At 40.6% G+C, this 288,358-nt stretch overlaps 5 protein-coding genes across 10 annotated transcripts in view; 1 reads left to right on the top strand and 4 right to left on the bottom strand.

Annotated features, from left to right (window-relative positions):
- Positions 1 to 8,977: 8,977 nt before the first annotated feature.
- On the bottom strand, positions 8,978 to 188,909 carry KIAA1328 (KIAA1328 ortholog). 5 transcript variants are annotated; one of them, XM_033011115.2, is made up of 13 exons: positions 188,831 to 188,905; positions 182,264 to 182,299; positions 182,017 to 182,045; positions 180,344 to 180,483; positions 176,294 to 176,388; positions 167,732 to 167,847; positions 118,270 to 118,397; positions 73,748 to 73,846; positions 69,226 to 69,908; positions 66,336 to 66,431; positions 47,711 to 47,895; positions 40,583 to 40,691; positions 8,978 to 12,368 (listed from the first exon to the last, which is right to left on the bottom strand). In XM_033011115.2, the coding sequence occupies exons 4-13, from the start codon at positions 180,473 to 180,475 to the stop codon at positions 12,155 to 12,157; spliced, it is 1,857 nt and encodes a 618-aa protein (XP_032867006.1). In that variant the 5' UTR covers positions 180,476 to 180,483; positions 182,017 to 182,045; positions 182,264 to 182,299; positions 188,831 to 188,905; the 3' UTR covers positions 8,978 to 12,154. The 5 variants fall into 5 exon arrangements, with proteins under 5 accessions (XP_032867006.1, XP_032867003.1, XP_032867005.1 ...); XM_033011112.2 differs by lacking the exon at positions 182,017 to 182,045 and having other exon boundaries at positions 188,831 to 188,909; XM_033011114.2 differs by lacking the exons at positions 182,017 to 182,045; positions 182,264 to 182,299 and adding an exon at positions 184,663 to 184,805 and having other exon boundaries at positions 188,831 to 188,872.
- A 152-nt stretch (positions 188,910 to 189,061) lies between these two features.
- On the top strand, positions 189,062 to 210,207 carry TPGS2 (tubulin polyglutamylase complex subunit 2). 2 transcript variants are annotated; one of them, XM_033011194.2, is made up of 7 exons: positions 189,064 to 189,263; positions 193,896 to 193,975; positions 201,510 to 201,597; positions 202,830 to 202,961; positions 204,624 to 204,737; positions 206,224 to 206,384; positions 208,712 to 210,207. In XM_033011194.2, exons 1-7 carry the CDS (start codon positions 189,191 to 189,193, stop codon positions 208,934 to 208,936), a joined length of 873 nt encoding a protein of 290 aa, XP_032867085.1. In that variant the 5' UTR covers positions 189,064 to 189,190; the 3' UTR covers positions 208,937 to 210,207. The 2 variants fall into 2 exon arrangements, with proteins under 2 accessions (XP_032867087.1, XP_032867085.1); XM_033011196.2 differs by lacking the exon at positions 208,712 to 210,207 and having other exon boundaries at positions 189,062 to 189,263; positions 205,536 to 206,342.
- Positions 210,208 to 210,326: 119 nt separating this feature from the next.
- On the bottom strand, positions 210,327 to 225,092 carry LOC104368097 (aquaporin-7). The gene is made up of 7 exons (XM_033011151.2): positions 224,994 to 225,092; positions 221,073 to 221,199; positions 217,893 to 218,019; positions 215,485 to 215,622; positions 214,619 to 214,737; positions 213,013 to 213,230; positions 210,327 to 212,121 (listed from the first exon to the last, which is right to left on the bottom strand). The coding sequence occupies exons 2-7, from the start codon at positions 221,160 to 221,162 to the stop codon at positions 211,962 to 211,964; spliced, it is 852 nt and encodes a 283-aa protein (XP_032867042.2). The 5' UTR covers positions 221,163 to 221,199; positions 224,994 to 225,092; the 3' UTR covers positions 210,327 to 211,961.
- A 22,622-nt stretch (positions 225,093 to 247,714) lies between these two features.
- On the bottom strand, positions 247,715 to 253,104 carry LOC104359425 (phospholipase A2 inhibitor gamma subunit B). The gene is made up of 5 exons (XM_009965172.3): positions 252,983 to 253,104; positions 251,661 to 251,777; positions 250,337 to 250,486; positions 250,055 to 250,195; positions 247,715 to 248,093 (listed from the first exon to the last, which is right to left on the bottom strand). Exons 1-5 carry the CDS (start codon positions 253,029 to 253,031, stop codon positions 247,870 to 247,872), a joined length of 681 nt encoding a protein of 226 aa, XP_009963474.2. The 5' UTR covers positions 253,032 to 253,104; the 3' UTR covers positions 247,715 to 247,869.
- Positions 253,105 to 286,776: 33,672 nt separating this feature from the next.
- AQP3 (aquaporin 3 (Gill blood group)) overlaps positions 286,777 to 288,358 on the bottom strand; it is a 16,376-nt gene continuing 14,794 nt past the window's right edge. The window contains exon 6 of the mRNA XM_033011211.2: positions 286,777 to 288,358. This exon is cut by the window's right edge and continues 1,184 nt beyond it. The gene's annotated coding sequence lies outside the window, so the exon portion shown is untranslated.

The following is a 288,358-nucleotide window of genomic DNA, read 5'->3' on the forward strand; positions in this document are numbered from 1 at the left end:
TCAAAGAAGTCTCTCATCTCTTTCAGTTAATTAAAGGGGTCTTACTTCAACTTGTCTTAATTCTAAGTGTTGAAATAGGGTCCTGATGCAGTTTAGTTAATCCCGTTTAAAAGTGCATTTGAGTTAATTCTCCCATGGGTCTCAAAGTAGACAAGTGCCCAGACATCACTACATGGCTTAATGTTTAGCATAAGATGAAGTTCTTTCAAGGTGAGCTAGTACATCCTACCTTAAGATTTCATTTTCCTTATTGCAGGATGTTGGAGGAAATGTTTTAATTTAGAAAGCAATTATGGGCAGTACTGTCATGCTCATGGCTTGATTGTAAGCTTAATGATGAAGTGGAAAAGTCCCAGCTTTTGGAGTCAAGTTGTAGGATGATATTTCCACCTGCCCCATAAGTTTACATCTCTAACAAACATTGAAAAAAGCTTTGAAGTGTGATCATAAAAGCAAAAACAAGACCCCAAATGTATTAGTATTTTTCTAAATCACACATTTTTTTCATACTTGTGGTTGGCAATATAACATACAATAGCATCTGCAAAACACTAAGTACTAGCTGAATAGACCAAATGCTTAGGAAGGGAGCCAGAAAAATGTTCATAGCAAAATTTACCATCCCTTAAATTTAATTACATATCCAGAACTAAAACTGTGTTCAATGAAAATTTCACTGTGGTGGGTATAGTAGAGGTGGGCCTGAGCCAAAATGTAGCAAAGAAAATCCAGACCTCAGGAGCCTGGAAGTTTCTTTGAACTTCACAACTGTGTAACAAGACTGAAAAACCTGGACCCGAGCACCAGTTAGTTTGGAGAACTCAGTATCTCTGTCAGTCCTGAAGCTCCTTGGTTGAATAAAGCTAACTTGCTTTCACATGAAGTGAGGCCACAGTATGAGAAAGCCAGATGAAACTCATCAGCTTTGGCTGCATTTCACATCATCTCTCTGCTTTCCAGAAGAATTGGTTAAATAGCAAAATCTATTTTCTCATCCAAATTCATGATACACCACATACATTAGTCATGTTGGTTGACATGGGTTCATAGCATAATATATTGACTCACCTCTAACTTTGATGGGAAAAGTGTTATTTTTTTGTATGCCTCATGGAAACAAACAGGCATCCCAGCTTTGCCTCTGTTTGGTCACCAAGGGTGGCCAAAGAGCATTTTCAGAGCTGAGGGACCCACTGTAAGACCAGGCACTCTGCCTGCACCAGCCCCCCCATCCCACAGATGACACCACCAGCTCCAATGTGGATTGCCAGGGCCACTGAGAATTTTAAATTTGGCAGCACTACACACAAAGAGTAGGCAGACAAGTGAGACCTGGCATGTACCAACAAATCCACACTGACAAACATTTTTGAACCAGTTTTTGACAATAAAAATCTGACTTTTCCTAGCTCTTTCTTTTCCCATCTCTACACTACCTGACCACCACCCAACCAGTGGTCAAATCCACAATGCCTTCAGTAACTTTAAGGAGAAGAAAGCAGAAGACTCTTTTATTTTTTAATTCAATTTTATTTCTCCCTCTACCAGATCTCATGGGGGTTTGGCTGCCTAGTATCTCTGTTCTACGAAATTAAAACAGGAAGATGAAAAACCAGAGGCAGACCCCTCTGCCCATGGCAGCCGGTGAACCTCAGCTGTAGATAACACTGGGCGCTGGGTCACGTGCAGTCCTGGTGTGCAGAAATTGTCTAACAGAATAGACGGTTTTGTAGCTCCACAAGACTGTCTACTTTTATTAAGTGAAATCACTGCCTGTTTTCAGCAGCCTTAAAAATGAGCTGGAGTACAATATATTTATTGATCAGTACTAAACATACCCTGTACCTTCCTCCAGCTCCCTCTCTCCTGTTTATTCAAGCAGATCCCAGAGTGCACACAGACACCTGCATCCCCAGGATGGGCTGTCTCCTCTCCATGGAGCAGGGGACCCAAAACCTCTGTGGTTCATCTCTCAGCAGTGGTGGACTTACACAGCCAGGGACTGGGGAGATGGGGTCACAAGGCAGGAGAGGGAGAGAGGAGCTGGCAATGGGGCTGCTGGGCAGGCAGGATGCATATGCTGGAAGGAGGAGGCAATGGGTATCAGATGACTGTGAGGAAAAGGAGAAGAACAAATGAGGAACCAGTGAAGGGTGTGATGGAGGCATCTCCACATCTTTCCCTGGGCTGGGTAACAGGAGCAAAAGCAGGGCTGTATTGAGCCAGCAGCAGAAACAGATGACAGAAAGGGCACCCAGCATTGCACAGGGTGGAGGGGCAGAGCAGAGAATCCCAGGTCCAGGCACATCTCATAAGGCAGTGACTCCTCCTTTGTCACTGCTCCCTGACACCCTGGGGACCCATGGCACAGAAACGAACCCCTGGATTTATCCCCCTTTTCCAATTAGACTCATTCCCCCTCCTCCTCTCCCTCTGCCCTGCTGGAATCAATCCTCATCCTGGCATTTTAAAGGGCAATGTGCACGTTTTATGGCCATCCCCTATAAAACCATTCTACATGATAACACATCCAGCCCTTTATTAGGAACGTTTGGCAAGTTTATTGGCCAGACATTTTTCTGCACTGACAGATGAGGTCCTGCCATCACTTCTGTGAGCATGCGGGGTGCTCTCCCGTCCCCCTGTCCCCTCCTCCCCTCTCCCAAGCCGTCCAGCCTTATGGTGCAGGCAGCCCACGGCCATACTCTGTGCACTACTAGCCCCATCCCTGGGCATCTGAAGTCCTCGGGTGTCCTACATCTCACCTCAGCTAGGCACAGGCAGCAGGAGGGCCACCCCCCACCTCTCAGAGAACCAGCAGCATTTAATTACTCCCTGCTGCAGCCACATCCACCAAAGACTCATTAACTCTGTAGAGCCAGGTAAATGCTCCCGTCTCCATGCACAAGCATCCTGTGGAGGAGATTTTCACATCACGGCAGGATGGCTCTGCACAACTCCTCATTTCTCTACAGCAAGGTATCTCAGGGGGGTAATCAGTCTCATTAGATATTAGGGAACAAACTGGCCTTTGCCATTTTGGGTACTGTGCCGCATTGCTTCACTCAACCCCAATCCTAAGATCACCACAAACATGAGACCCCATTCCTGCAGCACTCTGTGACGAGACAAAGCGGGCTGGGACACAAGTGCTCAGCAGATCTTTACACAGGGCAGAGGGGCTCTGTTTTCCAAGAAAGCCACAACTACGCTGTTGAAGCGCATTTGTCTCAGACCTCAGGTGCTGGTGTCACCAAGGATATCACTATGCCCAGTTCCTCCTCCACTCACCCGTAACGATCCCTGAGAAGCCAGGAGTATGCGATGTAAAGCCAGCCGCAGGCTGTATTGTCTTGCTTTCACAGACATCCACATGCATAACGGCGAGTGGCAGGGACAGCAGAGGTTTAATGAGGGGTCAAGGACTAAGAACAGACCAAAATTCATCTAAGTGCTTACCTGGCACCTCCTTGCCACACTTCAGGGGCACTGGCAGCTGCTGAGGGACCTGCTCCCCACGCAACATCATAGCCAGGGTGGACGAGGTCCCTGGAAAAAGGCTGCGGTGGGTGCCTGAGGTCAGGAAGGGGAGGATTACCCCAGGCTGGGAGGCAAACCTCAGGTGCAGGTCCTGCCCCAGAGAGGCAGCGGCGTGGCAGCCGCCCTCCCAGGTCACGGCAGATGACCCGCATCACCTTTTGGGAGTCGCACAGTAAAATGGAGGTGAAGATAGGGCTGCGTTGTGATTCCCACCCTGCAGGGAGCTTTCCATCCAGCTATCGGTTTCGCTCACTGATCTTGACCTGTTGTCGCTCGTTTAACTCTCGGCCGTGCCACTGGGAGTGGTGGCGGGCTCCCCGCACTTGCCAGCCCCCTGCCCGGTGTTGATTCACATGTCACATTCCCAGGCGGTGTTATTCTTAAGTACTGTAAATCTCTCACTATTATTCTCCCACTGATATAGTGAGCTGTGTCATTTTGAAAGGAAATACATAACAGTATATTAAAGAAATCATGGATCTCCTCATTCATGTTTAAAACAAATTTATTACAATGTAAGAAACCCTGAATAGCATGAATTTATTATAATGATTTAAGGCTTCTGGCACTTGAGTTAAAAATGTCTCTCAATAAATAACTTTGCCTTGAAAACACAGCAAATTAATATAGTTTACCATTTCCAAAGTTATATAAAACCAAGAGGCTTAAATCAACAGTATGCTGGATAAGATTACTGTTGTTCAGCCAGCACCTGGTATCACAGCTCAGAAGGGTGGAAAAAGTAGTGAAAAATGGATGGCTATTTTTTTTGGACACCTTTCTCTCCCTTCCACTACCTTAGGCTATGTCTGTTCTATGAAAGTCAGACTAATGTGAAATGGATGAAAGCAGCTGTGGCCTTTGCACACAGGTATCATTAAAACAGAGTGGCTACTCCACCATCAGACCCAACAAAGGCCGCTCTGATATTTCCCTGAAGTGCCTCTAACATGCACGGCCCTGTTGCTTTCAGTAGCAGTGTTTTAATTTGACTGCCAGCCCAGGAACCGAGATGTCTCTAGTTTGGCTGCCTCCAACTCTGCTGTGGTCTCTCAAGTCCAGAGCAAACCCAAGGCTCTCTCCCCTGCAGGGCTGGGGAGCATGCGAGATGGCCATGGTCTCAGTCAAGGTTTTAAATAACCCTCACCTTAAGGCTGCTGTGTAATTATTCAGATGGGTCACCTTCCCTCTTCTCAGGGGTCTCCAACTCAGGAAAAAAAGAATGCAATGGCTGCTCGTGTTCCATAGGATATGTGCAAAAAACACATATTTAGTGGGTTTGTGCAAAACTATCGGGCAACTACAAGCATGAAAAAACTATGCACGAACACCCACCCACACCCAGGTGCAGGAATCCTCACTGGTGAGGCAGCTAGCTGGCCCGTGTCAAAGGGAGAGCTCGCCTGTCTCCCAGGCCTGGATCCCACTGCGTAAGGGCAGGAGGAAGGGAAGTGAATTCCCACGGGTGGCCGTAGCCATCAGTCCGACCTGCAAGGTTTTGGCTGGCACAAAGCGTGCCCCGAGAACTGTCTGTGGAGCTCAGCAGCTCTTGAGAACAGCCTGTGCACATCAGTGCACACTGGGAAGCAGTGGTTTTGTGCAGCTGCGTGCACAGCTGGGTGACACCAGCACCCACCTTGCAAAGATTCACACTTGCTCCCTCTGCATGGGCCTTCCCACCTGACAGACCCCCGTGCTGGCAGAAAGAGGGGCTCGGCATCACCAGTTGAACAATCTGGGAGCCCTTCCCAATCAGCCCCTGATCTCAGCAAGGTCTTCAATGGCTTTTTATTTTATGAAGGTCTAATTTTTTTTCCCCTTTACTGTCAGTGTGTCAATTTTTTTTCACAACACGGCTGATGACTATTTTTTTAAACAAAGTACAGCACCAGTGACATTCTGACAGTGTCAATACAGCCAGAGTACACCCACCTGAGCTTTTCAACATGGGAAGTTAAGGCTGTTAAGAGTCAGATTGACAGCCTTGGAAAATTCAAGTCCTCTGTACGGCAGATGACGAGAAGTTATTAGAAACAGACAAGGCTTTCAGGTCACCCAGTCCATCTTCCACCCCACCTTTTAATTGTCTCTCTCACCCAAGCTATAAATATCTGACTCTTCTCATCTTGTTTCCTCATTATGTCAATTCTAGGAGTCCCTGATCATTTTTATTACTCCTCACTGAAATCCCTCCAACCTGCCAGTAAACTCTCTGGTAATGAGATCCCTGTGCTGAAGGCACTAGTGCAGATAGAGGGGCACCAGACCCACTGACAAGGAGCCATTTCCTCTGCAATTTGGAGATGTCATCGCCTTCTCACCTGCAGCTCAAAAGTCTTCTCGTCTGTTTTTGTTGCTATCAGATATCATCACCTCATGCTTTGCTCACTCTTCCCCTTCTGAGGGTTTCTGCTGTCTGGGTCTCTCCCAGCCCATCAAGCATGTGTCTTTCAGATTGTTTTCAAGATGGCTGAGTTCACACATGCTGCACCCCCAGGTTCATGCTCCGTCCCAAACTGAATCCCACAATCTTTTTTTTTTTTTTTTTTTTTTGTTTGGTATTTCTACTTCACATTATTCCTTCCTTTCCTAAATTTTTCTGAATTTGGCAGGGTCTCCTGGTTTCACTCACATACTTTCTGTTTCCAAGAAATATAGCCACGATCTAAAATGCAACGAGACCAGGTACCCAGCCCAACACCTCCAACAAGGCTCCTGAAAGTTGGGGAGGGAAATACTGTGCAGAACGATGCCACACTGTCAGCATTCCCAGCAACAGCCTCTGGAATTGTACATTATTCTCTGGTGTAAACCCTTCAAGATGCATAAATGCTGGAGAAAATTCAGAAACAGGCCCCCTCAAATCATCCTGAGTCTGGAAGACAGACACTAGGACACAAGGTGTAAAGAACCCCATCCCATCAAAGAGAAGGCTGAACCAGGAGTTTATCACTGTGTTTGGGGTACTTACTGTCTGACAAGAGGGCAACTTTGCAGTCCTGCTTCCAAAGGCACAACTAAGTCTGATAGCTGGAAATCAAAGTTAGACAAACTCAACCTCAAAATAAGGCAGTGTCATAGCAGCAAGGATAATTAAACACTGGAAGATTTTTGGTAAGGTGCTTTTAAAATTTCAATGCAACTTCCTTGCAGTCAGCTCTATCATAAGAACCAGATTTTGTGTCTGTGAATTCATCTTGTTCTTTCCTTTCTTACCAGATCTAGCAGAGAGAGGACTTTCCACATTCTCCTTGACGTTGATGACACTCAACACTTTGTGTTTGGACAATGGCTTTAATCAAATTCACACTTTAAGGTTTTAAGATCGTTGCCAGTAAACAACCAGGAAAGATAACTTTTTCCAATTTTTCACTTTCCTCCTGTCTGCAGACAGGAGACCAGAAAGAATGAACTTACATTCTAAGACTGTTTTTTGAATGCTATGAGCAAATAAAGTGTTTTTTTTTCACATTCTTAGAATGACTCCTGAATTAAGGAAACTAGGAATTTATGGCTCTCTCTGCAGCTTGTGGATTGGATTGTCTGCTGGGACCGTTTGGGGATCTCTCACCTCATGTATGTCACCTGTCAGTGACATCTGAGTTTCTCCAGTTTAGTTCCCCAATGCCCGAAATGACCCCTTCAAGCCTCAAAATATATGAAGTCTGAGAGCTTTAGCTTCTGCTGGGTGACAGTGACTAGCTGATATGCTTCTGCTCTTACAGCTTACTGTTCACAAATTGCTGGTGGATATGTCCAGCACCTTCTGCTGTGGGCACTAATATAAAGTCACAGCCCCTCTGAGATGTGGTAGTAAACACACTGCACCAGCAGAACCCAAAGTGTGCTGTGGAGGAAGGCAAAGTGGCTATCCCAGAGCTGGGGATTATAAATCCAGTTCCCCCACACCTGCATCCTCTTGCTGCAGCTGGGATGCAGTAGTGTCCCTTGTGAACAGCTGTGGGAGTCATCAAGCACCAACACTGACCAGACCAACTTAGGTTTCTTGCTCCTTTTTAGCTGATTTCTGCTTTCAAACACCTTCCTCAAGGATCACAGGGAAAGCTCTGCTATATAATCATTCCAAAGATGCTCAAGGTAGCCTGTTCTCTCACAGCTACAAGGAGCCACAATATTCTAAAATGTTTATTATCACTGTGAGTAGATAAGCCATCAAGGGATGCAGGGAGCAGCATTGGATTAGGAGAGGGATTTTCCAGAGGAAAGCCACCCAGTCAGAGCAGACTTCTCTGCTTCTGCCAGTTTAAATCATCTCATTCAACATTCTGTGTTGTCTTGTGTAGCATGCAGTTATGTAAATTTATAAATCATACACTAATTAGCACACAATTTCATAAATTTAGTAACAGTGAAAAATAGGTTTCTAACTAACCAGACTGTGTTCTCTCCCTCTCAGATGGTACAAATTCAAACACTGCCTGGGGGTCATATTTCAGAAAATTTCTGTTGCAAGTTTTAGAGTTTAACCCCGGGCTCATGTGCGCTTTCAAGGGATATCTTTCAGACATCTCATGCTCAGTCTTTCTCAAGCAGAGCTAAGCCCTTTCCTCTCCTTCCTTAACACCAAACTTTCGCAGCTCATTGGATCACTGCAGCTTTTGTTTTGCTTCTTTCTCCCTTATTCCAATTCTTGCTATATGCAGTCTTACATTCTTCTGTCATCTGAGTCCACAACAACATCCTTTGCTAGCAATTAAATTCAGTCCATGCCTGTGTTATACCTGGCTTTCACCCTACTACCCTCCTTGTGCTCTGGTCTCCCTGTCTGGCTACTCTAAGGGGGAACAGCTCAAGTTAGGTCATTTCCTTCTTTCCTTCATTTGCCAGGTATCCTTTGGACAGTAGCTCCCCAAGTGCAGGAAAATGATCTGAAAAAGGAGTGGGGAGTCATAAGCCTTTCACAGAAACTGGTGCTTGCTTGAAGACATTTATCACTCCAGGACATAAACACAAAATTCTCCTTCATCAACTTACTATATTTCAACAACTTGTCTCTACCATCTGGCTCAGCTCCACTCAACCTATGCTTTCTGTCATCCTTTGGTACAGTTCCCTGACTCGCATCCTTGGGTTTTTTTGCCTTTACCTCCATCCTTTCTTCCTTGCTCTTTCATTCTACCTTTTTGACCCAAAGCATAGTGCTGGCTCTCCCCTTCTCTCCTCTTTTGTATTCTGAGACCTCTGCCCCACTTCATGCTCCTAAAGAGGTCTTGCTGTTTCTCACACAAAAACCCATGTCCTGGGAAGGAAAAGAACGCTTAAAACAAGTTCCTCAACTATCTTAGCAAATGGGAGATTCACAGTATACATCACATGATGACGTGGAAAGTGGAACATATTGTCAGTTGCAGAACTGACATTTGAGCTGGACCAAACAAACCAGAAGATAAGTCAAATAAAAGTCTGGAAGAATAAATGAAACACCCAGACAATTTATTAGATTAAGACCTCACATACATATATAAATATATGCTCAAGATGTGATTCAACAGCAAGACTGGAGAGGCTAGAAGCAGAAAGGGTGTGTGTGATTGCTGCACGCCCACGGTGTGCAAGGTTGCACAAAAGCAAAGACTACACAAACATTTGGCAAGTGTGTGTGTGTGCGAGCCACTCAGGAAGAACACAAAGTGAAGGCATAGCTGGGAGTCCTAGCAGAAGTCTTATTACTCCACAGTGCCTCATGTAAAACACAGCCTGATGTGTAGCCGAATCATGTTAACTGGGGACACTCTGGACAATCAATATATGGCTGGACTATTACCCCAGCAGCAGCTTCTTCATATACGAGCTTAAACTTAAAAGGACACTGTCAAGTGATTGCTTTTGCTAGTTTAATTTTTGCATTTCCTCTACTGTTTTAGGAGATGGAAAACAATTCCCCTCCCAGTCCCAACTACTGATTTTGTCCTTTCCTATTTGACAATCATTGATTTCTTTTTCTAAGGCTATAAATGTTTTAATAACTTCAACTTTGTAGTGCCTCATGGCAAAATATCTTTGCTTGTACTGACTGCTAAACACTATTCCTAATGTACTGCTGATAACTAGAGCAAGAGCCAACATTATAAAAAATGATTTTTCACAGTCTACCAAATTAATAGCTTTTGTTTTGTCCACATCTCACACACAGTTAAACTATGCAGGTCTTCACCTGTCAGACATTTCAACCATCTTAATTCTTGAAATCTTTGCTTCATAAAGGTATGCCTCCCATGTAGATCTGACTGATGGACAACACCTTGAGTGTAGGGCCCACAACCCTGACAATGTCCTTTTAAAAAGAGATACTAACAAAATATAGATTCAGGTCAAAAGTCACCCTCAGAATTAGAATTATTAATGGACAAAATGGATCACAAGGAATCCCAAAGCAGTGAAATACTGGCACCCACAAAGTAACAAAGAACAGAATGCTCCTGCGCAGTGCTCTCTATTGGGTACACAAAGGCACCTTTCAAGAGATATACATGTATTTTTTGCTGTTTCAAAAGGTCAGTTAGCACTTATTAGAAAAGGCAATTAAAGTTTCAACTGGAAAAGAGAAGAGATTGGATTGAAACCAGAGAACTGTTTCTTTATAAATGCCAAACCTTAACAAAAAAAAACCCAACAAAACTGAATCACCATAAAACAACCCAAAACCCTAACATCTATGTGGTGGTCATTTCTTCATGGTTTTCCACAGTTTTCTTGATGCTCCTTGTACATTTTTCTCTTCTTTACCCTCTCTTTCCCTGCTCTCTTAAAGAAGCAGTCTACTCAGCCAGTAGAATAAGAAAACCTATTTCTCCACCTGCTAGACTCGGGTTAGGGCACTGAATACATCTTTGGGGCTTTAAGCAGAAACCTGTGCCTTCATAGGCTCAGGGAGTAGAACACGAGGGACATTCAACAGCAGATAGACGTATTTAAAAGAACTATAATAATTCACTGACAGTAGTACAGACCAGGCAGGGCCTTTCCACACTAGTCATTTTCTGGTCCAGCAATGCTGCTGCCCTCCTCTGAACCCCAAGCAGCTTCTAAAATTCAGCTGGGATGCATAAAAAGGATATCACATAATTTGTGATTAAGACTGGGCCTGAATGAAGCAGCTTGGAGCGACCTGAGGTTCATCTTCCCCTTTATTCTCCTTTTGTTACACTGCTATAAGGTATGGCGCTGCCAGGGGCACATGCTAGGTACCTTGCACTGATGCTCTCACCACGGATGCACCGCGGGCCTCACCACTGAGCCCTGCTAGCTTCTCACAGAGCACCAAGCACTGGGCAGGAGCGAGCATGTGGGAGGCAGGCAGCAGCAATACCCCAAGGATCGGCACGGCAACTCGCTGCCATTAAGATAAGCAGGGTCGCCTGAAGAGACTGTCAGAAAAGCTGTACTGGCCCACGAAGTGGTGTTTGGGAGCAAATGGCCTAGAACTTGCCTGCACTGGCTCAATTCTAACTTTCCCTCACTGCAATTTTACTCTGCAAAATGAGTATTTTAGCCTCATATTTCTAGGAACACATGCCAGTGGCTACTGTTACAATAAAATATGAACACTGCATTGTGGAGAAAATGACCATTAATCCTGTAATCTGCAGTCATTTTTACCAATTCGGCACATTTCTTTAAATAACCAAGTACATGCAGTAGATGGAAGTGCATTTAAATAAACTGAAATAGATACAGCATGAATAATTAAAGTTGGCACGGAAATGTGCATTGAGAGCCGCTAGTGGAAATAATTACTGATTTGTCTTATTTACAATGGAGCCTGGATACAGGATCAAAATAGTGCAAGTTAGTGAAAATGTCTTAAGACTGTTCTTATACTACTACTACTATATATTTCATCTTGAAAAGTACATCAAACAGGTTTTGGACCACTACAATGTCTGACTGTGTTCTGCTATTTCAGGGTTAGGTTACCCAGCACATAAACTCTGTCAAATAGCACTGATTTAAAGAGGAATATCTTTCAAATGGATGCCTAGTACATCAACCTGCAACATCATCTGTTAATGTTATTAGACACTGTATAGCTGAGCTTATGATACACCCCATAAAAGCTCAGCATGTTAAATATCAGAATGTCGAAGGAAAAAGTAGAACATAAAATCACTGAAAAAAGTACTAAAGTGCTTGTACCTTTATAGTATGCCAGGTTTTAAACAGACTTGTTTAATTAGAAAGTAATCTACTTTTAACATGGTGGATCTTGAATGTTAGGCAGTTCTTGCAAACTGATTCAGAGCTAAAAATCGATAATGAAATATACTTCCTGTATGAGGCTGGCAAAACTGTGACTTCAATCTAATAGAAAATATTATAGATTACAAAAAAATTCTACTTTAGAATGATTACTTGGCACATGAAAGGTTTAGGAAAAAAAGTTAACGCTTGCTGAATGGTCTACCCCAACAACGTTCCTGCACCATGATTACTATATCCAAAATGAAATCGGATGCTAATCAGCTACGTTTTAGAAGAAGGAAGACAAACCATTGTCACTCAAATAATTTAGAAATGGTACTTTAACACAAACAAATCAGCAATATAAAGGTCCTAAAAATTCTACAAAAGGGCTGTAGACCAATGAGGCGTATCAAACGAAGAAAATCTCCTCCAGGAGCTGGCTCTCCTCTAGCTCATCTGCTCTGCTTCTGGAGCTGCAAGGGGTCTGGTACCAAGACGGCAGCCTGTGGCTCATACGACAAGGCGTGTGCATTTTGTTCCTGTCATAAGATTCTCTGCAGAGGTGTCCCGGGGCAGATACCAGACTCATGACTTCAACCAGGTCAGGAAGACAGGCTTCATACCTACAGAAATACACCAAGAAAATAGAGCTCCATTAAGCATCATGGCATCAAGCAGGAATTGAATCCAGTCTTCCTGTCTCCATAATTCAGACTAGACCCAGATTTGTCTGACGGACCCCACCAGAACAACAGATTTTGCTGTATGGGTTCCTATGATGAATACCAACACAGAGGTAGTGAAAAAGAGGCAAGCAAAGCATGGGTGCTCAGGTTATTTTAAGCTGTTTCATCAGCTTTTCCATTTGAAGTGTGTAATGTGTTAGTTGCACACTAGAGACTGAGGACAGACCTCAGAGATCTGACAGCCAAATACACCGAACAGCTACAGGCAGACCCACACAAGTAATGGTAAAGTGACTTATACACATGCTGCACTTTTTTGAATAGACCTCTACACTTGATTTAGTTTCCCAGGGATCTGAAAACAGCAGGAGACTTTATTATTATTGCCACAAACTACACGTGCTTCCTGTAAATCTCTGTGCACTATACAGAGTCTGTCTGGTGGAAGCACTGAAGGAATATAATCTAAGCAAGGCAATACAAAATCAACACTTGGGGCACCAAGAGAAAAGGCAAAGGTGCTAAACATTACTCAGGCTGTCCTTTAAATGTGAGTACAGATGTGGGGGAAGGTGGCAAGCCAATGTTAGCTGGCAACGCACACTGAATAATGGTAGTAACTTCAGACAGAAACTTCCTATTAATATTCACACAAGACAAGACCTGATCTAAATACCAGCACAGGATTGATCATTACAACGTATTTTCTCCTGTCTATTTTTAAATGTCTTAAACAATACCATTTCCACTGCTTCCCCAGGGAGGCTGTTCTCCAGTCTAAAAGATATCACTCAAGTGTTTCACCCAAAAGCCCCTTTTGTTCCATCCTGTTGTTATCACTAAGCTGCCTGATGTTCCCAACACTGAAATAATTCAACCATTCAATGACTTACATGCACAGAATATTATTCACAGCACCCAACCTAAGGTACCAGCATAGCTTGTTTGTTTCCATAGGGTCCCTCTCTTGTAATCAGGAAGAGTTAATCCATAGCATGAGGAATCACATCAAGCTGTTTCCTGCTTTGAGAAAAGCCTGTGTTTTTCCTTTCAGGACAGTGGGAGCCTAGGAAGGCTAAGGAACCAAGTCAGACAGCTGGGGTATGTTCCTCAACTCAGGTGGGATGAAAAATTCTTAAGTACAAATATTCAGAACTGTTTATTGATGTGAAAGATTAGCAGTGGCCAATGTATCTCCCAGGGGCAGCCTACCACTTGTGCTGTCCAACAGCATCATGCAGCAGCAGCATGAGGTAAAAAGACTTCCTTCCCTAAACTAGCAATGCTATGCAAAATATCCTTCATTAGCTCCAGCAGTGAGTGTTATGTCCCAGCCATCATCAGAAAGCTGACCATGTCAAGGTAACTCATAGTTATGTCTGAGACACAGAAATACTTCCTCAGCTCAAAGGAGTTAACTATGGTATTGATGGAATTAATACTGATGTTAAAGACAACCACTGGAGTTATGCTATGATTGCTTGAAAAAGTCAGCTCTTTCATTTCCTTTGATTTTTATTGTTTCTTCCAATCTGATGGTCGCCATCATTTCTAACATAGTCTGACTTGACATTACTGCCTCACAGGGCTCTCTCCTCTATTTGACTATCTATAGACTATTTTATTTTCCTTTTGATGTACTAGCTTGCATTTCAACCAATCACCCATTCTGAAAATTTCTTTTTCACATTTTAAGTTTATCTATGTCTTTCTATCATCTGTCTGATTAAATCATGCCTAATAGCCAAAACCAAGTGACTCGAAACAAAACAAAAAAAAATTCTTTAATTTTGTTTCAATTGCACTTTGTAAGTGGCTAACCCTATGCAAATGTGTTGCCTTACAGTTACCCTAACCAAAATTTCAGAAGGACATGGGGGTTTTGGGTAGCCAAGCAAGACCATTTTAGAGGGGTCTTGTTTGTATTAGCATTCAGAAAGTATCCTCTAAAAACCGAGGCTCCTTAAAGGTATCTCCAACGTAAGATGGAATAAGCCACACTGATAGTGAGAACTAGTGCACTGCTATATTAGACTTTTCACATAGAGAAAGTTTTGGTCTAGACTCTATATAGATATACACAGATGCTTTGAACCCCAAAGAAAGCCAGTTAACACATACACTGGTTTCATTAGCCACACCTAAAACTTTTTTTTAGATTAATCTAGTCTAGTATACAAATGCTTATCTCCTCTGACTGTAGTGCTATCATAAAATTTCAATTTCTCCAGCAGCTACATTCTATCACAGATTAGGTAGGGAGAAACCAAACCAGCCAGTGCATTTACAGCAAACGTGCAGGCCCTAGATTTCAGCAGTAGCTTTGAGTTCATTTCTTCCGCAAGTTTATCTAAGTTTTACAGCATTTCTGCTATCAGGAAGGCTAAATGATTTGGCAGATTACAAGCACAGCAAATATCAAAGATTATGTAAAAGACCAGGTGTTGTAAATCAGTCTATTTGACACCACAGTTATATATGCAATAAAGTGAATGAACTCTGCTAACAGAGCGCTATCTGATAAAGAGAATGCTCCTTGCAGGTATTTAGTGTTTAATCCCATGATAATGGTTTGCCCTGGTTTGTCTAGGCAACATCAGACAGCATCTGGCTGGAGGCAACAGAGTAGACCTGGTTTGAAGCTCGCCAGAGTAGAATGGTTTGAAGCTCGCAAAGACAATTTTCTCAACATTTATTTGTATCCAAATATTTAAAGAGACACAGTCGGAATGCTCAAATCCTGAAATGCAACTTTCTCTAAAACCAGCATATGTATTCCTTGCATTACTTGAATAAATGCAGAAGTAAAAACAGAGTTCATCAACATTATTATTATTATTATTATTATTATTATTATTATTATTATTATTATTATTATTATTGTTATTGTTATTTGTTATTGTTATTGTTGTTATTGTTATTATTGTTATTGTTACAACACTTAATGGCTACAGTGAAGTCAAAGCTGCAGAATCAGGCACCCAAGAGTCAGAAAATTTCAAACACAGAAACTGATCTGGCTAACTTAGCTTGTGAATACTTGTCTTTTAACGTAAATTAACAGCCAAGGGTGCTCTCATATTGTATATGCTTCCCAAGAAGAAAAATTCCCAAATGTTCTGTGAAAGTACCAGCACTCTATGTTAATTCACATACAGAAATTACTCATGTATAGATGTTCACATTGAACCAAGCAACCAAATGTCCCATCAGTGCTAGATGCTTACACACATTTTCTTTGATGGGTTTTGCCCTCTTAACAGAAGGAAATTAAGGTGGGCAACTGTCCCTTTAAGGATGGTGATAATTCAGTCTTTCTTCACCTTTTTGGTACATTTGTCAGTGTGCTAGAAAGCCAATGAGCACCTCCACCACAGACCGGAAAACAATCTCTTTTCTAAGCCTGGTTTTGACACTTCCCTCATGTATATTTTTTTTTATCTAACTTTCATGAGCTTGAAAGTCTACATGTTTCATCACAGGATAAGAAAAATTGTAAAGTCTACAAGTTTGGATTAAAAGTCTAACTATTTAGTCAGCTAAAGTTTGATGAAAGTAATCTTATCTTAAAGTCTCCAAAAACTCCATCAGGAGAGGGACCACAAAGAATTAGTGTACAAAGCACAAAGAAGGCAGGGCCAGGCTCAAGAGGACAAGAGATGGGAGTAGAGAGAACAGACCAAGGTAAGCATTGAAGCTCTTCTTTCTATGAAGAAATTTGACATTTGCTTTTAAAGTAGAAGGTAGAATTCCAAATATAGCTCAGAGAGCAGCATGGAGATGCCCAAACTATCCAAGAGGTAAGTAGCACCAGAATCAAGCCAGTATAGCTGGATGAGCGCAGAACTGTGACCTGGCTGGCTAAATCCATCCTGGTCAGGCATTATACAGTGCTGTGACAGAATTCCCTTAATCCACTCTGTACAATTAGCACAGGTTGATGGAAACTTGGCTCCTTAGCCATGAAAGTGCTTTTGGAAATTTTATTAGAAACTTTCATCATTGGCTCCTAATTAAATAAGTATATAGCAGAGTTTACAAACTCTTAACATAAGAGTTTTGTAGTCCATCACTAAGGTAACAGGAAACATCATAAAGCATTACAATTCAGAACAGCTCATTAAACTTTAACATTTTAAATAGGAAAACAGTACAAAAATAAACACAAGTTGGTACAGAGCCAAATCCTTCCTTCCACAGTATTTCTGTTTCACCGCCTGTGCAGCAGGAAAACAACTCTCTGAACATCTACAGGTGCATCTTACTTTGCACCGTTTCCAAATTGAATAGGAAGGAAAGCTCTCGCATTTTTATGACAAAAACACAAATGTGACTGTTGCTCTGGGAACCATAAGACCACTTATTCCCAGGACTGTTGCTGAGAAATCACCTGAAACCACTTGGTATTCTGTCTAATAATACCTGCTGGGCAATCAGATTTCAGACAGTACCCACAATATACAGTACCTAAAAAATGGTCAGATTATGCAAAAGTGATGCACAGAACTCATTACTTGTGCAGGGTATTAGAGAGAATGGTGCTCTTGAAGGTAACCACAGAGCATCCTTGCATCAATTGGCTGAACAGTGATGCTTGCTTATATATTTATTTAAACATTTGGGATATGTCATTGAATTTTTAATGTTTGTCTGTTTCTCATTGCTGGTAAAATATATTATATTTCTTACACACTGTTCAACTTTTAAACTACACTATTGTATTTTCATACTGCGCAGTCCCATTTAACTAATAATATAATTTGTTCCCTCCCCAAAAAACAGCATAACTCCAAACAAATCTGATATTCGGAGGAGCAGGAATTTCCCCATGAGGCGAAATAACTAAACTTATTAGAGTCATAAATACCCTGGCAGTGAGATATATGTATATTTCTTTAAATCAGCAGTGTCAGGTATTATTTGATCACTATGTTCAGAGATATCTTTTCATTTACAGTCTCTGAAAATTTATTCTTCAGCCATAAATGTGTACAAAACACACAGAATGTCTCTTATGCAAGGTGATGGCATTTCAACAGAGCATACTGGCAATACGCTTTTGGAGATTAGTAGCTGTATAGGCTTACTTTATTTAACTGTATATAGCAGAGGAAATAAAAAGGTTTATTTTTATACTACTGCTTATATTTTCAACATAAAGTTCAAAGTGATTTACTAATGTTACATGAATTGCCTTTGAATTACGGTACAGTATTGTGCCTAAGTACAATGTCTAACACTATTTTGTATTCATAAAACACCACCTGCCTCCAACCACTTTACAAATGTTAAATACAACTAAAACACATTCAAGGGGTAGAGAACAGACCCATTTTACAGAAAATGAAACTGAGCTTACCATTACTATAAAGCAAATATCAAACCCCTATTTGACTGGAACAAACAGGGAAAACAAAAGTAGAGGAAAAACGGATGCAGATAAGAAGTGGCCTCAGCAGTTGAACTACCCCAAACCTGAAGATACCACACTAGTAATACAACCTGAGGTTATCTGGAAAAAACAGCTGTGACGATTGATCATCTACCCCCAACTTAACCCAGGATCTTTGGGCGAAGGGCAGAACTCCACCCAAATTAAAGAGTACTAGCCGCTTTCTGCCATCTTAATTCTTGCATCCACAATTTTATCATTATTGATGCTAGAGGTATGTCCCTGACTTGTCCTCTCAACATCCATGTACCAACCTGTTGACTGCAAATTTGCCTAACTCCTTTTTCAACCTGCTGCTTCCACAGTGTCCTGTGACCACAAGCTCAGGAAGTTCATTGCTATTGAAAGGCGTACTTTTTTTTTTTTTTCGGTTTTAATCCAATATCCTGCTAGTGCCATCAAGTGCATTTTAAGGATTAGTCTTTCTCACATGGTAGGAGCTGGTGAAAAACAGTTCCACATTCAACTTACCTACCACCTTCACAATTTTACAAACCTTGATAATTTTCTCATACAGTCTTTTCCTATCCAAAGTCATAGCTTTTTGGTCTCTCCTTATATGGCAGTCGCTTCATCCCCTTGATCAAATTAATTGTCCTGTGCACCCTTCTAGCTTCCACTGTATCTTTCTTGAAAAGCAAAGACCAAAATTACACATCAGAATCAAAATGTGAGTACACCAAGGCCTGTGTAAGCACAAGCTTTTGTGAAGAAAGGGAAGCTTTGACCTTCACAAATTCTAATCAACTGCTCTGGGTTCAGTATCACATAGGCATGGTGTTGATGACTCTTCCCCTTACGTAAATTACATTTTTGTCCACTCAGCTTTGATGCCTTTTCGGAGTTTCTTGCTATTGACATGGCATGTGACTATCTGAAAGATCTTAGTATCATCCACAAACTTATTAGATCACCCAGGAGATTTTGCTTGTCACTTCTTGCTCCAGGTCACTAATGAAGAACCAGCCCAGTGGATTCCTGAGGGGCCCTACTGCTGACTCTTCTGCATCATAAAGAATGAACAAAGTTCTTTTGCCTGTTATCATTTAATCGGCAGTAAATCTATAGAAGGACTTTCCCTCCAATCCTGAAGAAACCTGAATTCCTTAACAGCCTTTGGTGTAGAACCTTGACAAAGGCCATTTGAAAATACAAATGCATTATGTCCACTGGATCCTCTTTGTGCCACCAGATTTCTGGGCTCAGAATCCATGGGTCTGAGCTGATGTCTCAGATTCTTTCTTCTCTTCCTCCTTGCTGTATGAATATAATCCAGGTTTTAACCAGCATGCTATTTGGCCTAGCAAGCCTGAGATGAACACGCTAATGAACATTAGAGACTGGTTGGATAGGAATTGAAAGCTGAGAAAAAGAAGCTGACTGCAGTCATTTCCTGAAAGGCCACATACAGTCAGGATAGGGGACATTGTCTTTCATGTGTGAACTGCATCTTCAGTGACCAAAACACACCGTCAGGGGATATTCCCATCTACTGACTCTGAAGATGTCAAAACCAAAAAAAGAACAGAGAATTGCAATTTTTGAGGCTGAAACATCAAGAGAATGAACAAGATTGAATCAAGAATCAGAGACAAAGGGAATTGTGCCAGTTAGCCTGAGATTCCTATTTTACTTTCATGCAGGCTGGTACTCAGAGCAGACACTTTGCTGTGGGATGCAGGAGGCAGCAACTTCAAGTGCTGTATACACATCTAAAAAAACTCCAGGGTGGGACATATTTCTTGCATGTAATGTGTCTATGTGTATTCCAAAAGCATCTTAAAGTTTCTCAATTTTTAAAGAAAAAGATCAGATTGTAGAATATTCTAAAGCAATTAAAAAACGTTCTGAGCCTTTTATTTAAAATACATCACACAGTGTAAACCAGAATATATTTACACAGTGTCCTGAGCAAGAGCCTCCCAGAGTGCTGTAAAACCCACACCCATATAATACAGAGCTTACAGTATCAGAGACTTTTAGAGAACTCTCTGAGGCAGTATTCACAGAATCATAACCTAGAGAAGAGAAAGACTTATTAGATCATCCAGCCATCTCCCTGCTGACAGAGAATCATTCCCTACAGTGTGCTTCCTCACATTTGTTGCTAACAACCAGCCTCTCGCTATTCTCCTCGGGAAGCCATTTCACAGCCAAATATATCTCATGCTATCATTACCATTATTATTTATTTATAGGCTACAGTATAACCTAAAGGACCTTGATCAGGATCAGGGGGACCAACTCTACTACTGCTTATAAGAGCAATCCTCTTTCCAAAAGAGCGCACAGTCTAAATAGATAAGTCAAAGTTCAGTAGGAAAGATATAACATACAATTAATTAAAGAGAACAGAATAGCATGGAAAGTGACACAAATGTTCCATGAATTTTTGCTTCAGAGTTTGGTAGGAGGAAAATGTATGTATCTCAAACAGGAACACATTTCTGTTAGTCAGCTAGAGATAAACAAAGACGATATTCTTCCTCCCACATTTATGCTAGTAGTTATAGCTAAAGATCTGGCACAGTACTGAGAAATCCATCTCCTTTTTTGGTGCAAATATACTGTAAGTATCTGAACAATATTACATTTCTCCTTTCTGCTCAAGTCTCAGCCAACGTTTATGTGATCCACATGTATTTTAATCTTTTCTCATAAATCAATACCTCTAGCATAGCAACAGATTTTGCCACTCTTCTCCAATTTTTGACAATATCTTTCCAGTAAGTGATCACCCAGAAATGAGCACCATATTCCCCTGGTGGGGTTACACAGAAACAGAGAGAATATCAGCTCCCTCCAGCACTCCCGCAACACTTGTCTGTGCAGCTGCAGATGACAATGGCCTTTTTGCTGCCACCTCATTGCTCCACAGGTCGCTCTCTCATGTGCACACTGCAACACACCCCTGTATACTGCAAGACCTACAACACCAGTGAACTCAATGCCTCATTTTCTGGGGCTACTAACAATTATCACTAAATCTTGTGGAAATCAACATCAGAGATTACAGCCTTTGCACAGGTGAATTTGGAGAAGCAGCAGAATTTAGTAACAACATCACACCTTTGCTAACCAAAATGTTGGTTGGCAGTGTTATGGGACAAGCCTCCCTCCCCAGTGTGATAAATAGTAGTAAAGAGCTAAAAGAGGACTTGGTCTTGAAAGGGACTGAGCGCTGCTGGTTTATCCCTGGCCTTTTGTACACCAAGAAGAGCCAGTGCACTGAAGAACACCAGATCAACAACAGCATCTCAAAACACTTGTGCCCTAAGGCAGGGCTGATAAGAGATATTTCTTCCTCAGTTTTCACCCTGGCTTCACCTATGATAGCATCCAACTGTCTGTCATTACTGAATTAAGAATTACTGCTGTTCTCATTCCTCCTTGCTACACAAACAGGCCATTTTCACTTAGCTAGTCGACAGAGACCAACATCTGATTTCCTTACCTTTCCACACTCCCATCTTAATGCTCCCAATCCTCAGTTATCCTACCTTGTTGCTCCTGGTAACTCAGCCTTTTCTATTATTTCCTCATTGGACTTTCACTAAGACCCTGCTGCCATGTTATCAACCTGTCAAATACAGCTTAAAGGGCTTCTTCATTGTTTTTGTCTGTGTGCTTTTAGTAGCTAAAAAACAACAAAAACACTCCCAGATCTTTTCTTTTAAGGTATGGCTGCCCGCAGCTGAATTGGCACAACTGAGGTTGCAATAATTCTGGAAGGGGAAGATGAAAATATACACGAGTACTGGTAAGTAAGGAAACCTTTAAAATCTGATCTGCCAGTGACAGAAGAACAATTGAGAATGAAGTTTTAGTATAACAGAAAGAAATTACAGAACCACAGAACTACCACAGAGTTTAACAACTATTCCTGCAATCACTGGGTTTGTATTGTCCTTCTCTTCCCTCCCACACACCCATTTCTGTCTCATCAAGTCTGAAAGCTCTTCAGATCAGAAAATGAATCTCAGTATATGTATAGCACCTGGGGCCCTGATTCTGCTGTGATATTACATAATAACTTTGCACTTCAGAGCATGCTTAGCTTTTATTCCCTTTAAGCAATCTGTCATCACAGCATATCTTCAGCAAGACCTTCCCCCTTTATTGTTCTGGGCCAAAACTAAGCTGTCATCATCTTTTCTGCCATACCTCATCCCCCTACTTCTCCTGCCTTAATAGCCTTTCTTCTCAGCTTTTTGCTCTTACAAGTTTTTCCCCAAGCATCTTTCTCCTCAAAGTAAACTCTAATTAAATGAATCATCCTTAAAATTCTACTTTTTCTTTTATAATGTACTAAAGTCTCTGACAGAGGGTTGCATATGTAAGCCACAGTGCAATTCTTCACCTCCTCTCTGCCAGTCTCAGTGTTGCTCCTTAGTTTTGATTTTTTTTCCATGTTTCATCTCTTTTTGCTAGTGTGCTTTTGGCAAAACTTGAAGTACATCCTGTAAACTGCCTAGAACTCTGTGGGTACTAAATAATTACAAAACAATTTTAAGGGGCATGGCATAGGGGAAGAAAAAAAAAAAACACAACACATTACATATAGCTTGTAAAGTCCATCACCATTTACATGGATTAGCAATTTGTCTTTTTTCACAAGCTCAAATTCCCAGCCTGCCAGGTAATAAATCAACTTTTTGCTTCAATTGTACAGTCACTGGGAGATCTACATAGTTTTAGGTCAAGCACTTATAGCCATTTTATGATTCCAAAGTTTCTTACCTTGTCATCTAGTTACTGAACTGTGAGCTTTCATTGACATTCTAACCATTGTGGCAAGAACAGCTACTAGCTGTGCAAGATTTAAAACCTCATTGAGCAGAGGAGTAAAATCGGACTGCAGTAGTTTTAAGTATATATTGGGGTGGAATCATGACCCTATGGAAGCCAATGGAAGTTCTGCTACTGGTTAACTGGGGCTAGGTTTCTCCTCTGGCTGCTGCCATTTGTTATATCAGGGTGAATAAGTATTGCAAGCTCTCCATTTTACCCTGGAAATGATATGCCAGTGTCTATGCTTGGAAATTATTTATTTTACCTTTTTCCTTTCTTTTTTTTTCTATCCTGGTGAAGTATTTTACATACAGACAATTGCTGTACCTAAACACCAACTCCTCCTGTGGATCTGTATGATTCTTCCTCTCCTGCTTGTCAGCTTAATCTCTTCTGCTGTGGCATGGAGTGTTTAATAGCAAAATCTAGCACTCAGATTCTTCTGTTTCTTAATTGTCTCTGCCCTGGCAGCTGTATCAGTAAAAACAAGTTACCATTAGACAATTCGGATACCAGTAAACACCAAGATGTGATAATATAGAGTCCTGTATTACTGTCATTATGGAAAAAGCTGTTTCAGGGAGGTTTAAAAAAATTAAATAAGCCCAGCACTTCTAAATGACCAAAAACCTAGAGATATCTTAATTATTCTACAATATATTAATCATTCTGTAGAATCATGATCTTGTATAATGGCCATTTTAAATGAAAGGTTTGCTGCTCTGCACAGTTGCCACTTCCTTCTAATTGTGAATTAAAGTGTAATTTAGCGTGGCTCTATGCCAGCATGACTAGAAAAATTTACAGACACTAACTCTGGTTGAAATAGGGGGGAAAAAGCAGTTAGATTTCTTTAAGTAATAGAAAATAACTCACCAAGTTGTACTTTAAAACAAAACACTAGAGCTTTAAGTTGACAAACTGACTTGAATTAAACCACATAAAAAAGTGCTTGCACTGTAAATCTTACAGGGCAAAAGTGATGGTAGGTTATCATTCTGTTCATTAGCATGCACTTTGGAGAGTTCAGGGCAAGTATGGATACGCATTCATTCCATTTTATGCCGCACATTACTGAAAACACGTTCCCCATAAATAATTCATAAATGCATTGTCTGAAATTTCAGATTCCAAAAATACAACACTGTTTTCAACTTTATGGTTGCTTGGTCTTCAAAACATAAATAGACGATTGGATGGATGGACTTGGCAAACCTGATAAGAACCCATCAGTCAGAATTACACTCCAGAGGTAAATGCAAACATCTTACAGCTCCTGATCCCTGGAACAGCAAGGCCATGATGATAGCCCCCATGCTTGTGCTAGCAGTCCCTTGGTAGGGAACATGGAGAAAAAAAGAAAGGGAAAAAATAACCAAGTAGTGAGAATAAAGTGCTCAGTCAGATGCTTGACTTTAAAAAGAACATTTATTAGGAAAAAAACAATGCCTTGCTGTTCTGTGTTCATGAGCTGGGTGCATAGCAGGAGAGTTAGGAGTGGAAAGGATGTTTTACAGCATGGTGTGGTGGGGAGCTAATAGGTTGAAACTGCCTAGAAATCCAGAGGAATTTAAATTGAAGGTACGGTAACAGTCAAAATAGAGAATGGACATACTTTGCCTTTCAAAAAGCCCGTTTTTCTGGCCAGACTGGACCACAAATTTGAGCTCTGCTTGTTGCTCTCAGCTTTTAATTGGTACCACTTTGTTAATGCTAATGACATAGTAACTGGCATCATCTTTCATGCCAGCTATGATAGCATAAGAGAGGTAAATAATAACTTGCAGTTCATCTAATTTCTGCAGGGAGCAGAGTGACCACAACACCCTCTGAAGAAAATGAAGTATGCTTCATAGACTAGAGTGCTTAAGCTTTGTATGCCTTGTGATTCTGTATCTTTCTGACATTATGTATGTAGTTTATGCTAAGTTGCTTCTTTTAACTTCATAATGTACTCAGAAGCCTCACATCAGATAGCAAATGCTTTTCAGCCAGATTTGTATTCACTTGCTTTGTTCTACTCACCTCCCAGAGAAAGGCACGCACAGTTTTGGGTACCTTATCTAGTAAAACCCTTGGTGCCTAGCCCTAACAGAACAGCCCACTATCTCCCTGTTCACCAGCTCTTTATTTGAACTCATTCACTCCAATCTGCCTGAGAACAAATGTTGAAACTGAGCTCAAATACTTGGCATCCCAGCATATTGATTGCTTGGGCACAGACCATACATGAAGGAACAACGCTCTCATAAAAATTGTATTCCAGTACCCAGCTGCTGTAAAAGTTCCTCCTCGGCGCTCCACTGTGGAAGGGCTGGGACTATCTGTTGTTCCATTCATTTCCAGGTGTGCTGAAAGCTCTGGGGTAATCTTTAAATCAGCTGAGATTTCATACATCAAAGATGAGGATACATAATTCAAGAGAAGCCACTGAGATAAAACAGTAGCTGTAAAAAATACTGTGTGTTGGAAGTGCCTGGTTTAGCATGTCAAAGAGGGGCAACTGCCGGAGAGGAGTTGCATGCAGTTGGCACAAGAGCATGGTGTGTGGCAAAGCAAGTAGTGTCATCGTAAGCTTCATAGGGACACAGGCACTAAATAGGCTTGATACTGTGCAAGTACCAAGTTAGAAGGCACCCTACAGCAGTAAAGCACGGAGTACAAGGCTCTCAGGCCTGGTGTCCCTTGGCTGTAGTCATTGCACGCTAACAACCTCTTTCAAAAACTTTACACAGGTGGTAGGTGTCCCGCTGAGATAAATTACCTACTTTTAGTTGCTGAACAGATGGGCAGGGAAGTGAAATTCTAGTTTGTTCATTCCCAGCAGTAACTAGCAAAGATGATCTCGGGCTCTGCAGGATTACTTTTCGATAACCATACACCTGCAGATAGTCCACATTTCTGTTAGAAACTACATAAGGTCATTGATATACTACAAAATAAGGCAAGGCGTTTAATGGCTCAAGAGGCTGATGCTAAATCTCTCATTCTAATATTATTCTGAATATATTCTAAGCCGAGAGGGGCCAGAAAGTGTACAAAGAGTGACCTTAACAGGCAGGAGAAATGGGCCCACAAGAATCTCACAACATTAAAAAATGGGAAAGATCAAGTCCTGCACACGAGCAGTGTGCTGGGTTTCTGTGGTGGGGTTTTTGGAAGTGGAGTATGGGGCTACAGCAGTGGCCCCCTGTGACAAGATTCTTGAAGGTCCACCAGCTCCAAGTCAGACCTGCCTCTGGCCAGGGCTGAGACAGTTAGTGATGGTGGCTGCACCTCTGAGATAATGTATATAAGAAGGAGGGGGTGGGGACTTGTGAGGAGGAGTTATGAGAAGGACAAACACCCAGGTTAGTGGAAGGAAGGAGAAAGAAGGGGGGGAGGTGTGCCAGAGCAGAGGCCCCTGTATCCCATGGTGGGATAGCAGGGCTGCCCCTGTTGCCCCCCATGGAGGTCCACAGTGGAGCAGAGGCCGACCTGAAGCCTGTGGAGGAGCCCACACCAGGACAGGCAGTTGCACTTAAAGGAAGCTGGGACTCAGGGGAGAAGCAGTTCCCGCTGTTGTAATCCAGCGTTGGGAGGACTGCAACACGTGGGGGTGACCCACACTGGAGCAGGTTGGGAATGGCTGCATCCTGTGGGGAGGACTCACTGCAGAGAAGGTTCATGGAGGACTGTCTCCAGTGAGAGGGGAGCCCTGTGGACCAGGGGAGGAATGTGCGGCGTTCACCCCTCTATCCCGAGAAGGAAGGAGCAGGAGCTGACTGTAACGCCCACCCCCTGCCCTTGCATCACTGGGGAGGAGGGGGAGAGATGGGGAACAGAGCTGAGCCCGGGGAGAAGGGAGGGGTGGGGGCGGTGTTCTGGAACGTGGTGGCACTTCTTGCTGTCCTGCCTTGTCCGTTATGTGTTGGTTTTGTTAGCATTTGAATTAAAGTGATGTTCTTCCTTTTTCATCTCATAATGTGTCTCTTTTGCTCATGACCATAATGGTTGAACACCCCTCCCTGTCCTTATCTGGATTCCTGACCCACTGTGCTTCATTTTCTCCTTCCCATTCCTGAGAAGGCAAAGGGGTGAGTGATGACTGTGTGATGCTCACTTGCCCTCAGGGCTCAAATCACGATGGGGAGTAATAACCCCAGGTACCAGCACATGCCAGGTTTGACTGGCTGAAAAGCAGCTTTGCAGAGAATGACCTGGACACTCACTGTTCTGGTAGACAAAAAACTGAACATAAGTCAGCAAAGGCCAGCATTGCCAGCAGGTTGAAGGAGGTTACCCTCTTGACCCAACACTGGTCTCTCCAGTATCACAGACACATGGACACACTCAATTGAGTCCAGTGAAGGGCAACGAAGGTTATTAAGGAATTTAAGTACCGGACATGCAAGGAAAATCTGAGAGAGCTGGGACTGTCTGGCCTGGAGCAAAGGTGGCTCAGAGTGATCTTATTAATGTGTATCAGTACTTGATTAGGGGAGGAAAGAAGATAGAATCAGGTTCTTCTTGGTGATGCCCAGTGAAAGGACAAGAGGTAATGGACACAAACTGAAATTAAATTCTATTCAAATGGAAGTAAAAAAGCTTTCTTACTATGTAGGTGGTTGAACACTGGCACAAGCTTCCCAGAGCCCTGACCCGACACAGTCCTGAGCAGCCTGCTCTAGCTGACCCTGCTCTGAGTAGGGACTTTGGAATAGATGATCTCCAGAGGTGCCTTCCAACCTCAACTATGTTGTGACTTTATAGTGGGGTATTTATCTTCATCAACACATTAAACCTCACAGACATCATATGACAAAAGGGCAAGGACTGACTAGCAAGGACCAGACTCTGAATTACCCATACAGTACAGGCATGGTGCAACCAGGGAATCTTAAAATGCTATCCTGGTTTTGTCTGGGATAGAGTTAATTTTTCGTCTTAGTAGCTAGAACAGTGTCATGTTTTGGATTCGGTGGGGGATTGGGTATGAGAAGAATGCTGATAATACACTGATGCTTCCAGCTGTTGCTGAGGTTTCAAGGACTCTCCCACTCCCCCTGTCCTGCCCGTGTACAGGTGCACAAGAAGCGGGGAGGGAGCACGGCCACAGCACCGGACCCAAACTGGCCAATGAAATATTCCATATCATGTAAAGTCATCTCACTATATAGAGGAGGGGCAGCCGGGAAGCGGGGGTTCTCTCTTGCTTCTAGGATTGTGATTGTGGGATCTTGGTATTTTGAGATCACTGTCCAGGAATGGGCTGGGTATCAGTTGGTGGGTGGTGAGCAATTGCATTGTGCATTACCCATTCATACTGTCTATTATTGTTAAAGTTTTATTTTACTACAATTATTAAACTGTTTCTATCTCAACTTACAAGTCTCCCTTTACCCCTCCAATTCTCTCCCCCATCCCGTGCAAGGAGAGGGTGAGCGAGCAGCTGCAAGGTATTTGGATGCTGGCTGGGTTCAAACCACAGCAAATGCCAATGCCTGCAAACCAGGAAGCTCCATAAACCAACCCAAACATTAACCAAGCGCTTCTGCCCAAAGAGGTTTGTAACTTCATTAAAACCAGGTTGTATGGGAAACCTGATGACATATTTAAACAAGGGGTTTCCCTCTCTTCCCTATATACTTTACCAAATCACTTGCATCTATTCATAAACACATATATAATAGCGTAGCACACAATCCCATACACATTTTTTTTCTTTTTGAAGAAAATGGCCATGTAAGAAACCTAGTAAAAATACATTTAAGTATCTTCACTTTTAGCTTGCAAATATTTTTCTGGCAGAAATTCCTAGCTAACTTTACAGCAAGATCTCTCAAAGGAAACAGAACTCTTACTTAAAAAAACCCCAACACACACTACAAAATGAATGTGACCCAGGGACTTACCCTTCTATGCAACAAACCGAGCAGAGAGCACAGAGACAGTGAAGTCCACAGGGCGTGAAATTAAAATTTTCACACAGATACAATGAAGTAATGATACAATGTTACAACCTTGGCACAAAAATCTTCTGGTTTGAGTAAAGTCAATGTCATGTGATGTTACGGTCTGTGCACTGGTAGAAATGGTTTGCTGCTAAAAAGTTCGTAACAAAACAGGAATGAAAGCAAGAAAATTGTACGGATAATTACAATAGGCCTATATGTTCTAGGGATCTAGACGTTCCTTAAGATGCTCATCACAGTAGTATCTAGCTGTCACTGCGGGACGAGTTAAGAAAGCACACTTTTCTTTCACACCTAGAAATCCAGACGCTGAGATGCTATTAGGAGATAGGAAAAAGAAGATTGAAAGAAATCTGAACTTGGTAAGGAAAGGAGAGGATGTCTCTCCTTTTAGGTTGGTTTGTTCCCTACGAATGAGGTGGATATGCAGGTTCCAAATTTCAAGCATATGGACAAGAACAGGGATGCACAGAGCAATTAACAGAGTCAGGCAGAAGCTGGGATGAGCAGCAGCTGGAGCACTGTTAAAGTCCTTCTAGGATTTGCTTCACCTGTTACAGTAAAAAGAAAAGGCAGTGCTGGAAGAATATAGGCTCCTCAGCAAGGACAAGGTCATTGGAGCAAGAGTGGAGCTTGAAAAATTCTGGGCAGATCCACGTGCAATGGCACAGACACTATAACAAGAACACGCCACATCAGGCTTGAGAAGCAAGTTACAAACATCACCCTTTAAACTGCAAATATTCCTAGACAGTGTAAGGCTGTATTATCAGATAACCTGCATGGCACAGGAAGCATTCTGTTTCTAAGAGTATGAAAAAGTCTGCAAACTCATAAATCATAAAGCTGCTTGTACATCATGTTTCACAGATACCTGATAGACTGACAGATGTGCACACGTTCTACAAAATATATTTACAGGTCTGAATTACAGGGCGAGAGGGTGGGGAATCTGAATTCAGTGCTACTGATCATCTCAAACCACAATTTTGCGATCAAAGGCACCGAAGTTGATGCACACAAGAACTATTGGTAATGCATTTCCAGTAACCTTCTGGAAATGTAACAGAAAAAATTCACTCTAACAGTGCAAAGATCATGACTTACAAGTCATGTTTCCCACCCTACTGATCCAAGACGGTACACACAGAGAAACATAGAGCCAAATGTGACTTAATAAAATCTTCAAGTCTTCAGCTTATTATTTTTTAAAAATTTTTCTCATTTCATTCCGGTGATTTCATTAGGTTAGACTTCTTCATCTTTATTAAAAAATAATCAAAACTGAAATGTTTCAATAAACCCAATTTCTGTTTTAAGTAGTAAAAGATGATTCAATGCAGATGAAGCAAAAATGAAAGTTAAAAGTACAATGGCATTAGAGGCTTTGAGAATTTCCTTTAAAAGATTTTAAATACATAGATTATGTATTAGTACTCTATAATGTGTTTGGGTTTTTTTTTACAGAAAAAAGAAATTTAAAAGCAATTTTTTCATAAAAAATATTAGTTTGGGTTGGAAGGGACCTTTAAAGGTCATCTAGTCCAACCCCCTTGAATGAGCAGGGACATCTTCAACTAGATTATTTTCACTATGTTCTCCAGCTGTGTGTACCAACACAAAATCCTTTAAAAACTTATGGGAGGGAAGAACAGAAGGAGGAAAACAACACTTAAGGCATCACTGTTAAAACAGAGAGTGCTAACTTTGTAAAGCACAGAAAACAAAGATATAATATTATTTTTAGTAAAAGGTTTAATTTTCCATCATGTTTTCAAATTATTTCCCTCCCAACACATTCAGACTAAAGGAAATAATTTAACATTTCTTTTTTTTTTTTTTTTCTTTTTTTTTGCCCAGAGGGTCCATAAGAAAAGTATCACCTCATAAAAAACACAGAATGGATCAAAATTATCATACATGACTCCAAATTACCTGGGAGCTAGAAGCATGTTGCATTGATAAATTTAGATACTAAATATAATCAGTATCTATAATTAAATAAATAATGGGGGGAAAAAATAACAACAACAAAATAATGTTTTCCTTTAAGATTATCTAAATGTTGAGGAGGTAACTTTAGTACTTTAGTCACAGCCCATCATAAAGCCAAACTTACCAATGTTCAATAGCACATGTATTTGAAAAGGAAAGGAAATCTGGTCTAGGAAGAGAAGAAAGTCACATCTACAGTAAAAATTGGCTCAGCTTGAACAAAGATCTGTAATCAGGGAATACACTATCAACTCTTTGCTTCCTTGAAATCTGTATCAGAAAACAAGAAGGTATGTAATTCAGGGTTCCCAAAAGTAACATTGGAAAGCCTACAAAACAAATACATATTTAACAGTTCAGTCTTCTTTACACTGAAACACTGCCATGACTTTCCCTACCCAAATATGGAAGATGCCTTGGTTATTTCATTACCCTAGCCAAGAAAAATCAGGGCCCGAATCTTCTGTTATTATGTCCTATTGAACTAATTCCAGATATGTAACATTATGAGATTGAGACTTAAACCCAGATATGGGTTTTTCCACATCAGAAATATCTTATCAAGAAAGATGGGAGATGAACATGTAGTTATTTAAAAATCATTATTATAATCCACACATTAGGGATGACTTTATCTAAAAAGATGTATACATTAGAGAAAGCAATGACAATCTTGGAGTATGTGGTGTTAAAAATACAGTTATTATAAGAAGTCAGGGTACGAGTTAACCGGACCTCTGGTCTCTACCTAAATGTTGTGTGCTCTGAATGTGCCATCTCACAATTCTGTCTGATGGCCACCAGTTTCTCCAGCAGACAAGACAATAAAGAATTGTTTAGTATCCTAAACTTAGCTACCTCTTTTCCAAGCTGAAGAGTCCTACTCTGTTGTGTTGTTTGTTCCACAAAATTTCTCTCACATCTGGGAGCAGTCCATTGAACTGCTTAGATGTGATGACCAAAGAGTAACAACACACATTATGTACTTAGATTCAGCATGTCTATGGAGCAAAAATTCACTACAGAGGTCTTTAACTTCAGAAGTGGAAACAATATAAAAATGAGAAAATTAGAAAATTAGTTTAAAAGAAATTAAAAGTGGCAGTTAAAAGGGTGAAAATGTTTGCAAATGGCACACGTTTGTCTAATAGTCATACTAGGGCTCCAAAAAGGACATACAACCTATGGAGGAAGACTTCAGAAGGATGAAATGGAGTCATATCAGCTAAGTGCAACAATAAGGGAGACAGTCATGTCCAGCCAGGTCTAAATAAAGAAAACAGCAAAGAACAAACTGATAGGTCAAATTTAAAAAACAAAACAAAACAAACAAAAAAACCCCACACACATAAAAACCCCAACAAACAAACAAAAAACAAAACCAAAACACCCACAACCAAAAAAACCTCATAAAACTAAACTCCCACAATAAATTCCAGCCAAAGACTAAGGGTTGTCCTGCTAAAAGCATAAGGTCTAATAACAAGTTCCACTTTAAATATAAAAAAAATAGGAAGTTTGATTATCTGTTAAAGCCAAGAGGAGATAAAGTTATAAAAGAGCATGTAAGGATGATTAGGCCATAACAGAAAAGCTCAGTGAGCTAACACATATTTACCATACAGGAATTTAGGAAGTTTCTGAAGCCACAGAAGACACGGTAGAAGATTTGTCTCAGGTTGAAGTGTGGTATAAATACAGAAAATAGCTGAACTACTAACTGTAACGCATAGCTAATTGCCTAAAACTGCCTCAATTCTGGGGCAAATGTAGGGGTTTTTAAAAGTGATCTGGAACAATGCAAAAATCTACAGATTAAGAGGCCTGATGTTTAGAACAAAAAGATTGATAGACATTATAATAAAGAATTGATAAGCTTGACATATTGACAGAGTCTTTATATTAAGTCTTAATGCACTGGGGACCTCTACTAGATTTGTATAATTATTATGCATCTGAAAAAGGAAAATACAGTTTATATAGCCTATCTGGGTTTCCAAAAGCTTTCCAGAAAATCCACCACCACAGACTAAAAAGTTGCCAGAAACTAAGAGGAAAATCCATTAATGGATAGATAACTGGCTAAAAGGCAGGGAATAAAGAGAAAACATTAAAATTGGTCTGCTATAAAGTGGCCAGGGAGGTCATCAGTGGAGCCTCATAGAAATTTGTTAGGGCCTGAACTCTTTAATGGATTCATAAGTGGTCTAGATAAAGGACAAATAATGAGACGACATTTGCTGCCGATATTATGCTATTCATGGTAGTAAAAACAAAAGCCGGAGGTCTTTATTGAAGCAGAGAATTAGAATATCATGAAGGGGGAAAAAAAAAGTACATTAAGAACTGGAAGTGGTGCCAATCAAATAGTATAAAGCACTGGTTAATGTCCTTAAGTGACAGAGAGACAAGAATTCCTTTTCTAAGCAGGCAACTCATCAGCTGGAAATAACTGAGAGGGCAGAGCTGCGTTTGTCTGCTGAGCCCATCTCCTCATGCACACTATGGTTGACTAGCAGAAGTGGGATGAGAGTGGTGCAAGGCCCTGCTCAGACCTCAGAAACGCTGTGGTATCTTGGTCACCTGTGTTTGAGCTATAGAGCATCACCACTTCATGTCACTTCTAAACAGGATTCTCCAAAACAGTCAAACTTCCATACTTCTAAGCCTTACATCACCACGGTTTTATTAAACATGTTATCACGTCACAAGCTCATGTTCTACTGAGGAAGATACTGTATCTTCACAATCATACATATCCACTCCCTCTCCCAGAGCGTCTGTTACCCAAGCCCTTTGATTTATAATATGAACATTAAAACTGTGTTAATAATCAAGGCACTGACCCTGCAGCACATAGGTTAACCCTGCATTTGCCTCTAATCCATAATCAACATATGAATGACAAACAGCTTATTTTCAGTTCCACATATTCAGCTACAAGAGGAATAAGATGTCAGTGCATGTTACTCCAGGCTTATTTTATAGCCCATGGGACAACAGGTATCACCAAAAGGTGATTTAGCTGATCCTAAAATAACTCATCGACCATAAAAAGGAGCTGAGGGTAACTAACTCAGTTGTCTCAAGATAAGCAAGATGAATTCTACCCTAACTATAGTAGCATCACAGTTAATCATTGTTATTACATGGACCAACCAAGCATGGAGATTCACAGTGCCAGGATCCTGCCCTGAACAGTTTACAGCCTGAAAAGTCCAGGCAGGTGAAGGAGAAAAAGGGGAATATATTAACACATAAGCAAGGTGATTTAAGTATGACAGAGCCATCTTTTGGGAGAATGGCTTCTTCAAGTAAGATGCAATTATTCTGTATATATTATTAAGCAATTCCTCCATCTCAAAAAAAAAAAAAACAAAAACAAAACAAAAAAAAAAACATACCCAAACAAGAGGAAATTCCTCTGAAAGAGGAGCAGAGAACTGACTACAGTGCTAGGAAGACAACAATGCAGAGTAGTTCCTTAGAGAACCATGAAGAGAGGAATCAAGACTGGTCTCAATTTGCCAACTCTGTATAAATTGCCATCACAGCAATTCCAATAAAATGTTTAAAAGCTACAGTGCAGAGCACTCACGAGCATCAGTGGAGGAAGAAAAGACAGTCATATCAGTTTTTTTGACAAAGGAGTAAAGCAAAGCACAGAAGGAACCTGAAAATATTTTTGAGACTAAATTTTCATGCACTTAGCTGATCCTAAAATAACAAATATCATACCAAAATATTTTGAGACTAAGTTTTCATTGCTGTGATTACAAGTGCAAACAGGAATCACATTCAATGAACCAACATTCACTTAAGATTTAATGTGGCATTTGAGAACTTGCAAAAAGCACAGGGGGAGGAAAATGTAAAAAAAAGTAATTAAGATAACAATGACAATTATGATAAGTAGCAGACGTAAAGAGTTAAGTCATCTTCATAATATGATTTGTACTCTATTTTCCTTTGCTTATTATTACTTTCAAACTACATTCAAGTTATTGTCATACCACTGAATGATGGAAACCTTGCCAACAACTTCAAATCTGACACATTTTCTGTTGCACTGAACATTCTCAGAAGACATTTCCCCTCATTTTCATACAAAATCCTGTCAGATCCACAGAGTTGAATGAAAAAATGTGTAAAGGATATGTAGCTGTAATAGACCTCCCTCAACAAGTCAACTTTGGAATAAAAGACGATCAAAAAAGACTCAAAGATCCAATGCTAGATTAATGCAAATATCTGCCTGTTAGCAAGTGTACTTTTTGATTAAAGTGGCATACATCAAGTACAATTAGAAAGGTTATTTATAACTAAGAAATACATAATTCTGCATTTTAATGAGGGTGACAATTACAGACAACAGTTGCTAATTAACATTAATCCTTCTGCACTGCAAGTCAGAATTTCCCAATATGATTTTCATTGTCAGCAGTGGACATACCAAAATTGTTATCGCAAAGTAGCTATTAGGTAGACTGCTTTGACATAAATAGCTGTTCCTATTACACACAGTAAAGAAAAAGAAGCTGATGATGTGTTAAATTTGATAACCTCAGATGTAAATACAGACTGTCACTTCAAAATTTTCTTGATGTCTACAACATGAAATATAATCAAGGCTTATAATTTTCATGGCTGAACCCAATTCCAAGTTTCCCAAGAGCTAGGCTTCACAGGTGAAATCTGATTTCAGCACAAGCTTGAAATCTCCCATTGTTAAATTTGGTTTTGATCCCAGCCCTGGGTTCACATCTGCATTTCATTCCTGAGACTTCAAAACTTTTAGTGGTTGTATCCGAACAGCATAGATAAGTAGTAGTGTTTGTGCAGTCTTCATCAGTTTCTGAAGCAGAACTCTGTAGCAAACACTGAAGATAGATGATTACTACTGATTGATTTGCTACTGTAGTAAAGCCTTATTGTAAATTTTTTCTTATGCAGATTATCAAGAAAATTTTGGTTTTCAAAACCACTGAACTTTAAATCCTCATCTGCTAAAATTGTTCTAATGTATTTCTATTAATTGATTAAAAACTCTCTGTAAATAAATACCATGTCTATAATAACAACTGTTGGCCTAATCCTATTTCTGATATCTGCAATCTAAAAGACAGATGATTTAGATTTGTTATGCCTGTCTCCCCAAAAGAGAAGTTATCTCTGTTTTAGACTCTCAGCCATTGTCTTTTCAGACAGAAGCACTAGAAAGCTGTCTAACAGTCTCTTTTCATACCAGTCATTAACAGGAAGAAAAACCTGGTCCAAACACCATCAGAGGCACAGGATCACAACACAGCCAGTAAATAAAGTCTCTAGAAGAGTGCTGAGGTGCTCATCATCTGGGTCAGGCAATTGGAGTGGGATCAATGTCAGATATAAGCAAATGAGAAGGCAGAAAAGGAGAATTATGAGGACTAAGCAAAGAAACCTACAATACACTTCTTACAAAGCGCTGTAAAATTCACATTTATTTTGTAAGTATGAGATAGATGGGTTATTTCTACATACAGAGGTGCCCAACTAAAATCAAGATAAGTGATATTAATGTCCTATGGTCAGTATTATTGAACCTCGAAAGCAATAAACTATGAGTCGATAAATATTACATTTGCAACATAGTTAACATTCTTCTACTGTCTCTGGCACTTATTACACATTGTAACCGCAAGTCTACAATACATTATTCATATTTGGGGTGTCACTGAGTGATGGATTGCTGTAAGAGAGGCTGTCCTTTAAATAAATCAACAAATAAAAATGCAAATGTTAACATTTTCAGCCACAACTTTTCCCATCTTGAATGGGGAATGAAAATTTCACATTATATCGACAGCCAGCAGAGAGAACAATTAACAACCTACACTGTGAATAAGAGAGATTAATTTGCCAACGTCTGGTTTTATCACTTGCATATGGAACTATATTGGACTTTTTGTGCTGCTGGCTTTCTCGGGGAGTAGGCAAAACTTGCATCTCTTACCACGTTCAGCACCTAACTCACCACTCCACTCCAAACACACTTTTAATCTCTTTAAATATTCCTAAATTAGATGTGGAATGAAAGCTTTCTCCTCCTTGTCCTCCTTTTGAATCTTGAATAGTGTCTGATCCTAAGGAGTAAAACAATAAATCTATTTCTTTAGTAGTGGTAGCTTAGACTCTACAGTAGAAGGATCTTCATAGTATCATCTTAAGAGCAGAACCATATTTAAGCATCCAACATGAACAGACCGCATCAGTAAGGCAAAAGCTTAAATCTCATCACTGTTTTATTTCCTAACACTCAGCATAACAGATCTAATCTAGACTATTCCAGTGTGCATTATTAAGTATACAACTCTGCACATTATATTTTACATCAGATATTAATTTGCTTAAAAGTCCCTGAATACACATTCACCTGAGATGTGCTGGGCAATTGGGTAAATAGTTTTGTTTTTAAAATGTCCCTAAACACAAATTTACACAATACAATCTGTTTATGAAAACTCCAACAGGCCACTGTAGTCTAACAGATAATAATATAGCTTGAATATAGTATTCATATTGCAGAAACTTCTAAATCACTTATTTTAATGGCTACAAGAAACTTCACTCCAAGACAGTGCATTCAGCTAGCATTAAAGCTCTGATTTAAAACTGCAACAAGAAAACACAGGCTTAATGCTGAAATCCCAGGCTATCACTCAATCCCTTAATTTACCTAACTCTTCTTCAATTCACTTCTTAGATGCCCAAAGTGAAAAACGTTACAGGAGAATTATTTGTTTCCATGGTGAGCAGAATAACCTTTGCCTGTGTCTTTCTAAGTGCTTGATTATCCGCAGTGTTATAGGACTTACTGTGCCAAACTCAACACTACAACTGTTTCTGCGTGGGGAGAGCCTGACAGTTGCACCGGGGCTGTAATCAAATTAAATGGTCTTTCACAAGTCACAATTTACAATATTTTTTCTTAAAAAAATAATAGCTTAATACTTTGATTTAGAGCAGTTTCATTTCTGTTTTGCAACACAACACTTGTTTTGGTGAAATCAGTGCCTGTTTATGCCTAAGGTAAAATCTAGTTTATGTAAAAACTTCACTACTAAATGTATGCATACAAATACCACTAACTCCCCTTTTGAGCTCCCTTCCAGCTCACAGCCAAACACCAGTCTTTCCTCTAGACAAACAACAGTTATGGAAAAAAATGTCCCTGGTCACCAAACAGGTAATATTTAAGATAGTCAGAGGAACTATGCTTTAGAGGTAAGGAGCAAACTTATTCTTCCAAGTCTACCCAGCCCCAGCCTTGTCTGCGATTTTTTTTCCAAATATATTGGCTCTGGTCTAGATAAACGAGTACATGGAGTAGAAAAGCTTTTGAGACCTGCTGTGAACAAAATTTCAAGGGCCTCATGCAGGTGTAGACACTTGGCTTAAGAACACTGGATAACCAAACAGGCAATACTTGGTTGTATTACAAAAAACAGCAACAGGCATGCATAGAAGCATGATTGGCAAACAAATCCACTACTAGCCCAACTCAGGACGCTAGATAAAGAAATGCTATTTTTCTTTCAGAGATCTCACTGAAAGCACCCGGTGGACGTTCATTATGCAAGTCTGGTCCTTCTACAGGTCCAGCACTAAGGCTCTCAAAGCACACACCTTCAGCTTTTAGGGACACTTATTTCTTGTCCCAGGCACGATTCATTCTGAGCAGAAAGTAGGACTGCAGCGATTCTTCCTCAAGCAGGAGGTAGCTGTAACACACTGAAGCCTCCGTTTGAGCCTTGCCAAGACAGGCTATCAAGCCAACACATCATCGACCTGCCATGCCTGCTTATCCAGCCAGCCCTCCCCAGAAGCTGTGCTAGCACCCTGATGCCTCGCGCTGGCAGGGAGCTTCTGTCGCTTTCCAACACCTTCTTCCCTGGCAGGCTTTCCATTGCTGCTAGTGCCGGGTGCCAGGGTTTGTGCTAGTTAAAGCTGGCACAAACATGAGCTGAATCTAGTCCTATAAATTTAAATAGTCAAAAGTAATTAGGTTTACACGTACTACCGAATAAATAAATTTGCTCTTAGGCTAGGGCTTTGTGCAGTAAGTTTCAGGCCTGTGCCAACTGTTGTGGTTAAGCTGTTAACCGCCTCCCCCCAAACACAGATTATAACGAACATGCTGACAAACCCTAACTTTAGTGGCACAAAAGCAGCAATAATTCTCAATATTGATTAATTTAGTTAGTTAAACCTGCAGTCTAAGCTTATAACCATTCAGTGATAAATTGAGACCGACCTGCTGCCCAAGCAGGTTTTTTGATGAAGGATAGGATCAGCTTTAGGTCTCTGCAGAAATACTTGTCCATTTACCATTTTCAATTAGAGAAGGCCATGAGTAAGGGAAAGCACAACATGGCTGCTTAAACTGGTCAATTATACTTACAGCACCAACAGCAAGAAAGCAAGTGAGGAAGTGTGGGAGAGAGCACCCCAGAAATACAGGATTTTTCATAATTTGTCATCAACTGGTAAAATAAACCTTTAAGGGTGACAGCTAATCAGACTCCTTTTACTGATCACTTTATCTGATATGATTTCTAACAGCATATTTCAACAAATACTTTACTTCCCTCTGTGGAAAAGAATGGACCATCAATCCTCTTGAATAAAATTCCTTTTTGTGAGCAGTTGTTGTGTGATGTGAATAATTATATCTACGCCTCTGTTTGAATGGAATCTCAACTTATCACTATTAGACAGTATCAAGAAGTATCTTTACACACTCTTTATCTGATATTACCGGCTTGCAAAGGTAACCCTTGCTTCTAAGAAAAATGCTTAGGCAATCTTGTGGTTTCTGTTTGTTTAAACATACAGATACTTGTGGGAAATAGAGTCCAATCTATCTCAGTTCTTAAATCCTCCCAGAATTATCATCCCCTCCATCAGAAGAAAAAAAAAAGTGTTTCCATAGCAAGTAAGTACAAATTTGTCAATATTGATAGTGGGTTTTCACCTATTATATATCGCAAGTTCTCTCAGAAGATAGAAATAAACTGCCAACTGCTGCCAAAAATACAGGGATGATATCAAGCATACATTTTCCTAGTCCACTGGGCCAACAGAAGATTAAATCTGACTCAAACCCTCTTGTTCTCCAAGAAACATTTAACTCTTCTTATGAATGGTCATACATTCTTGTCATCCCACTGCACAATGTCATCTAACTAGTTCATACTTCAATGTGCATTTACTTTGTTGCTTAACTAAACATTTTATTATGAGAAAATGTGGGACATGATAAAGAAAAGCAAGGGTTGTATGCTGTTTTTCTAGGAATTTACCGCTAGAATTGTAATCCTGCCTAAAGAAGGCAAGTTGTTTTTAGAGTCATAAGTGTAACAACAATACTGCTTTCTGTTTCTTCATTGGAGCAGAAGTGATAATGCTGCTTTTCCAGTGCATTTAGTGCAGATATATAGTATAATCAGGAATTGCTGACTTAATGTGATTTTGCTGTTTGTCATTAAACATAAAATAAATCTGGTATAAAACATTTTAAAAGAAATACCATTTGATAAAATATGGGGGGGTGGGAGCGGGCTGCAAATACATGGGGATTAAAATCTTCAAGTGGATTTAAAACCTAACAGGGGTTAATACCATCCATTTAAATTATTTACAAATGTATTTAATGTGTCAGGACTTGGAACATAAAATACTTTCTGTTCAAAATCTAAGTAAAATTAAAATGTTAGAACTTGGCATATTCCTGCTTTACTTATTCTAACAAGCAATTTAAGGCTTACTATAAATGTCAAAAGGATATGGTAGTTTTCAGTTTATATTATCCAGCTCGTGCTAACATGAAATATCATAGAAATTCAGCCACTTCCCTGCATCTATGAGAATGTGATGGTTGTGTTGCAGAATCTTAAACCAGAGATGACTTAGCAGCTTACCGTGAAGTGTAATGCTGGACTGGTGATGTGGCTGTGGTTGCAAGCTCTTTGCTGTTGCCTATCAGCACAGGAGATGTGGCTGCATCCTTCCTAGGTCCTGAAGTTGTCCCTGGGGAATTAAGTGAAGACAAGACAGACATCAGAGGCTAGTAAATTTTGGATGGATGCTTTGTGATTCTCCATTATTACAGAACACTGGGTCTACAAGTTGCAACATTTCTGGAGTGCCATATATACAGTGAAATGGCAATCAAAGAACTCAGCAGTTGACAGTACTGTGCATAGCATGCACTTCAGGATCACACAGAATCATATCTGTAGAGTAAGTCACATTCTACAGCCTCCATCTTACTGTCCAAAGTTTGGCAGACCAGCACTGTGGTAATTTCTTACAGTGGTCCACAGGATTCAGCTTGTTTCACAGATGCAGTTCTCATAACATGCTGCAAGATGTTAGTTTTCCACATGTAAATATCACTACAATGGTATTTTTCTTTCAATAAAATAAAACGGTTAGTCCATTCCTTCTTCCCCCCTCCCAATAACTCCTGAATTCTAAAATAATCTAGGTTGAAAGGTGAAGTCTGCGGGCCTTGTAATCCAATCCTCATTTCAAAGCAGGGCTAACAAAACCAAGTTTCAGGCACATGTTCAGTTAGGTTTTGAATGTCTCCACTGATAGTGAACCAACTTCTTCTCTGGTTCCAGTGTTTGACCACCCACACAGTGAAAAATGTATTCGGTTCAGCTAATCTGAATATCCTGCGTTGTAACTTTTTTCCATTGTCTCTTACTCTGTTGTTGATGACTTCCAAGAAGAGTCTCATTCCCTCTTCTCTACACCCTCTCCTTAGGTAGCTGAAGAAAACAGGAAGATCTGTGGTGAACCATCCCTTCTGAAGGCTGAACACAACCAGCTTTCTCAGCCTCTCCCAGTAGGTCATAGGCTCCAGCCTCCTGACTGTCCTGGTTGCCTCCACTGGACATCCTACTGTTTGTCAATGTTCTCCCTGCACTGTGGAACCCCAGCCCCTACAGACAAAGTCTCATCAGAGTAGATCAGAGGGGAAGTGTCACTTCATCAGCATGATGACCGCAATTTTGCTATTACGGCCCAGCAGTATGAGGTTTGGTTACTCCATCACACAGGCACACTGCTGACTTGTGTTCAACTTGCTGTTCAGCAGGACACCCAGTTCTTTTCTGGCAAAACTTCTTACTCGATTGTCAGCACCCAGTTAGTCGTATTACGTGAGATCAGTCCAACCCAGCTGAAGTAACTGACATTTACCTTTGTTGAACCTAAACAGGTTTCTGTCAAACCATTTTCTCAGCCTGTTAAGGTCCCTTGAATACTGGGCCTTTCCAGTATATTGACTGCTTCCCCAGTGGGAGCTGTCTGCAAGCTTGCTTGAAGGTGCACCTTCTCCCACTGTCCAGGTTGTTAATGTTAAGCAGTTAACCACTAGCAAGTCAGCTGGACTTATGACAACACTTTGAGAGTGGTAGTCTAGCCAATATTCCACCCATCTTCTGCCTTTCACCCACCCAACTGAGAACTGGGTTTTATAGATAGGATTCAGTTAAACAACTTGCATACAGGTAGTCAGAGGGTAGTGGAATAGGCAAATTAGAAGTAATCTGATCTACTACACAAAAGTCTGTGGGTTTGGGCTTTTTGCATCTAGCCTAATTAGCTCTGTCCAACCAAAATCACTTAAGTAAAACAGTAAGTACAGGGAAAACTACAAGTCTCAGCAAAAATTCAAGTCAAATCAGTATTTAGCTCTTTAAGTAATTCTGTCATGCCTAAGTATTTCTCAGTTCTGTGAACAGCAACATTATCTACCATCCATGCTGAAACATGAAGCAACACAAGGATGTAATTCCAGCTTCAGTGCAAAATTTACAATGTCCAAGGGATTTAAATGATTTAAAATACTGCATTGATTTAAGATGTATACAAATACACACAATATAGTAAAACCACATATTTTAAGGTGTATTCTAGGCAGGCTAACAAAAAAAAAACGGGTTATCATCCTGCTATAATGCATTGTTCTTCAGTACCATGCAGTGAAAAAAATCTTGCCTAACAAATAGTTAATTACCAGTGAAGGAACTCTTAGAAATATCATGGAGATATATGTTGATTGTATGTCCCTGGTAACTTGATAGTCTGTCAATCCATGATGAGAAGAGTGGGTATGCCTATAAAGGCTGGAAGACTTTTGGCTTTATGATCAAATAAGAGGTATTTAGTAATCATTTCACGTGACAGTGGAATGAGGCAGCTGGATTTTAAGTAACTAATACCGAAGTAATAAAAACCTGGTGAGCGTGGGAGAATATATTCAATTCCGAATATGAGAAAAGGCTGGCACATGGTCAACATGCTACATTCATAGCAAAGTAGATGTATCTCTCCAAAAAAGAAAATATATGGACTTGGAAGTGGCCAATACAGCCTCAAGGGGACTGTTCAGAGACCCAAGTTTGAAAATATAACCAGGGCTAGAAACTGAAAACAACAAAAGTAACTATGTAGTAATATACTGAGGCCGTTAGGCTGCACAGACATAAAACAGGGGTAGCAAGAAATCCTCAATAAGTGCATATTTAAACAAAAAAATGTTTAAATATACATCTTGAAAAAGGCATGCAAGTCAATTGAGGGAATAGAAACACCAAAGAGCAAGCAGGTCTATGAACATATGAAGAAGATTAAATCAGTAAGGATTCTAAAATGGCCACGTCACTAATAATTTTAAAATACACTATTAGAAAAAAAAAAAGAAAAAGGAATATTGGCAAGCAGGAGATAATGAAGACCATGTTGATGTATAATACCTGCCTATATAAAGCTGATGAAAAGAAATTATCAGGGGGGAAAAAAAAAGATACAAATTCTTTAGTCTGAAGGATATATATTTCAGGGCTAAAGGGAATTAGTTAATGAATTTATGAAGTGACTGGTAATTATTTATGAAAAGTCATAGAGAACTGGGGTGATACAAATGACAGCAAATTAATTAGATTTGCAGGTGTTGGAAGACAGTATGAGACTGGAGACTTTGCAGATGATCAAGAGAAGCAAGAAACATGGAAAAAGAATAGGCACATTCACCCTTGGAAAAAAAAAAGCTCATATATGGTGTGATAATCTAAATCCTGATACCAATGGAGAGAACTTAGCAAAAAATGAACTCGATGTAAGCTTGCAAGGCAAGCTACCCCCAAAGCAATTATACATGTCTTCCAAATAGTAATGCTAAGAATACTATTTTCAATTTGGTTAATTTAGTATAAGAATGGTTTGAAGTAGATTAGACTCATTTGAGGAAGTTCAAATAGCTGTATATTTCTGCTTGAGAAACAGACAACTAAAATATGAAGAAAGTGGGGAAATACAGAAGTCTACATTTTGAAAGTGTAAACACTAAGAATGAAGAAATACAGTTGAGGCTGGTTCAAGGAGTAATGGGATGAAAGTAAGCAAAGGGATCTCTAGGTTGACAATGATGAAAGAAATCTTTATGAACTGAGTAATACTAATATTCATAATACTTAACATTTATATAGTACTTCACATCTTCAAAGTGCTTCACTAATATTAACTAATTGCTCTATTCGATTGTAGAGAAGAATCTTCCCTCAAGGGAAGAAGTTCCAGATCCTGAATCTCTAAGAAGCTACGTTAGAAAACCTACTAAAAAACAAACACTATGCAAAAAAATCAGCCCCTGGAAAAGTACAGATTTTATGAGGTAAAATATTTTTCCTTCTCTGGATTTTTATTTTACATATGGAAAGGAAAGCTGTACATGCTATACAATATCATGCAGATGCTATGTCCCTCAAAGTGACACAAAGGGAAAAATAGCTCTTTCTTTGTTTCAATGAAGAGGTATTTCAGGAGGGGTGTGAAGAGGAAGACTTTAAACAGAAATGTAGAGAAGTAAATTGCCCAGTATTGCAGAATGCAGTGGATAGAATCTAGTTTAGTTTCCTAGCCCCGAACCAAAATTTTCCAGGGCAGAAAGGAAGAGAAACACACATTTCTGTATTCCAGTGCTTTTTAACTAGACAAGTTGTTAGATCTTAGTACAAATTGACATAGCTGCTGGTGACACCAATAAAAACAATTTACTGCTGAAGAGATCTCAGACTTGAAGATTAGTTCATCGTCTGAAAGTTTTGCTGGTACAACTAAAAAAGTTTGGCTACAAGACACAAACACCTGCTAAAGCACAGGAATAAAAATCAAAGAGCAAACAGAAATAAGAGACAAAAAGCAACAGTTAAAGAATAAAAGCTGATTGCCTAAGCTGATCCAGTAAGCTCTACCCTGAAAAGAGAGCAGAAGTGCCTCTTTCACTCCATGAGATGGGACCAGCTTAACAATCCCCTTGTCCCCATTACTAAACATCTACAGAGAGAATGGAAAAGTAGGTTTATTACAAAATCACCCTTTCCAGACTCACTGCACTCACAGTAATTGAGCAGTCCTGTGGGCAGTAAAGCCTTCTGCCATTTCAACATGGGAATGTTTTCCCAATTAATCATTTTATCTTCTCAAAAAAAAATAATATATATATATATATATATATATATATATATATATATATATATATATATGTAAGAGGACAAGGTACTTGAACAGGACACCACCAATGTCTCGTATAACTGCCTGTGCTGCTGTGGAGGGACACTACCATGACTTGCACCATAACCCAGATACAACCACCATTCCCAGTGATACAAGGAGATTATATAGTGATCCCAAAGGCCAATATCAGCACTGGCACTGCACTAAGGTGTGCTTGGAGACAGTCCCCATCCTGAAGAATATACAATTTAAATAGACAAGATAGATCAAAGCATGAAAAAAATAAACCTCTGTAGCAATAGTTTAATAACTGACTGTCAAAAAGTTTTCAGTGGACATGTTTCTGTACACAGTATCCACCACTGCTGTCCTCTGACCAAAAGGCCACCTTTAGGTATGTGGCTAAATAACATCAAGTTTCATGACTCAAGATGTCATCTTGTTGACTTCATTCCCCTTTCCCATGTCTCATGGTTTAGACAGAGCTCAAGTAAACACACTGCAGTAGAGGGATCACTTTGCATTAACACAACAGCTACTGAGCACTGTCCAAGACAGACCCCCAGGCTTGCTGGCTCAGCACTCTGATGTAGTAAGGCAAATACTGTATTTTTATAAATTTCACCACAGAAAACAGTGTTAGAATCCTTCGTTTTATTTTTGTGAGATGCTACATAATTGCTTCCCAATAAAAAAGTAAATTCTGAAGCAGAAACACCAGGTAAGCAACATATGGGAAGATACAGCAGAAGGAAGGACAGAGTCAGCTAAGTCCAGAGGTAACTAGAATTAAGAAACTTGACGTTGTTCCCTGGTGATCCCCAAAGATGGAAAAAACACTTTACAAGTATGTGTGTATGCTTGTTAAAGGAGTCCAAATATATAACAGAGGGAAGCCAATTAAAAAGGTAGTAAATACAGAAGACTTCAACTTCAGTGATTAGTGCTAGGTAATTTGCCTCGTGATAAACAAGCCATTCAAATCAGTAATAGACCCGAGGTTGTTCCACAGCTTGAAAGCATTTCTCTGAACTTTATCTGATATCACAGCAAGTGCTAATGTTTAAGTTAAATTTTGCCATGCAGCTCTAGATCTTTAAATCTAGCAATCCCAGTAAGTGTTTGCAACAGATACCCACCATCTTCAGGCATCATGTTGACCACTAAGATCACTAAATCAGCATAGGTGCAGCTCAGTTGCTATGTGCAATAGCCAGATGTATCTTGTAACTTCTCCTAAATACTACAAAATTAAATGAATGAATGAAGAAGAAGCCAGGCTGGACTTTTTTTCCCTGAATCTATGGAAAAGAAATTACTTTTGGGGGACTATCCCTATTCAAGGAACAAAACCCATCATCCAACTGTGAAAAATCTCAATTTCATCACTACAGTATTGAGAAGGAGCAGGGAGAAGGAAGAGGAAAAGAGAAGAAAAAAATAATGATAGCTGAAAAAAACATAAAAGAAAACCATCAGTGAAAATTGCCCCTGAAACTTTGCAGAATTGTAACGGCTTTCTCTTGCTTAAATTGATTGGTGTAGCAATGTTATAAAATGACTATTAGGATTCATTGTGCACAACAGAAAGTGTGAAATGTCAGCAGACTATACAGCAAAAGTAATGGGTCCTGAACCCCTGTTAGTCAAAAATGATTTTGTTTCAAATTAGAAATTGATTTTTTTGGACACAAGCCCTTTACAGGCTTCCAACTTTTGTAGCTGTGCCTTGGAAGAGATTAACCTCAGCCACTGTTTGGGTCCAGGCTGATGATACCCTTTTGAAAGTTTCTTCACAGGGACTGCTTTTTAATGTTGGTACGGTCTTAACCAATAACACAAGTTATTTGTTCCTTTGAGAACTGCACCACATTTCTTCTCATTTTGCCATTTTCTTTATTTTTATGCTGACATATACGGCAAACTGGCTGACAAGCTAAAATAAAAAAAAAAGCTAGCTCATAATTGAACCAAGGATTATATTCAAGGCTCGGCAGTGAAACATCCAAGCTGCTTTTTTTTCCAACCCTTTCTTTTCCTAAGAAAGGCTGCTTTTCTTCTCCTTAGGTGGAGGTGCTAAGCTAAAGAGCAGGACAGATTTTAGCCATACAGACATCACTGTGTGGCAAAATATCACGTTGTGATGGTGGAGCCATTACTTGGGGAGGAAAAGAATGTGAAGATGATTACACTTCCAGAGCAAGCCCCACTGCACCTAGTCTATCTGCTTGCTGGGAAAGGAAAAAGAATTGTTGAAGTAGCTTTTCGAGGCTAAAGGGTTATTTTTGCCCCTTCCATCAGGAACACCAGCCAAGAAGACCACTTGTTATTTACAAGGTTTTCTATGCTCATTATTATTTTAAATGCAGTTACCTTCTCTTGGGTTGTTTCAAGCAGCTTGCAATCCTCTCCCTCTAATTGTGCATTTTACTGATGCGCTCCCGAACACATATATATACATAGTTTCTGAATGTCATCAGCACACCCGTGGCCCTGCAAAACAGTATGCTTCTCCTTACCTTTCTTTGACTTGGTGCCTTCCCTCTTGGTTTGCATCAGAAGGGTTTGACCATCTTTCACATTTGCACCAAAGCCAACCATTTTCTTCCCCGAACTGCTCCCACCACTGCTCCGTGGTGTTCTGGAGGTTTTGTTCACTGGAGGTGTCCTTGGAAAATAATCTTCATATTTCAACACTGGTACACTGCAAGGAAAGAACGGTCATGCTATCACATGATGCTTTCAGCCCTTTTAACACTGCACCCAGCTCTCTCCCCCACTTTCACTCTCCAAAAGTGTAACTGTCATGCTGCTGGCTGAGCTCGTTGAATACGTTTACAATGTTTGAAAGGAGGATGCCTAAGGATCAAAGAGTTACCAACCTACTTTATCAGGAGTCTTTGGTTATCAGCTGCTGGCAGCACTATGACAATTACATATGGTGTTTTATGGCATTTGGCACATTCCCTAGAAGCATTAGGTCTTGAATTTCCTGAGGAGTTAAGACAGGACAAGTGGGATGAAGATGCAGAAAATACTTTGTCCAGCATAGCATAGCAAGGTTGGAAGAAAGAGCAATTAAAAAATGCTCACTTGACTAGGATAAAGGCGAAACAGAAGATTATGTGAAGAGAAAACTTGAGTCATGGTTTACAAAAGGGAAGCAGATCACAGCATCATTTAGGTTGGAAAGGACCTTTAAGATCATTGAGACCAACCATTAGCCTAACACTGCCAAGTCCACCACTAAACCATGTTCCTAAGCACCACACGTACACATCTTTTCAATACCTCCAGGGATGGTGATACATTGATTCATGAATAAAAGGGATGAGAGATGAGACAAGAGGTGAGATGAATGAACAGAGAGTGTATGAGCAAGCTGGTGGGAGAGTAACTGGTGAAGCAAGTGCAGCAGTTTGAGTGGAGTAAGAAAAGAAAAGATAACACGAAACATTATGGTTCAAGATGAACTTCAACACAAGATCATAAACACTGCACAGATAGAGCCAGGAGGCAAATTCGGTGATAGGGAGCAAGCATGACTTCAGTTTCTGCAGACACAGACAATCACAAAATGTGATTGTCTGAAGACAGAAAGCTATGGCGAGCCATCTTTCTCTCGGTAATTACAATCTACTACTTTCAAATTCTATTATCTGGGAAATAACTTTGGCTTTAAATGTGGATTCCCAACATGTATATGTCATTAGCCCCATCACTGTTATAAAAAGCAATTAAAAACATGAAAAAAATCTTTGGATTATTCACATGAATCCATCCCAAGACTATACTGCTCTATTGGCAATCATGGGAGTGACATACAGCTTTTCTAAGTTAACAGAAGATTAAACAAATCTTTTTCCTATTTAAACACCAATTTTACATGGGCAACCTGAAGACTGCCACTGAGTTTGTATTATTTGGGATACAGCTTTGTGGAGGTTGATTCACAAGAATCTTTTACCTGAAAGGTTACATTACTACAGTTATTGTACATCTGAGGAAAAAGATGATATCTGATGTTCCCATTAGATAATGATAGCTAAATTAAAAGTTTCAAATCAATGTGCTGTATAAGGCATTGTTTAATAGGGCTCACTGCACTTGTTGGACAATTAGTATTACTCCTGTATTATTAATGCAGAACATTATATAATGGCTTATGACCTGTAATAACTGACTGAAGTGTTGGATAAAACTTCTCTGTATAACCTTCGTTTACTTTAGGGCTTCAAACTGTGTGGCCACTAATAATATTGCAGTTATTAAAATTTATGGTGGACTAAATTAGTATCTTACTTGAATTATATGAAATTATTAACCTACTAATTCCTGCAACACAGAGCACAGCAAAAGGTGGGTTTGTACCCTAATAACTGTTTAAAGAGGCTTAAAGGTGTAATACTTGACCAGATTTCTCTGATAACACAGGACTTGATATTCCATTTGCCTGTACTTTGATGATTAACAGCACTTAAAAACACTGCGGTTGTCATTATTTGGATGCTTTCTGAGTTTTTTAAAGTACATTTAATAACAACCTACAGATCTTCTGTGAAGACAGTGACCTTTGGCTCACAGATGAGGAGATGATTACTTGACTGCTTCACTGCAATACCTTTTACATGGTGCAGTTACCTCTAGAATACTGAGTTTTGGTTTAAATAATGCTATGGCAGCAGCAAGTCAAACAGACACCAAGAAGAAGTTACAGAAGCTTATTTATGAAGAAATAACAAAATCAAGCATAGCTGAGTTTATAGCTCACTAAACAATTAATTAGCATCCAGTTATTTAGTATTTAATAAAAGAAAGCTCACACTAAAGTTTTGCTCAAGTAAGGATAAAGAGTCCAATCTTAAAATGACAAGCACTTAATTTGAGAGGTGTGCAGACCGAGGAGGCAAAGGAGTAATAGAGATACAAAAATTCAATAAATAACAACGTACCAAAAATAAAATTAAAAAAAAAAAAAGAAAAAAATATCTATTTCAGAACGTAGTTACTTATTCACCTGTAGAATAATTAGTAAAATGAATGATGTGACTACTGCAACCTGGAAAATTTAAAACTAACATATCGTCCAATGGGTTCAGTCATGTATAGTTTGAGAGATTATGCAACAAAACAGGATCTTCTCTATTTTCAGATCCAGAAATCTATCATACTACTCAAATGCAGCATGGTTAGTAGGCACCATGCAAGGTCCTTCAAGGCACCACACTATCCGATGAATTTTCATGCTATTCCCTGAAACTACACAACAGAGAAAATTGTCTAAATAAAGACCTTATTAACCTACCTAACCTACATACTAAGGCAGGAGTTGTAGAGTAGCACCACCAGAAAAGAAGCCAGTCTCAGCACTGTGGCCTCCTTATGAATATCAAAGTACACCAGCAACAAAGGAAAACACACCTTGAACATTTTTCCCATTTTGTCTGCGCCTCATATCGCGATATTCCTGCTGAGCGTGAATGGCAAATTTTAAATGTCATTCAGGACCCATTGAATACTGCTAGTATTTGCATTCCTTAAGAAGTAGAAAAACATTAACCTTTTGTTTTATTGAATTAAAATGCCATGGAAATGCTGATGTAGTCTTCAGAGACTGAAATACTTTTACAAAGAAGAATAGCTGTCATTTATTAGACACAAAGAACAATTACTTGATAGGATGCTTTCTGACAAAAAGCAGATTGGTATTCTCATCATAGAAAAGGCATTGTAAAAAAACCCAGCACAGACCTCTGAGACTTGAATAATTTAAAGCTGCATTTGGTGCAATTTGAATTTTTCTTTAGGGAGGCAAAGTTAAATACCTTTAATTTGTTCTAATTATTTCAAATTTGCAAGTTAATTATGGCTGATCATTAAATAACAAAAAGGACTATCGTCTCCATAGAGTTTTACCTCCTACCCTCTGCATTACTTAAGCTAGATTTTAGTATGCATGAATTAACTTTCTAAATAATCACACGGTTTGACTAAATGGCTCAGTAAAATGAGCTCTAATCCTCAGAATAAGCATTAATGGACATTAGAAAGGCTACTGGGAGCCATGTTACTTACATTATAAGTATTTTTAATGGGGTCTTATTTACTAATCTTTATGTACTGTTCAAGTTAGGGTACCATATAGATGCATTATTCTGCTCTAATAGAGGAAAGTCAGTTCTTCAAGATACTAAAACAAATGTCCATTTAAAGCCAACTAAATTCATTTTTAAATTAATGCAGGAAAACTCTGATACAATTTAACTCGTTTTAGCTGCTCATACTGATGAATCAATCCAACATAATGGTAGCCATGGTCTGCAAATGGAGTTTTACAGATCTACTGAATCAATAAGCAACTCAGCAGCTAAGACTCTTGCCACAGAGTAGGATTTACTACCAGCACATGTACGCCTACAACATTTCATCTCTTCCCTGTTCCGTACCTAGCACTTACCTGATGGGTTCCCAGTCATGGATCCCAAATTTGGATACTTCCATTGAACTCTGATCTTTCCATGCATTTTTTCAGTGCAGATCAGTGGCATCCAGAGAACATGACTACATTTATCACTAGTCAGAAACCCAAAATGTGAGGCAATTCATGCCTCCAGTATATATGTTCAACAGATGGCTGCCTTAATGGTACCCTACTGCACCCCATTGAGGCAAGGGCTTACGAGTTTGACCATTATCTAACTAACAGACTGCTGTCGTAGGTTAGCTCCAAAAGCAAACATGTTGGAATGTTATTTTCCTGTTCCACAATTTCTGGTTTAAAAATAAAATAATTAACAGCTCATGTGTGCAATCTGCTGCAATTATATCAGGCCAAAAATGCATAATACTTAATGATGCAAAACTGGTGATAATTAGACAACCCAAGCAATACGTTTTTGTAGCTGGAACCTGTATCACCATTTCAGATGTAGTTTGACAAACAGGCTGAAAATTGCTTCCACACACACACACACTTTGGCTGGAAGAGCTTTCAGCCAGATCATTTTCCAGAGTCAGCTTGGTATAAAGCAGCACTATCACAAGTGGTGGGACAAAGAAGGTGTTAATATCTCACAGGATCTTCTTTTCAGCAGGGGTCTGGATTTAGATCAGTTTAAATCAAGTTATCAAACCACACTTTTGGAAACCATCAGTTCCAAAGTGGGAGTGTTTGGGAAGTTGCTTGTCTGTACGGCAAATTAAAAAAAAAAAAAAAAATATTTGCGGGTCAAAAAGGACTGTAGACTTGGGATGAGTGGATCTAAGAAGCACAGACAGTGGTCTCCTGAACAACCACAACTTTTTCAGTCCTTTCAAGTGTGCTGTGTTACTCTTTGTAAGCCTCTACTTCCAGAACAGCCGAGTGCCTCAGATATTTTTTCCAACAATGTGTCAGATGTGGTTACCCTAATACTCAAGGCAAAGAAGATAAGAAACTGATGCAGTAAAGAAGCTGGGTCCCTGGACAGTAAGAAGGTCAGAAGAAGTGGAAGAGAACTGGAACCAAGTCCTAAACACTCACCTCACTGAGAAAAGGAGACACCTGAAATTAGTGCAATACAACATGTGTGTCTGCTTAGACGCAATCATGAGGAAAACCCTGACAACAGAGGTGGAAGTCACGGCCCTGTTTAGCACATCTCCACCTGCAACCAAGAGTCCTCTTCTGAGGGGCACAGCCTGCCCCTTCCTTCCAGCGGCTGTAGAGAAGCACATCAAGATGTAGGAGCCACCAGAGCAGCACACAGGACAGAGGCGGCAGATTGGTCCACTACTGCTTTGTGTAGGGTGTGCAAATCTACAGGATGGCTGAGTAGAGCTGGAAGAGAGATAAGAGTGTTGCAGGAGAGGAGGAGAAGCACAGCATGAACTTCAGGTCAGTCTCTCATCCCTGAACACCATCACCCTGCCATTCCTCACCACAAAAACAACCTTCTCATGTTCAGCAGATCAACAACCTTAAAAAACTCAGTTAAAAATCTAAAGCTTATTGTATTGAAACACAGAGTGCTTGAAAAAAAAAAAAAATCTAAGCTTAACAGCTTTCCACTCCTTTAAAAAGCAGGAAAAATATCCCATTCTAATACAGACCTTGAAGGCCATACTCAAGCCTAGAGTGAGATTTCGTGGCCCAATTATGAAACCTGGCATTTTGAGGCTTATGTTAGATGCATCAGCATGTTAATGACACTTCTGGGATCCAGCGCATGTTAATAAGAAACAGCTGCTTTCCTTTCTAGAGAGCATGTTCATTTATAGTTATGAGATCATAGAATCATGGAATGGTTTGGGTTGGAAGGGACTTTAAAAGTCATCTAGTCCAATCCTCCTGCAATAAGCAGGGATACCTTCAACTAGATCAGGTCTCTCAGAGCCCCATCTAACCCAGCCTTGAATGTTTCCAGGAATGGGGCATCTGCCATCTCTCTGGGCAACCTGTTTCAGTGTTTCACTACCCTCACGGCAAAAAAAAAAAGTTTTCCTTCTATCTAGTCTGAATCTAGACTCTTTTAGTTTAAAACCATTACCTCTTGACTTATTGCTATATACCCAATTAAAACGTCTGTCCTCATCTTTCTTATGAGGTTCCTTTAAATATTGAAATGCCAAAATAAGGTCTGCTGAAGCCTTCTGTTCTTCAGGCTGAACAAGACCAATTCCCTCCCTCAGCTTTTCCTTATAGGAAAGGTGTTCCATCCCTCCGACCATGTTTCTGGCCCTCCGCTGGACCCATTCCAACAGGTCCATAGTCTTCGGAACTGAGCCCATCTCCTTTCTCACGTATTTTTCTTGGTAAAAGGCAGGAGGGCAGGAACAGGTAGAGGAACACTCTAGCAGTCAGTGAGAATTCTGGATCTGAAATTCAAGTATTATCATATCTGCTTGTAATTAAATGATTTTTTTTGTCACAGAAAACAGGCAGTGATGACCTACAGTCTACATGTTATTTTGCACACAATACATTGCTGGGGAGTAATGCAGAGCTTTCATCTCTTAAATCCTCTTCGGACTCAGTACCCTCAAATCCAGTAATGCCTATGGCTATATCAGGTTTCTCTGTTGGTTTTTTTCTCTGGAACTGTCTCTCTTGGACCTCCTGCATTTTGTTTACTTTTCTTTCATCTTGGAGGAGTTATACCAGCCATTTTGCTATTAAATTCTCCTTATATCAAGCTGCACCAGAGTACAGTAATCCATGGCACAGCTTCTCCAGACCATTCTTTCCGAGACCAGTTCCTTCCTCATTCCCTCAGTGACTGGTGCTCAGATATTTAATTTCACCTGCAAGAACTGAGACCACATATGCTCTTAATTAGCAATGACCTATTAGATCATACCAGCCATAGGTGAAACCCTGGCCTCATTGAATCAATCAGAATACTGCCTTTATCTTCAATGAAGTCAAGAATTCACTTAATATTCAGAATTAGAGGTCCATTTGTAGCAAGTACTAAGCTAAATTCCACCTAAAGTTATATTCATGCTTTCCATTTGAAGTCCTGTCCTCATTCTGCTTTCAGTTAGCTATATTTCAACTCCCTATCAGAACCCTTCCCACATATCTTAGTTTTCCTAATAAACAGCGAAATGAGATCTGATTACTTTACTCTCTTCTCTTCTGAATCCAAAGAAAATTCCAACATAAACGTTTTCAATCAGTCATAGAGAAATGGCCACAGAAAAAAGACTGGCAAAGCTTTAGCAGGACAAAATGCTGTGATTGTGTGTTTGGCCTTTCTTATAGAGCAGAGCAGCTGTCGTTCCAGCAAGCAGTGCTGTCAGCCTTCACAAAAGAAAGTCATGTAAATGTCAAGTCATAGGTATAAAAACAATCCTTCAAAACAGCGTCTGTATATCTGAAAAGCCTGACTAGCTGTCACCAGTGAGAGTACCATAAGGAATGATGCAAAATCCTGTTTAGGACAAACAAAGTTTTTGAACTAAATCCAAACTTCTACAGTAGATCAAGCCACATCACTCTCTCCTTCAGAAGGAGAATCACATGCTCTTCAGCAAAGTGAATGCCTGCCTTATCCAGCATCACTATTGTTTGGCTGAGAGCCAGCCCCATTCACAAGGTGCCCATCGAAATGCCATAATGCAAGCTATCTCCTGAACAAACATCCCCCAAATTAGACTGCAATTTGATTGTGACAAAGGCATAGAAGAACAATGCATCATCCCTTCTCTACTTAGCTCATCCAGAACAAAAGACTTTACAGTAGATTGGCTGTATTGCAAAACAGGCTGTGTCTGAGCTGTTGCTGCAGAGATCAGTCTGAGGGTGCAGGTAACCACCTGACTGGTGCGAGAGTCCTTGTGTTTTCCTTCACTAAGAGTATCGGTACATAAGCACCCTTTTCTCTATAGGAGTTTCCAGACAGGTTGATAGGTGTCGATAACAGGAGCTTTCACTAAATGCACAGCAATTTCATGGATCACATCATGGACCAAACGTTTGCTAAGGATAAGTGATAATATAGCAGAAGAGGGACACAGTAAGAGTTGGAAAGTAGGTTCTCATGGCATTTCCAGTATGCCCTATTAAAACAACATTTTGAAGAGATGCCTAACTAGAGCAACAGATATTCAAGATTGCACTCTTGGGTGTAGGTATTATGAGAAGTTACATATGCACATAAAATGAAGAGTTCTGGAGGATCCTGTAGTGCCTATATGCAGACAGAAGAGTTACAGAAGACATAACATCTACAGCTGCTTCTGTTCATTGACAAAGTTGCACTTGATAGATGCTGATTTTCAACATTCAGGATACTGGCATGATAAATTATCATCCCTGGTTTCTGAGTTAGGAAATGAAGGAACATAAAGTTGCTAACTTCTGACACTGATAGCAATGAAAACTAATAACCACTAACCTGGGAAAATACACGTACCCCTAAAGATCCTGGCGTGACCTTCCTGGTCACTGACAGCTCCCCTGATATCAGGGAACATGTTTCAAGGAAAGCCTTTAATAAATGCATCAAATTCCATAATAAACACAATTAGAAGTTTTATCTTTCCGGTTCTTCTGAGGCTGCTGTCCTTGAATCTGATTTCTCTAACGAATAGGAATCATTACCATTGAAATCAACATGGCAGCACCCTTACAGGACCCATCTTTTTCCATTAAAATTCTGTCCTCTTATTCTAATCATCTCTATTTGTATCACATGATAACTGAATCAAGCATTTTAATCACAGTTTACTATTTTTTTTTCACCTTATATAGGTCTGTTATTGCCAAAGTCTTAGAAATCTTGGGACTAGTAAATCTGGAGACTGTAATGCTTTTCATATTTCAAAAACATCAATGGCTCAGTGTGTTGGCACAGGCTCAGCCTAGGTATAAGGCACTGCTCTAACATGATGCCAACATGTCTCCTTGCATCACACTGGCTCCCCAGCCAAATACAATCCTTATATGATTTTTGATTCTTGTTTTACAGTGATGAAAAACAATGACATGTTAGAATACAGCCAGGTCTGCAACTATAAATGTACATGGCATCCTAAATGCTCTCACACTAGGATCTTTTAAAACAGTGTCATACACTATCCCACTTCTGTTGGAAACACCCCTCCTGATGCATCTTTACGCTTCATCAGCCTTTTATCCGTAATTACACCATATCTGTGGGACATGGTCTCTCTATGATTAAGGAGTATATTAATGATTTACTACTACACTAGTACTCATCTATATTATATTGTTTAGTAAAATGAAAACACTGAGATTGTTTATTGATCCGCTTTTAAAAAAATCTTGTAGCTCTAAAAGTAGTAAATAGAGAAGTTAGACTTTGAATTTTACTCAGATTAGTGGATTACCATGCCCAACACATGTAGATTTGACAAAGTAGCTCTTGGTAAAGATTTAAAATATCACTTCTGTCCAGTTCAACTGCCTTGGATTCACCAAGGTTACATATTTCATAGTGTGTTTGATGGCTACTGACAGAAAAAACAGGTATTAATTACAAGTGTAATACAGACTTAGACGCCTAACTGATGGCATACAACTCTAAAAACCATGGCCTGGACCCCACAAAAAATAAAAAAAAAAAAAATCATGCGAAAGATTTCCTTTCAGTGCATGGATTTTATGTGAATGTGACAGCACCACCAAATATTGACTCAACCAAGATGTTTACAGAATAGATTTCACATGGTGTTGTACTCTTATATTCAGGAAATAAAGAAACATGATAGAATTGAAACCACAAAGAAACCATGGCCTTGCTCAGAGGCACATATCAGTGAGATATGTATTGGCACAGTCTGATGCCCAGTATCAAGGGAAGAGATCCTGGCACAGGCTGTGTGCAGTAAAGCTGTGGGCTCTGCCCAGGCTCTGGGCTGATGGTTCCCTGCCCCTAGAAACTGAATGTGACAAATACACCACGTACTTTTGTTAGTTCAGATACAAGCAATTTTTGCCATCTTACAGCTTCCACTACTGATCTTAGGTCTTGGAAGTCTACCTTTGCACAAGTTTGTTATAACCTGTTTGGAAGTGTCTGTCCAGAGCTGTTGCCACCAGTGCCACTCTGGCACTGTGATGTGGGTTTAAGAGGCTTGCATTTTTTGTGTTGCCAAAACACCTCAGCCCTACTGAGTCTACAGCTGGTATATAAATTTAGCCCACCTCTGAGAGACATAATTGTTTCAAAAACGATGCAAGATGCAGATGGAGATTAAGGGAGCACAAAGTTAAAGAGAAAAAATGGATTAACTACACATCAATCAAACAGAAGGGCATGTAGATACACAGAGAGGTGAAGAATGGCATTATTGACAGAAGACTGAACATACTTGCAAATTGTTTTGTTTCAAACTCCTGTGCGTGCTAGAAGCCATATGTAAACTTTTCTACACAGAAGAGCTGATGATTTGTCACTGCAGCTGGGTTATAATATTTCTTTCCCTAGGTCACTGGTGATATCTTTTGAGTATGACTTAGATTTTAGGTGGAGTTACCAGGCAGAGGCCATCCTTGTAGCCAGTGGTAAGAGATGCATTAGTTAGAAACTCATCAAATTATGATTGAAGATGGGGAGGGGAAAAAAGCATTCAAAATCTGTTAAAAAAAAAAAAAAAGAAGGGGCTTGAAGAGCTAAGCTGTGAAACAAGAAAGACATAGTCAGAACAGACAGATGGAGGCAGAAGTCACTGTGACATGATATAGTGGTTCCAAAAGCCAGAAAGAATTAGGGAATGTGGTAGCAGTACATGGCTGAAAGTTCATGCAACAGCCAACAAAACTCTGAGTACCATGTAACTGATGGAGTGAAAAAGAGAAGGTGGCAGAGAAAATAAAATAAGAAACAACTTTGTGACTTTCTGCATAGCCCTACGGACTGATACTGTGGACAACTGACCTTCAAAGGAGGGTTTCAGAGAAGCAACAGTGACAAGATCTGAATAAGCAGTCAAGATATCCATTTGGAAAACTTATTCTGAATGAGGGGAATGAATATTGAGCAGTCAAAGAGGACTTTACAGTAGTCAAGGTGCAAGATGAAGGACTAGAACAAGGGGTGGTGTTTTAACTGTTGACACATTGAAGGTGTGTTTTTGCTGCAAAGGAAAAGGAAGCTGCAATAGCTGTCAGCAGTCCAGATGTGTATGGAGAAGGAGAGTGACCCTGAGGTTACAAGTCTGAGTGACAGGGAAGATATGGTGTTATCAAAATCAGAAGTGAAGAGCAATTCAGAAGAAAAAGTAAGGAGTTCTGTTTTGGCGAGATTAGGAATGATCTGAAGGCAAAACAACCAGGATTATGTGTCAGGAAGGCATTCAGATATGCAAGACTAGACAGAACAGAGCAGAGGGTTTAGGAGTTATTGGCAGAGAGATGATAGCCAAATCCGTGTAACTAGATGTTGTCATCCAGGGACATGGGTACAGAAATCTCCAGGCAAATCAAGGAGTGACTAAATCCCTTCCCTGCTACCTCACAGAGGTTCCTACCTAGTTCTAAAAGAAATTATCTAAAATAGTGCTGCAAAAACATTCATAAAAAAACCTGTCCCTCCATAAAATCTAAAGATCATAATGTTTCTAAAACTAGGGCAACCACTAAATGAAAGTTAACCCGAACAATAACTTTAGCTAAACTTCAGGTCACATGCATTTAATATAATGAGATGAAGAATATGAAAAGGCCATTCATAATGGAATTCATCGAGTTAGGAATGCCATGCTTAGCTGCCTTATAACATATAATTAATGATCCTATAAAAACCCAGCAGTACGAACTCTCCCGGCTGCCCACAGAACTGTTCTTTATGCTGGGTAGGGCAAGCAAGCATCTGCTTCCACAAATACTGCCCTTTGAGAAACTGAAAAGCTTTTTTTCCCCTGTTCCATCAGGGAACACACTGCAATTTCCATGACACACTGAGCTTTGAACCATTACCCAGACTATAGCATTTGGCAACCCAGTACACATCTGTCATGATAGACTGGTTATTGGTGAAATGTTAAATAAAAGTCATTAACTGTTTTCCATTGCTTCTAATACCCTACCTTCCTCTAGATTATTTATAATCCCCACTAAACCCACCCTCTGTTTATAGTCTTTTAACACAACAGAGAAATATATACTGTCTGGAGAGCTGTCTTGACTTATACCACTGCCAACCATTTGGTACAACAAAAGACGTTCTCTCTCCATCAAAAGACCTGATCCCTCCTGAAGCCTTGATGCTCAGATTCAAGGTTAAAGGATTAAGGCCTGAAGCATTGAATACCAGAGGAAAGGAAGCCAAATATCAAAAGAAACACAAAAATCAATCCTCTTCACCGCAGGAGCAGTGTGAAGAACAAATCAGCTGGGCTGAATCTAAAATTTTCTCCGCGTGGCTCTCAAAAATTAGCACTGTTATAAATGTAATGGGTAGTTCTGCAAAGCCTCAGCACCCATCAAAAGCCACAGAGTTCATCTCAACACACCAGTACAGTCTGGAAAGTTTTATGTCCAAATAATTCAGAGGCAAATACACAGAGTCCACTTCATAGAAAGTGAGAGCTGAATTGCGAACAAGAGCACGCGTGCCGTTATCTTTATATGTAGTCTGTATATCTGCAAGTGGCAGAATCTTATATTTACTGGAGTTGGCTTTTTGCTTCAGTTCTTTGTGTGCTGAAGTGCAGCTAAGGTCACAAGAGGGGTGGGGGAGTAGGTTTTAGCTTAGTGCAGCTGTGATCGTGGCCAGAACAGCAGGGTACAGAGGATTTCTTGCTTAACTTTGTAATACCAATAGCTTTTGTTCTTAGTCCTGCCCCATCAGTTCTGATATAAGCTTTTAAATGGTGTGGAAGTTGTGCGGGTGGGTTTAAAATCTCATAATTTAAAACTACTTTCCAGAACATTTTGTTTTATAAGATTTTTTCTTAACTTTTCCAACTCACAAATTTCTGGGACATATGAATATCTAGATTAAACATAATTTTCTCTTCACTGAAGATTACATATAAAAATAACAAGTAACAAAATGATATGTCTGAAAAAGTAATCCACTCCAATTTATAAAAATAGAATTCAGGTTTTCAAAATTCAATTCAGGCAGTAAACTAACAGTGTCTACATTTTCCTGTAAAGGAGGCATCTGCAAATGACTTGCAAAAATGTCTCTCACTGTCTGTAAGTGTTGGCAAGGAAAAAACTCCTTCAGGAAATGCAGGAATTTTAAATATTTCAACCCAAAGAAAAAAAATCTCTGAGCATTTTCAGTTCTGATATGTGATATTACAGAACTATACCCATGCAGAAGACTGGCAGGAAATGTAAGTTTTGTGAAAATACCAAAGCACTTGAGTTTTAGCAAGACTGTTTTCACTGATTGTCATCCTACGCTTAACAGTGTTTCTAACACCAAAGTTCCTGTGCTTTTTGAAGACCTCACCTACAAGTTGGCTCCATCTGCCTATGGAAACTACTTATGGTATCTCCTACTTATACCTCAAGTCTATCAGTAGGCTTCCTGATAAAGGTTATTTTGGACTGTAATGTAAATGTAACACTGCTATGTACAGCGTATGTAACCATGAGACCAGAATCAGCATAATTCAGGTAAATGTAAGACAGGCAGCTTCAAAACCCTGTCATAGTTGAAAGTAAATCTGAAAATTAGATTAGTGAAGCGACCAGGTCAGTGGAAATGAACTTCTCACTCCAGTCTGGTAAGAATTGCTGACTACCTTAAAAAAAAACAACAACACAACACACATGCATAGATATATGTAAAAAATTGCCACACACCCCCCATTCAGTAATAAGCTTTAAGTAACCGCATCAGAACAAAAGCTTTCACCCTGCACAAGAAAACCTATTACCTTCAGAGTCTGCACATGGCCCTAATGAAGCAAAAATGTGTATCTAACTCCAACTATACTCTCCCATTACGTCACAACAGACTCTGGCAGCCATCTGTTGAAGGGATGTTGTGCCTATATATAGCCAGACAACACCATAAGAGAAAGAAAAACTCATATCTGCACCTAATTCAACATTTGCATTACTGGCAGATCTGCAAGCACTTTTTTTACTGGCCAAACAAGTGTTCGCTCCACAAATATCCTATCTAAAAATGATACGAACTTCAGTGTAAAATTATCTGGAACAAGAAAGTAACTTGAGTGTTAAAAGGAGCACTAACAAGTGGGTAAGCATCTTCCAGATACACATATTTTATGGACCATTTACAACCACAGTTGATTTCAGCCTGGTTTAATGTGCCAGTCTGCCAAACAGCAAAGAGATGAAAAAAAAAAATCCCAAACCATATTCAATTCATTCCTAAAAGTTGGTCAAATACTCTATAGATGCACCTCAAGAGCCCAAAGACAACTTACAGTTGAACTGAATGAAGCCTGGGAGGTCTTGGACAATGAGCTAGTTGTACCACTGGTGATGGTTTCTCCTCCAGAGGCTAATGACAAGAGTAACAGGAGGTGATGCACACTGGCATGAAGAACTGACCAACTCCAAACAGGAAACAAAATGGGTGCTACTATTGCCACCGGTTTTTAAAGATCAGTTCCCTTCAAAAACAGGAGTAATGGGGCAGGGAAAAGTCAGGTCAGAGGTGGCAGAGCCATGTGATTGCTTGTGATTTTTGTTTTAGAATTGGAGGAGGGGATTGTGTGAACAAATCTGGATATGCCTTGGACAGCAGGGGGAGCTGCGAGTCTGCGTTCCTCTGCACATCTATTTAATTTCGTTGAATATTTGGACAAAAAAAAACAGAAGTATGCTTGCACATCACTATAGAAAGATGCCTGCAAGTCTAACAAGCTGCAAAAAAACAATCCAGTTCATAACAAAGCATTAAACAAGGAGCAAGAGATAATTGTCACCTTCTCTCACAAGATAATAAAAATAGTTACACCATAAACATAAAAATCTTTTAAAAGACCCCTGACAACATTCCCTCCTGGAACTATCACCATAGCAATGAGCATTCAAATAGGGGGAAAGTACTGCTGAATTCTGTGTTTGATATTTTCAACTAACTAAAAACACAAACTGGAAAAAATACACATGGGTGATATAGAATGAAGAACACAAACATAAAAAGCCTTCAAAGAAATTAAAGGTGGCAAATTCCACCTGCAAATCTTTAATACTCCAGGAAAGAAATCATTTAACCAGGTAGCGTACACTGAAAGAGTGCCTACGGATAACGGTAAACCCTTCTGATAGCTGCTGTATCCAAAAATTCCTATTTATAACGTTTTGAACAGGTCTGTGTAGAAGTACAGTGGCAGTGTTGTGGGAAATCTAAGGAAAAGATGTATGTTAGAGAGAAGGCAGTAGAAAGCTGTACTGGCAGAGCCATATGGGAAACCTAAGAATCAGAAAAGCAGGGTACCTTCTATGTTAAGATTTAGGCATAAAGCACAACTCTGGAGAGGGGTGCTTGCAAATTAGCAAACTGTTTCTCTAGTTGGTGCTGTTAAATAAGTCTTATTTCCATGACATTCAGATCCAAAGTTAAGATTAAATAAAGGAGAGAAGAGTGGATTGTTTTAAAATTCCTCTCCCAGATGCAGACATCAGGAGCACACACAAAAGCAGGTGCCGGGTGTATTGATCCTACTGAATAGGCATGGAGTGGGTACTTGAGCATGTACCAGGCATCTGTGTCTGGGAGATGGAAAGAGCTTTGTAAAAGGCTGTTTTATGCTAAACAAATGCATCAGGTTATGTTTTTATTTTGAGTAATTTAAATCAGCTTGCACACTGAGGCAGACTTGGAAAGAAATTACACAGACAACTTGCCATTAATTGTGCAAGTTACTATCCCCACAGCTGAAAGTTGGCTGTGGGCTCACCTGTGAGCACTCCAAGTTACTGAAAACCATCCTCAGTAAAACCTGCTCTGACTGATGCACCTTAGAGAACTGGAGATCCTGCATTTGAAGACTCCTCAGGTTCCACACACTGGCCCAACTACATGCAGGCAAAGGGACAGACACATTTCTGCCCAATGGCACCTCAACATACCCAGCAGGGAAGTGACAGATTCAACACTGCAAATTCATACAGGGACCCTCCAAAGAGGCTGAGAGGAACAACGCTTGAGGACTTTGATAATGAAAAAAACATAATGGCACATTTAGAAGAGAAAAAGAAACAGGCCTCCATTAAAAAAAAATGTCTTATAGTTTGTCGTAGTCCCCAAGATAAAAGTTTTTCTTTTCACAGACAGACTGACCAAAATCTCTATCAGAAATGAAACTCTGTACTGCATTTGCTCATGGAATCTTTTTTTCCTTTTTCAAGGAGGGAAAAAATTAATCCCTACAGGAGATGACAAGATGCCTTTTAAAGTACATATCTCATTTCTGACTACAATTACCTTTCAATAGCCTGGCACAGCTGCATGCTCCTATTTGCTTTTTGTTTTTCATTAAAGGCTCCTCTATTATTTGTACCCATCCTATAGTATTTATGCCTGGCAGTGATGCACATTCCCTTGCCTACGATTCTTCCCACAGATAGTAGAGAATAAATTGCAATTAGATTTTCGTAATTGTAGATAATTAACTCAAAATGAGCTGTTAATTATAAAAAAAACTATGTTTTTCAGTTCTTGATTATATTATTTATTTTACTTCTGAACTCAAATACATCACTTCAGCAAGTTTAGTATTTTAAAGGACTTTCACCATTTCCTTTCAAATACCAGGATATTTTTAAGCTAAGTTTTCCTTATTTGAAGACTGAAATCAAGTTTCATGCTGTGAGGTTTGTTAGGAGAGCTTTCATGTATGAACTGGAAGTCAGGGAGGGCTGGTTTTCTGTTTTGGTTCTGATAGCATTTGCTGTAACAAGAACCATTTGGCAGGTCAATTAAAAAACAAATAACAACAAAAATAAACCCAAAGACAAACAAAAAACAGAAAAGAGTCTGTTAAAAAAAAGGATGCATTCCCACCAGCAATTCCTCCTTTCTAAGTTCTAGCCACACATTTCCACACTCTCTTGATACTGAAGCAGGCATCACTTACATATTCAAATGCATAAAAGAGACAAATGGACTTGTCTTCCGTAGCCTCTTCCAGCCTTACATTAGAGTAAATTATTTAGGGACCGTTCATCTGGTAACCTTTGCAAAACTGAAGATGGCATACAGGAAGAAAACTTCCAAGTGTTTTGCTGCCAAATTTTGGAACCAGCTGGCATGGCAACTTGAGACTGCGTGAACACATATTAACTTTGAAAAATTACACTAAATTAAACCAGAGGAATGAAGAGAGGGTGGGAAACCTTCTGAAATCTGGAACTCTCATTTTGCTAATGGCATAAGTTTTCCTCATTTTCCCTGCTAGACTATGTACATTTTTGCAGGTTTTTGGTAAACTGTTGCCAAGAAGCCCTACAGATGTTCTAGGTTACATTTTTCCTCCAAGGGGCTTAATGCTCCTGTATCTTAAACACACCACAACTCTCCATCACTTTTGTTACAGTGATCATAGTTTGATCACTTCAGTCTGTGTGAAAATTAAATAAAAAAAGTATCAGAATACAATAAGGATATGACAGTAATCCACAGCAGCCAAACATCTGGTTAAGCAGTGAAGTATTTCAAGGAAACTAACAACTCCTGTTGTTCTGGAGAAAGAAGTCTTATCCCTTTTCAGTGAAGATTAAAAAAAATAAAATAAAATCAGTATGACTTAATGCTGAATTAAAAAATAGAAAAAAAGAACTATTGGACCCTTGAAATACATTAACAATTCTTCCAGTATTCTCATACAGGAGAAAAAAAGCTTATTATTTTAAAGTCTGGTTTTGTCATTAAAGAAGGGGCCATCCAAAGGACAGCTGTTCGTCTTGTCCACCAAACAGGGGATACTTTGGTCAAAGGAACATCTATAGTTGAAGCATTGAACAAGAAGCTGTTATTTCTTGAGAAAGGGAGAAAAACCCTGTAAAATCCACAGTTTTTATTTGTTGCTTTCCTAATAAGCCTGAATCTTCTTCCAGTGGTAACAGGAAATGTGACAGTGTAGGACAGAAAGAAAACACAATAATGTATTGATTATAGTTTTAAATAGCATGCAAAATTGAGATAAATAGCTAAATATTGGCTTAACTCTACTTCCAATTAGTTCAGTTGTAGTTTGCTCTGACTGCATCGAAGCAGAGGTGCAACACAGCACTGTTTAAAAAACATGTAACTGTCACCAATTGTAAAATATCATTTCTATCTGGGAGTTTAAGAATAATGTATTTTTTACATCAGGTCCAAATCAAGACTGAAGAGATGTTCTGATCTTAATTGAAAAAAAAAAAAAAAAAAAACAATTAGTATCTAGAACAAAGAACATGAGCTAAGATTATGTGAAAACTCCATTTTGCACTGTGATAGGTTAATGTCCTTAGATGACACACAAAACCTGAGACCTCTACAGGAAGTCAAACCCTAAACCATGAGTAATAACAGGTCAGCATAACTATCGAGTTGACTCATAAAACATAACAGCCAATGAATTTTACCTTTCCTGCAGGAAAAAAGCTCTTAATATGAAACAAACACATGAACAAATATACTTGGCAGCCAACAGCACACTGTCAGGAAGATGTACCGACACTGTGAAGTACTTAGAAGTGAAGAGAGAAATTACCTTAGCCCCATGCTGTTGCTATTCATCATCAGAGCAAGTTCTCCAGGTGCTTCATCAATGGGCACATCTTCTGAACCAGGTATGTGGCCTCTAAACCTGAAAAAGCAGAGTTAGCTGGTTTTGCAGCTGGTCAAATGATCACACCAGGAACTCACCACAAAATGGTGAGTGGTGTGTCTACAAACAGGGCACTTAATCACGTTAAATGCAGAAGTTTTCATGACTGTTTTCACAATTTCAAATATACTTTTGTATTGGAAGGCTGACTTATGTCCAGTGCTTTTGCTTTTAAGGGTTACCATTGGGAAAAAATATTAGAAAAATTTAATTTACTGATTTCCAAGGACCAGCTTAAGAAAATGGTTACGGTATCCATAGTATCACATGCAAACTGCATAAAATATAGAATTCAGTTGAGATAGCTGTGTCTCCTGAAACTATGGGCCCACAGATGATGCTCCATTTTTAATAAATCACCCCACCTTTTTCTTTCTTTCCAATGAAGATAGAAAAGTCAACAACACAGGCACTTCTCCCTTTTTATTAGCATAAAATTCCCACTTCCAGGATTTACCCATATTTGTCTACTGTGGTGTAGCTGACATCAGAGTAGTCACTGAACTGCCCCTTTCCCTCACACACATCATTTTTTATAGCTGAGCAACTATTTCACCTAGAGAGAAACTGCAATCAGAAAGTACTACGCTCACTTGAGGCTAAGTAGGAAAATAGGGGAAATTAAAATGCAGTTATGATAGAGCATGTCCAAAAAAAGGATCAACTAATACTTCTGCTAAAAGAGCAGAAGAGTTAATAGCCAATAATTACAGATGGTCAGACCTTTCACTTGTCATTCAATGACAATTCTTTCAGGAGCTCAGAACAGGCCTTAACTAGCACTCCACCCATTCAGAAGGACAGTCAAAAATAAACACTCTCTGGAAATGGATTTTTGTTATATTGCTTTTTTAAACTGTCATGACGTTAAGAGATGAACTAGGTTAGAGCCTCCTGACAATAAAGCAAAGGGTATTTAAGCTTAGCTAAACAAATTTTTATTGTTTGTAGCATATAAAATTACCCTGTTATCAAGTGCAAAAGTGAATTATATACCTAGAACTGAAACAGAACTATGATGCCTAAGAGATTTACCTGTAAATATCAAACATTTAATTCTAAGGAGTCTGAATATTTTTTAGAGCAAGCACACTATATTCTAGCTGCTTTTTGCAGAATACGGCAAATGTGCTTTCACCTGCACCTCTGAAAAGAGATCACAAAAATACTGAGTCCTCAGATTGAACAGCTATGATTTTCTTTCAGGTAACCAAAGCTCTGTAAACCGCAATTTTTTTCTCAGAAAAACAACAGCTAAAACAGGTATAATCTCATTAACAAGCACATCATTATAGATATATTTAAGGTCCATTTTTTTCTGGGTTTATGATGCCTCAAATGCTAAAAAAATATCCATTAGTAACAAAACCACCAAAAAACTCTGTCTGTATGCCCTTCATATTCTACTTGTTTTTCATTAGAGGGATGTATGCATATAATTAAGCTATTTGATGATTAAGAATCCATCTGTTCCTACTTAATTCTCACCTGAAGTCATAATCCTTTGTTTGTGACCTCAGCCATTTTCAACACACACAATTGTGATTGCCTTTAAGTCAGGTATTTTTAAAGCCATATAAACACATTATTTTCAGTGTGAACCACAATCCAAGACAACAAACAAAAGACCACCTAAATAACAGCATTCTCTTTTCGAGTTTGAAAAGTAATCAGAGGGTTAGGATTAAGAAGAGAAAGTGATATATTCCTCCATGTGGTTACAATATGTGAATGCATGAAGTGGTTCATGTAATGCACACTCTCATGAGATGCTGTCAGCAGTTGCCATATTAAAACAGCATTGAAATAAGCATCCATGTGAAACCCTCCTATTGCTGCTTCTAAAGGACTCCTAGATTTTTACATGTTGCTTTCCCTTCCTAAAGGTGAAATGCTGAGTTACGTAGCTCAGCTGAGTTACATTGGCTAATTCAACTTGCTTTAACCTGCTCCCTTTCACTGTTCCTCTTTGCTCTAGTAACACGAGACCATATAGACATAAACCAGTTTCTCTCTCTTTCCCAGAGACCCCATTTACATTGTCAGGAAGGCATTACCTCACCTTCCTCAACAAGCTCATGAGCTTTTCAAACCACATCCCGTATTTCTACAGTTACTGCCTTTCCCTTCTTCTAGTCTTAAGCATGCATTGTGCTTCAGTCTTGGCATTCTTCCTTCCACAAGCATCACTGGAAAGAAAATGTCCTTACTATACAGAGCTACCTTTCTTTTCCATGTATATAGATGGGAAAAAAATACATATATATATATTCCATATATATAAAAACTATCTCCATATTTTCTGTAAAACACATCTTCCAGTCCCTGGCTAGGAAGGTGCAATACTTAAAACTGACCTCTCCAAGGAAAGAAGAGGAAATGCCACATCTATGTCATCCATGCTCACAATGCTCTCTTGACAAATGTTTGTATTCCTTCAAGTGCCACCACTAAGATCAACCTCTTGTTTTCTTCTGCTGCTCCTCTTTTCCCACATAGTATTTCAGCACTCTGCTTTTCTTGTGCCTTTCTTTCTACAACATACTGTTTTCCTCTGCTGTTTTCCACAGCTGTCATGATGGTTCCCAACAGTATATGCTAATATACTAAAAAGTCTCCTCTCCTTTACATCACTGTTGGAGAGAATTTGTGCCACAGGTCGTCTGTCTTATTTCATCAGTTCTGTTCTCCCATTTTAATTAACTACTGCCCATGTGTTCATTAGAAATTTTAGATTTTTTTTTTTTTTTTAAATTATACATCTCAAAATCACCTGTAATAATCCAGACAGGATTGCTGTAGTTGCTTTTGTTTTAGGAGAAGTTTTGCTTCTTGTTTAGCCAATAAATGTTGGAGGCGTTCCTTTTCAATTTCCAGCTCCGTTTTCTGCAGAAGCAGCTTTTGCCTTCTTTCTTCATACCTTTTAGCCTGCTCTGTTTCTTTAGGCCCTAAATCCATGTTGTCATTCACGCCAGAAATTTGTGAGCACCTAGAATAATCACAGGTTTCATGAACTGGCCCAGAGTGTCTTCTAAGTACCTGGCTGACATGGTGGCTCTCTTGCCTGCTCCCTGAGTTCTCTGCATGCTTGCAGTCACAACTGTGACTCACTTGCTGAGGGCATGTGCTCTGAAATTCATTTGCTTTCTGGTCCATCTCCTGAGCTGGTTTTACATGGTGAGGGTTCCTCTGCTTGGCTGGGGAAATCATATTGTTACACTTTCTGTGCAAGCCATTCTCTATCAGATATTTCTTCAGAGAGTCCTGATGGTTATAATGGATTTCAGTCATGTAATCGTGATTATTCCTACAAGGCTGAGACAAAGCAACGTGGGCTGGGCTTCCAGCCTTTGATGCTCTACTATTCTTATAAAAAGTTTGAGGTCCCCCAATACCCAAGTAGGAACCATCTATCTCCAAAGACGGTTGTTGGCATGAGCTCTTCTTACTGGATACCTGCAATCAAAGAAACAATTTCCTGTGAATCACCAAAATTTATCTTTGCTCATTAATTTCACTTGGTAAATGTGTCCTCTCAGAGATAGACTTACTGTATCATGGACATACAGACAAACCCAAGAAAATGTTTATCTGAAGATAGACACGAAACTGCCATCAAATCTACATTTCATTCCAACTACACAAGTGTAATAAATGTAAAACTACTGCCTGCAGGATCCTCAGCATAAAATGAGTCACTTCATAGTATCAAGTAGTTGTGAGCATCTAGGGTTACATAAAATCAACTTGAAGAGTGGCAAAAAACATTAAATGTTAAGGTTTGAAAATGTTTAATTTTGAATACCAAGCCAAAAAATCCATTCAGCCACTATAAATACTCTTTGATTGGCCATTACACAGCAGGAGATTTGATGTAAAACATTTCACCTTGCACTGAATGGGATATTACTTACTGCTGGAAATTTGATGAGAGTTTTTGAAATATCTTTACAGAAACACAGATAAAAACCAACTACTTTCTGTAAAAAATGGTTGTACATCAAAAGCTGTCATTTAAATACAAAACATGTTTAAATTCAGCTATAAACGTAAGTGATTTTTCAATTAAGCTGGGCAAGTGATTATACTCTGATAAAATTCTAAAGAAAGCAAGCAACTATAATTCACATGTCAACCCAGTGCAAGCAAATTCTACTGGTTTTGTTATACTCACGGATATTACGTAACAGACATCAAAATCCTACTTACATCCTGGAGTATCTTTGTGCTATGGTTCATCTAGGAAGTTAAGCATTTGAGATTTTATGCACATCAGAACAGCAGTGCATCAGGCACTCACAACTCTTTTGCTAGACCTGTGCAATAATATCAGTAACACTGAATTTAAACTCCTCTAGCCTTTGGGACCTTTCACAAAGACCTAATTTTTTTAATTACAGAAGCCAGGTTTGTTAAAGATAACAAAACCACTGCAGTAAAAGTGGTTTAGCAGGGAAATCTGGTATCCATTGATGGAAAGAAAAGTCTTATTTGCACTCTGGCAATGCTTTGTAAGCACTGTAGGTATTGTCCACATAGAGTGGAAGACAGTCAGCAAGCCCCAAAACACCGCAACTTAGGAATGAAAGCAAGCATCCAGTGATGATTATAAGAGAGACATAATCCAAATCTACACAGTGTTTATATGTATAATTTAAATTCTTTTTTAAAAATAAACAAAATACCAAATATACTCTGTTGCCCTTCAAGACAACCAATTACAAGTTTCTTGTAGACTTCACAGAATGTAAATTAATGTGGATTAGCACCTGAATACTGATATTTTATTATTTCCAGTCTTGTGGATACAAATATATCCTCTCTGCCATGTGATTGAAAGCCAAGGATGTCATATTTTGCCCCAAAGGGCTGAGTGAGTTGGAGGCATTTGCATTAATGTCAGTGCTAAATGTCTGAGGAAAGTCTGGTGTTTGGACTGGGTGAAAAGTGCAGGACATTAAAATATTTTAAAGTCAGAGGGGCTGGCAGGGCAACTGAGCAGAAATGCAACATGGTGCCAAAAAGACGGAGTTTTGTTATTTATTATTTGTAGCATACCATCCTTGTCTGCAACATTTTCTAGGCAAATAAAGGCTACAAAGCCCTTTTAATCCAAATTAGACAATACATAAAGAGATGACCAGCAACAGGAAGAAATATTACAGAAAAAGGGAAAGTAAGAAAATCCTGTGGCTACAATCTGTCTCTCGTTTCCCACCTCACCTGCTTCTGCTAACAAAGCATTTAGAGCACCAACAGAAAGGCTTTCAAGGCAGCCAGTTTCCTAGCCCCCTAGGACAGCAGAAGGTGGCAGACTCAGTATTCTTAGAGGATCCTATCAGAGCTGGCAGCTTAGAGTGGTCTACGATCATGATATACCTACCTTTCCACAGCCCATAAACAGAAGCAAAAAGGAACTAAAAAAGAAGACTCAGAAGATTACATACATGAGAATGTCTTTAGTTTAGCAGTTTGTTTTATTGACTGAGGAGACAAGAGAATGTTAAGAAATCTAAGCACACGAATGAAGACAGCACAAAATAATCATCAGGAGCAGGTTTAAGAATAAAGGTCCACATCACAAATTAACTTCATGGCTGAGACTCTATTAAGAGTCCCTGAAGGCCCTAAAAGAGAGGTACCGCTTAGCATTTGTTGACCTTGGCCACCATTAAATCTGCCCTGATGGTCTCAGAAATGGCATTGACATTTAAAGACTTCATAACAAGGCAGAGAAACTTTAATGTTATTTCACAGTTACAATATGTTTGCAGGGGGGAAAATTCTCATTAATGTCATTGAATGTGAGTGGGGTTTTTTATTCCTTTAGAAGAAGGAGGTCACGTTAGGCAGAAGACTGAGTTCCAACATGCCTTTGACAGCTACTCAGTACTTTGCAGGGTCTAACCCCAAAGAAAAATTAACAATTGGGAGCCAGAAGCTAGTCAACAACTTTTTTAGCAATCTATGTTTTTCTTTTAATGCTTTAACTGAAAACTACAGCTGGATGGTAAAGACTGCGGGGAAAATGGACTGGCATTTACACTTAGAAGGGATCAGATGAGACGAGAGCATGCCATGACAGATCTGTAAGATGCAGGCCAGGTGAAGGGGAAAAGCAAAGAAAAAAAAAATTCCAAAGACCCTACTACTGTTAGTCGAAAGATGCACAAGTATAAGGAATTGGGTAATTTTACAAGATGAGTTTAAGAAAGATATTGCCTATGGGACACATGGAAACCATGACGGACCATGATGGAACAGCTGTGCTTTCCCCTCCATGGAGCTCTTCCAGGCTTGCTGTACGGTATTTAAAGATACAACTTCCTTTAACCAAGGCTTAAACAAACAAACTCAGACTTCTCCTTGCAACATATGGAGTTACTAAGACTTGATCAGATGTGAAACACTTGCATGGAAACAAAGAGGTATTAAAAAATAGTTCAAATAACCTCTAGAAGGGTTTAAAGTGGAAGACATGTAGGGAGCTCCACAAAATCTTTACTGCAATCCCAGTAATTTTTGCTCAGGGATTCAGAGCAGAGCTTAAACAAACATCCAGTCCTTAAAACTTCCTACAAACAGACAAACAGAACACCAGTTTTATGCATGCAGCCTTATGATCTCTGCAAATTTTTCTTAAATGCAACTTGAGTGCTCTGCAGTGCTAATTCACAGTGCTAGCAGAGAAGGCACATTTACAGACTGATTCTATCACACAGGGCTTTGTACTGCAAGCATTGAACTAGTAGCAGATCAGATCTTACAGTCTCAACATAGGCAAGGTCCTGACAGATTTTACTGGTAGCTCTGTGTGTACAATACATGTTTAAGAAACAGCCCTGAATCCTGCTGGAGATACTCCAACTGGACACACGAGGACAATGTTTCACAATGAGACAAGCAGCCACTGGAATAATATCCCCAGGGAAGTGGTGGATTCCCCAACATTGGAGAATATTAAGATCCAGCTGGACAGGGTGCCAGGCCACCTTGTCTAAACCATGTTTTTACCAAGAGAGGTTGGACCAGATGATCCTTGAGGTCCCTTCCAACTTGATATTCTATGATTCTATTATTACCTTGAGAAGTCTTGCACTCAAAGGACAAAAGCTACGGTCCCAGCAAAATACAGTGCTGTTACAGTGAACAGCAAAATTCATATAGATGTTAACAGCGTTAGAGTTTAAACCATAGCACCTGGGTTTGTAGTTTGTAGCTGAAATGTATTTGAATACAGAAAAAGACAATGAACTAAAATTGATCTCAGTTGTATCTTGAGAACATTCACTAACCTGGATTTTCAGATCTGGGATTTCTTTTGGTGGGGTAGAAACAGAGGGAGGAACATGCAGGTTCAGGACTAGTCCATTGCGCTGATCTGAGTGTGGACCCTGGAGGAAGTCAAGAAGAACAAACAGAAGCAGCAACCAGAGGATAAACACAGAGATATGTAAAGATGAAGTAAAAATTTCTAAATAGACAAATGAGAGACTACTACACACAGGGACATTTTCAAGAGCACCAAGGGCACATATTAGTGACCTTGCTGACACACTCACTAAGGTATACATCCTGAACCTGGAACTCAGTCACTACAATGCATTGCTGATGTATGGATCTCATCTCAATAAATCATGGCTTCGGGTTTGCAGGTCTGTCAACAGTATAAGAACTTGCTCTTGTCAGTAGAATGAGGAGACTATCTTATAAATAAGCTCAGGTAGGATATCAGGGAAACAGAAATGCTGTTTTAAGAACAATTCTTTCAAATGATAGGAATATTTGAAGTACATTACTAGTGATTAAGAAGCTATTCTTTCCAAAAGTCTGTAAGAATTCATCAAGGAGAATGTAAAAAGGTAAACATTTTTAAGTAAATTAGTAGGATCTACTTAAGTCTATCAATTCTTTTTTCTATAAATCATATAATCCTTTATTAAAATCTCTACCATAAGTAACTTAATATCAGTTAAGTCCCAGCATAATAGTTCAGCAACTATCTCTGTCAGTACCTAAGATAGATACATTAGATAACTCGGAAGGTAAGCTGACCATTTTTCAAGCAAGAAATAAAGTACCATTTTCTGTAGAAATTATGTATAGCTATGATTGCCACATTCCACTGAATAAAACAAGTGATCTCAAATCAAAGAAACTATGTGAATGACAGTCATAAGCCTGTACTTTTCCTGTAAAATCTAGTGAACTCAATATATTGAATAGGTGTAGCCAAAAAAAAAAATAAAAAGTGAATCTAGCTAACAGTGAAAAGTGAATGCTAGCTGACAGCAGAGGAACACCTCCTATGTTTATGTTGCCTTCAATTTCTTTTTTCTCCTCTTTGTTAAGAGGGTTTGAGCTGGAATGCCAGGTGCACAAAAAACCTGCATTCAAAGTGGCATGTGAGCATTTGCTGGCACTCAGCTCTAAGTGTATATTTTGCATTCATAAACATGCCACCCTTCTTTTCCAGCTACACAAATATTGTAGATAATCTCTATCTAATGCTTCCATTTCAGATCAGCAAACTGGTTTTACTCTGGCTGATAAGGTAGTTATCAATAATACAGTGCTCCAAGAAAACTAAAGTGAGGTGCCTGTACGTTGAGTCTTGGAAATCACCGTGAGCTTTAAGCCCAAACCTACATATGGCAACGCAAAACCTGACCACTACAATTAAGCAAACATATTTGCTTTCTGAAACAAAACTGTATCATTTGTGTTTGCACTATGGAAAAATGCCACTACACTAATCCTGACAGCACCAGGTCTAACTATTAACATTCAACATCCTGCCAACATTATAAAACCAAAAAATCACAATCTTCTGACTTCAATTTTTTACTTCTGCCCTTTATTTTACTGAAGAATCAGTAGTTCAAGACCTAGATAAATATTTCAAAAACTATACTATTTGTGAGCAGAGCAGGTCACTACCATTTCCCAGTGCATTTGGAGTTCATGTGAAATAAGGGCAGAAGAGTGATGAGCTGCATTTTTAACATGGGCATACACAGAATAGTTGTCTAGCTGATAGAGAATGCGTAATGCAACATCTGCACAGTACGCCTTGCCAAAGCCCATCCCAAATAAATGTAGTGCATTCTCCCTAGTGCAATTAACTCTCGTACTCTGGCAGGTTTTGCTAGAAGATCATCAAGGTAGATTACCTTCCAGCATATGAACTAAATACTTACAGGTGTTATATCATCAGTTATTACTTACAAACTTCTGCATTTAACAAGACATCCAGGCAAATGAATGATCTAATTTATGAATTATTTATAAGAATTTCACAGCATGCTCCTGGCGTCATCCATGGCCTTTTCCAGGTCATATGACACCAATTAGAGCTGAATTTTAAATTATTCAATAACCTGAACTCTCTTGTCATTTAACATATAGATATCAATGCAGTAAACAAGTTAAGTCTAATGGGCCCTGGAGGTTTGCGTTCCTCCGCCCATCAGCAGCCGAGGCTGTATGCTACCACTGGAATAGAAAATAATAGAATGCAGCAGTCAAAAACATTTGCAAGGTTTTAATAAGTTATTTTGGCTCCCTTAGGGATTTTAGTATAACTTACAAGCACTGAATCTAAAACATATTAAAGTCCTTAGCTATGTGCTTTTAAAACAAAATTAGGACATAGCGAAAGAGCAAGTCTGACACTAACCCTAATTTAGGCCCTTAATTTGAAATGTAGTGGAAATTATGGAGTAAGCAAGATTTACTATGCACAACTCATTACCTCCAGTCTCTCCTATTGTATTGCCAAAAATAGACCCTCTCCCAACACATATACACCTGTCTGTAAAGATAAGGTTACACACAGGGAAATGTTAATTTAACAGCTATCAGCTGACAGGTATAACTCACACTCCTTAGCAATTGGGTGGAGAAGGGACCTCCACCACTCTTCTATCCTAACGGCTCTGAGGATACCAGTGCTCTAGAAACTCATCCAGATTTGGATATCAGCTTCACCGTATACCACTTCAGAGGAAAGGTTTAAGGACATCTACTGCACATTAGAAAAAAAAAAAAAAAGAGAGGGAATGTAACAGCCTCCAAAGCACAGATGCAGTAAAAGACATCTTAAAACCATTGTTTTCCATGATGACTACAAGAAAAAGTTATCAATAGCAAAGGTATCCGAGATGAACAGCACAATTAGATATTTGATTATACCTCAGTGTAAAGTCTGCAAGAAACGCACAGCAAACATGCCATATCCTGGCTCCAAATCAGTTGGCCTCCAACTTCTCATGAACCTCTGAGCATGGCTTCACAATTGAAGGGGAGCATACAGACCCCCTACCTAGTGCTGATCTAGCCTAAGAAGTGAAAGAAGTATGGTGAAAAACTTTTGAGATTGGGTGCAGCTCAGTACAATCCTAAACTGTGCTGAGCACCAATGGACTTATTTTTACAGTATCTGTGTCTCAACCTTCTGAATGCTGCTGTAATAAGCCCCAGACCCACACCCGTCGATGGGCACTTGCAGACCCCTATATCTTGGAGGACTCAGCAACCTCATTCATGCACACATTTCGTTTGCACTCTCACTGCTTTGCAAGAATTAAAAAGTTTCCTGAGTTCTATCCAACAGCAAGAAGAAAAGATGGAAAGGGAGATGTTAAGTTTATCCTTTTAAACACTGGGAAGAAGTTCTCTAGCTACTGCTGTAAAGATGAATGCCAAAAAAAAAAAAAAAAAAAAACAAACACAATAATGTTGAGAAAATATCACGCCAAATAAATAAAAACACACCTATCCAAAATGTCTAGCCAGCTTAGAAAGAATAAGGATTTAGGTAAAAAGAACATAACATTGGATTTTCTGGCCCACAACCTTATGCTAGGAGGGGGCTCCAAGAGAGTTTTGGTTTTTGGTTTGGTATTTTTTGGTTTGGTTTGTTTTTTTTTTTTTTTTAAAAAAAAAAAAAAAAGAATTTTTTATGAAAAATAGCAGAGAGGGGGGAAAAAAAAGACAACTGCCTAATCTCACAGCACACATTTTAAGAACATACAAAAATAGCTATAAGGGATTTTATTCTGGTTACCAGCCAGATTTAGTTTCATTCCTACGCTGGGCAGCATTTGATTATTTCACAATAAGGGTAGTAACATGTTGCATGGTAAGAGGGAAGTTCATATTGGTTTTCATTGAAGAGTAATATCCACCATGTATTTGCTCCTTCAAGGTAACTTTTCAAAGTTATTTTAGAAAGCAAGCAGTTTTTTACTTGGAATCACAAGTTTAACGTACATGGGGCTACACATGTTCCCAGCTACTGCCAGTCTCTTTAGAATTCAATCAACATTTGCTCCAAAGTCATGCTTTCATAGCTCCAGACACAAGACAAAAGGGCAAATATACCATGACCCTTCTAAATAGCCCCGATTACTGTGATCAAACAGAAGCCAGATACTTATGTGGATAAGAACATGTAGAGTTTGATGTGGGAGGATTACTGCAGGAGTAGACATTGAATCAGCATTTGCCAACATGTACCTCACCATGACAGCCAATATCACCTTTCCCCTGTATTTACAGTAGGGATAACTGTAGTACCCTTTGGCCAGCAATGAATTTTAAGTAACAGCCACTGTTCACTCAAAGATTACCAGAAAGTTTTACTTCCTTGTGATTCGAGCCCAGTCGGCAGCCAACCACCCCAATGCCGCTCGCCCACCCTCGCCCCCCACCTGCCAACGGGGGAGGGAACCGCAGGGGCAAAGGGACGCTCGCACATCGACACAGAAGCCGGTTCACAACGGTCATAAAACGAAAACAACAGCAGCAACAGAAAATAGAAACGGGCAACGCGCAGCGCAATCGCCCACCGCCCGCTGACCAATCCCCAGCCCGTTCCCGGACAGCCACCCCCAAACACCAAGGTCCCGCAATCGCAATCCCGGGAGCGAGAGAGAGAGCCCCCCCCTTCCCCACCACCCCTCCTTTCCACACTGAGCGTGACGTTCCACGACACGGAGTATTTCACTGGCCGGTTTGTGGCCGGGGCTCTGGCCGTGCTCCCTCCCTGCTTCTTGTGCACTCGCGCACGGGCAGGACACCGCGACTCGGAGACTCCCTCAAATCTCAGCAGCAGCTGAAAACAGCAGCGTGCTAGCAGCACTCTTCCCACGCCAAACCCCGTGCTCAATCCAAAGCACGGCAATCTTCTGGTTGCCAAAAGGAACGTGAACTCTATTCCAGCCCAAGCCAGGACATTCCTTCAGAAGATAAGTGTCTCCTGGAGAGTCTCTGGGGTATGGACGTAGGCTTTGAAATACTTTTGCCTCATAAACAAAGAAAAGAAATGGGTGGCATCTAAGAACTGAAAGCATGTTCAGAAGTAGGTACAGTGTTTTCAGAAAAAAACAAACCAAAAGTTATTTAAATAATAGAGAAATCCCACAAAAGCAAAAACAGAAAATCTTTTGACTTTAAGAGTGGAAAGGTGTGCCCAAGTGAGCATGTTCTGTCAGAAGTGTCCTTGCACTAAGAGCCAGCTAGCATTTAGATTTTGCTAATGATCCTATCTCTGGGAAATAATTCATAAAAAGTAAACAGTAATTTTCATGTGCCTGCCCTTTTGATCTTACATTTGTAGGGAGTATCCTGAGGCTAGCTGTGGGCGCCCCTGTGGCTCTGGCTGATTGACCTCTAATCTGCCCCTCAAGTAACGATCATGCCAAGGAATGACAAGAGTTGCAGACATTTCAATGCAATCCAGCTAAAGACAGGCTGACTCACTTCATCTTGTCAAATAAGTTTCATGTAAGAAATAAAAGCTTTTTATAAGGAATCTTTTATTCTGTAATGATGCTGTTCTTCAGAACAAAGACTGGAACAAGACTGACACACCAGCATCTGACTGGTACCTAGCTTTACATTAACTGGCCAAATGCTAGTACAAGACAGAGCAACAGTCAGCCCCAAGATTATGTATAAAATAGTCTTGGTAGAAGAAAATTAAGACAGTCATCTAGAAGAATCAAGTCAGAATCATGGTACATGACCTCTTCACATTTCAGAAAATTATATGCACCATACAAAGATTATAAAGGCTTAGACACCAAGTGCTCACGGTCTCATCAGCTTTGAGATCACAGCTTGCATGCTCTTACCCCACACTAACCCACAGTAGACACAAGATGGGGTACCTTATGTCTCTGTCACTAGGAATGAAGCTAAGACATAAAACAGCCAGTCCTGAGCAGTTGACATGCAGAAGCTTGCGGTCATGTCAAAACTTGCTGTCATGCCAAGGTGAATAAATTACCAGGAACAGCTTTTTTGAATAAGGGAGTGAGGAAACTATGAATTACCCTGCTACAGTACATAGAAATGGGAGCACAGACGATTTCTATTTTACAGTAATACTGAAACAACATGTATACTCCTAACACATTGCAGGGTACAGCGCAACATATAGGTGGATAAACTGATAGATAGGTAGCACTGGAATTGCTACCAAGGCACTTGAAATGATGAGTCTTCTGTGAATGGAGGCACAACTCCATCATGGGCAGATATTACATATATATTATGCTTCCAGTTCCTGCTTCAGCCTTTCCACAGTTAGTTCATATACCTGTTTAATGACACTTTTGTCAGATTCTCTTTCATTAGCAAGCACTCCATTTCTTATCAGAAGTCAACATCTTAGTTTACAGTTATATACAAAGTCCATGAAAGTGCAAATGGCACTCCGCAAATGGAAATGACGTGAGCATTTTTGACTAAGAACACATGTAGCTGGAAGTTTTGTGCAAAATACAACCACCCCTGGAGAAGTTCCACATAAGCAGAGTCACAGCATGGTATCTGATAATCTCTTACCTAAACTGACAGTATTGGCATCAGACAGGTGTCCCCTGAGATCTCTGAGCAACACAGGCAAACTATCTAGATAGAGACAGTCTGGAAGGCTCAGCTCCCTAGACATTAAAATTCAAGTTCCTCTTGGCATATAGGCTGTGATTTCAGCGAGATATGAATTGTTTTATATTTGGCAGGCTTGCAGTATCTCAAATAGGTATATAAATTAACTAATGAAAGATTGCAGGAAAAGCTGAATCAAGGAATAGGAGCAAGCATGGAGCCAATAGCAATCTCTCATTCCCAAGGGGTAAGCCAGCTGTTACCTTTTGAAGCTCAGCATGGAGACTTTGGAATACTCTTGCCACACTTGAAATGCCACCGGGGATGTCCCAGCAGACCTTCTGCCTATGGCTGAGATGCCTTAAGGGTTGAGGTCATACTGGAGTGGGTTTAGTAGTGTTGGAGGTAGCAACAGCTCACAGAGGCAAATGGCCTCTGATATATCAAGCTACAAAGATCAAGTTCCTCTTGACCCATGGAAATGATCTTTTACAGTCCTGCTTGACACGATAAAGTATATCAATGATATCACAGCTATTATTTGCATAAAATGGTCCTAGATGTGGTGTAGAACAGTTTGACAGTCCATCCTGATGGGTCTCAACTGCAGAATATTGATATAAAGGCTTTTCTATAGTTACCATAGGCCATTAGGTTGTCTGAATGGACATCCATCACTACCAGCTTGTGTGAAGGAGAACATTAAGTTAAAAGGGCATGACCAAGCATAAATTGAAAGGCCCTCCACTACTCCAGGGCAGCAGTGACCTTGTAAGGCAATTGCCTTCGCTCTGAGACACTGCAGTCTAGACAGACAGACCAAGCAAAACCTATCCACAGTTCAGTTTAGAAAAGCTCACAAGTATCATAATTTGCAATAGCCTGAAAGGAAATCCTTGCACAAAGCTGGGCCTCTGTCATAAGCACATAAAAATATGCAAAAGATTTAAGTATGTGTTTATAGTCTTACATTAGTAGTTAGAAAAACATTATGCCGTACTTCTAAGCTGAAGAAAAGGGAGGGACAGTTTCCAACTATGAAACCCTACAGTACAGTCTCTCAAAGTTAGAATGAAGATGTAGACCTTCCTTTCAACAGAGAACCATTATTTTATTGTGCTGTGACAACCTAAGAGCATTGGCTCTATAGCTATGAGCAAGCGTTACATACCTCTCTTTTGTGCCCTTTCCAACAAGTACCCTAACAGCTGTGCACAAAAAAAAAAAAAAAAAAAAATTCTGCTCCCCACTTGATAGAAATTAATGTAGCAGATATACGACACTAAAATTTTACATTAATTATGTTCAAGTACAGAACCAATTTTCTAAGGGAAAACTGTAGAAGTTTGTATATTTCACCTTTGCTCTGGTTTATCGTACCCCAATTTGTGAACTCAATCTGTACAGTAAGTCTGCACAAACACAGGAAGCAGAAAGAACCCATGATGCAGAAAGCAGACACAGACCATGATGTCAAAAGGGATGAATTTTTGGAGTTCTGACTAAATTCTAATGCAAAGTGGAAAGTTCCTCTATCTGGGTTCCCAGGGCACTTCTTTGAAAAGAGTTAATAAAGGTACTCTGAGTACCTGGCTTAAACCTTTCTTATTCCATCCTAAGGAGCTGCACTTTAGCTCTCCTTCTTAAACTCTGGATTCAACAAAGAATAGTAATGCTTTGAGGCTGCAAATCTCTGAAACCACTCAGTGCTAACTTTAACAGGGGCAGAATTAGGTCAATGGTAAAATTCACTCCCTACAGGAACACAGTTGAAACATCCAGTTGAGCACAGAAGAAATTCTCACCATGCGTTTCCATATCTGTAAAATCCCTTGGGATTTGTAAATAGTTAAAAAAAAAAAAAAAAAAAAAACACATTATTTCCAAATATTGTTGTAGAGCAGAAAGATTTATCCTACTTCAGAAGCTAAAAAGAGATTGATCCTCCCTCACAGCTACGTATTAAATAAGTGCATCTTTTGAAGTGTCACAAACTTGATGGGAGAGAAGACATGAATTTACAAGTATTCAGAAGAACTGAGTAGGGGAAAAAAAAAAAAAAAGACTAAGGTTCAAGAGTAAAAAAAAGAAGAAAGCCAAATCACATTGGTTCAATCAGGTAATTAAAATGGGTTTTCTTTAATTAGCTGAACTGTAATACAAATTAAAACTGAATTTCTTGTTCACAATATATTCATTGGAGGGGAGGGGATGCAGCTGGCTATTTCCAGAGCAGTTCAAGCTAAAACAGACTCAGTTCTGCAGGACTGAACAGGAGCCAGTTTCCATCCTTCTCAAAAGACTGAAAAGCAACTTGGCATCAGAGAGTCTGACTGCAAGCTCCATCTCAGAAATAGTTATGAAGCACGATAAACCTGTGGCAATTGTGACTAAACTCATTAAAATCACTACAGATTATTTAAAGCTCTCATGCCTGACATTCAGGTCCTTTATTATGCTTTAAATGCCTAGGAAAAGAAGCTGTAGACATAGGGCAGAAATGAGGGCTTTAATACCACAGCTGATCGCTATGTGACCAGTAAAGGGAGTTTGGTGCCACACAGTATTTTTGGCATGAAATGTTAAATTGAATTGATTGTAGAATTTCATTTTGGTTTTGAAACTTTTTGCTTTCTGATGACAGAACTGTTGATGATAGAAATGCCTAAACCCAGCTTTCAGTCTGGATAATGACCAGAAGCAAAGTAATCAGATCTTTTGGATCAGTGTCTGTTTCATGATATAAGTCAAGATTAATAGTTTCATGCTGATTTGCCACTTCCTAGAGTGGTGTTAAATTACAAATTTATGGGGGGGTGGAGAGGGGTTGTGGAGAGAATGTGTACTCTATGAAACTCTTAGAAAAGGGCAATACCAAAGCACAGTTATCATAAGATAAAACCATAAAACAATCACAGTCCTTGGGGGACCAGAAGCTCTGTGCAGCCTCTCATGTGTCAGATCATCATAGGGTGCCTGGTTATTTCATGATAAGATTATCTAATGTTAATCTCACCACTAGATTTGCCTGCAAAAAAAATGTTCCAACTTTCTAATTTTAATTACTGGATTCCTGAAGATAACTACTTCAACCCTGTTTAAAAAAAAAAACACTCCCCATGGTTTCTCTGAAGCTGGGAGTACTTCAAATAGTAAACTTGTGGATTAGATGATTTTCAATGTCTTTAATTTTGTGATTAACTCCATTCTTCCCTCCTATTTTCACCTAGTCATCCTGACACAAGACAATATTATATCCAAATAGAATAACAAAATTTCATTGATTTCATTTCATAAACTACACCAAAAAAATGCCAAATACCTCGAAAGAAATCCATAATACATCCATAAATAGGTATTCTTGAAATAATGCAGAAGGGGAAAAATTATTTCCTAACCCAAAATTGTCAATGTAATGACTTTAGGATTAGCTAGAAGTGGCAACCATTGCTGCAACAGCTTCAACAGCAGAAGCCTTGTAAACTGATTCTCTGGATGAGGTTTCTGTTGAGCAATCTCTTCAGAACCCACCACTAATTTACCAAAGAGATAATCTCAGGTGCTAGCTACATCAACTGGTGTTCTAACACACACACACCCTCCTTGTATTATAATTCTCATACCTGTAAAGCTTTTTAGCAAATATCTTTCTCCCACTATTCAAGGCACAGTAGCAAATTATGCAGAGCCATACAAGCTATTTATCGCCATAGGACTCCAACTGCATACAAGAAATTTCAAAAGGAGGTATTGTGGAAAAATGCTTTAGGGAAACAGTTTGCAGGGGGAATGGGGGGGTGGGGTTCCTCAGGAACAAAAAGGAAGTTCAACATTAAATAGGAGGAAGAAAAAAAGCAGGAGAATTCAAGCAATTTCAAGAACCTCCCATTGTATTAGAAAGCAGCTTGATCTGGTCCAAAACCCCAATCTCACCAGAGACCCCAGTTAACTCATTGATAGTCCACAGTCTGGGTCTGACTTTATGTTTTTAATCAGACCTTATTATAATCAAACTAAGGATATCATGTTACAACAGAGGGATACAGAACAAGTCTCTTACAAGAGTTGTAACACAGTAAAAAGCAAATAACTATGTCCTAATTACACTATCATTGGATATTATCCTACTATTGTAATTTTCTGTAGATGAAACTAGAGAATAAGAACAGTTGAAGACAATTTAAATAGATTTCTCATGTTATTCGCTAGTATGATACAATTTGCTTATACATCAGTTATTTTATATATGCATACGTAATCTATTGTCTGCATTTCTCTTGTGCTTTTAGCATAAAAATGGTTAGAGAAACATCTAGATGTGTATTTCTCCTGAGTTCAGCAGTTCCTGCTGTTTGTTTCTCACCTGAAGTCATAATCCTGTCTTTGACATCATAATCATTTGCACAGCCACCAATTGAGATGTCACAAATGGAGGATTATGGCCAGGTGGGGAATAAGCAGTAGGAGCAGATGAACTCTTAAAAAACAAAAATCTTGTTTTCATGCAAATGTCCTTCATGACAGAGAACAAAAGAACAAAGGAAGAAAAATACAATGGAGAGAAAATACTAGAAGCCAGATTGTTTGTAAATATATGATCTCCCTCAAGTTTCCTCTGAGGAGTCAGCTGCTGATTAACAACTGCATAAATCATTACAAAAATAAAACAAAAACTTGACATCTGATGATTGAATCCCTCCCACCACCACCACCACATACACACACAGTTTTCTACTTCACATGAAATCAGCAGAAATATTAGATACTTCGAGAGATCTTGTAACCCTTAGAGGTATTTTGACACTGTCCCACACAACATCCTTCTCTCTAAACTGGAGACAGATTGATTTGAATGATGGATATCATTTTTATCCTGGTGGATAAAAAATAGGCTGGATGGTCACGTTCAAAGAGTTGTGGTCAACAATTCAATGTCCGAGGGGGAGAGAGTGACTAGTGGCGTTCCTCAGGGGTCAGTGTTGGTACCGGTGCTGTTTAACATCTTTGTTGACGACACAGACAGTGGGATCAAGGGCACCCTCAGACAGTTTGCTGATGACACCCAGCTGTGTGGTGCGGTGACACGCTGGAGGGAAGGGATGCCATCCAGGGGGACCTGGACAGTCTGGAGAGATGGGTCTGTGCAAACCTCATGAAGTTCAACAAGGCCAAGTGCAAGGTCCTGCCCATGGGTCGGGGCAATCCCAAGCACAAATACAGGCTGGACAGTGAGTGGATTGAGAGCAGCCCTGAGGAGAATGGCCTGCAGGTACTAGTGGATTCAAAACTATGAGCCGGCAATGTGTGCTGGCAATCCAGAAAGCCAACCATGTCCTGCAGTGCATTAAGAGCAGTGTGACCAGCAGGCTGAGGGAGGGGATTCTGTCCTTCTGTTCTGCTCTGGTGAGACCCCCCTGCAGTGCTGTGTCCAGCTGTGGGGCCCCCAACACAAGAAGGACACGGACCTGCTCGAGCCGGGCCAGAGGAGGCCACAAAGATGATCGGGGGGCTGCAGCACCTCCCCTGTGAGGACAGGCTGAGAGAGTTGGGGGTGTTCAGCCTGGAGAAGAGAAGGCTCTGGAGAGACCTTATAGTGGCCTTCCAGTACTTAAAGGGGGTACAGGAAAGATGGGGAGGGACTCTTTATCAGGGGGTGTAGTGATAGAATAAGGTATAATGTTTTTAAACTGAAAGAGGGTAGATTTAGATTAGCTATAAGGAAGAAATTCTTTACTGTGAGGGTGGTGAGGCGCTGGCACGGGTTGCCCAGAGCAGCTGTGGCTGCCCCCTCCCTGGAAGGGTTCCAGGCCAGGTTGGACGGGGCTTTGAGCAGCCTGGGCTGGTGGAAGGTGTCCCTGCCCGTGGCAGGGGGGTTGGAACTAGATGATCTTTAAGTCGCCTTCTAACCCAAACCATTCTACAAGTCTATGATAATTCTATTTATATACTTCATGTCTGAATATTCCTGGCAGTAACTAAGGACTGTTGTCCTTGTTCTATAGAGGAAGACACTGAGGTCACAGAATACACAGGAACTCTCTGAATCTTAGTCACAGTCGTAATGCTCAAGACATAGATATTAAAATATTTAAAGCTGAAGTGGACCAAATTTTGGAGAAACAGAAGACTCATAGCTTGAGTTACAATCCTACGAGAGGCTGTTACAGAAAGGCTACTCTGCGTTAGCTGTTCCAAAGAGTTAAGAGAATTACGAACAACTTCTATATTTACAAAAATCATTCATAAATTAATCTGAAATTGATTCTAGCTATCAGTCTGAATGTCAATATGCAGTCACTGAAATAAATAAATTAAAAAATCAAAACTGCAATCCAGATCCAAGATAGCAGAATCTTTATATGTAAAGATAAATTCAATCAGCTACACAGATATTGCTCACAGTATAATGTTGCTGCAAAAAACATCTACTAGAAATTCTTCTAGTTCCATTTCTAGTCTCTTCTTTTATTCAGCTCTGGATAAGCAGAGATAAACTGTAAATTGTCTAAATTGCCATGTTCTTGGCACTGCTGCTATACCCCTATCAGCAAAATTGGTGTTTCTGCACCAGTCTAATTAATAAATATAAGAAGTACATTTTTGGAAAGAGTGAAAAAACGTGGTGCTTTGCATACTTGTGTTCTGCCTCACTACTGTCTGTGATGATGCTGAACGTATGCCATTAAAAGTGACAGCATAGATAGCCTACAGCTCAAACAATTCCATCATCTGCCTGTATTCTAGTTCCCATACAGTCTTCTGGATATACCCTGTCCAGATCTTGTCACAGCAGAGCAGGTGTGGCAGCTCATTTCCTGAGCAGTAAAGTAGAGGAGGAATCTTAGTATGAAATTGTGCCTTCTGTCCTCCTATTTTCCCTTCTCCGATTTACAGTGCTGAAGTATCGGGGCTATTTCAAGTTCATTTGAATTGTCCAAATAGCCTCCCTGTAAATAAATGTGCCATTTGACAAAGGAGTTAATTCAGTAGAAAAATCTTTTTGGCTTTGCCAATAATCACTTTGTATTGTGGAAGCAACCCCCACTTTCCTCCAAATCTAAAACAAATACAAGCAGAGTTATAAACAGCATTCTAGCTTTTAAACACTGAGAGGCATAAGAGCAGACTACTAACAACACATAATAGTCTGGATATCCGTACAATGCAATTACACTTCAAAAAACCTAAGTACTATGTACGACATTTATTCATGACTTCAAGTAAATGAGTTGCTGAATAACTCGAGGCTAACGTAGGATTTTACATTTGATGGACAAACACCTAAATATCCAAACTAGATATTAACCAAACTGTAATTGCTTTCAAGTTATGTTTAGCTCTGAAATCTGCTGTTTCCATTTCAGATCTCAAAAAAAGTTTGGCTGCCCAGAACCTTATTAATTTTCCCAGGTATACCAGTCCAGTTTAATAAAATATATTATGTCTACCTAGAAATTTTGTCTTGCATTTGCTTTTATACCTATGTTGTATTTTTTGGAATAGAAGACCTATTCATCCACAATGTGTTTCTGAGCATCTTCCTTAAATCTGTCAGTTTCAGATTTTTACTCTTGTACAAATTTATTCATTATGTATTAATAGGGCTGCAATTCTATAGTCAGAAAGCAGGTATGGATATTTATGTATAACCTAAAGAAAATAGCTTTACAGAAAATACATTTAAATTCCTCCCTCCACTTCTTATAAAAGATGACAGGCAGTTTGTTACACTAGTAACCACTCTGAATGTGCAAAGTGATGTTTAACTGTGTTCGTGTGTCTTATTGATGGCAGTTACCACACCTGCAAAACTTTTTTATTCATACTAAAAGTGACAGACATCCAAGAACATGGTCAAGTGAAGAGCAGGTAGCAAGCAGTGTGGAAGTCAATTCCACCTCACCTGTGTTGAAGCTTCTCCTTTAATGGAAAAACACCAATTCTTAGAAAAGTGAAAGTTAAAAGTACTTACAAATCTGTACTGAAAGCACAAGTTCTATCATTTTGATAAGAGCAACACTGTGTTCATATTGCATCTTTACTTTTAAGTGGAGGGAACACAGGGTGGAATCAATTCTCCACTAAATATACATCCAAAACCTGTATTTCCTTAACACCTTCGTAAGGTGAGCAATGCACGTGCTGGGAATTACCCACTGAGAAATCCAAGACACAGACTCTAGATAACATACTGCAGCAATGGATAATGGATACTCTAGGAAGAGACTGAGAGAAAAATGTCATTTAAAATACTTCATCCAAGGAGACAGTAAACCTTTAAGAATGAGAAAATCTCCTGTTGGAAACATAAGTGACCAAGGTAAAAAGCACAGAGGATGCAAAATCACACTTGTGAAGCTAAGGACAGAAGGCCAGTCCAACCACACCTGTACATAGTCTGAAATAGTGGCATTTCATTCCTAGGGGCCATTAGTGCCTGCTGTTAACAGGACAAAGTCTGCTAGGTAACAGTACAACCAATGTGCCCCCTAGCCAAAAATCCTTACTATTATAAAACTGATTGCTAAGCAGAGCTTTAAATAAAGTTTGGAAGTGAAATGCTTTCAAATGTTAGCCTGTGATTTCTGAAATTAGAGGTCAACTCTATTACCCCTTGATGCTCGACTTCTGAAATTCCTTAAAATATGGCACTTGCTTCCCATTTTCAGGAACACACTTCATGCAGTCAAGCATATGGAGTCAATAAAGGTGTCTCTTCATCTGCCATCTGAAGCTTTATTTTTCTCATTTATAAATTACAACTGGTTTAGTAATAGCAATCCCTGCACACATTTGAAATGCACTTCCATTTTCCACGTTGCAGAGCTATATGGCTTAGTAAATACATGCAATTTAGGTTCAAAACCATAGCTCCAGGCACTACATATCAAGAATTTTATATTACTCAAAATTAATGCCATTGCATATGCTTGAGCAATAAATTTAAAAGCTATGCCTTATATGTATCAATTGGGATTCTCTTAGCCTTCATTTTAAAAAAGAATCATGCATACAGAGTTGCATTTCAGTTTCTTCTCTGGGCTTTTAATAAGAGAACATGAATTTATTTCAATTCATCAAAAGCACCTAACTAGAACTCTAGGAGTCCATATTTTGTACTGAAATTTGTATGTGTTCAACTGCATCAATATCAACCTCTGAATTCAATTCTCTGACTAAAAAAAATTGGCACCTGTGTGTACTGTACTCATTGCAGTACCCAAGTACAATAATCAAAGTAATAGTAAGAATTTCTTTTAGCGCAGAAAACTACAGTCCCCATATTAGAGTTGGGTAGAAAATAAATGAGGTTATGGTAATTGCTGGAAGGGGGGTACAAGGGCTAAATAACACTTTGAAGCTGCTCTCTCCCGGAGAGCTCAATTCCATCTGAAATCGCCATTCTCCTGTGTACATGGAATGGAAACACTTCTTTCCTGGCACTGCCTGCTCAAGGCAGCAGGAGACTAAAGATGTATGCAAGGTTTTCTTAGGCTACATGAAAAGGGAACTCAGAACAGAGAACTGGAATTGAGCTTTTTCTTCCAAGTTTACCTTTCAGGCCACTTGACTGCTCTTGTCTTAATTCAGCTTGCTACCAGAATCATTCCTCTGGTTACTTTTACTCTGTGATAAACAGCAAAATAGCATAAAATGGGCAAGTTTCATCTAAGCTTCAACCACAGGGACTGTTTAGCAGCTAGACTTTAGCATTTACTTGCCTCTGCTTTTATCCAATGTATGTTCTGATGGACTGTGTTGCATATTTACTATCTGGCTACCTACAGCAATGCACATACACATCTATTGATTCCCTAATCTTTACACATGGATTCCTGCCATTGTTTGGAGTTATTCTATCGCACAAGTGACATTTGTTCTAGGCATTTGGTTTATATTTCACAACTAATCCTGCCTGACTTTGCTGAACAAAAGGCCTTTTTTCATTAGTTTTTCAGCATCACCCAGTATTATCCAACATTATTCTTCCAGTTTAAAAGCCTCTGAAATACGTTAGTTTCTCTGCAGCTGCTACATCTAACACCGCTTACGTTCCACCTACCTCCAATCCCTTCAAAACGGGTGTAGATCTATAGCTGTTTGTGACCTGAACCTTTGGACAAGCCAAGGATAATCTGGCTCAACAGTTTGTTCAGGAGTATAAAACTGTTGTACCAGGTCTGAGGAAGCATCAGTCCAGCTGAGTAGGTCATCTCTAGCCTGGTGCCTCTCAGCAGCCCCAGTGACAACAATAAGGAGGAACTGCTCTTGCTCTAGAGACACCATCGTCTATGGGACTGCCCACAGTTCCCACATGGTCTACCAGTCACCCCAGAAGAGTGATGCTGTGATGAACCATGGGGCCTTGCAAACATCATCTGTCTTATATAACTAAATAGAAAGAAAATATATAAGACGCCAAACTCAGTGGGACCCAGGACTCAGGAGAAGTAGCAACATTTCCTGCCCAGCTGACAGGCTGCATATGGAATCTTATGCAAGACGTTTAATCTCATCTGGTCAATTTTATTTATTTTTTTTTTTAAACAAAACCATGGATATTGCTGAATGCTTATTGAAGGTGCATAAGAAATAGGGCTAGAGTTTTGCTCTCTGCTTACTAACAGAACCTCACAGCTTTTGTAGCTTTCTCTTTCCCACCCCAGGCTGATCAGTTACCAAGGTTTGAAAGGTGCAGTAAACCATAGCTTAGGGACCCCTTGAAATTAAGGCTACACTGGAATCAGCCTAACAGATCGCAAGGAAAGAGCCTAGAAACAATTGTTGGTTCTTAATCCTCTCTCATCCCCTTTGGCATCACATACACTCTCCCACAATACAGAAGAAATAGCCTAGAGCCAATTTAACCTAGCTGGCTGGGATGGCAGGCCAGGCCACAGAAGACTCATGTCCAGAAGGCTTCATCCTGAAACCAGCAAGATGTCTCAAAACCCACTTCATATAAACATCTCAAAGAGACTCAATTTGGGAAATGCCTTTCATTTTTGCCATACATTAACCATAAAAAAGATAAAATTGGAAATTAAGCTTTGCCTTCCGTATCTTACTTGGTGCACTCAGAATATGCATCTGCTCCAAATTCAGATTTAAACTTGGGGATGTTAAGCTTTAGAAAGTAAAAGTAATGTGGAGAAGATCAGAAAGAACCTTCAACATGCAATCTAATACAACAGTTTTTGCCTCCCAAGTAGAGACAGAAGTAGTAATTCAATAAACCAGTGCTGAGTTAATTATCTTATTTTTCTGTGAATTTTAGGAGTCCACATGTTTTATTAGGAATTATACCATGTGGTTTCAGGGAATTCCACTAATTTTAAAGTGCCTCATCTCATAAAAGCTACAAAAATAATTACATAAATGGGAAGAATAGAAAAGTAAATATCACCTTCCACTTCATAAGAGTCAGGCTGCCTGCTTATGAAAGAGAAACTTAAAAAAGTAAAGAAACATTTTCAGAAAGAAAACTTTAATCCATTAGTGTTTGAAAGGAGCATATATAACTCTTATAGAAGACAAGGTCAAATTACAGTTTTTGTTTTGCTTTTTGGTTTGGGGTTTTTGGTTTTGGTTTTGTTTTTAAATCTTTCAGACTACAAAACCCAGAGAGATGTATTTAGCTTCTGTTTTTCCAGCAGTGGAATCTCCCTGGAACTGGCATGGTCCTAAAACCCTCCACTCCCATAAGGCTTGATCTCAGCAATGGAAGTCTTCCTAGAGTCACTTTTTTAAGGTAACTTTCAAAGTCTTTACTATATTACAAATATACTAAATGCACCAAAACATAATTTTCTCTAAATAAAATCGTTTTAATCAAATCTTGAACCTATTATCCCACATTCTCTTTTGGAACAGACATGTCAATATAACAGCATTGTCAATCAATCCAATAGATTTTGAGTGTATCCACAATCAGTCTACCCTGAAATAAATTGTCTTGAGTCATTTAAAAACTCCTATTTTAATGTTAGGAGAAGAAAAATTATTATTTTGATCTATTCCTCCTTGCCTTAAAGCACCTTGGGCAAGAGCTAAGGATTAAAAAGAAAAATAACTAACAGCTGTATTACAGCAATCAAGCCTAAATAAAAATGACTGATCAATCCAGAGAAGAAAATATAAGATATCATTCAATATAAGATACACACAAAGATTTTAACTCAAAAGTTTTCAACTGTGTCGAATGTGTTACAGTAATTAAACAAGCAGTCAGGGTGCCAAAACTGTCGGTAGTTACAACACACACACTTTCCCCCTTTTCAATCTTTCTCTCTAGATTACCAAAGCATTTAAAATTGCATCCTGTTAGAAAAACTGTTCTATTAAGGTACTTAGCAAAAGCATCATAGGAAATGATGACCCAGAAACTGTTATGTGGAATTCTCTGCTAGTATCTACAGCACCACAAGTGAGCCCAGGATTCTCTCCTACCTCCTTGCATTAGGCAGGAATTTCCAATTCCTTTTCAGAAACTATTCCCATTAAAGTGCCTCCTCAATGCATGTTCCATTACTTCTCTTGGATGTATCCCAGCTATGTTGTACTGCATTTCAGACTCCTATCAGCTCATTTTAAAAGCTTGTTTCCCTTCATGAAATGGTTGTGCCTGAAAATAGTTACCACTTAAAAATATCATAATTCACTACAATTTGATCAAATGGAACTGGGCAATTGCTTAGTTCAAATTATAAAGAAAGAAGGCTCACCTAGAGACAATTTCTGCTGGCCGTATAAAATACATGTCTGACATTAAAACAACTTAGTACTTTTGAAAGGTGCTGTGGAGCTGAGTGCTCTCAGCTTTCACCAGTTTCAAAGAGTCAAGAACACTCAGCATCAGCAGTATTAGCTCAAGCACATGTCAAATCACTTTGAATATATATATTTAAACATGTAAAGAAAGCTACAAATATAACTGAAAACAGCAACATGCAGAGAACAGAATTAAGAGGACTGGTTTCCCAGGGCAGAGGATCACCTGCAAGGGAATAGCAAATCACCCTTCCAAGGGCTAACCAAGAAATCCCTCCAAAGAATTCCAAGCCAGTATTCCCTTACACACGAAGGCACAAACCTGCCTCTAACCATTCTGATACTGTAAGATGACCCTAGGAAGCTTCTCCAAAGTAACTTTTAGACTACATATATGATTCTGTTCAAATCAATTCTCTTCAATGCACCACATTAAGGAATACTGGCTGAGATACGGCTGGCATCAATGACAACACCATGAAAAACTGAAAAATTACCTCTAAAAGGGTTTGAGAAAAAAACGCTCATCACTATTTCACATCACTGAGCCTGAAACAGAGCATGCTGTTCTATAATGCTCTTTCAAAGTACTACCATTAAAAAAAAAAAAACAAAATGTATTAATGATAGATGGTAATTTACAACACCAGTGAGCTAGTTAAAAGACAAACAAGAAGCAAAACATCATGCACTAACAGGTTAACACCAAATAACAGGCAACAGTTATACGGAATACTAAAAATGGGTGTAATATGATGAAACTGGAAATAAAGGTAAAAAAAAATGCTTTCTGACAGCAAAGCACAACAAAAATGCTTTCTGATATCAAAGCACAAAAATAGTCTTCCATGGGAAGCAATGTAAGCCAATTTTCATGATACTTAGGCTGGACAAAAATGTTTAAAAAAAATCTGGAAAGAGAAAAATCCTTCAGAGGGAGCAAGAAGAGTAAAATTAAAAGTTTGTTCTCACACATAGATTGTGAATGCAAAGATTAAATGAATTATCAAAAGCAAAACTGGAAATCTGGGAGAAGCCTGGAAAACTGGGATGGGAAGGTAGAGAACAAAAAGGGTAGAGAAGTTCTTTGTCCCTAGCATTTATGATTTTTATATAATTTCTCCAATTTGATGAAAGAAAGCAACAATCTCCAAATACAATTAACAACCACACACAGAGGCAATAAATATGGATTGAAAGTAGAACATCTAATAAGAAAATAAAGTATTTCTCTTTCCTGCAAATGGAGGATGATGATGATTCAAATGGAAAAAAACATAGCAAACAATATTCATGATATACGGTTTCTGCAGGCTACAGAAATCATTGTGAGGTGCTGTATACTGCAGAGTTTTATGACATTTTTTGGCTGAGTTCATGATTAGGAGATTACATAAGTTGTTTATTACTTGCTGCAGCCTATGGAAAAAAAAAAATGAACTGGTCACTTAATTTACACTAAATTTGTACCAGATAGCAGAAAAAAGCAAAGCAACTCACTGAAGACAGAACAAGCATTAAAATGCTGTGACTGAGAAAACAGCATGATTTTCCAATATTGTGTTATATAGAGAAAATAAATAGTTTGGTAAAAGACAATTAGTATAAAAAAAACCTCTTGAACTCTGTCTGGACCCATGGATTAATGCCTAGCAACAGAAATGTCTGCATATATATTCACGTGCACGCATGCATGAACATAGCAGTTATGGATGGACAAGGAAAGAGCTTGAGAACGACATGGGCAAAGGAAGAAAAAAACTAGATATTCTGTTTTCATGTTTCCCCAAAGTCACAACTAGAACTAATCAAAATGAATTCATCTGAATGTCTGTGATGGCCAAAAATTTAGTCACACACAGTCTGGCTGTCCAAATGAATGGTGAGGAAAGGACTCACATCAATCAGCTTCATCTGAGATGATTGGCACAACTTCAATAGGGATTGACAGAGTTCAGTGCCTGCCAGACTGATGAGCCAAGCACCAAGCTGAAAGTGTTCTGACTATTCATAATGACATTGCAGTCTCGGGCCTTTGATTAATTAATTCAGGAACTAAGCTTTCAGTTACTGTAAGAACAATATTTGAAGTAGCTGTTTCTCACCCTTTACAGTTTACAAAATCCACATCTCACTGCTCTACACTCAAGCCTGCACTGGTACCATTACTGGAATGCCTCTGACTGCTGCTATGCAGGGTCTAATGTACACTCCAGTTCCTCCCCTCCCTCAAACAATTTACTTTCCTACAAAATAAATAAAACAATGTAAAAGCTCAGTGCCTTCCCCTTGAGAGGTTTTGCTAGATGAGCCTTCTTCAAGCCACAGAAGAAACATTTGTCTTAATTGTTACTAATAACATTATCTCTCAAAATTCTTCCAAAAATCTCTGACCAACAGCAGGGCCCTCACACAGCACTGCTAGAAATGTTGTGAGGTAGCATTAAACATGCAGACAATTAACAGCTTAACAAAAAAAAAAAATGGTTGATCATTTTATTGCATTATTGTTCAGACAGAAGAAAATTCATTTTCATTAAGATAAGACCTTTCCACTCATTCTCAACCCTAAATCTGGTTAGAGAAAGGCAAGGTGTCTGTTCTATTAAAGTATTCCAATTAAACAAAATTAGGTAACACAAATAGGAAACTTGAACAAGTTGCACTGGTTAGGGGACTGCTGCTACACTTTCTTGGGAATGGAGTCAGTCACATAGACTGTTGAACAGAAAACTTGAAGGATGGAACACATTATACAGAAGTCAGACTGAAAAAAAATCCCTGATCAAAGCTCTCCCCAACCAAAGTTATCTCACCAATATTGTCCATGTATTTGAACAAAGCACCCAATACAGACTCAGTCTCAAAGCAGTTGCCATTTCTTTCTTCCAGTGTACGTCATCCTTCTGTTTAGTAATGCTGCCTTCTGTACCATGATACTTCACTAAAGCAGCTCAGAAAAGCATTTTAAAAGGGAAGCAACAAGCTTTAAGCAAAAAACAGTTGAAGTGAGATGCCAGATAAACAGCAGCAAGGAAAAAAACACAATTAAATTTGGGAGAGGTTATTAAATTATGTTTTTTCCTGTATTCACTTGCACGCAGTGTGCATTTATTTTTTGAAATTCCACTTGTTCAAAAACAATGCATGCTTCTGCTTCTTGCTGGAACAAAGTCAATCATCAACAAGATTGTAGCCCATGTAAAAGGAGAAATTTAACTAGTCAGACCTGTGCTGCTTTGATATGAAATGGAAGAGATATTTCCTTACTTTTCATGTCCTCTTAAGCAGTCTTTTTGTTTTGGAGTAAATTTCACCTGGCAGGAGACCATTAGGCCCCAGAGCACGGAGGATTCACAATGCAGTGGCTTGAAGGGCCACTACAGTCCACATACCTAATAGAAATACCACATCCCTAATAGAAATACACCTGGCAACAGAGGATGTAGCAAACTCGTTGGATTCACAAATTACACAATTCTCCAAATTACAGTCCATTTGTAAGGGACACACAAAGACTACGAGGCCTATTACAATCCAAAAGGCACATTTATAGGCTATTCACAGCTTTCAATTTGGATTTAGAAAGTTTCAGTTTCACTCCTGTTGTGAATAAAATATTCCATATAGAGACTATTTTCTTCTCCTTAGCACTAGAAAGTATAACCTTTAGGACATTCTGGCTTAGCTCAAGTGATTTGGCTGCATTTCTCCCTTCCCTCATTCCTTCTCAATTGAAGGTTATATAATTTATCTTCATTTGCAAAGCCTAGGAAAGCCTCCAGGTAGAAAACAACATACTAGTCTATTACAAAGCAACAATGGGTAAAGAACTATTTATTTCCTCTTAAATACATACTTTCTAAACAAGTAGTCTACAGTAGTTTCTTGCAGGAAATAAGAGTGTCCATAATGCCAGTGCCTAATTCTGAAATCAACTTTTTAAAAAAATAAATCCAAGCAATAGTTATTCCAAAGCAGAAGGATGTGCACCAGACATTTAAGAAAACAAAAAGATTGCTAATTTAAACTGAGTAACTGAGATTGATCAAGTCTTGATGCAAATGAGACCATCAGCGACTAAAGCAGTCATCCCATCAAAAACATCTACACACAAACCTGTACTCATTTAATTTCTACCATACAGAATGTGACACCTTCCATCAAACTGGTAACAGTTGATATGGAGAAGAGACTTAAAATCTTTACTCCCTTCTTCTACACTGCTGTCACTGCTGTGCACTTCAGCCTCCCTGGTTCTTGGCACAGTCACCTCTATGAATGCTACAGAAGTATTGCAAATTGACTAACAAGATTAGCAAATCTGCGCTTGACTTGTTCAATAAGGTGTTGATGCATGCAGATATATTTGCTGAAATGACTTCATCCAAGAGGCATCAAATCTCACTGGAGCCCCTTCTATTTTCAGTCCCTAATCCCTAAACCTTTCCAACCCGCATATAACAAAAAAAAAAAAAAAAAAAAATAGCTGAAAAGGAAGTAGAGAAGATAATGATGCCTGCCTTGAAGGCAGCAGATCAGGCAGTGCCTCCCCCAACCCCTGCACACACAATCAGCACCAGCTGTAGGCCAATTAAACCCAGCCGCTCACAGGTGTTCACAGAAATGACTAACACAAAAGAAATTCGCACTTCAGAACTGCAATATTTAAAAGCTTTGAGGTGGAACCAAGAAAGATAAAAGCCCAAATTAAGTTTATTGCCACCTTGTGCTTCACTCTAATGCAGGTTTTGAACAGGGCCTCCCATTGGTATTAAAAGTTGGATGAACATCTGCATTTAAAATACAGGAAACCAAGCACGTGAATTGCTTTTAAAATGCCAGTTGCCATAGTAGATAGGGGGCTTTAGTATATGTTCATTTATTATTATAGTTGTACGGCAATATGGTAAAATATATTTGCCAAGTGGGCAATACAAGCTCAACTCTAAGTCAACATAATATGCTAGATTGCTTAGATTTTCATAAATATTTTTGGTGCTTATTTTCCCTAAACATAACTCTCATTTCCCAAAATAACAATTTCTTTAATTTTTAATGAGAACAAAACCATGGTAAGATCTTATCATGCTCTCTTACATTCAGATTAAAAACCACAAGAGGGGAGAAAAAGGAAAAGAGAGGCAGCCCTCTGATAACGCTCCATGTTCTCTTAAGTGGTCAAATGACAGGAACTATCCAGTAAGTGAATTCTTTCCCTCTCTCTGCAGACCAGCAAAGAAAGTATCTGGAAAATGAATTTCTCTTTATGGTCCTATACCCAAAATATGTATACAAATTGACATCCAACTGTCTTTAATTCCCATGATATGTCTATTAAGCAGCAATTCTCGTAAGACTGTTTAGCTATCCAAACAGCAGCCTAAAATTATTATCTCTATAAGCTTTCCATAACTTATCACTCAGTTCCTGTGAAAAGCCATTAATTTTGGCCTCTCTCTATCTTGGTCTCACAGGAAATATTCTGCAAAGGGACGTAATAAAAATGTGATTTCTGCCATCATTTCATTAAAATTCCCTGTTAAATTTCTATCTGAACAGTGTACATAATATAAAAAAACTCAAGGCTCTTATTAATGGTGCTGTTCCTTATGATATGGACTTTAAAAAATAATGAAGACCATTTCTTACTTGTAAGAATATTATTCATTTTTCATTCCTATTAAAATTTAATCTAGAAGTTGTTTAAAAATGTTTAAGTTTCATTACAATTCAACATCTTAAGAAGGGGAAAGATCTAGCTAGCTCACGAGCAGGAATGCTGTCACTCATCTGTCTCTCCCACTGATATCTCAACAGTAAATCACTCAACCTATCTATGACTCAAGACACCCATTTGCAACAGTTTACTACTTGCCCATCTCAGGAAAGCCCTCTGAGACAATGTTTTCTGAAGACCTTCAGCTCCACAGGTAGAGGATGACAGGGAACAGAGGAGCAAATTATTTCCTCTACTTCACACTATCTTTGAAGTTTCAGAAGAGGGTTTTTGGAGGTTTTGTTCAGCGCTGGGGGTTTCGGTGTGGGTTTTTTTGTTTTGATTTGGTTTGGGGTGAGGCAGAGGGTATTTTTGCAGTATTTAAGCAAGCTGAAATCAATGCAGAAAATTGTGGTCAACACACTATTAAAAAAAAAAAACACATTAAAAAGCCACTGAGTCTTCAATATGAGAGCATTCTTAGCAACCACTCTTGGAGCACACTTAGCAACCAGCAAACTGGAATTGCCTTTTTGAAATTGGAGAGCCAAGTTGTGTAGATGCATAACCTCTTTCTCAGAAGTGGAAACCAACCGGCTCTCCCCACAACCTTTCATAGCAACACCAGGTTATTTCATGTTTTAGGAGCTTTTTAGATGGTACAAGTGGTCTAACTTTAAAAACAGTGTTCTCTGCTTCATTTCCCCTAAATACTCAGTGGTGAGACGAAGGTCCACACACATACGGTGGAGTTCCACCTACCTCTTTGCAAGGGCACACCACACAGGGCACACTCCTGTATTCACTTCAACACACTTAAGTCAAGAAAATTAGATGTTCTGTGGCAACACTGAGTTAAACGAACTGACAGTAACCCACCAAGAAAATTAAAATTAAACTATCAGAACTAGGACATGCCTCTCTCTACAAACATTGTGCTTAAGCACTTTCTACAATCAGTCTTTTATTCAGGGGTTTAATTTTAGACATCTAAGTATAAAAATTCTGGCCCATACATTTAATGGAAGCATGCGATTGCCAAGCTGAGAATGTTAAATCTAATTTTAGTTTTTCTTTGCGTACTTGTTTTTTTCACACAATTTCTGCAACTGAATAGAAAAATATCCATGATATTTTCTGGACCATATTCACAATACTCATTTTAGTCATTGCATTTTGTGTAGTTACAAAGCCTAATCCAATGAATTGGAGCTTTTTCGTTATTGCCAGTGAGACCAAAATTTCATTCTCAGCAATCAAAGTACTTTCTGGTAATTTTTTTTAGTCCTGAAAATATTTCTGTTAAAATTAATGCTAATACATTGTGATCTGTACACATCCTAAAATAGAAACTAAAACTTCCCTGGAAGTCTTCCTTTTAAACCTTTTATGCAATTATCATCTAGCTATTGTGTTACAGGCAAATTTTTGAATTTTCTTCCTCATGTAGATGGTTTCATAACAGGAATATATTGATTTAAACTAGTTTCATTACTACTAATGCTCTGCTAAATTTTAAAGACAATGCAATATTGAACAGAATAACGTGTTCTATTAATAAGCACGCTATTGAAATACTGAGCAGATTTATTGCATTTGGATGTTCAAATAAACACTGAGATCATTTTCTATAAATCACCTCCTGCCTAAAAATATGACTGAAATGGGATTTGATTTTTTTAAAAATTAATAAAAACAATGAAAACTCATTTGAAAAATTAACCAATGAATTTTAATCAAAAGAGTATTCTCTAATTAGACATGATTGGGCCTTTTTTAAAGCAGTGCTTATTCTCACAGGTACAAGGAACCTCTAAGGCATTGGTTGTAGCAATAGTTTGAGGAAAGAAGTTTAAAAAGAGATTCAAGCTCTGTTTCATACATGAAATAAAGCAGAGGTGGCAAAACTTTAAGTCCACACTGCACAGTGCTTGGCACTTGCACGCATACTTAAGCTGGCTCAGGAACCAGGAGCTAAGTATCCATGTCAGTGCAGTATCTGCTTGAGCCTGCTAATTAAGGTTGCTGAGAAGAACTAATTACTGATGCAGCTCTACTGCTTCTGGGAGCCGAGCTAATACCACTGTGTGGTACAATATATCAGCCCATTTGGAGCAGGCTCAGGTACCTGACCAAAGCAGGGCACAAGCATGCTCTTAAGTAATTCATTTCTGGTATCAAGCAACAAATAAATATTCTGTTTCTTCAGCAGTGACCCGGCATGTGATCTCCCACAGGTCCCCTCCTCCATGCCTCATCTGTCACATGCAGAAAACACTCTTGCAAGAGTGCCTGAGCAGGTAAGGACTTACTGAAAGACAAGAAAATAAGCACCTTCTGATTGCTAGTGTAACTGTGACCAAGGGTTTGCATACACTGAAATCTTCTTCATTAACTCTGCAACAAAAGCATCCTCATTTCCTGCGTTTTTGATTGCCACAAATATTGTACTAAGTGCTCAGGTTAAAAGAGAATGCTTTAAGCCATTTTCCAGCACAGATTTTAGCTGCCATAGAACATTCACTTCCTATCTTGCTCTAACAGTTCTCCATAAGAATACTGCTAAAATTACATGGGAATCCAAGCTGAGGGAAAAAAAAGAAAGATTGTAATCAGAATAGCAAGCCCTGCTAGGGCTAACAACAACTGCTGGTTACTACTGCTAGAAGATAACAGCAAGGAAGGCACAGAGCACCGCTGTGCACTCAGCAAGCTCATACAGCAATATGCATCTGCGGTCACCCTGTCTTACCATCTCTGCTATCATCACTACATATTTTCTTTCCTTTCTCTGTTACCTGTACCCCAGACTGTAAGCTTTACAGGACAGGAACTGTGTTTTATTTATATGTGCAGCATCTGCCTAAATGACTCCAAGATTGACGACTGTGGTCCCTCCATTTCCCAGCATCTCTGCAGTGACACAAATAAACTAGAAAATCTCTGATTTTTGTTTCTAGTTTATTACAACAGTTCAAAAACCATGGCAGCTCTCTCAGTAGTTTGTACATATTTCCAGGCTCAGGACCCTGTCACCCAGAACAGCACCATGCCTAGCAGCACAACACCACCGGCTCCTTTGCCAAACTGCTAGGTGTCACTGCCTAGTACACAGCCCATATGCTGGTGAAAGCATCAAGCTGTGCTTCTGCAAAATCGCAGCACGGGCCAGAAGTCTCTATCTTCCTTAAATATTCATGCTATACCTGAAAGAATAGAGCTTGAGCTTCTAAGCACTATCACAATACAAACAACTACAGTAATTTTTTACAACCTGCCATTTCTGCTTGCACATGTTGTATGGCCTACAAAAGGTTATGCATATAAAATTGTTAGGTTACAGTTATTATCTTGTTGGAAAGAACATTTTAAGAGTATCTGAGGAATGAAAGGGCTTCTTTTTATTAATATTTCAGTAAAACTATGAGTGCATAGTACTTGCTTCTGATGTAGGAGAAACTAATTTCAACGCAGTAATCCAGCATAACTACAACATCAAATCCTAACATGACTCCAAAATCTTAAAGACATAAAACTGGGCCATGGTCAAACTCTAACCCAACCTTCACTACCTCAGCAGACATCTTCCACTGACTAAACAAGTTCTCTAATTACAGCTATGTGGAAATCTCTGCCTGTCAGATATTAAATCTTTATAATCCCAATACTGATTAAGTGTATTTTAAAACGTTTCAAAAAATTATTGTCATTACAGAGGACCTCTCGCTGACCTGCGCTGCCAACTTTCTACTGCTTTTCCAATCATTTTATCCCTTCCCATATCCCCTCAACAGCCTACCACAAAAGCATAGCAGCCTTTTTTTTATTAAATGAGCTCATCTTCAACAGGCAGCTGAACTTGGCAAACTCACGATACCCTCTGTATAGGAAAGACATATACTTCCCCTTACTTACAAAGAAAATGTTGAAGTTTCTTCCAAGTTTGAGAGAACTATCACCTCTGGACCTCCACAAAGCCCTCTTACCAACATTACATGCACTTATAATCTTTACAATGCTTATCAGAGAAGGTTACTCTTACAAGAAACAATAACCTGGATGAATTCCTCTTCTCCTGGGAGTAATCTACTGAGATAGCATTATCATAGTCCATAAATATCAACAGAGCATGGATATATCATGTAACCAGTCCTCTGCTTGAACACATCTCCTGTTTCCACCCTTTGCCTTTTTCTCATTCTAGTCTTATATATACTCCCATTTACTGTTAATCTCCAGATAATGACTTCTGTAACAAACAAATTACAAGTGCTCTAGGTAAACATTATGTAAATGTCAGAGTTCCTCTGCTTATCTTCAATCATATTGGCTTATCGAGTAAATTATTTGACAACTACTGTTAGCCCTCTTCTCACCCATGTCCTAAAACAAGCTTTTAAAATTAAGTTAATAAAAAAAAGTGAGGATTAAGTTCCTCGGGTCTCACCAACATACTGTGTCTTTAGTGAGTTACTCAAGATTATTCCATGCACTCTTCTTTAAGGGGGACACTCCTTTTCAGTCAACATGTTTCAGGATTACTTCCCGTGCTCCTACCCTCTGACTGAAACAATGATGGAGTGGACCTTACCAAATACTCACTGGTCATTAGCTCACTACCTAGCCAGCACCACTACCTCATGCTAATACTTTGATTTCCATGAACAGGCACAATTCAGGCACATTACTGCACAATCAGTCTACTGAGATGTGAAAACTTAGATTCTCACCTGAGGTTCTTGGGCTTATTTCTGATCAAAAGGAAAAGCAGTGTTCAAAAGCAGCAATCTGAGAAGACTAATGACCCCATTGGCATTTAAATGGTTTGCCATTTTGCATGAGTGCTTCTTATGGCTATTTTATACCTCAAAAGTAGAAAAAAAAAATAACAGACTTGATTTACCACTTTTTTTTTTCCAGCACAACTGTGCTTATTTCAATAGAGGGCTTTGGTGCAAGGGAGTAATGCCATTATGAATCATGACAATGCTTTGTACTTGTGGTTTTCATGCACAGTTGGAAAAGCTTTACCAGTGTTGGTGGGAAGCACTGTTAACCTCACTGTGCAAACAGTGAGCTTAGGCACAGAAAGCTGAAGTAATTATCCAAAGGTCACAGAGTGAGTCAGTAGTAGATGCAGGACAAGAACCCACTTACATTCACTCCCAAATTCTCTAATGGAGCATCTCTCCCTTTACTGCAATGAAGTTTTAAGTGTAAATCAATAACAGAGGTCACTGAAAACTTTCTGCATGCAGACTGTAGTGAAGTCACCCTTTACGAAAGCACTGACAAAAAGGAAGGTGCTTCATGAATTTTTCAGTGGTCCTTATGCAAGGATACAGCATTCCACGAGGAGGTGAGAGGAGAGGACGCTTGCTTAGGAAGCACTGTAACAGGGCTGCAGTGACAAATCATTACTCCCAGAACACTGCTCAAGGAAATGTAATGCTGTCGTTTTCCAAATGCTGGGTTATAAAACCTTTCACACATACAATATTTAAAACTGTGAATTACCTTTGAGAATGTATCCAAACATCTAACAGTATCAAGTCATGCTAACGGTTATCTGTTTATAGGTCAGAAGGGCAGTAAATTATTCCAAGGGAAAGTAGTAAAGCCCGCATTGTATCTAGTTGTGCTGTTTAACAGGTGATAGTGAAAAGTAGGTGATGCATGGAAACTTCAAGTTTTTATAGCCCCTGCCTCAATCTGTATTCACTTATATAAAGATGTCACATTTTTAAACATTTAAAAGTCAAATTTTCTGGAGAATAGATTCATATAAAATTTATTTTCAGAAACCAATATTTAGCCTACTGCTATCAGAGTTGATTGCTCTTACGTATAAGCTTTATTCAAGTTTCTACAGGTTTGAAAATACAAAGACTGACGTTTCAGATCTGATACTCAAGTGTGTCATTAACCAGAAATTTAAATGGGAACATTTCCACTTTCTCAGAAATACTCAGTTTGTTAGGGTGATGACTGCACTAACTGCTTTTGAGTTTTTGTGAAGCTACTAAATATGACTCTGCTTCAACCCAGACAGGAAGGAGGAGTCACAATGGGAAAAGAAGAATCCTGAATTGGTGCCTTACCCAGCACAATATGCCCTGAGCACTGAATAGTTTCAAAGCTCTGCCAAAATAACTATTTGTAAGTGGCTAATGGCAAAAATGTTTTATTCTGTTTATGTCAAAGACATGTTTGTCAGGCACTGGACAGCCAGACAAATCAGGGTCTAATTAGTTCAGTCAATTCCCTCAGTTTTATCCTTTCAGTCTACATTGAGTTATTAAAACATCAGAAATAAAATGCTACTGAGACAGCAATAAGGGAAATAAGATGTCAGAATTCTATTAACAATGGCATTTTCAGGAAGTAATGCAAATAGAAAATCAAATTTATGCAAGAAATATATATCAGTAAGTAATACTCAATATAATCATCCTACATTTATCTTTAAAGCATCTTTCATCTCCAACTGTTTTTAAAAAAATGCTTTAACATATCGACATGACAACTTCTTTGGAACAGGGACCATCATTCAGATTCAGAAGCCTACCTAGCAGAAGAGGATATTGGTCCCTAACCCAAATACTACAGTTGTACAAATAACAGTATGCGAGTAATAATTTATTCCACCCTCGACATTTAGCCAGCTCAGAGAAAACGTGTGACAGTTAAGCAGTTGTAAGATAAAAAGAACCGGAAAATGCCACATTCAACTGAAATGACAGGAAATATTTAGGTAGACAGAATGTAATAAATTTGGCAGACTTATGGGAGTTTAATTGCCCCTTTGTGAAAAGGAATAAATACATGAAGAAAACGTAGCTGTAATGGCCAGTTTCTGGGAGGAACAGCTTTCTGTTAGGGGTGCCTAAATCTTCATTACTTGAATATGACCATCACAGAAAGGAAATTTTCCCGTCCCACGGCAGTGATGGTTGTGTTGGTGGCAGCAGCTCTCAGCTCTCTGCCAGGCTTCATGCAGGCACCAAGAGAACAGTGGTCTCTGGCCCCAGAGGAGCTGTCATATGTACCAGCAACTTTCTGGTCTTACACTGGTTCACATTTACTAGCACAGACAGTGAGATGCTTCCTACTTCAGGCAGCATCTGCCACCCAAATAACTGAGTCTTAATTGCATCCAGAAGGAAGCAGGATGAAATTTTTTTTCTCCCCTTACCACTGTGAAATAGCTCATCTGCCATGATGACTGGAAAGTCCCACTATATCTCTCATTCAAGTGTCTCAAGTCATCCTGTCTGTTGAACCATGATTCAGAAAGACTGCTTCACTGAGCTAAAAAAAAAAAATGGTGATTTCACCAGCACCTTCACTGGGTAAGGAGAGATTTTTCTTGGGCTTTTGTTTAAAAACAGTGTTTCTGACATTTCAAAACATTTCCATAATATCCTTAAACTCTTTCTTACTACTTTATTGTAACAGGAGTATTCATATCTGATTTCAATTTAATAACTTCCTCCTATCAGGGAAAAAAGTTAAAAGGGCATAATTAACACCTCCGGGTTTGCCAGGTCTGTTGGCCAGCCCTCCCCATGTTCTCACACAGAAGTTTAGACTCATGGGTCCAAAAGGTTAAAGACAAATTAAAAGGAATACTTAAAATATTTACTAATTTTAACAAAAGGAATTAGTTTAGCATGTAAACAGCACTAATGATATGTCTGAAAATCAACAAGCCACACCAAGAAAAGTGTGGTCTTACTTATTACTTAGGATTGTACACTTTGTGCCCAGTGTTGACCATCTTAGAAATGATGCCATCTAATCATTCATGAAAAAGTAAAAGGAATATCTTGCTATTTGATACAATAATGAGGATTTCAGAAAGATGAGTTAAGAAAGAAGATGCCCAGACTGTTCTAAACTGAATCATCAGCTGGATTTCAATCACGTTCTGGAGGTGCCTTGCACTTTCACTTTTGCTTTCTACAGAGGGACCCAAGAGTGACTGAGGCTCCTATCACACACATCCTTAAGAAGAAAGAATCAGGGAGTAACTTTCTAGCGTGTTATTGTTCACTGAGTTAGATGGCCTGACTGACAAAGCATTAAGAAATAAAAAAAAAATCTACCAATCTTAAAATACTTATTTAAAAGCAAATCTGTAGTCGTCTACATTAACTACTTCTTAAATAAGCATGTTGTTACAATAACAGTACTTTGGATAAACCATCATAATAGAATTAATGCTTAAGGAAACAAATAATAAGAATGCATAGATGTGTGTCTACTTAATAGAGGACTCTAGAGTTTTCTTCTCAGGTTTTATTTTCAGAAGTGCAGGCTCTTTATTTCAGCTGATGTGATCCTTTTTACCTCTGATGAATAAACATACCCATGAAGTGATTCATATAGTATGTGTATCTGCCTGTCCTGGGTTGAGTGAATGGTGGAGTTTTTTGGTGGCAGGGGAGGGGGCTATCGGGGCGGCCCCCTGTGAGAAGCTTCTCGAAGCTCCCCCAGCTCCACGTCAGCTCCACTTCTGTTTGGGAAATTGAGCCAATTGGCTGCGCCTCTGCAATAACGTATTTAAGAAGGGACGTGGTGACGGGCAGGGGGACTTGTGAGGAGGAGTTGCTGCAGCTGCGTGAACACCAAGGTCAGTGGAGGAATGGAGGAAGAAAGGAGGGGGGAGCTGTGCCGGAGCAGAGACCCCCCTGCATCCCGTGGGGAGACGGCAGGGCGGCCCCCCCCTGCCACCCAGGAAGATCTACAGTGGAGCAGGCACTGATGGATGGCCTGTGGCTTCTGCTCGGCATAATCAAGGTTCGGTGCCCGAAGAAGGCCAGGGTCTTGTGGGAAAAGGTAGCCCCGCTGCTGTAATTCAGCACTGGGAGGATTGCAGCATGCGGGGGAGTCCCACGCCGGAGCAGCTCGGGAAGGGCTGCAGCCGTGGGAGGGAATCCAGTCAGAGGAAGTTAGTGACCCATGACGGAGCAATGTGGGGAACGCTGCGGCCCATGGGAGGGACTCATGTCGGTGCAAGTTTGTGGAGGACTGTCTCCTGTGAGAGGGGGACCACGATGGAGCAGGAGGAACAAGTTCCAGACACTCCCCTCACTGAAGATGAAGGAAGTGGTAGCACTGACTGCACCCCCCATTCCCTGCCCCTGCGCCACTGGGGGAGGAGGTAGAGATATCGGGAGCAGAGCTGAGCCCGGGAAGAAGGGAGGGGTGGGGGGAAGGTGTTCCCAAGATGTGGCAATGCTTCTCACTGTCCTACTCTGTTATGTGTTGTTACTGTCTGTAATAAATGTATGGGGTTTTTTTCTTCCCCTAACGAGTCTGCCTTTTGCTCGTGATCATAAAAGGGGGATATTCCCCCATCCCAGTCCTATCTTGAACCCCAAGCCTGGCTCTCTGTCCCTTCTCATTGCCGGAGGGGAATGGAGAGAGAGCTGCTGCGTTGTGGTTGGCTGCCAACCAGGCCCAAACCACGACACTGCCTTGTGACGTACAGCATCAGGGGTTTTCCCCATGTTGAGTACTTTTTCTTTCTAACCCAGAACAGGCAAAAAGACTACCTTTTTACAATTAACTTATGTACAGAGAAGTCCCAGACAAACTGAGCTCTCCTCACAATATCTTACACTCATAACAAGACCAACAATTTATCTTTGCATTTACACAGCATTTTAAATTCACTGAACTTACATGCTCTAACAAACAGTTGGAATCATCTTCTATTTAAAGAGCAAGAAACTAAGCCAGAAAGCAATTAAATAACTCAATGGCAAGACAGTAACAGAACAGAATTAGATCCCAACTCATCAGCTTGCCAGCCCTCACCTACCTGGTGGACCACAGCAGCAGTCCCAGTAGCACACTTGTACACAGAATTCTTGTGGTCAGCACAAGTAATGAAAAATATTAATCAAAACTTCTCATGTCCCTTTAATGACATTCCCATGGATAAAATGAAAAACAAAGGCCTAAATATTTAAAGACCTTTCCGTATGTATGTCTGAACTCTCATTTTCTCAAGTAAAAAGGACTTCCTCCAGACATACCGCTGGCTCTGATTTTACCTGAAGATTCAGAATCTACAAAAAGGACCTAAGATGTTCTGAAAGACTGAAATCTGTTGATTAACTAGATTGTTCGGTTTTTTTGTTGTTGTTTTTTTTTTTTTTTTTTTAAATAATCAGATTGGCAATAATTTCTGTGTTAAGATTTAGAAAAAGTAGAAAACAATACAGTTCACAACCAGAGACAATATTATATTCAAAGCTTGCTTACATGTATATCAACTCAAGTGTAAATTCTGAACTTGTGCTGGTGTTTCAGCCATAGGTTTGTGTCTTCACCAGGTGCTACATATTGGTTTGAAAAACAAGAGGTTACTTACAAGTCAGTCTGTCTATATATTCACATGATGGTTGCACATGTGTGCAGGCACACGGAACAGGAGGGGTTTTGTATTAGTGGTGCTGGTCAGAAGCAAGTCCTTTCCACATATATGGACATGAATGCTGCTACCTGAACAATACTGTGCATACCAGGTCCTCTGTTCCTCTCAGCCTCAAAATTTCTAGGGACTCCAAGGCAGTGTACCCAAAGTTAATGAAGAATTTACAGATCAAAATAACTATTCCGTCTATTTCAGCCTCATGTGTAATTGTACCCACTCATTACAATGGACACTGTCAAATACTCCAAAATCACCTATCACTAGGAGTCCCAGAGTGCTTAACTGAATGAGCACTGAAGGATAAGTATTCAAAAGGAAGAGTTATGCCAAAGAAGATGTATTAAGTGGAGTGTTGTGCTTTGTGTGATGAATGTACAGAACTCAGAAAAATAAGTAGTCTCCACAGCTGTCACTTGAAATCTTGAAGAGTGACCTTAGCTGCTCACAGGCTGTTCTACCTTCACAGTCTCACAAGCTCATTTAAAGAGACAAGTTTTCTATTAAAATTTTCAGTTGCATTTTCTGTAACCATGAACATAAATGGTTCCTGACTCAACTGATGTTCTCAATATGACTGAGTAAAAACTTTTCTGCTAAGGTTTAAAAGTTACATTAGCCTGCAAGAGTGGATCCTTGACCTGGCCTTAGAAGACACCAAGGTCCTTACTTCTTTGTGAGAAGTCCTCTGTCTGAAGTTTGAGAGCAGAGACATTCATCAGATGAACTGTAAGCTGACAGTCTTCAACTAAGGTACTGATGCTCATGACCCAACTACAGAGAGTAAGAGGAGTTTCTGAAGTTACACACTGGAAAACAGAAAACATCCTGAAAACCTGCTCCAGTCAACAGGATTGCTGCTGCTGCTTATGGAGAAGAGAACAGATTGGGAAAGATGTAACATGGACTCAAATGCTTCTATTACAGATTGACGAGAAGTTACTTTATTTCAAGGCAGAGACCAACCTAAAGGTAGTCCAGATTTCTGAGACAGATCAGAGGACATCATTGGCTTTCCCCTACTCTAAATCTTAGGAAGTAGATCAGCTAGCCTGAGAAAACATGTGTCTGTGTGGTTAGCTTTGACTACTTTGTGTTTAGATTGACAGTTTTCTTGCATAGACAAGAGAAACTCATGTATCCCTGTTTGTGTTGATTCATAGTACCATCACGATTGACACATGATGATCCTGATTGTCTGCATGGTCTGTTTCTACCCATGTCCCAAGCTCTGAAATCATAAGAGCAAGTCTCCAAAATGAACAGAAATATGTACTACTATACATCTCAAAGTGGGATATTTCAGACGTTTTCTGCCACCTGCCATGAATAGATGGCAACCAAAAATTGTTATGCAACAATATCTAACACATGGAGGATTATTTCACTGGATCAGAAACAGGTAACCAAGCTGTTCTAAACCATAATCACATGCAACATGTATGCAGTCTTGCAATAAATGCCATAGATGCACAGTCTGTGCTGATGCCACCTCACCAGATATATTCTGCTTATATAGGGAAAGGAGTTCAGCTGTCTCAGACTGTACAAATTTGTCCCTGTTGTGGACAAAACCCCAGGAGGAGACTCATAAACTTCAAATGGCAAACGGTGTATCCGAAAAACTTTAAGTTTGAGCTTTTTTCAGCTCAAAATGAAAAACTCAAGCTAAATCTTTTGGTATTCGGAACTAACTCAAAGAGATATTTCTGCAGGCAATCATCCTGGTATAGACAGATAACAAATTCCCACCTTCTTAACTGAAAGAAAATTACAGCTCTAGCTCTCATGAAAAATCTTTCTGTCATACAAAGACCAACCTATAGTGCCGTGAACTTATAATCACCTGACTTCCATTAAATAAAGATGTGTATAATTAAACAACCTGATCAGCACACAAAAATGTGTGCTTTGCAGGCAAGAGATGGTAAGCAATTTATCTTTCAATATAATAATCACTAATATCACATTATTAGAAACTAAAATTGATGAACTTAGGTTATGAAGTTCCAGACTAGTCTACAGCCTCTATTCATTTCAATAGCAAGATACAGCAATTGTAATCGTTTCCACTTTAACAAATAAGGATCCAGTTGTTGTACTACTGACCCAGAAGCATTTTCACTTTTTACCAAAACAGGTTCTCACAGGATGATCTCTCTCAAAGAGTTGGCAAAGAGACAATACAGAATAGTCACAGGGAAGGTCAAGTTCGAAAGGAACTCTGCTAGTTATCTAGTCCAAACCTCATCAAAACAAGGCCACTCTCAAAGTTACATTAGTTGCTTGTTCAGTTAGGCTTTGAAAGTCTCCAGCACTGGTTTTCAAGGAGTCAGGAACTTCAGGAATGTAATCACAACATACAGGACCTGACAGACTTACAGGAATCCAAAAAGTCCGTTACCAGGAACTAATGAGTTGAGGAGGTTTGGAAGTACATGAGAAACTGATTTTCAAAAGTTTCAACTTTTTCAAAAGGCCAAAGACAGTAGAACCAAAGGGCATATGTAGACGTCAAATGGACTATACAAACCAAAAGTGCCAGCATATGGATAGACAGCTGGGATGCCTGCACTCCTAATGGCTGACAGGTATCTCCACAAAGCAAACGGCAGAACAGAAGTTTTCTTCCTCAAGGTCTGTAGCATAACATAAAATTTGTGACTGCAAGTGCAACCTTATGAAGCCTCACATTCACTAAAAAAGTCTTCTCTTAATTCAAAGGGAGAATGAGAGGATGCTGGCGCGCATGGTCACAATACTGTCTCCCAAGAGCCACTACAAGGGCTATGTTGAAGAAATTTCAGTATCTGATCTAAGAGTTTGTAAAGTGCTTCCAAGGACAGGCAATCCTGCTACGAATTTCTTCAATTCTCATAAAAATCCAGAGATATCATTTCACAATAGTAACAATATCATCAGAAGTCTACAGGGCCAAGAGAATGTTTTGCTGGAAAGGAAAGGACTGTCTCGTTTACAGATTTGTTCCCTAACAGAAAAATACATACCAGAGATGAGTGTCCACCTAAGGACAAGATTTCCACAGGAGGGACAGTTTTTAAAGCCAAGTGGTTTGGCTGAAAGAGGTATCTTCAAAGAAAAGAAAAAGAAAATTGAAAGACCCTGAAAAGACTAGAGACAAGGCTGATTAAAGACAGTAGAACACAGAGACAGTGAACTGGTACAGATCTCAGTTAAGCAGTGAACTGCTCAGACCTCACTTAAGCAGTGAGCTGAGAGTGAAGTGCTTATCACCACAAATACGGCATCATTCACAGCATGCAAGTAGATCAGGCTTTTATGTGAGCCAACCAGTTCTACTATGGCACACATTTTCAGGGGATTGAGTGCAGGTGGAGCTCTGTTGTGAATGCTAGCAATACACAGGTAGTTCAATACTGATGTTTCCTTTTCTTTTAAATATTTATGTCCATCTGCAATGCTGTTTGGTGTTAGCATTTTTTAGGAAAGACAGGTAAATTAACTATGACTTAGTAACCCAGGGGTGAAAGGAAAAAACATGATTTTTCTTCACAGGCCCCCCCTCACAGGGCGCCGCCCCGATAGCCCCCTCCCCTGCCACCAAAAAACTCCACCACTCACTCAACCCAGGACAATCCTGTTACAAGGTAGTTTACTCCAGACCACCCTAAATTTGAAATATCATAACTAATCACTTTGAACACAGATGAAGAAGTACCCAAAACCTGACATTCTCAGTAGAAAATGGAAAGAATAAGGACAAGAACATTATCTCCCTTTTACAGATAAGAGAGGCACATAGAGAGATCAGAGGATCTGCTGAAAGTAACACAAGTAAGGCAAGGCTATTCCCTATATTTACTCATGCTAAAACTGTCTCTGTCTGCCTTGTAAAATGATTCCAATACCTTTGGGTCCCCAGTCAAATTAGGTCTTTATTTATTATCCCAGTTCTCAAGTATCTTTCAGATGGGCTCTTCCATTGTTCCCATACAGCTGGGTAAACAGACAAAGTCAATTCTATCATGTAAGTTTACCTTATAGCATTCACAACCGTTTGCATATGTGGGATTTTTTTTTTTTTAATTTAAGCAAGCTAGGAATGTGTTTAAAGGTGACCTGTGTTGAAAAAAGAAGAATGGGAAAGTTTAAGAACAATCAGAAAGGAGAGACTTCTAAAGACTGACTTGTTTCAATATCCTTTCCAAAGAAAAGAAATAAGAAATCAGATAACCGACATTTGAAGCTTTAGTATGTAATCATCCTTATTAAGGCAAAAAATGACAATGATATGGACAAGAATTTCAGTCACTGTTATGAAAAGAAAAACAAGGCTTTCTAGTCCTTGTAGGAAAAGGCTTCCTTTGGACTTTGCTGTGAAATGACACGACAACTGTGTCAACAATTTTTAAGACGAACAAGTAATTCAAGAGAAATAGTAACAAAAAGTAATTGAAAATTAGTCTCCCACAAAAGTTACTTTTCTTAATATTTTACAGTCTTCCCAGAGCAGACCATGTCTTTCACTATGCTTGCACAGTGTTTAGTACACAGCAGTACCTCCTTCCTGATAAGGGCCCCTGGCATTATTGAAACATAAACACAAAGCAGGAGGCAGATGACATAATATACAAGAAAAGGGGAGAGCAGATCTCATTGAAAATAAATTCTTGATATTCCTTTCTACCTACAGTCCCATCCCAGATCTATGTCATTTCTGCACAGGGGAAAGAACGGAAGCTTAAAACACATACACAAGAAGAAATCCATGTAAATCAAGGGAATTAGCAGATGTGTTGGTAATCTTCCACAAATAAGAAACAAAAGCTGCCAGCTGTACTTGTAAATTCAAAGATTAACATTAATAGGCAACACTGAGACTACAGGTATTATCCCTCTTTTAGGTGAAGTAGTTCAAGAATCCCAGTCCAGCAGAAACTCAGCCACCTGTCCAACTTCTGTGAGTCAAGTCCTACCCTTCACTGCAGAACATCTACAGATTCATATGCCAGAGACTTGCCAAAGTAAACTGGAATCTTGCCACTCTTTGAGATGGCAGTGAAGTAGCTACTATATAACTAGGTCAGACCTGATTGCCTAGAACAAGAACAATTTTCTTTACATCTTTGTAAAGCTTCTGAAAATGGCAAAGACTGAACATTTTGGGGCTTCAGAAAGAACATCCAAAATCCATTTTTAAATAGAAGAGGTTTAACTACATTTTAATATGGATGGTATTTTCTATTAACATCAGGGCAGAAACCTATTGTTCAGTAGAGCTCTTCACTTCCTTTACACATGAGCTATCTCTTTGAATCTGTCTGAGTCAACTTTAGTGACCACTTTAATATTCAATTTACAATTAATGCTTCTTTTTATGGGTTGGTAGAAAGTAAACCAATTTCAATTCGGCTTCTAGGTATTGAATTTATTATAAAAAGTTATGTACTTAAAACTCCTGTAATGAAACCAGAGGCATCATGAGATATTAACCTAGAGTTAATGCTGAGAAGGCCAGTTTGAATAATTCAATTCATGTCACCTTAAGTATCTTTTCAAATGGAATTAACTTTATCTCACAAAAAAAGGAAGCTCCATGTTCCAGTTACTGATTATTGACTCCACGAGTGTTCTGTCTTAAATCATCTCGCCACCATCTTCCCAGCAATTTTATTTCACTATTACCAGAATGATTCTTTAAATTTTGAGGGCTGACTTTAGTTATAAAGAAGCAGTATTAGGTAAGAGGAAAACATGGTTTCAAAATTATTGCTGCCGTTAGGTGATGCTAAAACAGACAAAAATAAAAGTTAACACCAAAGTATCTGCATTAGTTCAATATAGCTACAAAACAGGGCTGCATTTCAGCCACACGCACACAGCTACTGCAGTTTGCTTCTAATACAAATCTACCTCTTTTTGCAACAATGCCACAGATGTTTGGTAATGCTACAGTTCTCTTGACCTGATAATTGTCTCATTCTAACAGAAAGCCCGGCATTTAAACAATGAAAGAAGATTCTTTCAAATACCTATCTAAGCCCAGGGGAAATTGACAGCTCATGGTCAGCATTATTGTACAGTAAGAATGAGGGAGCCAGACAGGTGAAAAGCAGGTGATGTTAGGATACAGACATAGCATCAGAAATTAGTCAAAACTAACAAGTAGGAAAAAGAGGGGGAAATGAACAGAAACAAGAAAGAACAGCTCATAACAGGCAGAACAAAAAAGTGCTTCAGTACAGAGTGTAGCTGTGCAGCTCTGTGTTTCTGAAAGACACAGGAAAATCAGAACGACATCTTACATTGAAGCACAGATGCCTCAGTAACATCAGCAGTCATCTGAAGTAGGAAATGCTGATTACCTCTCCTAGACAGTTCAAAGAAGTGAAAACAAGCTAGCAAGCTAATATCTATTGATTTAAAACCAGATATACCCAGGATTTGCTTAGCCCAGCCAAAAACAAACAATAGGGAAAATATTCCCAATGGATCAGAATTCAAATAAAACTCAGGAAGACTTCCTTTAGTCTAATATTCAAACAAGGTGTTTTTTTTTTTTTTTCAAACTCCAGCTTAAAATCAAAAGAGGGAGAACATAAAAGCTTCAGTAGGGCAGAGGGCACTGGAGTGGGCAGCAGTCAGAGCAGAAAGTTTTCTGGGTCTGTCCTCCTCCCAAAAAACCCTCCCTGCTGCGTTCCCCTGTGGCATTCCTCATCGAGGCAGGCACCAAAATGCAAGCCCTGGGCCTGCTTAAAATACTCAAACAGAACAAAAAGAGACCCATCAGGACCCTAAGGGCTCACAGTTCACGTATTAAGAGAGGTATGTGATAATAATGCAATAGTCCAACAAGAAGCTGCCTAGTGACTTTTCTTCAGTTTTGATAGCTATCACACGAAGGCATGTGTTAGGGAAAGAACTGACACAATGAGGCAGTCCTGCAAATCTCTCCACAGTTTCTAAGCTGTGAGGAGAAACAAAGCATGAAGTGCTTGTTTGGAAAAAAAGGTAACAATTTATAAAGCCAAATGCATTCAAGATATAAACAGCTCTATGCCTACCAGGCCTGAATTGAAAGAAGAAAAAAAAAAAAAAAAAAAAAAAAAACCAAACAAAAAAACAAAGTAAAAGGCTAAAAATATTGGAAATATTTTGCAAGCTATGAGAAAAGTCAGTTGAAACATGCTTTGAACAGGTCTTTATCTATGCCTACAAAGATTTGCACAGGGCAAGAGGGCTAGGGTAATTTCAGAGCTCCTAGGCTGGAGTTGTAGACAAGGTAACCATAAATGATATGTCAAGGCAAACCTCAATGTAATGTCTGAATTTGCATCTGCAGACAACAGTACCTGTAAGTATAAAGAAATAATGGGATCAAAGATAAACTTGATATAATTTTGCACACAAAATCAGAAAACAAGTTCAGAGAAATCTCCATCTATATACTGATAGAGTGATTAGGGAGAGAGAAGAACAAGAGGAGATGAACATGGATTGCTGTACCATCAGATGCCAATTTCACAGTCAATGGGATGAAGGTTTCCTATTATCTGCTTCTATACTTCTGCACTATAGATGTGATTACAATGGATACCTTTATACTAGGTGCTAACCTAGTACAAGATATGTGTATATAAGTTGAAAGGCTAATGGTGAAAGCTTAAGCACCACGAAACCTGAGAGGAAGTATTGGCATGATCCCAAACAAAGCTGCCACTGTGCTGTTGGACTACATGGGCTCCTCTGGACTGAATTTTTCCAGAGATCCCCAGCAAGTTGCGTATCACAGGCAAGAACACAGGGATCATCCATTCTCAGAGAAAAAGGTTCTCGTTTTGAACTCAACACTATCACAAAATGGATGGCACATAAAAATACAAAAGAATGGAATTAAATGTTTATAAAAGCTATAAGCCTGACAGACAGCTCAATGTCCTACAACATATTTTATAAAAAAAAAAAAAAAACAAAAAAAAAAAACAAAAACACATCAGCAGGATAAAAAACAATTCCTGATGCTAATGATGTCAGAGAAGTATTGCTACCTGCTTCCTGAACAGAATTAAATATTACTCCTTCCTTCACAAGGCTTCTGAGACATAGGATCTGTCTGTGTAATTTTGTTAGTAGGGAACCATTGAGAGGACAGAATCAGGCCACCTTCTGGATACTCTATGCTGATGTCTTTACTTCTAGCTCTGTTAAAAGCCTTTTAGACTCTTTCAGCAAAAGAAAGGATCAAGGACCCAATCTATAAAAAAGGCCTTAGGTAGGAGACTCTGGATATCTGCAGACGGAAGCTACTGAAAGGTAAGAGAACATCAGGTAGAGCATTTCCATCAGTAGCCTTCATTTCCAGGGTGTAATCTGCTATCAGCAGGGATGCAAATCAAGTACCTAGTTATCAGAAAAAAAATCTCAGGCAAACATGTTTTCAAGGCTTTGCATGTATACATCTGAAAAACACTTTACCACTTAATTTAACACGTATCTCTAGTCAACATTTTCTGGTTTTAAACTGCATATGTAATTATAGGTCTTCTATAAACAGCTCAAATCAGATGGGCTGCCTTACAGACTTGAGAAAGCTCTTATCGACCAAATGCATCATCTGTCATGTCCTTTTCAATTGTCAAAAGCCATAGCGAAAATCTGAAAGGCTGTATCTATAGTGACCACAATTATTTTACTGTTTAAGAAACAGGACAGAAAACAGAACAGCACCTTAACTTTTTCTTTAGAAAAGGCATGGGTTCCCATGGTTCCTACTCTATTACAACATGGTCAATTAATTTCACCCATTATATTGACCCAAAACTTGGGGGATTTTTTTTTTTTGTTTTCCTATAATCCATGTATTAAGGAAAGGACACATGGGGAGCCAATCACAAAACAGTGTTCAACACTGTATAATGCAAGACAATGCACTTAAAGTTCTAGTAAAAGAGAAGAGATGTTGAGAAGATGTTATTAAAAAAAGAGATGGGAAAAAAAGAGCTTACCTTCTGCTCCTTTTCTTTGGCAGCACTGAGTTCAGAAAGGGAGAGCGATAGTTTTTCCTGCTGCTCAGCTAGGTACTTCTGATAAAGGCTCAAAAGTTCCTGGCATTCTCGGTACTGCTGCTGCAGAGGTAAGGCATCAGAAGTTAAGGGAAAATTACCCTTTAGCAAATATTTAGTCAAATATATACTAACTTACTCTGTGTAAATCTGATTTAGATCCATAACAGTTCAATTTAAAAACAGATACTATGTGTTTGAGTACTGCCTAATGATGATAAATCTGCCTAGAGATGAATGTTCAAGTACAACCTTCTTTTTACTCAGAGAATGGAAAAAGAATTGCACCGAATTCTGTTATTGGAAAAGGGACAGCAGCAGGAGGCAGGTGATGACATTGTTTCAGCTGGAACAATTACAACCCTCAGATTTGTATTCAGCAAAGCCAAACACTACCAATGTTTATTTATAAATAAATAAATAGCCAGCCAAGTAAGTAAATAGTCCATTTTTAAGCACAGACAGGGATTCACAAGCCCACATACCCAAATCCAATCTCTTTGCTTGAGCACCAATGGCTCCAAAACCCAGAGCCACAGATGCAGCGCTACAGGCCTTTTAGAGACCAGCAATGATTTTTGGACAGTAATCTGCAGAAGCAGCAACTGTGGTGTTTGCAAGGATATTAGCAAGCAACAGTGTCCTGCTTTGCTTGCAGCATTGAAATTCCAACAGGAGATAAATCTGCTCTTCACCTGTCATCGTGTAATTCCCTCCCTTTCTCATGTAGCATGGGAAACCATTTATGCTCCCCTCTCTCCCCCCTCACTTTTAATTATGCATGCAGATGGGATAAGGGCTCGCTGTCCAAAGAGATTACTCTGAATAAATACTTTAATAACAAGTCACCGCAATTAAGGTAGGGAACAAAAACTTCTTCAATCTATAATATGGTGTTGAGTTACAGATTTCCTTAACATTTTTATGATCTAATCATCGCTTCTGGGCAAATTCATGTTGCAATCATTTTTGCCAATCATGGCTGCATAAATAACTCGCTGCTTTGTTATTCCCTGCTATGACCCTGAGTTGTTTGGGTTTTTTGACTTCTTCTTGTTCTTTTGGAAGGGGTGGGGGGCCTTGCCAGGGGCTTTTGTTTTTCTTTCCTTTAAATAAAATGCCACACGTAGAATAAGCAAAACATTTTAGGAAGGAATGGGAGGTTATTAAACTCCAATGTTTAAATCAATCAGGAGAGATCCTAGAACACCTTTGCTCAGCACCTAGAAATACAGGAGTGTACAAACAATGGTCTAAACAAGCTAATTGCTTTCTAGAGCCAGCCTGCCTGAAGCCTAAGCTGTTTTACATTTCAGTTCATTTCGTCAGAGCTGAAGTGATTTGTGGTGGTCTCAGGAGTCTCTGCCAGCTATGATGTATATAAAAGGAATTTTTTATTCTGGTTGTAACCATAGGCAGTAATGTTTATAGTAGGTGAACATATTAGCCTGGACGCAGGGCATGAATTTTACTCTAGAAAAAGCCAGTTCATTTATACAGCCTAAGAGTTAAATGTTGGTATTTGAAGACAAATTATAGGGAAATTCATTTAAACCCATGTTATGTGGCAGAATATAAAAACAGACAGTCCTATCTTTATCAATTTTTTACAGCCCTCTTAATTCACTTTTCTTCCAGCAACCCCTTCCCCATAACACAGATTTTACCCTCTTCTCCCTGCAGCTAGGACGCTGCTGGCACAAGGAATGAGTACCCTAAATGTCCCTGGGGCACACGACTGATGGCCATGCACCTCCCCTCACTCTTGCCACAGTGTTAATGTCAATCCTGCTGGAAATCTAGGCAAGATTGTCCCCCACTCCCAAGTGTAGCACATACATGGTGCAAATGTACCATAAGAGATGCCCAAATTGTGTTTTACAGACTACAGAGCCCTTGCTGTGCACATGATGCTACCACCTCTTTCTTGCAGCTGCCAAATTTATTTGAAGTACAGATTAAAACATGACATGCAAATTTAACATTAGGAAAGCATGAAAGCAAATCCTGATTGTCCAAGGGTCAGTTACATGATTATGAGTGGGAAGGGCAATAGCTAATATGAGCTTGAATAGCAACAGAGATAACCCTGTAATTCTTGTAAGATTCAGTCAGCACTGTAACTGATAAAACTTTCTGTACTAGAAGATTAAAACCTTGTTCATTCACACAATCACTCTACATTAAGCAATGTATTGTTACAGCCACTATAGTCTAAGAGTCTAAAGCCTTGCCTTGCTTACTAAGTAAGTAAACATGAAGCTTCAAATAGGAGGAAAAAAAAAGTTCATTTGTTTAAGACATGAGCAGAATGGCTCTAAGTATGGTAATTCTCCATAATGTGCTGGTACATTTACTGGAGAATATATTCTTAAGGAAAAAAAGGCCTTAATATTAGATCTTACTCTTCAATTCTATTGAATTTCTGCTAAAAGCAGCAATATGATTTTTTTTTCCCCCTACAAATTAGTCAGGCAATACACAACACTGCCACAAAAATATTTAAGTTATTCACATAGAACAAGAGCACACATGTACCATGGCAAAACAGCCTTTAGACAGATACGTAGATAATAATAAATATTTTCATATTCTGCTTTAAAAAGAATGTTATCAGGATGAAAAAAAAACATAAGACAACAAGTCCTACAGATTTGCATTCCACAGAAAAAGTAATGCGCCTAAATGCTTACATCAGATATTTCTTCATGTGTTCCAGAGCACAAATACTGGATTTACAAGATGGTAGTTACCCGAGAGAAGTGGTACTTGGCATTTCGCTGAATGGTAGTTTTATGTCCAAGAAATATGCATTTGAATGTATCGAAGTAATACATTTTATGCACTTTGTTAGTAAAGTATTATGGTCACACAAGTTGGGGTGTGGGGAGGGAACAACGACGATGACAACAACAAAAAATCAGAAATGCAAAGGTTAAGATTTCAACAGAACAGCCACATTTACGTGTCATACTACAAGTACTATTTATTTTATAGAATAAATTAGATAATTTCATCACAACGTAAGACACAAAATTAAGAGAACATTCATAGCCCTTAAGAGATAATAACCTCTGTGGAGATAGAGTTGCCTTTGAGAAGAGGGACTGCTAGAATGCAGTTGTGGCAAGCTTACAGAGGCCAGGAACAGATTTCCCAGGAGAGGGACATTAGACAGGGAACTAAGAGTCTTTTCTTAGGAGTGAAGCTTCATGAGAAGGCACAGCCAACCTAATGCTCAGTTGCTGCCAAAGACACACTCCCACTCACCCCTCCAGTCTCACTCCCTCCATCTGCACCAGCTCTGCAGCTCTCCCAAACCTCTCAACTCACTCCAAGGGTCTGTCAAGCACAAGAGCTGGCACAAAGCGAGCAGAGGGAACAGGCAGCTGGGAGAGTGGGACACCTCTTCCAGCAGCAGCAACCCGGGAGGGTCCATCCACCTTGCAAAGTCTCAACCCTATTCTTTCTCCAGTTCCACCTTTAAGCTTCAGACTTTTAAATCTAAAGTGGTTTGGTTCAGAGCATTCAGCAATTTCCTAAAAAGCTTCTGAATCCTACACATCAGCCTCCACGTCCTTCTGTAAGCAATGTTCATGCTACAGCAGTTCAAACACCCATTGGTCTCTTCATCTAGAATCAAGATTTTCAAATTCAGCCAACACCAGGCTACTCCACACGGCCTGTTTGTTGAAGTTCTGCCTTTCTTAAATCACTTCTTGTAAGAGGAAAAAAAGAAGAAATAAGGTAGAGGACCTTCTCTTTAGAAAGAAGGTGTTTTTTTGGCCTGTATCATTCAAGAAGAATGTTTAGTTTTACTACACATTATTTTAAAGAAAAAAAAAAAAAATTAAAGCAGCCTCCAATCCTGGGAATGTGGGGCTGGAAAAAAGTTTTCTAGAAACTATTAGCAGGGGAAGAGAACACTATTAACGAACTATTTTTTGGCAATCAACATAATAACAAAGGCCCTCCTGTATTTTCAGCATGTTTGTGAGAACTCCTCACCTAGTGATTCCTTCCTCAATGGCTTGTCACAAGTATTTCTGGGGCAGGCATAAGCTCTAGTGTTCCTTTTTTACATATGGAGAAACAGTGGCACAGTAAGTCTTCAGGCATGCCTGTGTACACAGGTGCAGCCCAGCAGTTCCATACTCCACAAGCCAGAGCCAGGACAATTCTTGCAGCTGTAGGATAACTTAGCACAGATCAGTCACAGCACTAAGACTCCAGATTCATCTTGCACCTAATTAGCTTAGAGTGCAAGTTTACCCATATTCACCCATGCAGACAAGCCCTAACAGATTTCCCAAGCACCAGACAAGATGCTCAGGGATGACTGATTCCTATAGTCCCTGACTGTGTCTCTGACTTGGACTGTCCTTTCATTCAAGGCTGCATACTCTGATCCATGTCCAGAAGAGAACACAAGAGCTAAATCTCCATCTTCAGCAACAAGATGCTTCAATCCTATCAGCCCCTATATCCAACAGAAGATTCTCTAGAGACTCAGAGCTATTACAGAGATATGCAAAGATGAATAAAGCAATCAAAGGACGGAAAAAGTCAAACAGGCACAAATTACATTTAAATTTAAGTAAGATAGCAATAATTTATACTTTATGGTAGAGACAGAAGAAACTTTCAGGGATATGATTTCAGCACATGATGAAGAAAGCTTTTTGACATCTGCAATTGCCATCTAGTCACCACAAAACACCTTTTCTTAATGCCTGCTTAAGGACATGCATCTAAAAAGCCAACTAGTCATCATCAGATTGGCAGTTTCAGCAAAGACTGAACTATCTTCACTGCCTCAGGTAGTCCTTTGAAGGCAAAGGCTGTGTAAACAAAAAAAAAAAAAAAAAAAAGAGAAGGAGACACTGAGGAAGTACCACTGACACTAGCTTGACGAAGCTAGGCTGAGCACTGAGAGAGCAGTCTTTGGTCTCCAAAGAAAAATCTACTCAGATAAGTTGCAGGTAGACCTGAGCTTGTCTGTCTACTCTCCAACCACGTATGTATAAGCCAGATCTATTCAAGGAGCCATGCACAGCCACAGTACCACAGCATCAAGCACTTCATGCCTGATCTAATTTACCTTGAATTTATGTTTTGGATTGTTTTGGTTTGTTTTTTTTTGTTTGGTTTTTTTTTTGTTGTTGTTGTTTTTTTGTTTTTTGTTTTTTTTTTTTTTTTTCAGTTTGGCTGCAACACCAACACTACACCATTTCCAGAACGTGGCAGGCATCTTGAACAAGGTCAAAGCAAGATCACATCTGTTTAATAGACACACCTCTGAATCTATAACTTTGGCATCTTGTCCCACTGCACTGTTATTCAGTAGCCCAAAAATGCCATAAAACACTGCTGCAAGAGTAAGAAAGCATTTCACCAAACTCAGGCAAAGGCTAAGGCCCAAAATATCTGGGTATCCAACGAATACTATCCTTGTATCTATAACTAAGGCTCAAGATACATTTAACTGCTCATAATACAAGGGAACAGAATTTACAGAGTCTGCAGAGCCCCAAAGGCCCACGACAGCCTCCTGGCAAATTCTGCTACAAGTGTGCTCAGTTTAAAGTGGGCCCACATTTCTCCATGCATCACCCAAGCATGTATTTTTCAGTATTTTGACACATGAGGCAATGAGGTTTATTTTCTACCTTAATATTTTGCATATCAATAGGAGAAAGATACCATGCCTTTTGGAAAAGAAGCAATATGTATGTCATTCTGATTTCCACCTGCAGGCTCTCTTCTTCCTAACCAAAGAAAGGATTAAAATAATGCAGCTTCAACTACTTACATATGAAAAGTCATATGAATAAAAATAAACTGCTGGTATTAATGAATTAACATCTAAAAAGGAACTCTTTAAAATAAAAACTAACATATTCTAAGCTTTTTCCTTTAGCATTAAACAATTACATACTTCACTGGAAGCTGACCCACATTTAATTTTAAAATACAATTTCTGTTTAATATATATACAGTCCCACACATTGACAATCTCATCTCAGAAGAGCAACAACAGGATTGCATTTCAGAAATTAAACTATCCAGTCACAGAACAAATTCAACCCTAACATGTTTCTTCTGCCTTTAAAATTAAGAGAAATAAAATAAGCAGCTTGATCCTACATGAATCATTGTTCTGTGAAAGGGTAAAGACTAGTAACTTCTATGAAGGTTTATTATCTAAACTCTGAAGATGCTGCAAACACTGAAGGTAATAAAATGTTTTATGAACAACTTCACTTCTCCCCTTCTTATATAACGGAGTTTATGTGGACTCCTTGGCACGGTGATGCTAAGAACCTATAGGGAACTTTCTGCACATCCACTTTTCAATGTATTAAAGTAATCATCTGGTGTGGGTCTGAACTGTACAAGCCTTCAATTCAAAACACAATCCCCTAATCCAAAATCCTCAGGAAGCACATTTCTGAAAACAATATAAAGAAGCAAGTCACATACAATAAGATAGATTGATGTCCAATCTGAAGCCCAACAGTTAAATTTTAATTTACACTTGAATATTTTAATGTTGCTATCCTGTCAGTAAATTAACTCAAAATGAAAGAATAAAAGGGAAGATGCATAGGGAAAAAAGTCACAAAGTCCACAAAAGTTAAGAACTTCACTTCTGTTTGAAGCATCAGCATTATGTTGTTGAACACCACAGCTCTAATATAAAGGATTTGTTAATACATTCCCATTCTGTTTGAAGGGAAATTAAATTTACATTCTTTGGGAATATGTATTGTAATTAGTTCATGACTTGATTACACTTTGAAGTGAACCAAGATTACATATGGTGCATACAAATTAGTTAGGTTACCTACCTAAAGAAAAGCTACTGAGTTAAGAAAGTTAAGGACAGAGCCAGGGCAGTCCTTTGGAGCTTTCAGGAACTATATGTAAAACATCAAATTCAAATCTAGTCTCTGGGCGTACTGATATCAGATGGGAAGAGAAATAAAAAACACAGTTTCCTAAACAGCCAAATGAGTTGTTTTCAAACAATAATCTTTCCATCTCCACCAATACCACCTGTAGGGCAACTGTTAAAATTGATCCTAAAAACAAAAAAAAAAAAAAACAAAAAAAAAAAAAAAAAAGGCAATAAAAGACACAAGATTTCCTACCCTGGTTTAATTCACCAGTATGATTTATTCTTAGTACTTGTAATTTTAACTTCTTTTATAGACAGCCTGAGATTTATATCATCTACCAACATGCTCTGTCCCACCCAGGTGATGAAATTCCCAAGTTCGCTTTAAACACACTGAAAAATATTGAGATGTACAATATAAATATAGTGCATCTAAAACTGGCCAAACAAAAACATAGCGGGTATGATTTGAAGAGAGCAAGGAAAGCATTTAAACCTAAAACTAATTCCCAAGATAACACATGACCTCAGAGAAGTCTCTACCATACTTTCAAAATGGAAAAGCAGTTTAGGGTACAGAATTTGCTCCAATGTATTGCAGTTCCTTTACATAGGACAGGCCAAGCAAACCCGATGACTTATCTGCCATGTTCTCTGGTTCAAAGGTGGGTAGGACAAAAATATCACATGCGATCATATGCCAGCAGATCAATAAATGCAAATACCATCTCAGAGCTTGCACTTTCTATTCCAAGTGGAAAACACATCTCCAGCCTTATCTTCATTCATACAAACAAGAGGATACTTATAAGCAAATAAAAAAAAAGGAAATAAAGGTTTATTCTGCAGCCTGGCTGTGCTAATTACTTCATTTTAGTGAAAAGGAAGGAAGAATGCAACACACCAAAAGGCAAATTAGACTACTACACACACTGGTGAAAACATGCATTTTCATAATAATGAACATAATGAATCTGATGACAGAAAAACTAAGAACCTGAATACGCAGAATAAAGACCCCACAGATGATGTAACAAGACACTGGTCCTGGAATGAGCCATAAAAATTTTTACTTTTGGCTTCAGAACTGCAGTGGCAAGAGATTTTCTTCAATGGCAAGAAAGTTTGTTCAGAACATACTTGCTGCTTTCAGGGGATCTCTGCCAACGTCTATAGCGACTTTCAGGATTTATAGATTTCCTTTGGCATTTTCTTAGAAGGCACAGCTGCCCAGCCTCTTCCACTGGAAACTGTTAAGGAACTTGTTACTTACGTATTTGTCTATCAGCCCGTAAATGTACTATCCTTTTTTATGGGAAAAAGGAGCCTGGAGACTTAGCCATATACAATTTCTGTGCAAAACAGTCCCAGCATCTGAGAACAACACCACACATTTCATCATGTACTACAGAAAATAATCTCAACCTCTGCTGTGTAACAATCTAAAGCCAAAATAAGGTATTGCACCTATCACGATCCACACAAAAAGAGTGCTATTTTTTCCTTTTACATATTTAGAGTGCAAAATTAAACAAATAAAAGGAACACTGCATAATTTAGCTTTCATTTTCTATCAAATTGCTCATAATTGTAACCATAAAATGATAATATTCTACCATATGTGCATCTGCAAAGCCGACAAAAGCACTGGTCAGCCCCAGCGACAAGAAAAATGGACCTGTCGCTCCATCTAGTGACCTTGATGGATATTACCGCTCTTCTAACAACTTGCACAGAGCGTGTGTCAAATTCTGAGGTTAATTTTGTTACAGAGAGGGATCTAACACATCACTTTGAAACATGAAAATCTGCTATGCAATCCTCCTGCTACTGTTCTACCTAAAAAAATTACACTTCCCTCTATCCACACAGGCAGTCACAGCTTTACATAGAATACCCATCACTGGAAATACTTGTTTTAGTTGAAGGCCTTTGTGAGAATTAAAAGTCTTTCACAGTTGCCACCATTACTGCTTACACAAAGCCATTTGTCATATCAGTACTACGTGATATCAAAACACACACGTTCTTTACTCTAATTTGACAACAGAGCTCCTAGCAGAAGCCCGAGAAAAGATAAGGTGCTTTTAGCCTATATGGGAATTGAGGTGTCTGAGAAAGGATGCTCAGCCTGTTATGTTTAGACACAGTAAGAGGAGTAATTTAGAAGGATAAATGTGAGCTTGGAGTCGGATATGTGGAGGAAAGGGGATGAAGAGGCAAAAGAGAAATGGAATGCAAAATCTGAACCTACTGGAGTAGAGCTGCAGCACCTCCATCTCAATTAAAATACATGCATAGTAAATCAAAAAGGTGTCTGCTTTGCAGGGAATGAGAATGTAAGATCACAAAACATCAGCTCATTTTATAACAAAGCTAATCAGGTTTGGTCTTGGTTACTGTCAGAATGGGGATCACCGGAGAATACACAGTGGTGTCTATCTTGTTGCTTCCTTTCAGGAAACAATCAATCATCACTCTCAGTTTTTTATACTTGATGTCTCTCACTGAACCTTTTCCTTACAGGCCTCAAATGGGAAAAACACTGATGGAGAAAAGCAGACTCTCCTTCAGCCAAGTTCCCACCTACTTCAGAATGAGAGATTCCTCGTTTGGGTCTGTACTGGAAAGAAAAGCTGGGCCCTACAGGGAATTCTTTTGTTTGCTGCTTCCTCAAGTGGCTGTCCCTCTGTATCTTGCACAGTCAGCATCAGGCTTAGGTATTTCACGTGTCTTTTTCCTCCTTTTTAAATTGAAACATACTCAGACTGGAGCACATAGATTTTAATCTATCTGCAAATGGTGCAATGGCTAGATGAAAATCTGTAAATCGTGCTGGACCAAAACAGAAAAAAAATAAATACCAGTAAGCCATGAAATCTTACCCTTCTTATGGAACTGCTTTCAGTGTTATAGCTAAAACAGTGATGTAAATGTAAAAATTGCAGATCATTCTAGATAATTAAATTTTTTCTTTTAAAACTATTGCTATTTTGACAGTCTTTCTAACCTTGCTAGAACGCAATCTGTTTGCACGCTGTTGATGAGAGAAATGCAATGCTCCTTTTCCTAAAATGCATATTAGGTCAAAACAAACTCCATAAAAGCGCACTAATACTAATTTTAAAGGTGGTGTCCCCAAACACAAAAACGAAAGTATACTATGTCAGACTGCTGCAAAGATCTTTTCCATTATGTGCTGTGCACATCCCTAGTTAGAGAAGTATTTCAGAAGGCCTCAGAAAGTTGGTCCTTTCTTGCAAAAACTGGCCTTAAACATGCCAAACTGAAAAGCACTGGTTTCACAGAACTGAAGCCAGTGAAGAAAAGATTTAATAACAGCTTCATTATAAGGTTCATTGTTGCAGGACTATTTAATATACAAGATTAACACATCTTATCTCCCACTTTCACTGAAACCTGTTATACCCCTCATTAGTACACACACACTTCTACATCATTTACAGCATTAAGGTCTCTAATAGTATTGTCTGAAACAGGGTGTGTTCTGCTACTCTTCCTGGTGGTAGTCTCTTTACAATAATAGTACTCAAAAATAAGCCTAATGGCTCAATACAGAAGACATGGCTAGGTAAAGTAAATAGGGCTGATTAAAACTGAGAGGAATAAAAAATAAAATTCATATGTTTTGCCAACACTCTGGATTTCATTTCTTGACTTAGTTGCCTCACACCAAGACCCAAAGGTGACACATCCACATACTGTAAGACAGGAAACTTCTACCTTCCCAACCTAATAGATAGTGATAATCTTTCCTCCTGATAATTTGAGATTTACAAGTAGGTAAAGTGAACCACAGCTCCTCAAATTAACAAGCATTTAAAAATTCTTCAGATCTGGATCATCTGAGAATAACAGGAAAGCTGTATGGTACAGATAGTACAACACTTTCCCAGGTTATGTACATTTGTGTCTGTAGATATACCAGGACAGATCAGAACAATGTACCTTCATGTTATATGAAGGGGAAGGAATCAGATAAGGAAAAATATATTTTTACATTCTCAGTAAACCAAAGGGACCAGGCTGGTCCTTATTCTTGCACAAACAGGAATGAGACAGATAAACACAGGACTCAACAAGACAGAAAAATTCTATTGGAAGCTTTCAGGAGAGAGAGTATGCATTTGTCCAGCATCTGAACAGATAGATTCAGGTGTTTACAAGCTCTTCTGTACTTTTACCCACAAGGTTCCACACAAACAAATGAAGGAGGTTTTTCACAGACTTCCCCTAAATTGTAGAACTGCTCTCTGCAGGAGGCTGTAAACATTTAAAGTTTACATGGACTCAGCTAAACAAATTCATAACAAAAAAATCCATCCGGTGCTATCAAATACAGAGAAACCTTCTGACTCTATTTTTAAATTACAGGCTTCTGGACACTGGGAGATTTTTAGTTGCAAGTATTACTATTTGTTTATTCTGCCCTTATACTTTGCCACATGCTTGTGGCCACTGTCAACTTTAAAACACTGAACTTTGTCATTTGACATGATATAGACATTTTATGTTCTCATCATACTACAATGAACAGGTTAAATATATTAAAACTTGCTAAGTATAGTGAAGATACATACCTCTTTTTCAACTGTCTGAAGAGAATTTGTACAACTCATAAACTGTTAGAAAGCACATTAACAAAATTCTGTTTCCCTCACACAACTTTCTTAATCTACCCTATGACAACAAAAAGGTTTCCAAATCAAATGGTTAATATTTATTAAAGTGGAAGAAATCAAATAACCTGGAATGATTCTACCGGGAAGTATTGATAGCAAAGACAACTTCCAAGAGCCAAATGTACAGCTTCTGGGATTTTTCTGCTGTTCTTGGGGATAAAGATGCTTACCCTGGTTGATTAGTTTTATATTAGAAAAAGGGTCTTGTCAGGACAGGCCTATCCCCAGGGTGACACTGACCCATTCACACTTTTGTCTTTTTGGAAGATTACATGCCTTCAAATAAAAGCAATTTTCATTAGGCTTTCAATGTGCTATCCCCTGCAAGAAAAACACCCATGTCATGCCTATATTCTCACATTTACGACCACAGAATAGCTTCCAGTCTGGAAGACTTCTTGGCTTCTTACATGTAGCATATCAAGATATCCAGCTGGATGTGTATAAACCAAGGAATTCTGGTGTATTGGTGGGGAAGAGAGAGAACCTCTTCTCCATGTCTATGACTTTTTTCCTCATCATAGTTCTCTATTTCTCTTAGAGAAACATTGGTAAGTGTTAGCCTTGAGGATATCAATGCTGGAGGGCTGTCACTCCAGAAGACAGGAATTCTGAAATCTAAACTCAGAAGTGCTCATCAAAAGAAAAAATAACTGAAAAGAGTTTGCATACAGCTACTGGCAGCAAGAAAATTATACTTAGAGATATGCTCCTCTCACAGGATTAATATTTGAATAAGCCAATAGTTCTTTGGCAAATTCTTTACTTATTGTAATATAGTCAGAATCACAGCCAGATGCCTCCATGCATGTGGGTGCTCTGCATAAAAACAAAACCAGAAAAATCTGTGATCCAGTGGGTCTGCAAATAATGCAAGGCTCCCCATGGATGCTTAGAAGAGCTTAGTCAAGTCAATTACTGAAAAGGACTTGTTGTAAAATACACTCCTGTGATTATAATAAATTTCTGAGCCATCAAAGACATTATAAGGAAATGGTGAAAAATATTCAATACTAAAAGATTTAATACAAAAGGGGTCTATAAAAATCATAGAAATTAGAGGCATTTTCCAGATCAACAGGTCATCAAAGTTACCTGCACACCAAGCTATATGGGAATGACTGTTTCTTGCCAATAATTAGGAAAGAAAAATTAGTGTAGCTGAACATCTTGCAAGGGCCTTAGGCTAGAAGTGACTGGCTTTCAAAAAGAGAACCATAAATAAAAATAAATAGATAAATCTAGAGAGCTACTTTCCTCACAGAAGTTCAAAACACAAGACAGGAAACAGTTCAATGAACAGTTCAGTGAACCAGAATACCAGATCCTACAGGTCTAAAGTGATACTTCTGCCAAACCCAAGGCACAGAAACATGAACATTCAGTATGATGTTCTCATTGATAAACATCATGGAGACCATGGAGGAGTAATATCCCCCCAAAGAATTAACTTTTGAAGAGCAGGATTAATTTAAAAGCCAAGACTGAAGCAGAGCTGTTCAGTATCCCTCTTTACTTTCAACAAACCAAGGAAACACCCATACCTTTTCCATCTCAAGTGGAAACTTACTCCTGTGCTAACAGCGAGGAAGCATCATCACTGCAGTATCTAAACAGCTTACAGGTATCAATGGTCTTACTGTTATCATCCCTGTATGTTCACTCTCAGGGAAGTGAGAAAGCCCACCTTTCATAAAGGGGAAAGGCAAGCTATAGAGAAGGATTTATGTAACTTCACCGAAGTCTGTTCAACACAAGTAAGAGAATTCAAGTGTCTCAGATCTCAGAGTGGTTCCACAACAGGTTGCAATTCTGTTATTTCAGGTCCATTTTCTGAATTGCTGTGCCCTGTACTGCCAATATAGCTTTGTGGTCAGTCTCCCTAACAGTCTGATCTCTAGCTAAACTCTAAAAAGGAACCTGTGCTTTCCTCTTTTTTTAACAGTTTTCACCAGTAAGGTATTTCATATATTCTTGCCTTCCTCTTCCAAGGATTAAGGTGATAGAGAACTGAAGCAAGATAGGGACAAAAATTTAAGCAGTAACTGTACCATAGCACATCTGCCTCTGAAGTGAGAAGGAAAAGGCAGCACCAAAACATCTTCAGATCTGACAGGCTGCTCTGCTACCAATCTGCACTAGCAGGTGAGACATGTCACTCCATGACAAGTATCAGAAATAAAGGAGCTTAATTCAACTGCAAGTGGTTTAGATGATTTATCTCTATTGTGCAACAGGAGACAACAAGCAGTCCTAACAAAACATGTGGGGATTTTTCTCCCCTGAGCTGCAAAGTTTTGAAATTAGCACTTTATGCGTGCTTGTTCTTTTAATGTCTGCATTTATTAAGGAGCAAAATAACCATGTATCTGAAATGCCAGAGAAATATGGATCCATAAATAATGCCACTCTCCTATTCACACCTAATCTAAATATTTATGTAGTAATTTACCAGCAAAAGATGCAAACTATTCTTTAAATGTTACATTGTACTAAAGGTTAACCACATGACATGTTTTATTATGAGGCTCTGAATTATGTTTAAGACAAGTTTCTTTTGTTTTTTTTTTTTCAGTGGAATTTCTGGTGTTGAAATGGATGGACAGAGGCAGGGAAGTCTAGTCACCTCTCAAAGATGAATGCTGAAGTTCAGATTTCTTCAGTATTTTTTCAGTCTGCAAAGCAATAGACCATGCAACTCAGCAGCATACTGATTGAAAGAGGAAGGGCCACCTTCTCCACAACTGGAAGTGCTAGAAATAGATCTATCAGTGAGGCTTGGTTCTTATAGCTAGACTGATGATGCAGAGTTTCAGTTGGAAAATCAGCCTCTACTGAAATCAGCACTAAATCAAAAAGGCTGTGTACATACCACTAAGAAATGTTAAATAGAACAGCAGAACTGCCCCCAGTATAAATACATGCCCTCTGATTTTGTAAGTGATAGATGTAGCCTCATCTTGTCAGTGATGTAACGCTTCTCTGCCCAGTACCTTATGCAGAAAGTACACTCCTCACTCAGTCCTACAAAATCCAGTTTCTCTTTTACTTCATATCCTGCTAGTCATCATCACATATTGATGGTCTTCACTTCATTTTGGTTTGTCCTTGACGTCTCACCTTCATGCCTTCTGTTCTTAAAAACCTTTACTATTAGGCATAGTTTCTAATTTACCTTCTATTTTCCCTCTTATACATGGCTTTCTTTAGAAATATTACTTTAATGACATAGTTTCCAATTATCTTGATCTCTACATGATCTTCTACACTAAAAACTTTCTCCATCTCATCACTTCCCTCAGATGCAAGACTTCTGAAGCTCACTGCAGTGACCTAGCCATGTAGGAACTGAAACAAAGACTTTCTTGTGTTTTGCTTTTTCACTAACAGAGTCATTTCCACTTACACTACATTAAGATCCACTCTTGTATGATTCTTTCAAGCCTATCAGTCTGACAGTTTCCAAGGTTATAAAATCAAGGGGGGGAAAAAAAAAAAAAAAAAAAACAACATACTTAAACTTAAGTGGTGTTCTAGGAGGTAAATATTTTCCAGTTTGGAGGACAAGAACGCATTGAGCACTACTGCCAATATTACCACTTCCAACCCTGAAACCCTTGTGAGAAGAGAATATTCCCAGCGATAAGCACAAGATATTCACAAATAAACATTACTGCCCTTTTTAAACATATTCACATAAGAATATAAACAAGAATGATTAGAAAACACTGCCCATCATCTTTACATATCCTTTTTGACTGTTAAAGCACATACCTCTAACTCATCATTAGGACAGGCTCATTTTTTCCAGATATAGCTAATCAGACTGAGTAATATAAGAAGACCTGTTATTGTTCCCTGCTTCAGCGAGACATGAAGTACAGACTTATTGATGGAATCTGCATTTTTGGTTCTCATTTGTCCTACTTGAATAAGCTTACCAAGCTGAGGCAACATTTTCAGACACTGGTATTTTGAACATCATTGGTCTCTGGGACTATCTTTTTTCTCCAGCTTACTGTATCTAGATCAAAGGAACCTTGGAAAAAAATGTAAGAAGTTGGAAGCATAAATGTTCATTCTTAAGATGCGGTAAATCTTTCGTTTCAATGATACACAGAAGTACTCAGAATGTATTATAGTTGATCAATGCAGAAAAGAAGTATAGAATACTACTGAAAATAGACCTTATTTGTATGCACATCATATACATATGTTAAAATATGTAGTTAAATATGCTGTTGGAGTTAGATAGCTTTCATAGAAGAGAATCATTGCAATTATCAGTGGTAATAGCAAATCTTCTCTGATACAGATGTTTACTTCCTGTTCGAAGAACTACAGCAGGAAACAGCCCTGTTAAAAATATTTGTCTAGCACCACCCATAGCGTTCCTATCTGTTACCATTAAATGTACAACTAGTAACAAAAATAGGTAGGTTTTTTTCTCCTCCCAGCATAACTTAATATATTTAAAATATTTAGTCAACAACCAAATGCCTGCTACCCTGTTTCGTTACAAGGCTTCTCTGACTACAGTCCTATCTCCTCAGTTTAGAACTGAAACACAGAATTAGTCATCTCTAGGAAACAGACTGCATTAGCTTTTCATCACAAAAAGCTCAATTAAAACCCATTTGAGTGGAGCTGAGCCACTACTTTACTGCATTTTTCCCTTTCACTGACTCTTGATAGCTAGGCTGAACCTAAGTATTATTAACTGCTGGGGACACTAATATGCAAAGCCTATGTACAGGCCTATCTATAGCAAGTGCATCAGTTTTGTTGCATAGGGAAAAAAAATAAAAGAAAAAGGCATCGACATACACACAGTGTTTCTTCCCAATGCCCACATGTTTACTCCTTGCAGATTTCTTTTGGAAAATGGTAGAGGTGGAACTGTCTATTCAATTTCTTAGATTTCACTGTGCACCTTCTATTTCTTAGAACATGGCAAATACTGTCTCTACACAATATCCCTAGTACTTATAATGCAAAACACTTTATGACACTTCTAGCTCTGGGAGAAGAGAAAATGAAGCATGAAATAAGAAATATACTAGCAGAACAATATTCATTGACACTGGTGAGTCTGTATACTGCTGCACTGGGAAAGTATCTGTATTTGGGGTTTAGTGTTTTTTTAAATATGTTTGTCCAGCTTTCCTGATGTCAGTGGTATGTCAGTCCTTGCAGCTTCTCATGTAACATGCAACCCAGAAGCCAAATTCATCAAATCATGCTTAAATCCAACAGATTTGTAAGTTCCCATTTAAATGACAAATATTTTTTTTTTGCTATCTGATGTAATTCTCCTCATAGCTCTTCATAAATCCCCCATCCCTGCAAAAAGATGATTACATTTTTTGAAGTCTGAGACCAAACAGAGAACTAGCAATAATCTTTTCTTTCCTAGCAAGTCAAGAACTAGCAGTATTTTCCTTCCTAGCAAGAGTCCAAAGAACAGATTCACAAACAATAAAGCCATAAACACAGATAAAAACCCACAAAACAACATCTTGACTGACCAAAGATTGACCTTAGTTGAAGAAGTTTTTAAAAGTTATTCTTTGTTTCTTTTAGCCTATATTGAAATTGAAATAAAATGTCACCAAAAAAAAAAAATCATATTCTTAAAGTCCAGTATACAATTTAACCAGTGTTAATTCAGACAACCTTACACTGATATTGGATAATATGCTCTCACATTGGTTTTCATGTACAAATGGCAAAAATCCTGAAGCAGCACATACAAGCAATGAACATATATGACCACCTAATGCCTCATGACACAAATTCAAAGAAGTCTGAAAACGACAACTTGCTTTTGGACTATGATAACCCGAACAAACCCCTTCAGATACCTCTTGTATTGCTGCCACCTTTCTAACAGCTCAGGGAAGATACTCTTCCTTTCTTTTTCCTGAGAAAACAGTTCCACACATTAGAGGAAGGGACAAGACAGATCAGCACATCAGTGAGTGAACTACAGTTAGAAATTTGGCTGGAAGTTGTTAGAGCTAACCGACAAATGCTTAAATCTTTTATTACTGATTTGTTTTAATATATCAGACTCACACCAATCTAATAGGCAACTTGGAATACACAGGCCTGATTTACCAAGGATTCTCTCATCAGGAATTATTTAAAGTAAAAAAGCTATAAAATAAGTGACAAAAAAAGCAAAGATAAATGTTACAGTATTCATTACCACCAGGCCCAGTATAATACTGATAGTGTCATAGTTACAGCGTTGGGAATTTACACAGTGAACAAGTAATAAACATTTTAAAATATCACACCATTTATCTCCACTTTTTTGTTTTCTTCCACTGTCTTGGGGAAAGATCATTCACACCTGCAGTTTTACCACCCTTCAAATCTACCTGGACTTTTTTTTTAAGGGAGAAGTTGATATTTCACAGCTTCTAAACCATTTTCAAAGCCTACCACTTTGGTCCTGATATATTTCCAAAGTACAAAAGGAAATACCCCAACTACCCTTTACATGCTAAAAAAAAAAAAAAAAAAATAATAACTACACAATTTGGAGCATCAAAAGAATTTTCTCATACTTTGCAGCAACCTTATGTATAAGCTGACACAAACGGACAATAGTATTTCATTCAGTCACCTTAAGGCAGTAGGGATGGGATACTGCCAGGGGAGACTGCAAACCCAAAAGACAACTTTCAACATCCAGTGTAGGTAATGCTACATAGGTGCATTTTTCATTTGGCTCACCAAAAAAATGATGGGGTCTTACTCATAAGAAGCAGTATTGAAAAAAAAAAAAAAAAGGTGCTTAATGCATTATTTGCATTAAGGATAGTATACATTTGGTACAAGTATCTTGCATGTCTTGATACATTAATGAAGACATTGTGACTAACTACCTTAAAATAATTTCATGCCGCAAACATCACACACTGCTCATCACTGCTGAGATGCTGACATTTGCTGCAAGGCTAGTACTGCTGCACTGACCTTAGGAACATAATCCACCTCTTTTCTAATTTAACTATAATCTATCTTAGTATGTAGAAGAACTGCAATCTTAACTGCACAATATGTATATTTTTCCCTTGATTGCGCCTACTTGTTCTTTCAAGGGCATTCCCATTAGGAACAAACACTTCTCCATCCTCTCTCCCCCTTAAAGCAGAGTGAAAATAATCCTATCAAGGGAAACTTATTACTGTTTCCAAATTGCGTCTGGCTCTCAGCAGGCACACTCTCCAGGCAACAGTTTTGCCGCTACATTATGACTAATTTTTTATTTTTTTTTCCGGATGACATTTTGTACTTTAAGTAGGTAGAGGAAGGACAGATACATGTGCTTTGGGATAAGACAGAACCTCCCAAGTCAAGTGAAACAGCAGTGTCTCCCCTCACTCTGCACCCTCCTGCAAAGAGATTTTGTTTTCACTCTAGAGAACAATTTCTTAGTACCTTGCACCATGCACACAGATCCTTTCACAAATTATTTTTTTAAGAGAAGGATGAGACCTATAGTTTGTTCAAATTTGGAACTCCTGGTTACTTTGTACAGAAAAGTAATAAAAGAAAAAAGGAAAAGGGGAGAACAAAAGAAGCCCAGAAATCAATCATTTGATTTCTGGCTACCTGGACAAAGCACATGTTGTCTAATGCTGCCATCTGCTGTCTACATGTAATGGTAATGCAGCTCTGGCTGTAAAAAACAATTTTCAGAAGTGTTATCCAGACCGTTCTCTTCCACAACTACTATCTCCTGGATCACCATTTTCTAAAAAGCAAAATCTATCCAGTTCCTTTACAATATTTACGGTTTTCCACAGTTGTTACAAATAGATATATCAGAGTGCTTTAAATAAACTGTTTCTATTAAGAAAAAAAAAAAAAAAAACAAAAACAAAAACAACAAAACAACACAACAAAAATCAACCCACATTCAACAGAATAAAATGCAATACATGTGATTTTTAGGGAGTATATAAAGAGCAATGCTAAAATTAATGCAAACTAAAGCCACTGAGGCTGCTTCAAGATCAATTAACAAAAATGCCTCAAGGTCACAGGTAGTACGCTGAACAAAGAGAAGTTTATCCAAATACATACCGAGGAATTTAAGTATAATTTCTACCTATTTAAAGAAAACATACATGAATACACAAGACTTATCTACAGATCCACATGAAACTTAGCAAGATGAAACAATCATTTGAATCAACAGAAAGGGCTTCATATCTTAACAAATTCTGAGTAAAATAAGCAAGGGAAATAGATACTTCTCTGGGGACAGGACAGAAGGAACCCAAGAAGAATTGTATATTAACAACAGAGGGCTACGTACATCAAAACATCATTTCAAAACCAGACTGAAGAAAAGTCAGGAGCCAGGTTCCAGCCTGAAATCTGTACATGTAAGAACAGCAACTCCCAATCTACCTATAAGAAAGGTTATATATTACCATTCTATCTACTGGTAACCCCCTACAGCCCAGCTCTTGGAAGAGTCTTAGCTTAAGGGCTGGTTCAGAGGTATTATTTAGCCACAACACGCTTAACTGAACATTACACTACTCCGCATTTCATCAGTCTCACAAAGGAATTTAACTAGCCACATCAGTGTCCTTTCTGACCACATGCTCTTGTGTTCCTAATCTTAATAATGCACCTGCTCCCCACCACAACTTCCCAGGCACCAGTAGGATCCCCTTCTGCAACGCAGTGGTGTTTCTGAAAAGCTGGATCACTCTTGTTTCCACAACTCAGGCATGCAACACTCCCAGATTCACAGCATCCATACCTTGCCCACTCACAGAAGTGAAAAACAAAAGCCTATAAAAGCCACAGGTCGATAAAGCTATAGGAAAATGTACTACAGGCTTGATATGAAATAAAGACTTAGTTAAGACAGCTAAGCAGCATCCCAGGCCTATTCTCTAGATGATGCTTAGATTAAACTTCCCACTTTCTGCACAGCATCTTTTAATGTCAAATACAACATAGTTATAAGATAGCGACTTAAAAATCCTTTTGGCTAACGAAGAGTAGCACTTTAGGAAAAGTTGGAAGAAAGTAGTAAAAACTGTATCATAGCTGAAGTTTCAAATTCTAAAAATTACTGATGCATTCAGTTTTACAGCAGTGGTGCCACAAAGATTGTCAGGAATGACAAAGCTCTGAAGCCACAAAATCTTCTTAGAAGCTTGGCTCCAAGCAACTATCACCTTTAAGTTTCAACCACTCTGTACTGCAATTTTAAGTGAAAAGGCCTGGCAAGCCTGAAGCACTTTGAATAAAAATAAATAAATAAAAAATAATAAAAATTGAGATCCTGTGATTTAGCTCCACCTTCAAAAAGTATAAATATGACTTATGCCAGTATAAATATGACTTATGACTTATTTCTTTAATTGTGTGGAGGGAAGGACTCTGTAAAGCACACTCAGATTTTTCTAAGTAATTTAAATACTGCAGATATGAAAGGTCATACTGGTGCAATACCAGCGCCTTTCTAATTCTGGTTTCTGTTTCTTATGACTAGCAACTATCATTGAGCAGATTTAGTTATTTCTTCTTCTAATTCTCAAAAAATATGCTGACCTTGGTCACTAAAATCCTCTGTTTGATTAAGTGAAACAGAACCCTTCTTGCTTATGAACTCTCTGCATACTTGAATACAGCACACGGTCCCTGTACCCTCATTCTGATGCCCCTTGGTTTCCAAAAATGTCACAGGTCAGGACAATCAAAACCAAATCACTCCTCCCTCCACAGGTCAGCACAGCACATTCAGCTTGATGTTTTTCATTGTTTTAAATCTGTAACGTCCTCTTCAGTTTGTAAGTTTTTAATTGGAACCACAAGACAAGCAGTTGTTCTCCCATTTCTGTTACTCTTGGGGACCGCATACCACTATGCTGTTGCTACTGAGTATTTTATTCCATAGGGTCTGTCAGTTTCATGCAAGTGTTTTCACTTTTTTTTTGTCACAATCACTAAGTGCAGATTTCTACCATCCTATCCACTCTTCTACTAGACAGTCAGACTCAAGTAAACCTTTATCACAGTTCAGTGCCTGTGTCACTCTGCCCACATACCTACCACCTTAGAAATTCAGACAAAAAATGGAAAGACTGTACATGCTCCAAATAATTTACACTCGAATGTAAGCTCTGCAGTAAGTTCTCCACCTTGTTTCTATCCTCATCATGATCATAAATACAACAGAAGTTCATATCTTCTCTGAGAAAGATTCCCCAACCCTATCTTGAATTAAGTCATCTAAAGGAATCCATTATCTTAGTTCGATCTAATGCTCAATCTTGATCGTATCTGTGTCTCAGCTGTCACTTCCTAGCTTCTCCACCTCTTCCTGTCACTTCAGTGCTTTGCATCTCTATCTTGATACCCACATTGTTTTTAGCCTTTACTGCCATTGCTCTTGGACTTCAAAGAGAACTTAGATCTGCTTTCAAAGATATTCTGCATAGGGATTAACATCAGCTTGCCCTCTTTATTAATGGTTACTCTACAGTTGCATCTATTAAGTTGCCATTTTTAATTATCTTGATTTGCAAGGTCTTTGAATGGCAAATGTGCCTGTAAAACACTGTAAATACGCATGATTAACACAGAATCAGAAATACAGTTCCAAGCAAGTCACATTTGAACCAGAAAATAAGGCTGCAGAAGTAAAACACCAGTACTTTGAATTAAATTTTGGATGAAACAAGGCAGTAGATCAGAGATCTCCAGTACGCCATGCTCAGTTTAGCTCACATTGCTACAATAAGCTGCAAGCAGTGTTCTAGCAGATTATTCCAATTGGCTTTCAAAATAAATCTCAAGTAGGGGGTGTAATAATCAAGTTGGTAAACTCAATTTGAACATGAAACGTATTGATTTCTTCTGTGGCTAATCACCATCATGATTCTAAATTATAAAGATCAGAAATTCTCTTCTCCTTCAATGCATACAGCAAATTGCAAACCAACAACAGCCCATAGAGCTGTAATTGCTATCCTGACAGGATAAAAATGCCTATTTCTCTTATTGTTTTTGTCAGTCCATCTCCTCTCTACCCTTTTCCTCTGCTTGTTTATTTTATCTGTCTGTTCACCGCAAATGTAAACTTTGGGACTATAAAAATGAAGAGCCTTTTCCAGATGTTGCCACAGAACAACACAGAGGACCACCTTCCCACTCCACAAACAGGGTACTTCCTTGGATTCCCCAAAAATCTGCTCTGTCCGGTAACGTACTGCACATTCTCAGCTTACTCAATAACCAAGATTAATGACTAATATTTCCCACATATTCCAGTATTACTTCTTTATAAGTTGCATTCCATTTCAGCTGAGTACCTTCATGCATTCTGTTAAGCATGTCCCTCTTGTTTGTTTTGGGGGTTTTTTTGTTTTTTTTGTGGTTTTTTTTTTTTTTTTAAGCACAATCATCCCGTTTCAAGTTACTCCTAAAATACAGATTTCTCCTGACAGTGCTGCAACACTTAACTCAGCCAGGAAGATAAGCATCAACAGAGGTATTCATTCAAACACAGAAGTAGTAATATCTGTCATAAACAACATTACCCAGTTTGGGGTATTTTGTCACATTTCTACTCCCAGACTTCACCTCCAGAACCTAGTCAAATTCAACGCCCTTAAGGGTTATTTACCAGTCTGAAGTGTCTAACACTTTCGATACCTTTAATACATACCTACTATACAACTTGGATTATTTTTCCCAAATCTATTAGTTTGGGTTTTTTTCAAAATTTAATACTACCGTATTATTGTCCACTTCCACTCTCTTGGTTCTTAAAAGAGAAATTGTATTTCATAAAGATAGTGTTTCATGAAGGTAATGTTTGTATTATTTGATGTAGAAAGACATGAATGATGTTAACTAAGTGTGGCTGACAGGACACCCATAAAAGAAGGCATTACACATCTTTAGTGGTATTACTGCAATAGAAAGCTAAATTCTGTTTAAAGACAGTATCTTTGAGTGAAGTACACATAGGACCCAACTTTGGGGCAGCAAGAATGCAGAGGTTTGGGGTTTTTTTCTTTTCTAAAAGATATCATCCAAAGCAATAATGTTGAAGCTGTTCTTTCTGAAAAGAATCTGCCACGTTCAGAGATCAGGACACAAAACAGGAAATAGGCTTCGGTAAATAACCAAGATTTGGCTGAAAGTAAGGATGAATGCAAATGAAAGTTTGACAGGCAGGAGTTTATTAGGAGGCCCTGAACTACAACTGTCATCTTTAACAGTTAGACAAAGAATGATAAAGCTCATTCTCTGGCAAAGAACTGTCATGAAAATTACAGGAGAAACAAGTATTAAATATCTTACCTTCACCTATTTTCTTAACAGTCATCTGCAAAAGGGAAGGCAAGACTGGAAAGTATGGAATGTCTTTTTTAAGAGGTACCTCTTAAAGATAAATAAGATACCTCCCAGATGGTGCTTATTCTCAGTATCTTACATCTTCCCATATTAACCTCAAAACTAATATTTCAGAATAACTGACTACTTTAAACAAACCAAAAAAAGCAGCTCCTTTGAACAGAACATCCTGCCTCTAGCATACAACACAGCATTCTTGTTCAACCAGTGTAGATGATACTTTTGGGGAAAGAATTATACTTTTAACCAGGGCAACAGCAGCACTTTTCCCCCTAAGTAATGTCTTACTTCTGGTGCTTTACAATTTCTGTAAGAATAACCTACATAGAAAGGCTGACTGGCTACTCTGCTGCCCTTCTCACTGTTCAGAGAACACCCTTTTATCCTCACCATTTTCACTCTATACATATTTAGGTGTCACGCCCTCTTTCAAATCAAGACTGGTTGCAACTTTAGCAACAACAAAGTCTTCAGTATCTAGACACAGCTCTGGCATTTAAAAACAGAGGGATGCCATTACTCGAAAGGAGTCTGTTGGATGTCATCATCCCCAGCATTTGCACAGATGAACTGCTAACAGAAGAATTCAGGCGTATTTTCATTTTAATTCTAAAACATCCCCAAAAGCTCCAATTCTGTGCCAGAAATTTCATCCTCATGGGCTTAAGCAAACACAAAGAGGAATTCATTTGCATTCTCCATACAAACAAGCTTTAACAACCGGAAAAAAAGAAGGCCGCTCCCTGATGTCAAGGAAAGAGGACTATTGTTCACATTACTTTTTATCCACAACTGGCTGCCTGCTCACATCAGGGCCAGGCCAACTTAATCACTATTAAATTTTGATATTGTGAAGCAATTCTGCTGAGAATTTGTTTTCAATTTTAAAAGAGAATTCATTTGCCATACCTTTCACTGTCTACGTACCCCAAAAGCACTACATTTACACATAAGACAAACTGGGACTTTTGCATTTTAGAAGTGCTCATTAGATCCCTACAATTTAGGTCTTCTGTTAGGCCTGAATCTCACCCAAATCTGCCTGTCAATGGTAGCTCCCCTCTGAGAGGTAAGGAAGGAAAAGTGCTCTAGCATTATCCACTTGGTCAGTTCTCCCACTACATAATTACAGCTCAAACAGAAATCTGTGCACCTCCCACCAACCAAGCAGGCTGAGTCATAAACCCCTCCGCTGGTATGAAGTCTTTTCTTCCCTTCCCTTGCTAGAAGGGAAGGAAGCAATGCTTCTTAATCATTGCAAGGATACAAAATTTTATATGCAAATAAAAGTTACAAAAGCATGCTCCAAATATCTGGAAGATGGAAGGTAGAGGGGCAACTCAACAGAACAGCCGTAATCGTTAGCAACGAGCTAATCATTCTACATAGATAATTTTCACACAGAGTTAGTAATACCATCTTTCTAAGAAAAGAAAAGGCAAGAGGAACCTAGTTTTTTTCTTAATTGATCAAAATTTCAAGGAAACTACCACTGCACAAAAGTCTTTGGACACAGCTTGTATGTAGCTTCATAATACAGACTGCAACCAATCAACAAAAAATTTAATGATTAAAGCAAAAAGAAGGGGAACTCTTGCAGATATGTTCTCGGAGACTGATGAAGTAACTTCATTTAAGGGAAGTTATCAAGGATTGCTAGACAGAAACAAGTAAAGGTCCCTCAGCTTCTTCTGTGCTTTAAAATTATTTTCCTCCTGCAAAATAAAAGTTTCAATATACAGGTATTAAGATATTTTCTCTGATATAAATTCAGAAAGGCCATGTTGCCAAAGGTGACAGATACCATACTGCACTTACTGTATCTCAGCTATATAACAAATCAAGTTTACAATATAAAGTTGTTCAAGAACAAGATAAAATATCAGCATCCTCACATCCAAACAGATGCTTAACATGGAAATGGCAAAAGATACTGCTTCAATTATCACCATTTGATTTTGTAGAAACTCTAAACCTGTCTAAGGACTTAATGTCCAAGTGCAGACAAACAGAAAATGCCTAAATGTTCCATAAGGAGACTAAGGCCTAGTCTGAAATGAAAATACAGGAAGACAAAAGCAGCAGTAACTTCTAAGAATCATTGTCAGATAGGTTCTTGAAACTTGCAAAAAGATACAGTTTGACACAAGCGGGTTTAATATAATCAAAGCATCTTTAGAACTTAGGGACTTGAAAAAATACAGAATGGGGAATCTAAAGCTCACTCTGTCCGTGAGCAGAAGCGTAATTTTACAGACTACTGCTGGTTGCCCTAATTGGCAATAAAACTCATCTTCCAATGTTTTAAATAGTCCTAGTCCTTTTGCCTTAAAGTAAAGGCAGTTTTCACCCACAGCCCCTATTGTGAAAGCTCAGAAAGTGGACAAAAAAATAAAGGAAAACACAAGTGCCAGAATAAAGATATCTGAGGTTTAAACATGGTTCTTCTACAGCTTTCCTTTAATATGTTGAACAAATTCTTAAGTTTATACTTCATTTTCTTCATTTTTATGAAGATGAGATGGAAGTAATACATTTTAACTCATGGGATGAGGACAGAATTATGAGCATTTGCAAACCACTCTGATCTCCTCGAACGAAAGGACCTAGATTAGCACAACACATTACATCAGTCCTTGGAATGAGCTGATTTTAAGTGAGCAGCAGCATTATGTAAATTAGCTGCAAGAAAGTAAAAATTAGGAGATGATTCAAATACAGTCGAAAGATTGAGTAAAAACTGTATAGAGTTTAGTACAGATACATTCCCATTGGCTCCATGTACACATTTTCTGTTTGCACACACTAAATGGAAGTTACTGCAACTCCTAATTATATTTCAAAACAAGCTGACCATTCAATGAAGTTTCAACTACATTATTTTAATTCAGTAACCCTGTATATTCTCATAATGCAGGAAACATTTATATTATATAAAGACACACATACACATCACCATTCTAATTTTATAATCACTGAAGGGAAAAACCATGATGCATACAAATCAAAGTTTCATAATTTTTCTCATTGACTGCAAATTACAAAAAAGCTCCTGAGATTCCCCATCTCCTCAACAACACTACTTCTCTTTCTCAAAATATTAGGTGTTATTTTGCATTTAACACCACACACAGTAACTTCCCAGTTCAAGTAGAATTCTATACAACATTATTACAAACTGAACAATTCTTAGAATTACCAACATTTCTATACTCACAATCTAAATTGCATAGTGCTATGTCCAGAAATTAAGAGTTATGAATCAGGTTGTTTTTACAGTTCATCCTCTGAAAAAGGAAGAAGTTGCATGGGAAAGAACATAAAATGCTAGGTACAGTTTAATATCCACAATTTCATGTTTAGGTATGCTTACCCAGATCACAAAAAAAAAAGCGATAGCAAAAAATAAATCAATTTGACCTGCATAACCAGGATATAACTGAGAAAAGGTCTATTTTCAGGATGGTCCCAGTGAAATTATTAAAACTAGTTACAGAAATTAAAGATGTGTGAAGGTGCCTTTCTATGATGACAAGTCTAGAATTACTGACTAGACAAGCAATAATGACAAGCCTAGAATTATAGTTTTAGAATATAAATTCTTGTATATTCTCAAGCATTTCAGTGAGATACACTAAAGTTGTCTCTTTCAAGACATTGAATACTTTTTCTGTGGCTCTTACGGCAATAATGTAAGGATCGTCAGCTTCACTGAAATCAATCAAAACCTAAGGCAAAATAAAGGCAAAAAATGTAATCCACCATTAAGGTTCACAATAAGAGAGTCACAAGCAGTGAGGTATGCAAAAATTCAAATTTCAGGACAAACGTTACTCCAATCATGCTGCATATTCTGTATGTTTTACAACCTATAGTTCACTAAGAACAATAAAATAAATTCATGTATAACTAAAAAGGAAATAAATCCAAAATATACAATGAATATATTGACACTGCAAACAAAAGGACTCCAATGTAAAGAGGTCTAAAATCCCAAGAGTGGTTTCATTAACAAACCTCTCATTTAGGGCATTTGGTTCATGTTGCTGCATATTAAGGTAAACAACCAACTACTTATACTCAATCTCACATCTATCAATTAGCTATAGTTAACATTTCCACACTTCATGTATCCTGTCCCAAACTTTCAAATGTTCTCTTAAAAGGAATTGAGCATCTCAACTCCTATGACCTCTAACAAAAGCCATGGCAACCTGGGAAACATTAACCACAATTTTTCTTCCTCCATATATGCCTTTATAATCAGGAGATTGGCTGAATTCTTAAATTGGGAACTCTGACTTAAGCAAGGAGATGCATGCAGTGAAGCAGTATAAATCAAGGCCATCTCCATTCCTGTACATATGTTATAGCTATAAATTAATGCATCACACTTTCGGAGAGCACATAAATCTTTCAAAAGCCATTGCACATTATACAAGTCAAACCTTTGCACTATTCAACAGAAACAGTTGCAAATATGCTTCAGATGGGCATTGAAGGCAAACTTAAAATGACAAGTTGAAAAGTGGCTTTCCTTTTTCCCAAAAGTTTTTTTCAAAAACTACAGCAAGTTTAGCTTTTAAGCCAGAATATGTGTGCCCATCTTCATATATTCACTCCCACTTCCTGACCTCTACAGTTCCTCTCCTTCTCCCTGCAAAATCTAAACCCCCATTTGTGATCCGTAGCAATTCAAGCTTGGGAATTCATGAGGCTGACTACAAGCCCAGAGAACAGATGTCTTTAAAGAAAGATAAATTCATGCTTGGCATAACAGATATTCAGCCTATGACTGTTGGTTTCACCTTACCATCGTGAATTGCTAATACAATGCAAATAAAAATAAACACGCCACTGCAACCTGACAATATTTGGTTCACACATGCACACAATTAAACAGAACCAGCACAGTTACTAGAACATGAGCTTCTGTCACAAGACTGATGTTGTGATTTTAGAAGACAATCCCCAATTTTTATTATAAGTGGTAGTCCTGTAATATTCCTTGAAACAGATCCATATATGCCTATTAAAAAGTGAATGAAAGTTTCTTTTGTGCCTGTATTGTTTATTACAGGATCTCAGTTCTGTTCAAACAAAAGCTTTAGAGTCTGAATTTTTTGCCTAATTAGGAAAAGATAAAGCTACTTTGCTTATAAAGGATAGATTTGCCATTTGGATGCACTTCTGTAAGACAGGAATGAAAACTAGAGAAATATAAAACTGTATGAGAACTGCATTACATTCACATAAAGTGTAGTTTAATAATTCAAGGTTTATTCGGAGGCTTGTTTGCAACTGTAGAAAAGGTCAGGCCTTTTACGAATAAGGTATTAAAGTTTGCACATAAAGTCTAAGGTAAAGATAAATAACAAGGTTTATCCAGTTGCTCAGAGTGTGCAGAGAGTTAAGATTTTTAAATCAACGCAGTGATAACAATATGGATTACTGAAAAGTTTCTGCATAGAGGTCAGAATACATGCACCAAGAGTTCAACTGGAAATCACGAAGTCCAATAACATACAGACTGTGTGAGGGAAGTTTTATTGTTTTAAGAACTTTGTGTCTTCGAATTACACATAGCATCCTTATCTTAAATTTCTCATTGCTCTTCCTTGCACATTTGGGATTTAATATTTTACCAGGCAGACTCCCAAGGTTTTGCATTAAACATTTCTCACACTGTTTAGTGGCAGTCAGATTGAACAAACTGCTAAGTTTGAACCTGGCCTGTGCTGTTCAGAGAAATCCTCATTACACCAACATGCATCTACTCTGGGCAACCATAACTGGATGCAGAGATACATATATCCTGCTGCTCTGGGACTGCTAGCTAAGTATTTGAACACGAACCTGTTTATATTCAAATATATGCACATTTTCAAGTCTAGCTAGGCTCAAACCAACTCATACCAAAACAGTCTGAAACAAGACAATGGGACATCAAAAATAAGACTCAGAGTCTCATATGAGCAGGAACTCAGACATCATTTATTAGTAGCCAACAGAAAACAAAAATGTTCCACAGCTGTAAAAAACACAAAAAGCATGTTTCAGGAAAAGTCAAATGTTAGGCTCATTCAGAAATGCTTTCACATCATCTACTGTACCTTGGAAGGAAAGCAAACATGGAAATTTTCTAAGCCTTAAGGAAGAATTATTTTGTTCTTCTAACCTAAGGTCCACTGATCAAATTCACAGAAGTTTTAGTAGCATAAATTTAATTTCATTAAACCCTTTCTGCTCCTTGATCTAACAAGTGGAAGTGACTGCTTCTTCTGCAAACCCCTACAACCTATCCATACCACCCTCTCAAGTGACTTCTGGTACGAAAGACAGCACCAGAGGAGATCATACACTAGCAGAAGGGGCCACAGCACTGGACTGCATCTAGACAGCTCACCCGCTGGTAGGAATACTTTGACCTTCCACAGTATCTCTACATTTCTTTCAGGTCTGAAGCAAGAGTTACTAGTTTACACCTACTTTAACCAAGAATCAGAAATTATTTTATCCTATGGTTTCCTTCACTTACTTGCACTTTCACATAAACATAATTTTGCTCTGTGGTTTAAACATGATTTATACGCTCCATTTAGCTTTGATTCATAGTTTCTAATAACATCAGTCCATTGTCCAAACACTGCAAGGAGATATTAAACAAGTTTAGATGGTCTGGGGAATTTGCCCACCAACTTTAAACACAGAATAAGTGGTTGCCATAATCTTGTTTCAGATAACTGTTTCAGATAAGCAAAGTATAACTGCAATGTGCCTGCTCAGAACCAAAAAAAAAAAAAAAACTACATTCAAAAAACTGTAAGACACTATTGCAAAAACTTGTATTATTAAAACATGTAAGAGGTTACAGGTTATCCCAAAGAACTGGTACCCAATTTCAAATTATATAGTAGCAGAAAAACAATCACAAATAAAAATTTTAAGTTTTATGAATGATTACTGTCCACAGCTCAATGTAAAGCTCTGTTGCCTTTGTCCAGACTCTATTTTGCTTACTAGCTGCAAAATGTCAGCCTCGGGAGCTTACATTAAGTTGTTAGTGGTTTGGAAATTCAGGTACCTGGTAATATATACATACACACACACACACACACACGCATATATATATTTTTTAAAATAAAATTAACACCATACCTAATAGGTACACAAGTTGGTTTTGAATCCTCCTTACTAACGGGTACACATCTCTGTAGAATAAAGAACACCCTAAAAATGAAGTGTTGAACAGATGGCTTTTTTAAAGAGTCATTTAAATATGTGGCACATGCATGACATGTGCCTTGATTTTCCAGACACTAATTGTTAAATAAGACTTCTGATGTACTCATAAATGCATGGAATTCAATAATCAGTCAAGTATTTAGGCACAAAAGAGAAGTCAGCAGAATTTTATGGATAGACAAAAATCAACTTACCAAAACTAAAATATCTTCTGTACTAAAAACAGTCAGCACTATGAAAAACGGTTAGTATAAGTGCTTGTGCACATACACAGACACATACAGGAAATTGTTTCCATTTCACACCTAAAAGCATAAATATCTTTTAGAACTACACTATTCCTCTTATAAAATCTAAATATTAATAAGCAAATTATTTATGATAAAACTAATTTTTTCCTCCGTTAATATGATATATACTTCTTTGTCACAGCCATCTGATACTCTTTTTTTTTTTTTTTTAATGTTCCATATTGAATATTCTGTTGTCTTTCATCTACCTGTGTATCTTGGGCTTGCCAGTGCTCCTTATTCCAAGCACTCTCCCCAGCATAGTGTCATCAATATTTTGTGACTATACATTCCAACACACACTGATTTCAAATACAGGAAGCATACATACTCCAAACTTGTACATATATTGTTAGGAGACTTCTAGGACCTTATCACATCAAATCATACTAAAGTGACATTAAGGCTGACATTCCTTTTTCTCTAAGCTTCTTTTGAGTAGACATTTAGTAGAAACTTCACACCATTCAGTATTTTAATCAAGAGAGAAAATTAAAAAAAGTTAAGTCTGCTATCTAGGAATAAGATCTATTAGGTCCTGTCTGGACTAGAGAAATGTATTCTTCTAAGAATCAATTTAGTCTTTGCAATGCACTTGTAAAATGTCACATGTTCACACACAGAAAGCATTGCAGATACTGTTAAAACTAGTTTCATTAACTCTAAATGCTATTTCAGTTGGGCTGCATTAATGCCAGCTATGTTAAAGGTTTACTGGCATTGTAGTTCATGCTGGTCAAATAATCATCACTTTCCCCACTTTCCCCTTTGAAATCTGCCCAACTTCACCATTTCTGAGAATTCTGCCAGAAATCTGTGGGATGGGTACCCAAACTGCAGTGCCTTGCACAAAGCACACGTGAGGACAGAGCAAACGTGTGACAGCTTAGAAGGTTCATTAGCAGTGGATGCTGCAGAGCTTAATTTGTTGAGTGAGAAACAATTCAAATTCCTAGCCTAGGGAAAGGATTACAATGATGCCAAAGTCTCCAAATTGGAATAAAAATCTGAACTTCAAATGCAGGTTATCTGGGCAAAGAACTAGAAGCCAGAGAGAAGGGCAGGCTGTGATCCATCCTCTACTGGGAAAGAACAGGATGCCTAAAGATCTCTTTCAGGTCTGTTTTTCTAACATATGCTTCTAACTTAACACCAAAAATTTGTCAAAACCACTTTCCCATCAGAAAAAGAAAAAAACAACCTGCTCAAACTTAAGAAAACCCTATTTCAGAGAGTATTTTCATTTTGCATCCGATGTTCAGTTGCTTGCTGAGATTTTGTATTATCACATATAGAAACTGCCATATTTTGCTTATTACAAAAAGTCACAATGATACGGCAGTAGCTGAAATTCTAAAAGGATGACTGACACCCAGTATTGACATACCATGTATATTGTAATGAAAGACTAACACACTTTTTAAAAAAATAGTTTACTTCCATTATGTCAGAGCACAATCATCAGGATCACAGGATCACAGCACGCACCTCTCACCGTGTCATAAAAGAACATCAATCCAAATCATGGCATCACAAAAAGTCTTCAAATTTGTTTGAAATACATTTTAGTGGAACAAAATTGAAAGTATTAAGTTCTGTCAGGCCAATGAAGACCACCAAACATCTTGCAGTGTGACACCATCCCCATGATGTATCTATCTTATTAATGTGCAGCCGGTGCAGACTAAGGTTAGATGTTAGAATTAATTGCTCTCCTGTTATCATACATGTATCTTGACACTAGGCTTGATATTACAATTAATTCTAAAATTGGATTTATAAACGTGAATCTCTCATGCTCATAGCCCTTTAAAAAAAATGTGTCTTGATGATGATAGTTCTGATACAGAAGCTTGCAGCATGGAAGAACTAGTCCACTACCCACAAACCCAGACAACCTCTAGAAGCCTCACTCTGAGATTAAATTGAGATCCAAGAACCCAAATCCCAAAGGGGAATAACAAAATGTAACAAATTGTAGGGGAAATGTATCTAATATTAATAGACTAGTATTAACTCATAGTTTCTCAACTCTTTCATATTCAACACTACACAATTGACAAAAGGTGGGAGATGAGCAGGAGAAAAGAAATATTGTGTGTATTCACATTGAATTATAGGCGAGTCTCCTCAGTAGACAAGAATAATTCCATGTGCTGCACTCATGATTTGCATTGTGACTGGTTACTGCACTACTTTCTGGACATCTCAACATTACAGACACCAAAGGCATTCTCCAAACACATCGACTGCAGGCCCATCCATAGTGCTGGGTCACAGAGGTTGGGATCCAGATGGGCAAGGCAAACAGTACCAAGGGCAAAGGGGAGGAATGAGCAAATCAGGCTTCAGTGGATCTCTCCAATGAATTCAGCACAGCTTAGACTACAGAGACAGCAAATGGATCATGGCTTATCTTTATTATTTAGCAGGGATATCAGAAAGTTCCAAAGATATACATCCAGAGGCATAATGACGACAGAATGTCTGGAGTAGAAACTGCCAAGATGTCACCTCTAGTTCTCTCCATGTGATATTACCGTATATCTGCAGTCCACAAGGGAGAGGACTGCTTATCCTCACCCATGAAGTTGTCCAAAGAAACTCCAGGAAGTCTTGTACAGAACTCCTCCTATAGGCTTCTCTAAAAGAGGTGACAAGAAAAGCCATTATGTGGCTTCAAAAAAGTCTCTTAAGTCTCTTGAAACTTCCTGCCCCTTCCTACACCCATACTTCTCCTGACTTTCTTCACTCCAATGACAAGCAGCCAACTTTAATAAACTAGATGCTAAGTTCCAAGATATACAAAATATAGGTAAGTGAAACAAATACGGTGATTTACACATTTGCCTTACTGAATCAACCCATAGCAAATACACAACACAACGCTTTCAAGGAAACTTCTAGCATTGAATTACAGACCCACATTAGGCAACACACTTCAGACAGTTAGGCTAATTATCTTTCAGGAAAATTCAGAGAATGTGCATACCATATTGTCTTTTTGAACAGAAAATCCCTTTCCTAGGGAATGAAATTTATCATCTAGCAAGTAGATCCAAAGAGTGCTGAAGAGTTTAACTTTATGTATAATCTCATATATTCTTCATGAGTCTTACAATATAAACTTCTGGCAGATTTACTTATCTTCCATAAGTCTCCAGATTTCACAAGTCCTATTAAAATTCTTGACATTGAAAGAAAAAGAAAGTAGAACACTTTAAGCAATGAAGTATTATAAAAAGAGAAGACAACGAACCACCCTTTATTACAGCTCACAAACACATTTTGGGTTGCTCTTGAGGCCAAAAGATTTACTGGAGACAAAATACCACTGATTCAGCATGCCCACAATAATTTTATGTCAAAACTGTGAACTACAAAGCAAAGCTCCTGCAATGCAGAAGTTACCCACACTTCATCTATTTTTAAGCAGCAGTAGAAAATAATGACTCTTTCAATAAGATATAAATTGCAGAACTTTCCTTTCATATGTTTTATGAAATATTAGCTAAGAATCTATTCTAGTGTCTACAAAGAGAAACCAATATGCCAATGGCAAAAAGCAGCAAATCATCCCCAAGAGGGATAGATGTAGACAAAGACTGAGCCCAGCCAAACACCCAAGGACAGCATTTAGCAACTCTGAATTAATAGCCATTTTTCCTGTATTTTCTTTCAGAATGGTTTTAGCCACATGTTAATTTCCTCAATTACACTGAAGAAAACTTACAACATGAAAAACAAATATGTGACTCATTACATGCATTATACAAAATAAAAATCTGTTGCAGATCAAGATCCCAAACTTCTGATTACTTTACTGGTATTTAAAAGCAAAAAATCATGATGATGGGGAGTAAATCCTGGCTTTGTTGTTGGCAGCACCATTAAGTGATTTGAGACACCAGTAGCTACACAGCTAAATCAGATCCAGATACATGATGCTTTTTGTCTCCAAATTTAAACCATTTTTTAAACCATCAACCAGCTTGATGTCCTTGAACAACTACCAAAATAACATGTGCCATGGTGTCCCACATCCTCTCTGGCTGATGGTAAAGCAAGACTGAACAGTATTCCTAAAAAGAAGAATTGACAAGACACCTTTGACATAGTGAAAGTTGAGAGGCTTATTTAAAGTCAAACCATAATTTGTCTCCTCAGTCATCTCAGCTGCTTAAAAGCACCAGCCTTTAATCATAGCATATACATGCATTTAAATTTGACCTTTGGGGACCTTCCATAACACCAACCAGAAGTTTCACTATGTAGCTTTGCAAAGATGAACTTTACCGAGACAAGTTCCATATGAAAGAAAAAACAAACGCCAATTAGTACACACTACTGTTCTGACTTTGCTAATCTCCCTGACCTTTCAGTCATATTATCCTTCTCAGCTTTGTACCATTTCACCAAGATTTCTAGCCGGTTCTAATCCAGAAGTCAAGCCATTCCCATCATTCATACAACATGCATCGAAGTGACAGAGAAACTTCTCTCACCTTGTCCTCTCTTCTCCCTTTGAGATGAGGAAGGTCTATTGCTCTAATTCCTTCCCCATAAACATTAAATAGAAGGAAGATTTGTTTAAGCAAAACACTGGCACAAGACCAAGAATGTTTAAACTAGCTGTTATTGTGTCTAGCATGGAAATTAAAAGGTGTCAAAAAAACATTACAGGATCTTTTAAAACACTGATCCTTCAAAAAAATAGAACAGTGGAGAAACATAACAAGTGAACCAAAGCAGATATGTACATCTTTATGAACAGAAATATGTTATGAGGATTGCTCAAGAGTGCCAGAAGGTTCCTGATGGTAATCTGTCCCTTGCAGATGAGCCAGAAAAATCTCAGATGTATTCACTGTTCAGTCACAACAATGCAATTATTCTGTTGTTAAATTCTTTGGACTGTCCTGTGGCTGTTTCCAGAAAGAGGAGTGTAATATACAGCAGGAAACTTGACAACATGAGACAAGTTCAATATAAACAGTTCATTAAAATCAGCTAGGATTCATGGGTTGTACAGAGATCCCCAAACATCACAGCAGATGCACCTAAGGCAGTGTACCAAGATGGCTCTCCAAGGAAACCAGGAGTCTTTTCAGGGTAACCAAATCTAGTCTCACACTATCAGATAGTACCATGCAATCCTTTCCACAATCAAACTCTGTCCTGAAGGTAAGTTTATATTACTTGCTCCCATAACTTCTTTCTGCAGATAATTAGAAACACACTTCTAATTATTAATTTCCCTCTATTCACATGACAAATTTATTCAGGAGATTTATTGGCAGGTGAAAGCAAAGAGCATTGGCAGGTTAAATATGGTTATTTGCATTGAAATGTAGCAATAAGGCCTCACAGGACTTGTCCAGTTACCTGAAGTGACAGCTGGATGTCAAGAGCTGTGCTCACTTGAGTCTTATTCTGCACTGTTACAAGATGATGAATAACATCTTTAAAAGCATCTAAGGATCCTTCATCAATGTGGATAACAGTATTTATAGCAACCAAAAAGTTGTCCCTGAAGATAATGAAATATGAAGAAATGCACACAAGCATCTGAGCAGTGTAACTGGAAGAGTTCACGTACTATGAAGGCTGTTAAGTGCTTTGCTCACATTTTTACATAATTACTGAAGTTCTCCTCTCTGAAGAAACTACATGAAAGCAACACACTCCTACTTCAGTATCCCATTCCCTGGATGTAAACAAAATTAGATCTGACAATTATTGTGACCACAGTACACTTTATTTAGCACTTCTTTTATTTTTGCATTTTGGAACATGAGCCATATTCCACTCCTCCTCTTGATGCTTCATAAACAATTTCAAAGTGTCATAGCTTAATGTGCACAAGCCTACTGAAAACAACATCTACAAGAAGATTACTAAATGCCCAAATTGTACTCAAAAACTTCATTTACAGGGCTTCAGCAGACTGCAAGGTGCCACTTCACTGTCAAATTTCAAGCTGAGTTTACAGAACTGCTAGGTGGGGAAAAAATTTAATTTCTATTAACAAGGACTTAAAATATGCAGAAGTCCAATGACAAACTTTCACAATGGCGTTTTCAGATTTCCAAACAGTAACACTAAGTAGTTCACATGGCAAATATGTGGTTTCATTTATCAAAACTGGTGCCAATCTACCAGAAATGAAACTGTACTGGGATACTAAGAAGCCTGGCTGACTGCAAAGTACTGAAAGAAAAGACACATTGCTAGATCAATCATATTTGAACCTTGCTGGAGGTAGATGAATCCAGAAGAAATAGTCTTGGCCTGGCAATTAGATTGAAAGATAATGATCATCTGGAAAGCTTAAAGTCATATTTTAAGATTCCATCACAGCATGCTGACCCTTCCCTTGCTGCACCTGCACTGGCACTGAGCAGGACGCACTGATGTAAACAACACTACTTTTTGATTTCCTGGTTCCTTCAGCCAGGAGAGTTTGAGAAAGTTTTGACAGCCACAATTGTTTTACTCCATTTTATTCTCAATAGTTGGGATATACATCCTTCATCTGGATCATTTTTAAATCACTTCAGTACTTAAACTGTCACACTTGATGCATAATCTGACACCACATAGTTTGAATATTTCAGTTCTATGACTTTTAATTCTGTACCAGTTAATCATATCTTATTTAAAGGTAAAATGTTAATCTTCTGATGTTAAAAATCATCATACTTTACCTTTTTATGGCCGCATATTAAAATAAAGACACTTGCCAATTACTTAGAGCCTTCTTTTCAGGATTCAGATGAGAAGTTGACAAGAGGTCAGCTCAGAATATCTGCAGTACAACAGTCTGCTCTGCATGCCAGACATGTTCTCTTTAAAATTTCCCAGTACTTCACAGCTGATATTGCTTACCCCACTTTGGTGCATCCTATTTTAATCCTAAGAGGTTTACCAAAAAGCACCTTGCTCCAAATCGTTTCCTATAAAGTGGTTGTATGCACTACATTGCAAGCTCAAAACTGTAATAGCAATACTTCAAAGAGCCAATGGTTCTCTCTGAGATAATGAAAGCAAATTTTTTGTTGTTGTTTTAATATTGTGACTTCTTGTGACTTCAAATATAATTCTACACACATCACCAGAATGAGGTCTTAGACTGCAAGCATTTCCCAGCAGGGATTTCTGTCCCTGTACTTGTCTGCAAAGCAACTAGAAAATTGTTAATCATCTATAATTAAAGACTCCATAAGCCCAGAACCCATCAGAGTATATCTCTAGTTTGCTCATGTGGCCCTTTATGCATAAAATATGTCCATTTCAGTCCAAGTACCCTTTTCCATTTGGGTTCCTCCTTCAAACCTTCTGTGACATGCCCAAGAAGAATGGCGTTTTTTAGCATTTATTTTTATATATAAACTGCAATGAAGATGACAGATCTGTGTGACACACTTCTCAGTCATTTGCTCAACCCTAACATTTTGGGGTTTATTTAAGATTTTTTTAGACCAATACAATGTTTGTATTGCTCAAGGCTGAGAGTGTCCCTGAAATGCCGTAACTAAGCAAAGTACATACATTTAACCTTTCATGTTACACAAAGGTCAACAGGCAGTATCCCAAATTTTTATATAGGTAATCAGGAGACAAGACAGCAAAGTAGCCCTATGCCATATATGTTAAGTCAGCAAAAGCACAGAACAGAGCTGGAGATTCACTGGGTTTCCATGCTCATTCACATGGGTTATGTCTGGCTCACAAACAGCATAATATAAGCAAGTCACCCTAAGATAAGGTTCATACAGAACAAGATGCGACATATTAATTTAATTTTAAAATGGAAGAAAAGCAGTGCGGTTTTGGTGGTGGTGTTGATTTTATGTATTTATTTTTATTCTGTCATTTCCACATTCAGAACTGCAATTACTGGCACTATCTCTTAGGTTTTTGATGCTCTGCTTCCACTGTTAACTTCAGTACAAATATCAAAGCTCTTACATACATACAAAGAATCAAAGCAACACTGATCCTACAACAATCACCATCCCTACTTAGTAAGGGCTCATATACCTCTGTCTGTTTGCAAAATTACAAAATAAAAACCAAATAATCTATATTTTAAAAACCTGACAATGTACAATTCCAAATGCACTTCTGCTGACAAGCACCGAGTCTAGCAGCTGAAACTGCTCCCTTCCTGAACCTTCTCTGCAGCGATGGTCTGCTGCCAGGAAAGCCAGTCCATGGACCACTGCCTAGATGGGCAACTTGCTGTACCAGACTCCATGACTCACACATGAGGCAACCTCAAGGTTACAATTTTTATTTTAGCACATAATTACCTTGAATTTTAGAAGATTCTTCCTCCTTCATGCAGAGAATAGTCTCCCACCCTTCATAAAGAAGGTATCTGTTACAACATTTGGAAGTGACTAGTAGGGGTAAAAGCTAAGTTTCATTTCTTACAGATTTTTTAGAATGAAACAAACTATATCTAAAAAGTGCAGATATGCTTTTTTATTTCTTGCAGTTCAAGGGAGGGGGGAGGGAAAAGAATCTCTGATTTGTATATTAAAGCACAAGCATCTGTCCTACTGATGATATTCTAGGGAAGCACATTAGCATAAAATTTAACGATGTCAAATAAGTGGATGTGAAATAGGGACTGCGTAAAGACACTATTTCCAAGCCTGACAGAAACATCACTGTTTAGAAATGCAAATGAAACCATTATGTTCAATAATTATATGAAAATATGAACAGTTCAGCATGTTTTCCAGCCCTGATGGCGGTTAATGGGATGTACGCTTATGTAAATAACTACTATTAAAGCTAATGCTGAAAAAAACTAATAAATTCATACTAAAGCAACTGATTTAGTACGCTTTTAAACCCCAGCAGTGCTCACTTATTAGAAAGGAGTGCATTCTTATGTTTAGAACTCATTACTGTTACAAGTCACTGCAACTCCATCAATTACCATGCATTAATGAAAATGGGACACATACAAAAAAAATTATTGCCTCTCAGCAGTTTTCTTTAAAGACAAAATATAGGGGTATTACCATCATGGGGCTTGAGGGAAACTTATCAGCAACATAATCTTTATTCTACAACTGTACTCCCTGTGCTATAACCCTGGGGTATTTCATGTCACAAGAAGGGGCTAAACTTTATGTAAAACTCTTGACATATATGCAATGAAAGTGACCATACTACCATCAGTAAAAGCTTACCACTTTCACAATTAAAAATGCATTGAGATAAACATATACACACTAGTATGTGAACTGGAAAATGTAGATTTGAGATGAAAAACTCAATTCTTGTAACTAGAGCAAGGAGGTATAATGCAAATAGAATTAAGAACAAAAGGTACAGATGGGAAGTCTTCTATGAAGTTTTGTATCTGGATAAATTCCATTCAGTATAACACTTACACTTTTAATGACCACCTAGAGAGCCATGGAATTAAAACTTCAAGGATGGTATTCATTCCTCTTTGGATGTTTTCTCTAATTTCTCGGGATTACTCAAAAAATTCTTAGCCCTGGTTACACATCACAATTGATAGAGGAAACAAAACCAGTACATTTATTGCTGTTCTAGAAAAAAATCCCTACAGAAATTAAGAGCTGAGATTTATTAAATGTCTCTAACTCTACAACTAACCCACTTTCACTTTCTAAGCAGTCTCTGAAAACAAGGTATTAATGTAACATCCACCAGACTAAGTTTAGCAAAGTTGAAAATGCTTTTATGTTAGTTTCCATTGACTGGCAGTTTAAAATTAAGGATGGGTTTGAACTACCTTAAAAGAGACTATGAGCAAAGAACTGATGCCAAATGCAGAAGATTCACATAGGAAAGTTATCTGTCTAGCCTCAGCTGCTGAAAAACTTCAGTCCAAGATGGCATTCTGCTACTAAAAGTCACAGCACAGACTTGCAACTCACCTGACTACAAAATTGTTGTCAATAAGGACTATGAAACCCCGTAACAATGGAAAGGAAGAAAGAAATAGTTTAAGTTTTTGTCATGAATAAACACTGACGAAGTTCATATAAGCCTATGTCCAATATAATAGCCAATGTTAAATTAATGTTATGTTTAAGTGCAATATACTCTCCACAGTGTAAGACAAAAATAAAGTCTACCCCAGCTTGAAAAATTTACAGTCTAAAAGCAGGTAGCAAAAGTAGCCTTTCAGAGGACCCACAGCTAACAGCAAACACACATGTGATGACAGTCACTGTGACAAATGTTTGATGGGGAGGCGGTGGAAGAAAAAACACAAAACAATATGATTGCTTTCACTAAATATCTGTTAAAAGAGAGGTATGAAGTATTTTGCTATCTAGACCATTAGAACCATTTCATGAGCGAAGGCCACTCTAAGGTTAAAAACAGTAAGACAAATTTGCTACTGATTAATAATAAAGCCATTCATTTTATTCTTCAAATCTAAAGTAATTACAAGCTAGAGCATGGCAAATGGATTTAGCAGAAGCCATTACGTCAGAAGAATCCTTTAAAGAAGAACAGTAATTTAAAAGACTGAACTGAATAATGAACTCTCCTGAACAACAATTATTATGAGATTGATTTATTGAAAGTGTATTTAATCATGCAAGAAATGTTTAAACTTTCCAAAATAGTTCAGGAAGACAGAGAAACCAATAGCAGAGTCAGCCCAACGTCCTCATTATAGTTGAGAAGCTGAAGCAGATGGAGAATTCATTTACTTTGGAAGGATAAAGTACATCAATTTCTCTGAATCCACATTTCTAGTCAATTTGTTACAGTACCAGCTTCAACAATTAATGATCTCATTTTCCCATTTGTGCCTCCTTTTAAGAGATCTCAGTCTTTGTTTCCAAATGAGCCAAATGTCATAAAGGAAAATTTAACTCAAAAAAAAAATCACTTTGAAAGCTCATATGCCTAAAGCCAAATGTTTCAGCAATAGCCCCAAAAGCAGGGGCCAAATTCAGCCAGGTATGTAGCCTGGTCAGTTTAAGTGCCTGGGAAAAGAAAGATCTGCCTTTCACCTGAGACACAGCCCTTCTCACCAGCCTGATTTCTACGGATAAATACATTTTACCTGACCTACTTCAGGTTCTTTCATTATGGTAACTGATGTTGATCTATGAGATTGATATGGCTGAAGCTGCATTTCTAATGACAGGTCTCTCCCATTAAGTTAAGACAGGGGCAGCTCATCATCATATGCAGTTCTGAGATCCACACCAGATAGTTAGTATAGATAATATCATGTCTGTGCTTAAGATACCATTCATCCTCCAGAGATGGAAGACAGGTTGTCTGTGAAGTATGTACCTACCAGTGGCTATTAACAACCTGGCAGAGCAGAAATCTAGCTCTTTAGCCAGTAAGACTGAAGCTCAGAAACATCAAGTCTCTAGTTCCAGGAACAGATCAGCACAGTATAAAAATGTCATGAAACAGAGGAGATGCAGGGATGCTACTTGCCCTCAACCTTCACCTCAGTGGGACTCCCAAGATTCCATGCCAGAGCTGCTGGGTGGAAAAGTCTTCTCTTCTGTCATATACACACAGAACAATGTCATTCCACACTTTACAGTATAAATTATAAAGCAACTCTCCTTTTATCTCACAAATATATTTCTGTTTTGACAGTATCATCTCACACACAATCCTGCACCACTGAGAGTGAGATTTTAGGGCAAAAAGCCTATCCAGCTGATATTCTTTCTGCAGAGGCTAGTGATGGCTGTTTAGATGCTGCCTGTTGATTCTGGATAATTTCAAAACATGGACACTGTGGCTAGCTTGTGCTCTAAGGCACTAGCTAGGATTAAACATAGAAAGCTGAGCTTTAAATGAATCTGCAGTCATTGATCCATTTGAACACTCAACATTACAATATGTTTCACCTTGTTTTAGTTTAAAAGTTCATGAAAAATTCAAAATATCTTATTTACCCAGTAGTCCTTGACTGATTCGTCTACATTTAAGTAGTTCTTAAATACATACATTATTTAGCCAATACTGCTGTTACAGAATAGTATATAAATATTCAGGGACTTTTTAATAAGTTCAGCTTTTATTCAACAGACCATAATGGTTGCTTAGAAACATTTACTGGTAGGAGACATAATAACAGTAAGGGAAACACCTTCAAAGTGTGAAGCAGTTGGATAGAATGGAAGAAAAGGAGCAAAATACTAATTTTTCATTCTCCTCACATGCCTTCACACAAATTATGATGCACAAAAAGACATACAGTATGCATTCCAATATGAAAAATAAGGGAAAAATTTAAAACGATAAGCTGAGGGAGGCAAGTTGAGAAATAGAAGAAAAATTATAATGGTCATTCCAATCCCTCAGTTCGTAATTTGTCAGAAACTACACTACAGAAACTATAACAAAAGCAAAAATCACCCTTAGATTTAGCCAAAGTTAAACTCTAAAATTGTTACCGAGTTCTAAATTAATAGCCTGACTTTCAAAAGCACTAGGCATGGATTGCCTGCAAACAGAAAATTTTAAATATATATATAAAAATTTTCTTCTTGCCTTTTATTATTGGGGATTGGATGGGGAGGACAAGTCAGGGACCCAACTTTCATATATACATACTTAACTATACTGTTAATTTCCATACCCCATTTCTCTATGACATTCTATGTTGTCATTCTGAGCTCAGACTAACCGTTCTTTAGCAAACAGCAGCCCTGGGGAGGCACACACACATATACCTGTTAAGCAGGACACAAGGATCACACATTCAACAAGGCAGAGTGCCAAAGGCTTTCTATGCAAGACCTTTGGTTTTGTTTCTTCACCTGTGATGACAACTCGGTGGGCCAGATTAAAAAAGCAAAGGAAATAGAAGAAGTGTCTATTTCTCTCTCCATTTTCAGGAAAGCAAATTCAACATTACAGAGAAAAGTAAGTATGACAGAACAAACAAGTGAATTCTGCACTCTGATACTTGCTTTTCTATCATTTTCTTCTTTAGCATTAAGTCAGCAACTATTTTTCTTCTGAAAAATAATATTAATTCTACATTAACACAGAAGGATAGGAAAAGGAGAAAATATGTAAATAGCACTAATTTATGAGTAAATGCAAGAGTAATGTAATTAACAGTGCTATGGCAAAACTAAAAACTTTTTATTAAAGACTGTAGATAATAAGATGCCCATTATTCTTCCAGCAAATTAATAATCTATGTCTCACAATATCAGCAAATGAACTGTTTTGGTTAAATTAATATTCATGTTAACTGCATGCAAACTCAAGTAATTAAGTAGTCCTAAGTTACAATATTAAGGACATACGCAAACAGGGTCTGTGATCATTTTAAAGACTAGCCAAGTAAATCATATGGCATTTGTTGTATGAACTTGGCTGGGTATTCAAATCAACTGATCATGTTCAGTCAGAAAATAATTCCAATAAAAAGCTTAAGTAATCCAGCTACATTCTAAATATAAACCAAAACAGCAGTTTAGTAGGGCTGATGAGTTTAAATTTACAAAAAGAATAAAATAAGTTTGCAATAAACAGAATCTCTTCTTCCCTTGTCTCCAAAATTATAATTTCAGCATAACTTAGAATTCAATAATCATTTTTTTTAAAATAAGTTTCTTCTTCCCGAATTAATAAATCTTCACAAAAATGTTAAGATTGTTTTTGCTTCTTTGCTTATGCAACACCATCAAATTTAGATGAAAAAATACTTAATGGTGATAAAAAAAAAAACAGATCTAAAGACCACAACATAATTCTTTGGGCTTTGAAATAACAGAAGTATTTGTTTCTTAATAATCTCATTATTGTAATTTTTTTCCTAGGACATCCATCATGACAGTACTGGGGCATCTTACAAAAGATATTTTCCTGTCTCTTAAATTAAATCATATTTGGGACCGAAATCAATAGGTGCCTAAAAAAAATGCCAGAAAAAAAAAGGAAAGCCAGAAGCTTTTCTCTTAACATCTCCTGGCAGACATGGAAGAAGGGGCAGTACAAGTAGCCTAAGAGCGTAACATGGTACACACGTTCATCCCTTATTCTGAAAATGCAAATGATACAACAAAAATAAGAACGTTGAAGTTGAAAGTCAAACACTGCAAAGGCAGTGCCAGAATTTAGACAGCCACTGGAAGCACAGTTAAGTCACCCGTTATGATCTGGGAATACAGAAGCAAAAACAAGACAAATACTAAGAGTGGATGCTAAGGAAGATACAGAGATAGGTTACACGTGATGAGCCTTCTCACTTGAGCTTAATCCCAAATTCTGTTTCAAAGTTTGGAGGGTGCTAGAACTGAACAGACACATCCCTGCTCTCATCAGCTGTCTCACAATCATCTGACTGATCCTAGGCCACCTGCCTCCATCCTGACTCTTCCCTAACCCTAACTGCTTAACCCAAATACTTTTAAACTCATCAGTCACAGGCTTTACTTCTTTCACATCAGCCATGCCCAGCCCAACCTCCTTTTCCAAGTCTTTCCTTCCATCCAAGTTCTAGTTATCATTTCCCCCATACAGCCTCCACTTATGTATTCCCCTCCACATCCTGTTTAATCTTCCCTTTAAGAAGACCAAATTTTCACTACTTTCTCACCCTCATAGCTGTAAGATGCTTTCATTGTGGAGGGCATCAAAATAGTGGGAGCATCTGTTACTGGATTTTCCAGTTTGGACCCACTGCATGGCGTTTCATAAGAACAGCAAAACATGTCATCACAGCACACACACCTCACACTGCTAAGCATCACATCTCCAAAGAATAGCAGCACTAGAACTTTCTAGGAAAAAAGGCTAACAGAGTTTATAAGGTTTGATCCTCTTTTGGTTTTGAAACTGATTGAAACATTTTTACATTGAGTTTCTTTTGAAATTAGTCAGTTTCAAGCAGGAACATCCTGTGAAAAACTAAGCCAAAATACCTACTTTTGACCAAATTATAAGATAATATGACAGATCTAATGATACTGATTTAGGGAAAATGAGTAGACCAGACAACTACTTGAAATCCCTAATTTTCCTTCATTCTCTGATAATACGTATTTGGCAACCCTGACAAAAGGCTGGCCTATTTATGGTTTACAGTATGCTCATCAGGGTTGTCCTCCATTAACTGTGCAACCTAGTAAGAACTACTGAAATTTCAAAGTTTCAACTGCAATGGAAGGATAGAATTTACTTCCAAGTTTACACAAAATTTTAGTACTTGTTCCCTACCCCAACAGCACTGACCAGTTCCAAAGCAAATGTAAACTTAGGCTGCAGATCGATACTGCTTTTTCAATACTGCTAAGTTACTCAAGGCTTTGAAGTGAGATCACTGCATGTCACCTACTCCTCTACCCCACAAAAGCTCCTGTCAGAGTTCATTAGCAAGGAATTCAAATGCATGGGTCCACATGCTTCTCAAAAAAACAAAAAAAAAACAAAACAATAATCAACCACAACAAAATGAGGAAAATTTTCATTTAAAGTAGGGATTTCAAGCACACAAAGTATATCTTTGCTGCAAGAGTCTTAAGAAAAAAGAAAACAAACAACAAAACACATGATGCTAGTAAAACAAACAAACAAAAAAAAACAACAAAAACCAATTATGCTATTCAAATTAAACCTTTACCAATTTGAAATTACACTTCACTGAATAACTGCATTTATATTAGAAGCACCAATTTATTGGTGTAAGGTAATTTTAAATACTGGGCTAGATAAAGTAATTTTATAGAGAATAAATTAGCTTTGGGAGAGTTAAAAAAAGGTAAGTAAAATTGATTTTACCAGACTTGAAGGTTTTTTCTTACACTATTATACCCCTGATATCTTATTTGCAAAAGAACTCTGTACATTTCAGAAAAGCTTGAAAAATTTCAAGCTGCTGTACTCGAAAATAGCCAGAATCTGTATTCAACTTTGGCAAGTAATTTCTATCACTTCCTGTCTTTGCAACAAGCTTTAAGATTAAAAAATTAACTGGTCAGAGGTACGCCGAGGATCCTGAATCATTCATGTATGATAGACAATTACTGCAGTGGTTAAAATTATATTGGTTTGAATTACAACGTTGTTTTATATTTCTAGATTTTAGAGTTTCATGAAGTGTAAAATTGCATGCATAAACCTTCTGCTATGTCTACCAGAGTTCTGAAAAAGTATTCATGCTTGTGCAATCTATTTCTTGTAAAGGAAAAAAAAAAAAAAAAGGCAAAACAAAAAAAACACTCACAAAAAAAAAAAAAAAAGCAATCATGCCTACTTCCAAGTAGCCAAATAAACCTCAGATGAATTAGTGAAAGCTTTATGTGCATAAATTAAAAAATATTCATCAGGAACATACATCCCACCCACATTTATGAGCTGGCTGAATACACAAGACATAATATACAACAAAGTACTGACTTCAGTGAAATTAACATAAAAGAGTTGTAGTCACGCCTAATGGCTCCTAAATGCATCAGATTTAGTATTTTCCAGGAACTGTTCCATGTTTAGCTAAGCTTGCTGATGTATATATTATTTAGTACAAACAGACCAAATTCTTTCTAACACTGTAAGTGCCCCCAAGCTACAAGGGATCTTCTGGGTCGTCAAGGGCAATCCATTGATGACAGGAACATCACTGAATTCCTTTCATAAGCTAACCAAGCTCCATCACAAAAAAGCTTTTTTTTTTTTTTTTTAAGCCTTCCAGTGCTAAACTGTGAAATATGATTGCTCAAATTTTCAAGAACCCTCCTCTAACTTCTTGTTTAAGTTTGTGGACTGTTTATCTCCATTTCTTTCTGTTCCAATGCTGGCTGATAGCTTAAAGAGTCCCTTTGTGTCTCAGCATTATCTGTCCCACTATTCACCTTACCACCATCTTGACCTACTTCAATATGGCCAGTCACTATTCACAAGCATACACACACACACTTTAGTCACTTCTCAAAAAATAGGCTCTTCAGGCCCACTGTCATCTTAAGTAGCCCCTCTCCACAACTTTTGTCACTAACTTCACTTTTTACTTGAACAAGGGATAACTCAGGACTGAAAACAGTATTTTGCACTAGGTTTCATCAGTGCTTTTTAAAATAGTGTTAGTATCCTCGCTACTTGAAATACAGCTCCTGACAAATCACATAATATTTGCTTTTGTTGTAGTTGCAGCACTGTCTCTTCCACATCCCACTGCAGTCAACTATTAGCCTCCTGAGGAATTAAACAAGAAAGCATCACTATCAAAGATTTGGAAGAGAAATTAACAAGAGAATTTTGTAAAGGTCTGTCACACCACACTGAAGGAAAATTTTAATTCCTGCAACGTTGACTTAGCATGTGATATTCCAGGATTGGGACTAAGCATATGCAGTTTAACAAAAATGGAAGTCACAGCCTGCAAGAAAAGGGAATCAGCTAATTTATATAAAAAACAAAACAAACAAAAGTTACACCAAAAAAAGTCCAAACTGGCTAAACCTCCTAGTACATATATACAGTTTAAATCCCTTCAGTGTAAGTTGTTTTTCTCTGGATCTGGAGAGTACTGAAATACCATGCAAGTTTTAGACCTCAATTACACCAGCCTAACAGGATTAAGTAAAGAAAAATAAATCTATAACCATTTTTAATGCATAAATTCCTTATTGTTACTTTTAGTTGACAAATATATATTTCATAGCAAAACAACATCACAGGAACAGCTGGATGGCAGTCTTAAGCCCAAATGAACCAGTGTCACATGCTGACAAGTTATCTCTCTGATTGTTTTTGAATGGCAGCACATGCAGATTTATTCCCTACCATAAATTAGAACAATTATTTCTCTGTAGTTCACTTTTTATTTCAGACAGTGAGCCCCTGCACATATTTTTAAAGGATATCTTCCCTTTCCTTGATGATAAGTTCATTCTGTTCCTCTAGCTGTCTGATCTTCTTTTCAAATGACTCCTGTTCAGCTTTCAGCCGTTCTTCTGTCACCTCCTTTTCTTCACTTACCCTGAAAAGAATGACAGAAATAAAACTTATGCCCATAACCACAATGCCTGACTTCCAACTCCTCTGCTTTTCAGGTAAATGGATATCAACCTCTCCACCCTTAAACAGGTTAGTCCATCATAATTTTTATTACATTACACTAGAAGATGCATATGACTTTATGCAATGCATTATTTTTTCAGACACTGGTCTCACTAGAGTACATGCACATTAATGGGCAGCATGGAACAACAAAGTAAGGACCTGAACCCACAATTAGATTTGTGCAGTCAGATTCCCTGCAGCCATAACGAAGATGCACTTGGATCCTTACAAGCCTAGGGCATGTAGACAGACAACTCAAATGGGAGAGCTTAGCTGCTGAGACAGGAAGGAAATTGAAAAACTTTTCTGTTTTTTGATCTATTAACTAATCCTTCTTTCACATTTACTGGTCAAATACAAGTCCAGGAAATGAATCATTTTTCTTGTAGTTTTCTCCAAGCAAAACACTCTGTCCTCTTCTGGGGATTTTAAAATATCAAGCTGCAGGAGTAAATTTTCCTTTCTGTCTGGACCATAGCACCCTGTATCTTGCTACTCACTGTAAATAATTGGATCAAGATTAAGAGATGACAATGTGAGAAAGGTTTACAATGATCATTTATTCTGTACCTCAAAAGCAGGCTGTAAAAACAATTATTCTGGTACCACGTAGGCAAGAAGACCATTATGCACAGATGATCCTGTAACTATACTAAAAAACATGTCTTAGAAATCATGGTTCTATAAAAGCTCTACAAAAATATTAAGTAATGAGCTTGGACTAATAAATATTATTTCGCTGCACTTAGGCAATTTCTGTTGCTGAAGGCTCTTAAAGTTCAGTCGTTTATGATGATGAAACAGCTGCCACAACACAGGTGACAGGAGACCAAAGCAGTACAACTTTCAGAAAACTTCAATTTTATCTTCCTTTAAGTGGAACAATCCTATAGGAAGAGGAAATAAAGGAAAAAATATAAAATATATATATAAAGACACTGGACTAAGCCTTTCAGTTGTCCCATCAGACTCATTGATATTATTAACAGAGAACTCCATTCAGGGACTGAGCCATCTATTTGACATCATGATGTTTGCCTTAAGACGACACATATTTGTTCTGATATTCAAGTGGAAAAAACATAAATACCACAACTGGGTCTCTCCGAGGGGGTGAACTATAGACAGGCAGTATTCCCCAACTCTGAGATCAACCCACAGCCTTTCCCACAACAGCTCGAGCAGACTGCATGAAGTTGGAAATAATTAATACTGAAATTCACACCTTTTCTTTACAAACCTGGGGGGAGAAAAATAACATATAGCATATAATAAAATAATGTAGAGCAGTTTGAAAGCTTGAAACAATTAATTGGAAAGTTTCTAAATTACACAAAAAAAAGTGTCATGGATTTAGCATAAAACCATTCTGCTATTCATATGCTCATGGTCTCATTCACAATCCCGTCCCCAGCAGTGTTCATCGACTCATGCCTAGGACCCTTTGCCTCCATTCAAAGGCTGTCAAAAGGGGTGTGCACATATCTAAAAATGAACTATGAAAAGAGAACCAGCTGTATTAACTCTGGGTCCATCCCAACACTTATGTACTCCTTAGTTAAGCAGTTCTTAGTTAAACTTCTGAAAACCATCTGCTATACATCCTTGATCCCCATTGCAGTTACAACTATGGTACATAGGACACAGGCTGCAGACACAGGCTGTTTGTTTTCTCTGAATGTAGATCCATCAGATAAGTGACTAGAGAGCATATGACCTTCCTTTCACATAATCAGTGAAAGAGGAAAGAAGTCTTCCTGTTTCTTAGGGTAGAAAAAAAAAAGAGATAACAGTGAATAAAAATAATCAATCAGAAAAAGACAAAGACAGCAGTGACCACGTAGATGAAAGACAGGCATGAAACAAGAATATGGGAAGAAAAAAAAAAAGATCAGAAGGGAAAGAGAGGACAAGTACCATCTCTGGGGCACTACAATAAGGAAGGAATCTTGCTCACTAACTGGAGGAAAGATTCTGCACTAGAAAAAGGTTCAGGACAGCTGAAACTAGTGGGCCATGCTGGCACCTAAGAATATTAAAATCAAACAACAGTATATGAAAATAAGGAAAGGTAAGAAAGAACAGAGCACCAGAGAAATTAGACTAAACCTAGCAGGTTTTACCCATCTCTAGATTCTGTGACTTGCTGCTTGTATCAGTCTGCATCACATTCACATGCTGTGTTTGTATTTAACACAGATCACAGCAAACTGTCATACTCCCAGACATATGAATATATTATGCCACATATCTTGTGCAGTAAATGACTGAGAACAGTAAGTGATCTTAAAAGAAACGTGGCAGTATGTGTTTATGTATCACAAAGCCGGAGACAGTCCATAAATGGCAGGCGAGAGATAGAATACTGTTACTCACAGGAGGTGGCAAAGGAAGTTAGAGAAAAGGAATACAAGAATGTCATCAGATTATGCTGGATTTATGTCACATTCTATATATAGCTCAGTGAGATTTTTTTAATATACTTATTTATTTGCATTCTGTCAGTAAAGAACAGATGATTTTTAGCAGAACTAGAAAGGATTTCACTGATGCCAAACAGAAACATTAAGAAGGCTCATAATGCTCCTCAAAAGAATTTTTACCCACTTTTCATCCGCTTGTGGTCAGAAAATAGCAGTGAAAGGATGAAGGCAACTATAAAGGGCACAGCTGTTCCATTAGGCAACATGCTGGTGTCCAGCTCCATTATCATTCTTTCCGGGAATAAATATAAGTGTCTGGCAGCTGAGAGCAAAGATGACAGAGCAGTAGAACTATTCCTGCTCTTCAGTGTCTGCAACATTTTCTTCTATGAAATTCACAATCACCTATCTTGTGTCTTATACACAAGCTTTGTTCAAGATTTGTTTTAAATTCAACACTTCAAAGCTTACGTAATTCTAGCTGCATCTAAATAAAGATTTTAATTTTATTTTATAGCACTCTCTGTAGGAAAATAAAAATTCGTAATGCAGATATATTGACAAAAAACCCTCCTAGGACATTGGCCTTTGTGTTCAAATTAATTCCTAATTCACCAGTTCCAATTGTTATGCTGCACTCCCAAGTCCACTGCTGATACTAGTAGTTCTGAATGTCTGGTCTGAGGAAGGAATTGATCAACAAGTTTGCTGATGACACTGACTCATTCCACAGAGTAAACAGGATTTATGGTCTCCAGGTGGAATTTTTGAAGCACTGCACAGGTCAACAGCACTTAGAGTTTTATTTGTTTAATGAAAAACTAGCATGTACAAGAAAGAGCCATGATAATACTCACATCAACACGATGCTAGGGACAAAATTCAAAAGAACTCTTCCTGACTGAAGGCACTTACAAATCTTTACAACAGAAAAGATTTGCTGAAAAAGCACATTAAAAGTAGTGTTTTCTATTTTTTAAAAATGTTAGAAAAAAATTGAGCAAGTTAAGACAGAAAACAAAATAAACAAAAAGCAGAGATGTAGACACTGGAAACTTCACTGATCAGTCCTATACTCTCTGAGAACATTTATCTTTTAGGAAAGACTCAATTGATATTAATCTGCCAACTAGCTAGAAAGATTAAAATATTTTGGTGACAGTTCTCAAAAACTGTACGTTTTAAATTACAAGCAAAGAATGGCACCTGGAAAAGGCAAGACCACAGGGGGACAAAAAAACAGAGTAAGGACCAAGGGCATAATGCAGAGCCCTGCACACACAGAAATTATGGAATGAAATCAGATATTTTAATTGAAAGATGTGCTCCAAAAAGATGAAACAAGAAGTTTTCATGCCAGAGTTGGTCACAACATGCCTCTGGCAGAACTGAGCAACAAAGTGACTTTTAATACCAGCTCTACAGGAAGAGAAAATGGCAGCATTTTTTGTCTAAGGATAGTATTCACAGATCTTATACATTTTACTCAAGCATTAGGGGCAGTATATATAAATTTTTAAAAAATAACAAAAAACCCCAACGATCTCAAAATGTAATTGAAATTGCTGCACAATGGATAAATTTTATTATATGCAACTTGCAAAATACAAAACTTGATCTCACAGCATGAATTTATAGCTACAAATGACTTTTTAAGCACAAAGGTAAGTGTGATTGGTGATACAATAATCCTAATCATGCTTTACCTATCAACAAGAAGTAATTTCCAGACAAGCTTAGGGATATCTCATTTATAGTCTCACTGCCTGACCAATTAAGAGAACTGAAGTACAATATTGCTCCTAAAGTAGCACACACACAAAAAAAAAAAAAAAAAAAAAAAAAGAGAGAGAGAAGAAAAGATCTTGACATTGAAGTTAAATCCAGGTGACAATTTGGTTAAATATGAGGTAGCATAACCCCAAAGAGAAGGCAACCCAAGAAGCCAAACACTGCAGATTTGTAATATGGGCTTCCACAGGCAAGTAGTCCTTCAAAGATCCTGAACAGAAGATACAGTCAACAATAGTTTTACTGTCCTCCTTTATAACGGTTTCCAGTACTGTAACCAAATTAACCTTCTATTTTGATTCTCATTTTCACCTTTTGTAGGAAAATCTTCAATTTTAGTTTTCAATTTCATCTTCATATGAGGATAAAAAGTCTACAAAAAACAGTGTCAATAGAAAAGAGTAGCATTCCAGACTGCTGGCACCCTACAAAGGGCTTAGGAATCCAAGGTCTTGGGAAGCATGAAGCATTTTCTCAATAAGGGACAAAGGGTTGTCTGAAGGCTGTTTTACTAGCTGCCAGGTACAAGTCATTCTGGGCACGCCAGTGGTCTTTGCCAGAAAGACACTGATCTGATAGCAAAACCATCTTGCACCTCATTTGAAAAAGGTAATCACTCCCTCGAGTGGACAAGGGCATTATGATACTTTTCTACCTAAACTGCTTTTGAAGATTTGTTTGCAAAGACAACAGGGAGCCAGCTTTCCCCATGTTTCACTTACCTGAAGAAAGAATATAGAGTAGCTAGATACCAATTCTCATTACTAAAAACAAAAAATAAACTTTTGTGAACCATTCTAGATCACTTAGTCAATGCCTCTGTTCATTCAAAAGCAAACTGCATGCGAGCTGTACAGGCATATGAGAACCGTTCAGGCAGGGAAGAAGTATTTATGACATATATGTCACAGTAGGAGCCAATAAATCACAGAACTATGGCTATGTATCAGTAAGGAGTGAAGTGAATTCTTGTAAGCACACACACGCTCTCTCTCTCTGCAAAGAAAGTTATGACCCTCTCCATTCAGCCAAATACCAAGACAGAGAGCTCTCATATTACTTAAAATATTTTACTCCAGAATACTTTGTAACCACTCTCAGTATGGTGTCTAGCAAGTATTTAATGCTCAACAGCCCACCGGCTAGGTCACTGAGGACCTTGCACTGTTTGGTCTTGGAAGAGGCTAATGTGTCCTGACATTGGCGCAGAGTACAAGGGTAGGAATCTTTCAGTGCCTTCACCATGTCACTGCTCATTTCATTACATAAGCTGATGACTGCTTCAGGAATAGCCTGCAGTAATAAAGGCTCAGAAAAAGTCTTTTTTGCCTCTTAGAAGGACTCTGCTTCTAAGGAGGCTAAAATTTGCTCTAACTCTGCCTGCCACTTTCACCACCATGTCAGCAGCACCTTGCTGAAAACATGATGGTGCCATGCTGGTTGTTTTTGAAATAATGGCCGATCACACTCAAGAATTTCCCATTTACTCACAAAGCACTTTGGCATTCATGGGCATGACTCATTCTACTCAGAAATTCCCCTACAAAAATAATTTGGAAAGAATCTGCTGACACAATTTTTAAGCATTCAGGTTTACAACATTCGAGTGTTTTTAAACTTCAGGTCCAGTTTGCCTCTCTCTTTTCAGCTTAAGAGGGATGATAGACTGGATATGTTAAAAGAACAGCAAAATAATGGTTAGATATACAGGTGGCGGCACAAAGCAAAAAATAAAATTATTTAGCCTAGAAAAGAAGATTTGAAAGGATACAGCTGAGTCCTTTCTTTCAGCCCAATCTAAAAACTCAATTTCATAATGTCCCTAACAGCTAACATGATGTTAGCCACTGGAATCCCCAGTAACGGAGTGTTATAGCCCAGTAACCGATTTTTTCCAAAGGAAAGGATAATAATATAGCCAGCATTAGAATTTACTCGCACCAAGACAAAGCCTGTCACTGCAGCATATTAGCTAATGCATAGGCACACACCTTCCCAATGTTCAAAAGTGCACTGAGAATTGGAGGAAGAGAACTAAAAATTGTAAGAGAAAGAGAAGTACGTTCACTCTCCTTCAGCAGTTGCAGAAGTCAGGGGAAAGATCAATATCCTGAAATGCCCAAGCAAAACCTGGTTGAAATTCAAGCCCCAGGAGTTAAACATATTTTGCTACTGGTTTCCACACAGACAGAATTTTACCACTTTACAACTGCCTCCATGTAGACAGTTATTAACCAATCTATTTCTGTCCACCATCCCACAATAAGTGTGCAGGAATTAGTCCCAACTATCATCATTTTAATTCATAAATAGTAGCAAAATAACGAACAGTGAGGTATAGCTCTGGTCAACTGAGATCTTTATTATTCCAAGTATTTACTGCAGGACAGTCTTCCTGGAAAACTTTCAGCATTCTGCTGGTTCTTCTCTGAAATAGCAAAGAATGTTCTACTGCATGTAAAAACCCTCCATCATTGCACAACTAGGGATGAAAATTATGGAGAGTTTTAAAAAAGTGACGAGGTGAGCGGAATTAAAGTTCAACTTCCCTATTACTCTGGAAAGGACTTTTAATTACATCCAATAAAAATATGATTAGGTTTAAAAATAAAAGAGAACTAAGTATAAAATAATAGTGTTCCACTAATTTTACTTTTCAAAATTAATGTTGCTGCACCTTCTATTTTTCTTCAAAGAAATGTCAGGCAGAAATATCAAACTGTCCTCAGGGAAAAATCATAGCATCTGAGATTTAAGAAGAATCCCATGCTCAAATGAGTTAGTGTACTACTGTTCACTGGAGAGCAGTGTATTATGAGGAACAATGTAATAAAAGGCTTTTTTTAATATTAGACTATACCTCTATATAATCAACAATAGCAACAGTGTCCGAACAGCTCCAACATCTGACAATTTGTAACCAGATTTCCCAGCAATCTACTTTTTATGACAGCCTTAACTAGACATTTTCTAACACAAGGTAGAATAAAATAAAGTTGCAAGCATGAAGAACTTCAAAAATTACTAAAATACTATATAGCAAAAAATCCTATATTGGTACAAATTATTAGCAGGCAAAATGGTCCACTGGATAAGGATAATCAAAGAGAAAATACTCCTAGCTGCACCTGAGACTTATTGCATGACCTTGAACAAGTAATTTAATTTGTCTGCCCAAATCTTCCTATATAAAAAGAAAAAGGACAGTAATGCTTGCCAATTATTGAACAGACATAAGAAATCTATAGCAAAAAGCATTTCATTAATATCTGAGAACCTGCACTCTGTTCTAGAAAAACTTTGCATTTATAAATTATTAGTATGGAACCACGATCATCTCACAAGACTTTTCCTCCTGATGTTGTGCAAATGTCTACCAAAGTCCCATGTGCTCCTTCTCAATTTTATAGACATTATGTAGGAAGCAGATTTCTAGAGATTCTGAAGTGTTAGGGACACAAAACTGCAGAAAATCTCCTCACTCAAATTCAGCCTATTTTTCACACCATTTATCTTTGTGAATGCAAATAGCACTGGAATGAAACTCAGAAAAAACCTTTTGCTAAAGCTGAGAAACTTGTACTATTTCTGCCTCTCCTTTCAAAGAATACAGAGAACTTGAAAAAATTAGTCAAAGCAAATGAAAGTTTGGCTACATAAGTTAAAATTACACTGGACTCTGTTGCTGTATATGTGCAAACATGAGCAAACACTGATTAACATGTTTCAGCCAGAAGATCACCAATCCACCTTTAACTTGGCATTCCATATAAAAGCTTACCCCTGATAAATAATCACTACAAAGTTTCATTTCAACACAGTTTGTCATTTCCAAAAGACAATATTTGTTTATTTAAAGTACATGATACAAGAAGAAAACAAAACCCTAAACCCTGTGACTAAGTTTATGTGGATGAACTACTGCAGGTCGCAAAACTTTGGCTCTTGTTTTCAATGTCTTTAGGGGATTTTGGGTCAGGAAAGCAGGCAAAACCGATCAGGCTGCTTTGTTGTTCATACCTCTTCCAGAAAGAAAAAATACTTTATGCAAATATTCAGTTCTACAATGCAGTTGTACATCACCTGACATTAATTAAAGGAATGACTCTCCTTAAACATAATGCATTTTCAAGTGATGCTTATTCTTACCTGGCAAGTTCTTTAATTAAGTTTGCAATGCGTCTCTTGTCCTCAGGACACAAATCCTTTAAAGAAGCACTCTTCATTCCTCCTTCATTAGTGACCTGAAAATTTAAAGTAACATTTAGAAAGTACTCTTTAAAGTGGAACAAATATTTCATAAGATATTAAAAGCATTTCAAAAACTAATAATTAGAAGATGAAGAGTAGACAAATTCCAACTGGAAATAAAATACACATTTTTTTTTTTTAAATGTAAGTACAGTTCAGTGAAAGAAATTACCAAATTGTGGAGAATTGTTTTAAGGAACTTGTAATTCAAATGCAAGCTGCTAGCTTCAATGCTAAATATGTTGAATAGCTTTAAGACATACACTATTCATTGATTCATACTAGATAAAGGGTAGTAGGTTCTCATGACTTAGAAATAGCATGGAATTACTTGGAAATTAGCACAGCAACATCCATATTCAAGTTCAAACTTTACTATATTAGGATCCTAAAATAAAGAGTAAGGAAAAAAAAAACATTCTACCTTAGCACTTATGACCAGAGCATACAAAACAATAAAAAAGGTATGCAATGTTGTTAGTAGATGGTAAGTCCTTATTTCAAACGATTTAATACACAGAAAAGTACACATCCTCTCACATGTCACTTCGTCTGTTTTTAACCACCTATTTGCTACCTTCGTACTTACTACTCCTCAAAACAAACCTTTGACATACTCCTGTACTTCAGTTCCTTTAACGCATCCCTTTATCACACTGTGAACTGCAGCATTTTTGACCAATGCCCACCAGAGGGCATATTGCTGCTCGTGCTGCCCACGGCCCGTTGGGCTATTAAGGTTACTGGCATTAACTGTTCCGTGTGTTTCCAAGGAGGAAACAGTTCTAAGGTCTAAATTGTTTCTATTTATCAAAAATTTCTGTCATCAGTGACTCTCCACTGCTAGTGCTAAACACAAAATAAGGATCCCAAGATGAAAGCAGCAACAAGAGCTATGCTAGTCTGTCCAAGATTTCGGCAAGTTGCGCTTACCATGAGACACAAGAATGCTACGAAATGTCTTCCAGTTTGGCCAAGTTAACATCACACAAAGTAAGGACTGGGCTTCTCTCCCCTCATGAGCAGTAATGGCAGCTGATCTGCACACATCAAAGAGGAAGTGTCCCCTTCCATGCTTAGTTAATTGCTTCTTGAACAGTGGTTGGAAACAATTAAAGGACTATGTTGCTTTTGAAAGAGGTGATAATTTTATACAGACTTATGTTATACCCACCTGACCCTTCAGTGTACTCTTATTTTAATGCTGGGGTGTGGGGCAGGGAGGAGGGGGGAGGGGAAGGAGGCAAATTAGACTTCAGGGTTTTTCAAGTGGACTTTTGATTTCACAGTTCCCTTCCCAGACATGTCCTATTTGCAGTCACACAAATGAAGAGATATTGTCTTTAACTTAACTTAATTTAACTTCAGCTAAACATATGGTTGAAGGATCTCCATTTCCCATGCTTAAAATGTCTGAAAATATGTGTTTTTCAGCAGTTAGATGATGGAACTTCTTTAAGAAAAATAAAAAGTTACAGGACATTTTTAATTCAAAAGAGGAAGAAGCTTGATCACATTAGTGACAGTGATTTTAACAGAAGGTACTGCAAGCTATTACCCAAACCTACACATATACTGTCAGACAAACCTTTGTGGGATAAAAAGGAAAATCTGAAAAATTACTCTGTGCTTTTTTGTATCACCTACAGGTATGGATAGATGGCACACAAAAAATTCTCCAAGGCAGGCTTGTACAAATGCACAGGTCAAACTGAAGCTGTGGAATTATGCACAGCAACAGCTCCATCATCAAAACAAGATGGCAAATGAAACAGAGAACATGACTGTATCATCTCCATTTTTCTGATTTCTGTCCTTCCTACACAGCTCAGGGTAGAACAGTTTCATCACTCGGCATTTTCTCAATGAAATGTACTATATAAATGGAATATTCTCTCACTTTATAACACACACTTTGCAAGATTACAATTTGCATGAGAAAAGCAGACAACTTCTATCAAACGGGAAGCAGGAAGATGGGAAATTTTGGACAAGACCAGTATACCAAACCGCTGAATTATTAAGAGTACCAGAAAAGTTCCAGAGCTAACAAGACCTTTTTGAAGTCTGCTCCAAAACTCTCATCCTCCTTGGTGGTACTCAGATCTATCTTAACAAAGAAAAGGTAAATCAGTTCTGCCAAGACTCACATTAGACTCAATCCATTCTCTACAGAAAGGATTCTGGTAAATCCTAACAGTGAGCTACCTACCAGTACAACAGTGTAACTTGTACAACAGCACAAGTATATTAAAGTGATCAGCTCTCCCTAGACACACACACAACACCGTGGAAGAAACTGAGTTGTGTTGGTGATGAAAACTCCTTGCAAATAAACTTTGTGAAACTTTCTTCTTCTATAACAAGTAAAATGTATTTGTTCTGTTTGTTTCAAATGATTCAGAGCTTATCTTCAAAGTTAGAATACAAAGTTTCCAAGAGAATTTGACAAGGTAAGAGGAAAACAGAAGGTTAAAAAAGAAAGAGAAGAGGAAAAGCTTTGAACACATTTTATTGTCAATATTATAAAAGCACATTGGAATCTCCAATCAAGATTTCACATATCAGGCATTATATAAAAAAAAAAGACCATTTCTACCCCATCAGCTTTCACAGGTCAAAAAGGAGTAAAAGTTCTCTAAACAACAAGTAATGCACACAATATTTTCTTATTTTTTTAAATTAAAATTATATTTCAGTTTTAAGTTTTTAATGTGTTATATGAAGGCATCTATGAGGCAGTGGGCTTGTAGATACTAATGAAGAGATGCTTCTACATAAAGATTCTGCATAATAGGGGCTATTTGTGAAATTTCTCTGCATGTCACTTAACAGCATCATTTGCAAAATGGAGGTACATACCAACCTCCTAAAAGCAAGTACTGATAAACAGAGAAATGGAAAGAGACGAGTCCAAGAGAGACCCTAAAAATGGATAATAGTTATTAGTGTTATGCTGAAGGATTTCATGGGCAATGGCACTGTCAAAGCAATGAGACTTAAGTGATCTGTCTTTACATCAGAGTTTTGAACATACATGAGGCACACAGCATTTGCTCAGCACACAGAAGACACAGAAAATGATGTCTTATCCCAGGTGAAGAACAAGATTTAACTGCATGATAATACAACAGTGATTTAGTCAAAAGTTTTAGATCCTGCCTGTAAGTGGGAGGATACCAAACCGTAGTGACTTACAGGCTTGCCCAAAATGACTACTGGGCAAGAGACTTAAGTACTTAACAGTACTCAAATTACTGACATAGCCAGTGTACTATACAAATTATGTTAGAAAAATGGCCTCTCAATCACCTTCTGAAAATCACAATACAGCATAACATTCCAAAAGAAACCCCAATGCTTTGGAATGTCTAATGCAATAAACTGTAGGAAAAGTCACAGGAGTACACCAGATAATTAAAAGCAGAGCCAAAGATAATGTCAACTGACAAAGCTACTTCTCAGGTGCATTTTAAACTTTTACTATTAAAACCAGAAAGTGGTTTTACCCTACTAAGCTGAGCAGCCACAGGAAAAAGGTCTCTGAAAAATTTTTACAAATCTTGTTTCTAAGTGATATGGCTAGAGCAATGGAATTGAATAGACTGAAGCAAAACTTTTTGCACATTTGCGTAGTAACATAAGGATTAGAGGCTACTCAGAGCTACACTTACTCTCCTTCTATACACATGTACACAGAGAAATATATATAATCTGTTTTACATAGTTGCATAACACTTACATAAATCAGCACATTCTCCTTAGGTGGGAAAACAATCTCAGTAGAAAATCAATTTTTGCCAACAAGCTACCACGTAAATCGGCAAAAGTGTAAGAGATTGAAAAAATAATAGTACTCTAAAACTGTTTAAAAGTTTTCAATCTAATGATTTTCTGACATTTTTCTATGTGTACTTTTAAGTCCATGAAAAAATTGCCTTTACTGACCTGCTGTCCTGTTAGATCTCCTGTGCTTCTAACAGGATCCATGGAAACAGAAGCCACAGCTACAGGCACCTTTAGCTCTGTTTTACTTTTTTGATATTTTGGCAAATACCTTGTTCTTAATTTTCCTCTCATGGACACTCCTGTAGATTAAAGACAAGCAAAACACACAAATTATAAAGTCACCAGAATATAAAGTCAAAAGGGACCCTTCCCTTGCCTCCTACAGCAGGACTTCCACAAAGATATCCATGCCTCAGCAGCTCTTTTTGAAAAGAATGAGCATTTCAGGTATATGTTTGCAGCTCCTCCTCAGCCTCGCACACCATACAAAGTTTTATTAAGAAAAACATATCAGTGGAAAAAGAGATGCACAGCACTGAAGTGCACCCAACCACAATGAACATCAAAGCAAATTCTGAAACGCTCGTGTTGTCTTCTGACTGGTTCAATGCAAAAACATGTGTTTAAGATGCAAAAGCATAAAACAGACCTTTTGCTATGACACTCAAATACAACAAGGAACCAAGCAGCAGTAATGCTGTTAAAAGTACCACTCCTATGATAAAATACAATTTTTTTCTGTTATACAGACAATATACTGATTGCTCAGGTTAACTGTTCCTTTCGGGACAAGGCAGCTGAGTAAAATCTACAGTGCACACTCCACAGATCATCTGTAAAAAACTTGCCATAATTAAAATTAATGCACCCTGTCCTGGGTTGAGTGAGTGGTGGAGTTTTTCTGGTGGCAGGGGAGGGGGCTGCAGGGGCAGCTCCCTGTCAGAAGCTTCTCGAAGCTCCCCCTGCTCCAAGTCAGCTCCACAGGAGACAGCAACAGGAAAGCACTGAAAAATACTGGTGCTACAATTGTAACATGCCAACACTGACACCAACACTAAAACATCCCAGGGCAGGATGGAAGCAAATAGCTTCTGGGTACTACCTCAGTGTTTGAGGTTTGACTGTTCAGAAGTGCAAAAATTGTTGAACAAAAAATATTGATTCTATACTAGCAGATAGATTACATTTATTTGGCTAATGAATTTCAGAAATGCACCAGCAATTCAAGTGAAAGAACTAAATAACAAGCTTTATCATCTCCATGCTCATACACAAGGGAGAACAATGTTTCTGAAATTCTCTTCCATGGAAGTAGAAAAATATTTCCCAGAGTGAATCCATTCCCATCATTTAGGATCACTGTTTTCTTTTCAGGGCACAGAGTACAATGATCTGAGATCATCTGCCTTTAACTATGCTAGCTACAAAACACACACACAGATTTTTAATACTGCTTCTTGGCCAGTAGTTCTGAAAGGTAGCTATGCTCCTCCAACACAGAGAGTAGGATTACTCAAAATTTATAACTGTTGGACACATATACAATTTTACTAGAGTTAATCATCCCCAGATATGTTTTCAGGACCAAGTGTCACTGAAAAAAACTGTGTTTGAAAACAATTAGAAAATTCTGAAGGGGAACTAAGAACACCCATCTTTTCTCCAGGGATGCACTCAGTAAATTGAGGTCAAGAGAACTAATAAGAAAAAAAAATTTCTTTTTCTTGACACAGTTAATCTTCATTTTAATTGTTCTCTTCAAAATTTACAAAAAGCCTGAAATCTCTAATACTTCAACATTCTTTGGAGACCGCATTAAAAATTCAGCTTACCTTATAGATTGGATATAACTATGCTGTACCTGCAAGAGAAAGAGCTCCCCTGAAACTGCTTATCTTATACCGTATGCTTATCTAAGCAGCAGAACATAAATCCTCTGCTATAATCCTATATGTCCCATTACAACTTGTGATGACTCTGTACCTTACCCACTTATGTACACAAACCACGTACCTGAAAAGGCACTGCAAAGTTTAGCATTGAGAGGAAAAATCTTTGTTTACAGCTATTAGATCATACCTGAAACAGACACCATTGGCTCTTCTTCATCAGAAACTGCATGTGGCTTTGTTAAAGGTAATAAACAAAAAGAGAGCAAGCTTGGCCCTTAAACAGAACAACAAAAATAAGTATTTTGGCTCTGACTTTGAAAAGACTGTTGATAAGACAACAAACTGGCAACTCTTTGGGAGCACCAAAACCAAGTAAAACCTGACTAGGAAAAACAAAACACACACAGATTGCTAAAAAGTATTACTCCTCCTTCACTGTGCATTAACTTTCAGACTGTAAAGATTATCTTGGAGGTCACTTTCAGAAAAGATCCCAGGGACCAGCCCCAATTACAAGTGCAATTACTAAGATAATGAAGTAATAATATTTATTTAAATTGGAGCAGGTTTTCATTATATAAAGAACCTCTTGATATGTAGGGAAGACAAATTCCAAAACAGTATATATTCATACTGAGATGAAATACATTTTGTATAACTTATTCTAAGAAACATAAATGAGGATAAATACAAAAGATTTCAAAGTTGGTCATTCTCATCTGATCATCACATGACGAGTAACAGATGAAAGCTTGAGGACTGATTTTCTTTAAGAAGTTTCAAAAACTTTCAAACAACCCAGAGGTTTAACTATTAAGTTATTTGACTGCAGAAAACACTTAGAAATCACAAAGGACCAGATACAATATTATTTGTGTTATGTTAGCAGTCACTGAACCTAAATCTTCGATTTCTAGAAGTCTCTAAAAATAGGACTCAACACAATTCAGGGAAGGGTGTAAACTATAGTGTCTTCCTTAAAGCAACAGTTTCATTTAGCTGAACATAAAGATTTTTATTCCCACATGAACAACTAACATTACACTAAAGTAAAAAAATAAAAGCACAGAGCACAAAATTCTGTTCCACCGTCTTTTGTTTATACCCCTTTACTTTCCTCAACCTTCTAAGGTTGGCAAATTAACTCAATTACCTAATTTCTGTACTGTTTACATATAAATGCATTTAAGGTTTTGCAGTTGTCTTCATACAATAAAGTCAAATTGTGAAAATATCTCAGTTAACCTGTACAAACTCTTGCCCTAACTAGAATTTGATTTTTAGTAGTACCAACTCAAAAACTTAATTTAATAAATTCTACACAGTGGAGAAATGAGCAACAGCCTAGAAGCTTCCATCTGTGGACAGCAACTTCAAATTCAATCAGTCCATCACACAGCTGGTATTTGGCACACTGGAAGGGTTTGATCACAGGCTCACTTGTGATCTTGTTGATCCCCTTTATCACTTGTAAACAATTATCACTCATCAGTCTTGCATCAGTTTGAGAATATGTTCACTTAGTACTACTGTCAAGCCATCTCTCTCTACAAACACTGAAAGCGCTTTTGTTCTCACTTGTAAGCTGCAGCCTGCTATCTCTAGCTGTCACAACACATTGTGGGGTCATGCCATGAACCAGGTAAGGAAGCTGGATAAACTCTGAAAGTAAAGCACTCTGACCCCTCTTTCCAAAAAGCACCGATGTAGATCAAAAGTCCAAGTCTGGATCACAGCCCAGCCCCAACAGCTGTGTCAGCACAACTCCAACAGCAATCTTCAGGACACTGAGGACTTCAGGACATCTTCAACACATACTGCTTTGGGAAACAACAAACTTCAGTGTAGGCGATTGCCTTCTCAACTGACATATGGTTAACCTGTGTGTCAATATGCATCTATAGGAAATAAAACTCATTTGTCTTAACAACATTCAGCTTTTGACATCTGCCTCCAGTACTGGCACTGTTGTGGAGAGATACCTAGTGGCAAAAAGAAAAAAATTAGTCAAAGCTGTTGCTGTTACTCCTCCCAGCTAACAGGACCAGTCTCCCATGAAGGTTTGCAATCTAGTGCATTAGAATAAACCAAATTCAGATCAGGTTACTGTAATCAGCTGGACTGAAAATTTCAGTGACTCAGGAGCTGATTCATAAAGAGGTCAAACATCCTTGCCTCAGAGTGAAAGACTAGGTACAGCACCAGCATCAACTATTTAACATTAATCCATTGCCACATGCCTCTCAAGACTCCCGGTAAGGTGACTATACACATTATAAACTCTGTACCACCACAGGTAATATTCAAGGCACCAGAAGAAACAGTCACACAGGCATCAGAGAAACTGCACATCTTATAATGCTGTATGGCTCCCCTACAGCAACAGTGCATCTGCCTTGCTATGCTGTATCTATTCAGCAATTACAGAGACACATTCAGTTTTCCAAAGCTATTACACCAACATTACCAAATCTCCCAAACTTCCCATCCCCACCCTTTTTGAAAGCATTCACTATTATTTGTTCTTGTGCCGTATGCATTTCCAGATATTTAAACTTTTCCAAGATCAAAGGCAACACTACCTACTTGCAAAAACATGTACAGTGGAAATGGTTGTCAGGAAGAGCATCATTCCTTGGAATATCATGCTGCATGAGGACACTGCTGGGCTCAAGAAACCATATTTAATATCGTGGTTTAAAACCAATAAGCAGCCAAACACCGTGCCACTGCTCAGGGTATGGGGAAGAGAATTGGAAAAGTAGAGGTAAGGAGACTCATAGGTTGAGATAAAAACAATTTAATATTTGAAATAAAATAAAAATAATAGAAAATACAAATGAGTAATACACAATGTGATTGCTCACCATACACTGATAGATGCCCAGCCCAGCCCTGGAAAGCAATCCCAGAGAAAAGAAGATCCCAAAATCACAATCCCAGAAGCGAGAGAATGAGCTTCCCAGACAACACTCATCTATATACTGTGATGTGACATGATAGGGAATATTCCCCCAGCCAGTTTGGGTACATTGTTCTGTCTGTGCTCCCTCCCAGCTTCTTGTGCCCCTGCACGCTAGCAGGACACGAGGAGTTGAAAAGTCATAGAATCACAGAATGGTTTTGATTGAAAGGGACCTTAAAGATCACCTAGTTCCAACCCTCCTGTCACGGGCAGGGACACCTTCCACCAACCCAGGTTGCTCAAAGCCCCATTCAACCTGGCCTTGAACCCTTCCAGGAAGGGGGCAGCCACAGATTCTCTGGGCACCTTGTGCCAGCACCTCACCACCCACACAGGGAAGAATCTCTTCCTTGGATCCAACCTAAATCCACTCTCTTTCAGTTTAAAACTATTACACCTCATCCTGTCACTACTCCCCGATAAAGAGCCCCTCCCCACCCTTTCTGTAGCCCCCTTTAAGTACTGGAAGGCCACTATAAGGTCCCCCTGGAGCCTTTTCTTCAGGATGAACACCCCCAACTCTCTCAGCCTGTCCTCACAGGGGAGGTGCTCCAGCACCCCGATCATCTTCAAGGCCTCCTCTGGACTCACTCCAGCAGGTCTGCATCCTTCTTATGTTGGGGCCCCAGATCTGGACACAGCACTATAGGGGTGGTCTCACAAAAAGAGCAGAGGGGGAGAATCCTCTCCCTCAAGCTTCTGGTCACACTTCTCTTGATGCAGCCCAGGGTATGGCTGGCTTTCTGGGCTGTGAGTCCACATTGCTCACTCACAGTCAGTTTTTCATCCACCAACAGCCCCAAGTCCTTCTCTACAGGACTGCTCTCAAGCCACCCATTGCCCAGCCTTGGGATTGCCTTGAAGCATGTTCAGGACCTTGTACTTGGCTTTGTTGAACTTCATGAGGTTTGCACAGACCCACCTGTCCAGGTCCCTCTGGATGACATCCCTTCCTGCCAGTGTGTCACCACACAGCTAGGTACCATCAGCAAAGTGGTTGAGGGTACACTTGATGACACTCTCCGTGTTACCAACAAAGATGTTAAACAGCACCGATACCAACACCGACCCCTGAGGAACACCATTCATCATTGGTCTCCACTTGGACATCAAGTCATTGAATGCCACTCTTTGAGTGCGATCAACCAGACAATTCCTGGCTGGACCACTGACTGGTCCATCTGTCAAATCCATGTCTCTCCAATTTAGAGACAAGGATGTCGTGCAAGACAGTGTCAAATGCTTTGCACAAGTCCAGAGAGATAATGTCAGTTGCTCTTCCCTTATCCACCAATGCTGTAACCCCATCATAGAAGGCCACCAAATTTGTCAGGCATGATTTGCCCTTAGTGAAGCCACGTTGGCTGTCATCAATCACCTCCTTATCTTCCATGTGCCCTAGCAGAGTTTCGAGGAAGATCCACTCCATGATCTTGCCAGGCACAGACGTGAGACTGACTGGCCTGCAGTTCCCTGGGTCTTTCTTTTTTCACATTTTAAAAGTAGGGGTTATGTTTCCTCTTTTCCAGTCAGCAGAAACTTCACTGGACTGCTACAATTTCTCAGATAGGATGGATAGTGGCTTAGCCACTTCATCTGTCAGTTTCCTCAGGACTCGCAGAAGCATCTCATCAAGTCCCATGGACTTGTGCACCTTCAGATTCCTTAGATGGTCTTCAATCTGACCTTCTCCTACGATGGGTGGTTATTCATTCTCACAGTCCCCATCTTTGCCTTCTGCAACTTGGGCAGTGTGGCTGGAGCACTTGCCAGTGAAGACTGAAGCAAAAGAGTTATTGAGTACCTCAGCCTTCCCCACATCCCATGTAACAGATCTTCTATTTCCTCCTGTAGAGGGCTCACACTTTCCCTAGTCTCCCTTTTATCACCAGCATACCTACAGAAGCTTTTATTGTTGCCCTTGACATCCTTGAAATCCTGGCCAGATTTAATTCTATCAGGTTTTTGGCCTTCCTGACCTGGCTGCTCAAACAATTTCTCTGTATTCCTCCCAGGCTATCTGTCCTTTCTTCCACCATCCGTAGGCTTCCTTTCTGTTCTTGAACTTGCCCAGGAGCTGCTTGCTCATCCATTCAGGCCACCTGGCAATTTTGACTGACTTCCTCTTTGTTGGGATACATCACTCATGAGCTTGGAGGAGGGAATCCATGAATATCAACCAGCTCTCTTGGGCCCCTCTTCCTTCCAGGGCTTTAGCCCATTCTACTCTGCCACGCAGATCCCTGAAGAGGCTAAAGCCTGCTCTCCTGAATTCCTGGGTAGCAAGCTTGCTGTGCGCCCTCCTCACTGCCCTAAGAATCTTGAACTCCAAGAAGCAATATCTAAAAACATCAGTGTATTACCAACATTTTTCTCATACCAAATCCTATACTGAAACCAAAACACAGCACTATTCTAGCTACTAAGAAGAAAAAATCACTCTATCTCAGCCAAAACCAGAACAGTTAGTCATGGGAAACAACCTGTCACCCCAGTAGCTAACTGATATAAATACACTGTCACTGTTACGGCATCAATACTTCCACAACTGAAGAGCAGTGACAGTGTGGCAACAGATCGGATGACTACCTACCCTCAATCTATCATATCACAGAAAAAGCTGTAGGCAATTTATTTTAATTTTTTCTTTTTTTGTTACACAAATGGGAAATCATGACAATGTGCTCTCTAAACAGTCCATCGGACAATTGGCCCGTTTCATTTGTGCATTGTTTTGCAGTGAGTGTGCAATCAAACAAAAATACAAGAGCACACACATATACTCTTCTTTTCAATCACTTCTAGCTGATGCTGGGATCCCACTCTCTGTTTTAAGCAACAGCAATGCTTCAAGGCCATCATGCCTGCAGCTAAATTGTCAGCTCCTAAATTTCCTCCAGGCCAGACTGCCAGTTTCACCCTAACATCCTCAAGTATCTGGGCCTCTACCTCAGCCACACAAGCCCAGACATCAATGCCAACTCCTTCTCGTCCTCCGAACCATGCAGGTGCATCTCTCCCTATCCAGGCTTGTACAGGCTGAATCCCCAACACCACAAGCACCGCTTAGTCTACCTACAGGTCCAGCCCCATGCAGTGTTCCACAGCTGGAGCTTGCGTGTCTTCTGCAGACAAAGCCACCACTTGTCCCTCACAGACAGACCCCTCCTGGTTCCCCACAGGCTCACCCTAAGTGCTATGCTCCTGCTTAGACAGCACTCACAAAAGACACATCTTTTTCTTGCTGCCTGTTCAGCTGCTAGCCTCAGTTTCTCACTGCTGATTCCTTTTCAACCTTCCATGAGCTGAACCCAATTTCCACATTTTCTACATATTTACCTCCCCTAGGACTTCTCAGCTAGGTCACATGGAAGGTGGACAACCAACCTTCCTTCCTCTCGCAGGCCAGCTTTGTTTTTAAAGCCCAAGTAACTCTCCACTCCCCGGACACAGGCACACGCCCAACCTCTCGATTCCCCCACACTCACGAGTGGACCACCACCCACCCCACCCCCCCCAAGACCTCCTGTGCCACGGCCGCCAAACCCCACCCGGCCCCCGGCCCCACACCGGCTCCAGCCTTCTCTACACCAACACCCCAACGCAGACGCCCCCGCCGCCTGCCCTGACAGGCCGCCCCCAAACTCACACCCTTCCCCGCCAGCACACCCCCCACACACACCGCGGAGAGGTCCCCCCGCCCAGGCCCCGTCGCCATAGCAAGAGCCCCGGGGCAAAGGCCCCGCCGCGGCCCGCTCCGAGCCGCCCACCGCCACTCTGTAAGGATACTGCCCGGGCTCCAACGAACCCCTCCGCCCGGCCCAGGGACCACCTCCGCCATCTTGAAACAACCGCCACTCCCAGCGTGCCCCCCAGAGCCCCCCCAGCGCTCGCTGCCCATTGGCTGCCCGCCCCGCCGCTGCCGGCGTAGCGGGGCATGCTGGGAAGCGCAGTCCCTCCGGGCACAGTCCCACGTCCCGGCGAGAACTACGGCTCCCAGCGCGCCTCGCGGCGCAGCCGCCGCTACAGGGTGAGAGGAAGGACAAAAGGAGTTAGGTCCCGTCGTTGTTTTCCCCCCCACCCCACCCCTACATACACGCCCCCCCGTTGGCCTCGCCCTCGCTGTCGGTGAGGGGAGCCGGGCGGAGGATGGAGGAGAAGCCCTCCGCCAGCATCAAGCCCTACCTGGACAAACTCACCCTGGGGGTCACACGGATACTGGGTGAGTGGCGGTGCGCGACAGCCCCCACGGGCCTGGCCAGGTTCGGTTGTCATGGAAACCGCCGCCGGGCGGGAAGGGGCGGGGGGACTGCCTCAGCACTCAGGGCCGGGGGGGGGGGCCCGACCTCTGTCATGGCCCCGGGGACTCCGCGGCGGCGGCGGGGCTGGGCCCAGCCGTGGCCGCCCGCCTCAGCCCTGCGGCCGAGAGCCCCGGGCAGCCGCGGGGTGAGGGGTGCCGGCAGGGCTGGGAGCCGCGGCGCTGCGGGTCAGGCCCCAGCCGCGCGGTTCTCAGGATCCCGCCCCCGGAACCGCATAGCTGTGCTGCTTCTACACGCACACACACACAAAAAGCAAACAAACAAAAAAAAAAAAAAAAAAAAAAAAAAAAAAAACCCTGTTTCTAGCCTTAGAATCAATGGCCGAAATCCTGCATCTCTTGGCTAAAGAGAGCCCTACAGTTTCAAAAAAAAAAAAAAAAAAAAACAAAAAAAAACCCCACCCTGTTTCTAGCCTTAGAATCAATGGCCGAAATCCTGCATCTCTTGGCTAAAGAGAGCCCTACAGTTTCAAAAAAAAAAAAAAAAAAAAAAAAAGAACACAAAGAAAGAGAAGGTAGTGTCTTATCCAAAATCATGAATAAGTCACAGTCTCTCACAGTCTCTGTTGTAATGTACCATCAGCAGGTAGCATGCCCTGTGGAAGGTGGAAGGTTCTGGCAGAAGACTAATCTGTGAATGTCCTCAGGATCAGCTCCCCATGAATAGTCACCCTGCATTCTTATTCCCATACCACGGGACTTTTTCCATGGCATGCCCAGCTTGCCATCTCCAGTTTTTGCTCAGATCTTGAGCCTTCTTGCATCCCTGGAGTTCCATTTGAAGATCAGCAGGAGTGCAAGGCAGCAAACATCTGAAAGTAAGGCTTCTCAGTCAAAACTTTACTCACAGCAGTAGTAGAATCACAAGAACTGGTGAAAGCGCATGTGTAAAGGATTTTAGCATCAGACCTTTCATGTGTGAGCAGCTTGGGGCACCAAACACATATAGCAATACATCAAAGCCTAGCACATGGCAACATTACAAACTGCAGTTCCAGAACTTCTTCCCATTAATTTTAAAGCCAAAAGTGACTGCTTTAGTTACCTCACCCAGCCGTTGTATTGCAAGACAGTGAGATTCATCTGGTAACCTAAGTGTATTGCTAATTACACATGCCTTTAGATAGCTGCTCAGACAGACAAGACTAAAAGATCAGGGCAAAATTCTTACTGTGAGCATCAGTGAGGACAGGATTTCATCCTCAGTCTCTGTTCAGTGCTCTCTTACTAACTATTGGACTTTTGGGGGGATTTTTGTTTGTATTTTTCATTTTCCAGTTGTGAGGTCAGGGTAACATCATTCTACTCTGTGAGAGCATTAAAGAGGTAAAACTACTGATGATTAACCATCATGGCAAACACTTCTTTGAAGTAGTTCTTTTTAAAAAATTACTAGCCCTACCCACATTTTCACCACCCAGGCTCAGCTGTATAAGATCTGCATGATGTTAACTATTTCCAAAGGTAATGTTGTCATATAAACTGTTTTGAGTAGGTGTGTTATTTACACCAGCAAGACATGGCGATGCAGGTTTGGCTCTGAAAGTCCTGTAGCATCCCCTTCACATGGAAGGTGTTCCCTCATTTCTATTTGAGTTTTCTGTCTGTATCTCTGACAACTTGTATCGTGCAATATAGCAATGCACACCCCAGTCCATTGCGTTGAAGGCTTTACTTTAGTTCTTTTTTTTATCTCTCCACTTTTCATGGGAACTTTGCACATTTTTTCCCAGTGAAGTAGTCCAAAGCATGTAAATTGTGCCACCATATTAATTAGAATTGCTGAACTAATTGGGAAACATTACCAATCTGTTCGACATTTGTTTCTTTCAAATAACAAAGGGTATCTCATTCAGAAAGATGCCTTAATTGGTAGTTTGCAGAACTAGAAACTATCTTATTTTAAATCTTCTTTTGGGAAGTCTCATGAAGCCAATAGATACTCTTCTGCCTGCCATAACATAAAAGCAGTAATAGGCTTTTAACTTTGAGTTTGTGAAGCACTTTTTTCAGGCAACAGAAATGATCATGTAATGAGACTTAACATACTCCTTTTAAGCAAGACAATTTTGCACGTACTGTATAAGGGAGCCTGAGGACCAATTTTCCAGTACTTTTACGAAAAAATATTCATGGCATCATTTCAAAAATCCTCCTTTAAAAAAATTCTATATATGAGGTTGGAGGGGAGGGGCTTGTTTTGCTTTTTTAAACTTGTAGTCTCTGTGAAGTCCCTACAAGGTGAGAGATTTCTCACACGCATTATGGAGGTTATAATTCGGGGAAAAAAGACAAGCATCTTTCCCATTGCCAGTATGATTCATTTTGCTGAAGTTTTATGACTAATAGCAAATTCCAGAAAGGTTGATTGCTCACAGCTAAATCTGAATGGGAGGTGTTAGCTGTTCTGAACTGCCCAGAGCAGGACCATGATGCACTATTTACAGTGCTTATTGGATAAGAATGGAACTATTCAGATATTTTTAAAAGATGCTGAGAACTTACCCAACTTACAGACAGTATTAAGAGGACCATAAGGACTGATAATTCTGTGATTTCCTGCTTCAACTTTGTGTCACACCATTATATCAACTCTTTCTGATAAATACTGCAAATCATTTTTGGAAGCTATGTCCTAAGAATAGGACATAGTTACAGTGGTCTAGATTCAGAGTCATTAATAGGGAGGAGTCATCCAAACTTGTTAAGCTTTATCCTGTATCTTTTGTCTAACCAAGGTGGCTTCATTATTTCTTCCATCTGGGTGAAAAAGCAACCCATGGCAGACTTCTTTTCCTCATTAATGTTTAATAGAGCTTCTGTCCATACTTACATGCATCTGTTAAACGTGGTCTTCAGTTTACCCACAGGATATTTTTGTTATAACATTCAGGCTTTTGAGATGGAATTTCTCTTTCTTTTGATCTTGGATTTGGTTCAGACCTCTTTAGAAGTTGCAGTTCTCTTGTTCCTAGACATCTTCTTTGACTGATAAGATATTTAATCTTCTGTCATCCCAGCTGAGCTCTTGTGCATGATAAATTAAACATCCCTACTGTTTTCTTTGATCACAGAAATAACAATTACTCTGTTATTATAGTCTCTTAACTTGTCATAAGGCTTGCATAGCTTAGATGGAAAAGACCGGTTAGATCTTCGATTCCACGTGCTTCTTTAGAAGCACAATACAAATGGACAGCTTATATTTGAGCAAGAGACACATCCCCCTGCCTTGCACCCCCCTATTGGAAGTGAAATTGGCAAAATATCAGAGTCTTCTGTATGTTGGGGCCCCCCTTTGGCCAGACAGATTACCTAGGTGACCTACTATGATTTGATTAATTTTCTTTTTTCTGTCTTTAGGTTGGAGGTTGGTTTTCTGGTGCTACATTTTGTGTTTTAAAATATGTGACAATGTACCAATCAATACTCACAATTAAAATGAAGTTTAGACTTCCTGAAACTGAATGCTGTTCTTCCACCAACAGAACAGACAAGGACAATGCTACTGCTAGAACTAAAAGCCCAGTGCTGGAGATAAAAACCAAACCAAAGCTCTCTAGTGCCTGCCTTTCCTGTCTAGTACACTGTGTATGTTTTACCAGAAAGCAATTATAATATGTGTGACTGCTTTGGGAGACAATACTTTCACAGCAGAGCCGGTCTTGAAAGCCCTGCATAGTGATCACTTCTGTTCCACAGTTCTGTGTGCTGGGCTTTCAGTTCCCACAAGAAGTCAGTAGTCTTTCTGGACCTGATCCAAAGTTAATGAAGTCAGTGGGAACTATTTCAGTTGGCCGTAGATGAAGTAAAACATTATAAAATCATAACTGCAATGGAGACTGTTCTGCCATGGCACACCTGCAGGGATAGCACCAGGTAGATTATTATCTTGCATTTATATAGCATTCTTTCCCATAAATAATTCAGATGATTTTTATAAATTATGAGCTCAGTGCTTGTAACTAATTTGCACGTGTCCAGCTGCAATTTGAGAGAACTGATGTTTGTTCATGCGGATCCCTTTGGGAGGATCAGATTCTGTGTCTGTTCAAACCCACTGAATCGAGCACTGAAGTGGGCCCATCTTTGTGGAATACAGTTGTTAGCAATTCACAGCAACACTGTACACTATCTTGTGTCAAGCTGAGAATATCCGACCCAACTGAAACCACAGGGCATGCTTACAAAGAAATATTCATCTCTCTTTTAGAGTTTGACCAGGAACACACGGTTGTTTTTTCCATGAATCCTCTGCAAAAGATCACACCTTGAATACAGAATGTGCATGTGTGTGTATATATATCCATAAAAACCATCAAAGGATGGCATCATGCAGCACTAGGCATCCTCATGACAAGACATGCTGAGTACAGCTACAGACAGAAGAAAGTGACTGCTCAGTCACCAGCACAGTGCTTGCAGTCATTAACGCATTTTACCCAGCTGTCAGTCAGGTTAACTTGCAAAATTGTCTGGCTCATAGTGTTGGTGTTATCCGTGCCAGCTGCAAACATGCTTATCTTTTCCTTTTAGAGACTTCTCCAGGAGTTGCTGAGGTGACGTTTGTGGAAAAGGAGCCAGCTGAACGCCACACAATCATTTCATGGGAGCAAGTGAGTATTTTCCCGATAATACTGCAGTGAGGTCAGTCTGAATCTACAGCAGCCCATGGAGAATATGAAATGCAATACCCACCTTATGCTTGTTTGTGTGACAGCCTGCTACCAAGTTTGATGCACAGCGGAGCCTAAACAGATTTTTTGGGGTATTTTTATCGGGTACTACAACATCTTTTAGGCTATGACATGCATCTGATCTGCTAGAGAAACTTCATCAGTGTGCATATATTCAGAATGACAACTACAAGAAGAAATGACATAACTGTAGTAGGCAGCAACAGTGGTGACTCAGTGGAGAACAAACATTGTTCTGACACAGCTCTGAAACCATTTTCCCTCTCCCTTTCAAACAAAATGAAAAAACTCTTTATTATTCATGGCCATTAAAGGTAAAGGCCTCAAGCTGAAAAATACCGCTGAGCCACCCACTTTGTTCCAGTTATCTATTTCTCTTTTCAGTCTCAGCTATTCACTTCCATTTCTCATAGCCTCTCCTTCCACCTCCTCCTTGGATAACCAGCCCAATCTTTTGGCCAAGGCATGTCCCATTGACTGTTCTAGAAGACTATGAAGGAAACACACTACCTTCACTCCACATTAGCTCACTTTACTGCATCAGACTGCAGGACCAGAAGGCTCCTGAATACTGTTGTGTGACTTGGGTGGGCAGAGATGGCATTTTTGGTCCTCTTTTTGAATATACATGTGTTTATCAATCCCATGACCATGGGCAAATTGCTATCTAGGTATCTAGGGACAGCAGAAGCTGATTGGCCTTTGGAAAGAGGCATGGCAGAGGATGGAGCTGAATGAATCATCCTCCCTCTGCCCTGACCCTGGCTATGCCCAAACACTCATCCTTCCAGAGACTGCACTTGTTACCGCTACCTAAAATAACTTCCCCTTCATGATGCCTTGCCATTACAGTTTTTTGTAAACAGTAGGGAAAAATCTTGCCCTAATTTTGGTAACGCCCTATCCCAATTAGTGATATTTATCAGAAATTCATAAATCCAAGTCAGAATGTGCGTGATGTAAACCTGTGTTATTTACTGAAACTTGTACAGTAGCCAGCAACTATGGTCAGGCAGAAATGTCTGGTTTTTCAGGTTTGTGTGAACTGATTCCTGATTTCCTGTAGCTGTTGTTCAGGTGTCGGATTAGCTGGGATGGAAAGTCTGGGGCACCCTGACTGTGAGCCAGCTCAGGTCTGGGAGCAGCAGTGACATTCGTTCATTCTTCTGTTGAGTGGGGAGGACTGCTTCTCCTGAACACGGTGTTGCTCTCATTTTCAGGTGCTGCTACTCCTCCAAACTAAATTGTGTTTGTTTCAGAACTGAGATGTTCTTGTAAAGCCAGACCTTGGAATACTGTAGCCAAAGCACTTCACTGCAAATATGTCAAAGCAAAACTTTAGCTTGCCGCCACCCCAGTGATGAACTAAATTAATTGTGGAAATAAAGAGTAAAAAATAAGTAGATGCAGTTGAGCTGGACTGCTAATGGTGAAGAACTTTGATCTCTGTTTCTTTGATTTTGGTTCTAGTTGCATTGTCAAAACGTGAAATTTCTCGTGATGATTTATAAGAGAACTATTTTAACTTTCCTTTTTTCTCTTGAGCTTTGAGGATAGTCTGATACCTAACACAGTCCACGCAACAGCAGTATGTCCTGCAGTAATGATTAAGTGCAAAGCACTCAGCACCCCACAAGGCACTTCCAGGATGAACTTGTACCTCTTTTCCTCAAACTCACACCACTTGAATTGAAATGCAAGTTAATGTGTACCTAATACTCACTTTTATGTTTGTTTTAGGGTTTTTTCACAACCACTAGGTGGCAGTACTTATGCACGTAATCATGTCTCTGTCGTTTTAACAAGATCTTGTCACAGTCTGTTTGGTTATGAAAGTACTTGCAGGGCGTTTTCTGTGGTGTAGGGAAAACTGGTCAAACTATTCCCAAAATTACATTATTTTCCCCCCAAAAAGCGCTCTCCTTTCGTTGAGACTCACCACATAAAAGCTCTATTCTTAAGACTTTTGGTTTTACATTTTTTTCTAGAAGCAATTCCAGTCCTATTTCAGTTCTGCAATGGAAAGGTATTTCTGCTGAGAGAAAATCTATGGTATTCAGAAACTCTTAAAATCAACCTTTTTAAATTATGAATTACTAAAATTATATTCTAATAATGCTGTCAATATGCTTTTTTTTTTTTTTTTTCTCCAATGGCTGTGTTTTTTAATTGGGCTGTGCCCAGTTTGTGCTCGTATTTAACTGGATACAACAATGGAAATTTTAAAATCTTAGATCAGCTTGTTGAATGTCCATTAGCTGCCATGAGGCTTTGCAGGGAAAGGTGAGCTTCATGATAGGAAACAGTGGAGTAAGACAGTAAGAGAGCAGAAGAGATTTTTTCCAAGGCTTTCTCTAGAGGCAGAAAAGAGCTGTTAAATCTTACATTCAGAAAATCAAATCTGAAGTCAATCCTGAATATTTTATTGGAAATCAGTACACTCACAAAAATATTGAAGAATGTGATTGTCAAGTGTTTACATGGGTTGCATTGCTTCCCCAAAACTGTCAAGCAGTTCAAAATATTTTAATAAAAATAGATAATTTTTTCACCTTTCCTGATATTTAGACCTACGAAGATGTTATCTTTTTCCCAAGAAAGTAAGACAAGCAATAGAAGGGGGGGTAGAGACAGAGTTACCAAGTCACTAGAACACCATTGTTAATAACTGTATATCATCCTGTGAACCTGTTTGCACTTGTAAAATTGGGCTGGCAACTGCCCTGCTCCCCTCCACATGCAGTTTTTAAAAGCAGGTGTTATACTAAAGTGTGTAGGTGTATAGTGATAGGAGACACTCAGGTGTCTGCAGTGACAATGTCTTAACCACATTTTCTTTTTGCCTTAACCAGAAGAGAAATAAGTCACTCACATCATTGTTTCGGTTTTCAAAAAAGAGAAATTTCTGTTCTGTTAGGGGGAGCTGGAGGTCCCAGAGCTCAGCACCTCAGCAGGCCAAGCAAAATGAAGGAGGTCACTTTGCCTGTTCCTCTAATTGGCTTGTTAACAGTGTCTGAACTGCCCCTGGCTGGCTCTAAGCAATCCCTGCCCAGTACATTACTGGAGCTTTGGTATTCTACAGCTCTGCATGGGAAATCTGTTGTTTCTCTTCGTGCACGTTGTCTACAAAGATTTATTTTTCTATGATAAAACCATAAAAAAGCCCTCAAGCAATCTGGTGCTTTCCGGTTATGGACTGTCTTAGGCTACCAGACAATTTAGAAACTCCGCATGTAAATCTCAGTGGGAACTATGATGGTGTCTCCTGGCTATTCTATAAATCTTCCTCAATGTTCCTACCATATCTCTTTTTGACCCAAAAGTACGCGTGCAGGCGTGCTCATCCACAAGGGTCCTTCTTGGCATCCTCCTTGTAATGTCCTCCCCTCGGCGTTAGGCAAGCCTGCCATCTCCGATGCCGAGGAGCACAGGATCTGCCCATCTTGAGCCTGCCTTGTGGCCCTGACCATGGGGGAGGTGGGGAAGTGGATCCAGCAGAACCAGTGCATGAGAAAAGATACATTTTTTTCAAGCTGCATAACACAGGAGAGGCTGGAGGACTTTGGGGAGGTAGATGGTGTTTCTGACACAGTGTTCCTTTCCTGTGGGGCCTTGTAATATTCTGACTGAAAAACTGGATACACAGCACCATCCTCAAGAGAGTTACCGAATCCTGCTCTCTGCAGTGGGAGCTCAGGTTTACCCCAGCCCTGTACCTTTCAGGGCAGGAAATCCAAGCAAGGTGATCTCCTGGTAGCCCTCCCTAGAACAGATTTATAAAAGGTGCAAGAGTAATGTCTGTTACATAAATTAACATCTGCATTCATTGGCAGCCAGTGCAGACCAGTCATGAAACAGCATGACATTAGGGGGAGAGAAGGGTGGCTGCTGATGTGCTCTGATACTTGGAAGCCCTGAGAATTGACATAAATCCCTACCTTCTCTCCCCAGAAACTGGATAGAACTCATACAGTTTTTTAGAGAAGTCTCTCTAGAGCTGTATGTTTTGATTGCTGTCCATTTCTTTAGGCAATTTGCTTGGGAGGCATTGTTTCAGCGGTGCTTTAAGTGAATTGCCATATGTCAGTGTTTTAGCCCTGGATCCAGCGCTGATCAGATCTTGGCAGCAAAACTACTCTGGTTCTATCCTCAGTGGACCGTGCTTTCTTGGGAGACTATTTGGGGATATTATGGACAATAAACAAAAGAAATAGACCTCACACACCATACTGGGCACTTGGGATATTTTGTTTTATGAGCTGATGAGTGTAACCAGATGACTAGAGTGAAAACAGCTGCTTGCCAGGGCTGTGGTTGAGCTACTTCTGGCATGTTATTAGGAATATTGTATTTTATGGGGCTGGAGATCACAACCCTGGAAACTACCAGTTGAGCAGGAGGAGTACAGAGCTTGAGAAGCCATTTTTAATATATAGTAGTGGCTTGTTTCTCTAACTCTGCTGTCAGAAAACCACTGTTGTGATGTCACAGGGTCATGTGGCTGAGTATAATATGACAGGTCAATCAATCCTTTCCATCAGATGGGAGAGATGGGTATTAGTGAAGCCTTCTATGTAGAAGTCTTTTCCTATAGACCCCAGATTTGCTCTGATACAGCATTTTCCACCCACATATTTTGCACCACCATTTGGAAAGTCATGCAAAGGAACATGATTAGGAGAATCCTGAAATAAAGTGGGAAGGGCAGCAGTTTGGAGAAACATGCTCATGTTTACCTTTCCATTCAGAAAAGGAGGATTCAGAGCAGAAGGCCTATCCAGATGTGGGTATTTTCTTTGTCTTAATCAGCTATGTTTGTTAAATTGGGGTGTGCCCAGTTTGTAGTAGTATTTAACTGGATACTAAGGTGGAAGTTTTAAAATCTTAGATTTTGCCATCCCAATGGATTTAGTTCTCCTGCTTAGGTTAGAACACCTACTGAAATCAAGATAGCTGTTTACATATATATTTTTACTGCTGGGGTAGATTAGTTAAAATTGGAGGGGTTGAAATGGACTGAAAGTGCTGTGTAAACATTTGTACTCTTCTGACGCTTTGTAGCAGGTCTTTCTTCATAGTTTTAACCCTAGTCACTGCGCTTACAGCTACAGCTTGCAATTGGAAGTGGTGAAAGCACAGCGTGAAATTATAAATATTTAGGACTGAGAAGAACCCACAGAAGAAGGTGTGTTTGTTAAAGGCATTTGAAGAACTTCAGATATGTCCATGTGGTTTAGTAATCTCCTGAAATTTCCCACCAGGGCCTCAGCCGTCAGCAGACTCTTATCATAGGGCAATAAATTCTTAGTTTCTACAGTATCAGATTCTTTGCTTTAATACCTGTTGCCTCTGAAGATTCTCCCTACCTGGGTTAGGAAAGCACTGTACTAGTGACCAGGCTGCTAATGGGACAAGTAAAGTCACTTGCCCTATTTCAAGCTGCAAAGCCATTGATATCTGGGACTTGTCAGTAGCCGTCTGTCAGCATATATGGATATGCTTAGAAAATACATAAGAGTGAGGGTTGTTGGTGAGTTAGAGGGTCCTGCAGAGCATATGCACCCATAGTTTAGGGGACAGGGACTTTAACAACTTAAAGAAAAGTGTCTGTGAGTAAGACTTTAACAGGCAGAAGTGCTGCCCTGATGCTAGGGGAGGGAGGGAATGTGGGAAGGAGGAGGCCAGTGCCTTCCCTTGCTCATGACAGTCACTGATGACCAGAGGCTGGCATTGCAGCAGGATGCACAGCTGGCAGGTAGCTCCTGCTGGATAGATGCATTGAGGCAACATCAGGGCAGATAACTGGATATGCACAAGTAGTAGAAGAATCTGATCAGCTTCTGTTGAGATGTTACAGATTCGTGCCAAAAGCGAAGCAAAGCTACCTGAACTGTGTATGCATGTTTCTTTTCCTTAGCTACTGGTTACCAGAATATTCTTCCTTTATTTAGTAAGAGTTTGAGTGTTACATTTTCTAGTACCTGTAGGTAAGTAGTCCTAGCTGAGTCACAATATTGGGAAGCTATTAACATCTGACTCCTCTGCTTTTTCCAAAGCAGTTCTATAACTTCTCCAAACTCCCCCAGGCCTCTGAGGCCAGGTTGTGAATACATACCTGAATAACATCTTGGTCTGTGACAGGACAAGCCTATATGAGAGACAGCACTACTGACCTATAAATATTCTTAAAGTTTGCAATTATATCTTTTCTTGCTTTGAGCATCAAACTCACTGCACAAAGAGCAGGCCATGTCCAACAGCAGATTTTTAAAATTGGCTGAATGCAAGGAATACACCTTTTTTAGACAAGGCTGAAAATCCTGTCACAAAAGTTAACAGGCATACTACACTGCAAATCTCACATTATTTATCCATTTTTCCTTGTGAGATGTAGCTCCCAGAGTCCTGTGATTATAAACAGATCTCAGATCAACATTTTAAAGAAGAAGTTGTCTATCCCCCTGGTTTAATGACAAAGCTTGACCCTCAAGGAGCTTATTTGTGTCTTTGTTCCTGAGCATATTTAAAAGCACATGGGACTGAGAAGTGAGGATGACCACAAGTTGCAACTTGGAGGTTCAGACTGCAGTTAAGAAAACTTTTTCACAAGGAGGGTGGTGCAGCCCTTGGACAAGTCAACATTGAGACTGTGGAAGCTGCATCATCGAAGACAATCCTGAATTTTCGGGTCTGATTCTTTTGGAGTCTTGAGTTTAACGATACTTTAAATGCGAACTCACTACAGTCTTTCTCAATCTGTTTTTTGTCTAGAACAATTGCAAACAAAACAACAGATAACATTTAGTCATGCATGTTGCTTGTCATCTTAAAGCTGACAGACTTCTGTACTGTTTCATTTAGTGTTCTTGACACATCAACAAGAGCTGGTAGGTCACTGGTCTGCAGCCAGTCCTATCACCAGGAGCAGTGCCTGCAGTTGCCTATAGCTCTTTGGGCTTCTTGTTTTGAGGACTAAGTCTTTATCCTTCCTCATATTTCTTGCCTACCTGGAGAGTTCAAGTTAAGAAAGGCTCTTTCTGCAACCAATATAGGTATAGGAAAAGGGTCCTTGTTCTTACAAACACTCTCACCAGCTCACTGGAGTTGCCTCTTTCACTGTTGGCTCAGAAGGAAGCAGGCTTAGGAGCCCTAGCCAAGCACTGAAGTTTGATGGGATGAAGCCAGACCATCAGGTTTGTGAGACTGACTCTGTATTTGCACACATACTGTTTGTGAAATTTTCCCAAGTCTTCTTTGTTAATACAGTAGCACAGACCCAAGAAATACACAGTTTTCTCTCAAGGCTTTGGGACGAGATCTTTGAACTGATTTGAGTCATCTTCTAGTTGAGCAAAACGTTTGGTGGCAAATATTTCTGTACTGATACTCAGTTGTTCTTCGGGTTTGAGGCACGTTCTGCATTTTCCAATAGCACTTTGATTGTGATTTGCAGAAAAACTCCTGCGTATTGCCAGAGGATTTAAAGAACTTCTATCTGATGACAGATGGCTTCCAGATGACCTGGAGTGTGAAGACTGATGGTGAGCCCATGTATTCCTCTGCACCAATACCCTCATTTCATTGCAGCCAGTCTTTCCTTTGCAGAATCTCTTTAATTTCAAACTTAATTTCTGCACAGTCAATGCACATCTGTCAGCGTCCTGCATTAGTCTGAGCAAAAGCACATGCACCAAGTCATTTTGAATGAAAAATTAGCACCATTCTTTAACTCACAAAGAAATGAAGTTGTTTGTTTCTGCTTGCCAGCTTGATCAGTGACTACAGAAAACTGACTTCTGGATTAATAAGTGAATGCAGTTCTGCATGGGATTGCAGACTATTTTAGAGATGTCCTGGTGAGGAAAAATTATGACTGCACATCAGAGGTCCCTTCCTGATGCAAGCCTATTGCTTGCATATGCTGGACTCCCACAGGAGAGACGTGTACGCTGAACACTGGCTGGAAACCAAACAAGTCTTCATGATATAAATACCATTCTGTAATATACTGACCATCTGTTGACTCTCAGATTTAAATATGTAGTTTAAATCCCATACCTAGACTCCCTTTGTAGTTCCTGGAGAGAGATGCAGCTCTAGCACATTATCCTATTATAAAGCAGTAGGGTCACCCTCTGATAATGCCTCTTACTCATTAGAAAGTATATTTAAGTGCCAGAGCCTGATGCTACTTTCCACCAGTTAAAAGTCCACTCACTGAAGTTATTTCTGGAGTCAGTGGTGAAAGCAAGAATAGGACCGTGCTTTATTGTCCATCCTTGTTTGGCAAGAATCAGGTGGTTCATTCACTCTGCACAGAAGCCCTGCCACTGTTATCCTGGCTCTCATTGCCTTCAAGTGAGGTTGTCAAATTGGGCTGTGGATACTGTTTGCTTCTGGAAAATACAGGGTTTTCCTCAGGAAGTAGAATTTCATTTCAGTAAAGTGGCTGTAGCTAGCCAGGATTTTTAATAGCCGGTTTCACAGGACCAGGCTAACAGCTGAAGCACAGGCTTAGCCAGCAGTGTAATTCTCATAACCTGCACAGCTCTGAGATGGTGTCACATTACCTGTAAGTGTGATTCTGCGTTTGAAAAAGCCTAATTTTTGCTCCTGTGGAGCCTTACTTGGTTAAGTGTCCGGGTCTGCTGGGTATACCCATCTCTTCTCCCGTTCTGTGTTTTAGAAGAGGTTGAGTTGACGTGTGGAGGAAAATAAATACCTCCTATGCTTTCCTGACACTGGATGTGGTAAATGATCATTCTTATTGCAGATACCCCAATGCCCCTCGGCTCCATGGTGATTAATAGCATCTCAAAGCTATGTCGGCTTGGAGGTTCCTCTAGGTACACTCTGCCTAATGCACCAACTCTTGCTGACCTGGAAGATGACACAGACGAAGAAGGTAAGGTCCTGTAAACAGTCTAGAAAATGTGCTCTGTCTCATCCCTTTTGCTCTTTTAGCGTAATGCTGGGATACAGCACATGGATATAGCAACAGAAAAGGTCACTCCAAGTACATGGGATTTTCTTTGTCTGCTGGGCTGGATCTACTGTATGTCCTATTAGTCCCCTACAGCCTTGACAGGTAAGATCTGTATGCTTTGAATCTCATGGGGATTGCTAATGCTGCCAGTTGCTAGTATTACTTACATCGTCTTTTAACATCCTGGCAGCCCTCCTGTTCTGCCTTTTCCCTATTTAAACTTTTAACTGAGGCTTCCTCCAGTGATACAGCTTCTAAAGTCTTCGTGTGTTTATGATGTTACACGAACAATCAGTTTTTGTCTTAGTAGTGAAAAGACTGCTGGATATGCCCTTTGGAATTGGAAAAGTAACTCTGGTAAATACGTGTAAGTGTGAGGTGGCACCAGAAAATATGTGTTTCCAGACTGCCTAAAAATGCTGAGCATCCTGCAGTTTGGAAAGAAAAAGAAATAAAAAAGCCCACTTCTTTTCTCAGAGCTCCTACAGTCTAAGAAGGCTGGAAGAATTAAGAAGATAAGAACAGAGCCAGGTGTCATGCTGACTCCTTACAAAATTGCTATTTGATTTCAGTCTTAACTCTGAATCTCTATAGCTCTTGTAGCTTCTAAATGTGGCTGAAAGTTTCTTTTTGCACATTCCAGCTTGGCTACAGTCCTGATCTTCTAGGTGTTGCAATGAAATGGGCCAAATTCTGCTTCCATTTAGCCACTCAAACCTCTACTGATACATTTATAAGGTACACTGAGAAAAGTGACATCCCTGCAAGAGTTCTCATTATGACTTTCATGGAAAATTATTCTGAAGACTACAGCTCTTGTGTCCCCCTTCTTCCTCAGCAGCATTAGAATTCAAAATTATATTCTGTAGGAACTTGCAGCAACATGATCCCAAAATGGCCCTGCAGAAAGGCTCTGTGATGGTTGTGGGTCACAAGTTGATTATGGTTCAGACCATGTGGCTGTTGAGAAGGATGGTGTTGTCACACTGGAACTTATGAAGAAATGTATATCTCCCCAGTTCATCAAAGTCTTCCGTCAAGAGAAAAAGAATAAACTGTTGTCCCCGTCCTCCTTAGGAAAAAGGAGAGTAGAACAAAAAAGGGATGGTGGATAGAACAGAAGTAATGGGCTTCAACTGCAGCAAGGAAGATTCAGGATCCACATGAGGAAAACTTATAAGCAATAACGATGGATCTGGTTTGCCTGCCTGGAGATTGTGGCATCTGCAACACTGGAGAACTTTAAGAAAAGATTAGACAAACACCTCTGAGGAGTAGCATCTGTAAAGCTGATCTTGCTTTATGCTAGGGAAGGACTACAGGGCAGCTTGATATCTTTTTTCAGCCATCTGATTTTGACTCAGTGGTTTGTCTTCATAGTAGAGATTAAAGTTTTTTCCACTTTTTTTTTTTTTTAAACATAGAGAACTTCATCTTTTCCAATAAGTATAAATATAAAGGTTTTATTTAGTTCTTCCTCAGCTGATTTATGTAATAAGTATTAAACAGATTGACTCTTTGCATTTGAGTCACAGTCAGTTTTCCAAACATGTTTCATGAAGATTTTTTTTCTGTTTTTAGGTAATGGAGACAAACCAGAAAAGCCACACTTTGATTCTCGTAGTCTTATCTTTGAATTAGACCCATGCAGTGGGAATGGCAAAGTTTGTCTTGTTTATAAGCACACTAAACCAGGTAAGACAGAAAAGAGCAAAGTTAGCTATCTCTTCTTCTGGATTGTATCTACAGGCCATATGTGTAGAATCATCTTACATTTCTGATCTTTCCTGCTGTTTGTAGATGAACATTTACTGGGATGTCCTGTCTCTACTGAAGTCAGGGGCTAAACCTTACAGAGACTTAACTAGAGCTAACATTTTCCCTCCTTTTAATGTTGGAGTCTGAGTTATAACTTATGATTTCTGCATGCATAGAAACAGGAAAGCATTCACATATGACCTACAGACAATCATGTTGAAATAGTACAGAGAGCCAGAGCTCAGCCGCTAACATGTCTCTGGTTACTTGCACATCTCGGAACAATTCCATTACATTTTGATAACAAAGGCTATAGCTCTTCTAAGAAGCAAAGGGCAGATGGTAAAAAGGTTCTTAGCTGATTAAGACAGACTTAGACTGGTTCTTCCACCTTGTACATGGATGCAGAGCCTCCAGTTGCTACCTAGTTCAAAATTTGGCAGGAAGGGTTGAACAGGAGAGTGAAAGATGTGAGCTGAGCTGTTTCTTAATGATACACAGAAAACTGTTATCAGCCTGTGATTAGTGAAACACCCAAGTCACTTGTAGTTATCATCTGGCACAGTGCACAGGTCACTAAGTGTATGTGTATATGTGTATGTTCACTGTGAGGAGGTGTGCAATTGTGATATACCTGTTCTTAAGAAAACTCTTTTGTTGTTCTCGTTTGTCTTTCATTGGGTGTGACTACAACTCCTAAGGCAGAAACTTCTTACTTGTCCTCTTGCCTTCCAGATTAATGATTTCAGCACAGGCAGTGGATAAACTGGTCAACGGGAGGGAACATTGTGGAGTACCTTGTGTTAAGTTAACAATGTTCAGCATCTCAATTTCCCAAGTAAAATCACTTCTTTTTATACTACAAAGGATGTCGCCATCAGAGAAATATTTGATTACTGGGAAAAGATTTTGCAAAATGTGTTTTTGTTGGCAGCGCACACTCCCATGACTTCCAGACTCTGGACTCTATTCAGTAATCCAGATGACTGACATTTGAGTTAGTTGCTTTTTACTTTGGGGGGCAGATAAATGTTTGCCATAATTGTACTTTGAACATACACTACAAAGTTGCTGATGTCCAAGCATGTTCCATGTAGCGCATCAGTCCCAGGTTGGGAAGGAATAGCATTGCATCCATTTAAAATGGAAAAAGTGAGTATAGTGGCTGTTGCACAAGTTTTTTTAGTAAGGCTGGGAGCAGAACCAAGTCCTTTTCAGTCCCCATGCTCTAATGATTAAACCACATTGCCTCTGGATAATCATCTATGTCAGTCAGGGATGCTGCATTTTAGAAGCTGCAGCCTTTCTGATAAGTATGTTGTGTCTCCCACCTGACAATGGCCAAAGGTTGATCTTACCACAGCAAAGCAACAGTGTAGTTTGTTTCTGGTTTTGTTTTTTTTTTTGTTTTTTTTTTTCCTAGTTGTCTCCTCAGACACAGAGATATGGTTCCTGGACAGAGCTCTGTATTGGCATTTCCTCACCAAAACCTTCACAGCCTACTACCGCCTGCTCATTACTCACCTGGGTCTCCCACAGTGGCAGTACGCCTTCACCAGCTATGGGGTCAGCCCCCAGGCCAAGGTAGGACAGCAAGATCCAACTCATCAGTATTTGGCATAAGTATAGACTGGAAAAACATCTTCCCACCTTTTGGCAAGCAGTCTGTAGGCTCAAGTGGGCCTCCCTAGTGAGCTATGGAAGGGGCCGTGAGACTTTAGCATGTTAACAGTCATTTGTTTATGTTAGTGAATTCACTAACATTGTGTTGACCTTGTTTTTCTCAGCCAAGTTAGGCTCTTCCTTGAACTCTATTAGTAGGTGGTGAAACCTCAATTATTTCTTTGCTTTCTTGACTCTGAAGCAATCCTCCACTTCCATGACTGCTGGCAAGTGAGGAGATGTAAAGCCATTCATCCCACCAGCTACGTAAGATTTGTCTAGATCAGTTTTCTGGGCTTCGCACTGAACAAGAGTCTCCTGCTCTCTGGGTGGAAAGTCCAGGTACACATTAGACAGAAGCCCAGAGGAAGACTACAAGCTTGAGCCTTGCCAAGAATATTAATTTCTTTGCATCATCCTCAGTCATGCAGGGTTGCCTTGATAAAAATGATGCCCTAGAATGGGCAATTTAAATGCCAGCAGTCCTAGAATTAGTTATAGGAGAGCCCCAGGTACAGTCTTGTGACCATTCCAACCCCTTATTATTAAAATTGCTATTCTACTCTGTCAGAACCCTGCTATTAGAGGCTCCCACCATTCCTCTGTGTTTGACTGGGCCTTCAGCCCTAACCCTACTTCCAGCTTATGCACAGTCAGGGAATGGATCTGACAATACTACCAAACACAGCACTTGGGGTTGTTCAGCCTGGAGAATTCTCTGGGGAGACCTTATAGTGGCCTTCCAGTACCTAAAGTGGGGCTACAGGAGAGGTGGAGAGGGATTTTTTACAAGGGCATATAGGGGGTACAAGGACATGCGGTAATGGCTTTAAACTGAAATAGAATAGATTTGTATTAGATATAAGGAAGAAATTCTTCCCTGTGCGGGGGGTGAGGCGCTGGCACAGGTTGCCCAGAGCAGCTGTGGCTGCCCCCTCCCTGGAAGGGTTCAAGGCCAGATTGGACAAAGCTTTAAACAACCTGGTCTAATGGAAGGTGTCCCAGTCCATGGCAGAGGGGCTGTAACTAGGTGATCTTTAAGTTCCCTTCCAACCCAAACTGGTCTGTGATTCTGTGATAAGCCTGTACAATACCAATGCATGTTGGCAAAGTGTGACAGGTCTGTGTATCAGCATGGCATTCACTGGTCCTGCCTCAGCCCTGCGCGTACATCAAAACTACTCACTATAATCACTGCCAATTTCTCATCTATAGATGTCCGTAGAATTAGGTTCTTTGTATATCTGGTGTCCTCCCTGTTATACCGTACTCTGTCAGTCAAGGCTGTGTACATGGTACTGTACCATATGCCCGTGCTCTGCCTTTCTGTAACTTTCCTACTAGAATATTTTATTATGTTCATTATATTCACAAGCCTTAGTGAAATCATTCATGTATTCCCTAATCATTTGCAGCCTCTGTTAGTTAAAATCCTCCTAGTATGTTAACCATTATCATTTTTAAAGGTGGTATATTAAAGCTGTTTTCCATTAAGCAGTACATGAATAGATTACCATCTATATTTTGATATTGGTTTTTTGTATATCATGTTCAACAGTTTACTGATGGTTTTAGTGGGATTTGTAATACCATAACCACTACAGTTTTATTTCCTGACTTTGTCAATGGAAAACTGATAGGAAAAACACTAAGAGATGAAAACTGCTGGGCATAGCATTGTAGTGACATCTGGGAACCTAAAAAAAAATTGTTGTGGTCACTTCTAGATGTAAAGTCAGGCCAAAGAGAAACAAACACAAAATCCTTTGTGTAAAAAGTTAAAAAACGTGCATTATTGTATGTGTGAAGAGAGGGAGGGAGGCTGTATTTTGAGAACTTCAACTAGGTTGCTTCCAATTTATAAGCACTTTTAAATTCCAAGGTTTTTTAATCTTTTCTGCTTCTCTGAATCTAAATAGATGTGGTTTAGTTTCATCCCCTCCCTTTGCCTTTCCTCCTGTGGTTTAAATCAGAAGTTGCTCCTGATAGGAGTTACACTGCAGGAAAGATAGTGTTAGGTTTGTGTCTGGTTCTCCTCTTCCCTGTCTGGAATGTGGGGCAGTTCCAGGGCTGTAGCATAGCTGTGCCTTGTGTATCCTTATCACAAGGCACTCTGCACAGTCCTGTAAACTGCAAACTGATAAGTGGTGTATGATTAAAATCAGGTCTTGGGTGAGGGGCAACAGGGTGGAAATGTCTAATTGCAGTTTGATTTTAACCTCTTCCTTCCCCCTCATCCTGCCTTTCAGCAATGGTTTAACATGTATAAACCCATAACTATCAACACGGCTCTCCTCTCTGAAGAAGCTGATTCCTTTGTGAACAAGCTGGACCCCAATAAGGTATTTAAAAGCAAGAACAAAACTCCAGTGATCAAAAAGAAACAACCCTCCCAGCCAACAGGATCCCAAAAGAGTCATACAAGCATGACCTCCTCCAAGACATCTTCACTAGCTGGGAATTCAAGGAAGTGAGAACCCCAGATCTGACCCTGGACAGCACTTGCAATAAGCTTTGATGTTCTCTGATGTAGAGTCTCAGTGGTTCAGACCAAATTCCTTGTGCATGAATAGATGTGCCCATGGAAGACACATTGCAGCATTTGCATGAAATATAACCACAATGTACTTTGACATGGGGGGGATGTAGTTCCTGGACACTGAGAAAAAAAAACTTGAGACATTGATTTTATTCCCTTCTGCTACCTGAAGCATGTACTTTTCAGAGGACATGAAGAATCCCTTGATGTCACTGCTCTGTAGGGAAGCTTTTGTTCCTGTGCAGCTACAGCACTGAAATGAAAGCAAATGTAAGTCACCATTATTTTAATAGACCCATGCTGAAATACAGCATATGAAGATATTTCTGCCATCTCCTTTGAAAGAAACCTGTCCTGACCTTGCATGCTAAGGGAGCTGCCTGGAACAAAGAAATATCTTCTGCTTAGTCAGAATCAAATTCCACACCTCCCTGTGCTCCTTCCAACATCCGCTCTGCAACTCATGATGTAAAGGGACCAGGAGCTTCCATGTCTGTGCACTGACCTAGTCGCTTGCTCTACAGCCCAGACCACTTTTAGGCCTTTGTGCCATATCTTTTTGGATAGTGATGTCTCTGTGATGTCTTTCTCAGTAAGCCTGAAGGCAGGCAGAAGCTGCAAGATTCTCCAGTGCCACTGCTTTCTCCTCTTGTGGGAGCTGCTGAGCCAGGGCAGGTCAGTGTTGTTAAGAGTAAGAGTCCCTTAAGCAAGGAGGACCCTTGGTTTGTCATGCAGTCATTTGCAAAGTTTGACCATTCAAACAGCCTTTGTCACTTTTCAATTGGGCAGGATCTGACCAGGGGCCGATGAGATCCTACAGCCTTAGAAGCCCCTGATGCTGTTTTCTATACTGTAAGTTTTCAGGTTAGAACTGCACTTTAACCCATTTACTGCTGGTTTTCAGTTACATCTGATTGTTTCCATTACTTTTCTATAACATTCTGTCTTCTAGGTGTGCTGGAAACACATGGTAGCACCCATACATTTTGTGCCTAAACTGGAAAATCAAAGTCACAATCTTCAAATAAACATTGATTATTTAAACAGCATCATCTTTTATTTATGAAACATAATTACATAAGACAAGCCTACCTCACAGGGATGTTGTGAGGCTTTCATGAGTGTTTGTATGGCATTGAGAAAGATGAAGCCACCCTGTAAGTGCTTAATAGTATTTTAATAAAGATTGTAATATTTTCTTCCAGAGCAATTGGATATTTGAAGGTGATTTTGGGAACAGATACATAAGGTTGCATGGTAAGAGCAGGGTGCAGGCTGGATTGTTTGGGTTTTTTTTTAATGCAGTAGAGAATCTCTATGGAGAAAGGATGGGTTACAGTGTCTTTTATATAATCCCATCATGAGCTATTCTAAAGTTCCCAGTTAAGTTCACATAGACCAGAAGACTCAGCTGTATCACTTCTGTCCTGCACTCACTGTTCAGAATCTCTGCAGCCATCAGTCCCAGCTCTGGCATGCTTTGCTGGCTTCCAGCACTGCCCAGGGCCCACCCTCCAGCACAGCTGCATTGCTTGGCATCAGCCCTCTGCCACCACCAAATGAGAGAAAATACTCTAATACTCTTCAGCCCTCTTAAGCCAATGTGCGTCTTGTGCCGAGTGAAGATCTGCTGTAGCTGCTCTATTAATATAGGTCAGCTCTAATGAAGAAGCAGCGATGTCATTACATGCCACCCCATCCCATGCCACAGTAATACATTAGTAATCCTTTTAATAGCAAAATGTGAATGATCATTAAAGACAGTAAATGCCATTTTCTATGTAATTCTGTGCAGTAGTGATGTTCTGTCACTTCCTATTATTGGATATCCCCGTGTTGTGTGTTCATGGTACCCAGCCCTAGGACTGCAGTCACATGCTTGACATACATATCGTACTTGCATAAGTACTTTCCAGAAAAGTTAAGGTGGTTGTCACCCCCTTGGGAACAGGCACCTTCTGATACTGTTTTACTTTTAATCCAATGATATCTCAAACTTGTGAGGCTGTTGCAGGCCCACTTCCTTATTTGGATGGAGGTGGCAGAATTCCTGCAGGAGGGCAGCCTCTTCCCACATTCCTCATGGATTCAGAGTGGAGAAAAGGGGGTTGTGTTTTGGTTTTTTTTTTTTGTTTGAGCATTTGGGGATGGTGCCATGGAAGTTGTCTGAATCCTTTCATACGGTGGTAGTTAAAGTCTAGCCTGTCAGTTACACACATGTTTCCATAATGCCAATGTGTTCCAGCAGAGCCGTACCAGAGTTCAGGATACCCTGCGGGTTAGTTTACTAATGTTTTGGTGTTTCCTGAATGTTCAGATCAAAAAGCAAAAAACAAAACCAAGCATAAAGAAAAAAAAAAAAAAAAAAAAACAACAAACAGGTTCAGGTTTCTATTTTGGACTGTACTTGCTCTTCTCTATTCTGTACTCTGCCAAACAAGGCATTTGTTAGGGTGGCAGATTAGCAAATGGAAACAAGCCTAGGCCCTTTTCCATCAGTGTAGTATCTACCTCTTACCGAAAAATTTTTTAGGTTAAATTTTTTTTAATTAATTAAGTTGTTTCTGCTACTATTGGATCCTGTATTTTGATTTCTGTGAACATCCAGGTGTCTGGAGTCTTGCAGCTCCACTTTACTTTTATCCAGAGTGTGATGATTTTTGTGTGTGTGTGTGTATGTGTGTGTGTGTATTTTTACACAGGGAGACTGAATAATATCTTTGGGTTACAGAGAGGTCTGGCCCTACCCAGGTCTGTCCAGTGTCACAGAGACCTGGTTTGTCTGGTAAAACAGCGTAGGTTTACTGAAGACGAGTACCTCATTTCTCCACCTGCAGGGTGGAGAAACAGTGTGCTCCAGCAGCACCATTGCGTGTACCCTTATCCACTTGGTTACCCTTTGGCTGTCAGTCCATACTAGGCTTTGCCGTTGGGCCCTTTCCTGTGATGGCACGTGTCCATCACAGCGTAGAAGTCTCCACCACTGGATGTCCTTTCTCATTTCCGCTTTCCGGGACAGGTTGGTTGTGAAAATCAATGAAGAGTTTGTGGATTAAAACACCAGCAAGACTTCCCAGAACTGGAGCTGTGAGTGGGATCCACCACCAGTAATGCCCAGCCCTAAAATGAAACACAGAGGAGTCGGACGGCGAGCCAGACGAACTCCTGCCCTGCTGCCGCATGGCTCAGGGTGAGTTGAGCTGAGTCTGCTAGGACAGGAGTGAGCTGTGTGAGCAGAGGTGTCTAGTCCCACTTCACATACGGGGCCCTACAACTGTCTTAGGCAAATTCTCTATCCACCAGCATAATTGCTGGAGGGAGGGTCATTTTTCCCCTCAGCCTGGGAAAGTGACTGTGCACTGTCTGCAGGTCTCTTGCTCTACTGAAATAGCCTGTATGATCCTGATGAGTGTGACTGTCAAACAGACACACACACACGCACACACGTTTTCCCTCCCCATTTCCAGTAACATCTGCACCTGCTCTACCAAGCTCTCGAAGATATTTTCTGGAAATGTAATGAAAATGGGCAGCTGGGACAAGAGACTCTGCTAATGCCCTCACCATGAAAAAAGCCATAGCATGGCACCATCTTATTAGATAGGGCAAGGCAGGGTTTCATTTCCAGATTCAGACATCTAAATTTAGGAGAGCTATTCAGCAATCCAGCTGTTAAGTAGCTGCTCTCAGGTGGGTGAATCACTCTCTAGCTCTTCGGTCACTGCAGTAACCAGCTGGATCTCCAGCTAACAGCCAATCTGGTGCCCGAATTGAGGTATCTGAATGTCAAGATTAATCCCATGCTGGAGAATTTGTGTACCCCAAATTTTGTGTACATAGTGCACAAGGGCTCCTTTATGCACATACAATGCCTTTCTCTCTGAGAATGGAGAACTCTCTGCAGTGACATCACCACTTGGTACAAAGGAAAACGCTTCATGACTATTTTATCTTGGGCTTAGCTCCTCTCCCTGATACCTGAGCAGTGTAAAAGCAAAATGAATAACTCACGTGAAGACATCCATTCCCCAGCCAGCCATTGCCGTGAAGACCCTGGGGGGCAGGTCCCGGGAGGGGTTTATGGCGTAGCCTGTGTTCATCCCCATCCCCAGGCCGATGCCCAGGACCAGGATACCCGTGAGCAGGGCCTGTGTGCCTTTCAGGGCTCCGTTGTTTTTCTCATCGTGAATGATCAGAATGCCCAGGAGCAGCATCACTGTTGCTGTAAACTGCAGGAGCAGGAAAGAGAGAACAGGTCAGGGGAGAGAATGGTGAAGGCAGAAGGATCCTGCTCAGCAGAGAGGAAGAGACTTCCCAGAATGGAAGAGCAGGTAGGATTCAAATTCTGATAAATCAGGGAGGACCCCAATGTTATTCCCTTCTCACAGGTGGACTGTAGAAAATTCTTGACTCATTTCCCAGCAAAAACGTCTCCATCTCATGACTAAAAATGCTCTAGGACTGATGTGAAATTCTCATTACAGTCCTCTCCCCCTACTTTTCAAGTTAGGGACATGGGTTATTTTAAATACATTTCATCTAACAGAGGCAGAGGGGTAACAAACTGCTAACAAGACAAATCTGATCCTCCCTAGAGGGAGAGATGTTCTATATAGGCTGTTGCGTTAGCCATTTCAGGACTAAAAGCAGATACCAAATTCTCATCTGGGAAAATGAATCGCCCATCTGTGACGGTACATAGCTGGCATTTATAGATCTGCAGTTCCCAAGACATGAGGAGCTGTGGTTTGAATAGAGGTGATGACTCCCGTTTCTTCCTGCTTCAGAAAACGCAGCTAAAGAGCCTCGGACTGCCTGCAGAGGTGCCAGCAAAAGCAGAAACTCTGCAGCTGTTGGCATCGCACTGTCACTGTCATTTGCTTTTTTCTGCAGCAAGGACACTGCATGCTCCACAGGAGGCTGAGTGATCAGGTCATCTGTAGGCTCACCCTCCTCGTCATCATGCCAAGGCAAGAGTTTTGTCAGCTCAGAGACTAGAGCACAGGCTTCCTCAGATTTGAATTGGAAGTGAACCTTCCTCCTTCAGTGTCCCAGTGCTCCATGTCGCCTGAAGCATTCCCTTCCTATTTCTGGACATCTGGACACTGTGTTTTGTGCTGGAAATCAACTGTACACAGTCTAAATTGGACTGTTCAAACCGTAGAGGTTCAATCCAGACAGGCTGTGTTCACATGAAGACAGTCCCAGGTCATCAGTGCCAGTGAGGGGCAGACAGCAGAGCTGCCTGGAAGTATGGGACGGGTGCAGGATGCAAAAAGGGAAAAAAACAGTTCAGGGAACTTCCTAGACCCCAAAGGAGATGTTTCCTGATACAGCTCAGCTTCTCACTTCCCACTGCTTGGGCTGCATGCAAGGAAGGTGTTTGTTGAGCACTCGAACCAAGCTTCAGAGCAGCAAACATTACCTCTCTGGTTTGCTTAGCCATCAGGGTGGCTTGGATCCTGTCTATCAGGCACCTGCCTGGATGGTGTGCTCCTTGGAGTAGTGTCTGTGATAGTGTCTGCACATGTAGCACTGCAAGTCCTCTGTAGCAGACCTGCAGTATCACCCATTGCCACCCACCTTCTCCCAGCACACCACAGTGGTCACCACTGACCTCTGTGAAGAAGCTCCCCAGGAAGGATACGTAGGGAGCAGGGTAAGTGGCAAAGATTGACGCTGTGGCAGTTGGTCCTGTCACTGTAAAGTTCCCTTTGGTGTAGTCATACAGAGCATCTAGGAGAAATGGGAATTACAGGAGTTAGCACAGAGTTCATCACATGTGGCACGTACTCAAGTCCAAACGTTGCAGCCAGCATGGACACCCAATGGGAAGAGGTGCAATGGGAGTTATCATGGGGGTGACACTGCCCTCACAGGACATGATCTCACCAATATCTGTTACCCACAGACTTTGGTCTGCAGATGCTTCCTTATGCCTACCAGCTCCCTGTCCCTGCTCCAGGAGCCTGGGGCAGACTGGATGCTCTGGATACGCTGGAGGCCTCCATCCCTCTGGCCCTCAGAGACTGAAACATGCTGGAGCCAATGGGTAATGTGTCCTCTGCTCACAACTCAAAACAACAGATGACTGCTGCTCAGTTTTCTACAGACCAGCAGAGTCCCCCAGAGCTCTAGCTGTACCTAATACACAGTAGTCCACCTAACTCAAAGCCCTGGCAGACTCCGGAAACAAAAAGTTGACAAAATGCAGCTACTGGCCTTGAGTTGAGGACAGGTTTTGGCAGTGGGAATGCCCTGAGCAAAAGGAACTGTGTTCTCCAGGAACTGCATACCCTTCCCAGAGATATCTGGTCCCTGTTCTGGCCTTGAGCTATAAAGGTCTGTCCCTCAAGCCAGGAGCTCACCCTCCTCACCTAGACATCATGCTGGGTACTGTGAAAGGAGGTGGTTTTGGCAAACTGTGAGTTAAGGCTGAAAATGTGCCCATAACAACCATGGTGATAAGAGATACAACCATACCATAATAGAGGCCAAAGACGGTAGCTGCTGCCATAAAGGAGCCCAGGAACTGGCCGATCACATAAGCTGGGAGCTTTCTCCAGGGGAGGTTTCCTAAAATGCAGTGTGTGAGGGTGATGGCAGCATTCAGATGCGCTCCTGCAAAAACACAGCAAAAGAGAGTGGACTCAGCCCTGATGCAGCTGTTTTGGATCATGCCGCACACCCCACAGTAATATCCCAGACCTTGCTCCAGAACACCAGACTCTCTCGGGACAGGGTTTCCCGCCTGCACAGGCTCAAAACTGACCCGTTTTCCCTGGGAAACTGAACGAAACAGGGCAGAGAGCTCCTAGCTTTCATCTTTTAAAAATTCTGTAGATCACAGGCTGCCTCCAGAGAGCGGGTCATCTCACCTGTCAGAGATACCTCTCTTGGCATGGCATAAGTCTCCCTCTGTATGGGCTTCACTCTATTCAGCTTAAAGGGATCCCAGAACTTAAACTCATCACCTACCTTTTGTATGGTTACAAGTAGATGAGGCAAATCTTATCCCAAACAATCACAAGGCCTTCTGAAAACATGTGATAGACAAGGAGGGCCTCATCCTGGCAGAGCTGAACACCCCAGCTAATGGGAGCTGTGGGCCCTTAGCACATCTGTCAGGCAAGGCATGAGACACTAGGGAAGCAAACTGCAAAATCAACCACTGATGCCCCATATTTTCATGTCCACAAAGAAAATCCTACAGCAGGCTGTCAACAGGGACTCAAATTAGCTCATAAATGTCACTGAATTTAGAAAGGGTTACCAGGATAGTCAGTCATGTCCAGACCATGGTTGCTCCCACTAGTGTAGAGCAGACCTTGTCCTTCCCTTGCAGAGTTTATCATCTTGGTCTGCATTTCCTTACACCTCTTAGGATGTGGCTTTCATACACTGCAAGTCCAGTTTTCTCAGTTTTGAGGGGATATTGTCTATGGAGGAGGTTGGTATCACAATGGTGCTTTTGGAAAAAGACTAAGTGGATCCAGATTTGGTGCCATCAGTGCAAACCACGTTTTTCTTCATGTCTCATCTCCCCATGAGTCCAAAGGAAATGCTTACTTTTCCTGCCTAAGAGGTATAAACTTTGTGGGTGAATAAATGATCCAACCATAGCAGCCATCTCCTACTCCAGACTCAAAAAGGAGTAGGGTGCAGACGCACATCATCTCATCAAAGTGCAGTACAGAGTGAAATGAAAGGGCATGTACTGCCTGCTACAGTCCCACAACCACAACTGAAATGGGGTGAAATCCCTTTTCCTTTGATCCTCTGATCCTGTGACCAACCATTTCAGAGATCACAAGAAGCATCTTGTGACACAAATGAAGCCAAATTACAATACCAGGAAACCCTGAAGCTGGCTCCGGAACCAGACTGTTTCTGACTGAGCTGAGGCCCCTTCTCCCACCTACCAGCCTTCAGCAGATCAGCTCCATCTTAAATATCATCTGGACTGCAGGAACCTACTTTCCTCAGCCTACTTTCTCCAGGATGTCTCCACCAGCTCCAAAAGGACAGAGAGACCAAGATCTTACTTCTCACATGGAAAAATTTTCCTTTCCAAGACAGCCTCAGACTTGGACATCTGTCTGTTCCAACAGTTCAAGAGAAAGGACTTGCTCTAATTTTCTGCCCACTAGAGCCCTTAATCTCTTCTCTTGGTGCAAATGAATGTAGAAATTGCACAAGGCAAAGGTAATGCTCTGTCATGTGAGAGATACTACCCCATGGCCCTGAAACACCACCTCCTGCATTCACATGGGCATGTGTGCATGGGTGTGGATGATAAGGAGAAAATTTGCATACCATTCCTTGTTGCAACATCAGCAGTAAGCTCTCCTTTGCAATAAATTATTTACTTCCCCATGGGTCATATCAGCAGCGTGTTTTCAGAGCTCTTTGTCTCTTTGTGCCATGATGACATATCCCACATGCCTAATGGGGGAACTGATGAAACCTGGCTCCTCTGACCATAACAGGAGGTGATGGATGAACCTCCACCACTCTCCCTGCCCCACTTTCTCCTCTCTCAGCTCAGGACACGTGCTTGGGGTCAGCACACAGTATGTATGCTATGCCTGCCTTGTCCCCTGCTTCTCTTGACCTCACTGCACCATCACGACGCCTCAGCTTGACCTCAGACCTGCCTCCCCCCTGCAGACTTGGCTGTGATGGGTCACAAGGGTGACCCTGGTAACAGTCACCATTCCTGCTCTGCAATTCTTGCTTGAGGACCCTAGGGCTGCCTTTTTTTTCTGGTGAGGGCACTGCTTCTCCTTGCAATGCCATCACCTACCTCTCCGCAGAGCACTCCTGCTGCCCTCGATGCATGTGGCCTTTACAGGACATAGAGAAGTCCCATGCTCAAGTGCCCTGCTCACCAGAGATTCCTCCAGCCGCATGGATGCCCAAGGTAACACCAATGCCAAATCCCAAATTGATGCTCAGATGCTGACCAAAGCCTCCTCTTCCTAATACCACTTGTGCCACAGAAGACAAGCCAAAGACCTGGTGCATGGAAAAATAAAAAGATAATGTTAAAAGCAGTGTTATTGCTGTGGTGGGCTGAGCTTCTTTGCTACTTTTTCTGCAATAAAATCCTCAATACAGGAGGACTTTAAGGTGCCCATGGTCAGGAGATTAAGAAAGAATGACCCTCCCCTGCAAAAATTGAAGTGGTATCTGCGTTATTCCTCATTGGTGCCCATCGCACCAAACCAGCAACTGGTTGGGTATGGGGAGACAAACCACAAACATTCACACCGAGATCCAGGGCTCAGGAGGAATCACAGTCACAGCCACAGTAAGGGCATCTATGCCTGAAACCAGGACATGAGCCAAGGGAGCATCACCACAGACCACCTAGAGACAGCACCCAAGATGAACAAGAAGGTGGGCAGATTCTTGTTGTACTTCTTTTCCTGGTTTGCAATTTATTGACTAAAAACATAGTTAGGGCAGCACACAGCAAGTTGCCAAACTCGACTCTAATTTTGGTAACTTATTCCAGCAAAAATCAAGGAAGGAAATTCTGGTTTGACTTTTCCTTTCAACATAGATACTTTCAATTTAGAACAGCCAAAATTTCAGTATTTTTTTAGTGACTAAAGGGAAATGAGGAAAAAAAATAGGAAGAAAAGTAAACACTCTCCAGCAGGAAAAGACTTATTCAAGAAATTGCTGTGACCTGAAAGGAAATTCAATTTCACTTTTTTAATGTGGTCAGAGGGTGGAAAAATCAGTTCTTTACACAGATCTTACACTGAAATTTGGAGAACAACAAAATTTCTCTTGAAGGCTCTGCCTCACAAACCACTTAGGGTTTGGAGAGAGTGTCCTGTTCCTTGGACTGCACCGATGTTTATTCAGGGTGACATGTCCCTCCAAGACAAAAAAGTCAATATGTTCTCCAGCATCTAAACTTCTGCTCTGGTCTGTTCTGTTTTGACTGTGATCCTTTCTGGCTACTCTGGCTGGCTCCAAATTTTATCTCATGCATCTGCTCCCCCTCTTCCCTTTCAGACATCACCAAAATCCCCTGATCCCCAGGGACACTGTTCTTATCTCTCTCATGTACACAGACCACACGCTGTGTTCTGCATGGAGCTACAGCCTCCAGAGTTTGAGCCCTTCTCAATCTGCCTCAGCAAAAGCCTCAAAAAGCAGTGTTTGGGATGTCCCCCAGCGTCTGCAAAGCCCTTACAAAAACTCTGCCTACTCATCTCTGACTTTTCCAAAGCCACATCCAAGCAAAGACAATTGCATAAGGCATAGGTTTTGCAGGACAGCAGAGAGAGAGGTGCAGGGCAGGAGACATAGTTGTTGCAGCTGAACACCAGTATCCTGAAAAAAACACAGGACAGGCCACAGAATCTATTTTTCAGCACAGATCCAAACATCTGATTTCTTCTTCTATTCTCACAGTCACAAAATATCCTTATTTTTTTCCCTATATCCCTCCTCCTTGTGCTGTTTATTCCTGCTGCCTGGTTCCCTCCTTTACGAATATTGCCTGTCCATTAAATCAAGAGGCCCTAGACTGAATACTGTTGTCCAAATAACAGCCATCTGGGCATCCTGGAGATGCATCCAGCACCATTCCCTGTTGCACTGAGGGCCAGTGGATGCTGAAGATTTGGATGCTGGATGCTATGTTCCGATGCTGGATGCTGTTTGTTGCCAGCCCTTGATGGGGGTCCATATGCAGTGTCCCTCCTCCTACTCTATTCCCTCGTGGGTATCAGTGAGGAAAGAATCAGTGGGAGCTGCAGGATCCAAAACTCTCCTTGGACTGTCAGAGTGTAGGGAAAAGTTTCCTCCTCGTGCTGCTTCCCACAGTCCTGGCAGGACACCCCTGAACTTGTACTTATCACCTGGGAACTTCCACCACCAAAAAACAAAGGGGATGGAAAAGGAAGATGGTTTGCGCAGCACCTGCTGAGGAGTCCCAGATGTCTGTACTCTGACTTCCAATGCATGCAGAACTACTTGTGCAGTAGGAGTGAACTTCAAGGAGTTAGATGTGCAATAAGATGTGATAAAAAGCAAGCATCCTTTGTAAATATAGTTGTTGCCCTTGCAAATAAGCACGTTTATCAGTACAGACAGCTATGTGAAAAGGTCCCCATGATTACACATATATTCCTCCTGTTCAAATCTTCAAGTGCAAGTTATTTGGGTCAACCCCAGCCCTTCCATTCTGGCTTCTGTCCAGTCCAAAGTGTCTCAGCTCAGGCTAAGCCCATGTGTAGTGAGTTGGCAGAGATGGGTACTGGATGTTTTCAGAGGGAGGATCTTGTTTTGCTGTTGGTCCAACATAGAAAGGCTCTGGTCCTGGTGGGCACCTCACCCCCACCAGAGATCAATTCTGACTGAAAATCCTTCCTCACCCTCTCTCCAAACACCTCCAAAGCAGCTAGAGAACAAGAAACCACTTCGCTTTTTCTGTATAAAACAGATCCCTCAGACAAGGGGGGACTTTCTGTATGATTTGGGTAAGCACTATTCATTTGCCAGTGTAGTAAAACCAAAAGCAAAATCCTGGCATTATTTATACCCAGTGATTACATTTCCTAATGGTGGGTTGTGGCTCCGGAGAGTTTCACAGGTGTTCGTTACCTCTGGCAACCCCAGGAGGAAAAGCCTTAATTCACTGCAAGAGATCTTTCAGGGGGTTTGGCAAAAGTATTGCATTGTCCCATCTGACCAGACACTGCTCTTTGATTTCATTCCCAGGCTCCTCCTCATTTTTCTCCTAGAAAAGAACTGATACAGCAGCTCATCCCCACCTGCTCACCCTCTCCCAGTGCCCACCTCCCACCCCTCACGTTTCTTTTTTCCTCCATAAGGTTTTTGACAGATGGTCTACCTGATGGGTAGCTGCTGCTGCATCATAGCGGAGGGGTGAGCAGTAGCAACTATCTGCTGAGCATCCCTGAGGTTGTGGTTGGAAACCACTGACCTTACAAATTGCTGCTGCAAATGCTTACCCTCTCACCCGCCCTGCACACACACGCGCACACATGCACAGACACACATATCTGGGCCCATCTCCTCCTTACCATGAGGATGAACATCCCCAGTGCTTCTGCCAGCAGCTCCCTGATGGTGCTGCTACGAATGGTGAGCGCCTTCTGAATCTTCTCCAGCATTTTGCTCTCTGGATCCAGCCTGTAGTTGCAGGAGCTCCTGTTGTGACAGCACACTTCATTGCATTGAGCTAAGTTACCCTTTGAAACTTGGCACCCTCCCTTCACCCTCAGACACCTTCATTCATTTGGTTAACGATGAACAAATCAATAAACTAGTGGTTAGCTTCAAAGTCTTCCCACACACACATGCCTTGCTTTTAAAACTGTATGGTAAGGCTGCAGTATTTCTGGTACCGGAGCATTGCAAACAATACGCCTCTGCCCAGGAGCAGCCTATCTCCAGAGTGGTGGAGCTGTAAATAACCTTGGTGTGTTCTTAAGGCCTCTGTCTTTCTCCATAATCTTTCCACAGAAAATGAACATGAATTTTGTCTCTGCTCTGTGTTGTAACCCACTGTCTGGTGGTTTGGTGTCATTTTTTTTAACAGGTGCGATTAGGACCATTGCCTGTGCTTTGCAGGACTATTTGGATGCCCAGCCTGCAGTGAGGATGCTCTGCCTGGAGCTGGTGTACACCACTGTCTGTAGCTGGGAAGAGAGCAATACCTTGAGCATTGCTTCAGATGGAGTATTTTGCTCTTGCTGAATGCTCTTGTGTCTGCAGCTCTCCCATCAAACTAGTGAAGAGCCTCCCTGCCACCCCCCGGGTCTGTCCTCTCATGTGGGGCAAGGACAGACCAGTCTCAGCAATGGTTCCCAGAGACCTTCAATCTCATCTGGCTGCCAGATCAGATCCCTCACTGTCCTGATTCCTCCTCCATCTCCTGATACCCTCTGCTTATCTCCCTGCTCACCAGATGCTCTTGCCTCTCCACTGTGAAAAGGTTTTAATACCCTTGCTGAAAAACTTGAACCCACTGAACACTCAAGACCTTTTTCTGTGAGCTTTGTCTGGTTCTTTGCTGGTTTTCTTCAGCTTCCTCTCAACCTGCTGCAGCTTCTCAGTGTGGCTCTGGAAGGGTCATGGTGCACAGCTCTTGGGGGTATTACCAGCAGCTGCCCTAATGGGGACGTAGCGCTCTGCTCGTGCTGACCTGCTGTGGCCTTCCCCTGCAACACTGCGTTGCCAAAGTTCTTGTGGTTTTCTTTCACTTACAGAACACTGCTCAGCTGTATGAAGAACCTGGGAAGGCGATTCTTCTCTCTGCTCCATAAATGATTGTGGCAGGGAAGGGTTTTATGGACTGGGGCCCTCCTCCAGCTATAGAATAGCTATTGACCTCAGTGAATGAATAAATATGCAGTAATTTACTAGTCTCTGATAGTAAGGACCATCTAATCATGATGGATGATAATCACACTGCTGCCAAGGTCATTTATACAACATATTTCTAGGTGGGAAGGGGTTTTGTCCTATGAGTCTGTGAGAAATGCTGTGTCACAGAAAAGCTGGCCAATAAATCTCTGCCATGCAAACATTAATTGGTGGAGCACACAAACACAGGCCTTGGTGCACAAGGTCAGGGTGGTGACAGGAGCCTCAAGTTTCTTTGGCACATGGTAATTTCCAGTGGACATGTCAAGCTGAAGTCCTGGCATCAGCATGTATTGAAGATCTCACAGCCTTTCTCAGATGGATGAGGTGTGAGTGGGTCAGTATCCCCCACAACTGGACCTACAGCTTTGTTTTTCACTCCTGGATCTCAGGGAGCCTTCCCAGTGGATTCCTCCCCTGTGGGCAAACAAGAAAGCTGCCATGTCTCTGAAAGGCTTTATCTCCTGCATTCAGACATTAACTACAGGCAACTTCATATTCTAATCTGGGCTGAAAAATTGACAGGTACTTTCTGGGAACACCAGGCTCCCATGACTTGCAGTCTTCTCAGGAAAAAAGGCAATCCCACTTTGCAATTGCAATCTTTGGTTTGGTGAGATATGCAGCATAATCCCTGATATTACCACCAAATTCCCTAAAACTCCAGCATGCTTCTAGGATGGCATCATGGTACACTGGATATATTTCTTGCTACTGCTTGTCCTTTTACACAGGTCATTCCACAAGATGGCACTGAGATATTGACTTCTCCCTTAAAAGTGTTCAGAAGAGTTCTTCTGTTGGCTGCTAAAAATGTGTGAACCTTGTAGGTTTAGGATTCTTCTGGGCATTTTTAGACATTAAAGTGATCTGCCAGTGCTCAAAGAGTGTGACAACAACAAAACCAAACACCTTTCTATAAGTCCTGCAGGGCAGAGCACCTCTGTTCTGTCAGCACACAAAACCACAACATGTGAATCTGCACCTGTCACTCTCCATTTTACAATTAGCAGAGAAAACCAGGCAGCTCCAAAGGGCAGTTAATCCCCACCTAAAATAAGCATCTGTGGCCAGACCTATGAGTCACGCTGGATGCTGACAGTTTACCTCCAGTGTCTGCACTGGGTCATGGAGTGATCAGCTCCAGTGTGCACACCCACATGGAGATATTTACTGTCAGGTGAGCTGGACTTCCCTTCCTCCCTGAATCCAGATGTGGTGATCTAGAGCGAGCGCAAACAACCATGTGAGTCAGCCAAAGGCTGGAGCACAAAGATCTGTCAGTTGCCCAACATGACCTGTTCGTACTTGCATGGTTTCACTTACCTGCAGGGCTGACAAGAATATCTGGGTTCATCAAATACAGTCCCCTACTAACATAGGTAACCACATCACATCTTTCCTTTTCTGGTCTGGCCAGTCTCCATTTTAGGGGCAAATGCTTTTTGCCCCAACTCTTGCTGGAAGCCTGTTACCAGAACTAGCTGCTCTGGAGATTAGAGAATTTCTTTTAATTTCCAGACAGATTCACAAAGCTATTTGTTCATGTGCTGGCGTTAGGTCATCAGAGTCATGAGTGAACATTTCTTACAGATGCTGTCCCATATTGTTTTCCTGTAAGTTTTGTTACCTGCTTGCACTTAGCTCTGCACTGCCTCCTGATGTTTACCTTGACTTGCTCACAGGTTGAAATTTCACTCAACTGCACATTAAGCAACCACCTGCTAAACCAAACCCATTTTCTTCCCCAAGGCAGGTGTGCTTTCAGCACTAGTAATAAAGACATCAGTTTGGGGAGGAAAATTTTGGCACAGTCAAGGCCCCCTAACTGTGTTGGTGTTGATACCCATGGTACTGAAGAGTTGGGGAACAACCCCCCTGCATTCTGTTAGAGCAGCCCTGGGACAGATGAGCTCCCAGAGGCTCCAGGGCAGTCGTGCTGCCGCAAGGAATGACTCCTCTAACTCAGTTTGACAGTGCACATGTTTTCTCTGCACCAAGGAGCTCATTTATCTCTTAATTGTGCTAGTCAACAGCTGGAACATCACCAGTCCATTAGCTTCAGCCTTCATGGTGGAACATTAACTTCTCCCCAGAGGCTGAGACAAGCCTGGGAAGACAGCACAGCAAAGGAACTCCTCATCATGGATGAGAACAGCTTGCTTCTCCCTCAGACCAAATGAACACAGCACCAAGACATCTCCAGGCCCCTTTAGGAAGCAAGACCAGGTCAGAGAGAGCACTACAGTACTGGTATGATGTCAGCTGTCCAGGACAGATGCCACTTGATGTATCCTAGAGCTTTCACACCCTGTCATCTCACATTTGATGCTCATGGTCTATCTGCTCCTCCCTTTTATGGATGACAGGCACTGAAAGAGTTGTAGACACCTCAGATATTTGTCTCTCAGAAGAGGGATTTTCTCTCCACACTGTTACACAATTCCCCATTCCCAGGATATCAGCCCCCATAGCCTTTCAGCTCACCCTGCATACCACCACCCCTTGCCCTGAAGCTGGACAAAAGCACATCACCTATACATCCTCCTTTCCAGTGAAACTGAGCTAGCTCTTACCGTGCAGAGGAGAAGTAGGAGTTGGAGGGACCAACAGAGGGATGTAGTGGCACGACGGTGGGCTCCTGCTCTGGTCTGCAGCTTTCCTCTTCTCTTCCCAGGTGCATGGAGCCTCCCTGCCCCAGATTGCTAAATCGTGCTCAGCTGGAGGTAATCCGCAAGGCCGTGTCAGCAGGAGAGGAATTACATGGCTTTTGCTGGTCATGAGGAGGAGAGCAGAGTTGTCCAGGAAAGGGTCACCTGGGGCAGCGCTCATCCCATTGTTGGGCAACAAAGGGGATAGTACCTGGGCTCCCCTGGATGGGGACATACCCATCCCACCTTGGGCCACTCTCCCCTCCTGCCCTCATCTGGCTTACCAGGCAGAATCAGGTCATTTTTATATGAAGCCAAGCGTGATGGTTTTTAAGGCACCCCACCAGCTTCAATCTGGGCAAAGCCCTGGAAAGTCTTTCACATGCACTTGTATAGGGCATTTAACAGAGAGAGAAACAGAGATGCAGGGGCATGTCAGGTCCCACAAGAGACTTGGGATACTGGTGGGATTTCCACTGAGGTTCTGCCAGCTCCTCACATACTGTCATCCCCCATTCCCTGCCCTATCCTTGACCCATGAGCATCTTGTTCTCCTGACCTGCTCAGGATAAGGCTCTCATCCTACCCCTGTGTGTGGGAACATTCCCCTGCCTGCCCTGGAACCCTGCTGCGGGCCTCCCCAAAATCCAGGTAGAGAGCAGTGGGTCCTGCAGGTGCAAATGCTCCTGCCAAGCTTTGAGCTGCTTGCTTGGGTCTGCTTTCAATCCACAGATAAGATGAAAGCCAGGGAAACCACAAGGGCTCACAGGACATCGTCACCCTGGAGATAAGAGGAGCCAGGCTTTCTCTTGGAGGAGTGTGAACACCCACGCTCTGAAAGGAAAGATTAAAGGTGGAAAGTTACAGGCTGGGGAGGAGACACTGGGAGAGCTGGATGAGGCCCTGAAGTTGCAGAGCCTGGTGGAGCCACCATGCTGATCACATTTCCCTGCCTCTGACTGTACCCTAGAGACAGCACAGCAAGGCTGTATGCTCCCCTCAGGACGTAATGAGTTTGCTCTTTCAAACAGTACCACTGACAAAACTCCTTATACTTCATTTTGTGTTGTCTCCTCTGCCCCATCCCTCCCCCAGGCACTCCATCCCGGAACAGTCTGCAGGATCTACCAGCCCAGCATCCCCCTAAGGAGCACCAAAAAGGCACGAGCCTGTGTTAACAGTCCCAAAGAGCAAAACCAGAGCAGGGGCTGATGACAGGAACACAGCCATCCCTGCTCCCTCTGCGCTGATGGAGGAAATCTGAGTCAACAAGTCCTCCTTCAAAGACACCAGATGTTTAAGAGTGGGCTGTATCCATACATGCCACTCACATAAACTATACCTGTAAACCCTTCAAGAGGTTATGCTAAACCCATAGGCGGACCATCTTCACTGCTAGCTGTGATACAGATATTTTGTGGGGTGAGGAACCAACTGGTGACACTAATCATTGTCCATATGTTATAATCAGAGAATTACCCAGACCCCAGCTGTCAGCCACATGACCGTGTTCTCCCATATCACACCTGCAATGGGGTGTCCAAAGACGGTCATCACTGGTGAGCAATGCCTTCTGCGTAGGATTTGTCCTTGCTCTCTCCACAGGGGACTGAAAGGCCAGGATGGAGGTGACTGGGTTGGCTTTCTCAGAGCTAATCCACCCCAGCTGAGAGGGCTGCTGCTGGTGCGGACGTGAAGGCATCCAAAGGAAACCCCCGATAAGCTCCCACTATCACAGCAGGGAGGAGATGCCACAGATTCCTTGCACACATGCACGAAAATCCCCTCGGATGCTACCCAGCATTTCAATGGGGGTGGAGGTTTGCTCCAGTATTGGCCAGATCCCATCATCCTCATGTTCCACCAGCCCCTTTGGCCTCTGGTGCTGTTTTGAAAGACAGGAAAGAGGGGACAGATATGGTGGATCTGGATGGTTCTCTGGTCATTCCCATCCTATCAGTTCCTAAATGAAAAGCCATTGACCCAGAATAATCCATAGAAGCTGAAAACCCATCTGTTGGTGTCACCTGAACAAGAGTCATTTTTTCTTGCTCATGTAGTTTCCCTGAATAAGTCCTGCATGGCAGAAGTGGCAGCTTCACAAATTGGCCCATATTAAGCAGAGCACTGACATGCAGTCTATTTCCCTAAGCACAGGGCACAATATGTCAATCAATACTGGCAGTGCAGATGTTCATAAGCCATGGCAAATACTAAATATTGTCAGTGGTCTTTACTGTCCCTAAGTCTGCTTTTACATAGACACACACACACACATCCATATCAGCCATTTGCTAGTGAAGAAGTAACTGTTGCTTACCTCCTCCTCAATTTTGACTTCATAGGAACTTCCTTGGTGTCAAAATATCAATTTATAATCTCATAAAATGGCAGAGGGTCAGTCCCTCACTCCCAACATGAACCAGTTAGAGCTCCCTGGAACTGTCTGAGTTTGCATTTGGACAGGACCTGATGTGATGGGCCTCTGATCACAACACAAGCTCCAGGCTCTGCCGCAAGAACAACAGATACATGGAATCACATCAGGTCTGTGAAGCTACAGATACAGATTTTTGCACCTGAAATGTTCATGTATGTGTCAAACTGCAGCTTTAGGCACAGAAAGTGCCTGGCTTGACCTCTCACCTGCAGGATCAGCCAGTCCAATTCGTAGAGTCTACTGGGAAGTATGTTGATTTGCTCATATGGCTCTGACTGCTCACCCTCACAATAAACTCAAACTGCTTTTCATATACTGCAGTATTTAGCACATCTCTAAAATTCCTTGACATAGGATGCTGCAGGTGCTAAAGAGGGATCTAAAGCTGGCTATCCAAATTCATGAAGGTAAAAATCCACCCATGGCCCTTAAACATGGTCACCCTGCTATCAGAAGTGGTCTCTGAGTTGTAAATTGTTGAATATTGTAAAATAATTCTGGGAAAATAAATTTTTTCTGTTCTGACATTCTTCTCCTGTTATACCTAGGACCTCCTCCATGGGTCCAACCCATCTCAGTGACCACTACCCAGCTGACTGTGTTGTCCAATGGAATAGGATGTCCACCACTTCAGCTTCAGGAATATAAGACTAGCAGCCTTTAGTAGTGTGCTCTTGAATTGCTTAGTTGTCCTGAGATGACATAAGAATACTTGAAATGCCTTCCGAGCTCTACTGCTCACCCGTGTGAGCCCTCAGCACCCACTCCATCTCCCTGCCCAGTTCACCAACCCAGGGGACTGACCAAGACACTGTATTCAGAAGCAGCTTGAGGTGGGAAGAGGAGGCATTTGTAACTGCTCGCATCATGATGTGTGATCTTTGATAAAACACCTGCCACAACTTAGTGCTGGAAGTGCCATCAACTTCTGGGTCATTCTAAGTCACCCATCTCCTCATTGCTCTCTCCTCCTCTCTGCAATGCTAATAGCGACCTCACCTAGAACCAGGACAGCCAAGGACAAACATGTCTCAGTTTCTACTTCACAACTGGTTAAGTCAATGGTCAGAAGAGTGAGTAGGAGTGTCCTTCACACACACAACAGGTCAAGCCATCAGAACAGCTCCCTCAGCTCACCAGAGCATTTGCTGCAATGCTTACAGCTGTGCAGCAATTCAATGGCATTTTACATACAGCAAAATCTTTATAAAAGGGAGATCTATTACACTGTGGTAGAGTCTCCCTTCTCTTTCCCCCCAGGAGCTGAAGGAAGCCACATCATATACGTCAGTTAAAAGCAGTCTAGAAACAAAAAGCACTTGAAAACTCACCATGGGGAACAATCATACCCTGCTTTAGGGCAGTAAATAGCTCACTTTGTCTTGTTCATCTCATATTTTATTGCCTCTGCTGTTTGTACAGTGCTTCATGGGAGAAAGCAAGCTAACGGAGCAGAGAGCCTGCTCACCACTCACCTGCCTCCTCCCCCACGCAGGTAACATCTCCTCTTCTGTGCTTTCTCTCCTGCACAGCTCCATGAGATGGGAGCTTTGGATGTGACACCACCACACCATGGTCACACAACATTGTCAGTGAGGGCCTGGGGGAGAAAAAGCAGCTCCAGAGCCATGGGAGCATTGTAGGACCCCCACCAGATTCCCTCCTCTGTGCCCAGGGCGAGGACTCACATCTTCATTCATCCTGGTCAGTCTGGTCCGTGGTCCACATGGTAGCTGTGGTCTGGGGAAAAGGAGTCTTGGAGCAGGGTCTCACTCCCTTGCAAATGCCATGGGGTTTGCCATGTCCCATCCAACCACACATTCCCTTATGCTGGTGGTGACTGGAAATTGAGGATGTGAGCAAAATCTTCTGAACTCATAAGACCTCTTTTAAGCCCACACCAGCAGCCACCTCAGAGGCAGGAAAGAGGAAATCTTATAACGAACAGCATTTGTTGTGTGTAGCCACAGGGTGGTATGGGGAAAGAGAGATGCCTAGCTTCATAACAAATCTTTTTGGACTTCAGCTGGACTCTCAAAGCATGTGTTTGTTCAAGAGGTTTGGATAAGTTCTGTTTAGTTGTTGTTTCTGTTGTATAATTACCCCATGTTTTTTGGACTCTGACTTGTTTGGAAGCACCACTGAAATAATCCATCACAAATGCCTCGTGCCTGTAGGCAACGACCTGATGGAAGACACCCTGCCCTGATCAGCATCTGCACAGAGCGATACCTGGGCCAGCATTGACAAAAACATGTTTTGTTCTAGGTTGTCAGCAGCAAGGAAAAAAAAATCATAATTTGCATATGTTGATTCACGCTTGCTAACAGGATAACAAGGTCAATCAACACAGAGAAACTGAGGTTAATAAATCATAATCACCTTTAAGTTCTGAGCAGACTGACCCTAATCTGTAACCCAGGGACAAAGTCTAAAGTATTCTGTCTACATGTCTATATTAGCTAACTCAATATCCATCTCTTTCTTGGAATGAAGATACATCCTTTGGTGAAAGCAGCCTCAATGCCCGTGAATTTCTCCCTGCCTGCTGATAACCCACAACCTGGGAAAAAAACACAAATTCAATGGAAAAGTCCTACTGTGTCAGATGGTGATTGACGTGCATGACCACAAATATAATAACAAAGATGGTGCTCCCACACCCAGTGTCCCACCCAACAAGCTATCTGTCTGAAAGGAATACATCCCTCCCCAGATGCTGTCACCACTTACTATAGTGCACAGCTTTAATCAGAGGTTTCCCTTTCAAGCACTGACCTGTCCTGCCGGATCAGTCCTGCTTAGCTTTCAGCACCTGATAGGATCGTAAGCTGAGGCAAACGTAAGCAAAGGATAGAAACAGAGGATAGAGATCTAGAATAGGTAGTTACACATACAGCAATGTTATGTCATGCCCAAAGGTGCGTGAAATATGTTAGAGGAGAAAAAAAAATAATCTGCATAGATAGGAGAGTTGCTCATAGTCCAGGATATTATCAGATCTGGAAAAATGCCATGCAAATGAGTCACTGGAACATCAGTCAATGGCTGTGTACAGAAAAAGCTACAAATTTGGCTGTTGTAGTCCCTCTCTGGCTTTCGTACAGTATTTTTTCATGGTTTCCATAAGTGATTGACTAAAATATGCCTTGGGCCACTTTCTTGCATTATAGTTATCTGTCCCATTACCCTGCTCCAGTCAAATCCCTACTCACACCCTCCTCATCTTTACAATGTATTTTAGTAAAACTACTTTTTCAGATCGTCACTGGAGAGCAAATGAAGACCATTTGAAAAATATCTTGTATATTTCTTCCACTGCTGCTCTCCAAACAAACCTGTCAACATGGTTGTAGGGTAACCTGTGTTGCCAAGGATGAATACCAAAGGTGATGGATCCAGCAAGTTTATATATGCCCCATTCCTCCTGGAACTGGAACGGAGTACCTCAGCTTCCCAGCATTTGGGACCTGCACAACTTAAAAGTTGGAGATCTGCAGATCAAGAGTAGAGTCCTGCTGCCAGCACCAGGTCCTGGGGCACAGAGGGCTTGTAAATCAGAGATGGTACCTTCAGTCTCAGCTAGAAGCTGACAACCAGACTACAGAGATCCCACAACACTGGTGTCACCCATTGCACATGCAACAGATCAAAACATAGGTCTTGGTTGCCTTTCTTCTGCGGGATGGGTTACTGCTCTGAGCTCTGCCCTGGGTGGCCTCAGAAAGGCAAGGACCTTCACAGCAGGGCAGCTTTTGGCTCAGTTCACGTTTCAGTCACCCCAAATGGTTAAAAAAAAAAAAAAAAAAAAAAAAAACAGGGGGTAAAAAAACCCAAGAAGTCTGGGACTAAAAAAGGGGTGCCAATGGGTACTGTCTGAGGAAGGGCTGGGAAGCAGGAGGTCCCTGTACCAACTCACTTTGGTACTGCTTGTGCAACAACACTATGGGAGACAGAAACGCATGGCTCCCACTCCCTCTGCTCTGTGATGGGAGCTATAGGTCATATCAGTGTGCTTTTGCTTTGAGTTTCACAGCAGGCTGTGTGGGGAAGATCAACAGGCAGAGGTGCTGCCTGAATCTGCTGCCACTGTTGCGTTTTGGGTGGCATAGGTCAGGTGATGCCTCTTACGCTGTCCCTCAGAGCCCAGAATTGCTGTTTCCACCATTACAGCTTGGATTTGTGGGGGTCCAGGACACAGCCCATCCTCCCACAGGTGCCAGGCCCAGGCAGTCCTTCCCATGACCGCATCCCACTCTGGGAGAGGTGTCAGGGCAGGTCTCTTCTCCCATGCTGCATGCAGCAACATCTCACAAAACTGGAGGTGCACTCCTCCATCAGCACACAGGGCCTTCTGGACAATACAGCTGGAAAGACCAGCTTCTGGCCATGATTCTGGCTCCAGGACTCTCTTCATGACTCCAGAGAGGAGTATTAGGCATCAACATGCCTTCACACTCTATCTATTTACAGGGCAGCTGCTTGGATGGCTTTAAATAACTGCGTGACAGCCAGTTTCCCATGCAAATGTAAGCATGGACAATATAAATGCCAACCAGTCTAGACCTGACATTTGTGCCATGGGGACTTGGCCACTCAGTCACCCTGATCATCCATGCCTTACTGTTAATCGGGCCAGATCACACCTTGTTAGCCTTCTGTCATGGCAGCCTCTCAGCCCATGACCTCTGTCATGTTCATCTGACACCAACTGGGAAACCAGACCATGTCCGGAGGCAAAGATGGGGGCAAGATTTCACATATACCAGCCAGCTGCAAAGACCGCCTCACTGTTTGCAAGGCAGAACCAGTCTATTGGCACCAGGAAACATCTAGACAAGTTTGACTAGAAAATGCTTTGGTGTTCTTTGCACAGATCTCCTCTGTAGTTTATGCTTTAGTTTGAGTGACAAAAAGAAATACACAAAGCAGAGGTGTTTACACACACAAACACAGTGCAGTGAAGAGGCAATCACACTAAGACTGAGATACTTTTACCTGCCCAAATAATAAATACATCCTTCATTCTCTCTTCTACTGTGAAGACAGATGATGAAGAATCCATATCTAGACAGTGGATCTGTCTTCTATCTCCATATCACCATTTTCAAATTGATTGTAATAATCTCTCTGGAACAAGAACGGACTCTTCTAATGCATTTGTGTCTGTCTGGCACAGTCAGGCAGGGCCTAGAGGTACTGCTGTAATAACTGTGACATCATGAATTGTAGCAAAGAGGATGTACAAAGAGATTTTTGCATCTATTACAAACAGGTGAGCATAAGCCCCATGAGTTCTCTGTGTTAGCACCCTAGAAGAGCCGCAAGGCACCCTGGGAAACATGTTTTGTTGCTGCAGCTTTGGGTGCAGAAGGAAGACCAAATCAGCTTTGGGCACCCAAGTCCAAGCATGCCATGTCCATTTCCAGTTCCGGGCCTTGCACAGCTCATGAGCAGTGCCCCTCACCTAGCTCTGCATTTGCACTAACTTCTGTTTATGATTAGGAAAGTCAGATCAACCCCACATGCCATCTGGGATTGTCCAGGAAATTAATCCTTGCTGGGATCCTACAGTGCTCTCTGCCTTGCCAAGTCTCTACGCTTTTATCCTCGGAGCACTCGGAGACTCAGATGTACCAGGATCTTCTCTATTTGTCCAGTCCAGTTGAGACAAATATAGACATGACTCACAAACTAAATCAGTCTCCATGTTGCCCAACTTCAGCCCTATTTTGTCCCAGTGAAAGTGAGATCCTTTACTCCTTATTCACTAACATTTCCCCTAAATGAGTATCACAGCTATACATGTTTACAGGCCATTCCTGAGTATCATAAGATGTTCCTGTGTCCATGAGATTAATCTGGTTGGAATGGGATGAAACAATTCATTAGAGGGTAGACCAGAAGACTCATGGACAGCTCCACCACCTTCACAGATGGTGGTGACCTGAACAGGAAATATCAGAAGCCTCCCCTGGCTGGCCAAGGAGAGACCCACATTACAGAGAGTACTGGAAAGATGTTTGGACACCAGCTCCTGAATCCAGTCTGGGTCAGTCTGACACCCCTCTTGACAACCAGGAGAGAAGATCATTCTGGAGAGTTCCTCTTGCCTACTGGACACTCTCTTGTGCATCCCTGAGCTTTCTCCAGGTGCTCCCCAGGGTGTTTTGCTGGCTTTGTCAGTCCTGCTGTTGTCAGACTCTACCACCAACTGCTACATATTGCAGCAAACCATCACCTCCTGTTGTTGAACAGATCACAGAGAATCAAAGATCAACTCAAACAGTGAGAAGGTCACCTACACTCCTCACAGAGTCTGATCCCAGCACCTCCAAATCTGACTTTTGCTCTTCCCAATCTGGAAACTGCTGTTAACATTTGCTGCTGCTCCCACCTGGATCAGGTGATGAGCTAGTGAGAGAATCAGCCTTCTGTTCCCTGCTCTGAGACATTACTCCCAAAATAACAGAATGCTTAGGTGGGCTTGGATAAGTTTGACTATGGTAGGCTCCCTCTGAAGCCTGGGCTGCTATAAGCAACAGCATCAGCTGCCACCATATTCCCAAAGAGCAACAAATCACCTTGACTACATGTTTCCAAAGGTCTTGGTAGCAGAAGCACAAACTGTCTATAAGAGCCTGTAGAGAAAAATTTCCCCAGAACTAAAAGCCATCATAAATCTCTCTACCTTCTGGTGTACCTTCACAAGCATAAAAGGAGAGCTCTACGTGTGTGTCCGCATGTGTGTTTTTGTGAAAAAGCCAGAGAGAGATTGACTCCGTGCAGTGAGGATTTCAAACAAAACAATTCAATTACACATATTTTCCACACATGAGCAGGATGAGAAATAAATATGTAACAGCTGTTGCTTAATGCATTCCTAGATAGCACACAGATATTATGCTGATAAGCACCACTTAAGAACCAAGATAACAATGGAGAGAAAGAGGAGTAATGATGTTAGTTATGCAGAGGGCAGCTCAGATCTTAGTGTGACTTTAAAACAACCTGGTTTTCATCCCTCCATTTAGTGCAGCATTTACAGTAATGCGTATATCAGTGAAGCATTTTAATAGTATTTTAGAGGCAGTAAAAGCTTCAGAAAGGTGACATTCATTACACTGTTGTACGGCTGCCCCTGGAAACTGGAGAGGGCCACATCACATACACTCTTTAAAACCTGGCTTGAAAAAATACCCTTTGAAAAACAAATGTCAGTATGGATCCTGTGCTGGTTAAGGGTCTAGATGAGACCAAATAAAACACACCTCCCTGAGATCTTTGGCTTTGATCAGAGCACAGCCTACCAGGGGAAAGGCATGAACAAAATGAAGAGGTAACTACCCTGTGCTTCCCACATGCTGGCCTCTTCCAGTGCACCATGACAATGCCTCCCACACTGGGCTCGTCCCTTATTCCCAGCTCCAAGAGGTGGCAGCAGCACTCCTGCCTTCAGGTGACTGCTCTTTTGAGGGACTGGCATCCTCCTCTGCCCTTAGAACACAAGAAGGACTGACACCTTGGGGAAAATCATGTAGACACCCACTCAGACACCCTCAACATCTGTAAGTTGAACCACCAGTTGCAGTGGGTCTGGCACTGTAGACAAGCATAGTATAAGTCACAGGGAAGGTGTATTTAAAAATAATAATAATTTATTAGCATCTGGCTTATTTTTTCATGTTAATGAAGGGAAAAAAACTCTTTCTGGAATTGAAAAAAAGCCTTGAGTTCATCATTCCCAAGGGGAAGCTTGCCAGCATTGCTCATTACAAAAATCTTTGCAGAAATATCAGCTGCATTGATTCTCACCAGACATCTCTGAGACTAAAGGTTGAAGACAAAGTCACAAACATATGTCAGAGAAAGAAGAAAGAAAAGAGAAAGGAATATAGTCCTTTTCCCAAAGATCATACAACCTTAACAGACCAAACATGTGATGGAGAAAAAACAAAAAAATAGGAATAGTCAAAAACTCCTTGATCCTGGGACAAAAAAAAACATCTCACCAGTTCCCAGTACAAGCCTCTAATGGTGAGACTTTCACATGAGAAAAATAGCAATGATGTGCAAGTCATGAGTGACACTGATAATGACTTCATTACACTGCTGGCATGGATGAGCAGGAGCAACACTAAAGTGACCATTAATAGACTCACCAAGCAGGGTCCTGTGGTCCCTACTTATGATGGCTTCTTGTGTTTGGGGACCTTCTCTTGCAGCCACAGGATACAACAATATTTGAAGGTCTGTATATGTCAAAATATTGATGTAGCCCAGTAAATGCAACTTTGGAAATTGTTAGTTAAAGACACAGGCTGTGGCATCTCAGGATGTCTCCAGACTTATCTTGACCTGTGCTGATGTTAGTTTACTTTAACAATTGCTAGTGGTCAAGCAACTTCTGTATAATCTGTTCTTGCTTCAGCTCTGTGATACCATATGTGGTAAAATGGCAAACATAGGTAGTCACTGCATAACAAAAATAGCCCTTTGTGTTAATTGAGGCTGATGAAAGCTGCTGTGCAACTTTCAAACTTTACCTGGAAACCACCAAGAAGGAAAGAGTGTGTGATGAGAGAAATCATAAAATATCCCCAAGCAGACTCCAGGGCTGAGGAGGAAGGCACAACCATCATGATCATTGTGCTTCTACTGGTGAACAACTCAGGACACTGATGACTCACAGAGACAGCCCACCACCTCTCTGCTCGAGAAGGCCAGTGCCATGAACCACAAGACTCAGAGGGACATCAGAAGGTGAGGATAGTATTGGAGAAGAGGATTAGTTATCAGTAAGATTTCTTTTATAACAGTTTTAAGAGTATTATATTAATGAGGGTTTTCTGTATTAATCTAGATTATAAGTGTTAGTATTATTGCAATTGTACTACTAATAACTTCATTATGTCTCGATTAGGTTAATATTTTAATTATGCTTTTGGCTCTGTATGAATATAATGTGTTCATCTTTGCCCATAACAATGTTTTAAATGTAGCATGAGAGAAGCTGTCAGAAACCCAAGACTCACTTCCAGGAACTAGCAAAGCTGAGAAAGCTTCTCCAGACAGTGAATTCAAAGACATCTGTAACCCTACACAAATCCTTTCCCTCGAGGTTTATCCTGCCCAGTTTACCCATTTGAGGATGCATGGGACAACTGTTACTCCCAAAACAGCCACCTGCCTCCAAATACCTGTTGGTATCAGGAGCCAAAATCTTTGTCAGCAGCCTAGGTAGTAAAAGCTGCAGAGCTGCAGCTATTCAAGATGCTCCTGCTGGGCCTTTTCCAGGCATTACCTTAAACAGATATATCACCTACTCCCAACTTGTGCCCACAGACATACACATACCCCATCACTTCTTTGATTGTACATCATAGCCCTTAATTTATCCAAATTGATCTTTCTCACAAACTCTTATTTCTCTCAAAGAGCTGTGAGCTGAAATAACCAATGAGAGAAAGATCACTTACACTCAGGACAGTGCACAGCTTTGCTGTCTTTGACCCACCTACAGTCAGTTCATGTTTAGAGACCTTCTTTGAGAAGCTAATTCTGACCAAAGAACTCCAGTTGAGGCTGGAAACACCTCTCCAACAAGAGCCACAGATTGGAAAGAGAGGAACATGTTTCTCACTGCCATGCTCATATTTTCCTCAGATGTTTCCTGATCAATCTCTGTTCTGTTTGTGCAAGGGTTAGGCTGAGCATCACTGAAAGCACCTGAAAAGTACAAAAAGTATCACAGAAACTTCCTCATCTCCAAAAACTCACTGCCACTATACAAGCGCAGGTAGAAACAGTGATATGTCAGCCATGCAACAAGCCCAGCTGGTAGTTAACAAAAGAGACAAGAATTGCCTAAAATAATTCTTGAAGCTGTGAAGGCTTGAATGGACCCAGATTTTACTTTCAAGCTGACCCGGCAGAGGCATTTAGCTTGAATTTCTCTATGCCAAACTTCTGCTGAAATATTTTTTTACCCAAGAAATACGTTCATTCTGAGAGCATTTTGCTTTCTGATAAGAAAGTGTAGTGAGGGAATTCAAAACATATCAACCACTCTGGCTTTGAAAACATAATTGACAGCCTTCTCCTCCACTCTTTATGAGGTGGTTCATGCTCACAACAGCCAACCGTGTTTACTCATTTGAATACATTATTCCAGAATGGAAAGTATCACTTGGATTGGAGCTTATTATTTTGGATTTTTGGGGAGTTCTCTTCCTATGACTTCCAGTCATCTCTGCTATATGTAACAGCCTCCAAAGACTAATCTTGATTTCACAAGGACAAAGAGAAAACAATTACAGCCTCTTCTTTGTAAAATATGCAGGCTGGAATAGGTATATAGGGAAGGAAGAGTGGAAGATGTGTCTTTGTTAGAGGCCCACCATAGACAGGCTGCACAGACAGACTGCAATGAAATGGAGGCATCCTGCTGGTTTCAGACTAATATTTGACATAGGAGAAAGCAACAATTTTAAGTCAGGAAAGATGTAAATGGCCATTTGTTTCTACCTATTTCCACAAATCCAATACAAAAAAAAAAAAAATTAAAAACTAAACTTGCAATAAAATGAGATTTGGTCAAAACATAGTCTGCCCCCAACAGCTCAGTTGGGTTTTGACAGTTTCCAAGGTCCCTCCCAGTCACAGTAATACATTGCAACTTGAGATAACCCTCCGAAGGTTTTCTGAAAATATCCCCTTATCCCCATCACATATTCTAGCAAGCAGCCCCAGAGGAAGAGTCTCATTTGGTCAGCAGCTGCATCAGAACCAATTCTATTTGCTTAAGCTGAAGGCTGTGCAAAACAGCAAGCAACACAGCAAGACCTTCTGCAGGAAAAGATGTCTCATCTTCTGCTTTACTGGCTACAACAGACAGCAATAGGACCCCTCCCCAGTGGATGTACCTTCGACTCCTAGTATTGTACTCTTACCTTTACATTCTGCCCATGACTTCCCCCAGTCTGATCCGCAGTGACCAACAGACCTGAGGATTGCAAAGCAAATTCACCTGCTCTACAGTGAATACAGCCGTATGCCTTTTGCTGACACACTGCACCATTCTCTCAATAGGAAATAAGTGGAATCTCCCAAGGGTGTGTCGTAACGTCTGGGTATTCCCAAATTAAGCAAATAAAGGAAAATAATTATCCAACTGCCCAGTATCCAGAGCTAGAGCTGATTTCTCAAACTGATTAATTGCCATTCAGGGACAAAAGAAGCAGTCAGATATTCAAAGTAGCTCAGCATCTGATGCCAAAAAGGGTCACAATGTTAGCTTTTCAAAATGCATCCACTGGCTTCTTGCTAATCCTCTGGTTTTCCGCTCACCTCCCAGTTTGCAGTGAATATGGATAAGCAACAATTCCAAAGGGAGCCAGAGAAGAAAACAAAAGGAGGTGGGAATCGGCTCCAGTAGTGGAGGGGACATTTACAATACCTCTGTGGAAGCCAGCTTCTTTCCCTGCCTCCACTCCTCCTATAAATTCATTACAGCTCATGCCAAACAGCAGCTTCTCCACTTTTATGGCTTTTCTCTGCGGCCTATGACCACTTCTGGCACTGTGCTGCATGCACCAAATGCAGCATCCAAGAATCCCAAGCTGACGGAGCTGCTAAAGACACAAGAATCATGTCTGGAAATTGAGAAGAAAATGAAACTACTCCTAGCCTTCTAGGGAAAAGACACTATTAAAAATAAGTTGTTCCGTGATGAATGGGGTTAATAAGGTAAGTTTTCCTACAGTTACCCCTCCAATATCCTCCACCATGATACTCCCAGCTCCTTCCAGAATCGGCTACTAGTTTGGCTGGAGATCTGGGTCCTGTGCTGTGGCTGTCTGGCTTGGAGCTATACATGAATTGCTTCATTAGCCAGGATATAAGTGCTTCTCAGCCAATAGGGAGCAGCACCACTGGGTATATATATATATTGTACTGACATCTGCCTTTGGCTTGTGGGGAGGGAGCAACAATAACATGGATCTTTCTGCTCTATCCAGCTGTCAGTATTCCCAAAGCTGTGAGCAAATTAAAATCTTGGACATTTTTTACTAAATGAAAAATATGGTAGAAATCATACTATGGGGTTCCAAAGCTTTTGGGGGACGTAGTGGGGGAAGGGGAAACAGAAAGGAAAGAATAAATACAAAGCTTAATTTCCCTAGGTAATTAGGTTTTAAAATACTGGCAAATAGCACTACTGTGTACTTTACACACTAATTTAGCACAGGATAGCCCGCATATATCAATAGGAATCCATTAGGGATACACTGGAAGTGTGAGGTCACGCTTGCTGCAACCTGTAATAGATCTGCTGGGCCCACTAAAGTCCCTTTCAAGCTAATTTTAAGCAGATGTGAGTAATTACCAGAAAGGCCAAAGAGGTAGAAAGAAAAATAAATGCAGTAATAAAATCTAGGCTGAAAGGCAGCCTACTGGCTGCTAAATTGTGTGTGATTCTAAGCAGGAAAAGGACATGGCTGAGAGAAATGGAAATCACCTTTCTTGTGAGTAACTGAGTGGGCACTGGCTTGGAGAATTTATCTCCATGAGGGGCCAAGAGACTGCAAGCCTCACTGGAGATGCAGCGTGATCCTCATTTGAGAGCCCACCTGGTCCCCTGGGCACCCTGGCTTCCTGGCTGACGGCTCTCTGGAGAAAACCAATGAATCCAGAGGAACTGCATCTTGCAGCACTACAAAAGGGTGTGATTGATTTCTGATGATTCCTGAGTTTCCTCCATCTCTGTTTTTCTGGGAGATTATGTTTTTTTCCTGAAGGTGTTGAACATCTGTCTTTTGAAAACCAACTCTCAGAAGTCCTGGAAGAGTATGTTAGAAAGCTGCATCCTCTGCATCTACTATTGCAGTCTTTTGCTGTGCTGAAACAAGGCACAATAATAAAATGTAGAATAAGAATAGGGAAGGGACCTTTAGCAACCTTAGCACATGGCATCAAGATCTGCCAACTGCCTAGTCAGAAAATATTCTGCCTGCCAGACTGACTTTTTGTTTGAATTTTGTTTGGTTTTGGTTTTTTTTTTTTTTTTTTTTTGTTGTTGTTGTTTTTATTTTTTTTCCAGATTTATGTCATACATTTGTCCCTGTCAGTGAATTTTATTCCAGTTATTTTACTTATTTTCTTTTCTGTCAATGAGATCTATCCACATAATAATTAGGAGGTGAATAGTCCAGTTCAAGGCATCAAAGCCCAATTTCTTTCTCTGAATTTCTTTGTCGGCCTCCTGTCTTGATGAAGAACTACATGATGAAAACTACTTTTGGGTTATTGAAACCCAAAAGCCAAAATACAGAGGGAAAAGGTGAATACAGTGCCAACTTACGGACTCTCAGAGAATCCTCCTTGAGAAAGCTGTACTCCATGTCACAGTCAGATAAAAACCACATGGGTAGGGAGATGCTGACACAAAACAGGATGAGAAACAGAGGGATTAATCTTCCCATAGAGTTCCCAACAATAACAAAAGAAAAGCATCTTTTCAGAAAAAAAAAAAAAAAATCTATTTTTGTCTTCCTTGTTTCTCTTAGAGGTATCCTGCCCATTATTTCCCCATGTTGAGCTGCAAATCAGCTGCCATTTCAATTAGAAACTCTATGCCAACATAACTGTCTAGATTTTAAAACAACCCTCCTTGCTCTGGCTCTTTCTCATGGGTTGTGCTGAGGCATCAGAGAGCTGAAAAGCTGAGCTGGTAAGAGTTTGGATGTTTTGTGTCAGCGCAGCTCAGCTGCAGAGGGTTTGCTCCAGAGCTGGGACTGCAGCATCAGGATCTCTAGATGCAGAGGGAAGGAAGACCCTGTGCCAGAAATAGCTGTGGTGCTCCAGCAGGCACCACAGACCACCAGGAAGACACCATTTTCCTGTAAATTACAGAAAATGGAGTGCTGAGCAGTTCCTCATGTGCCCCAGATGGACTGCAGAGAGAGGAACTACCATGACCAGGGTGCCAGGGTGGGTGGAGGCAGGAGAGAGAATGGATATGTACCAGAAATATACCTCACAGAGCCCAGTAACTTCTGATCCCCTGTCAGTCCTTTCCCTTCTCCTGCTCAGAAATATCCTGACCAGCATGGGAGTCTCCCTCTGTATGATTCTGGGTCTCCATCCTTGTTGCTTAACCAGCCATGAGACACCAAAATAATTCTTCATGAAAAACAAATGAGAAAAACATATGCAAGATGTGCAGTTTGGGCCAGGCCCAGACTGGTTGCGTTTTCTGCAGGAACTGAACTTCAGCCATCTAGATGCAAACTGGGAATTTCCACAGCCGTCTGTCATGGCTTACCCTTTAATCTCTGCCACTGGGCGATGTGAACAGAGCCCACCAGCAGGAGTTCCTACACAAAACTGGAGGGAAGAGAAGCTGGAAATGGGGAATGACATTGGTTAATGACTTGATAACACTTGAATGACACTGGGTAATGACCAGGTCTACTTCTACTGTACGTGGCTTTTGTATTTCCTGCAGGTCATTAGTGTCCTAAGCACCACGTGCTTTCAATCTGGGGCCATTCATGGCACATGGTACTTGTTAGTAATTTTGGCAGGTTATAGCAGCTCTGGTACGTAATTTGCATTATGATCAGTTCCTGTAATCTGACTAATCTCATAATACTATAATTAATTTATTACAGCACCCCTCTTGTAATCATGCAAATATTGAGGATCTCAGCTCTCATTTTAGGAAGAGTTTCCCACGTTCATGTTTGCAAATTTCGTGAGTGAACCATAAAGGCTTGAGACCACAAAGCAGATAAATCAATCCACAGCTGCAGTCTTAGTCCAAGGAGACTGAGTCACATTTCTCAAAAACTTCTGGCCAGCAATGCTGTGTGTCAGACCCTTGTCACTTACATGAGTACTTGGCCATGGACTCAACAACACAGTAAAGGAAAAGGAGAGAGGAAATAAAACAACTAAAACATCTTAAATTCATCATTTTACAGATTCATTATAGGGAAATTTAACCACATATTAAAAGCCTGACTTTTTAAGCATACCTTGAGCGTTGCACTGATACTATAGATTAGCAGCCTGCAACACTACCTGCTAAAACTCCCACCTCTCCTGGGGGGAATCAGCTCCTACAACTTGAACAAGTTCCTCCACTGAATCCAAGCTTCCAGACAAACATTTTGCATAGGCTGTGACAAGCTACTTCCTAAATTGCATCAACCCCTTTGGATCCAACAAACCCTAGAAGGGTCTTCATCTGGGAGCTGCAGCAGGCTTTGTAGTTTCCCAGTTGTAACCTCACATCTCCCATCAGAGACCAATACCTGTAACCAGCTACTCTTTAAGAAATCAGCTGACAATAGTTTTCATGTTTTCTCTGTCAGGCCACACCATCCCAGGAGGTCTCCAGCAAAAACCTGCTTGGAAAATATATGCTATGATCTGATACTCCTTATCTGATTCTTCTGGAGCAGAAAATCTGAATTTGGCGCTGCAACAACACAGGTTTCTGGGCAGGAGGCCCAAGAGCTTGTTCCCTGGAGACAAAATCAGACATAAGGTTTGGCTGTGGGAGGCAGTGAACTGTGAGTGGAAACTTTCCCTTCCTGTGATATGCAACATCCTAAAACAGAACAACTGTGTCTCCAGTGGTGGCAACCAAGTATCCAGTCCCAGAACTGACCTGCACACCAGCTCTCATCCCAATAACTGGTAAGTCTTAGAGGTATGGTTACTTGAAGTGATTTGTTAGATGATTCCAAAATAGGTTCAAGGGTGAATTTTATTTTCATTCTTTCATCTGCATGAGAGCTCCAGTAAGTCTGAACAAGATGGACTACCACAGTTCAGGTATGTACAGGGAGGGAGAGATGCTTCCCCCATGTGGCAGCAACAGAAATGGGGACCAACCGATGTCTCCATAATACACTGTTCAGAGAAGAGTAAATATATGTGAAGGACTGGGAAGAGCACTCCTTCATCCAGTAGAGTTGTCCAAGGAGCTACAAGATGAGACCATGCACCTTTTGACACAAGGTTAACCTGTTCCTTAGTGCAGTGGGCTGTGGAGCATTTGTTTTCTGCGCTCCACAGCTTTAAGGTAACATATGATCTCCAAGGAAAAGACAGGACCTTGGGGATAGGAATGTCTCCACCTAACATTGTGTGTCTACAACAGAGGTGCCTCTGTCCCTGGTGGGCCTCTCAATACAAATAGGAACCTTCAGTGTAATTAGAACTGGAGAACCTGATCTCCAAGGGCTCAGACACCCCAGGAGTTTGATGACATGCTTGGATGGACACACCTACCCATTGCAGAATCCCATATTTGATCAGATGGCCCCAGTCCTGCTGTCCTTTCCTGAAAGAGGCAAGAAAACCTGCTTAGTCTCTAGTATGCAGCAGGACATATGTTCTTTCTGTCTGCAAGAAAGATCACTTTCTTATTGCTGTTTCTCTTCATTTTGCCTTTGAAGAAGTGTAATCCCCAAAATATCTACCAGACCTGCTGAACCAGGGTGCTGAACAAACTTCCTTGTAATAGCCCTGGTCATTATATAAAAGAAACACAGCAACAACTTTGCATTCCTTTGCAAATACAGTACCAGGCCATGCTTTGCCCAGATAAACTGTGTCCCAATATCCTGAGCTCCTGGTGTGAAACTGCTGGGGGAAGGAACACTACCCAAAATGTGGGGAAAAAAAAAAAACAGAAACATTCCCAGATCCAGATGTGCTGGGAAGAAGGAGCCAAAGGGTTTTAATATGTGGTAAGAAGTGCCTTGTATGGTGCATGGCTACACAGAAACACAACCCCTTCTCCCCAGTTTCTCCTGCCCAACTCTTCCTCAGTCCACCCACAGACCTCAGGGCTGTGTCCACCAAATGACAGCTCAGATCTTCACCTTCCCTCATCCTACAAAATCACCAGCCTGTTGGTCAAAATTTCTGCACATCCATCTCCCTATCTCAGATCATCAACGGGTTTTCTGGCGGCCACCAGGCTTTCTGGCCAGCTCAGCATTTTGGGAAAAAAATTATACTTTAGAGAAGAGAGAGGTAATGGCAGGAGATGGCTAATTTTCTACTGTATGGGGAGAGAAGAAAATGGTCTGAGTCCCCTTCACTATGCAAAGGGGGAGATCAAAGCCGTTGTTGACATGGTCGGTATTGCAGGTAATGAAGGCAGCATCCAGCCATTCAGGGCTGAAAGCGTCTGTATCTTATATGACTAGTAGCTGAAATGTCTGCAAGATCTAAGGGAGGATCTGGTATTTACATGTCTGCATGTGTGCATCTGTGTGGGAGTAAGGTTTGTATATATTATAAGGAGAAACTGAAGATGGAAACAACCAAGTTTGGTGTCTAAGGCCTGGTTCAAAGCCAATTAAAATTAGCAGAAGTCATTCCACTTACTGTGACAGGTTTTGGCCACATCTCTCCTTGCCCCATCCCAACATGCCTATGACCTCAGGGCTGCTCCCTGATGCATATCCTCAATGAAACCCTGCAAACAATGGAGCTTCCCATGTTCACCACAGTGGTTGTTTTACAAGGAATCACTGGAGATGTCTCCTCCTCTGGTGTTTACACCCTGCAGATACTTAGAGGCAAGTGTTGCTCATTCATCACTCCTTGCTCAAGATACCAAGATCCCAATGTTTGATTTGGTTTTGTAAATTGGCGCCACCAGGGTTTTTTCTGTCTTTTGTATTGCTTTTATCTGAACACACTACAGCATCATCTCCCTTTCCAGGAGCTAGATCTGAGATCAGAAGGACTCATCATCTAATCACCTTCTTCCATATCACAGTCTATCATGTTTCTACCACCTCTGACTGAACTGCCTATAATCTGTCTGCAACTAAAACATCCGTTTCTGAAAGGCCTTCATGTAGGATTGCAGACATCAAAAGCTGATGACTCCTTTACTCTAATGGCTGCAGCCCGTGCACAGGGATGGTGTGTTTTTTTTCTCCTTTGGATTTGTCAGATTTCTGCTGTGCTATCATGTATAAAAGAGCCCTTTAAGATCTTATAATTTCCATATAATTATGTTTATAGCCTGTAAACAAGCCATTTCCCTAACTTCTTTTCAGTAAGATCACGGGTTTATGCTCCTGAAGACTTTCACTGTAAGACATTTTATTTCATGTTTTTTAACAGCCTTTAAAAGTGTCAATGATTGAACAGGACCAAGCATTAGTGTATCAGTCATAGAGATACAGGATTGTTTCCACTCATCACTCCCCCATTTATACAGACACATATTGCGACAGCTTTGTTTACCACAACATTGAGTTAGAGGTGAAAATTGAGCTGCTTCTCCTCTCTGTATCACAGACCCTTGTCAGAAACATTGCTGTCTGCTCCCCTCCTCCTTGTCCTCCCCTAAATATCACCCCAACAACATGGCTCTCTTGACATGTCTCAAGTCTTGACCAGCTGAACAAATCCATTTAGCTTTTCCATCCCGATAACATTATAGGTCAAAGTGAAACAAACAGAAAGTGAAGGGCTGAGCCATCGAAGTGGATCGAGATCTGCCACAGGGTTGCCATGGACAGTAATGTAATGTTCTGCATGAATGTGCAGATGTGTTCAGGGATAATGTACTTGCATAGATAAAGAATTGTTTTAATTCCAGGATGTTATCAGATCTACAAAAATGCTGAATGAGTGGGTCACTGAAGTATCAGTCTATTGCTACACCATGAAGGGGGAGCTGTATTCCTTCCCTAACATCCACACTGTAATTGCACAGCCTTCTGCAGGTAATTAACTGAGCCTAACCAGACTCTTTTCCCTACATTATATCTGTATTATCAGTTCACTCCCCACCCCAAAAAATTAATTTTCATTCTCAGATTCACACCCTTTTATTATAATAGATAATGTGAAATTCTATCCCAAATAATTTGTTGGGAGTATTAGGAAGAAAGGAGTTTCAGCTTGTTTGGGAAGAAGTGAAAGTCTGGGGAAAATAGAAATCTTACATAAACACTCAGTCCCCATGTGGCAAGTTGAAAGCTGATCACATATATACATACTCATGTGTATATATGTAGACATAGTCATCTCACTACTGCCACACATTATGGTCTGGTTTCAACAGCCAAGGATTTCCATAGTGCTCTCTGCCACAGCACTGAACTAGGAGATAAAATTGCTTTGCTTGATCACCATAGCTCCATGTCCAAAACACTGCACACCTGCTCTGGGAGACAGGGCTGTTAGTGATAGACACAATCATGCACTTTGCTTAATAATCCTTTAGTCTGCTGCAAAAATGGGCCACTCGTCTGGGAATAGGTGCATAGTGAAAAGTTGAAGTTTGCTAACACCCCACCTATGCTCAAAACCCCAGCACCTCCCAGAGCTCCCACTGCTATATCCTTTTGCCCACAGTCCATACCACCCCCCAGGTACAGAGATACTGCCTGATGTGCTGTTTTTCTTCAGTGCCTTTGTATGGTACCAACCTGAGATGACTCATTAGGGCTGGTGGTGGCTGGAGCAGAATATCCTGGTAGTGGTGAATGTGAAAGAGGGGAGGCTCTACCAGCTACGGGTGTAGTTGAGTCAACAGAAGTGGAATAGGCACTGGGCTAAAGCTTCCCATTACTTGGACTCCCAGCAGTCTGTCACCATAGAAAACTGCATATTTTATTAAATTAATACTTCCCAAGGTAAACTTGTGTTCCAGAAAATCATGAAACATAAAGTAGAATAGAAGAGTGTTTGGTGAGGCAGGAAAAACATCCACGAGGAGAAAGGCTCTTGCCAGAAGCAGTTTGCTTGTAGCAAAGGGTCACTGACTCTTGTCTGAAATGGAGACTACTAATTCAGGGCTGCCGAGAGGCCACAAACAACAATCTGAGATGAGGGACTCCTCCTACCATGGACACATAAGATACATGGGAGGGGAAAAAAGGGCAAGCCATCACTCTAATCAGTGACCCTCTCAGGCACTCTCCTCCAGTCCTTTTCAGATCCTGGAAAAAATGGCTTTGAAACTTATTACTTACCCTGAGATAGAGAATGTAGACTCTAAGACTCTAGACTAAGACTCAAGACTCTAAGTCTTGAGAGCACCCATTACCATCTCCGCTGGTCCCAGTGTGGACAAAGCACTTGGAATGTAACATGAAACCAAACACAATTGAACCTATGAAACTTTAAATCAGATTAAATCAATGAGGAAACAAAAGAAGTGTAAGTACCGTCTTTATTCTGTGAAAATATAAAAGAAAAACTAATATGAAAACAAACTTCCCATACAGAAGAAGCCACAGCAAACAGGACTCAGTGCAAATCACTGCTGCAGTTTGTCACGGGCTTTACTTATCCCAGTACTAGTGAGAGTCAGAAAAGTACCTTCCCCAGGATGAATCCTGACAGGACAGGGAGGAAGAGGGTGTCTGAAGGGGCAAACCCAGAACTCACTCTGGTCAAAACAGAAGCGGGTTTGCATTGGAACCGCTTCAGCTTTATGTCCATCATCCCCAGATTGTTTCTTCCATCTCCTACAATACTGCATTCAGACATAGTGGTGCAACCTTTCATGGCGGCTTTCAGAGTCAGTCCACCTACACAGAAAAAGAAGTATATGCCCTGAGTCAGGTGAACTCATCTGCATAGCTATTCCCTCCCTGGCTCATGAGGTCCCCATTTCCACCCCAAGAACTGCCTATTCCTTATGTCCAGCTGGCTCCAAACCCATCAACCTATTCATGTCTGTACCCATCCCTTGAATTAATTTGAAGAAACAGCAAGATCACCTTGGTTGACTTGAAATACAAAGGGTTTAGAGTTTGTCTTTCCTTTCTTTCTGCTGAATACAGATTATTTTTTTTAAATATAAACATTTTAAATATAAAAATGGAAAAGCTTTTAAATAATTTTCTTTCTTGCATTTAAAGATCCTTCCATTCAAGCCTAGCTTCCTAAAGAGACTAGGGCTATGTGACAGTACTCTGGGTATTCATTGTTTCCTTGTCTCTCTGACCCTCTCATGACATTTTAATTGAATGACTATCTCTCAGCCATATTTGACACAGGGATCAGAAGTCTCAAAGACATTACAGACTGAGCCTTTTATTCAGATAAGTCCATTCTCTAAGGCCTTATGAGATTTACCCAAACCAACAGAGAGACCCTGCTCACATGGCCACTGAGGGAGAGATCAAAACCTGAACTTGTCCTTTACCAACACTGAAGCATCTAACTGAGAAGGAGACCTGAGAAGGTGCTGGGTGCCTAAATCCCCATTCAAACAATTCTTGCTCCCATTGCTTGCTTTTGCTCACACTGCTCATGTTTCTTTGCTGCACAGGCTATGGAGATCTGGACTATTCTGCTGGACATTTTTATCTCAAATACAAATAAAATATATAGGCGCTTCATTAGTTCCTCACCTTCCTCTGCTCCCCTGCACCACTGCTTACTTTACCTAGCTCATCACACAACACAGGTCTCCTCTATTTACAGTGGCCAATCAATCAAGTCAAGACATCTTAGGAGCATGTTTTATTTCAGCAGTACAGTGAATTAGTTGCATCATTCCATTTCCATTGCTGTGACAAAGAAAATGCTTGTTTTCCTTCATGTCATCTCTGTGAAATACCTTTTAATTCAGAGTTAGGACAACACATCTATAAAGTGTATACCAAAGACCTTCAGGCATCATATTATCACCTGGCAATATTATCAACTCAGAGAAAACTCATCCATAAGCATACACAAGATAATTTTTTTCCAGTCTGCTTCTACAACAGGTGGCACTGCCTTTAATTTCCACATTATTTTTCCTGCCTGATGGAGCATGAATGGGACTGCCATGAAACATAGAAGTCTTTTACCTGTGTCAGGGGAAGAAATGGGAGTGACCAGGGAGCTTGTGGTCTATTTTCCTCTCTAATTACAGCTCCTAAGGTGGGAAAAATATTTCTGAAAGAGAATATTATGTGCTGCTGGTGACCCCAGGTGTTCAAAGGCTGGAATTCTCTCATAAGGAAGATCTTGGGGTACCCCAAAGGCTCAGATGCAGTGTTCATGGGGAGGCACCTGTCCCTGGCTCTCTAGGAGCAGAGCCAAGAAGTGTCTTGTCCCCAGTAGCCAGCATCACCTCATGAGGAAGACAATGGCTCTGTATTATTTTCACTTGAACCACCACTAAGTAGGCAACTGGCTTAGATCAAAATTCATCCTCATGCATCCTAGCTAGGGCCAGCAGGTTCAGGGTCTTGGTCAGATTTATTACATGCCCATGTGTTAGATTTCTTCAGGAGTCCAGTTCTGCTCTTGATCTCAGTTATGCCATGTTATGGGGAAGCCTAACAGTTATCCATGCACGATGGAGAGGGAAGAAAATGAAACATCCCTGCCCTTTTATCAGCTTTAGACATCTTCCATTTCAGTTCTGTGTCTCTGCCTCTTTTTTCCCTTCACACTTTTTGCCATTTTTATTTCTCTGTGATACTTTATCTTAGACTGGTTTCACCCATTCCACCAAAAAGATGAAAGACAGCCCCAAATAAAAGGTAGTTACCAGAATTCATTAACCCAGCAAGGTCAACACACTGGCTTTCAGATCCAGTGCAGTTTACGGTTTCATTACTGCACTGGAAGGAGTCCACGCTGTAGCAGGCGGGACACTGGTATCCATTGGGCACATTGTTCTCTGGTGGAACTGGAAGGAAAGAGATGGGCCATAATTAGTATTAATGAGGGAAGGAGAGGAATGAACCAGGTGATGGCTTAGCCTGGAAAGCCTCACCTCAGGTTGGGGCAGACAGAGAAGGGACGGAGCATAAGGAAAAGAGTAACTTACAGGAGACAGAGATTGTTCGACAGTCATCACCCGTGCAGCAAGCCAAGCGGCTCCTTGCTTTTACCTTCCCATAGTTCATGGTGATAGGGCCAAGATGACAAATGCTGGATGGCAGGCAGGACTTGATGGACGAAGGGATTGCCATCCCCCCTGTAATGAAGTGGAAGACAGTGCCAAGTCGTTAACCACAAGTAACTCCCTTCCACTATTTCCTACAGCAGCAACAGCTAAGCTGCCGTCCTGGCGCCTGAGAGGGGTCTGGGAACAGCAGAGCTACCCTGAAAGCAGGAACAGTTATTTTGGTGATCCCTTCAGAGGAATAAGGGTGCCATCACATCTGAGACACTAGTGAGGAATTTCTCCTTCTCTACATTGCGCTTAAAGGCAGGAGGAGAGCACAACTCCTAACAGCCAGCTGGCCTTGTTGCAGATGTTCACCTTAGCCAAAATGCCCCAGCCACAGAGCTGACCCACGTGCCTCTGACCTACTGCCCACGCTTCCTCATGCACACTCTGCAAAGCACACAGTCCATCACAGCCACAAGCATCCTGACACAGGCAAGTCTAGTCCTTCCCAAGAACCAAACCCAAAAGGTGTAACAGAGGGTAGATCAGTTACATTGAAGTCTACTGAGGCCCCAACAGTGCTGTGAGGAGGAAGGGTGTATTTGCAAACGCAGAGGGAAGACATGCAGTGAAGCTGACAGTGCAAAAGCTGGTAGGGTATGAGATTACCTCCAGCCTAAACACCAACAGTCACCTTAATAAAACTGAGCTGAATACTGAGGCCATGCCACTAACATGACCAGTTGTGCAGTTGTGTCAGAGCTCAGCACCCAAGTATGGCATATCAATCATGGGGACATGGTGATAGCTCAGCCCTGGTGATGCCACCAGACTGCTTGGTGTCATCTTCCCTGCTCAAAGAATAGAGTCAGATTCAGGGCATTTTCTCCCTCCACCCATGACCAGTGCACCCTCACTGCTAGATGCCAGCAGCCTTGTGTCCCTCATGGTCCAGCCTCTCAACCCAGCTACTCACCTCAGCTGGAATTAAAGGCCAGTATTCTGCCTACATCCTCCCCTCTTCAACTAAGAACTAAGCCCTCACAGTAAGGAACTGTTGTTCAAGACAAAGGAATAGAGAGCTTTTCCCATTCTGGACCATTCTGATCTCTGGATCCTCTGTCAGTGAAAAGGAAAATGAACAGTTTATCCAAAGACTCATCATAAGGCCAGTGACAGAGGTGGGGAGAGAGTCCTGTCACCCAGCCCCTCTCTGAAAGCCACACGGGCACACAGAAATAGTGGATGTCTCACCTACCTATTGTGAGCTCATGCAGAATGATGCCGCAGGTATCTTCACCATCATTACAGGTTTTCATAGAGCCAGAGCAGCTTTTTCCTATGCTGTGACAAACCTCACACTGAAGGGAAGTGCCTGGGGAAAGAAGGAGTACACATTGCTGTGTAGCAGTCATGATGTATCACACTTCCCCTTTCATTGATTTTTGCTTCAGCATTTGGTCAGCACTTTTCACATTCTTCTTCCCTTATTTTCCCTGTTTCATTGCTCAATTTGTGTGTTCTTTATTGTTATTTCTATTATTATTTGTTCTAGTATGAACTTGAATTTGGACAAGTGAGGGAAAGCTTTTTGGGATGGCATTTTACATTTTAACCACAAACACCCAGCCAGTTTCCCTTGTCTCCTATACGGTTATGTTTGCTTGGTTTTCCTGAGGCTGTTAAGGAAAGTTGACAAACACCTCCGTCCTGGCAGGCATTTAGGTGTCCCTGTATTCCCAGGCCCCAGATCCTCTCTTTGCAGTGAGAAGGGACACCCAAAGGTCTGGAAATCAAGAGGCTGGCAGTGGGTATTGACTGTGCTATGTAAAAACTGGGGAATGACATATCAGTTTGTAGGCATCAGGGGAAACAATTTCACCTGCTGGAAAATCTTAAGCAGACCAGAGTATCAGGCAGTCATCAGGAAACACTTGGAAATTAAATAAAGTGTTTAAAAACAGAAGGCAAACAACATGTCTTCCCCGACATACACTCATCAGGACCCAAGGGTCCAGCATGTAGATTTAGAGACCCAGGACATGTGCAGTTCCCTAAACCAAGGTGCGATCTAAGGCACCTTGTAGTGGTTGTGACATCTACATGGGATGGCAGGTATGACACAAGACCTCCAAGACACCAGTGCTCTTCTGGAGCAAAGCTAAAAGGACAACGGGGATGACATATAATGTCTAAAATGTCACACAACTCTGGTCATGAGCAAAATAAATGATCCCCTCAGTTTGTGGTAAATGGTGGCTGGAGATCAATTCAGCTAATGAAAAGGTCTGTCTGCCTCAGAGTAACCTGAACCAGTCCTGTGACTGTCCCAGCTCAATCACCAGTAACCACCATAGGAGCTTAGACAGCTGGTTCACATTGTAAATGCCTACACCTTCATCTGTACATTGACTCATAACACCAAATATCCCCCAAGACCAGTCACCCCTCTGCAGTGCAAATCCCCCTGCATGAGGGGCTCCTAAGGCTCAGACAGCAGGAACAGCCCCACGTGCAGACCACCCATTCCCAGATCACTTCCATGTCTTGCAGCCCCACAGGTCCCAGTGGAAAGCTCACCTGGGTCCAGGAAAGCCAGGAAGAAGCTGAGGCCAAGGGACACTTTCATGCTGGTGGGATGTAAGCACAGGGAGCTGCCAAGTCTTGCTGAACACAGCACTGTGCCACGAGGGCTTTATAAACTGGAGGGGAACAGGGAGATCTGAGGAAGTGGAGTTGGGGAAGTGCCCTGAAGAATATAGATACTGCAGAGTACTGGCACCCGAGCTTGTTTTTTCATTTAAACCACAAGTTCTGCCTTTTCCTCTGCATGAGTAATGCTGTTTGTCTTTACACAGCCTAGAGTATGCATCCTGTGAGGAAAGACTGGCTTGCCTGGGGTCTATCAGGTATGTCTCCTGTGCAGACTTTGAACAACATTCAACCTCTGTCATATATATGAATGTTGGAGAAGAAACCATTTGAACAACCCTGTTGTGCTCTCACCATTAGGCCCAAAGAAGCAAAGTGTAGCAAGGGCCAGCGGGGAATTCTCTTCATGGCTGAGTTTTTGCTGGCTGGTTTCCCACCTCCCTTCCCATCAGACAGTCAGGAGCACTCATGCCCTGAGTACAGCAGCAAAGCAGACAGTGGCAAAGCAGTGAGCTTCCTCTCCAAGCTGGCATGCAGTTTCTGTTTGCAAAATGACTGCCAATGCACACCTTGGAGCTGGCTCAGTCAAGGGTTCCTGGGGTTGAATATGTCAGAGCTGCAAAGCAGGTCCTCCAGGCTGCAGGTTTTGATATGAAACTCTTGGAAGTTGATAAGAAAGCCCTCTATTCTACCTCTGGGCTTTAAATCAAACCACTCAGCGGGAAGAAAACATCAATGTGGCTATGAGACAGCCTGGTCACAGCTTGGGTAATGTTACAGCAGGTTTTCCATACCCTGAGATTTCATGATGAGCTAATAATGCCAAGTAGCAGTAACTAATTTGTCAGAGGCCCAAAGGTTCCCTGTCCCGTGTGCAGATTTTATCAGGATGTGCTGCCTCACTGAAACCTTTCCCTACCCTGAAGATATCCTCTACACTGCTGTGCTGCACCAGATCAGACAGAGACAGTTAGTTTATGGTCCTCCAGGACTTTTTGCATTGACAGCAAGGAAGAACTGAAATTCCCTTGTGCTCCCTCTCCACTGCCGTATCAGTTCCTTGGGTGAGATATTGCTCCAGGTAGACTTTTTGCTTTCTAACACAACAAGGGTGCTGGGCTTATCTGGCCTTCAGACACAAGGGCAACCCAAACAACAAGTCCTCCACAGCAGGGGCATGCAGACCAGAAATGTAGAGGGGTAATGAATCACAAACACAAGGTGCAAGGACCTTCCAAGACTCACCCACTCCATCCTGCTGCCCAGAACAGCTCTAGTCCAGGATAAGGGCTGTCTGTGGGCAGGTATCATGTAGCAGGGAAATTTAGACTGCTGGCGAAGGAGTCTCACCTTGTACCTGGCAGGGCTAAGTGTTTGGTGAAGAACAGAGAGGGTTTCACTGCTGATGTTTCCTATCGATGCACAAATGACCTAAGTGCTGTTCTTGGCTCTACCAAAGACTTCCTGTAAATCCATAGAGCAAAATCACAGATCTTGCTGCTGTTTCCACTCACTCATTTGCTTTGATTTTCTGCTTCTCTCTCCCACCTTATTATCTGCTTTTACCATTTGGGACTAACATCTTCAAAGGAAAAGCAGTCTTGTGACATTTCCAAATACACTGAGTAGTCCAGTGGGATCTCCTCTTAGCTATATCAACAGTAACATGAGAATGGAAATTAGTGCACCCACACTGGATAAAAGCCTAGGTCCCCCAGTGTCCATAAATCTGGTATCAGAAGAAGACAAAGGAGAATGATATCATAACCTTGAACTTATTTTTCAGCTCAGAAACTGTCTCATGCCACAGTAGATATGTTATACTGAAGTCAAACTTCTGACTGCAGCCAGGCCAGGATTAAAATTAATTCCTCACTGATCTTAAACCTCAGACTGAATAAAACCCTGTCCCCAGGCAGGCTAGAGTACTTAGATCAGGGTGATCCTGTCATTTAACTACATGTGGGACTGCAGATGCAGATAGGGAGATGGGTGGCTGCTGCTTTTGCGAGTGATTTTAATTTCATGCCCTTTCATTTAAGATGATTACTGAAGTGCCTGGGGGATTTTCCCTGAATGACATGACTGCACTAGCCCCACTAAATTATATTGAACTCACCTGTTTCCCACCTCTCATGGAGGGAGGGTGTGAAGCTGCAGCTTTTTCATGTGCATTTTTAGAGATGAAACCAAGCATAGCAAGGAGGAGCCACAATCTGCAGCAATAAGAGACCTGGAAATTAATACTTATGAAGGAAGGTAGAAACAAGAAAGGTGCTCAGGAACACCGAGTCATGCACATATATCTGAAAGAACAAGGCCTGGATAGGAAAAAATATCACAGGAGGCTTATATTAGGCATTGGGGGAAATTTCCAACAGTGACAATAGTGAAGCTGATTACCTAGGAAGTTGTGGGTCCCCCATCCTGGATGGCTTGGAAAAACAGTCTAAACAAATACTTACTAGGGAATTATTTAAATTGATAGAATTCTGATGCAGGGCTGAGACATGGATTAGATGCTCTCTCTCAAGATCCCTCCTAAATTGGTTCCTATACTTTAATTTCCTGGTGTGCGTGAAGCACCTGTCTTCTGCAGCATGTCCACGTCCAGAAGCAGAGGAGGGTGATAATATCATACTCACACTCTACAGGGAGGTGAGGCAGAGGCCAGGGAGGTTGGAGAAATTTGTGAGGCCAGAAAAGTTAGAAATCCAAACATGAAAATAACATTGGCAGAAAGGTGAGAAGAAGGGGATATGTTTGAAAGAAAGATGTTCAGCAGAAGATGACCATCTAGGCTAGAGCATGCGTGCTCTTAAAAAAAAAGAAAACATGTGTGAATTTGTCATGCAAGATTGTGGCAAAAAATACCAGTGGTTTTCATAGAGTCATAGAATCATTTAGGTTGGAATAGACCCTTAAGATCATCAAGTACAACCATTAACTTAACACTGCCAAGTCCACCACTAAACCATGTCCCTAAGTGCCACATCTATACCTCTCTTAAATACCCCCAGGGATAATGACTCAATCATTCCCCTGAGCAGCCTATTCTAATGTTTGGCAACCCCTTTAGTGAAGTTTTTTTTCCTAATACCCAATCTAAACCTCCTCTGCTGTAACTTGATGCTGATCCCTCTCATCTTAAGAGGAGCCCGAACATAAAGATATGTCATCAAAGATTACACTAATGAATCATGTTATATCACAACTGAATAGCCCAGGTCAGAAAGTTCAGGAAAAATTAAGAAAAGTGGAAAAGTTGTGAAAAAGAAAGGAAAAGATAGAAAGGGCTGTGAGTGCCCAGCTTGTATAGGAGATGCTGGAGAAAAGCCTTATACAGACCTAACTGGGGTTGAAATGGAAGGAGATGCTCAAGGGAAAATGACAATGATGACTTTAAGAAAGAAGTATGATCAGAGCTAAGGATAAAACCTCTGATGGTAAGAGCAGCTGGGGCTGGAATGAATACCCATTTCCTGTGATGAAACACTTGAGAATAAGCCAGAAGAACAGGGTATGCCTGGGTCAAGGGCAAAGCCAACACAGCCTTGAGAAAGGGTAAGCATGCTGTGACTGGTAGCCCTCACTCCTCACAGTTACTGCGGCTTCAAGGGACGGTAGCACCATGATGAAGGCTCCCCTCCTATTAGCTGGGAAGGCAGCAAAGCACTTTCTGCAACGGTGGACAAAAACAAGAACCCAGGCAGAGACCTTTGTGATGAGACTGCTCAACTCAGATGTAAAGCTCACATTCACAATCTAAATCCAACTGATGTGTGTCACTAAATGCCTCATTGGCAGATATCCTGGTTTGCAGACACCGTTTGAGGAACTTATTTGAGATTCACTGGGGGTCACTAACTCTGTGAAACTACATCCAACTCCAGAAGCCTCAACACTGATGTAGCTGAGGCTGTCAAAGTAGTACTGAGACAGAAGTATTATAGCTGTTTGCTTTGTTCTTCCTCTTACTCAGAGCTATGTTTATGTCACTGTTTGGTTTTTTGCTTGTTTGCTGTTGTGGTTTTGTTTTGTTTTTTTCCCAGGCTCCTATCCCCAGCAGAGCATGGGTGCTGCATCCTGCAGCCAGCTCTAGGGAAAAGCATCTCTTGGATAAGGGCCAGCCACTCACCAGCTGCAGCAGCAGCTCAGTGAAGTTGGGGTGATGGGGAGGATCAGAGAAGACCCCATTGTGCCTGCTGCCACTGTTTGTAGCTGAGCAGAGAGGGGGAGAAGGTGAGTCTCAAATCAAAGCAGAGACCTGAGGAAGAATATGGTCATGTTCATGATACAGGACATAGATGATATAGTCAAATGCATGTCACCATGTCTGGTTGAAGCCCTGTACACATGGCCTGGGTGCTCAGCTGGGTCCAGAGGGTCACCCAGGCTGGTGGCAGCCGCAGCAGTACTGTCCCCCACTGTCTCCACGTTACCAGGACACAGGTCCAGAAACAGGCTGGAGAGGCCATCATGCCCACAATAGCCATTTTTAACCACAATGTGCTTCTTTTTCTTATTCTGTTAGAGGACAATCCTGACTCATAAGCATCTCAAGGCTAACACTTGGGCTACACTAGCATGGGGCTGCCTGTGGCTGCAGGACCCTGTCCACCAACAACAGTTCTAGCACCACCAGTAAAAGAGAGCAAGTCCAACAGTATCCCAGAAGCCCAGGTACACCTTCTGTGGGAGCAATAGAGCAAAGGTATCTCCCTTTACTCATAGCACAAGAAGACAGAGCCACAACATGTTGGGACATTTCAACAGTGAAGTCATCCACAGCCTGTAGAAGCTGTAGAAGAAGAAACAAATCCACCCATTTTCTGATCTGATTCCTTGTTCTCCAGAATAGAGATTGGCAAAACCTGACAATCTGATTAATCAAGCAAGGAAACATAAGAGAGTAACTCTAACACCACCATGCAGGGATTAGTGTCCCAAAGGGTGAGAACAGAAGTCTCACTGCTTGCTGGCTACCGGCTGAAGATTCTCTTGACAGTCATTTGTTTCAGCTGTGGTTGCACAAATTAATAAACCAGACAGGTGCTGGGAGGTCAGCGTAAATCTAATTGCTGCTTCTGATCAGGATCTTCCCAACAGGCCACAAGGTACTCCCTCAGCTGTTTCCCCCATGGCTTCACCACCTAAACACAGCCTAGGCCAGAGAGGAGGGGATTTATTGCCTCTCCCCACCTACTGCTGATTTGGGCTCGGAACTTGAAACAGGAGCTGGAGAGGGAGGACTGGTGGCACCCAGATGGTTCAAAAGAGCAAGCCGTTCCTGTTGCCTACATGGGAGCTCACAGTCCCTAGGGTTTATCAGCGAGCAAGCTAGTGTGTGCCTGGTAGAGCAGCGTGCCTGTAATAGGGCGCTAATTGATACAAATTAATTTCCTGTGAGGACTCCTCCATGCACAGCCACATATTCACTTTGAAAGTGATGCTGCTGTTACTAATGGAGCACCAGCAGCGCAGCAAAGGGAAACCACATCCCAAAATGGAGCTCAGACAGAGACTCATGGAGGGCTGCGATAGCAATGGGATCCCCCAGGGTAAAAGGGGTGTCCAACAGAATGATGTCACCAGCTCCAAGGCAGCTTCTTCGAGCCCTGTGCTTCCCCCATCCCCAGACATGGGCTCCCCTCCCACCTCCAGCCAGTGCTGGATCTGCCCCACCTGAAAACATCCTTAAGGGTTAGTTTCCAGCCAGGTCAGTCCCTTAAGGAAGGAATTGGGAATGAAAAATTCCCCAAACTTAGGAAGTTGAATGCTGGAAATAATATGACTGTAATAACATAAAACTACTGCTTAAATGTTTTGTTCTGTGGCTAAAAAAAATGTTATTTAACATGCTATCATACTTGTTCAACAACACCCTAGTGAAAATACACACAAATTACTGAATATTATCAAATCAAGTATCTTAATTTTTCAAGAGATCAATATATTTAAAGGAGTGCAAGGGACATTTTTTTTTACTTTTGATCCTACACCATTTATGGCAATGATGGCATTAACACTGATGAATTTTTGGTACCCTGGACAGTAATTACCTTTACAATTTAAATAATTGCCAGGGAATCCATTTGTTTTTCAGGCATCCTGGAATGAAGATAGATTTGCATGCACGTTAGTATGTTCTACAAGCTTTCTGTTCTGGCATGAATGATCAATAATGTCATCTTCAAGCAATCAAGACAACAGCAACTACTTAATCCACTAGAGGATGATGTAAAAAGTAAGTCCCTATTAGTCACAATCCTTATTAGACATTCATATTTCAACCTCCTCTTCAGTGAGTTGCTCTTACATGCGACTTAATAAACATTTACCAGCAGAAGTTTGCTAAGAGAGTTCCAGGCTGGCAGGTGAGGCAGACCACTTTACCAGTTTTAACTGGTCCATTAAGATAAAGCTAATGCTGCCATGGGATGGTATCAATAGACAACGAAGGTGTAAGAGGAGGGGAAGTCTTTTAATACTATATTAATATCCACATGCTTTATTTATTGTTAATGGCAGTGGTTAGAACCCTCAAAATGGAATAGAAATTCAGCATTTCAGGGATCATTTCTAAGTGGGCACTCAAGTAATTTGTGTCTACTCTTGTCCCTTGGAAAACCGGCCTAACCCCAAGTCTCTGAAAACTTGACTTAATGCGCCTGAAAGTCTCTATTTCTTCTAAATGGCTTTCTTGTTTGCTGCTTTCTATAAAAAGATCAACCTCTCACATACAGTTTAATCTTGAGGTTGGTGATGAAGGACTTAAGTCCTGGGAAACACAGGTAGCTGATTTTTGCATCATGCTGGAATTCATGAAGGAAGCATTGAAGGGAACAGGAATTTATAAACTTTCTTTAAAAGCCTAATCTTATGGGGAAAAAAAAAAAAAAAAAAAAAATCCAGCCAAAGCCAACCTGGAGATGAGACATCCATGGACTGTGGGCACTAGGCTGATCTGTGGGATTTTGGAGGACAAAGATTCATTCAGTCCTTTTCTCATCCACTTCGTCCCTCCAGCTATCCACTGCTCCCATCTGGACACTTCTGTCATGGAAAGCCTCCTTAAATCACACTACAAGATACTTGGAAACAAGGGATGAGTAATGGGTAAAGGGATTCATTTTTGCCCTTGACTGCATTTATTCTTAAAAATATGACTTTATCACTTTGCCAAACTGTCTTCCCATTCAGTCATTTACTAACCAAGTCCCACCCTCAGGAAACAAGATCTTATCATGAAAAGTAGTAGTCATGGCTGAGTAAGACCTGCCTTGGAAATGGACAGGTGCAGCCAAGTCAGAAAAATTAAAAATAATTGTGTTACCAATAGGCTCAAGACTAAAGTCTAGGCTGTGGCTACAAACTCTCCCCATGGTGGGAAGTATTTGCATGCAGGTATTTCTTTAAACGATCTCACAGATGCAGCATCTCTGTTTTACCAGAGGTCTTTGAAGTCTGAAGATCCAGACAACCTCATTTACCACCTTTTCTTAAACTGAAGCGATGTGGAACTGACTGAACCCTCATTACAATTTTTGGCATCCCATCTCTGAGACATGTGGCCTCACTTTGTTGATGCAGTTCTTTTCTGTTGCAGGATTTTTCCTATGTGTTCAAAGCACACGTCATTTCTAATAAGCCCAGGTGTTGTGTGCTTATCAATGCCAGCTTCTGCCTCTTCCTTCCAGTCCCTTATTGTGAAGCATGACACATTGCACAAGGAAGAGCCTGTAAAGCCATGCCCTGCAGCACCAAGAGAGGTGCTCCCAGTGTACAAAATGATGATCGTCTTTCCCATCACTTTCCAATACAACATTATTCATTGTGTGATAAGCATCATAAGTTTGAGGTATTCCCAGACGAGTATGTCACACAACACTAAGAAGAGCATGGTTGCTCAAAGCCTGCACTGATTTGAGCAGATTTTCTAGTCAACAGTCACTTTCAGAAAGCAAAATCTGTTCTTCTGTTTGCCTGGTTGATTTTAAGAGCTGAAGAAAGCATGCTCTTTGTTCTTACATTTTCTTACACATTCATGAGGAAATGCATCTATTGCCCAAGGTAGGGTGAGCCCCCAGGCAAAACAACTGTTTGACAAATTGTAATACTGTGGGATGTTCAAATATTACAGCAAACATCGGATAAATACCCAGGAACAGCAAACAATGAATGGCAGGGGCAGAAATCCAAGCAAAAGTCCACAGCACTCAGCATGTAGACACATGTGGTAGCTCAGCACGAACTGGTACAGCTCATGGCACAGCACCATGTGGAGACATCAGCACAGGTCCTTCAAGAGGGTTGGGCGTGGGGTGCCATGCTGACCTCCAGGATCAAGGGCAAAGGGATCTGCCCCATACAGCATGGAGATGCTCACATAGCAGCCGCCCACCTGGTTACACCAGTGATTGAGGGGGTCAGAAACCAGTGGCAGATGCTGGTGGCCAATGTCCAAAGCTGCGTATGCAACAAGATAAATGATTTTGATGTTGCTTGTCCTCAGCCAGGCAGACTGGAAAGAACCAGACAAAAACAATGAGCATAAAATAATGAGTGATCTTGCAAGGGACAATCAAACTGTTCCATGGACGCCATGCTCTTATCTACTCAGCCCAAAAGGACATGAACTGGGGTTTCTCTCTCCCTAACAAACACCTTGGTGGTGGGGATAAAGACAGTACTGGCAAGAAGCTCTTTCCAGGGTAAAGTATGATAATAAATACATTTTCACACATAGGCCCTCACTCTGCTACACCAATCAAAAGGTAACTGGTTTCAGCAAGTCAGGAGACTGGGCTACGGACATCTTGGAGTCCTTTGTAAACTGTTTGTTTATATGAAATCAAAGTTTTACAACAATAATATGATCCAGTAAAAAATTTCTTAGCATATCAGTGACATAAATGGAAACAGAATCCCCCAAAACATGGTCTTTAATTGGTCTGCCCCACATCTTCAAACCTGGGATATTATAAATATACCTTATGGGGCTGATATGCTGATAAATGGATGGGGTTTGTGTGTCTTTTAGGCCTCAAGGAATCATCTGGGAAACCACAAGTTTTTAATGAGCCTGCCTCAGAGACATTAGGTTTTATGGAAACACATTAAAAGAATTTTACTTAACAACTTAATCATGCAGTATAATGAGTAAATAAAAAATAATGCCATACAGATAAGACATGGGAAATTCTAGTTGTAGTGATATGAAATGTATGGAAATGATAGTTAGATGGATACAGAATGAAAATAAAAACAAATGCAAAAGAGGAAAGGCAGATATGTAAAACAGGGATTATAAGTTTATTAAAAGACTAGGGCATTTCAATGTTAGAGCAAAAAGTCCTCCCTAACATAACTTTTTTCAAGCAAGTGTTTGTCATCTTTATATTTGAACTTTTGCAAGAATGTAGAGTGAAATATTGAAGAATACAACTGGGATCCAAATCACTGCATTGTTTAGAGAAGGTCTTTAAAATATATATCCCAGTTTGAGGAAACCCAAAAATGCATTCACTGGTTACATGGAAAACCTTAGAGTGAGGGTGACACAAAACAAAAACTGTGGCACACTGGTGGTGCCTCCTGGGAAAGGCTCTAGGGCAGATTTGGAGGCTACAAGAGGGCACATACTGCAAGGAAGGACTTTGGTGAGACCACAGGAGCAATATTCCTCCTCTCCATGGCAGGACCTTCTCAAAGTCATGATCCCAAAGAAGACCTGGTGACCATGTGTAGACATCCGATGTCTCTTGAGCCATGCCTGTATGAGACCAAGCCAATAATGCAACGAGTGGAAAGACTGCTCTTTCTATTCATTCACTTCATTAACCAAACTGATGAAAATAGGAAACAACGTCATTTGTATCTAGAGTGAGATTCAGTTCCACTTCTGTTGGAAAGGTTAAGAGGAGCACAAAACAGTGAAAAACTACAAAACCCCCACTTGTCCCTAAAGCAGGTACAGGACGGGGTTAAGATCTGGTGGTTTGTGTTGCCATGGCACCAAGGACGAACATAAAGTGAGGTGGAAGCCACGCCGTCCCATTCTCTCACTTTTTGTAAGAAGTGTTTTGCGCAACTGCTCAGAAGTTATACCAAGAAATGTTTTGTACTACAACTCAAGATACTGTTGCTTGACCTCAGTCCCACCTACACATATATACATACTTGGGTAAATATTACCCCATATTCATACCTAACTTGGAGGGATAATAATCCAGTACCAAATCAGAGGGACAGATTGATGTGTTTGTGCTCCTCACCACCCCCACCCCAGAAGAGACACCTAAAGATTTGTGCTCTCAGCTGTGCCGAGTGATTACCCAGGAATTAAGTGTGTGATTGCAATCTAGTGCTATATATCCAACTTGCAGTTTGTGTATTTATCATATGCAATCTCAAAAAATCTGTAAATGTTGCCTAAGAATAAACCATGCTTTTTGTGCATCTGATCGCTTCTTTTGAATGTGGCCAGACCTACAGCATTATGAGCTGTCCATGCATCTAGTGCCAGACCTGCAGCCACAGCAATAATTGTTCTCTTACCAAATTTATTTTTCATCTTAAATGCAACAACTTCAAGTGAGTGTTTTAACACTTTTCTCTTTTTTAAGTTTTGACCAATGGTGAAGTGAAACAATCCTTTCTTAAAACAGTTTCCAACACACTACCTTCTCAGCTGTCCTGTCCAGTTTGACTCTACTGTACACCCGTTTTACACTTCTTCATGAATAGAAATCATATTTCTCTCCTGGGACTTTTAACTAATGACAATGACAACTGATGTACTGGAAAGTCTGCAGCAAGCAGTGGGGAGCTCTGAGCAAACGGACTGAAAAGCAGAATATATTGGGATTTCAATAGCTTGTGGAGAAGCCCTCCAGTCCCCCTCAGCGGAAAGGCTGATCCCATCCAGGTCTGTCTCCTAGTGACATGTAACCAAACCCTAAAATAATGTAAAGACAAATGAGGAGAAACATAATGAAGGGGGTTCAGCTCCTGTCTCCACTCTCGAGGTTCAATTAAGGGAAAGGAATTACATGTGCTCAGCAAAGGGGATTGGTGTATTATCCCTGTTTTCTTGCAAAAGGAAATGTTCACTGGAGGGGAAGATGAGCTTCAACAGGGCAGACACATATCCCATTGCCCGAATGGGATGACAACACTTTGGGAGCTGTGACCATGGACAGAATGTTAGACATTATCATCGTGACCGTCTTACCAGGCAGATCAGGAACAGAATCGGTGCAGACGAACCAACCAAAGACAGGCCACTGAGTGACCCAACAATGCAGGTCCAGTAGTCCAGTAGCTGAGCTTGTGTTGTGGGGCACAGCTCAGGGAATCAGGCCAAGGGGCAGTTTCTGAGGAATTGTCTCTGATTGGTCTAACACTGAAAAATGCTTCTTTTCTCATTCCTGCTTGCCTGATTCAGACATGGGAGTTCTGTTTAATATGAGTAGGCAAAAGCTCAGAAAATGTTGACATGAAGCACCACCACTTTGTGATCTGTTTATTATGGATGCATCTGCACTCTGAAGGAGTAATCTGAATACAGTTGCATCGTTAGGAAGAGGTGTGACATCAGTGGTGAAAAATTTGCACATGCAGCTCCACGTGCAGAGGCAAAAGAAAATAAAAATAAAGATGAAAGCAAAAAATAAGTTGGGGCTTTTGGGAAAGACTTACACACTCTTCCTAACAGATGTCCCAAGACTGAATGAATAAATAGATGAAACATAGACTCTGCACACACCAGCAACGGGATCTGAACAACCCTGTCAGGTTGAAGATGAAGAGAGGTGCTCAGTTTTGGGGCAGCACAGTGATGGAGATGGTATGGGAACCTGAACAGTTGTCAAGTAGGGCTCAACACTGATGCTTGCTCCCTCCAAGATGCTATGCTAAGCTGTTGTTATGGGTTTGCTCTAGTTCCTGTGTCAGCTCTGACAGCAACATGAGGATTTTTCAGATACTGTAGAGCATTTCCGATGGCACCTAAATGCATGAGTCTTAGCCTGCAAGCTGAATCCCATCTTAGGAGCCTGTGTATTTCATTATCCCTGGAGGCTGTACAGTGTTCCATGTATCAGGTGATACAAAGTTATTAAACGTAAGGATTCACAAGATGTTCCAATAGTGCTTTGCCTTATGCAGTCCCTAGGAAAATATAACTGCAACAAGGTCCAGTTATACCAACACCGTACGTATGCATAGAAAGAGGCAACACCAGGTCCTAAATGCTTTAGTGAAGAGATATGAACACAGAGAGCTAAGTGACTTGCTCATAGTCTCACAGAGAGTGTAAGTGCCCTGCCAAAAGCAATCCTGCAAAGGACCTGCTGCCTGTTGTCCTATCACTCAGTCCCCATAACAATCCCATTGCAGTGACAACCCCATGTGGCAGGGTTGAACACAGCAAGGTCTCTCCTGCTCTGAAAGAAATATGCAAGTGAGCCAAGGCATCACACTAGTGTTGCTCCAGCTACTCCGATCTAAACGCTTCTCTTGTTATACCACCTGTTGCTAGGGGAATAGCTTTTGTGTACCACACAGGTTTGCACACATCAAGACCTGCTATTTATGAACCAGTTGGAAAATAGCTGTGGGAATACAGGTCTTGACCTGCATTTCGTCTGTCACAGCAGAAGCTGATATTTCTGGCAAAAATGTATTCCATTCTGACCTGGCAGGCTTTGTTCTGGATCAGACCCAGCATGGTCTGTACTATGTTGTCTCTAGCTCAAATCAGGTATTATCTGACTGCACTGAGCCCATGTAGTATCACACCATGGCAATTAAATGAAGATCACCTTTTCCTTCTCCCATATTGTCTGCTCTGTGTGTCCTCTTCCTTCTCCTTCTCCTTCTGCTTCATCCTCCTTATTCTCCCTTGTACCATTTCCAGTGTTCTTGTGCTCCCCTGGCAAGGCAGTTTGGGGAGTGTATCCATCTAACACTCACCCAGCAATGAAGAGGGCAATTCAGTCAGGCCATGTGGCCAGGCTAGCAGGCACAGAGGTCAAGGTGTCAGAAGCCCATGTTTGGTTTGGCTGACATTGGCAGGGAACCACACGCCAACTCTTACTTCGGCATAGTGCGTGTGCTGGGTCAGGCATGTATAAAGACAAACCCGTTGCCTAAAGACTGTATTATGCATCCTGGCTAATCGAATTTAAATTTATTCAGGACTCAAACTTGTTATGGTTCAAATTCATGATGTGTCATGACCCAGTAGCATACAGACCTGGTACTGAGGGTTACAGAAGCACAACCCAACTCCCATCTCCATTATTCATGCAGTCCCCAGCTTTTTTTCTGGGACCTCTTGCAGGGTCCCAGGTTTGTCTTCTGGGATGTGGGCACACCTACCTCATGGACAAATAACTCAGTGGCCCTCCTGAAAGGGGAACTAAGAAATTAATTCTTCATCACATGGGGCTGAACTGAGGTCACTCAATACTTGGAAGATTAAATATGTCGTAGGACTCTTATGACATCCCCATTCTAGGAATGAACTGGTGATTCTTATCAGAACATGATGCTTAATTTTGTCACCAATAACATAAAGTGCATGTAACATGGGTTCTCCTCCTCTGTTGGGCCGGCTGGGCTCACTTTTGCAAAAGAAGAAAAAGGCTCTTTCTTATCCTTTTTTTCCCCACTGTGGATCCATAGTGTCACAGCCAAAGAAAACTTTGTCTTCCTCTTACAGACTACAGACAGAGGAACTGGTTTCCACAAGGGAGGATGAAGAGTAAAACTGCATAAAACTAAAACTAGTCTTGAAACACAGCAATCCTAGACAATAGGCCAGTGTCTACTGATCCAAAATGCCTTTAGCCCCAAAGCAAGTGGTTGTCTAATTAATGTCACTAGAAGGAAGGCATGTGCATGGCTCATATGTGCTCCCTGACAAGGTTGCAGCTGGCAAGAGCACACTTTGCCAAGAGCAGTCTGCTGGCAAAGCCCCATGTTTTCCACAGCCTAAAGCACATGTCTCTCCTCATTTCAGAGATACCTTCCACCACCAGTGGGCTGTTCCTGACATTTCAAGAGCCCCCACCCAGGCACACTAACCCCTCCAGAGTTAGCCTCTGCTCCCACCAGAAAAGGGAGCCAAGTCCCTTACGCAATATTTAGCAAGCCCTCAAACCCAGGGATGCTTTTGTCCCCATTTCAGACTAGAACATGGGTGCAAGACTCAGCTAGCCTGGAACTTTAACAAGGCATCACCAAGATGAATCATTACTACCAAGTTATGTGGTTACTTAATGTTCTGTATGCATAAGTGGATGAAACCAACTCTCCCCCCTCTCTTCTTTCTCCTTCATCCAGTCTCCCCAATTACCTTAATCTATTAAAGCCAAGATCCTTTCAGTAACTCCAGCTTGCCAGGGAGATCTGCCCTAGCTTGCAGGATGAATTATAACACACCCTCCAAATAAGACTGTGGCTCAGAAATCACTTAAGTGAGAATATCCCTTAAATGCACAATAAGGAAAGCATGGTTGGATGAGTAATTGATTCAGTTTGGATTGAAATGGAAAAATCTAGTCAGGTCCCATTTTCAGTTTTCTCCTCCTGTACTCTCACAGACTGCAGCAGGGCTTTCTCAGGTATCAGAGATGAGTTGAAGGCTCTGGGGTAACTTTCCTGCAGAGGTTGTCTGGCTCAGGGTCATCACCTGGGATTCTTCTCTTATTGCTAACAGAGAGCTGGGAGAGGGAAGCCCAGGGCTGTATGGGTGAAAAGGAGGTAGTTCTTCTGCTTGGGTCTTATCTGAAGGACTGTTTTGCAGTGGGATGATGCTCAAATTTTCAGGACTTGACTGTAAGCTGTAAGGTTGGGAATAGCCCCATGACACAGCTTAGGCATGATTTTTGGAAAGGAGAGGGGGTTCCCATCAACTGGGGAGAGGGATGGACAACAGGGAGCCAGTTGTCTCCCAGGGGACAAAACAGGAGGATGTCAGCACTGCAAAAAAAAAAAAAAAAAAAAAGTTGAGGAGATTTCCAACTTTTTATTCAACAGAGGAATTGAGGTGGTATGATTCTTCACACCAAAGATAAGGGGAGGTAAAATGCATCTCTCTGTGCCTCCATGAAGCACCCAGAGTAGTTAAAAGCAAAGATGGAAACCTGATATGGAGTGGTTGTCACTGTCCTCTTGTCCTGCCTTGACCTATCCAGAGCTGTAGGATCTCTGACAAATCTTTCACTAAATTCACATGCAACACCTGGCACAGATGAACCCATCAAGGCTGCCAATCTATTAAGAAAAATAATAAACATAGTAAGCATAATCTCAAAGAATGCAGAACAGAGAAAGCAAACCTCTGCCAGGGCAGGGACTTTTCCTTCCGCACTTCAAGTGAGATCTTCAGCAAAACCTACTCATTTCATTTTGCTTAATATGTGGAGAGGAAGGACTGTACAGGAATATGAAATACATGAGGAAGTGTCAGCTTAGCCATGTCTAAGACAAGACAGATCTTGTCCCTCTTACATGACTATCTCCAGCTACCCTAGTAGTATTTATGCTTTTCCTCTGCAGATAACGTGTTTGAATACTTTAAGATGAACACAGAATGTAAATGGTGTTGGCTCTGTAATGCAGGGTTACACCAATAACCACATTACAAGTGTTGTACAGTCACAATATTGCTGCCCTCTCACCAGTGGTAGCAAGAATACTTTCTTTTTTCCCTAGAAGGAACAGCAAGCACATGGAAACAAGAGTCCATGGTCCATATAACACCTACTAACAAGGTCTGGACAGAACACAGGGATCTCCTTCGTGAGGCTAGTGAAGAGTTTTGCAGAAAGAATTGTGGAATTCCTCATGACATCACACACCATATAATCCTTCATGATATCACCCTTCTAGAAGAACCACAACCCAAGATTTCTTTCCATACATTCAGACTGGCACAGGTCAAAGCAGGAAACTGGCTCAGGACTTCCTGGGGCAGGGGAGGAGGGCTTTACCACAAACACTGATTCTCAATGGATTTCTATCTCTGCTTCTTCATCTTTCTGTGCACTCTTGATTCCCACCACTGATCTACCCTTGGGGCATTCACTTGAGTGCTGCCACTCTATTAAATGTGGATTGAATTAGGAGGCAATTATCTTTGCTGGAACTTTCCCAGGGTATCAGAGCTAACATCCTCAGCAATATCTGATGAGATCTTTACACACCACAAGCAACACAGGCATCATTTAAAATGATGGTGCTTCCCACACTGTTCCTTAATATGCTTTTGGGACATTGTGCTGCAGAGTAAGTCACAAGGAAGAGTTAAATCACAACACTCTTCACAAAGCAATTGGGATTTTCTTTGAGATCTCCTTGAGTGCAGATCTGCTTCTATGCCTTTTTATTCAGAAGTGTCTGAAAAACTGTCCTCTGTCACGAAACATGTTTGGTGTGCAAACTGGGCACCCACATTACCACACTGATTAGTCTATGGGGAAGGGTTGACCATCAGTGCAGGTACTGGTGAAGGATATTCTGGCCTACCCTCACCTGACTGTGATAACTTACCATATTGTTAATGTCAGACTGATTATGAGACAACAATGAGCTCTCATTAAAAACTGGGAAGACCACATACTGGGCTACATTAGGACAGTTGTGGCAAGCAGATCAAGGGAGTTACTGTCTCCACTGTTGGGCCCCCAGTCCAAGGTGAGTATAAAGAAACTGGAGAAGGAAAAGAGGAGGGCTACCAACACCAGGAGACAGAGCATGTGTCCAAGAAGCAGAGACTGAGGGAGCTGAGATTGTTTAGTCCAGTGAAGAGGAGGTGGAAGGGGAGATCTAATAGCAGCCAACAACTAGTTGAAGGGTAGCTACAGTAATGGTGCATCCCAGCTCTTCTCAGCAGGGGCAGGTGATATAACAATGGGCAACAAACTGGAATTTAGAAGGTTCAGGATGAGCATGAGGAAAAACTTTTTAACTGGGAGTGAGGACTAGCCCTGGATCTGTTCACCAGAGTTATCTCCATCCTTGGAGCTTTTCAAGACACATGTAAACAAAGCCATGGCCATCCTGATCCGATGGTCAGAGATAGCCCAGCTAGTCAGAGCAGGAAGTTGGAGGGCAGATATTAAGAGATCTCTTTGGACCAAAGCTCCTGTGTTACATCAGTTCGCTAGCTTTCTGTGTGGCCACACAGGGGGTCAGTGAACTGCTTTAGCTGAAAAATAAGCCAGAAAATTATTACTTTTTTTCAGACAGATCCATTCTAAGAGGTCCCATGTGAGCCTCAGAACAGAGATGAGTGGTCTGTGGCACACAGTCTCCAAGTTTCTGCCACTACCAACAAAATGTATATGGGACCACTGGTAATCTAAAATAAAGTCTATCTCAGAGAAATTTATTTTTTGGGACTAACACAACTTGGTAGCTTCCTAACAGAAGCAGTTTCATGTCAGTATAGAATATGAATGAAGGACTGCAGCCCTCAAAACCTAGGTTAGGGATCAGTCTCTCTCAGCCAAATCATCCTCGATTTACTGCTTGTTAATCTCAGTCCAGAGTTTGTAATGATCCATGTGTGCAAGTACATGCTTGTTAATCTCAATCCAGAGTTTGTAATGATCCACGTGTGCAAGTACATGTAGGAGAACAAGAGTCCTGCCTCACCATACAATAACAATTCAGCACAAGTAATTTCACAGGGAAGAGGTTGCCTCCTAATCAAGTCAGTAATGAAAGAGGTCATTTGTGGGGAGAGGAAGCAAGATTTCAATCTGAACAGAACTTAACATTGAGTCTGGGTATAAAAGGAAGATAAATATTGAAATGTACATTTGCTCCCATAAAAAAAAAAAAAAAAAAAAATAAAATAAAAAAATTTAAGGCTGCAGAGTTTGCATAAGAAACCACAACAGGACAGGTAGAGAAAGGGGTCCTGGTCTAGCTGTGTGATGCACAGCAAGAAAGGTCATACAGGCCAGCCTTAAGATGACTAGTACAAAGTGCGGTATTTTCTTATTCATCGTTTCTTCCAGCACATTCAATACTTCTGTTTTGCTTTCATAGACAAATTCTTTATTTACTTTCCTTTAGCTTGGCTGGCATTGCAGTTCTTGTCAAACTAATTACCACTCCAAGAAGACCATACCAATGAGTGTGAAAATGCTCTCAACTGCTCATGATACTACAATACTCCAGGAAACTATAGGGTTATAGGCTGTATTTCACTCACCTGCATGGACCACAGTAGGGGTAGCTAATGGGGAGGGCATGTCAAAAAGATGTGTTAGTCAGGAAAGCTCTTTGCAATGCAACAGGACAGTGGGGATAGCCCCTGATGTCCCCCACGAAGGCTGTATTGTGAATCTTACAGCGTCTGTAAACTGTAGTGGCTCTGACTCCATTTGAAACAACATCAAGGTACAAAATCCGGGTTTCTGGTCTCACACCCTTCCTCAGTTTAAGCTGACTGTTATTCTTTTTTTCCTCTTGAATAATAATGTTGCTTAACCCGGGCATAATGGATCGTTTGTAGGTGTTGTGAGTCCACAGCTAAAGAGATGGCAAGAAATGATGTATTGACAGATGAAACAGGCTGGGGCCACAGAGTTGCTGCAGCCCACCACAACTCATTAAACAGTAATATCTTGGTTGCTACTGTTCACATGCCCATAGTCCAGGGTGTACCAAGAGGGAAAGAAGAATCAGGAAATCTGAATTCTCATCACGTCCCACATGAGTTACAAGACCAAAAGCATAAGCCAGTAGTTACAAAGCTGCACTCTACAGTGTTAATGAGTGTTCCAGAAATATTTTTCCAAGTTAGATTCCCAAGGAATGAGTATCTGAGCAGAGATGGAAGAGCAAAAGTCAGTGGTGAATGAATGATGCCATACAAGTTGAGCAAAGCCTTTGCATGGTAGCACCCATTCAGGCTGCACTTTCAAGAACCTTAACAACCATCATGCCAAGGACTGAGCACAGATCTGGAAGTATATATCAGACACTGGGGTGACAGGGAGCTGTTGCAGTCACCAGGATGTGTGATCCCTTCCTCCAACTGGTCAAATCCTATGTGGGAAGCCATCAGTGGTCACCAAAAAGGGTTTGGCTCCTAATCTTGGGTAGTGCAGGTATCCTGTGCCATTGCATGCTGGTTTTCAAACATGAGCATTTATTTTTCAAGCTGTGCTCCTCATTCCTGGGTGAATTTCCTCACAGACAACCCCCAGAAACCTCACACCCCTTGCCTGTCACTTTCTGGCACCCCTCTGTATTCAAACCACCATTTGTCAGGCTGATCCTTAGGGTCTCGCTCCCTTCCTCTGCATCATGGCTCTTTGTTCAGCTGTCAGTTCTTGTCTGAGATTGGCTGTAAACACTATGAAACAGGAATGTGTCCTTAAGGTCTGTGAGGCACAGGGAGTCCACATCAATGATTAGGTCACTTATTCTCTATTATGGCAACAGAGAGGAGGAGGTGGGAAAGAAATGCACAAACACTATAATAATCTAAGAAAACAGGCCCTGCAGGAATCCTAAAGCCTCCCTGGTTGTAGGGCCAACATCTAACAGTACAGTCAGTCATTGTTTTTATTCAAATCACTTTTCAGCCAAATGTGGCCTTCTTAGGAAATGGGAAACTTTTGCAAAAAGATTAACTATGCCCGCATCTCTGGAGCTCTGTGAAGAGGGAACCAGATGATGTTCCCCAGGGACAGTCATGTTGGGCAAACCACCAACTCCTGCTAGCTTGCAGGTCTGGCCCATATAGCCTCCTACAAAGACATGCTGGGAGGAGAAGCGCTGCCTCAGACACAGACAAGGCTGAAAGACACAATGTGAGTCATCTCATAGCTGTCTCTAGTCCAGGCTCTGTACGTCACATTCATTTTCTACAAGACACTGGAACCATAGCAGCTGATAGATAAAAGATGTTTGGGAACCAGAGACAGACCTACTCCAATAGAAAACCTGTCCAGCTCCAAAAGCAAAGAATAAAACCAGAGATCAGGTTAGAAATTGGAAAAACAGAGGATGAAGGGGAGGATGGCAGAGCACAAAGGAATAGTTGTCACCTTACACCACAAAAATAAAATAGAATAGACTATTTCAATTGGAAGGCACCTACAATGATCATTTAGTCCAACTGCCTGACCAATTCAGGGCTGACCAAGTTAAAGTATGTTATTAAGGACATTGTCTAAATACCTCTTAAACACTGACAGGCTTGGGACATCAATCACCTCTCTAGGAAGCCTGTTCCAGTGTTTGACGGCCTTCTCCGTAAAGAAATGCTTCCTAATGTCCAGTCTAAATCTCCCCTGGCACAGCTTTGAACCATTCCCATGCATCCTACTGCTGGGTACCAGGGAGAAGAGCTCAGCACCTCCCTCTCTGCTTGCCCTCCGCAGGGAACTGCAGAGAGCAATGAAGTCGCCCCTCAGCCTCCTTCTCTCCAAACTAGACAAACCCAGAGTCCTCAGTTGATCCTCACAGGACAAGCCTGCCAGCCCTTTCACCAGCTTTGTTGCCTTCCTCTGGATTCATTCAAGGACCTTTGCATCCCAATTAGGGTGAGTCCACACCAGTGCTGAACACAATGGGAAGATCACCACTTTTGCCTGGTTGGTGATGCACCCCAGGAAGCAATTTGCCCTCTTGGGTCCCAGGGCACACTGCTGACTCACACTGAGCCTGCTGCCAACCAGCACCCCCCGATCCCTTTCTGCAGGGCTGCTCTCCAGACACTCCTCTCCCAGTTTATACCTGTGTTTGGCATTACTCCATCCTTGATACAGAAGCCAGCATTTCAACTTGTTAAATTTCATCCCATTAATCATAACCCAATGTTCCAACCTATCTAGATACCTCTGCAAGACATCTTGTTCCTCAAGAGAGTCAAAAGCACCTCCCTGGTTAGTATAATCAGCAAACTTGCTCACAGTGCATCCAACTCCTTCATTCAGATCATTGATAAATATATTGAACAGGACGGGCCCTAGAATTGCACCCTGAGGAACACCTCAGGTGACCAGTTGCCAGCTAGATATAGTCCCATGCATTACAACATTTTGAGCTCTGCCCTTCAGCCAGTTCCTCAGATAGCACACTGTGAGCCACTCATCCCTCAGCTGGACAACTTGTCCAGAAGGATACTGTGAAGGACAGTGTCAAAAGCCTTCCTAAAATCCAGAAAAACTACATCCACTGGCTTCTGTTCCTCCACTAGGCAAGTGGCCTTGTCACAGAAGGATATCAAATGAGTTAAACAGGATTTTCCCTTTCTGAACCCATCTTGACTGTGCCCAATGATTGAATTTTTCTTTAAATTACTTATAAATAATTTAAAGAATATTATTATTATTATTTAAATTATTCTTTAAATAGCACAATAAAGCCAGATCTCCCCATCCTCACTGAACCATGGCCACAACTGTCAGCCAGCAACTAATCACAGACATTGCTCTGTTTCCCCTTCTAGACCATGCATACATATTATTATGGACTTAAAAAAGTCTTTTGGCCAGATTGCCCTTTGAGCTGTGGGCTGGGAGATACACCTGAGGGCGTTGACCAAATACATGGAGCAGGAGGCCACAGTTTTTGTGCCTTGGGCAGAAAGATTGAATGCCCTGGAGCTGTGGCTCTGCAGGTCATGGACTGAGGCATCCAGTAATGAGAAAAGAAATGTGGAATAAGCACACACCAATCCCCCAAGAAAAGTCTTTTCTTGCTATAAATTCATCTGGGAAATAGATGTGGTTTATACTCATAGCTTTTATACCTTGGAAACTTCAGTGCTTTATCACTAACCATGCATTAGCATAAATGCTATCCAAATTAAAGGTTTGCATTATCCCAGCTGCACTCAAGCACCTTGGACTACAAGCCCAGAAGAGCAACACATCAACTCCACAGCTCCAAGTCCCCCAGGCAAGAATCACAGCAGGGCTCAGATGAGGAAGCAGCAGCCAGAAAGTCACTTTCCTTCCCTACTCTGGGGCTTTGTTTCATTTCAACCTCCCCAGACAGCTGCTCTTTTCCCAGCATGATCTCTGCAGTCCCCTGATGACATGATCACGTGTGCCTCATATCTGGAGGGGATCCATGTGATTCACCCAGAGGTTCTCTGGGGCCTTAAAGCTTTGATTCTTATCCTTATTGTTCATTTTTGTGTCCTCACAAGAGAGAAAATAACAAAGTTGACCAACAAACACACAAGATAAGGAGTCTTCTCCATGGTCACCAAGTGCCAATGGAACAGGCTTAGGCATCTAAGAGCACTGGCTAGTGGGTAGGTGGGTATGATGCTGTGCCTAGCTCTTACATTAGCGTCTTCCATGAACCAACTCTAGTCTCTGGAACAGCAGACATTTTCCTTTGGAACCAGAAAGACCAATGTAATTGTCTCCTCCTTCCCAGAAATGAGTAACAGCACAGAATGACAAACACTTTCTGAGCTGGCTGACAGCAGTGAGTCAAGGTTTGGTGTTTGAGCCTGGTTTGCCCAAGGGGAAAAATGACACCCCGAAACAACCAGAAGGCTCTGGGGAGTAGAAAGGTTTGGTGCAGAGCAGAGGGATAGGATAGTCAGCATAAACCCTTGTTTTTTTACCTAAAAGTAAAATAAAGTCCTTAACTAATAAAATTAATTAAGTCAGCCAACAGTTTTCATTCTAGAGCTGCTAAGAAGCTGTCATCGTTAACTTTTCTTTCCTTTTTTCCTCTTAACTATCCACTCTTTTTTATTTTGTTCTTTTTCCTTTTTTATTTTTTTTTTTAATAGGTGTATTTCCACATAAAGGAAAATAAGCAAGAACTGAGTTTCAGCAATCAGCAGCTGAACACAAAGACTGTATCTAACGAGATGTGTCTAACCAGATGGGAACCCTGTGCAAGGACAGCCTGAAAGAATAGGATTTCCTCTCTGAAAAGCCCAGTGGCTTTTTTGACAATTCTCTTTTAAACAGAAGAAGCTTTGAAAACCAAGATTGCTTTGCAAGTTAAAAGAAAATAATAAAAATAATTTAAAGAAAACATACCTTTCACAACTCTAGGATCTTGTTATTATAAATTACTGCTTCCCAACACCGTCCTAAGGGATTTATACAACATGATGTGATTATTTGGTCTTGACAGTTTGCCATGGTTTTAGGACGTCCAATGTCCCTGACTGAAAATGAGCTTTTTTATGCATGACAGACATCTGTTTTCTGATGGCTTGCATGCACATGGAGTCTCTGTCATCCAATAAACGGCATGCTTACTAATATCCTCCTCCATGGGGACAATAATACCATCTAAGTGCTTTATCCAGTCAGAGAGTTTTATGAAATTTGTAGAATTTCTTCACTCCTGCTGCATCTGTCATTCTTCCATGTTTTCCTGTAATGGGCCAAGTGGTTCAAAGGTGACAGGGGAACAGACAGATGCATGCACTCACCTTCTCATGCACCCAGACTGCATGATCGTATAGTCCTGGTCTCCTGGGGAAACCAGACAGAAGCGGATGATCATCTCTTCATTGTACATCTCAAGAGTAAAATTGTCCCCTGCAGGGAGAGATCACTTCTTGTGTGGGTAGACTTCATCTATGCCTGCAGAACACTTATACGCTAAAAATACTAGACGAAGAATACAGTGTGAGCTCCAGATCCAAGGCAGAGATGAAGCTTGTTTTGAAGCCAATAGCTTGTTTGCACACATATCACTGGAAGTTTTTTTTCCTGGGTTTCCTTTGAAGAAGATAAACAAAACCTCATAGGAAACAATACTGAGAATTGTCTGCTTACCTACCTGGTCTACAGCTGATACTGAAAGGTATAGCCAAGATCTCATCTGCAACCCAAACATTTCCCAAGAGACACCTCTCTGCCCTCTTTGGCATGGGATATCTGTGATGCCAGAAGAGAAAAAAAAAAAAAAAAAAACAGTGCTACTAGCAAGGGCATACGTCATGAAAAAAGATTCTCTCCCCCATCTTTTCATTAATTTCTGTGTTCATGTTTTCACTTGGCTTTGAAGTGGATTTTCTCAGTTGATGTGTTTTATGATGCTCCCAAATGTGCACAAGGGAGAGAGAGGGTAAGGAAGGAAAAGGAGATGGTATCAGAGAAAATAACAGTTTTCTAGTCCACAAGTCCTCTCAAAGGATCTTGAGAGCCTCCAGCTGCCGTGCTTATACACATACAATACTTTCAGACATGATGATGGGGAGAAGGATCTTCAGCAGGAATAAAAAGTGGCCTGGGGGCTGAGGGAATATGAGAAATGTGTTAGGAAATAAAGATACTAACACAAGAGCAGAAGCTCTTTTGAAAACACTGGGAGGGTGTAAAGTGACTGAGCTGCACATCAAGGGTGGAGAAAAAGCAGCCCGAGGGCATCAGGTGAAGGAACTCTGGTCCCAGGCTCACATGGTGCCCCAGGCAAGGCCATGTGTGGTACATGCGTGGAGCAAAGACAAGGAGAGACAGGCATCAGGGGACGGGAACTCACCTGCCTCTGTCCCTTCATCTAGCTCCACCATGGAAAATTTCCTTGTGAAGAGCTGACCAGTGAAATCTTCATTGACATAGGCTTCAATGGGAGAAAAAGAGGAAGGAAGAGGAAAGGATTTAGACAGATTTGCTCAAAGGTCAGCTGAAATGTCTGAGTGGGTGTACTGGGTGGGAGATGAGGAGACAGTGAGGACCCCCTCAGAGTGGGAAGAAGGTTTGGGTACAGTAGGATGAGAAACCTGGTCAAGGTTGGAGGAAGGGAGAGGAGCAGGTGAAGGAACAGAGCCCAAAGGGTCCATGAGACAGCATACAGGCTGTGTCCCTGAACCCTTGCCATAGTTCTTTCTTCAGTGATCAGCTCCTGACTCAGAGACCTTGAGGGCTAATCTCAGTTCCCACATGTTTAGGGCATAGGTGACCATAAAGCTGTGTTACCTTGGCTCAGGAAAAGGCTCTCATTACCCCTGCTCCCTCTGTAGCATACTTTCCTCCCAGGGGCTGACAGAACTGCAAACATTTCCTCCTCAAAAATGAAAGGAAGAAGCCATGAAGAGACCAAGCCCTGAAAGGAAATAATAAACAAACCCATGACAGCATCACCTCTTTGATAAAACGCTGGGAATATTTTATAAGAGTTCCTGAGAGAAATGTGGCTGGCCGCTAGCCTGGAGCAAGAGCTCCCAGATCCCCCATGCCCCCAAATTCCCAACTTTCTTTATCAGGGCTGGTCCTTCCCCACTGCATTCATGACCCACAAGTATAAATGGGGCTGTGGGGCCCTGCTAGGACGAAGCAGGGAGGAGAGGAGAAGGAAAAACACTGAAGAGGAAAAGTGCCTTAATGAAAGAGAAGAGCAGGACAAAACCTGGAAGACAAATTAATCTCAGAGACGCCGAAATGCGGAAGAGACACATAAAAGGGCTGAGTGGAGAAGAGGTCATGGGAAGGGAAAATACCGAGCCGCTTAACCAGTATGATTGAATAGCAAATGTTTTGTACAGGCTGTCTCCATCAGTGCACGACACTATCTTCAGCATACACCTTCTCGCCACCTGCCCAGGGGCAGGGTGGTTCTGCTCTCTTTACTTTAAAGACACACAAAGGCTCGTGCCCAGACCAGCAAAGGGTCTTGGGCGTGGGAAAGCTCTGCGTCGCCACTCCTCACTTCCAGGCACCTGGCATGCATACTGCAGGAGAGACACAAGTGCCCTATAGCACAAATAGGGAGATCCACCCCTCCTAAAACCAGCTCCCATCGCCTGAGCCTAAGGGCGATCCCTGAGACTTTCCTGTGTTACTCTCCCCTTGGTTATAGATACAAACCATAATTTTTTTTCCCTGGTTCTACAGTTCAGGATAGACCCAAGAGCCCCATTTATTTGTTTAAATCCATCTGCTCTCACTGAAAGTGGGATTCAAAGCTTTAAAGTCACTGAATTAAAATGAAGAACTATTGCTGCCCTCACCCTTTCAGGGTCAGGGTCTTCCTTGATCTTCTGCTTTCTGCCCCATGGATTTTCCTCCCAGTAAGTCCAGCCTCAAAAGGAGGGAAGGTGGGAAACAACATCACCCAGACAAGAACCTTGCACTTGAGGCAATTAGGGATCCCACAGCACTTCACAAGACCACTTAGATTATGTATCTCAGCAGGGCTTGTACAAAGGCCAGCTTCTTCTGGCCAGGGATCCTCCAGATGTGCTAAAGCAGCATTGTTGCTCTTAGAGTTTAGGGAGCAGCTGAGCCAGGATTTGTTGGACTGTGGCTCTCCTGTGGAACAGGTGCTAGTTTTTCTATTTCTCTGGCCCAGGACAAGTTTATCAGCATGGCTTTTCCTCTCCAATCTGCTTCTTTCCTCCTGAAGGGACAATACAGCTGCAAACATTTCCTGAGAGAGGACAAGATAAATGAAAGGAGAAGACTCAGACATGCAACAATTTGACTAGAGATTACCTAAAGCAATGCATCAAGAAAGGGAAACCAAAGTTAAAAGGCGACAGAACCTCTGCTCTGCTGTGCTGGGTGGAGTTCAGAGGTTGTGAGTGAGCCCGGGAGGTTTAAGTGAAAATGTAATTGTTTCAGGGACTGAGCTGATGCCAGCCAAGACATAAAATTCTACTGTTACAAGTTGTACCGATGACTCATACCTGAGAGGTGAGTGTTACCTAGATATTAGCCTTTCAGGTTAGTTACCAGTGCTATGGGTTTGAGGGTCCTGCCCAGGGACAGGGCAGAGTCAAAAAAAAAGCCTGACATGTGAAATGACATGTTTGTGTGACTGATACCCAAGTGTGCTTAGTTCAGATAGGACAGGGAAATCAGCCTGCCTCTTTGACTCAAACTACACCTCTTTTAGCTCAGATAGCCCAGGCTGAGCTTCAGCTGCTGCATCTGTCAGGGAACGTCCATCTGAGGCCATTTCCCAGTGATGGGAGCCAGAAACCCAAATATCTGGGGTGATCCTTGCAAGATTGTCTAGAAAGGTATTGCTGTACTTTCAAGTTCAACTTAGAACAGTTGAAGGTATCCCAGGACAAGCTAAGCCTGCCTGGTAGGGAAGCTGTGTCCCAGTGAGAAAATTAGAGAAAGAAAAGTGTTAATTATGAGACAATATCAGTGTTTCTCCTTGAGACAGTGAATGAGGTTGCCCCTCCCAGTATAAACCAACAAACTCCTTTTGGTTAGCGTGTAAATGCAGTGTTACTCTGGTCACTCAAGTAGGTTGGTTCCAACCAACTCTGTCACAACTCAAACCAAACCAAGAAGAGAATCTGGGAGCTCAAAAGACTCCTCATCTGTGTGCTTTTTATTGTTCCCTAAAGAGAGTAGGGGGGTGTAAGTGGCTGTTGTTGGAGACATGGTGCAGGGGCAGACAGATCTTTCTTCTGTGCCCTGTGCCCATTCTTAAGCCTCTATGGAAATAGGCATGCTACCATAAACGAAATAGAAATATGGAGACTTGTTGAGCTTCTGCTTCTGCCCAGGTCATAGCTTCCTAGGGAGTAATTTAGTTCCATTTCAGTGATCTCCAGGTCTAGACCCAGTTGCACACACGTAGGACACCCAATGGTACCTACATAGGGTTTGGAGCTATTGCATAGGGCCTACAGGAGATCTCATCCCTCTGGAGTGGCAGCTAGAGTCAGGCAAGACTCCCCAGGCATCTCAAATGGCTCCAGACCCCTACACTTAGGCATCTTGAGTTGAGCTCATAGTCAGCACAGTCAGTGAAACAATTCAGTTACCCTTTACAGATGGACTCAGTGAAAGTTCATGTTGTTGCCTGCCAGTCTGGGCAGTCATGGGCTCCCAGACTTCCCTCAGATGCTATTTGCCTCTCTTGTACTATTCTTGGCTCATGGGATGCAAGGCTCAGATACAACCAGCTTCTGCACTCATCCCCTGTACTGTATCTTCTAACACACTTGCAAACTCATCCCCCCATCCTCTAGTCCCTGGAGGCATCACAAAGGTCTTCTCAGTGTTTCACCTTTTGTCTAGAGGATGAAGACACCATCACCTTCATCTCATGTCTGGAGGGACGAACATCATTCCAGTATCAGGAACACTCATCACTGGTGTGTTTTTCAAGCTCAGCTGTTCATCTGGGTAGGCACAGGGCTGGGCTGCAGTGCCTGACATCTGCTCAGCGCTTGGAGCATCTGGAGTTAGAGGTAGCAGACGTGGGTGAGAGGTTTGGCAATGTGTCACTTTGTGTCCCTGTTGCTCAGAGATAGAGGAGACTCTGTTATCTTGCTTTTCCACCAGGGACAAAATGATAAATTTAAAGAGTTAGTGGTGTTCCAGGGACTAAGAAGTGGGTACATGCTGAATGTCCCAGATTAGAAGAGGGTAAATCATGTCAACAGATGTATACCTACTTTACACTCAGTACTTTTCCTGGAGCAAAATGTTTTTTAGGATGACAAGACCTGACCAGTTCCCCAGCTCTCTCTCTACCCCACCTCATTCTTGAACATTACAGTCATACTATATACGATGAGGGTCACAGAACTCTGAGGCACATTTTCCCTCCTGGAGGTGGTTGGTGGGAGCACACTGGCAGTTCTTATATCTCATGACTTATACTTGGGTCTCACGTCTTATACCCAGATTGCAGCTTTTCAGCTGCCACCAGAATAACACAAGAAAGGCACCGAGTCACTCCACAATATCCAAGTAACTGCTAGTGATCATCCATGGCACTGACTGCTGGGCAAGCAGGGACAACAGGTGAGGTGTCCTTATCTGTCCTGAAGGCAGAAGGAAGGTCCCTCCCTAGATTCCAGGCAAAGGCTCTCCTCTACTCTTGGGTCAAGATGGTTAACTGCATTCAAAGATTACTTGTCACCAGTTACAAAGCCTGGACTCACTTAGCCACACAGGTCTTGAGTGGCAGCTGGCCTGGGATGGACTCAAGGACTTAGATGCAGACGAGCTGTGTCTCAGTGCTTTAAATAAAATATTTTATGCAATCAATCAAAAAAAGTCAAAGATACTTTCATTTAAGATAATCAAAGCGCAGGGGAATGAGGGTCATTTTATAGAAGGTTTCTCAGACCCCAAGATGTTTCAGCTGGTTCCAGGCCAGCAGCAGAAATTAGTAGAAAGTAAGTGGCTATCCAGAGGAGTAAAAGATGGGTAGATGGGAACTGTGCAAATTCCCTGCAATGAGCTAAGGTAATTTGTGATGCTGCAACCAATGAAACCATGATCTCAGGCAGCACATTTTTCGGTATATTTTCAGAGGTGTATCCTAGTTGGCAATCTCACGCCTGAGAGCTTGTCTTCCTCCCATTTATTTATTTCTCTTTCTTTCAGCGCCTTTGTCAGATTTTCAGCCCCAGCTTGACAGGTTCTGCTGGGAAAATGCTTTGTTAATTGCCATTTGTCCTCAGATCAACTGGCAGATAGACACTGAAGAAAAACTAAGTCAGGCTTAACTAAACTTTGTCTTCTGGAGCCGTTCAACATGAAAGTTGCAAGCCTGTTTTTTACATCCTCTGCCATTCCCTATCATCTCTCTGGGCAAAGGGGAGACGTACTGCAACTGAGAGGGCAAGAGCTCACCCAGTCAGACCCCCAACAGGGCTCTTAGGGAATATTTTCCTTCCTCAACTATAAATGCCATTCAGACTGTAAGAGAATAGGTAAAGGAGCGGAATTTGTTGCTGTACAGGATGAAGTCTCCAATGCCCTTCCTTGGCATTCTCCCAGGGCATTTAGAAGTACCCCAGCTTAAGAAGGGACCGGGTCCACAGGGTGAGCATGGAGGAGAGCACTGGTAAGACAGAGAGAGGGCTGGCCCCTCTCACCAAAAGGAGCAATTCAGGTGGTGGACCTCTATAAAATGCTAGTACTCCTTCCCACAGGATGTCCCCAGGGCAAAAAGGAAGAATGGACCAGAAGAAGACCTCAGGGCAAATGGATTCGAGGGTGGTTATTAATTTCCATGTTCTTGATGCAATCTCCAGCTACAAAAAACCCTTTCATGTTGTCACCAAACATGGAGAAAGTACAACCAAAGGAGAGATCTCATCATGCTTGTCCTGTATCTGAGGCTTTTTCACCACAGCACCAGGACCTGGGAGAAGTGGCCCACTGTGACTGCATCAGGATGCAGAATCTGGGTGTGAGATTTTATATCCTGGCTCATCCTCCGAACCCACAGACAGTGATAGGGAGTTTAGAAACCTGGAGCTTCAGCCGGCAAGTACAGGCAGCTCAGGCACCAAGGGGAGAAACTGCAGCAGCTGAAGGGCAGCCACCTCCTCTCATGTAGGAATGGGGATGAGGGGGAGTGAAGGGGAGTCTGGTCTCTGAGACAGGATCCCCTGAAAGAAGGACCGCTTTAAGAAGGCACCTGAAATTCCCAGAATGACCAATGAGTGATGGGGGGATTAGGGGAAACTCCACAATTTAGACTCCTACATAATTTGCGCCCAGGTTTAAGATACTTTGTGTGTGCGCAGATACTCACTCAGTGGGATTTGCAAACACATCTAAATGGATAGGGCCACATTCCCATGGGCTCCACAGATGCAAAAGTCTGTTTGGTGATATTTTCCACTTTTTTCCCAAAGGTATTGCTGACATATCACTGGGTACCTTTTCTGGTAAGGGAAAGGATCCAAAATGGGCTCTGTCTTCCCATACATGTTGATGTAACTATTTAGTAAGTGCTGTTTATGTTGGATTTCATAACCTGCATAATCGCATGTCATAAAGTTTCTCAGGCATCTGTATATCTCATTCAATGCTGTTCTGTGCAGCTGGTTTTACTTCCAAACTACCAGACACCTCTGTACACCTGATGTTGGTAAAAAAGAACACAAACCAACAAACAAACAAACAAACAAACAAACAAATTATATAGGTACTGCAGGGCTGCCCGAAACTATGGTAAATATGGGATCAAAGGTTTCGTTCAGCGATGCAGCTGCTCTTGACTTGGATTTGATATCTACACAGGCCTATCTAAGTGTAAATGCAGACTTTGAGCCGTTCATGCATTCTGTACTGTTTCATTTGCAGGGGGAGGGCTTTTATGCTAGCAGAGGTGTGCTTCTTTCAGCAAGCAAGACAATTTGATATCAAGATGGTTCTATGGAGATTGGATGCTGATTTTTTAAAATTCTTTAGAAATTTTAGGAACAACAGATCAAACCTAACTTTTTAGTCCTAAGCTTGTTACATAGTATAACAAAGAAACTCCAATTTTCATTCTTTCCTCAGACTGCTGTTAGAAGGCTTGGGGAAAACCTGAAATAGTCACCCTAGTTTTGCAAATAAAAGGAGACCTTGAAATCTTTCTTGACTAAAGTTTGAATCCACCTGTGCACTCTAATTTGATAATGATAAATATAAGCCACACCACAAAGCTTTGTTGGCAGAATATTTCAGTTGTTTTATGAATAAAAAAGTTACCCTTTAAAATGATTGAGTCTTTCTCTGTGGCTTTCACACCTTTATGGTATTTTGAACTTTTCTTTTCCTGTGGGGCTGTTTTATTATTATTATATAGCTAGATACAAAAATATTTTCAATCTGATAAGCTCATTTGGCTGTACAATCATTTTCCAGCCCCCTGGAGTGAGATGCTTGTGCACAATTCTTCATTCAAATTAATCTGTTGCAGCAGTGACAAGCCACATGACAGCAGTTGGGTCGCAGACACGCTTTCCTGGAGTTCCTCATGTGCACACTACATTGTTCCTGAACTGGATCTTGAATGGGGAAGAGTGAAGAGAAACCTGCTCAACAAGGAGTTTGTGATACCAGAAAAGATTTTTATTATTCTTTACATAGTAAATATTAAACAAGGTGGTTTGATAAGACACATGTGCCCAAGGCTCCTACAAGGCTACAGAGGCTCCTAAAGAGTTGAATGCCCACAAACCCAGAGGCCCTGGAGACACCAGGACTGAGGGCATGCTGGACCTGGGCAGTGGGTTAGGACTTCTTTCTGCCTTGAGATGTAGGATAAGAGCAAAATGCTTGGCTGCACAGGAAAGATGGGAGTACAGGCATGACCCGAGCACACAGAACTAGCAAGGACTTACAGAATGCAACAAGGAATACAACAGCTTTTGTGGCCCAGTCTTTGTCAATGTTGTTCCTCAATAGAGCCCATCCTTTACCTTCTTTCTAGGAATATAGGCAAAGACCTGTCCTTCTCCTCTCTTTGGCCTATCCTGGGATAAAGCCTTTGCAACAGTTTCAGGGTTTCTCTTTCACAATGGCCTCGGCCCCATCCCCTTCTCCCAGAGAGCCGCCAAGTGGCTCTTTCTGAAGGAAAAGGATGTCATGAACCAAGGTGAAGGTGATGTGGAGAAGGGAAGAGAGCAAGCACCTGATGTGTCAGTGCTGATCTCTTTTGGACACATGTGGAAACTTGCTCTGGTGCAGCCCCACCAGACCTGCCTGGAGGTGGTCAGCTCCCACATCCCCAACACCCACCACTGTCAGGTGGAGAGCTGAAACCCACTTTAGGGTAGAAAACCTGCACAAAGGGACATTGTATTCTCCCATCTGCAGCACGGTGCCTGGCACTGTCGATCCTTTGATTCATGATATCACCTTGCTCCCATGAGGTAAAACAGCAAGGTCTGGAATAGATCAGTACTGCTACTGCCATTTTATGTATCGACAAAGCAAACAGACCTGGAAGATCCTCCTGATGTGTGCATTTCAAGGCAGCAGGAGAGCCAAAAGTAGGTTTCCCTGAGGCACATCTGGTGTGCCACCGCATTATAGCACCTGCAGCAAATAGCTTAGACCAGCTGAGAACCAAGAGGAACTGAATACTTGGCCACTTTCAGCCTACCTTGTAAATTTTAAAGTCAAAAGGGACAATTCCTGTCAACTTGACCTTCTGTAATATAGAGGCCTGGGAATTTCCTCCAGCAGGACTTGCTCTTAAGATTATGGTTTGCAGTTTAACTAAAAGACCTTTTTCCAAGATAGCCAGCCTTAATTTGAAAACCTCACACAATAGAGAATCCACACCTTTTAACATTTTGTTCCAGTGACAAATTACTTTGTCTGTCAAACATGAATAGTTTAAATTGTAGATTTATTTCTTCCTACAAAGTAAGTATATTTCAATAGCTTGACAGCTGGAGTTCATCTGACCTAAAACCCGGATGACTATATTTGGCCAGATGAGTCTTACCTCTCCAGTGACTCCAAAAGCAAGGCATTAAATACAAGATGATTCATTGCCTTTGAAACTTAGGTATGGAGAAAAAAGCAAAAAACACAAACTTGTAGTTTGCATGGGCCTGCCAAATGAATAATGCCCAGAAGCTCTCTCAAGGCAGCTAAATTGAAAACAAACTGAACCAAAACTTGAACCAATGTAAGGATGCCAGCTGCCAGCGAAAATGTCATCTGCAGTTAACTCCATCTTTCCCTCTCCATACTTTAATAATGTTTCTAGAGGTCCTGAAATCTGGCATATCCAACTGTCTTGTGCACTGCCTTCATTACATGACTAACAAAGAGCTGCCCTAATCATGTCCCACAGAGGCCAGACCTTTCTGGAAGATGAGGCTCAGTTCTCCATAGCTCCCCTTCCACTGATGGCAGGCTATGTCTTTCCACATGGCAGTGGATCTACTTGGTAGTGCTTGGTGCTTCTCCAACAGATCCCAGAAAATCCAGAGCTTTAGACAGTGGACATAGGGTTATGACAAAAAAGTTTAACCTGGAACTGTATGGTATTTTATTGCCATTTTAATAAGTGTAATAATATTGACCACTGAGGCACAAGTAAGGCAAGGGTATAGAAAAAGGCAATTACAACACGCCAGGTAGAAGCAGAAGTGTGGTAGGTAAAGTACCTAAGTAAATAAATTAATAAATATATAAATAACACCAAAACCCCATACATTGAATCAAAAGTCATAAAAGTCTGTAGTAAGAATCTGAATACATTGATCAAGTCAGTTGAAGATATAATGTGGTAGAGGAGTAAAAAAGGACCAGCTGTCCTGAAGGGGAATAGGGATTGACTCCTGCAGCTAGGTTGGTAGATCACAGTAATATGCAAGACTTCTACACAGATTGAGGGATAAATTTTCAAGATGGAAGTGGAATAAAGCAACATACTGACCACAGATAGAGTGTATCAAACAAACTTGGCAACTCTCTTACCAAAAGCTGTTTGATTTCTAGTTGGTGAATTGCAGGAAACCACATTCATCCAGACTTAACTGAATTGTTCAGTATGGCACCATATGGGAAGTTATGAGTTATTTTAAGGCAGTACAATTAATACAGGAAAAATACACCAGTGCACAAATCAGCCAAAAAGCAACAATATTTACAGAGGATGCAGGCTGGAAGAAAGCTATTTGTGTCATTCTGTGAGCACAGTGTTCAGGTCTGTAATATTTTTCCTTGCATAGCACAGGTAATAAAAAAAAAAAAAAAAAAAGTGACAAATTAAATATTCTGGGTGATTCTGGACAGTCCACTGAATGCAGACTCAGGACTGCATACTCAGAACTATGTTAATTGAAAGAACAGTAAGAGAATTAAAATGGTACAAAGGGCAAGGGACAAATGCTGACCTCTTGGTTCTTTTGCCTTAAGAATAAGACACCTGACAGAAGGACCAGCCCCACCCTCCCCAGCCTATACCTTGGCCTGAGTACAGGCACCCCTTGTCCTCCCACCTGCCCCAAAAGCCCAGACCAAAATGGGAAGGAATAAAACACAAATGGAGCACATAATGTATTGCCTGAAAGGGTTAATTCCCTTTTGCTCCTGCAGGCTGAAGAGGAAAAGGTCTTGAGGAAGCTATTGTTATAGATGACTTCCTTTCCATGGTAAAGTTTACTGACAGCTGCTTAAAAATACAACCAACACTAGCATTTACAGTGCAGGTATCAACATTTTATTTTTTAAAAAGGAAAAAAAAAAAAAAAAGAATACATCATTTTAGTGACTGAAAATGCATAAAAAGGTACATATTTCAAGGAATTCACACATTAAAGAAACAGGCTTTGAGTTTCTCTAATGCATGTGACTTATAAATTCTTTCACAACCTATAACTGCTTGTTTCAAATACTCTGTAATAATAAGGCATTGGGAGAGCCAGAGATCCCCTGAGATGCCAGCACTGTTAGTGCAGGAGGTCCCTGACCTCAGTCCCTTAGCTGTGAGTACCAGGGATACCCCAGTAATTCTGCAAGATAGCAGAGGAGATGCTCCAACAACATAATGCCATAATCTGAATCCACCCCAGGAAAATCCAACAGTATCTCACAGCTGTCAGAGACTAGGCAGTTCCCA

Source organism: Tyto alba, unplaced genomic scaffold (genome assembly GCF_018691265.1).
Source record: "Tyto alba isolate M040663 unplaced genomic scaffold, T.alba_DEE_v4.0 Super-Scaffold_42, whole genome shotgun sequence".
NCBI lineage: Eukaryota > Metazoa > Chordata > Aves > Strigiformes > Tytonidae > Tyto > Tyto alba.

What these genes read in the sequence shown, in the direction of transcription:
- KIAA1328 (XM_033011112.2), bottom strand. Translation starts at nt 188,882, where the DNA reads ATGGCGGAGGTGGTCCCTGGGCCGGGCGGAGGGGTTCGTTGGAGCCCG. An exon ending in TCCTGTCTGGATTATTACAG is followed by an intron (nt 66,432 to 69,225) that starts GTGATTTTGAGA and finishes CTGCTTTTTCAG; the next exon opens with GTTTAGAGGCCACATACCTG. An exon ending in AGGCACCAAGTCAAAGAAAG is followed by an intron (nt 40,692 to 47,710) that starts GTAAGGAGAAGC and finishes TTAATTCCCCAG; the next exon opens with GGACAACTTCAGGACCTAGG.
- TPGS2 (XM_033011194.2), top strand. Translation starts at nt 189,191, where the DNA reads ATGGAGGAGAAGCCCTCCGCCAGCATCAAGCCCTACCTGGACAAACTC. An exon ending in GGGGGTCACACGGATACTGG is followed by an intron (nt 189,264 to 193,895) that starts GTGAGTGGCGGT and finishes TTTTCCTTTTAG; the next exon opens with AGACTTCTCCAGGAGTTGCT. An exon ending in CTGGAGTGTGAAGACTGATG is followed by an intron (nt 201,598 to 202,829) that starts GTGAGCCCATGT and finishes TTCTTATTGCAG; the next exon opens with ATACCCCAATGCCCCTCGGC.
- LOC104368097 (XM_033011151.2), bottom strand. Translation starts at nt 221,162, where the DNA reads ATGCTGGAGAAGATTCAGAAGGCGCTCACCATTCGTAGCAGCACCATC. An exon ending in TGGGGAGCTTCTTCACAGAG is followed by an intron (nt 213,231 to 214,618) that starts GTCAGTGGTGAC and finishes CTGCTCCTGCAG; the next exon opens with TTTACAGCAACAGTGATGCT. An exon ending in TGGGGAATGGATGTCTTCAC is followed by an intron (nt 212,122 to 213,012) that starts GTGAGTTATTCA and finishes GTTTCATTTTAG; the next exon opens with GGCTGGGCATTACTGGTGGT.
- LOC104359425 (XM_009965172.3), bottom strand. Translation starts at nt 253,031, where the DNA reads ATGAAAGTGTCCCTTGGCCTCAGCTTCTTCCTGGCTTTCCTGGACCCA. An exon ending in TCGAACAATCTCTGTCTCCT is followed by an intron (nt 250,196 to 250,336) that starts GTAAGTTACTCT and finishes CTTTCCTTCCAG; the next exon opens with TTCCACCAGAGAACAATGTG. An exon ending in TGCTGGGTTAATGAATTCTG is followed by an intron (nt 248,094 to 250,054) that starts GTAACTACCTTT and finishes TTTTCTGTGTAG; the next exon opens with GTGGACTGACTCTGAAAGCC.